Below are 243,793 nucleotides of genomic sequence, written 5' to 3' on the forward strand. Positions count from 1 at the left end.
TCCCAGCAATATCTTTTTGTCTTTTTTTTTTTTTTTGGAGGGCCACACCCTCGGCATATGGAAGTTCCAGGATAGGGGTCAAATCAGAGGTGCAGCTGCCGGCCTACGCCACAGCCACAGCAATGCAGAATTCGAGCTGCATCTGTGACCCACACAACAGCTCATGGCAACACTGGATCCTTAACCCACTGAGCAGGGCTAGGGATCACACCTGCATCCTCGTGGATACTATGAGCCACAATGGGAAGTCCCCAGCAATAATGGTTAATAGAAATTTCTGGTGTTTAAATGCCAGATTAATAAGCTGTTCCTGCCTTTGGAGTCCATGTGTACACAGAGTCTGCCAGCCCCAGACTGAATGAAGTATTTCTTGATTCTACTGCTTTTAGAGTTTTCCCAGTAGAGTAATTCAAAGTCTAATTGCATTTGGGGGGATTTCAATGGGTTTTCAACATGGCCAGTTTCTACACCTGCCTCTAAATAATATGTCATTTATTCAGTGTATTACAATTGGCATTGGCTAGCAATCCCAGGCTCCATTTTTTGTGACTATGTGTGGCCTTAAAAAAGTCATTCAACTTCTATCTTGTGCGGTTCTCTTATTTTTCACTTTAAATGCTTTATTATTACTGCTACAATTATCCCCTTCTTTTAATAGGGAGAGTCATAGTGTCTACCTCGGGATGTTACTGCAGGGCTTACACATATCGAAAACACTTGTCTGACAGCAGTTGCTCACGTGGAATAGATTATTACTGTTGCGATGTTGTTTATTCTGCCTACCACTGAATAAAACTCTCGACCAAAACCCTCATCTCCTACCCACCCAGAAATCCTTATTTATTCACTCAATTTATTCAGCATTTATTTTGAATGCCTACTATGTTCCAGTCTGAGTCAGTCATTAGAAAAATAAAGATAAGAGAGTCTTGGTATCTCCTTTAAAGGAGCTACATTTAGCCAGGATAGACATTTAGCCAGGATCGTTCTAAAAAGAAACGTGGTGTGTGCACACCTCTAACAGAGACTGGATTGACCAGGCTCAGGGAGGACTTTCTTTAGAAATGATACCCGTGTGGGCTCTTCACAATAAGACGAAGGAAGGTAAGGTCCTAGAGAGAGCTGATGAGCATTCACTGGGAAGACGGCATTTCAGACAGAAAGAACATAAATGAAAACATGCAAGAAAAACATGGCTTTGTTGGGGGAGAATGGGGACCTCCAATGGCTTGGACCTGCTGGAATAGGAAGAACAGGCAAGGAGGGGTAAGAGGTACCGTGGAGGTGGTAGACAGGGACCGGAGCACCGAGGAACTTGAAGGTCATGAACCACTGAAGGCGTTAAAGCAGACCCCTGAATCACAGAAGGGCCCCCTCCCATTGCATCACTGTCTGGGTTCTCTGATTGTTTAGCAGGGCCCTCGGGATGGTATAAGGCTGAATTATGGCAGTAGCCTGAGGTAGGGAAATAGAAAACCATTTGCTCCTGAACTGAGGCCCATAGTAAGTCTTCAGGAGTGGATTGAGGTGGGTTAAAACTCTCAAAAATGGAGGATTCCAGAACTGTCATCTGACCTGGGCTGCCTCTCTCTTTGCCCAGTTAAGCACAAAATCTGGCCAGACGAATAAGCATGTGTAGGTAGTGAGTCTCTAGATACGTGAAGAAGTCTAGAAGAAAATTTTTGCTTCGTGGAAGCTGTGTGTGAAGTCCTGGCCTTAGTCTACTCATCTGGGTTGTACTTAAAAGCCACCAGAGCCTCCCCTGGATTGAGGCCACATCAGTGGGAAGCCAGGGCTCTGTGCTTACAGACCAGCAAGGGTGTGATGCTTACAGGTGCCTAACAGACCCACGACCCATGATGTACAGCCTTCTATTCCAAGAGGTCCAGCATCCCCATAGCTCAGCCAATCTGGACATAAATGTCCCCAAAACAGCAAATGAAAGCTGTACTGTGGCCAAGACAACAGCAGCTGCTTCTGAGAATATAATGGGGTAAAGAAGGGACACAGAATGCTTTGCTAAATTCTCTTTTTTACAGGAAACTGGAATACAAGTGAATTAAAACTCCAATGCTGGGCTTTTATGGTTAATAACCCTTAGCAAAAGATATATACACCCCGTGCCTTTGCAAAATAATGTGGAGAATTTGTGGAATTCTTGATCTAAATGATCATAACACAAGATCTTTTTAACATTCACTTAAAACATGTGGCTAATTTTAGGGGAAACATCATTAATTGTTTGAATTACCTGAAATTCTCTGCTTCAGTGGACTATAGAGACACAGTTCTCAATTACATGTATCCAAGAAATGCTGCTTTGAGAAAAAAGATTGACACTGGAGGGGAAGGAGGGGTCTCCTCAAGGAAGTGCAAGATTTTTTTTTTTTTTTAAAACCGCTTCAGAAAATTCAACACGAAAGCAAAGGGTGATGCGAAATGATTTCAACTCTACTGTCATTCTTAAGTATGTACAGATCCCCCCTCCATGAGGTGGAAACACGCTTCGTCACATTCTAAGCACATGACCTGAATGATCACATTTAAGTCCCATTTAACCTGGAAAAATGTGAGCAATGCCTCTGCCAGGACATCAGGAATGCATTTGGTCACTTGCGCCTAAAGAGAGAAAATCATCCCGAACTGAACAAGGATGGAGCTTGTGAAGGTGACCCTGATGGAGCCAGTCACAGTGTGTTAACGATCTTAGAAGCATTCTCTAGAAGAAGCCGAGACCCGAATGGATTTGCATTTTCAGAGAACAGACAATCCAACTGAATGACATCAGCCCAAAGACTAAGGGTGAAAGCCTGGATATTAACTATTCTCCTCCTTCTTAGTGTCCTGGGTCACACATCTACCCTAATGTGAGAGTAACATTTCAAAGCATCAAGAATATACCTCGTGAGTTCCCGTTGTGGTGCGGTGGAAAGGAATCTCACTAGGAACCATGAGGTTGTGGGTTCGATCTCTGGCCTCGCTCAATGGGTTAAGGATCTGGCATTGCCGTGAGCTGTGGGTATAGGTTGCAGATGCAGCTTGGATCCCGCGTTGCCGTGGCTGTGGTGAAGGCCAGCAGCCCTACCTCCATTTGGACCGCTAGCCTGGGAACCTCCACATGCCGTGGGTGCGGCCCTAAAAAGCAAAAAAAAAGAATACACCTCACCTATGGAGAGGCATCCAACCACTGGCATGGAATCAAGATGGCCCGAACTGTCTGGTTTTCTTGTATCTCTTCCATCCTGAAACTGCCCCAGCAGTGTACTCTACCCGCGCAGAGACACACACCAGGCAATGCTAACTGTTACACGTTTCGAAGCTTGTTAAAAGATTGTGCCATGGTGTAATGCTATTTTTTCTTTGTCATTCAAAGTCAGTCAGATTGAGCCTTCAGGTACCCAGAAGCTCCACAATTCTCTTCATACCGAATCTGAATGCTAAATACTACTAACCAGCCTTCTAATTTCCTCCTGTGGTTAAGTTTCTCCAACCATACTGGAAGTTCCTGGAATCCAGAGACTGGAGTTCCACCCTTTGTCTGTTTCCTCTATAGCCAAGTACTGGGAATGGAAGGGGCCTGATGAAAATGACATGTGAATTGACTGGTGCACACAGAAACATGTTTGTTTATGACAGGCCCTTCCATGGTGTTTAGGATGCGGCCTGACTGGAGAAGCTAATTTAAAAAGACAAAGGATTTAACAAGGGCTTTTGTAACTAAGGAGCTGGCATTTTGAGGGTAAACACATCCTCAGTGAGAAGAGACTTGGCCAGGGTCACTGTAGCTCTGAGCCCTCATACAGCTCACGTCATACTCCTAGATCATGACAGAAAGACCTAGAGCTGAGAGTTCAGCTTCTAAGAAGGGAGTACAGGGGCCCTCTGTGTTCTAAGGAGTTGATTAATACTTTCTATCTGTCAGTTTTGGCACATTTTACTATGAGAACACAAGTTCTGAAATCCCAAAAGAGGCCCAGAAGATCACCAAGCTAATCGACAAAGCAGATCTGGCTTCGGTGTATATAAGGGGATACATCCCGGGGAATTTTGCAAAACTTGAATATATGGAGTAAGCAGCTCTGGTGATTCCAAAGAGGCCAAGGGAAACAAATGAGGCTTTATTTGGGGTTATATAAAATGAGACCATGTCAGAAACATAAATCACTGGGGGGAAGCATTTCAAATCCAAGGTAAACCATAGCTAAATTTCTCTGTCTGGACAACTTGCCCTCCAGGAGATCTGAATTTACCCGAGGTCAAATGGAGACCAAGGTCAGAGACAGGACCTGGAACAGAACCCTTAATTCCCAACTTGCAGGCTGGAGCTCGAAGCCCAGGCTGAAGATTACACCCAAGGCTAAAACAAGCATTGTATCAGCAATCCGTAGGCCTGCAGTAAAATGAAACGAGTTCACTGAAATCATAAAGATCCTGCCTTTGAACAACTGGTTTATAGGATTTGAGGAGTTGGGATGGTGAGAATGAGACCACATCACATGGGTGACATGAAGGACACCTTCTGACTTGTCTCTTGGAGGGATTCCTAGGAAGAGGCAAGCCACCTGAAGGTATGGAGGGGACCACAGCTTAAGACACTCTTTGGGAGACTTAAGCCAGGCAGATCTTTGTGCTGATGTGACCTGTGATTATACAGATATTGCCCAAGCTGGATACATCTTAGAGATATTGCCCAAAGCTGGAAATGACAAATGCTACCAAAAAATAAGCAGAATTTTTTAAAGGACCTTGGAAATTGCCCACATCAAATGGTCCTTGCTGGTCTTGACAGAGCTTATCTGTATCTGATAGCTCTGTGGGCTGTTTAGGAGAATCTCTCTTCTTAACAGCCACTTCGCTGAAGAGAAGAAAGGCAGAGAGACCCCTGGCCTTTGCAAAGAAAGGGAGCTTAGTGATAATGGGAACAGGAAAGAAAAAAACAGTCTAATTAAATAGAAAAGAGATGAAGGGAGACCCTTTCCAGATGGAAGACAACTTTCCCCTTAAATACGGATTACCTATGAAAGCTAGATCAATAGGATGAACGCTAGATCAGTAGTACCCCGTATCTAGCTAAATTGCATCTGGCATTTCGCTTTTTAAAAACTGTTACATACATATGATCATGCTACATGTATCATTCCAAAATGTCTTATTTCGCTCAAAATCACCTTTCTGTGCACGAACCTATTCTTTTTAACTGGTATCTGACATTTCGTCTGATGAAGAGAACACAGTTTATGTATTTATTCTCTTACAGATGGACATTAGGTTTCTTCCAAATTTTGCTATTACCAAACAATGCTGCAATAAACATCCTTGTTCATGTGTCCTTAGGCACCTGCAGAGACCTCCCCCAGGGTATATACCTAGAAGAAGAGTCGCTGGGTCATGGAATGTGCACATTTGCAACATCGCAGGATATTGCCAAAGTACTCTCAAATGACCTCTGTTTAGTCCGCACACTCTCTTAAAGCACAAGACACCACAAGAAAAGTAACCGGATTCTGTAAAAAGGGTCAGAAAAGCAGTGTTCTAAGCTTAAGATAGTCACTAGAAATTTCTGAGTCTCAGAACGGTAAAAGAGAAATGATCATACCTTCCTGACCTTATTCCCTGGGCTTCGGTGAATAAATAAGATTGTGAGAGTGAATGAGCTTTGTAAACCTGGGCGAACTGAATCATGTTAATTATTTTTGTTAATAATCACACACATATAAATCAGTCACCTTCATAAATCAAATATCTGAGCCACTCACTCCTCCGTAAACTGCCACCAGGTGAAGACTCAGCTCCTACTCAAAGAACATGGACTCCATTTACTTTTTTTCAAATTCTAAAGTGCTATAGTGCTAAATATTTTATGGGCAATTGCTGGTTGTTTATGATTCTAAAATTCACGTGTCAATTGGTTATTTGAATTTCTTTACTTTTTAAAATTAAAGTATAACTGATTTATAGTATTGTGTCAACTTCTACTGTATAGCATGGTGACCCAGTCATACACACACACACTCTCTCTCTATATATATACACACACACGCACACACACCCATTATTTCCCATACTATCTTCCATCATGGTCTATGCCAAGAGATTGGCTACAGTTCCCTGTGCTGTACAGTAGGACATCTATATTTATCCACTCTAAATGTAAGAGTTTGCATCTACCAACACCATACTCTCCATCCATCCCACTCCCTCCCCCTTAGCCACCCCAAGTGTGATCTCTATTTCCGTGAGTTTGTTTCTGTTTTGTAGATAGGATAAATTGTGCCATATTTTAAATTCATGGAAAGAACCTAAATGTCCATCGACAAATAAATATATCAAGATGTGGTACACATATACAATGGAATACTATTCAGCCACAAAAAGAACAAAATAATGGCATTCACAGCAACATGGATGCAACCAGAGATTCTCACAGTAAGTGTAGTAAGTCAGAAAGAGAAAGACAAATACCGTATGATATCACTTATATGTGGTTATTTGAAATTTAAAACAAAATTTTCCAAAGGGCACTTATGATCAAGTGATCTGGGTCCAAGCTTCCCAATAAATGAAGTGTAAGGGAACTCACATATATGGAGGAATGGCTAAATATCACAGAAATTGTGCTAAATAATTTTGTATATATTATGTAATACATTCTCCCTAACAACCTGGGGATGTAAAGTTTTAATAATCTTACCTCACAAATAGGCAGCTTGAGGTACTGGGATGCCTGAAGTCATACAATTAGAAAAGAGTCGAGTGAGGATTTGAACCCAGGACTTGGGCTACAAGCTCTTTTTACTACTTTACATCAATATACTGTCGGCCTCACCACTTATAACACTGAGTCTACAGGAAAGTGAGTTCCAGTAAGTGGCAAGTGGTGGTAGTGGTTCAGAGGATGTGTGTGCCCCTGGCCAGAACCAACTCAATCTCCCCCTAACTCACGTGCAATAAAAATATGACAACTCAAGTATCAGTTGTCTTTCCAGCAATGCCTCCAGAAAGCATCAGTAAAGAGAAGGAACTATAAAGAGAAAACATTTCCCTGGGATTAGAGACAGAACTGTTTCCCAATCCTGTCAAAGCAGTGACCATTCCTGTAATGACTAACATCTGCACAGTTCTCGAGAGCTGACATGCAGAGGTATCTGTAAAATGTAGAAAGATGAAAGGGAATCTTGATGTATGAGGGTTTGGACCTTAGAGGCTGTTTTCCCATCTTTTTTTTTCCCTTTCCAAATAAGATGCTCATAAATCAGAGTATGTCTGCACAATATAAATTACTATAATATGAGCGAATTATTGAAATCTTACATGAAACCAAATAGATCCCTTTAAGGACAAAGTCCCTTTCTACCAAACTCCACTAGGTTGGGGTGATTTCAGAAATTTTAAATGGAATTTTATTTGAAGTGATAACCACTTAGAACAGGTAATAGGTAGAAAGTTCCCATTCATATTAGCAATAAAAACTATACACTACCTGTAAATAAACACAAAAACAACAGAGAGAAAATATACACCAAATCGCCCGTATGAACATAATCTGGTTTTGATATCATTGTTAAGCTAGCCTTACAAAATTGTTGGATGGTTTCCTACCTTTTTATATTTTTTGGAACAGTTTACGTAAGATGGGAATTGTCTGTTCCTTGAAGGTTTGCTGGAACTCACCCATAAAGTTATCTGGGTCTGGTGCCTTTTCTTAGAAAATATCTTTGGCTTCTGCTTCCATTTCTTTTTTGTTTATTGGCCCATGTTGTTAGGTTTATCTTGATAATTTATATTTTCCTTAAAATATTCTGCTTATTTAGGTTTCAAATTCCTTAGGGCTAAGTTGTTCATAAAATTTTCATAATTTAAAAAAATTAAGTGTTTTTATGTCTCTTTTTATTTCCACTTCTGGGTATTTGTGCTTTCCTTCTTTTCCCTTTGATTTTTTTTCCCTAGACTACTGTTTATTTTATAGGACTTTGAAAAGAACCAGTTTCTGGTTTTGTTAATTACTACTTTTGGTATCTGTGCATTTTTCTAATTTATTGAACTGTTTTTACCTCAATTTGTTGGTTTTTTCTTCAGCTCTACCCAGCATGTTATTCACTACACCTAATGAATTTTCATTTTCTTTGTGTATACACAAACACCGTGCACACATATACATACATGTATATATACATATACACATGTACATACATACTTCCTCCAAGGACTCTCACAGGTTAGGGGGTTTTGAGGGCTTTTTTTTTTTAATATCCACCTGTCCCTATTTTATGTCTTATTCATACCTCAAGAGTTCCTCCTTTACATTTGAAAAGATCTTAAGTTATTTATTTAAACTCCTTTTATTGGTTTCCTAACTTTTATTTCCTAAGACAAAAGGATTTCTCTTTGTTAGGTTTCCCGTTCCCTGTAGAAGTGTAGCTGTCTCTCATCTGTTTAGTGATATCTGGTTGTGAGTTCATCTTCTGTAAGAGACTTCTCATCCCTACGTCCTGAGTTTTAAGTGTCTTCCACACGACTTGTAGCTTTCTGGGTTTTTACTGCAAAAATGGTCTGAATGTAGGGCTGGGACCTCTACCCTCCATTTTCTTCTACAGATTGTCCTGCAGACCATGAAATTTTTTTCTCATTTTAAAATGATTTCATTATTTCCATATTTAAATACATCCTTTATTTCACTTTTCTAGGTTTGGGCTGAGAAGAAAAGATTTCAGTGTGTACTCAATTTTATTCGTATTTCTTTCTTTTACATGATCTTTATTTTTTCCATTATAGCTGGTTCACAGTGTTCTGTCAGTTTTCTACTGTACAGCAAATTGACCCAGACACACACATACACATATTCTTTTTCTCACATTATCCTCCATCATGTTCCAGTACAAGTGATTAGATATAGTTCCCTGTGCTATACGGCAGGATCTCATTGCTTATCCATTCCAAATGCAATAGTTATATGTATTTCTAATTGTCTTGAATATTTGGCTAGAAATGGTTCATGATAGTGATATCTTTGTTACGTGTCAAAAATAATTATCTATAATATATAATGTTTTTCCTTCAATTTTGCCTTGAAATTAATACTATAATCTGTTTTCTTTCTCATTTAATAAGATCTATCACTGCTCAGAATTTTACTTTTAAGCTTAAAGACATATTACATATGTTCCTTATCAAGAAACAAATAGATTTACAACATTTAGTTTGAGACTCTATCTTTTAATAAAGCAAATTTGTTCATGGGTAATTTCGGTTAAAACTAGCATATATGATAGTTATATAAACCTATATAACATACATATATTATCTGTAATTTTTTTGTACTGTATTATTGTGAAGTTTTATTAATTCCACATACTGCTACTTACAAAATTATCAAGAGAACTTTGTAACCTGTAGTTATGTTTATTTCAGGAATGAGCAAATACCTTTTCAATTTTCTAACATCTTTTTAATCCTCTAATTTTCTTCCACTCTTTCCTCATTTCAGCAAAGTCCATAAACATTTCATGGTCTTTGTTGACATAATCCTGGGTTTTAAATCCAAATTATGTTATAACATGATAATTCTGCTTATTTCATATTTTCAATTTGACAAAAAATTTGAAATGGACTTTGAGTTCTATATATACAGTATTTTGGTCTGACCTACTTCATATTTTCACTGGCTTCCATGCTTATGCCCAAAACTTTTATATTAGAGAATACAAATTTTCAAGAGGGTGCCTGGTTAGTCTATATATATATATATCTTGCTTACCATTGTATCTAAAGGGCCTGACATCTAATAAATATGGCTATATTTGGAGAACATATTAATTCAAAGGCATTTTAGTACTTTTTCATACAAAAGAGTAAGATAATTTTGTTGGATAAAATTTTCAGTCAAGAGTTGTTTTCTTCTCCCTCAAAACGTTTTAAACATAAAATTCACTGCTATGAAAGAGAATAAGCCTAGATTTGTTCCATTATTGCTTTTGCTGCCTGGATTTTCAATGAATTTTTCTTTATCCTCCTAGCCCAGAAATCTTGCCTGGATGAATGTTAAGTTTCATTATTTTTTCATTGATTTCTCTCCTGGAATGAACTGAGCCTTTAATTTTTAAATATGTTTTACTTCACCTCAATTAAGATTATTTTGTCTTACATCTTTAATTGATAATTTGACTCTATTTGTGCTTTTTTTCAGGAGAATAATTGAATTTTTTTCGGTTCTCTCTTTTGTTTCCTTGCCTATCATCTTCTCTTTCAATTTTTAGATTTCTTTGAGCTTTTTTCCCAAGTTCCAAGAGAAAAGCTCAAATTTAACTCTGAAACCACTTAGTGGATTTTGTACAGCATTGATTATGCTTTTCACTGCCTCTAATTTGGACTTTAAGGTTTTTGTTAATGTAGTTTCAATCTCTATCTCACCAATTCCTTTTTCATCTCCTCTTCTTGTTTAAATTTTATTTTCATATCCTTTCATCTTTCATCTTATCCTGTTAAATTCATGTTGGTACCTTTTAATTGCTGCCTGCTCTTCCTAAAGGATTTTGTTGTACGTCTCCACATAGAGCATGGTATTAGCCAGTTCAAGGAGGACGGCCCACTAGGGCAGTGCCATTTAAAGTGTGGCGCACAGAAAGGTACAGCTGAACACTCTTGGTTACTTGGTCAGGATAAGATGAGTAGCTTACCTCTGAACTGTCTTCAGTGCACAAAGAGAAAAGACAGACATTCCCAACTTCTGTACTTGTTTCACTGCTCATTGGTGTCAAGCTGTCCCGAGACTAGTGCTAGTCTGAACCACACTCTCATTGGTCTAGATGACGTCAGAGTACGAGACAGAGGGAAACTGCACCCTCAGCAGTGCTGACCTATCCTTGACCACCCTGCCTCTAGACCATCATGATATCAAAGAAGAAAGTTCTTTGAAACACTGCACTTTGGGATATCTTTCTTTTTGGCTGCACTCACAACGTGTGGAAGTTCCCGGTCCAGGAAATGAATCTGCGCCATGGCAATAACCCAAGCCTCTGCAGATCCTCAACCTGCTGTGCCACAGGAGAACCCTGGGCTATTTTTTTTCTACATCAGCTTTGCCAATACTTTTAACGAGCACACTGCAAAAGATCATTTTCTGAAATAGCCTCTTCCTTTGAGTCGTCTAATACTTGTCCATTTCCTTTATCCTACAGTATTCTTTTTCATAAACCCCAGATGGGTTGTTTCCATCTTTTCCCTTTTTATTCATTCTTAAAAGTGGGAAGGTGTTTTCAGACAGAGTGTGTGGGTTGCCTTGGGCTTATACTCTTTCATATAATTCAAAAAATCTCCTTTTCATCTATACATCTGTGAGGGGGTGCAGGGGGAGGGAGGTAAGCAGGGGTGAGGTTATTAGCAGGCTTCACGGACAGTCCAATCCCTGGGTTCTATCGCAATTTCACTTACACCTCTTCCCCTACACTCATCACCTTGTTCTCTGATATTCTGAGCTCATGGGATTTATTTAAAACTTAATTTCCATCATCCGCTGTTATTAGAGCTTTTTTATTTCAGCATCTGCCTGCTCTGCTCCACCCCCCACATACACACAAAGGCTTTTTGTTTTGTCAGGACCTGTGTGTTGTATAGGAAAAGAGTATAAATCTATTAGGATTTCACCAGAGATGAGGAACATTGGAGAGAAATGAAGCTTAACATTTGCTGGCACTAAATCAAATGTCAATGGAGACCCTAGTTTTTTTTCTATCATCTTCACAATAGGATTTGGTAACTGACTGGATATTAAAGAAAAGGGAGAGGCAATACTTCAGGTAATTCCCAAGTTTCTAGTGTGAATGACTGGGAAGATGAAGAAGGTGGTATTTATTGAAGCAGGGAAGATTTGGCCGGAAGGAGGTTGATATGGGTTACAAATGAGATACTGTTCGAACATCCAGGTAGAAATTTCTAGTAGGAAGATGTTTGTATACTCTAGAGCTATGGACTGAGACTACAGATTTCAAAATCACTAGTATGTGAGTAATAAAGAACCAGGTCCATGAAGGGGACCAACTTGAATAGGGTAAGAGAAAAGAAGGCCCAGGAACAAGCCTAAGAAAACTACTGAATGGTCAAGCAGAGCAGGAGCGACAGGGAACAAGGACAAAGACATAGCCAGAGAGGTATGAAAACTACCAGAAGAACAGAATAATGGGAGCCAAAGGAAGACACCGCTTCGAGAAAAGAGGGAATAGCCCACAGAGACAAATGCCAAGTAAGTTATTTAAATCAGCCCTCTTGATTCTGAAATTAGGCTATCAGCCTCGCTTCTCAGTGTTATTCTGAGTTGTTTATAAATCCTTTAATTTATATGTATTTTTGTGGGAAATCAAGAAATTCTGCAGTAGAAGCTGTTCTCCAGCTGACTTTCAAAACAGAGGTCTACACTAGAACTGGGTTTTTTGTTTTGTTTTGTTTTGTTTTTAGTATTCTCGCAATTCTTCTTTCTTGGTCAAGGACTATTTGGTTGCAAATAATAGCATCCTATTCAAATTAGGGTAAGCCAAAAGTGGAATGTTTTTAAAATAACACAAGTGTAATTCATAGAACCCAAAGTCAGGAAGTCTAGTGAGGCCTCATGGGGGACCCAAATGAGGAACTGGAAAGTTGTCAGGGACCAAGATAGCTGCTTTCTCTCTGTGTCTATCTCTCTCCAGACGCTGTGGTCTCCTGTCCCTCCTTTTCTTTGTTCATCTTCTTAGTTCATTTCCCTCTGCAGTCCAGAGCTCTATGGCTCTGTGAAAAGGAAAGAAAATGCCCCCCACCTCCAAGGCAGTTCTTCCTACCCTCTGTCTTTCAGCACCATCCAAGCCTACAGAGCATTCCTGGACTGCTACGCCAGTCTTCTAGGAGGAAGAAACTGATTGGCCAAGTTTGGATCATGTATCCATTCCCAGTCCAATCAGATGTGAGCAGGGCGAAGCACTTGTTCTTTCTGCATTCTGAGAATGAAGAGTAGGAGAGCTCACTCTGAGGAAGAGGAAGGGGTAGATGAATTACCCTAAACTGCTGCATCTTCCTCATGTCCCCCAGTTCCCTCTTCTGCTCAACCTACTGTCTTCACATTTCATCTTGTATTTTCATTTCAGAACAATTCTCTGCTCTTCTCTTTAAAAAGCCAATGTTTATTTGCACCTTATTAAAAATTATTCTGGTTACCATTAAAAATAATTTTTGAAGATAATGATCTTTACCTTCCAATCCTCAGAAATGTGTTCCTTTTTTCTGCCATAAATTTTCATAGGCCTAGAGGATTCCTCTTTTATATAGTATAGTTTCATACTAGTTGGAGGTTTCTCTTTTCTTCTGAAGAGAGGGCAGATCTATAACTGATGTTTGCTAATGACAGGATATGTGCTTACACTTGTGTCCACTCATGAAGGTTTGGATGAGGCCTCCTATCAAAATATTATGGGGAAGAGTGGGGGGTGCAAGGGACACAAACTGTTGTGAACAAGTTGCCCAAACACCACTGTTGACTGGGCCTTTTTGTGGCATTGTTCTAATGGAGTGAGAGATGAATTTCTCCTCTGTACTGCCTTCCCCACTTATTCTCTAAACTAATCAAAGGCAGAAAAACATATAGTCCCCAACAAGCAAAGTTCTAGAAGATAAGACTCCTTAAGAGAGAGATATATACATATATGTATATGTGTGTGTGTATACACATGTTCATGTATATACACACACATATACACATACATATGTACATATACACACACACACACACACATATATATATATATATATATACACACACACACACACACACACAGCCATGGAATATGGAAGATTCTGGGCCAGGGATTGAGTCCGAGCTGCAGCCGAGACCTACGCCACAGCTGCAGCAATGCTGGGTCCTTAACCTGCTGTGCCACAGCAGGAACTCCAGATATTTTTATCTTTAATTCGCCAGGGCTTCACAGAGCATATAATAGATGTTCAATAAAGGTTTTATTTTGACTCTTTCTAAAATGCAAATGTGACCACGTCATTTACCTGCCTGCCTGTAATCCCTTAATGTGTCCCTGAATGCAGAGGGAATTCAAGTTTTGTAGTTGGGAATTCCAAGACCTTAACAAATTGGCCCTTACTTGGCCCCTACTTCTCCCACTCTTGGGGGAGACGATTTAATCTATCCTCAGGGGCATCCAAAGGGGTCAGATCAATCTACCTGCAATTCTATTACATACAGTGCATTCCCACACTTCCATGTCTGTATTACCTGCATCCTTCCCTCTGTCTTAAATCTTTCTCCCTTCCTCCTCCTGCCTGCATGATAAACTCTCCCCAGGCCTGCCAGCCTCAGATGCATCATAACCTCCAACAACCGGGAAACTGTCAGAGTTAGATGCCCATCCTCTCTTCCCTGAGAGCAGCTGCATCTATGCCACACGCACTGAATGCACCTTATTGGAATCACATTTTTATTTTTTATTTGTCTGCTTCCTAGCTAGACTGTGAGCTCTGTGGAGACAGAGACCACATTTTTTTTTTCATCTTTGTATATTCAGGTTCTACTTGGAATCAGATAAGAACACCAGAGATGTTGGATGAACAAATCCATTAGTGTCTAGATGTTAAGCTCGAAGATCTAAAGACAAAAGTACTTAGGTTGGTGAAACAGCCCAAAGTCATTAGTTAAATATTAATTAATCCACTAGCTAACTGTTCAGTATAACATGATCAACGGAATTTCAAGAAGCTTGAGTTATAGAGCCTCTTAATTCTAATTCACAATAACACATCTGGATCCATGAATACCAGACAGCTGTAAATTATGTGCTCGGAGACAGGGAGGTAATTAAATGTGTGTGTGTTGGCAAGGCTCTTCAGCCTTCCCTTTGTCACACGCAACAAGAGAAAAATGGATTTTTCCAGTAGCTCGTGAGGGAAATACTAATAAATACCCTCTTCTTTTGTATATTTTGAAGCTTACAAAGTGCTCTCACATCCCATGTAATTCTTAAAACAATCTTGTGAGTTAATGTGAGTATCATAAACCTACTTTACAGCTGCGGACACTTTTAGGGCTCAAGAGGTAAAACGATCACTCTGCTAAAAGGCCATGAAAGCAGGACTCAAAATCAAATCTTCAACCTCTACATTTCCAATCGGGTGCTCATTCCATTTAATCAGTTAGCAGAGAAACCTAAGCAACAAATACATTCAAGAGCCTGGTTCCCAGACAACATGAGTATCAGTAACAATTTATCCGTTTACACTACCAGTGCCATTCAGAAGGTTTCACAGCCTCTCATTTGCTTCATACAAGAGCCCTGGAAGTGGATGCGACAAATGCTCTCATGTTTGTTTAGCTGACAAGATGTCTAAGGTCCAAAGAGGCTAAGTGACTTTCCCCAGGTGTTTTCAAAATTAGTCAGTGACAGACCTGGTTCCTGACTATTTGCTTTATCCATTCCCTTGTTAACCAATACCTTAATATAACTGAAAGGCACAACAGTTAATAGAGAGTTAACCCACTTTTGAGAAATCAGGAAGATAAACAGAGATAATTAGCTCATGTCTAGACGGCTCTAGACTGGTCTTAATGGCAGTGATGCTCTATGATGCAATCCCTTTTTCTGTACTGATTCTTCAGGGACGCATCCAAAACTCCCAGTGATGTTCAATTTAGAGTGGCTTCAAGTTGAGCATGAGATGCATTTCTACCTGAATGGGAAGTCCTATACCATTCGTCTAGGGTATGTTTAAACAGTCATCCTTTAGGGGATATATTTTGAGCTCTGTGAATTCTTACACCCCCTGCAAATGAACTTTAAGCCTGGGATTTGTGTATTTCTTCCCTCCACTTGAGCACACACATGGCCCCAATTTGCCACTCCCTTCTTTACCTGCACAGACAGACCACAAATGTAAACATACACATGACTGTGTCATCATCCCTTGTACACACAAACATTATTTACACACGCACACAGCTTTTTATTCTACTCCTCTGCCCCAACAGGAAGGCACACATGGACAGGTAAGACATACACAAATCCCTTTGGATGTCTCTCCTTCTGCTCATTCCCTACCCACACCCCTTTAATTAAATATACATGTACACTTTCACTCACACACAAAACACCAAGTTTCACAATGAGCAAGAGTCACATCAACTTTCATGTTCTGAGTTTGCAGGGTAAACTCTCCCAACTTCACCCTAGGGACTGAGACTGATGCTCAGGCAAGAGAAGAGGGAGGACTGTTAGACCCTGGAGCAGGGAGAAAAGGGGAGCATGGTCAGAATATAAGAGGGGAGACCCTCCTGTGAATAAAGTCAAAGGCTGGGAAATAGTCTAATCAAGGGCACCTATTGGCAAATATCTCCCTGACTCAGCACAGTCCTTTAGCAAATTTTCCCAACAAGCTTAGCTTGGACGTCCTTCTGGTTCTTTCACCTGCAAAAAAGTCTGCATGGAGTAAAGACCATTGAACATTGGAGACAGACTTCAATCTGAAGCCCAGATCTCTGAGCTTCAGTTTCCTCCTGTGTAAAAATGAGATGACAATGCCACTTAGCATTGTAGTAAGAATTAAATAGTGGCAACATATATAAAGTACCCACCACATCTCTGACACATAGTAGGCTCTCAATTAATGATAAGCTGTGTGTTACATTACACTTTATAAATACCTAAGATGTACACAAAGCCATGCTGTCTAAGGGGATATATGGGGAGCTTTTACAAAGAACTGGCATTTCAGCTGAATCCCTCATTGCAACTTTTTTTTTTTTTTTGTCTTCTTGCCATTTCTAGGGCCGCTCCCGCAGCACATGGAGGTTCCCAGGCTAGGGGTCTAATAGGAGCTGTAGCGACCAGCCTACACCACAGCCACAGCAACAGCAACACAGGATCTGAGCCGCATCTGCAACCTATACCACAGCTCAAGACAATGCCAGATCCTTAACCCACTGAGCAAGGCCAGGGATCGAACCCACAACCTCATGGTTCCTAGTGGGAGTTGTTAACCACTGCGCCACGACGGGAACTCTGCAACACTTTTTAAAATGGAGGAAAAAAACAAAAATCAGATTCTTGATAAAAAATTAGTCAAAGACATTGGAATTCTTTGCATGAGGCTCAGATTTCCAAACTGCTAGAAAAAAAAGACTCCTCTTTTGCCAGGAGAAGTTCAACTTAACCATGTACGTTTTGAAGGAAAAGAAAAAAGCCCAGACTTCCCAGCGAAGATGACAAATGGGATCCGAGAATCTGGAAATGCGAGTGCTTTTCTCAAAAGGCAGTATTCCGGAGTTAAGTGAGAGGAGAAAGCACATTCACAAGGCAAATCTGAGAGTGATAACAAACAGCCAGTGTGACTATCACCTGAGAATGCACATCATCCGTCGTTTTTATGTTGCCTATGGAAAAATAAGAAAAGGATGTTTCAAAGATCAACTGATAACTTGAAGGATCTGCACATCAGATCACCACGCGGTGAGGTCCCTATGATAGCGGAGAAATAAATTCGCCTTAGAGTCAGATATTTAGAAAAATTTACGTAAGCCTTGGTTTCTGCATCTTTAACATGATAAAATGGAGTCGATCTTAGTATTATTCATCTTTTTATAAGGATTAAATGACATATTGCAAGTGATGTGCTTTAAACAACAGTATCTAGTGATGGTAGTTTAGTTCTTAGTATTTTTCCCTAACACAGAAGTTTACTGTAAAGGAGAAATAAATACACTTCAAAATGTTATTTTTAGTTTTATAAGTCACACTTAATATCAGATAAATATATTTTGAGTTGGAGGAGAGGCTCTTAACTCATATATTCACTTTCATCCAAAGTGGACCTCTATAAAAATGTTTTAATTTTTTTTTACATCTGAAAAATTAGAATGTTGGCATGCTCCTTCTTCTATTCTCTCCCCTCCTCTCTACAAATCACCCAGCTCTATTGCGTTTCATTGAAAAGAACCACTCCCACCCCACCTGCAGAAAATGTCAAAATGAAGCATGGTTTTACCCAGAAGCTGCTTACCAGCGATATTTGTAAAATATTTTTGCTCATCTGTTAGGATTTTTGGCCAAACATGACCATCCTACCGAGCTGTACTAAAGCATGAAACAACCTTTCCATAAAGCATTTAATAAAGCTGTAAAAGTTAAATAGCTCATAACAAGCAACCATATAAAAACACAGAGCCCAGCTCTTGGTCGTTAACTTTCCTAAAGGCTTGGAGGAAAACTCAAGTTACTCTTTTAAACTGCCCGACTCACAGTGTGGAATTGAATCAAGGGTATTGTTCCTGGGATTCTCTCCACTTTGAAGCCAAAGGGATTTCACAATTGTTTCACTGAATTGAATCTAAGATGATTAGATTCTGCTCACAGAGGTAAAATTAATTTGCAGAGACTTACTGAGTCTCTTGGAATTCCTGCCTTAGGTTTGAGAAGAGAATGGAATTTCTTTGCTTATTTCTCTACTGTGATATTTAGCGAGAAATGGGTATTATTTTTGGCTGCCCAGCATCCAGTTCTCCTTCCTAACAGTGTCCCACTTCCTTCCAGGGAGATTCCATTATACGGATGATTGCAGGTTCAGGGTGTCCCAAAAAAACAGGTGCTACCTGTCCCCAGACAAGGATGAAGCATGTGACCAGGCTAATCAGATCTTGCCTTGCAGGATTACTGTGAATCTGATCCGAATGACAGCAAGAGGGGGAAGACAGGAAATTAGCAGCTGGTGCTCACTAGCTGTTTCACTAAACAGTCCCATCTGGATGGGTCCATTCAATGGTCCCTGCTACCCAACCCCACAGACTTGTTCAGACTCCTCTACTCCTCAAAATCCAATGCCCTAACCTTCTTTTGATTTTGTAAGTACCTTGTATCCCTCCAAGAAATTTCTTTCCAAGTTGCCTATGATTATTTATTATTGCTTAGGCCAAAGGATCCTAACTGCCACTGAGTATCAAGTAATAGTTGTCCTTAAGTCCCATTTATTTTCAAGAAAAGAAACGCACATGGTGCAAGAAGACACCACCAAAAGTAAGGATTATGCAGTGATACTTTGCCCACCTCACCATCCAAAAAGCAATGACAATGACGATGATTAAGGTTTGTCTATTACAAATTCTATCTAAACGAGAGTCAATTGAGTGGCCATCAAAATTATGGAAAGCATTTAACAAAAGAAAAAGCATAAAACTCATATCAAAAATTTAACTGAGGAGGTGTAGACAAGAAGTTTCTATTCCACACAAAACAACCTGAAATCCTCTAATAGCTGAGAATGTCATATAAATATTTGCCTAATGGCTTGAAAGGCAATGAGAAGAAATGAAATCCCTGTGAATTGAAACCTTATAGATTACAGTTGGTGGCTCCAAATTGTTTGAGGTTAAGAGGATTTATGATTTATAAAAGACGAGTATTGTTTGCCCTGCATAAAAGAGCTACATCTCATAGGCTCAGTTTTACCAGGAGCAGCTCTCTGGAGCCAAAATGATATACAGAATGTAATGCCAGCTTCTATACTTTGTTCAAATTCCCTTGCCTTTCAGGCCAAGATGTCGTAAGTGAAAAAAATCAGTTAGAAACTTGGGAAGCAAACTGGTATTTAATACAATTCCATCAGCTCCTTTTCTCTCTCCCTGACGTCTTACTCACTGAAGACATCTTAATTAAGGAGAAAGCAGGAAATTGGTCTAAATGTATATGTGATGTATTAAATATCCAACAGACCATTTGCTCACTGACCTCACCAGGGAGCCAGGGTGCAGCACAAGCCTGGAATCAGGCTCTGAAGCAGCCTGAAGCCATCGATGCCCAATAATGGCTACTGTCTTTTTAAAACTCTCAGAGGTTCACACTGCAGATTTCCTTCCAGTTTCCAGTGGTATGAGAGACACCGCCAGTATAAATCTTGTTGTCACAAAAGAAGAAGTTATAGTATATATTCAACCACACACACACAAAAACTTTCAAATAACATTAACTTAAACCCACAAAACCAAGGAGAGTCAGAAGCAAAGCTGAATATCTGTCCTTAAGTGACCCAGTTGTATTTAGATCTTGAAGAATACCCAGCTATCAGAGAGTATCACCAGGGCTGTGTCTGCACAATATTAAGAGGATAAGTCAAACTGCTGAAGGGAAGGGGGGAAGGGGGTAGAGGGGGGGAGCAAGGGGAGTGGGAGGAAGGGGAGGGAAGGGGAAAGAGAGCTCAAGATTTCGAAGAAAATATAATCCAGTCTCTCGTGAATTTTCGTCTCAATGTGTGAACCTAGACACTCTGTCCAATCCCCACAGAGCATCCAATGCTGAAAGAAAGCGAATATGAAGCTTGATACAACTTGGAGAGTTCATTTCTACTAAGCAAAGGTTTTTACAAAAACAAGTGTTACTACTATTTGAACATTGTATATCCTTCCTTGACTCATTCATGAATCTAATCTTCCAGTTTTCCAGAATCACACGACCTAAATTGTCAGGAGGCCTGGCCATCTTTGCAGATCCATTCTGAAGAACTGCAAGCATTATCAAATCTGAGGCAAGAGGAGTTCCCGTTGTGGCGCAGTGGTTAACAAATCCCACTAGGAACCATGAGGTTGCGGGTTCGATCCCTGGTCTTGCTCAGTGGGATAAGAATCCAGCGTTGCCATGAGCTGTGGTGTAGGTCACAGATGCAGCTCAGATGCCACATTGCTGTGGCTGTTGTGTAGGCCGGTGGCTACGGCTCCGATTGGACCCCTAGCCTGGGAACCTCCATATGCCACAGGAGCAGGCCTAGAAAAGGCAAAAAAAAAAATCTGAGGCAAGAAAGCTGTATCTCAGACAGTAAATCTTAGTGGTCAGGGACCTGTACTTTAGAGCCAGGAAGGCCTGGGTCTCAAACCCAACCCAGTGGTCACACAGGGAGCTCACCTCTCTGAGTGATGAATATTTCACTTATAACATGAACGGAGTAACTCATAGGGTTGCCAAGAGGATTAAATGAGATATCTGTGAATCCATTAGCACTATGCCTGGACCACAGTAAACCTTCCATAAATGGTACCTACATCTGTGAGCATCAACATTTCCAAAGAGGAAAAACAAGACAACATCTCCTTAAGGCCAAGACTGGAGGATGCTGAATGGTTCTAGATGCAAAAAAAATTTGCTTCCATTACATGGAAAGTAACTTTCACACAAGGAAAAGGCGGCAAAAGTGAATCATTCATTCCACAAATATGCCAACTATGTGCCAGGCACTGGGGAATTCAAAGATGAACAAGAGAGAAATGGTCCCTGCCCTCCAGAAAATAACAGCCTAGAGGGCATGCAGACACAAAGCAGGCAATTACAGCGAGAGGTCTGGCCGGGGTTCCGTCTCTCTCACAGTGCCCTGGTGTTTTTCTCCACGCCAGCCCCACCAGAAACCACACCGGCCCGGGCTCACATGCCACCTCCTGCCAATCCAGAAAAAGGACTTCAGATCTTTGCCTCAGGCCTTCCTGGGCCATAAGAGCTTCATAAGATGAGCAAACAACTTCCTCCCAATGACTGAGCCTTAGAACTTGACCTGTCCTAGGCTGCTGCTGTAAACTGAATTGTGTCCCCTCAAAATTCACATGTTGAAGTCACAACCCTCAGGACCTTAGAATGTGACTGTATTTGAAGATGGGGACTTTACAGATATGGTCAAGTTAAAATGAGGCCCTAAGGTGGCCCCTAATCCAATCTGACTTATGCCCTTATAAGAAGAGGAAATTTGGAGACCAAAAAAAAAGAAAGAAAGAAACACCAGGGATGCATGCACAAAAGGCCACGTGAGGACACAGCAAGAGAGTGGCTGTCTTCAGGCGCAGGAGAGTGGCCTCAGGAGAAACCAAACCTGCCAATACCTTGATAGCAAACCTCCAGCCTCGAGAACTATGAGAAAATAAATGCCGAGTGTTTAAGCCACCCCACCTGTGCCACTTTGTTATGGCAACCCTAACAAAGGAATAAAGTTGCTTTCCTAGATGAAGGAAGGGAGGCAGGAGAGAACAGGAACCTTTGTGCCCCAAGAAGGACAGAAGGGTATTGAGTAAATGACAGAGTGTTGATGCTGATTTCAAAAGCACACGATGTCCAGTGAGACGGGCTGTCTCTCTAAAAAGGTTTGCTTAATAAAGATAACACCCAACATCGCTTTTACCCACCCAAGCACCTGCTCACACATTATCTCAACTGTCAATTCAATGGGGCCAGTGAGCCCAGCCGGGAGACTGCAAGAGAACAGTGCCAAGCGTATAATACTCATGGCTTATATTTTCTTGAGTACATACTATGGGACAGCCCCTGCGCTAAGCACTGGGTTTTAACAAATTTAATCTTGACCACAACCTATGCCTTAGTTTCTTAGGGCTGCTATAAATAAATCACCACAAACTGGGTGACTCAAAGCAACAGACATTTATTCTTTCACTGTTCTAAAGTCCAGAGACTTGCCTATAGGCTGGAAATCCAAAATTAAGGTGTCAGTACAGTCACACTCCTGAAATCTGTAAAGGCGAATCCTTCCTTGCCTCTTCGTGGTTGCTGGCAATCCCGGTCCACTGGGCTTGCAGCTCCATCCCACAATTTCTGCCTCTATTGTCACTTGGTGCCTGCCCTCCCCCACCATGTGTTTATTTTCTTCTAAGGACACCAGTCGCAGGATTAAGGCCCACTTTATTCCATCACGACCTCATCTTAATTCAACCAGTTACATCAGCAAAGACCCTACTTACAAATAAGACGATATTCTGAGGTTCTGGGTGAACATGAATATGGGGGGACACTACTCAAGCCAGTAGGAAAAGGTCCTTGTTATTATAGCAACTTAAGAGATGAGGAGACCTGGGTGCCGAGAGAAAGTAACTTTCCAGTTTGCCCAGATAATCAATGGCAGAGCCGGGATCCAGCTCTAAAGCCCATGTTCTTAACTGCAACACTCTGCTGCTTATCAAAAAAAAAGCTTTTCCAAATGAATGAATAAACTAGTCATAGTCAACCCCCAGGACACTCCACTATGCGCCCTAAGTTCACTCCCCCTCATCCCTTTGTGAGGCCACTGCCTCAGCCTCACAATATTCCTGTTCTACTTTCTCAAGGCCACGTGACCACCAGAGGTGTCTTCAAAACCAGATCTGATCATCTTACTACTGTTCTTAAAAACTCAAATTCCTAACTTAGCACAGCAGCCAACAGCCTTTGCCCTTTGGACGGAAAGCTCCACGTAGACAGGGATTGCACCCATTGTTGCTGCCCACTGCATCCTGCACAACAAACATGGATCCCTAGTAGCTAGCAGGCCCTCAAAAGTCGTTGTTAAGTGAATGGAGAAATGAATGAATGAATGATCTGGGCCAACCTACATTTCCAGTCTCAGCTCCGGACGCACCCAAGGCTTTTGCCAATGCTGTGCTCTCTCCAGGTGCGCTGTCACCATCCTTCGGGGCACAGCTCAAACCTCCCCTCCCCTTTAGGTGCATTTAGACCACACACACACACACACACAGAGCGCAGCACACACATAAGTTGCTTTCACTCACAAGGGTACCACGGAACTTCGTGATGTCACCGATGATGTGATATATTAGGTTTCTCCCTCAGTCCCCTCTTGAGAGGTCCTTGGGGCCTGGGGCTGTGTCTTCTGTTTTACAGGCTTACTAGAGAGTGGATACTCGGTAAATGTTCACTGGATAAACGACTGAGTGAACAATCGAATGTCAGTGTGCCCCTAAGCACAGTAATTACTTCTATTTTGACTAGGGCTTGACTGCACATACAGAATCCAGTTCCCAAATGATGAGGCAACGTCGTGGCTTTCCAAACTACCCAAGCACAGATGTCACACCGCTAAGAGAAGCCTGAGTTTAAAGACAGACATTCTAGGGTCCAACTATCACAATGCCATGCAGGCCCCCACCACTCCCTGAATTCCTATGTATCTATGAGGTGGGTGAGTGAAGGGAAGAGACAAAGAAACTGACAGTGTGATTCCAGCCCTGAGGACTGCTTTTACCTAACTGGTATATAGCTTTAGAGCTTTGTTGTTTGTTTTTTTTTTTTAATCACATCTGGAGACCATTTCAAAGTTAATAAGCCCATTACTCACTTCCCACTTAACCTAATTCCGGGAACAGTGTGGCACAGAGATTGAGAGCATGGGTTTTGGATTCAGTGGAACCAAACATGCTCTAGTCACCCCTTCTGTAATGTTTCTGTGAGCAGGTAGATGCACAGATGTTCCTCCTTCTCCTCCCATATTTTCGTGATCTCCTGCACAGCAAGGCTCTCTAAAGAGATGCTAAGATAGATTCATACACATGCCCCACTTCTTCTCTTTACATTCTCTCGAGAACCCTAGTCAGGCTCTGTCCCCTCACAATGAGGTCTCCCCACCAAGTTCAACCACATCCTCCCTGTTATCACCTCTGTCCTCACCTTCTCTGACCTTTCCGCACTGGTCCCCACCAAAGGACCACCTCCCTCTGTCTGAAGGACCCCTCTCCCCTCTGAGCTACCGTTAACCCCGCTTTCTCCCAGGCTGTCCCTCTGACCTCAAAATCCTGGCCGTCCCAGGACGCAGGCCAAGCTTTCTTTGCCGGCCTGTCTCTCTAACACCGGGTCTTGTCCAGGGGTCTTAGTGCCATGTGTATGCTGATGACTCTGCCGGTCCTGGCCTTGTCTCTGGACTTCTCACTCATCTACCTCACAGTTCTCCTGCCAGAGAGTTAGTGTAGAGCTAAGACCCAGAACCCCTAGAGCCAGAGGGCCCGAGTTTGACTCCTTACTTGGCCCTCTTTTGGATTCAGAACATCGAGAATTTATAGAACTGGTTTCTTCATCTATGAAACACGGATAATGCCTCATTGGACTCTTTCGAAGGTTAAATCTTCCATCTTGAAGGAATGTGTACCAGTTCCAAGAACACCGCTGGCACTCAATGAGAGACAGCAATCAGTGTCCCCAGTAGTGGCACCAGGAGCGTCTTCTTTTAGAAATCAAAGAGGCATCTTAGAGTTATGGTTCCTAAAACAGAACCCTGGAGTCTCCTATTAAAACTCATTTCTAGGAGTTCCCTGGTGGCTTCGTGGTTAAGGATTCAGCATGGTCACTGCTGTGGTGGGGGTTCAATCCCTGGCCCAGGAACTTCCACATGTCGTGGGCACAGCACCCCAAAAACTTCATTTCTATTCTCATCTTCTCACATCACTATCATATTAAGTTATCTTATTTTCTTTCTCTAACTTATTCCTATCTGAAATTTCTTTATGTCTTCAACTGTTCATTCTGGCCCACCTCTGGCAAGGACTTAAGTGTCACGGGGGCAGGGCCATGTCTGTCTTGTTCACTGCTGTAATTCTATCACTTCGAAGGCTGACTCATATTAACACACAGTAGGTACTCAATACCCAGCTGCCAGATAAATGGATGGACAAATGAGTGACTGAACAATCTGACTTGGATTTGGCACCTATACCCAGCAGGCACTAGTTACAGAACATGAGGAGAATATTTAACTTTTATGAGCCTTAGTTTGTTCACTTGTTAAATGGGATAGCAATGCTTCCTTATAGGGTTACTATGAAAGTTATCTGCAGCGACATGGATGGAACTAGAGACTCTCATCCTGAGTGAAGTCAGTCAGAAAGAGAAAGACAAATACCATATGATATCACTGATATCTGGAATCTAATATACGGCACAAAGGAACCTTCCCACAGAAAAGAAAATCATGGACATGGAGAACAGACTTGTGGTTGCCAAAGGGGAGGGGGAGGGAGTGGGATGGATGGGGAGCCTGGGGTTAACAGATGCAGACTATTGCCTTTGGAATGGATCAGCAATGAGATCCTGCTGTGTAGCACTGGGAACTAGGTCTAGTCACTTATGATGGAGCACGAGAATGTGAGAAAAAAGATTGTTTACTTGTATGCGTAACTGGATCACCTTTCTGTACAAGAGAAAACTGACAGAACAGTGTAAACCAGCTATAATGAAAAAAATATATATTAAAAAAATTAACAATAAGTAAATAAATAAATGCACTTAACACACTTAGCACAGTGCCTGGCCCAGAGTAAGGCTTCATGATGTGGTAATTAAAAAAAATGAAAATAAGGATTGCTGCGAACCACAGAATAGTCTTTAAGAGGAACTGGCATCTAAGGAGTGTAATTTAAGATACTGCCAGAAAATTTAAAGTGTGATGCACAGAATCACAGACTTATAGAACTGTAAGGAAACTCCAAGAAGAAACCTTTTAAGCTACTTCATCTAATAGATGTACAAACACATGCCTGGAAAACTAGAAGATTTGTCCAAGATTACAGACATAAACACAGAACTAGAACCCAAGACTCCCAACTCCAAGTTCATTAAACATGGCACATTCTCTACCTTTGCCCAATTACTCTGATTTGATCATTAGTCTACATGCATATATCTCATACACGAACTTCAGGTTGAACTGCTTTTCGTGAAAGGACATACTGTAACTCTGAAAAGTATTTCTACAATAGGCAAGATGTGAAAAGACAGATAATGTGAACATATACATACCCATTACGTTTCTCTCCATCATTTCTTCATTCCTTCCTTGACCATCTACTGTATGTTCAGTTTTGTGCTTGACGTGGAAGAAAACAAGTGGGAGACACAGTGCCAACGTTCAAAGAGTTTTGTGCACAAACCAGTGGGGAGAACATTGTCTCATGTTGGTTTCTCAACAAATACAGTTGGTTACCCAACAAACAGGTGTTGAGCGCCTACTCTGGGCCAGACACTCTGCCAGATTCTGGAAATGCAGTTGGTGAGTCAGAGTGAGTCTAGGTGAAAAGAGGACCAAAATAACTCAGTGGATTGAAGAAGGCTGAAGTGAATTCCTTTCTCTTGTAACAATGTGAGGTAAGGTTCAGGATGCTGGACTGTTCTGCCCCACTTGGTCAGCTGGAGACTCAAATTTCTTCCCTCGTCTTTGCCATCCTTTGAAGCTTTGCCATCCATCTCTGCATGGTGGACATTGGGTCACAGTGGCAAGAACAGGAAGGAGAGAGAAAAGTGGTATCCATCATTTATGCCTGCATTCTATTTGTAGAAACTTAACCAGGTGATAACTGGTTGATAGAGGCAGCTGGGCAACCACGTGCCTGGCTATAATCCTATCTCCGTGGAAAAGACAAGAGTTGGCTTGGGAAGAGAGCAAGCTGTCTTGGCCTCAGTGTCAAAGCCTTCACAGTATCCCACCACGCATGCTCACAATCTAGGAGACAGAAAATAATCACATCCTTATGAACAACAGGAGACAACTGCAGAAAAAGTATACCGAAGGGGGCACTGATGTGATCAAGTCCAGAACATTCTGGAAGCAGGAACAGCCTGCAGAAATATCTGGCAGCAGATGGGAAGGGACAGTTTAGAAATTCAGACTCTGGAGCCAGACTTCTAGGTTTGAGTCCAGCTCTAGAACTTACTAGCTGTGTAATCTTCAATGAGTTATTTAATCGCTTGTACCTTCATTTCCTCGCTTATAAAATAATAATGTTATTATTATCACATGATTGTAAATATTATCATCATCATTACTAGTATATCATAGGTCTCTCTCCCTTTTTTTTTTTTTTTTTGTCTTTTTGGGACCGATCCCTCAGCATATGGAGATTCCCAGGCTAGGGGTCAAATTGGAGCTGCAGCCGCCGGTCCACGCCACAGCCACAGGAACACCAGGTCTGAGCCGTGTCTGCAACCCATCCCTCAGCTCACCACTATGCCAGATCCTTAACCCACTGAACAAGGCCAGGTATCGAACCCGCATCTTCATGGATGCTAGTTGGGTTCTCTAACTGCTGTGCCACGATGGGAACTCCTCATAGGTCTGTTTGTTATGAGGATTAATTTTAAGTGCTGTGCTACAGGCGCCTACTAAATACAGTCAACATTACCTACAGGTTTGGGGAAACAGGCATCAGGAGTCTCGAAGTTTAGCAAGTAGTAATCTCGGTGAGTTACCTAGCGGTGGTCATTTAAGATTTTCTAGGCAAAAGCATAGGCATTTATGCTACGCCGAGTAATTCAAGAGTTTCTTTGTTTCTATCTTTCAGGGCCTGTGAAAAAGCCCAAGCTTTACAAAGTGTGCCCAAAACATCAGATGAGGAGAAATGTCTAATTATTAAATTTTTGAGCTGCTGCCAAGACATAAATAATGTTATTTGACCTCTATACATGCATAAGGGAAGTAGCAAGGGGTAGCAGGTAAGGGCCTTAAGCTATGCACTCAGGTGGATATTCCTAGTCCCTTGATGCCTATTTCTTCATGTTTTAAAAATCAACTAGTCTCAGGAATTCCTCGGTGGATTTTTGGTTAAGGATTTGGTATTATCATTTGCTGGGCAGAAAAAACAAACAAACAAAAAAAGCCAAAACTAGTCTCAATTTTACACTAGTCTCATTACACTGTGCGTTTGGGGTATCCACACATGGTCATTTTGGGGTCTCCCCTCAAATGACCCTAGGTGGGAACCACAGTCTTAAGGAGAACCCTGAAAGGAGAAAGCCCCTTTATTCGACAGTCACTGTGGAGATCGGTCAGTTCTGACTGCGTTTCCTCTGTTCAGATGGTGCCCTCAGGTCACTGGCTTGGGACTGCCTCTGGAGAGCTCAGTGTGTGCCCTTGGCCCTTCTTGGCTTATGTCCCCTCTGAGATCAGGCCACCTCCTTGGAGCACTGCCAGGAAGCGATGGAGAGGGAAGGGTACTCCCGCCTTCCTCCCGTCTGAGAATTATTATTATTTTTATTAGTCTGGAAGAATCTCCCCCTTCAACATTTCCTCGGGGCCATCTCCTCTCTCCACAAACCTCTAGACTAGAATCCTAGAAAATTTCCCAAGGGCATGAAATTTTGAAAACAAAAGCCAGAAAACGTAGCTGTTGGCATTCTTTTGTTCCCTGCCACACACCTGCCTGAGATCTGGAAGCAAGATCCCACTGCCTGCTTCACTGGGGGCCAGCAAAGAAACTCCGGAAGAAAGCAAAAGATTACCTTGCTCCAAAGACACCGGGGTTTCCCTCCAACCGAGAGCCACTTCCACCAGAACCTTCTATCAGAGGTGATCCTTTTCCTCTCTGCCCCAAGGCACCAGGACAAAGTGTTAAGACTCCAGCAGCAGTGGGCCAACACCGGAAAACACAAGAAGCTGGCGTGCGGCGCTTGAGCACGTGTGCGCGCATGCGTGTGCGTGCGTAGGACTGCTTGTGCGCGGGTGAGCCTGCATGTGGACGTGCGTGCATGCGTGCGTGCGTGTAGGTGTGAGCGTGTGCGAACTGCGAGCGTGCGTACGCGAACTGCGAGCGTGCGTACACAGGCGTGTGTTTAATTTGCCTTAGTTTGTTCCTAGTAACAGGTGACATTAAGTGGTAACTTGCCGAAGTTGTCAATGATTCAAATTCTGGAGTTTGGAGTTACCGTGGTGACTCAGTGGTTAGCGAATCCGACTAGGAACCATGAGGTTGCCGGTTAGATCCCTGGCCTTACTCAGTGGGTTAAAGATCCGGCGTTGCTGAGAACTGTCATGTAGGTCGCAGACGCGGCTCGGATCCCGCGTTGCTGTGGCTCTGGCATAGGCTGGCGGCTACAGCTCCTATTAGACCCCTAGCCTGGGAACCTCCATATGCTGCGGGAGCGGCCCAAGAAATGGCAAAAAGACAAAAAAAAAAAAAAATACTGAACCTGTGTTCCCAAAAGGCCACAGGAGCTGAGCAGTGGTGCCCCCTTCATATGAAGCACATATCCTCTGGTATCCCACAGAACACACCACCATCCTGATGTGGAGCTGGATACATCCTAATAACGGCCTCATTTTTTATCTCTAGCATTCAGAAGAAAATAACTGTTATGGGTGCATGTTCCATGTAAAGAAATTAAAAATAGACAGGAAAGCATCTTAGCCTTAGGAAAAGTAGGAGTGAGGGCATTTCCTTATGCAAATGAAAAACTATTCTTACACATTTAGTATGCAAGTGAAGTGTGTCTGGAACTAAGAGTACAAGTACCAGTAGGGTTACCAGATAAAACATGGGGACACAAGTTAAATTTGAATCTCAGATAAAAAATGGATTTTAAAAAATGTAAGTATGTTCCAAATTTTGCATGGGCATACACTAAAAAAAGAAAAAAAAATCATAATTTTTCTAAAATTTAAATATAACCAGGCATCTGGGGTTTTGTTTGTTTGTTAAACTCAGCAACCCTACATAAGAAGCCATTAGAAAACAAATCTGTCTCACTCCTTTTCTTTACCTGCTGTCCACTTTCTGCTGTATTTATACAGGGAAAGGGATAGAAAAGCCCAGAAGAATCAGAGACTGTCTGAGACTATTTGGTAGTGTGCTGGAGAAAAAGAACTTCCTTAAATGTAGATGGTGAAGGCTCTGTTTCAAACCTGGACATGGGCATTGAACAAGTACAGATGAGGAGAAGGACCCTTCTTTTCAACAGAACTTGGCTCTAGAGAGAATAGGTTTCATATGAAAACATCAGAAACCATAAGAATGTCAGACCCCATATCAGGATCAGCGGAAAGTGGACAACTAAAGGAAAAATACACCTGGGCTGGACCAGAACAGAGTCAATTCTCTAGAAACACCTGGTCAAGGGCTTTTAGCCAATTCTTAGTGAGAAGCAATTATAAATTAATATCTGCAGTATGGTGTCCATGGTCACATATGATTAGGTTTCTCATTATATAAACTAGACACAGTCCTTACAAGAACATAGTAATTTATTATCCATTAAATCTGAATGAAAGAAACACTTTATAGGGACTGTTTTAGATAGATTTGGGGGCTGGGTGGAGCTGGGTTCGACTTGAATACTCCAGTTAAGACTTCCGTTCCCAGGGTGATTTATATTTGGGAAATGGCTTTCCTAACCGAAGGCTGAATAAGGAGTTGATTTCTGTCTTGCAGTGTGGAATGGGAATGGAAGATAAGAGGGACAGCCTCCCTGCCATCCTGTGACCTACCATTGATTGGGCAGAGGACATATGAATAAATTGCTGCAGCAGCGTGGTGAATCTGTGATAGATGCAGGTGTGGCGGCTCCAGGGAAAGGAAATCTGTCCAGATTTGAGATACGCCTGGAGGACTTTCTTTAACACGTAATGCCTGAGCTGAATCTTTAAGAATAAATGGAAGGTCATCCCATGAGAAAAGTGGAAAAATGCATTCTAGGCAGGGAGGTCATTTCCAACAAACCCAGAGGCCAGGAGACCCCTGATGTTGCCTAGAAGGCAATTGACTAATTGCCAAGCAAGGAGAGGTGAGAGATGAGACTGGAGAACAGGTAAGAGCAGGTCATTAGGACCTTATGTGGTCATGCTCAGAAGCTCAGATTTTCTTCTGAATCACTAGGAAGCCACTGAAGCATTTTAAGTAGAAGCGACAGGGTCCGATGTGATTTTTATGTCGACTGTAAGGAAAGAGCAAACAGAGTAACTGCAGGAAGACTACTTACAAAATTATTGCAAAGGTCAAGGTGATGGTTTACCAGCGCTTGAGCTACAGCAGTGGGAGAGAAAGGGAAGGAGTGAGTGGATTTAATACATTATTCAGAGATAAAACCAATACAATGTGGCAATTGATTGAGTTGGGGATTATGAGTAGTCTTGGATGAGCTCAGGAAGCCAAGGGTGACTTCCAGCTTGGGTGACTCGGTGATGCCAACTAAAATAGGGAATTCCAGAGAGGGAAGAAGATTAATTTGGCCTTGGACATGCCAAGTTTTAGATGCCTGTGGAATATCCAGATGGAGATAATACAGGAAGTGGTGCTGTTTGTAAGTCCCAGGCACTCTTATTTCTAAAAGCCCCATCCCACATCATAGCAAATATATTAAAATTTACCCACATCATACATTAGATCTGACTCTTACAATAAAAATGTGAGAGAATTTTTATAATTTTGATTTTTTGAAATTATTTGCAACTCAATTTTTGACGAGTTACAATTTTTTAGTTGTTTACAAATGAACTCTTTAAAGAAATACTTTTATAATGAAATTGACATAACATTATGTTTTAAATAGCACATTAACTTAGCTTTTGTAGAGTTGTTTTCATATTTTGGAATTAATTGTTCATTTATTTAGGTCTCATAGGAGTAGTAGGCCCTTGAAAAGCTCGTAGACTATAGCGCCAAGCCCATCACACCTGATATAAAACTACTTTGTGGGCAGACAACTGAACATACAGATTTGCTGCTCAGGAAAGAGAGAGGATTATGAGGCAAAAAATAGTTAAGTTATAGATAAAACCATAAGAGTGAATTTAATTCGCCCAAGAAAACATATAGATTGAGAAAAGAACTACTGTAAAGAATACCAATATCTTAAAGAAGGTCAGAGAAACAGGGATTTTACAAAGGAGATGGTGAAAATGGTGAGAGAAGAAGAAAAAGAGTGAGACCAGAGAACCAAGAGAGCATTGAATATCAGAGAGATCGCAGCTGATCACTGAAGTAGCACCAAGTGAAGACGAGTGGTCCATGCAATAATAAAAGGGCTGAAGGTGTCTAGGAACATTGGGCTAATGGTGGTAGCTGCTATGAGGAGGCCTTCGTAGATTGTAGAGAAAACATCTCCAGGGACAGACAGTGGTAAAAACTGAGGGTTGGGGGTTGAGGAATGAACAGCAGATGAGAAAGTAGAAGTGATGAATGTTGAAACTGGATAAGATTGGATAAAGAAAGCCTAAGAGTTAGAGTGAGACATCACTTATATTGAGGTCATTGATCTTTGTTTAGAATAGAAAAGTTTTGAGTGTTCGTCTGAGCCAAGGAGCAATCTCCAAGACAGGAGAAGATATCAAAGTTAATAGAGAAAGATGAAATTGTAATAATGGCCCAGAAGAAAGGGGTGGAGTGGAGCAAGAGCCCAAGGCCAGTATCTCCCTGGCTTGGGCAAAAGGATGTCTTGTCTTTTTGGGGACAATTGTTTGGACTTCAGCATACGCTCATTTGTACCATTATTTCTCAGTTTCTGAATGTGTTCTGTCCCCCCACGGGACCATGAAGCCCAGAAAAGGACTATCTCTTAACCTAGCCCTTTATGTCACATGTAGTAGTAGAAAAGAGGCCTTAGTAGGGTTAAAGGACCTTCAAGATCATGTAGACAGGTTTTTTTTTAATCTTTTTTTTTTTTGAAGAAGAAGAAATTTCAAAAAATATACATTGTCTTCTAAGAACATAATAGTGTAAGAGATTCTCCCAATTCCAGGAACAAGAGTCTCTCTTTCCAGTAATTCACATAATTAGAAGAGGAAAAGGAAAGGAGAAAAAAATGGAGGGTCTATAACCTAAAAGAACTGGACTCTCCCTTCCTAGTCAGTGACATATCAATCATCTGTGAGTTTATCCAAAACTTGTTCGATGCTGTTTATTACAGTCATTCATTCAACAAATGTGTGCAGGCTTGGCATTGGAGCTCTAGGCTTCTACGTGGAGTGATGGATTCGGAGTGAATACAACTCGATGCATAAGGCTGTCACCTTCCTTCCAACTTCGAAGGGTGCCTCACTGCTCAACAGTTCTAGATTTTGATGCGCAGTTCTCTGCTGACCCTTTCCCAAGCATTTCCTCTCCACCACGAAGCAGATACAAATACAGTTCGCTTTGAAGAGTCTCGGGTTGGCTCTGGGATGGGAGTGGGTTTGGATTGGTTGTATGGCGTGAGCTACAGAAGATGAGAAATGAGCACACTGATGTGATCCCATATTAGTCAGGAAAATTCTGAGAAACTGTTCCCAAAGAGAAGTGGTAAGAGGATTTTTTCTCCTCTATTAGACTTACATAACTCGTAAAATAACAGGCTGCCATTTTAGAATCGTTGGTGTTGGCATGCTGTTGTGAAAATTACATGAAACTATTCTTTTTAGAAAATATTACTTCAGGTTTTAGGTTAAAGCTTGATGCCAAACACAGATGAGTGGTTGGTTTACACAATTATCGCCTTTTTCTTAGAAGTAAGGGCAAAACCTCAAAACATGCCACAGCAGAAGAGCTATTTCTGTCACTGGCTAACAATTGAAGGACATCCATAAACCTTTGGAAATTAATATCCCCCAGGAAAATCTATTTGACGAAAGTCACAAGGAAGTTATTAACTAGAGTTAAGTCACTGACAAGAGATATTATTAATGATCTCATCAAAATTTCAAGTGCATTTAACTATCACATTGCAAGCCTGATTATTGACGACTCAGCGAATATTAAACTATTTTACAGTAGTTACTTGGCTAGAGATCAAATGAAAAAAGATGAAAAGCTTAAGTTCTAGGTAATTCCATAATTCTTTAGGCTTCACACAATTAAAAAGTTAAAGCCATTAGCCTTTCTGTCTCCTTCTCCCCTAAATCTACCAATTGCTCAGATAGTTGGTTTCTTTTCATTGTTAATTGTTCCTTGTTTCTCTTCCAGATGCTGACACAGGCAGGACCAAAGTCAGAAAAATCCTCCAAGCCTTGGTTTTCCAAAAGCAGTTCAGGAAGCACAGTTTGTTTTCAGATTGGAAGAGACACTTTCAAGTACACTGGGTCTTTAATCGCCATCCCTCAAGGAAGTTTTCCACGGGGGAAAGAGGCTTTCTCCTTCCCACTCAGTTCTCTCTCTCTCTGAGGTCATGACCCAACTCTCAGGTTGGCATTAGGTTAAACTCCATGCTGAGCCTTTGTTAACATCCTCCAATAAGTGCTAGAGCTTGATCAAGCACTGACATGGGGTACCTAGATATAGTGTTTACAGACACAGACAGACTGGGTCAGTTTGTTGTACAGCAGAAATTGACACACCGTTGTAAACCAATTATACGCTAATGAAAATTTTTTTAAAATGAATGTAGTGTTTAAGCAAATAACAAACCCCTTTTCTAATTTCTTAAGTTGATCTGATTACCTAAGACAGTTTTGTCCTCACTTCAGAGCCCCTAGTTCCACAAATATTTATCGAGTTTCTATTATTCATGTAGCACTGTGCTAGCAGCTGTAGAGCAAAGATTAATGTGAGATGGTTCCTAGCATTCAAGGAGATCCAGAAATAAAAACAAGCCATTCAGTGCTGTGATAAGAGGTATGCCAAAAAATCCAGGATGCAGAGAAGAGTGGCAGCCTAGCCCAATGAAGGGCAGCACAAGGAAAGCCCCCTGAAGGGGGAGATGCCCGCTCTGAACCTTGAAGAATGCATAGAATTTTTTTGCTTTTTTTTAGGGTTGGACCTGTGGCATATGGAGGTTCCCAGGCTAATCGGAGCTGCAGCTACCAGTCTACACCCCGGCCACAGTAAGGTGGGATCCGAGCTACATCTGCAATCTATACTACAGCTCATGGCAACTCCTGATCCTTAATGCACTGAGCAAGGCCAGGGATTAAACCCACATCCTCATGGATACTAGCTGGATTCGTTACTGATGAGCCACAACGGGAACTCCAAGAATGGGAAGAATTAAGGAGGAAGGAAACTTGCATTTGTTAGTGTCTGCAATGAACAGGTGCTTTACACATGGTTTTCCATGAAATCCTTCCAACAACCCTAGGGAAACATTATGATGTTCTCCTGTTTGTAGATGAGGAAACTGAGGCTTAAAGAGAGTATATAACTTAGTCAACTTGCAAGTAGCAGATGTAGGATTCCAAGCTTATGCTCAAAACGACTGAGAAACATATGTTGTGATGTGACTTTTCTGTGACCCTCAATTTCCCGGCTAAATCTCATCACACTAAATGCCCAGTGAGATCAGTGGTCTTCTTGTGAAGACTAGTGAAGAAGCAGCTTCTGTAAGCAGAAGACCAAGCAAAAGGGGTCCCAACAGATAAACTGTAATTCCCAAAGAGAGAGCCAAGAAGCAGACTGTGGTGGGTTTACAGAGGTGTGTGTTTTGATCCATCACAATGTTTTCTTGCAATAATGGTCATTGTTTTTAATCTGAATGAATTTGACAACATTGTAAAATTCAGCAGATCTCAGTTTTCAAAATTCAGACTTTCAGCATTTCTTGAAAACAGGTAAACGATGTGCCAACTCTGGATCCACATTTCCACAAGGAAACAATTGATCGGATTTGGCTAAGTTTTCCCTGTTAGATGAGACACACACTCTCCAATTTGCCACAGTCCCCACCACTCCCTTTTTCCCTGTTTAACTGAGTGAGCCTAACAATTTCCTTTGGTTACATTATTTATCTGGCTGTGTAAGGCTGTCGAGTTGGTGACCCCTGCTGTAAGGCTAAGAAGCTATCACAGATCTCTTGGTGGTGGCAGTTGGGGCTGCAGGTAATTTCTTCTTAAAGACAAGGGTTGTACAGTTATGCCTTTACCTGCAGCTAGGGAAGGAGGTAAAGAACTGTCAGTTGTTTGTTGTTAAGTATATAATTTAAATATATTGCATCTTCTCATTCTCACAAAAACCCTAGTAGGTAAATATCACAATTATCTAGCTTTTACAAGCAAAGAAATGAAGACTCAAAAAAAAAAAAATTAAGCAACTTGGCCAAATCCAGTCTTCTGTAGATGAAAATTAGGATGTGAATCTGAGATGAGACCCCAAGGATTCCACTCCTTGCTCTGCCTTAGCCCTTCTCTGCACTGTAAGATCCACCATGTCTTTTGTGTTCTCCCACACTGCCCCCAACTAATTGCCCAGTTGGTAGACAGCGGTGATCTTTATTGAGGCAGCTGGTGGCAAGCTGTGCAGAATGCTCTGGCCATGTGAGTCCTTTTGGCTCTGAGCCAACTGGCATGGTGTTGGAGAGTTGACAAGCCTTGGCACCTTCTTCAAGGGCTCTGTCCTTTTAGTCTATGACCCATGCCTCCGTGTCACGTTTTTCCATGACATATCCTAGATTTGGAATCATGGTGGGGCAGAGGGAGGCTGAAGGGCTTAAATGAGCTTGGGGAGGTACAGCCAGAGGGACCAGCCTTTGAAAGTCATGTAGCTTTGAGATCAATAACTGAGGAATAATGGTTGGGCAATATGGACAAAGGAAAAAAGGAAGCAGAGAGAGAAGGGAATGAATACCTGATAAGAACAGAGACAGTGTAAAGAAGAGAGAGAAGCAGAAAATTTTTAAAAAGGCGGGGGATGGGGGGGAGAAAACCAAGTATGTAGGAATCACTGAGGGAAACAATCACCCCCCCAAAGAACACAAAACCTTCTACTGGAGAGATGAGAAAGGGAGAGCTTCTCCCTCGGTCTCAGACCATCTCTCCCCACAGCTTCACATCTCCACACAGGGCATCATAAACCCCTTCCTCACCTCATATACTGTTCCCAGCTTCCATCCTTTCCTCTTTACAGCTCAGGACGGAGAAACCTTCTCCTCTCTGGCCCTTTATCACAATAAACAAGCTTGAATTTTTAAAAAGAAACTTTACTAAGAACTAAGGGGAGACAGAAAGAAATATACTAAAACATGGCAAATGGTGAAATACACCACTATAATGGTCTAAGCTTAGAACAGATAAATACGATCTGCAAGTTGCTTGATCCAACCTGAGTTCTCTCTTTCTTTCATTCAACCAATATTTACTGAGTACTTATGATGTACCAAGTCTTTTTCTAGGTGCTGGATATAAACCAGGGGGCAAGACAGGAAAGTCTGTGCCCAGACTCCTCTCTCCTGTCATCTTTTATGCTTGACTTGGTCTGTTTTGTTTTTCCTTTTTAGGGCTACATATGTGGCATAGGGAAGTTCCCAGGCTAGGGGTCGAATTGGAGCCGTAGCTGTTGGCCTACACCACAGCCACAGGAACACCCCATCCAAGCTACATCTGTGACCTACACTGCAGCTTGTGGAGACACCTGATCCTTAATCCAATGAGCGAGGCCAGGGATCAAACTCACATCCTCACGAATACTAATTGAAATCTTAATGCTTCAGGCCACAGTGGGAACTCCTCTCCTCTCATCTTTTAGTCACTGTATCTCCTTCTGCCTGTGCCAGCTTAGAATATTTTGTTTCCAAGTGACTGAAGCCCCTTTAAGCCAGCTTTAAGCAAAATTGGAAATTTATTGGCTCATATAACTAATACGTTGGTTTCAGGTATGGGTAGAACCAGCATTCCAATGATTTTCTTAAGAAGTTTTCCCTCTCTCTCTTTTTCAGTTCTGGACACCTCTTATTGGCTTCATTTTCAGATGGGCATTCTTCATATGGTGACAAGTTGTTTGCTGGCAGCTCTAAGCCTACTATGTCCTTACAGTGCCTATTACCAAGAAAAACAGGAAGCATCTTTATTAATAATGGTGCTGAGAGTCCAGTGGAGACCTCTGATTAGCCTGGCTTGGGTTCGTGTCACCATCCCTGAATGAATGAAATCAATTTCAGTCCCACATTGTCCTACCTTAAATAAACAGTGACAGTCACAAACATGAAGCCACAACAACCAGTGCACAACAGGTATCTTCCTCTACACCCTTCTCTTCTCAATTAATTAGGATCTAAGAATCAGAACTTTTGAGTACCACAAATCAAAAGGAGAGGGAGTATTCCTAAGTAAGAGTGGGTTGAAGGACATATCCTGTGAAGGATAGGGTCACTGCCCAGCTCCAATCGCAGTTGATGTTAATGTGTCATCTTCATCCCTGCATCTCCTAAAGAGCACAACAGGGTAATCTGCCTACAGCAGGAAATCCAGATACACTGTCTGAGCTGCAATATCTCCTGAATGCAGGAGAGAGGGGAGGAAAAGATGACAGGAGGAGAGAAGAGGAAGGCAGTAGGAAGAAGTAGGGAAAGGAGAAAGAAAGACAAAGAAGGAGAAAGGGAGTAAGGGAGACCAACACAGGGGTTCAGAGCCCCATACCCTGAAGTCAAACATTCCAGTGTTCAAATCCCACACGGCCATTGTCTTGACAACATGGACAGACAGGAAATATTCTGAGTCTTTCTTGGTTTCATCATAGCATAATGAGCACAGCACTTCCCTCACCGGGACACTTACAAAAATTAAGTGCAGTGATGGTCAGTTCCTGGTACAAGACATTCATTTAATAATAAATTCTAACATCATCCTTCTTTTATCCAGTGTTACTGTTGGGGGTGGGGTTACAGGAAGGAGCAAAGTCAGGCTTGTTAGGGCCTCAGATGCCTCTCAGAGGCCATGAACAGCTCTCTGAAGAGGCTCGAAATGTGTTCAGGAAAAAAAAAAAATCTGCAACCAAAAAACTCAGACCATTTCTAGAACCTAGTCCAAACCAAACCTTCCTGAAGGTCATAACGTGTTCTGAGGTTTCATTCCACTATTTTTCACTTATACGGTCCTCAGCCCTGCCAGGGCTGAGCTGGGATTTGAGCTCAGTACAGCCAAATACCACAAGGGGAAAAAAGTCCAAGCCCTTTGCCCTGAATGTATTTCCAGCCCAAGAGAGAACTGAAAGCCCTGGGCAGACCTGGGCAACCAGTGACCCCAGCAGCCACCCCATCAGAGTAGCTTCAGAGCATCACTCTGCACAGGTGCTGACTGCAGCCCCCAGCTTCCTCTGGTACCCCCAGGGCCACAGATGCAGAAAGGGCTCACAGCGGTCCTTCAGCTCTGGCTATCCAACCACAGGCTTGGTGAGAAAGGAGAGCTGCCAAAGTGGGATAACTCGACTGATTTTTCCAGAAAGTCTCTTCTCTCCAGCAAGGCCAATGTAGAACACAGTCACAGAGCTGATCTGTGCCCACTTTCTTTATGGAAAAGAAATCTTCGGTACTCAGTACAAACTGTATGCTCCCAAATTCACTTCCTGCAAAAGTAAATGAATGGAAGATGAATTGTGATGGTTCCATGTAAGAAACTGGGTAGGACAACTGCTTAGAGAGTAGATGGGAAGGAGAGGAGAGAGAATGAATGAGGGAGGGAAGGACGAGAGAAAGGGAGAGAGAAAGAGATGGGAACAATCTGTTGGGGTTCAACAGAGGACCCTGGGCTGTCTTACACCTGTGCTCTCCAGCGACACCTGTGGATTTTATTGGAAACAGGAAGAATACCTGGAGGAAGAATGGGTTCTAGGAAACAGCCTTTCTGCACTTAAGGTGACAGGAAGGAAAGATGAGCTGAGAGGTAGGAATTTCCTACTAAGATGGGTAATAGCCATCAATTAGGGCAATATTTAAATCACTGATAAAATTGTGTGAGTAAAGTGAGAGAGTGACAGAGGGGAGAGAGAAAGAGCATTTTTTGAGGTAGAGAGGGAATGGAAAACTCCTTATATATTATATAAGCACTATAACTTAGTGGTTTAAGAGTTAGAAATAAACAACTCTCAATTTGAATCCCAACATGACCACTGACTAGCTGTGTGACCTTGAGGAAGCTATTTAACCTCATCTTTCTCATCTGGAAAATGGGCACTGACCAGAACCAAGTGATAAGGATTGAATGTGATCACACATCCAGAGTACAGGTGGTGGGGGACATCAGAATCATTCAATAAATAACTCTGATAATAAAACTATTACTAACAATATTAATCTAGAACTCTACACAGTTACATTCACTGATCTGAGTAGTCGCCAAGGCCAGTTCCAGTTTGAGCAGTCTGTGTACCTTCCCAGCCCAAGTTTCCCCCTGTGCTCAGCTCAACGTACCTGAGGAGAGGGAGAAGATGCAAAGGACACCTTACCCCCCTCGCTGGTCTTCCTCTTTGCACCACTTCAACACCCACACACCCACATGCTCACCCTGACCAAGTCCAGTGATTTCAAGAAACATCTATTGCCTGTCTGTGCTGAGCACTGGGATCCAAGCATGAGGGACGTCCCTGGATGAGGTGGGGTCGGGACAAGAGCATGACAGCTGTGGTCCATAGAAGTGGTTCTCAAACTTTAGTGAGCCACAAAGCCATCTGAGGGCCTGGGAAAACACAGAACACAGGTCTGTACTCCAGAGATTAGAAAGCAAGGTCTGGAGCAGATGTGTGCACACCCACATTCACCGTAGCATTGTTCACAAGAGCCAAAGGGTTGAAACACCCTTGAGTGTCCATGGGCAGATGGACAGATAAACACAATGTGGTATATGTATTGGGGGGGGATCTTAAATTTATAATGGTGGCTGGCAGGGGCTGGGGATAGAGGGGATGAGTAGTTTAATGGGTAAAGAATGTCAGTTTTCTAAGATGAAAAGAGTTCTGGAGGACTTCCCATCATGGCTCAGCAGAAACAAATCTGACTAGTATCCATGAGGAGGCAGGTTCAATCCCCAGCTTCATTCAGTGGGTTAAGGATCCAGCGTTACTGTGAGCTGTGGTGTAGGTTGCAGACATGGCTCAGATTCCAAGTGGCTGTGGCTCTGGCGTAGGCCAGCAGCTACAGCTACGATTCGCCCCCTGGCCTGAGAACCTCCATATGCCGAGGATGCGGCCCTAAAAAGACCAAAAAAAAAAAAAAAGTTCTGGAGATTGTGACTATACTTATCACTACGGGGCTGTACACTTAAAAATGGTTAAGATGGTATATTTTATGTTATGTGTATATTTTACCATACTTTTAAAAACAAGGAAAACCAAAACACAGACCACTGGGCCCCACTCTCAGAGCTCTGAGTAGGTCCTGAGCATTTGCCTTGCAAATAAGCTCCCAGGAGATACCAATGCTCCAGGTTGGAGACCACACTGAGAACCAATGGGCTAAGGACCAGGAGTGTCACCCCTGGCAACACCACAACCTCGGCTGGGGGCTGGCATCTCAGAACCAGGAGCCTCCATAGTGCAAGTACAGTCAAAACCCTCTGAGAGTCTATTCCAGATGCTGGGTTGGTTCTCAGGCTCTTGAGAAACGGGGAAGGGAAGGTCAGAAACGGCCAGCGAACATTTCGAAGACAATGGCTTGTCGCAGCCTTTAGCCTGGAAGCCCCTCAAGACAGGGACTGTCTTAAGCTTTCTGAGATCTCCCCTTGCTTCAGGCATCAGCTTTTTACACAGATGTTCATTAATATTCATCGATTCAATCTCAGGAGGCACCTACCTGCAAACTTGGATCATGAAAAATGAAAGTCAATCACTCAAGAAATATTTATGGAGCACCAACTTTGTATGGGTAATTTCAAAGGGATCTGACACCAGCTATTATTTATTGATTATCACCACTATTATTATGAATAAAGATCTAGCACGCTGCTTTGGCACATAACGAATTCTCCGTGCATGTAATTTTCCTTCTATCACGCTGTTTCCCAAACCTCCACTGTCTTACTCCAGGTCCCTAGCCCCCTTTTCCCCCTTGCTAATAATACTTCTTAGAGATTACTATGAAATTTCTCAATTTCCTACCCCACCCTCACAAGTCTATACTCATTTCTCTAAACATTCTTAGCTTCTTTGCTCTTGTTTTAAAGGCAAAAATGTCCTGAAGGGCTAAGCTTCCACCTGTCCTTTGTTTAATCCCTGCCTTTGGTCCACTCAGGCACTTGTAGCCATCAATAGTGCTTGAGCCTCTCTCTCTCTCTCATACCCTCACTTTAGAAAATAAACCCAGACTTTAAAAAAAAAAAAAAAAAAAGCAAGCAAACAGGCCAACAAAATGCCCCCCCTCTACCCTGCATCTCCCTGAGCGCCTGCTCTCTGCCTAGCCAGCCCCTCCCAGGCAAGTTCTTGGAAATCTAGGCCACCCCTTGCTGATTTCATTTCCTCCTTTCCTCACCCACAGCAGGCTGGCTTCCAGCCACCTCTCCACTCACTCTGTTCTTGTCAAGGTCACGCTGACCTCTATATTTACAGATCCAATGGTAGCTCCACATGCCTCACCTTACTTGACCTTCCTCAGGCATTTGGCACCAGGGAGCACCCCCTCCCTGCAGCTCTCTCTTCCACGGACTCCATCCCCAAGTCCAACTCTCTCTCACACACCTCTGCTCTGTTGCCTTGTGAACGTTTCACAGTCAGGCTCAGAACCGAGCTCTTTGTTTCTCCCTCCAAACCAAACTCTCTTCTCCTAGTTCTTTTTATTGTTTAAGTGCTTTTAAATGTAAACTTTATTACCCATTCTATTGCTATTAAGTATTGAGCTGCAGAGAAAGCATTCACAATATGGTAAAAATGTGTGTGAGTTGAAGGAGAAAATGTGCCCACTGTGAGAGATGGGAAGAAGTCCTTGCAGATGGAGACAAGGGTTCTTTTCCTATAAAAGTTTGTAGGGTGAGATGCAGATCTATTCCTCTTCTGTTTCTTATTCTTAACAGTGGCACCACTATCCATCGGCTCATCCAAACCAGAAACTTGGAAGTCGTCCTCCAGTTTTCTTCTCTTAGTTTCCACAGTCAGTTGTTCACCAAATCCCATTAACTGTATTCCCTTAACAGCTTTGGAATTCATCTGTGCCACCTCTTTCCACTATCGCTGCCTTTTTTTCAGGAGAACATAACATCCAAATTATTTCAATGGTTTTCCAAGTGCTAGAAACATCTCTGCCACTCCTGACACCAAACTATCCGCCATCAAGTAAATGGCAACAGAGCATGGTGGTTATGGGGACAGACTGCCTCTGATCAAATTGAGGCTCGACCCTTTACAACGGTATGATATTGGGCAACCTATTCGTCATCTCAGTGTCTCAGTTTCCTCAACTGTAAAATGGGGGTGATCATAACGGTAACTTTCCTTTTAGGGTTCTTGTGATATCAAATGACTTTAAAATGTTTAGAATAGGAATTCCCATCGTAGGCACAGCAGAAACGAATCCGACTAGGAACCATGAGCTTGTGGGTTCGATCCATGGCCTCGCTCAGTGGGTTGAGGATCCTGCGTTGCCATGAGTTGGGGTGTAGGTCACGGATGCGGCTCCGATCTGGCGTTGCTGTGGCTGTGGTGTTAGGCTGGTGGCTGTAGCTCCGATTGGACCCCTAGCCTGGGAACTTCCATATGCCACGGATGCGGCCCTAGAAAGACAAAAAGACAAAAAATAAATAAATAAATAAATAAATAAAATAACTAGAGTTATTTGTCACTTCCTCACTTTAAAATACATCAGTTCTACCACGTGGCTGACGAGGTCCTCCATGTTATGTTCCTAACACGCTGTTTCATCTCTGTCTCAGACTCCACACGGATTCACACTCAGGTCTTACAGTGCAAACCATGCACTCTTAAATTCCTGAAACTCTGTACATCATTTCCCTGTGCCTGGTATGTTCTAACCCTGCTTGTAGCCCACACAGATTCCTATTCATCCCTCAAATGCCCTAGATTGTCTGTAAAATCTGGCTATTTTCTACCACCCCGAGAAAAAAAAAAAAGCTAATTTCTAATTAATACTTCTGTGCCTGACATAGGCATATGTGTAAATATATGCATGTATGTAAATATGTATGTGTGTGTGCACACATGCATAAATCATGTTGTGCTGCATGTGTATATCTCTCCTTTTAGAATGTGTTAGACACGACCTAACTTATTTATCTCAAGGTAGATGGACCCGACATACGATGTGTCCTTACATTCACACTTTACACTCCTGTGTGCCTCGCCACTTCCAAGATCACCTTGGCAGCAGACAGTCTCTAAAGGCAGCCATCATCCACATCTTGCCTTGCTGCAGGCTACGCCAGCTCTCAAGAATTGGGAGTTTTTCTTCTCCTCTTGAATTCAGGATGCTTGTGTCTCTGTTTTGACCAAAAGAATATGGTGGAAGTCATATTTTGGAACTTTCAAATTTAGGCCTTAGGGCAACTGACAGCTTCTTTCCCCTTTAAAAAGCCAGCCACCATCTCAGAAGTCCAACTGCTCTGTGAGACCACCATGCTGCCAGGCAGCAAGGCCTATGGACCAGGGAAGGCGGGCTCCTCCCCGTCTGCATCATCCCTGCTATCCAGGAGAAAAGCCCAGTCACATTTCAGAAACAGTCTTCTCCCTCCATTAGGCAGGTTGACCAACTGTTCTGATTTACCTGGGAATTTCACAACTTATCACTGAAAGTCCTACATCCCAGGAACTCCCTCAGTCATAGGAAAATCAGGACAGCTAGTCACCCTGCCTTCTGAATTCCTACCACTGTTAATAAGTTCTCCTGGAACTCCGAGGTGAGCCAGTCAACTATTGCTCCCAGAAGACTCTAGGTTGGAAAAGGACATTTATTATCTCAAAGACCAGTTTCCCCACGGGCCAAAAAATCACTCTCTAGTCAGTTTCCCATCTCTAATCATGCCTAGCCACATGATCCAGTAGAGCTTGCCAGAGGTTATACAATGAACCCAACTAATACAATGAGGGCTATTCCAAAGTTATGTAACAGAAATTTCCTTTAATTATTCAATTCCCAGTGAAATAAAAGCCTAAAAGTTAAGCCCCAAATGAAGTCCCTTTTTAAAGCTCAAAGTGTAAAAAGTTAAATACGTAAAATAAAAAATCTTATCCTCTCCAATTTCTGTCTCTGCTCAGTCTCAGCCACATGGCATTTAGGTTCCTTCAGTATCTCCCTCATCTGCTGTATAGCACAGGGAACTCTACTCAAAATTTTGTGATAATCTATACAGGAAAAGAATATGCAACAGAATGGATTGTGATTTTCCTTCTTGTGGTGTCTACAAAAACAGATAATTACAGGTCAACATCGCTGATGAACACAGACACAAAAATCCTCAATAAAATATTAGCAAACCAAATCCAACAATATATTAAAAGTGTCAGGAGTTCTCACTGTGGCTCAGCAGGTTAAGAACCTGACACAGTGTCTGTGAGGATGCAGGTTCAATCCTTGGCCTTCTCAGTGGGTCGATGATTTGGCATTGCTGCAAACTACAGTGTAGGTTGCAGATGTAGCTCAGATCCGGTGTTGCCATGGCTGTGGTATAGGCCTGCAGCTGTATAATCATCTCAAAAGATACAGCAAAAGCTTTTGACAAAATTTAACACTTTTTTATTTGACTTTTTAGAGCTGCATCCATTGCATATGGAAGTTCCCAGGTTAGGTGCTGAATCAGAGCTGCAGCTTCCAGCCTACACCATAGCTCACGGCAACGCCAGATCCTCAACCCACTGAGCCAGGCTAGGGATCGAACTCACATCCTCATGGATAAGAGTCAGGTTTGTTACCACTGAGTCTCAAAGGAAAATCCCTCAACACCTATTTTTGATTAAAAAACAAAAAAGCAAAAAACAAAAAGCCTCTCCAGAGGAATTCCTGCTGTGACACAGTGGGTTAAGAATCCAACTGCCGAGGCTTGGGTCACCACAGAGGCACAGGTTTGATCTCAGCCCAGTGCAGTGGGTAAAAGGAACCAGCATTGCCACAGCTACAGCTTAGATTTAATCCTTGACCCAGAAACTTCCATATGCTGTGGGTCCAAAAAAAACAAACAAAAACTCTCCATGAAGTGGGCATAGAGGGAACCTACCTCAATATAATAAAGGCTATATGGGAGAAACTAAATTAAAAAAAAATAGACATGTGTATATGTACAATTGAATTACTTCACTGTACAGCAGAAATTATCACATTGTAAATCAACTACTCTTCAATAAAACTTTAAAAAAAATAACGCTCCTCTAACTCCAAAGATGAACAACTTTACCTCTGCCCCCACCCCCTCCAGGTAAAACCATCACAAGTAAGTCTAAATGCTGTATCTCTTACTCTTATGTTAAATGCGTATCATAGCACACAGTGTAGGTAATTTAGACCGACACTGTTGTTGTTGGCCGTAAACCACACAGAGACATGATATTATCTAGGAGGAAGGGGACTGAGAGAAAAAATAGACCAAGGTAGGAACTTGAAAGGTAGTTCTTCTCATCCAACCCAGTGAGAGATGGAAAGGATTATTCCAGGGGTCTTGCCTCGGTTTGTGACTTCATTTCCAATGTCCAGGTAAGATGATTTTACTCATTTCCTGTCTTTGAAGGCCCATCAATTTCTCCTTATATGTGAACTAGTTTCTGTGAATTTCTGTCCTCTGCAGCCAGACAACCTTGAGTGAAACACAATTCTTAAGAAATTGCCTATTAGGGAAGGTATTTTTCCCTATACCTAAGAGCCCATCCATTTGGTTGCCTGAATTAGCATCTTACACAGACAGAAGCTTTCAATAAAGCCCACATTAAATACAATGTGAAAATGAGTTCTGAGAACATAACTGGATAGATGAGAAGCACGAGCAGAGTTTCTTAAATTTTAATGACTAAATTGCATTTTTACTCATTTATCAACTTTTTAAAATATTAACGCTATGGGATCTCTCACATCATTTCTATTTTAGGGGGAAGCTTCCTCAGACATGTATCATAGTATGACTTAAGATTTATGGAATTTCAGAATGCTTGGAAATCTATCTGCCCAGAAATATAGCCCTTATTATGGTTCACACACTGCAAACATTTGAGGTAGATGAATATACAAAAGATGCGTCCTTATTATTATTAAAGCGTAGCTGATGTACTGCGTTGTGTCCATTTCTGCTATACAGCAGACTGACCTAGTCATACACACACACACACACACACACACACACACACGCACAGTTCTTTTTCTCATACTATCTTCCATCATGGTCTATCCCAAGAGATTGACCTCGTTCCTTGTGCTGTACAGTAGGACCTCACTATTTATCCAATCTAAAGGTAATAGTTTGCATCTAGTAGATGTCTTTTTTCAATAAAATAAAAGCATATACGATTTAAGGAAGAGATAATCTCCTTTTCTGAGTGGGAGTAGGGAAGCTGGATTTATAACCATGATGCTTGTATCCCCAGTTCACCATCCCTATTGAACATCTCTCTCTCTTTGGGAACAAGAGCCACTACTGTGATCATCGAATGTGGAAAGGGGCGTTTCTTCCCCATCTCTTTCTGGTCCAAGTGTAGACACATGAACCTTCCTTCATAGTCTGTATTGCAGCTTGAGACGGTGCTGGAATGTTTAAACAAGATTTTTCTGAAGGCTCGGGAATAACAAAAGGAAAGAAAATGCAGATGTAAGCTGAAGCTCTCCTTACCTCTTCGTTCTAGAATAAATTCCTTTAAACCATCTGCAACTCCCCCTCTGTCACCAATTTCCACTGCTTGGGAAAGTCCAGAAATTGTCAAGACCCTACAGTTCAGGTTCCTTCTGCCCAGGTGTCCTGTTCACAGACACCTTCTGCTTTTGCATTCCATCAAACTACACGGAGAAATCTGCATCCACTTACATTCCCAGAAGAGATTGCACACTCACACATACACACCACATAGCACCAAACCATCTAGACCACTAAAGAGTCTATACAGGGTTCCAGGGGAAGTGAGGGCTTAGCTCACATATGTCAAACAAGTGGAAAATCCCTTCTTGAATATTTGTTATCCCCAAGTCCTCTACACACTCTGAAGCCAACAGGCATCTCTACATCTTGCCCTTCTCCTTAGCAATGCCCAGTCTCCTCTGCTCATCTCTCATTTCCCCCTCCTTCCCTCAACCTTAATTCCCTCAGGACCCACACAAGGTCCTTTCTTTGTCTCCTGCATAGCGGTTTAGTGACTCTCTTCTGCTGTTTAAACATACCCTTGGGATCTCACCCTCCACCCCTGGAAATGGATTGAAGAATTTCTTCCACATGGTATGGTGTATTGCTAAGAATAACTCTGCTGATCCCACTCCTGAGCATATAACCAGAGAAAACTCTAATACTAAAAGATATATGCACCCCTATGTTCATAGCAGCACTATTCATAATAGCCAAGACATGCAAGCAACCTAAATGTCCACTGAGAGGAATGGATAAAGATGTGGCGCATATATATATATATACAGACAGACACACACACACACACACACATATATATATACAATGGAATACTACTCAGCCATAAAAAAGAAATAGTGCTATTTGCAGCAACATGGATGGACCTAAAGATTATTATACTAAGGAAAGTCAATCAGACAGTGAGACAAACATTACATGATATCATCTATTGTGGAATCTAAGATATGACACAAATGAACTTATTTAAAAAACAGAAACATACTCACAGACATAGAAAACAAACTTATGGTTACCAAGGGGGAATGGAAGTGAGGGAGAAATAAATTAGGAGTTTAGGGTTAGCAGATACAAACTGTTACACATAAAATAAACAAAGAAGTCCTACTGTATAGCACAGGGACCTATATTCAATATCCTATAATAAACCCTAATGGAAAAAAAGAATTCTGCTCAGTAACACTTTTCCTGTATCTGTACAGAACTACACCCAGATGATAATATGAAATTGAAGAATCTACTTTTCAAATATTACCCGCCTTCAGTGGTCATTGCCCATTGATCCCATCCAAGCTTCAGGCCTGCCTCTATCTGACGCACATCATGTGGGAACAACCACCACCCAGTGCCACAAGTTCCTTGAAGTCTAGACCCAGAGGACAACAATCAGGACAAAGAAGCTTAGGAGGCATCTTTTAGTATCTGGCCTTCTATCTGAGGATCCATCTATATTCACGTGATTGACCAAGGAAATCTCTCCTTTCTGAGACAATCATGCCTTCTCCAATGGGCATGAATTTCCCTGGCATACTATCCATAGTCTCATGGCAGTGGCAGCGTCAGGGCATGTGATCTGGGCAATCAAAAAGGCCCCTGTTCAGAAAGGCCTGCATGGTTTAAAGTTCCACCATCACCATCTTCAATTTCTTAAGAGTCATGAACAAGGCATTGAACATTTTCATTTTGTGCTGGGCCCTACAACTCATGCAGCTGCTCCTGGACAATATTTATATAAGAGGTACAGGCACTGAGAAGAGAGGGTGGGTTTTTTCCTTACAAGGGCCTTAGAAAGAGCAGCAGGAATGATCTTTGCAGTCATTACACACAGACAAATTACATTTCATCAGATGAGAAAACGGAACCCCAGAGATGGGGTAAATGGTCCCAATTCTCAGAGCCCAAAGGTGGGAGGAGCACTGCTTTGCACAACTCCGGGGGGCCTCGGCTTCATTAGCTTATAGCCGCAGAAGTCACCATCTACCTTAATTTCTCTGTGGAGAGCAGTCCCCAGAGATGTGTTGCAGAAGGACTCAGAACTGGGTCTCCGACCAGCTTGCTTTCCCCCTAGCATCACCCTAACTCTGGAGCATACCCCACCTTCCAAAGTTTTTGTTCTCTTTCCTGTGTCCATGGGGAACCTGCACTTGGGCTGAGCGAAGGCCATACTGGACATCTCCTGGAATAGGTACCGGGAGAACCAGGGAAGGACCACATGGTGACAGAAATCAGAAAATCATAAAGAAAAAGGAGACTCAAGGAACACATTTTTTTTTTTGTTCTGAATTTCCTAATGCTGGCAGGAAGATGAAAGCACTCAAAAGGCAAAGCCGGAGTGGGTAGCTGACAGCTGTAGGCAGCTGGAGTGGAGGGAAAGAATAAGAAGACCATTACTGTGCAGCAGTGGGAAAAGGACCTGGAAATAATGAACGTAAAACCCCACTGAGGAGCGAGGTGACACAATTAGAGACACATAATGGGCCAGCAACACAGTTACGTAGTGCCTTTATTCTCTGCTAAAGGAGTTTTCATTTGCTACTAAGAGTTCTGATGTGCTAACATGTGCTGCCCCAGGAAAAGAACGCGCTGTTCAAATCTCAGGGTCATTTGAACCGGGTTTTGAGGCTTCTCCAAATAGGGCATATCTGAGTCCACCTCTGGCAGGAGGCTTGATTGAGGCAAGACTTGCCCTGGGGAACAATCCTGTATTCATGTGCAGTCCCTGTCTAGTCCCTGTGGATGCCTCTGGTGTTTGGGAATTCTCTTTCTATTGGGAGAGTCAATGACAAATTTTAAAACTTACAAACTACAACCCAGATGAAAGCTCAGCCCCAGGGGTAGTATCAGATGGGAAATATGAATTTAGTGAAAAAGCATCTGAACATTTGGAGTAAATTTGAAAACAGACCCATCTGTTGAATAATCGGATCCAGTAGATGCCACACTTTGTACCACCAGCTGCTGTCAAATAGGAGATTATGAAACCTTGTAATAAGCACTCCCCTAAGCCTGTTTTCTTGTTTCAGGGTTAACTTGGGGCAAAGCAGCAAGGCTGGAGGGATGACGTTCTAGAGTCTTGTTATGTCAGCATTTCTCCTAGGGGCATGTCTTTCAATTCAGTCACCCATTCTGGATGTAAAAGTGGCCCCAAGCCAGATATGGGAGGTTGGAAGAGGAGCCTAAGAAGCAAACCCACTGCACCTCTGCTCCCCCCGAGTGTATATTCTGACTCTGTCTCCTATCTGCTTGGTGTTTCCCCACCATCTTCCATTCCCTGCTCTTTCATGACCCAGCATGATGGACCACTCTAGGAAATGACATGGGAAGAGAAACTGAAATGGATGTGAGGGCCAGTATTTCAGGGCTTCTTTCTTTACTTCTGGCTTGGCCCACAGATATGAAGGGGAATTGCTGGGGCACAGGAGGTGTCAGAAATCATCTCAGCGAAAAGACGAGAGAAAAAAAACCCAAAACTGTTCTTCCCGCTTCTACTCTGCAACTTCTCTCATTTCTTCAGACCATCTCTAGCTCCCCAAACCCTTGTTCTGAGTGGGTCTTGCTTCCATGGATGGTTGAACCACTCTGGGGGTGGACAGAGAAAAGGTTGACTGGAGTCTCACAAGACAACTCAGACTTAAAACAATGTATTTTGTGCAAGAGCTTCCTTATAGGCAATCAAAAGGCATCTTTCTCAGCTCTTTGTTTTCTCTCATTATCCACATCTAACCCATCAACGATTCCTTTGATTCCTTTGGCTTTAGTTCTCAAAGTGTATCCCCAACTTCTGCCCACCCCCTCTGCACCTCTGGCCTTGTTGACCATCTCCTCACTGGTCTTGCCCTCCCCAAGCTTGCCCCACCTCCATCCTATCTCCAGCTACAGCAAGAGGGGTCTTCAAGAAGTTAATTCAAGTGATGCCACCTCCTGCTGCAAATCCTCCAGCGGCTCCTTTGCACCTAGAATGAAGTCAAGCTCTACCATGTCCTATACGGTTTGGCCTATATGATAGGGTCACCCCAAGTCTCAGTTCTTATCACTCTTCCCCTCACCCACAGTATTTCAGAGACACCAGCCCTCTTGTTTCTTGGCTAGGGTATTCTGGTTCCTAGCTGTAAGGATATTTCCAGTGGTCATCTCTCTGTGCCCAGAATGTTCTTTTCCTGGTTCTTCCTACAACTTCTTCCTTCTTGCTCTGACCACCCACGTAAAGAAGCTGCCACTGCCCACTCTCCAAGTCACTCTCCTGTTGTCACCCTGTTTGTTTCCTGCATGGTAATTAACACAATCTGAAATTCCATGGCTTATTTATTTGATTATTTGCTGGTTTGTTGCGTGTCTTCCTGCCCTGGAATGTAACCTCATTAAAGCCTAGAAATGTTTCTGAATTGTTCATTCCTGTGTCCAGGTCGGTGCTTTAAAACGGCTCATGAAATGACTAAATTCCTGACTGGTGAGCCCACCAAGAGATGTGGGACTAAGGACCCTGAATGCACCCTCTCTCTTTTTAAGGCTTCACATTCACATTTCAGAGCATCATTTGAAAATTCAAGCAAGTAGAGAGCTTTTGTTTGACAATTTCACGATTTATCAATAAGGATACCATGCCTGGACAATACACACACTGCATAGAGCTTGTTTCCCCACTGGCGCATAGCTATGATCATAGCACCAAAAAACCATACGTATGTTCATTTTCAAAGTGCATTCTCCCAAAACCTTCCTTAGCCTTTCACGGCAGCCCTCTAAGGGTGAAACTTCTATTTTCATTTCATCAGTGGGGAAACTGAGGTATGGTGACATTGTCTACCTTCACACAAGGGTTCAGAGACAGGGAGAGAACTCCAGCCAAAACCTCCCGGCTTCCCACTCCCCCAGGCTGCCTGTAGTTATCTCATCTGATGTTCACAGTATCCCTGGGAGGTTGCAAGGGCAGGGTGGTAATCCCTGTGACATGCCAGTGAAATCTTCACATTACACATAGGCATGCCAACCCTGGCTGAGAAACCCTGGTCTGTACAGATCAAACCAGGAAACAGGATTTCAAGGGGCTTTCTGAAAGCCACACATGTGGTAGGATGGGCCCTTCTAAGTTGCTGTTCTGTTGCAGCATAGACCAAAGAGGGTCCCCTTCTTTCTCCAGTACCACCCACGCCGGTGTCCAAATCACCACCCCCCTGACTGCTCTCTCTCCTTTACCACTGACCTCCCGCCCATTCAGTCTCCACACAGGGTCAGCTCTCCCTCCGACCATCATTCTCTCTCACTCCACTATTCATCCCTTAGCTGTAAGGCAGACTGCCAGGATCCATGCCCTGATCCCCCCGTTACTAAAGAGTGCGTGACCTTGGCAAGTCATTTAACTTCTCTGTGCCCCAGTTTCCTAATCTGTGAAATGGAAGTGGTAAGTAGAACTGATCTCACAGGAGTGTTACGAGGATAAATGCTGTCAACATGTCAAGGGCACTCAGTGTAGGGCACAGCACAAGTGCCATAATCTGTGGGCTGTCACCATCATCATTAGGATTCTAGGTCCCTGTTAATATCCTCTGGATCCTTGTTTCAGTCTCCAAGCAGGACCCCTAACTTCCATCTCGCCTGCTCCCTCCACTCGCCAGAAAGCTTCTTAACATATAAAATGGGCCATGTTCCTCCTCGGTTTCGTACCTCGATGGTATTCCACTGGACTCCGGATGAAATTCAGTTGCCTTGCCCCAGCCCATGAGGTCATGGTCTGGCTACTTCCTTTTTCCACCTCACCTATGCCACCTCTGCTTTGGTCAAGTGGGCACAGCTTTGCTGGCTTTCTGCCAAGTTCTAAAGCACACTAAGCCTTTTTTTTTTTAACGCCCCAGGCCCTTGGTGCAAGCTGTTGTTGTGTCTTAAATTCTCTCCGCCTTGTTCTTCATAACCTCTGGAGCCAGCACAGAGCAGCCTTCCTGTCCACCTTATTTGAGGGCGGTCACCCACACCCATGATTTTTTGTCTTGGTCTTCAACTTATTTCTTAACAGAATTTAACATACTTCCTAGTGATTCCATGTACTTGTCTCTTTGCTTATTTCATTGCTCTTTCTTCTCTTCACAAAATGAAAACATCATGAAGCCAATGACCATCTCTATCTTATCACAACAGTAGAACTTAAGAGTAATGCCCAGCACATAGTAGATGCTTCATAAATATTTGTGAATGAATGTTGAAACTTTGTGATCATGAACTAGGCAATACTTTCTGCCCACTTTCAGATAGATGCCTTCAAATGCCAGCATGAGAACAGCTATAAACATTCGAACCCACTTGGCCTATAGATGTGATGTACAGAAATGACAGTATGTATAGAAATGACAATAAGTATAGAAATGACACTATTTCTAATCACTATATTTTATTTCTCTTGCAGTTTTGGCCACAGCTTCTATTTTAGAAAAATAAATAGCAGGGGGAAAGGAAACCAGCCTTGAAAAAAAAATTATTTCTTGGTGCTACACACACACACACACACACACACACACACACACACACACACAGACACTATGAATAAAAATCAAAGCTTCCCAGAGGAGGAAACACAAAGAGAATAGTGATGGTTATAGACATATAAATGGGCCTGATTAATTGAAATGTCACCCATGAGTTTCACTAAAGAAAATTAAAGGGAATTTCATTAAATTTCTCTAAGTTTTGATGCGCAGGGAAATGAGGTCTATTCAAATTGACTGTGTTACTCAAAGTTGAATCTGTGTGTGTGTGTGTGTGTGTGTGTGTGTGTGTGTGTGTGTGTGTGTGTGTGTGTTGGAAGGAGGGGAAGTAGAGAGACTATTAGGCCAGAAAAATCTCAGCAGACAGTGGTGCAGTCCTGCTGACTGGCACGTGCACTTTGATGAGTTCCTGTAAGTTTGTAACTACAGAAAAAGCCAACTAGGTTGTATTCCTTCCTTCCCTCTCTTTCCCCCTTTATTTTTTCCCCAAATCTTGAGTGAGTTTCTGCTATATGCCAGTATTCTAGGCACTGTTAAATCAAAAGTGATAAAGACCTAGTCCCTGCACTCAGGAAATGCACAGATCTGTAGAGAAGGAAGGTACTTAAAAAAGCGACAAGCCCAAAACATCACAACTAAAAAAGCAGGTGTGAACTACAATAGCAGCAGGATGGATCTTACTTAGGAGCAGCTAGAGCACAGGGTTTATGGTTAGGAAGGCTTCTCAGTGGTGGTTTCAACTGCACTGGACTTTGCAGCTTCTGTGGGAATTGGTACATGACCAAGTGAGGCAGGCATATTAGACAGAGGAAAGAGCCAGGTGGAGATCCTGTACTGCCCTTCTGGAGCCTTCAGCTCCTTCCGTCTCTATCTCTTTGTCTTTGTCTCTCTCTGTCTCTCCAGCTCTGTCTCTGTCTCTTCCTCTCTCTCAGTTCTGCAAAATTGACCCACATCTCTGCAGTACAAGGAAAGCACAGAGTCTCCAAGTTCAAGACTTTGCTGCTTCCTGGCTGGGTGACTGGAATCAAGCTGCCTGACCTCTCAGAATCCCAGTTTCCTCCTTGGTAAAATGAGAGTGAGGATATTACCGACCCACTTTGTAAGACTGTGGAGCATAACAGAGTGAAGACAGTATTGTGTGTACTTGCACTTGATGGGACTTACAAAAAAATTCTGCACTCACAACTGCAAAGCAGCAACCAGGAGCAAGGGTCCATGCTGCTGCAGGTGGATGACAAAGCCTGGGCTGTTTCATCCTCAAATGCTAGAAGGTTCAACATCCAGAGGGCCCTTCCAAAGGTGCTTTCCAAGCCCCTCAGCCCACGCATGCGCTTCACTCTGACACAGACTTGCCGTGGCCTGGTGGTCATGCTGCCCTGCCCTGGACATGCATCTGCCCGGGATCACAGAGATGTCAGGGGAAGCTGCTCTGACTCTGTCTCAGGCGCAACCTGACACTGGAGTTTTCTTTCACCAGCCAGTGAGGAAACATGTGGGATGAATTAAAGAAACCAACCAGGAAAATCGACAGCAGGCAGACCTCAATCGGCTCCCCGACGGTGGAGCAGAGTGGGCCCACCTCCGCCCAGTGCTGTGGGGACCTCAGAGTACACCCAGCCTCCCCCTACCCCCAAGAGTTGCTCTTTGGTCCACCCTCAGGCCCAGGGGTGTGGGATTTGAACCCAGGTGGTCTGGCTCCTGACTAAGCCATTGATGGCAGCGCAAGAGAGGGGGAAGAGTGAGCAAGACAGACTCGTACCTCATGGGAAGAGCAGGCTCAGACCTCAGCTTCATGTTAGCAAGTCAGCAGTATGAGGGAGCCGGGCCAGGAGGACAAAGGAAGGCCAGCAGTTCATCCTTACAGTCCTGGCAGAGCTGGGGCTGGGAGACCATGCACAGTCAGTGAACAGAACACCTGTAGCTGTAAATGCTCCATTACACTCGAAAGTGTCTCTTTTTCCACCTGCCCTTGCCCACAGGTAAGTCTTTGTCACCACAGGTTAAGCAGTAGCTTCCTTCCAGCCACACATTTCCCCAGGCAGGGGGACCAGAAACAAGCTCCAGATTAGCTACAGCTCCTTCCTCTTCCCGTCAACCAACGTGTCCAGGATCTTCCAAGCCAAACCCTCTCTTCCCTTGGCTTCCTTGAGCCAAGGTGGGGTCTCCACAGAGATATTTTCTGCCTCAGCAGGTGACATTGGCTTGCAAGGTACAATCAGCGCTGACACAGTGGATTTTTAGACACGCCAGAACAGAACAGCCTCTCCTGTCAAGAGACCTGATGTAAGAGCCTGGGTAAGGAGAAAGAAGGATAATAAAGAGGATGCCTCCAACATAGTATTCGAAGTGAAGCCAGGAAAGATGCTGGTGTCTTTTTCTCCTAACTGAAGAGCGCTGTTTTAAACCAGCCTGGCAGACAGCCACAGCTCAGGTGTTTTGGTGACACCCTGCTGCTTTCTGTCAAGTGAAATGACTTTCTTCCTTGGAAGATAGTTTAATCTCAAACAGGCTTAAGAAGGGAAGGTGGAAGTTTAAAGAAGGCTAACTACAACTGGCATGGAAGTGGAGTCTTGGATAACTTTGGGAAAGCCCAGTGTGATAGTAACCTCTGCTCCCATCTGAGTTCCATACCCCTCTTTCTGCCAGAGCATCCTTCTAGCACTTTCCTGACTCCACTCCACCTGAAGGTGCTGCTTCCTAGCAAGTCTGTCCTCTTATCCTTGTCTCAGTGACTGATGGCCACCATCATCCCAGGAGCTTCCGCCCCTGGGCACTCTTAATGAGGTTGTGAGATTGGAATAGGGGAAGGGACACAGGGTAATAGATGCTGTGGGAAGTGGACCACATTGTATAAAAGGTTCCAAAAAGCGGCAGCCACAGACTCAGGCGAGTTCTCCCAGATACAGTTTTCATGGGCCTCCAGTTGCTGTGAATAGCGGATATTTAGACACATAGGGCTTTCCTTCTTCCTTTTTTTTTCTTCTTCTAATTATGGTAAAAGTTATATAACATGAAATTCACCATTTTAACCATTTTTAATAATATATAGCTCAATGGCATTAAATACATTCACACTGTTGTGCATTCACCACTACCATCCATCTCTAGAACTTTTCATCATCCCAAACTGCTATTTCATACCCATTAAAGATATCCATACTCTCTTGCCCCAGCCCCAGGCAAGCACCATGCTACTTGATGCAAGTCATCAATTTGATGACTCTTGGAACCTCATACAAGTGGAATCATACAGTATTTGTCCTTTGTGTGTCTGGCTTATTTCATTGATCATAATGTCTTCAAGTCTGATCTGTGGTGTACCATGTATCAGAATTTTCTTCTTTTTTTAGGGCTGGATAATATCCCAATATGTGTATATACCACGTATTGTTTATTCACTTATCTTATGATAGGTACTTGGGTTGCTTCCACATTTTGGCTATTGTGAATAATGCTGCCAGGAGCAACAAATATCTCTTTGAGACCTTGTTTTCCATTCTTTTGGTTATATACTCAGCAGGAGGGTTGCTGGCTCATAGGGTAATTCTATGTTAAGTGTCTTGAGGAACCACCATATTGTTTTCGATAGGAGCTGCACCATTTTACATTCCCCCCAGCAGGGAGGGCACAAGCGTTTCTACCTCTGCACATTCTCACCAACACTTGTCATTTTCTGTTTTGTTATGTTTTATTTTGTTTTTCAAAATAGGGCTTTCTTTCTTTTGGTTTTCCTTCCAAATGGGCAATATGTTTTTTCCAAGGTGAAGAATTTCCAGTTTAACTTCTTTCATTCCCCATGGCATGGCACTTAGCTCACCAATGATATTCTTCTAAATGATGTGGATGCATCTTTTATGAATGCTACAGTCCCTGCAGGACTGAATTTGGGACTGAAGTGAAGAGCTTGTCCAGATTTCAGAATTTTTCAGGAAATGTGTTATCTCTTTGTGGAAAATCCTGTAGGCAGTTGATCTTTCCATTTTTTGCTAAGGGAAGTTACTCCCTTTTAGGAGAAGGGAAATAAAATAAGGCATAGGGATGAATAATGTGGGGAAAAAGAAGGCCTACATGCTGTAGAGTTAGACCTCTGAGAATGTCCCCTGCACACTTGCTACATAGCTATGTGCCCTGGGCTTCAGTTTCCCTGTGTGAAAGCGAAGAGTCATGCTTGTATTCTAGGATCAACGTCATATTACATTAAAACTTCTTCTAACCTTCCTGCACTGATGGCAAGAATGTAAATTAGTGGAGCCACTATGGGAAACAACATGGAGGTTCCTTAAAAAACTAAAAATAGAACTATCATATTATCTAGCAATCCCACTCATGGGCATATATCCAGAGATGAAAACACTAATTCAAAAAGATACATGCACCCCAATGTTCACAGTAATACTATTTACAATAGCCAAGACATGGAAATAGCATGAGTGCCCATCAACAGATGACTAGTTTAAGAAGATGTGATTATATATATATATATATAATATATAACTATAATTATATAATGGAATATTACTTAGCCATAAAAAAGAATATTACATGGACGAACCTAGAAGTTATCATACTAAAGTGGAATAAGCCAGACAAAGACAAACATCATATAATCACATATATGTGGAATCTAAAAAATAATACAAATGCTCCCAAGGCAACAGAAATAAAAGCAAAAACAAACCCATGGGACCTCATCAAACTGACAAGTTTTTGCACAGCAAAGGAAACCATAAGAAAAACAAAAAGACAACTTACAGAATGGGAGAAAATAGTTTCAAATGATGCAACTGACAAGGGCTTAATCTCTAAAATATACAAACAACTTATACAACTCAATAGCAAAAAAGCCAACAACCCAATTGAAAAATGGGCAAAAGACCTAAATAGACATTTCTCCAAAGAAGATATACAGATGGCCAACAAGCACATGAAAAAAATGCTCAAAATCACAGATTATTAGAGAAATTAAAATCAAAACTACCATGAGATACCACCTTACACCAGTCGGAATGGCCATCATTAACAAGCCCACAAATAAATGCTGGAGAGGGTGTGGAGAAAAGGGAACCCTCCTGCACCATTGGTGGGAATGTGAATTGGTACAACCACTATGGAAAACAGTATGGAGGTACTTTAGAAAACTATACATAGAACTACCATATGACCCAGCAATCCTACTCTTGGGCATATATCTGGACAAAACTCTTCTTGAAAAAGACACATGCACCCTGTATGTTCATTGAAGCACTATTCACAATAGCCAAGACATGGAAATAACCTAAATGTCCATCAACAGATGAATGGATTAATAAGATGTGGTATATGTTCACAATGGAATACTACTCAGTCATAAAAAGAACGACATAATGCCATTTGCAGCAACATGGATGGAACTAGAGACACTCATACTAAGTGAAGTAAGTCAGAAAGATAAAGACAAATACCATATGACATCCCTTATATCTGGAATCTAATATATGGCACAAATGAACCTTTCCACAGAAAAGAAAATCATGGACATGGAGAACAGACTTGTGATTGCCAAGGGGGAAGGAGACTGAGTGGGATGGATTAGGAATTTGGGGTTAATAGATGCAAACTATTGCCTTTGGAATGGATAAGCAATAAGATCCTGCTGTATAGCACTGGGAACTATATCTAGTCACTTATGACGGAGCATGATAATGTGAGAAAAAGGAATATACACGTGTATGTGTGACTGGGTCACCTTGCTGTACAGTAGAAAATTGACAGAACACTGTAAACCAGCTATAATGGAAAAAAATGAAAACCATTAAATAAAAATAATAATACAAATGAATGTATATACAAAATAGAAACAGACTCACAGACTTAGAAAACAAATTTACCAAAGGAGAATGGGAGGAGGGGAAGAATAAATTAGGAGCATGGGATTAATAGATACAAACTACTATGTATAAAACAAAGAAGCAACAAGATCCTACTATAGCACAAGGAATTATATTCAATATTGGGTAATAACCTATAATGGAAAATAATATGAAAAAATTTATGTATGTATAACTGAATCACTTTGCTATACTCCTGAAACTAACAAATTTTGTAAATCAATTATACTTTGATGAAAATTTCTTATCTGTGTACCATATATATATATATATACACACACACACACACCTACAACCACATGCTCACATACATATGGTTTTTTCCATAAAGACTTAAATGTGATCAATTCAGATATGCTGGGGTTTTTTTAAGAGCAAGCATCTTTTTAACTTTGCATCTCCCTTCCTCTTCTCTCCGGCCCTTGCATACATTACCCCCCTTAACTATGTAACCCCTGTGAATGATCTAGTATACGCCTTCCCATCATTTCCTCTATGCATATATAATCATATCAATAAATACATGTTCATATTGCATATGGAAAGTGGTGAAAGCCCTTATAAAAATAAGATGTTGTGCATGCTTTTTTTGCATTTTGGCTTTTCGCTCAGAGTTTCCTCATGGACTTCCCTCCAAATCAAGTGGCAAGCTCTAAGTCGATCTTTGTAATGGCTTAATCCGTGGTTTGACTGTGCTATAATTTATTCAACCACCCCCTCTTGGTAAGCATTCGGTTTTCCTGTGCTCCGCATGGGAGCCTAAATGCCACTCGCAGATTGTGACTCGGCTGCTGATCGCCCTCCAGAGGTGCCCTTTCTCACTCAAAAGGAGATCCAAAGGCCTCACAATGGGCTTTGAGGCCCTAAAAGATCTCTCCATCCTCACTTCCCCACCATCCTCTCTGTCCCAGTATCCTCTGCCGCACTCTCTCTGCTCCAGCCACACTGGCTTCCTTGATGCTTCTCAAGCCTGACACACATGCTCCCAACACTGGGCTTTTGCATGTGTTATTCTCATTTTTACAGCTATTTGCACAGCTCACTTACCTTCTCAAAGGCACTCTCAAAACTCTATCTCTAGTTTCCCAGTCTAAGCAACTCCCCTTTCCCTGGCATTCTGTATCTCCCTTCCTTGCTTAATTTTTCTCTCTTGCAGTTATCACTCATTTATTTGTTTACTACCTGACTCTCCTCATTAGAATATAGACTCTAAGGGCGGGAATCAAACTGTTTTGCTCAATGCTATACCCTCAGTATATACAACAGTGCCTGGCATTTAGTAGGATTCAATAAATATTTATTAACTGGATTAATAAATACACAAATAAATGAACAAACTAAACTACATAGGTTAATGTGGGATGTGGGCCACCACTGGGCATGGAATCACATCTAATCAGAACCAGAACAGAGACAGTTTTCACAGCCCAATCAAATTAAAGTTTCAGCAAATTCCTAGCCAGGAAGCTTAGGAATTCTATGATGAATTGTGTATTAGAGTACCAGCAGTCTTGGCTACCTAATTCATAAGAGAAATTGGATCAGGCCCACTTAGTCATGGTTTAGAACCACAGTCTCAGTTTATCAGTCATGGAGGAGAAATTTGGATCTTCTCTAGTCTGCCTCCTATGTGGCTCTCTCCATTGTTTCGAACTCAGCAGTGGAAGAAGGGATTTATTTATTCTAACCCAATACCTACAACCTAACATAGCAAATAAGTAGAGATGGTAAACTGAGTATATCTGCCTCAATTTTGTTCTGGAGGCAAGGTATCAATGGACCAGAGAAAATACCTTCCATTCCCTCTCCTAATAAGCACACTGAAATACATGCACCCCAATGTTCATAGCAGCACTATTTACAGAAGCCAAGACATGGAAGCAACCTAAATGTCTGTCAGCAGAGGAATAGATAAAGAAGATGTGGTGTGTACACAATAGAATATCACTCAGCCATAACAAAGAACAAAATGTCATTTGTAGCAACAGGGATGGACCTAGAGATTTTCATAACTAAGTAAAGTAATTCAGACAAAGACAAATAACATATGATATCACTTACTTGTGGAATCTAAAAAATGATACAAATGAATTTACTGAAAAAACAGAAATAGAGCTCACAGACATAGAAAATAAACTTATGGTTACCAAAGGGGATAGCAGGGGTAGGGGTGGTGCAGAGATAAATTAGGGGCTGGGGATTAACATATACGCACTGCTATATACAAAATAGGTAAACATCAAGGGCCTGCTATGTAGTGCAGGGAGCTGTACTCAGTATCTTGTAACAACCTGCAGTCGGAGGAATCTCAAAAAGAATGTATATGTATATGTGAATGGCTGAGTGGCTTTGCTATGCACTCGGGACTAGCACGACATTGTAAATTTAACTATGCTTCAATTAAAAATACCAGAAATAATTACAGATAACACGAGTACGAAAAATTAGGAACTTTTTTTTTGTATAAGACAAGTAGCTCTGGAGTTCCTGTCGTGGCTCAGTGGAAACAAATCTGACTAGAATCTATGAGGACGCAGGTTCGATCCCTGGCCTTGCTCAGTGGGTTAAGAATCCAGTGTTACCATGAGCTGTGGTGTTAGGTCACAGACGTAGCTCGGATCTGGTGTTGCTGTGGCTGTGGTGTAGGCCAGCAGCTACAGCTCTGATTTGACCCATAATTTGGGAACATCTCTATGCCACCACTGTGGCCCTAAAAAGACCAAAAAAAGACAAGTAGCTCTGAGAATAGCATTAGTATTAGTGTAATACTGAGAGATTTCTTTGGAAGAGGATAAATAGAAAATACAGTCTTCTTATTTCTATCCATCCAATTCTAAAGTGAAAGAAAGATGCCAGCCACATATTCCCAAAGAACAAAGGGCTGACACATAAAAGCTTACCTAAGTGTCTTGTACCATTTTTTTAATTATCAAAGTGAGAACCAACTTAATACTGAATTACTACGTTATTTTTACAAGGATTGTATCTATTTTATGTTAGATACATATGTTATTTTCCATATATGATACATAGTACATATGTGCTAGATACATATTTTATATTTGATAAAAAAACCTATTACCTTCGACAAAACACATTGAATAAATAAGATTCCTTCTCTTATTCACCATTCATTCCATGATTCATTTCATGTCACACACACTTCATTTTTGACTCATAAAGTACATTGCAACAGGCTTTGTGAGACTTATAATTATTGAGGCTATTTTTGTGCCGCTATTCACTGCCTTTTCCTAGCTTCTCTGCATTAATAACCAGTTTTTCCTCTTCATTATTCAGTATCCGACCAAAGAGAACTAGTGTCAGCCAATCACCATCTTGGGTGATGACTCATTTGCATTCAAAAGCTTAAAAATATTGGGTCCTTATCAACAAAAATGAAGCCTGCTGTTACACGCTAGGCTCTGAACTGGGTCAGGGGATATGGTGGAAAATAAGCTGTGTTCCTGCTCCAGAGCTCTTGAAATGTTATACAGGAGGGGCTTGTGTGTTAATACAAAATAATTATTGATGCTGACATCACAGCTAACAAGCTGCCTTCTCCAAGCTTTTCTGAGCTGCAGGCAACCTCAGGAGAGAAGTGTCTCTATGATTAACCCTATTTACAGACCAGGGAATGGAGCCAAAGGTATAAAACTAGCACCCACCTCTTCGACTCAAAACTTCTCCAGAAAATCTGAATGAAAGAGTGTGGAGTACCTGACTTTCCAAGAGTGGTGCCTGACTTTCCAGCATCAGAATCATCTGGGCCACTTGTCTCCTGGCCAACTCCTGGGTGCCACCCCAGACTGAGTCAGAATCCCAACATGGGTCCAGGGAAATGGCAGCTTGACAAACTCCCCAGGTGATTCTCCAGCCCTCGGCAGCTTGAGATCCACCAGAGTAGAAGACAGACACAAAGGAAAGATAGAACATTCAAGGCAGGGAGACGTGTGCAAACCAAAGTTTGGAGTTATGGACATTCATGGCACACTCAGAATCTGCAACAAGACCAAAATTATACATTATGTCAATTACTAGATGATGTCATAGACTAACCACTGAGTTGAAAATATTAAAGAGAGGGGATGAAATGATTTATAAGCCCCTGATGCCCTGAGTTTCTGTGCCACCTTCAGCTTTTTCAATTGGATGCAGCCTGCAATAGCTGGGAGGTCAAAAGTCTCTCTTGAAACCAGAGACACTTCATTTAATCCCAGACACAATCTGCTTCTTGTGCTTGATGCAGATATGTGCTTTCTTCCTCTGAGAGACTTTTTTCTTGCTGAGTTACATCCAGGTCCTAAACAAGCTGTGTACAATAACAATCAGAGTAAAGACTGGAAGCCAGGCCACTGGGGTTCAAATCCTGTCTTCACCACTCTACTCATTCTATCTCTGTGTTTGCAAGTCACAGAGATAGCTCCAGAACCACTTCCAAAATGGGTCTTGCTGGGGTCATCAATGGCCTCCATAGCACTAAATCCAAAGGACAATATTTGGGCCCTCATCTGCCATCTTCTCTCAAGAGCATATGCCTCTGCTGATCAAGCCCTCCCTCTCAGAACATCCTCCCGTGGGTTAAGGAACACAGGTCTGCCCTGGAGTCCCTCCTACCCTGACTCAGGGACCTTTATCCCACCTGTAAGTGTCAGAGTCCCTCAAGAGGAGTTCTCATCTCATCCATGGCTCCAGTTATTAACTCCAACCCAGTATTCTCCCCTGAGCACCATGCTTGTAGGTCTTTCTGCACACTTGCCATCTCAACTTGGAAAACTACACAAGCCTCAAATTCAACACAGTGGAACCTTATGTTCCCTCTACAATCTGATCCTTCTCCACTGTTCCACTCCTCATGAGAGGTAATATCATCAACTGAAGTGGGTGAACCAGAAAGCTATGAGCCATCCTAGCATCTTCCTTTCCTCACCCCGTATCCACTACAGCACCAGGTTCTACCTAGTTTAGCCCCTGAATAACCCTCACATATATCCATTTCCTTCTGCTTCCACCTCCAACACCCTAGCTGAAATGGCCATAATTTATCATCTGCTCAACTTCAATAACCGGTCCCACTCTTTCCCCTTTTCCCCCTCCCTTTCTTTCTGCAGAACCCAGCTAGAATCAACCTCTACTTAAAACCCTCTGGTAGCTTCCTGGTGCTTTAAGGATAAAAACTGAGATACTTAACATGTCCTAGAAGATCCTGCCTCATCTCATTCCTGCCCTCCTCCCAGCGTCATCTCTATCCACACTGCTCCTTGTTCTTGGCACTGTGTGGGTAGAAATGAGGGATGCTGATAAACATTCTGCAATGCACAGGACATCCCTTGCAATAATTATCCCCAAATGTCAATGGAGCCAATATTGAAAAAGGTGGTCTAAGCTAATCATTTCCTCCCCCTTCCTAATGGTTGGTTTAAAATTCCTACAGCACATGCCATTCGCCTGGCCACCATTATAGGTCTAAGAGTGCACATATATCTTGAATTGGTTCAATCTGACTGCAGAGGTGGACTTCTCTTTCATGGCTAGAGGAGAGTGTTTCACTCTCTCCCCCTTTCTCCCTCACCTACTCCTTCTCATTGGTTGGAAACAAGAAAGCATGATGCCCCACCTGCCACAGACAGTGCCTTATGACCACATGAAGAAAGCAGTCCAAGAACACTACTCATACACCAACAGTAGTAGAGCAGAGAGAGAAGGAGAATGAACCTGAACTTTATGACTGAGCTACTGGATCAACCAAACCTGGAGTCCATCATCTTCCTGCCAAACTTATTACATGAGATAAATACATGGCCTCATTGCATAATTAGTTTGAATCATGTTTTCTTTTACTTGATGCTTGAGGCTTTCTTTTTTATTTAATTTTATTAAACTATGGTTGATTTACAATGTTGTGTTAATTTCTGCTGTACAGTGAAGGGATTCAGCCATTCTCATCCATTCCCACAGAGGTTATCACAGACCACTGAGTAGATTTCCCTATGCTATACAGCACAGCCCTGTTGGCCATCCATTCCATTAAAAAGAGTGCTACTTGAGACTTTCAAATTTATCTGTATGGTCCCTTTAAGACCATTATGAGTCAATGACTCTATGATTCTAGATATGGCTAAGATCCTTCCAGCCCTGAACATCATCAGAGGAAGGCAAATAATTTGAAGGAGTGCTGGTAGAAGATGGCAAAAAAGAGTACCTTTTCACCACATTACAGAAGACTTCTTGGATTTGCTGTCTTGACTCAGCAGTTAATGAACCCGACTAGAATCCACGAGGATGCGGGTTCTATCCCTGGCCTCATTCAATGGGTTAAGGATCCAGCGTTGCCCTGAGCTGGGATGTAGGTCACAGACACAACTCGGATTGTGCATTGCTATGGCTGTGGTGTAGGCCAGCGGCCACAGCTCTAATCAGACCCCTAGCCTGGGAACCTCTATGTGCCATGGGGGCGGCCCTAAAAGAGACAAAAAAAAAAAAAAAGAAGAAGAAGAAGAAGAAGACTTCTTTTTTTGTTTACCAATTGGGCCTGACCTCAATTTCTATTCCTCTCCGGTCTGCCTCAGAGATATTCAGGACACGACAAAAGGCAGACAATTTATTTTACCAAGATGATGGCAGGTGTGTTTGTGACCCCAACAACCTTGCCTTCTGCCAGTTCCTATGGCTCCAGTTCCAAACAGCTGCTTCCTCCCCAACTTGATGTGCTGGAAGTTCAGGAACCATCTATCCCCCATCATCATCATTATCAGCACTGTCACTGGCATGGTCCATCGTAGCCCCAGATACTATGGTAAGTTGCCACGACCATTAGGTACTGTCTTTAGGACAAAATAGCCTAGCTGAATTATGAATAAGATCAGTGATAGCTATGATGATTGACAGCTTGTGAAACCCAGGGCTCAGCACTTTACATACCTTCTAGTACTGAACCCTCTTAGCCTCTCTGTGATGCAGGCATTATCATTAACCCTATTTTCCAGATGAGGTACTGGGCCACCAAACAGTTAAATAAATTGCCCAAGTCTACACAGCTGGTAAATAAAGCTCTTTTTTCCTGGATCATAGAAAATAAAGATAGAGTGGACAATGCCCCTATGATTTCATTTATTTTAATTAAATTAGTCTTTTCTAAAAAATGTTTGATTATAAAAATAGCAGATACACAAGATAACCTAACCAGACTGCTCGATGAATAATAAAACGAAAGGCAGAAGTCTCCCTCGCCTGGTTGTCCCTTTCTAGATGTCCTGTCCAGCTCTGCAAGGCTAACAACTGCTAAACATTTTTGAAAAAAATTTTTGCAGAAATTCCTTCACATATGCAAAGAAGCAGTACTTCCCTTAAATTACCTTTTCCTACCTCCCTCCTTTCATAGCAGTACTGTCTTGACACAAACCATCCTTTGCCTTTTTCCTGTGTCTTTCCCCCCTCCCCATCCCAAGCACCACTCCCAGGCTTCTTTGCCCTTTCCCTGAGGGCAGGGACTGCCCATTGCCAATTTCAACACAGTCAGCTCAGGCATAGTTATAAATGAGAGGATGAGACCTTGGAGCCCAGAAACTTGTGAGGAAAGGAAGAAAAAAAGAAAGATAAAAAAATAAAAATAAAAAATCCTAAAGAGTACAAGTTTCCTGAAGAGGCTTCCTGCAGTCCTATTGAGCAGCTTTCTCTTTCTCCTGAGTTGTTGCCTAAATCCAGAGACTGCCTAGTGCTGAAATGTCAGGGTGAGCCTTCCCGCTGGACAGTTAGGTAAACACATGAGGTCACTGGCAAAGAAAGATGCTGCCGAGGATCTAAGCTCTCCTGAAGATCCCCAGTGAAACTGGGGGACTGCCCCTTCTGCTTTATCCCTGAGCTGCCTACATTTTTCTTATTCTTTAAGGTCAAGGGCAGAAAAGTTCTAGGAAATAACCTTTCAAGCAGGGCCCTCTGAAGGCCCCCTCTTCCAAATGCCTGGCACACACCCTCACCCCCTGCTTATCCCAGCTCTCTTGCCACCTCTCCACTGCATTTCTCAATACCATCAGCCTAAATATTTGGAAGTAGTGGATATTTATTCCTTAGAAAGCCAAAAGGAAATTGGTCGGTGGCAGTGGGCCCAGTCAACACTGCTCACACCTGAGAAAAATGCATAGCCATGGCTCAGGTAAGTGGAATAAGAGCTTCAGGCCCACAGCTGGAGTTCCATTCCCTGATACTGGTGACTAGATAGTGACTTTGACAGGTGCCCTGTCCATAAGGAAGAGGCTTGGCCAGCTGGACCACACCAAATACATGTTAAGCCACCTCTTGATTATATACATGCTGTGAGCCCAGGATCCACCCTTTGATTTTGGATTAGGTAACTAAGGCAGCTCCTTCCAAGACAAGATATAAGATGTTAAGACATAATCTTGCTGTAGACCCAGCAGCTCTCTCTCTCTCTCTTTCAATGTCCATCACCTCCACCTTGGTGCCATTTACCTCCTTAGACTCCAGCCTACAGACGCCACCCACATCACCAGACAAGGCATCCAGTATTCTGCCTTTGTATCACACCTGGGCTGATATCCCCAGTTCCATCTCGTACGTTTCTAACCTCCAGATACCTCCCATTGATTGATAGTGTCTGACTGGTGTGTCTTGTCCAGATTCACGAGGAAACACTGATGTTTCTGTCATGGGTACATAATTGGGTAGCTGTACTTGCAACCCTGGCAAATCCCTCTTCTGTCAAATTAACCTGATAATGAGCACCTCTCAGGAACTGTATTAGGCTCATGTATTCATTCATTCATTCAATCCATACATATTCATTGAGCACCTATTATATACCTGACACTATTGTTGACATTTAAGGTATTTCAGTGAATGATACAAAGATCTTTGCTCTTATGCAGCTGACATTCTGTTGGGACATAAAGAGAGTTGGGGAAATGAAGGTGGTGACAGAATAAACAATAAACATGATAAATAAATTATATAGTATGATTGATAAGTACTATAAAAATGAAAAAATAATAAATCAGAATAAAAGAAATCAAAAGTGATGGGGGCCAAATTGCTATTAAAATAAAGGCTTTAGGGTAGGTCTCAGGGAGAGAGTGACCAAACAGGTGGCACAGAGTTCTTACGACAGGTGGCCAGGACAGCTAAGTGGAATGAAATGGGGGTCAGAGGTAGGAGATGAGGTAATGAGATTTAGGGAGAGATGATATAGGATTTTCTCCTCTAAGGAAAATGGGGAGCCAGTGGATACAGACATCTGATGCTTTGTTGCCTGCCCAATGTATTTCCCATCTTCCACCACACCTCAGTTTTCCCACTCTTCCCCCACTCTTAGTCCACATGACTTAAGTGGTGCTGATCAAACTTCATGACCCATGTTTTGACATCCAGGTCTGAAAAATCATATCCTGGTCATAGTGATTGGTTCAGAGATGAGCACTGGACCCACATTAGGCCTAAAATTCAGTTCCCTGATTTTCACTGAACCAAAGAGAAAGAGGCATGCTCTTTCTGCTGGGTTGCCAAGTTGATAGAGTAAATTTGAAGTTTTCACGTGGCATCATGAATTAGCCCTTGCCTTAGAATGATGCCAGTATGGAGCCTAGGGATGGAGAAACACAAATTCCTGTTGATATCATTCAAGCACTGGATCCAACCCTGCCTGAAGCTAGTCTCCCCATACTTTTTAGTTATGTTAGTAACTTCATTCTTTTAGCTTGAGCCAGTATAAGTTGGGTTTCTCCATCATGGACTTGGAGAACAGACTTGTTGTTGCCAAGGGGGAGGGAGAGGGAGTGGGATAGACTGGGAGCTTAGGGTTAATAGATGCAAACTATTGCCTTTGGAATGGATAAGCAATGAGGTATTATTTGGCACTGGGAACTACATCTAGTCACTTATGATGGACCATGATGGAGGATAATGTGAGAAAAAGAATGTATATATGTATGTGTGGCCAGGTCACCTTGGTGTACAGTAGAAAATTGATAGAACACTGTAAACCATCTATAATGGAAAAAACAAGAATCATTAAAAAAAAAGTTGGGTTTCTCCTACCTGAATGGAAAAAGTACTAATTATAAATTAGTACTGATAGAAGCAAGTTAAAATTGTGACTTTGGAGTTCCCTTGTGGCTCAGTGGGTTAAGGATCCAATGTTGTCCCTGCAGCAGCTTGGGTCGGTACTATGGTGTGGGTTCAATTCCTGGCCCAGGAACTTCCAAATGTTGTGGACATTGTCAAAAATAAAAAATAAAAACAAAACTGCCATTTTATAGTGGCCTTAATGTCTTGCCTCTTCAACCAAAGGTGTGATTAATGGTAGGCAAGATGGCAAGGAATACGTGCAAGTCATGGATAAAATTTAAGAGAGCTTTAAACCATACTCCTATCCTCTAACTTTCAAAGCCATTAAATCCCCACCTCTGTTTATGAGAATTTTTCCAGGCAAACATGGAAGTGTTGAAGTCAAGGGCTCAAATTAGAATAAAACAGGCCATGCGTCTGGGCTCCTCTGACTCTTACAGCCCAGCTCTGCAATAACTGACCTTCTGCCATCTCCTCTTCCTCCTCCTCCTGTGTTTGAGATACCAGGGACTTCACTTCCTTCTTCGAATCTCAGTTTCCTTGTGCCTGCCTGTAGTGGATAGAATTGTTAGCCCCATTCTTCACTCCTCCTGCATTCACAACCTTGCTATGATTTCTTCCTGGGTGTAATGTATTTTCATACCTTTGGACATTGAGTTTGGCCCTATGGCTTGCTTTGGTCAATGGCATGTAGGCAGAAATAACAGTGTGCTAGTTCCAAAGTTAGGCCTTAAGAGGACTCTCATGTTTCCATTTACCCTCTCCTGGCTTTGTTATCACCAGAAGTTATCCCATGGGTCTCTCTGAGGGTGGAGCATTGAGAGAGCCTCCCCACCTGCAGTAGCCTGAAGCTGAGCTGCCCTAACCTAGCTTAGAGACAGAGCTCTAACCCTCACTTAGAGACAGAGCTGCTTACCCAAGAACAGCCCAGATGAAAAATTACAGCTCAGATGGAAAACTTATAGCCAACCTACATGAGCAATAATAAATATTTTAAGCTGCATAATTTTAGAGTGATTTGTTATGCAGCAATTCTCACTGATACACTGACTTCCTTATACTGCCTGCCAATATCCCCTTCCTGGGCCATATACTTGGACATTCACTCACTACCTGCACCTCCTAGACTACCTGCATCCTGAGCATCCTGAAATAAGATACTGAGATTCTGTTTAGCTAAGAAGACCCCTCTTTTCTTCCCTGTAAGAGTGCAGGATAAAATGCCACGCTAGATACACAGTTTAATTTGCATTTCAAATTAATGTTTTAAGTATAAGTATATGCCAAGCAATATTTGCAAATATTTATTTGAACTCAAATTTAACTGGGCATTGTGCATTTTTATTTGCTAAATCTGGCAACCCTAACCCTCCATTACTCACTCTGGGGGGGCTTTGACAAAAGAAAGACCCCCCCATCTACCCCCAATACACACACACACACACACACACACACACACACACAGACACAGCGTTAGGGCTCAGGATCACTTATCCTATCATTTCCATGGAAGAGTTATCTGCAATGAAAGTTTAGAGATTTTTCTTTTTTTTTCTTTCTTTTTTTTTTTTTTTTTTTTTTTGTCTTTTGAGGGCCACACCCAGGGCATGTGGAGGTTCCCAGGAGGCTAGGGACCTAATCGGAGCTGTAGCTGCCAGCCGACACCACAGCCACAACAACGTGAGATCCGAGCTGCATCTGCAACCTATACCACAGCTCATGGCATTTGCCGGATCCTTAACCCACTGAGAAAGGCCAGGGATCAAACTCAAGTCCCCATGGATGCTAGTCGGGTTCATTAACTGTTGAGCCACGATGGGAACTCCCAATTATTTATTTATTTATTATTTATTTATTTTTGATAAGACTGAAATGATTGTCCTGTGAATTTTCTCTCTAAATTTGAAGATGCCGAGATGAGGGAAGGAAGGAGTTATTTACTCTTCACATTCAGTTAACTGAATCAGTGGAAGGACTCCGTCTGTCTCTCCATAACTGTCTTAGTGAAAATCTGGCCATTCTCAACACATCAGAGGTGAGACATAGAGTTAAATACCAGCTGCCACGTATTGGGATTGCAAAGGGCTGCTTATCATTCCTCCGGTTCACAGAAGGACCCTATCTTTTATTGTCAATTTGATTAAAGGCTTCAACTTCAAAATAAAATATGTGTCCAAGGGGCTTTCATTTTCCCTTTGATAAATGGACATAATTCACTTTTCTTTAATGTTATTCCAAAGACTGTTGTGTTACAATGGGGTTTTTGTGATGCCCCAAAAACATTTTTGAAACTGTTCTTATCTTTCCAGGCTCTTGCTAACAGCCACCACATTACTCTCTTGGGTATAAGTATGCCTGCTCTAGCAGAGGCTAGAGAAATAAGTTTATAGCCTCTGGAAGTTGGATCTCCTGGGCGGGAGGGAGAAAAGGTTGCATCTAAATTCATTTCCACAAAAGGCTTTATCAAATGAATGAAACCCAGCAGGCCAGGTAACTAGTTACAGATTCATCTTATGTCAGCATTTTGAGAGCACCAACTCAGTACCTAATGGTCCACAGACCAGTGGTTCTTCACCTTGACTGCACATTAGAATCACAGAGGGAGCATTTTTTAAAAAAACTATTCCCTGAGGCCCACCACTGGAGAGTCTAGCTCAACTGGTTTGGGATGGAGGCTCAGCATTAGTATTTTTTGTTTGTTTGTTTGTTTGTTTTAGGGCCACACCCGAGACATATGCGGGTTCCCAGTCTAGAGGTCAAACTGGAGCACAGCTGCTGGCCTACACCACAGCCACAGCAACACCAGATCCATCTGAGCCGCATCTGTGACCTACACAACAGCTCACGGCAACGTGGATACTTAACCCACTGAGCAAGGCCAGTAATCAAACCTTCAACGTCATGGTTCCTAGTCAGATTCATTTCCGCTGCACCACAATAGGAACTCCAGCATTAGTGTTTTTAAAGTCTCTTTAATGATTCTAAAGTGGAGGCAGCCGTAGGCAACACTGATCTATCAAATTGTGTTTATTCTCCTTGAGTATATGCATAACACTGGGGACTGCTCACTGTAAAGCAACCTCTACCACCCCCTCCTCAAGCTTGGGCCTGTTTCATGCTCAATTTCATACCACGACAGTGCAGGACACCAGCAGGATGCAGAGGATTTTTGATTTTTATTGAGTCCTCTAAAAAGTGTACAATGCTGAGAACACTTCAGAAAATTAAACTCAACATCCCAAAACAATGATAGATATAATTTTAAAATCTGTGTTAAGTATTTAATGTATATAAAAGGAAAAGGAAAGCTAGGACTAGTTCTGACTAGGAACTGTGATAAACTCTAGGCCCATACATGTTGCTGCAAATGGCATTATTTCATCCACTATTATGGCTGAGAAATATTCCATTGCATATATGTACCACATCTTTATCCATTCTGAGAAATTTTTTTTCTGTAGCAAAATCCAATACCATTTCCATCCTTTTATAATATGATATTAATATGGTAAATTTCCTTTAATCTAACAGTGCCCTCTTACCCAAAGCCTAGCACATTTTTGTGTCTTTCTTTTGTTGGAAAAGAAACCAGTTTATTTGTCCTATAGAACTGCCTATATTCAAGTTGGCTGGTGGTATTCTTGTGTGCTGGGAAGCATTTAACATGCTCCTCCATCCTATTATTTCTTGAAAACTGGTGGGTAGATCGGGAAGTTTAACCAGTCTATTCTCCATTTTTTTTTTTTTTGGCAGGATGGCTTTATGGGGAGTGTATCAGACACCACCTTTGCACCATCCAGGAGGCCTGAAATGTCTGAGTGCTCTATTTTAGTGATGTTAAGATCGCTCAGCTGATGTCACCCCAATCCTTCCATCCAACTTCTGCGTGACAGGATTTCAACACTGAGGGAAGCCACTCTGAGTTTATGATCCCTGCCTAGATTTTCTCATCTGTTCAAGGGAAGAAACAGGACCAAGGATGTTTAATGATTTGCTCAATATCATTTGTTTGTCAACAAATATTTATCAAGCCCCCCCCCCTCCTGGAAGAATCCACTGCTCTTTCTATGTAAAATTTCATCACTGCTCCCCAGGCTTCCATGTGGCTCAGTTCTTAAAGAACTTGGTAACTATGAAAGCTGCCTAGAGCAGACCACAAGCCTCGGGAGGGTAGGGATCTCTATTTATTCTTCACAGAACTCCTGGACAGAGCATAGTTCCTGGCACAGAATAGGCAGCTAATAAAGGAAGAATGAGTGAATGAAATGTTTGCTTAATTAATCTAATCAAAATATGCATGAACTTTTGGGGCACCTTTCCAAACATATGTTTCTCCATCTTCTTTACAAATATACCTCTTCACAAAAGAATTCCCAGATAGTTCTTATCAGGTTCTGTCCATGATTCCATCCCAATATGAATCTTAGATATTCATAAAGATTGGTGTGATCTTTTGCCAAGTGCTTTTTCTGACAGATCTCACAAGGAGTCGAGGACTGGCTTTAATTTCCCCCAAAAGCTTTGAAGTATCTCACCTGGATACTCTTTTGCCCTTCTCCAATTTCCAGAGAGCAGCCAGGGTGAAATTTTTCAAGTGCCATTCTGGTCATGCCATCCCACCACTGAAAAGCCTCCAATGTTCTTTCATGGTGCTTAGAACACAGCCCAGACTCCTAGCTGGGCCCCTCGAGTTCCTGCCCATCTTGCCTCATGGCCATCATCTCTCTCCAGCCTCATCTCTTAGCCTTCCTTAGCCAACACTGGCCTCCATTCATTCTGCTGAGCCCAGATCATGCAGCCCAGACCCACTCAAGTCCCTTGCACCTGCTTCTTCCTCTGCCTGGCCTGCTCCTTTGCAGCTCTTCCTGAGGACAGTTATCTTCCCCCTTTGGCTCTCTGATCCTACTTAGGATGGACCTCCTCTCCTTCCTCTCTATTCCATAACCCTGGGTATTTGCATCATAACACTGTCACTGGCTGTACTGATCTTAGCTGTCTACTTTTCCCTCTTTATTATCCCCATTCTCCACTAGAATAGAATCTCCATGAAGACAACGCATTTATCATATTCACTACTCTAGTCTCAACAACCAGCACAGTGCTTGGAATAGAAAATGAGCTTGATAACTACTTATTGGGCAAATGAATCAAGGCAAACCATTAAAAGCCTGTGAATACAGAGTGCCTGAATCCTTGATCAGCCTGCCTGCTCCCCTCAACCTGGTCCTTACACCCCCGCACATAGCTAAGCCTTTTGACACACTATAGCTCAACTTGGCCACAGTCTCTGGGAAAGGTTGAAGTAGCCCTGATTTGCTTAGTTCTCACATCAAATTCCCTTAATGTTAGGCCTTCTCCCACCTTGGACCCAAGATCTAACTCCCAAGATTGTTGTTTATTCTTGGACCTAAACATTCATATCATTTCTCAGGTCATACACAGACTCTGCCTTGTTTTCCCTGCTTCTCTGTCTGCCTCATCCCTCGTCACTCCCCTCCCACCCTACAAGTTAGAGCCGTGGTCCTTAGGCCAGGCCCTGTGCTGGAGCCATGCTGCTGCTGCTGACCTGGTGGGCCTCTTCTGGATGTGCCCCCATGTCTCCCATCAAAGTCTTTCCTATCCCCCTCCCCACAACTTTTGTCCAAAGCAGCCAACTGCCAGAAGATGGGCCAATGTTAAAGGCTGTCACACAGAGCAAGCAAATGTGGCCTGCCCCTCCTCCACAGAACCGGGAAGGGTTCCCCAAGATCTTGAAAAGGAAGAGGAAGTGGTCTGCTGCTCTCATAAGCACTTCAAATGAAAAGAAATGTCAGCTATATCCTTTTTTTAGATTTCACATATGAGTGATATCATATGATGTTTGTCTCTCACTAACTTCATTTAGTATGATAATCTCTAGGTCCATCCCTGTTGTTTCAAATGGCATTATTTAATTCTTTTTTATGCTGAGTAATATTCCATTGTATGTGTTACCATGTCTTATTATCCATTCCTCTGTCAATGGACATTTAGGTTGCTTCCACTTCTTGGCTGCTGTAAATGGCACTGCTATGAACATTGGATTGCATGTATCTTTTTGTATTATAGTTTTCTTTGAATACAGTTTTCTTTCTTTTCCCAGGATTGGGATTGCTAGATCATGTGGTGAATTTATTTGCAGAACGGAAACAAACTTAGAGACTTTGAAAACAAACTTATGGTTACCAAAGGGGACAGGTAGGGGTGGGGGAATAAACGAGCAGTTTGGGATCAGCACATGCGCACTGTGGTACATGGAATGACCGGCAACAGGGACCTGCTGTGTAGCACAGGGAGCTATACCCAGTATTTTGTGATAATCTATGTGGGAAAAGAATCGGAAAAAGAAAGGAGGTGTATATATGTATAAATAAATCACTTTTTTTGTATGGAAGAAATGATCACAACATTGTAAATCAACTCTGCTTCAGTAAAACGTTTTTAAAAGTTCAGAAAAAAGAGTAGTTCCTCAGTTACACGCACATACAAAAAGAACTGTCAGCATTTTAGATTCGAACTATTAAGTTGAACCACACGAAATCGCCAGTTTGCTACCTACCAAAAATAGAAGGTTTATATCACTCAGCCACAACATCTCTTGGCCTGCTTCTCCCACTCAGACATGGCACACAAAACTATTGTCAGCTGTCTTGGACTAATCTGGAGTGAAGAAAATATGGATCATAATTAAAGGGTGAAGTCCAGGTCCAAATTCTATGGAAGGGAAAGCCTTCCCAACTCTTGTGCTACTGCTTAGGATACTTGAAACCAAAGGATAAGGAGGAAATATTGGTTAATCACTCACTCCCTCAGCACAAGTGCATTCAGGCCCTACTGTATACTAGGCATTATGCCTTTAACCTAACATTCTCTTTACACTTTAAGTTTAGTCCCAGCCTTGCTCTTCCTTTTGAGGAGGGCCTTTGGGTTATAACAGAAATAGCACTGGTTTAGAGTCAGAAAAACCATGGTTCAGCTCCTAGGTGTATTCTTAATTAGCCTGATAACCATGGGGGGAATTTCAGACCCTCTCTGAGTTTTCAGTTTCCTCATTGATAAATGGGTCTTAAAAACCCCACACTGTACATTCGGGATGAACTAAGTTGATCCACATGGCAAATACACTTACTATGGGCAAGTTCCCTTCACTCCTCCTTTTTTCATAAACACTTGATTTGTTCTCAGGTTTCCTCAGAGCAGCTATGATCCCTGGTTTAAATAGGTTTGTTCAAGTTGGAGCAGACACATATTGGTTAATCACTCATATTAAGTGAGATAAAAGTCTGGGGCAAGGTTCACTCCTCCTTTTTTCATAAACACTTGATTTGTTCTCAAGTTTCCTCAGAGCAGCTATGATCCCTGGTTTAAATAGGTTTGTTCAAGTTGGAGCAGACACATATTGGTTAATCACTCATATTAAGTGAGATAAAAGTCTGGGGCAAGGTTCATAGACAACAGGTTAAGAATTCCTGGTGGAGGTTTAGGCGATTCAATACTCAGAGGATGAGCCTGATCCCAAATGATCAATGTCTCTGTTTGCATTCTTGTTCTATTTTCAGATGTTTTATAAACACAGCAATATCAAAGAGCAATATCAGAGTTCTGCTGTCACACTGGACTTTGTCACTGCCCAGAGCCCTTGGCCAGTGTTTTCACCGACCATGACTAATTGTTGGCAAAGCTGCAAGGAGAAGTCATTCTCATATCCTGCTGGGGGAAGTGTAAATTGAGCACCCCTTTTGGAAGACAATTTGACAGTCCAATTAAGAACCCAGAAATGTATATAAATTATATATTAGAAGTTCACCATTAAGACTATCTTGTGAGATAGTAATTCATCAGATGTTTGTTTATAAAATTGGGGGGGGGATCCTCAATATCCAATCAGAGGCTTAATTAGATCAAGTACAGCTACCCATAAAATGGAATACAATTGGACCATCAGAAATATATGATAAAATGAGAAAGTGTCATCCATTGCTAAGTTCATAAAGCTGATTATAAAGCAGGGTAGTAATTTTTTTAACCAAATACACCAAAAGTTCAACAGTGGTTGTGTCTACGTGGAAAGATTATTGGTGATTTTTATCATCCTCTGTGTTTTCCATATTTTCCAAATTTTCTGCAATCTATGTGAAATACTTAAAATACTTTGAAAATTAGAGGATGGAGGAAAGGATGCATCTTTTTGTTTCTAAGTAGTTAATTCTAAGCAGTTAACAACTCTTTAAGTAGTACTTTGCCAGATGGGAACAGAGCAGGGAGCAGGAAATTCTGAGGATGATGGAGACACGAATGGTCACTGTTACATCACGGTTATGAAAGATTTAAGGACCAACTTTGTTTCTATTTCCATGTTCTGTATTAGTACATGTTTAAAGGATGCTGATGTGAGTTCTCCAGGCTACATGTAAAAAAATTTCCTTCGCCAGTTGCATTCAACTCAGGGAATAATACAATGGAATGTCAGGGCAGGCAGGAATCTTAGAAATCAATTCGTTTTACTCCATTTCTTAGATGAGGCCTCGGAGCCCAGAGGAGCCAAGGGATTCATCTTAGGCTGAAGAACTAGTCATGGCCTTATACATGGCACTATTTAGCAAGTATATTGGGGTTCATATGATGAATAGGGGAAGATTATCACAGATTAGAAAGATTCTTTACAAAGCTATCCATTTGGAATAAGGTGGGATATAAAAAACAAGAACAAGACAAGAAGAAAAATGTGTTCGCCAGCATTCCACTTGAGGAGAGCACAGTGTTTGTTTCAAGGAATGTTATGATAAGCTTACTTGGACTAGAAACTGAGGCCTTGGGGCCATGAAATGGCTAGTGCCAAGGCTTCAGGAAGCCAGGCAGAACCCCTCTGCATAAGAGAGAACTGTATTTGTTCCTGAAAAAGGGAAGGTTGGAGGGAGTTCCCACTGTGGCTCAGTGGGAACAAATCCGATAAGTATCCATGAGGATGTGGCCTCACATCCGGCATTGCCATGAGCTGTGGTGTAGGTCGCAGATGAGGCTCAGATCCTATGTTTCTGTGACTATGGCATAGGTCGGCAGCCACAGCTCCAATTCAACTCCTAGCCTGGGAACTTCCATATGCCACAGGCGTGGCCCTAAAAAGAAAAAAAAAAGGGGGGGGGGAAGGATGGGGAAAGAGGAAAGAGATGAGGAATACTGGTCATTAAATAATGGTGAATAGATGGTTTTATGTGAAGTGCATGAAACATCTGATTTCTGTATCCAAGTTGGGGCAACCAATAGGCTGACTTCTCCCAACCGGTCCTAGTTTGCTTGAGGCATTCTCACTTTTATCAGTGATCGTCCAATGTCCCAGGAACCGCTCAATGCTGAGTAAACCAGGGCAGTTGAACACCTTAGGGCAACATGTGCAATTATGGGAGCTGGAGACCTCATCTGACTTCTAGGTGCTAAAATACATTTTTACAAATCCAAGAGATTGTCAAGTTTTGTAACAGGTTACATGAGCAAAATGAGAAAGAAAACATCTCTTCCCACATCCAGAGAATCTATAATTCTTCAAAATCCACTTCCTAGGCTATAACATGCTTTAAATTACTTATGACTATGAGAACCTAGAAAGAGTCTCTCTTGCTTGAAGACCAGGGATTAAATTCCTGCCCTGCCATTTGTGCAATTCACCAAATCTCTGTGAGAGATGCAGAAATCATATTTCCTGTAAATAAAACCTAACTTTCATATGTAAAATGGAGATAAATTCATACAACTTCAAAGTACTGAGGTTTAAATGAGCATTTCTTTTTAATTTTTAGATCCTACAAATGGGCTAATATTGAAAGTAGAAGAAAAGTGAAGAAAAAAACTCAACATCAAGGCTCTGGGCTAGAAACTGTCCCTAACCCATGGAAGCTTCCAGGTTTTCCTTTCCCAAGTTTTCTCTTTTCCAGAACAGATTATTTTTAGCAGGTACCTGTATATTTAACTACCTCCTCAGGTAATTTCAATGTATAGCCAAGGTCAAGAACCTTGAGTATAAAATATATGTGCTGCAATGGGTCTTAGACTGGATGGTTTGGGGCAAATGAAATGCAGACTATACTTTGGGAGAAGTTGCTATCATGGCAAAGAGCTCAGGTTTGGTTCTGAAATCAGGAAGACCTGGATTGGAATTCCAGCTCTGCCTCTATGTAACTGGACAAATTACTTAACCTGATTCTCACTTTCCTTAGGCATAAATTGAGAATGAAAATAAAAACTTAGATGAGACGAGAAATGTTTAGAAGCCCAGAACATGGTACAGAGTTCATGAATAGTAAAAAATGGTCATTACCCTACTCCTTCTTTTTTGTCTTTTGTCTTTTCAGGGCCATACCCGCGGCATATGGAGGTTCCTAGGCTAGGAGTCTAATCGGAGCTACAGCTGCCAGCCTACACCAGAGCCACAGCAATGCCAGATCCAAGCCACGTCTGTGATCTACACTACAGCTCAGGCAACGCCGGATCCTTAACCCACTGAGCAAGGCCAGGAATCGAACCCACAACCTCATGGTTCCTAGTCAGATTTGTTTCCATTGAGCCACAACGGGAACTCCCCCCACCCCCCACTTCTTTTTAGTCACTTAATCTCCTGTGAGCCTCATCATCCTCAACCATAGAATGGAGTTCACTCAAGATCACCTCTAAGGTGCCTCTCAGTTTCAACTCTCTATGACTGAGTAGGATGTAAAGCAGGCATTGGCAAACTTTCTCTCTTATGGAACAAATAATGAAGGTTTTAGTCTTCGAAGGGCATACAGTTTCTATTGCATTAGACCCTGCTATTATAATGTGAAAGCAGCCATGGTTAATACCTAAATGGATGAGCATGGCATGGCTGTGTTTCAATAAAACTTTATCAACAAAAACAGGCAGTGGGCCAGATTTGACCCTGGGCTACAGTTTGTAGCACCCCTGGTGCAAAAGATAAAGTTTTTTCCACTCTGATCATCAGAATGGCATCAGTGTCTCTTCTCTCAGGCACTACACTTTCAGAAAATACTAAGGCACAGGGTAGTTACCTAATATGCCTTAGGTGGGTTCTATGTCTCGAATTGGTGGTAATATCTCCCATTATACTCACTGTTTGTACAATGAGACTTTGACACTCTTCTCATCAAGAGATGGGAACCATTTTTCCCAACTTTAGCTCTGGGCAAAATTATGACTGCAGCATGGTGACATTATGTGATTTTTGAGGAAATTTTTTTTAAATGATACAGCTTCCACCTGGTTCTCCTAGGATACTTAACTTTGCAACCTAGACACTGTTTTGAGGAAGCCTGTGTCACCCTATGGAGAGGCCCACATGGAGAGAAACTGGCAGTCAGCACTGAATTACAAGTCATGTGAATAAAGCATCTTGGAAGTGGATCGTCCAACTCCAGACAAGCCAGCCCAACCAGGAGGCATATAGATGAAACATTCCTGCTGAGCACTACCACAATGAAATAAATAATTGGTTTTACTTTAAGCCTTAATCTGGGATGGCGTGTTATGGAACAAGAGACAAAGAAAATTTGATACTCAGAATGGAAATATAACTATATATATATATATATATATATATATATATATATACATATATACATATATGGCATTGACTTTGGGATTGGACAGTGGGAAGAACTGAAGAGAATGTTAGTGAAAGTCGAAAGGTTCTCAGGAGATAGTAGAAAGAAAAGTGAATAAAATGTGATCTTGAGGAGGAAGGAGTTTCCATATTACGTAGTGGCAGAAAATTTGACAAGTCAAGCACCTGGGTTAGCATGGCCAATAGGAAATGTACCTAGTGAATTTGATGATTCAGCTAAGAGGGCTTCCAAAAAGAATATTGGAAATCACCTTGCTTCTTCTCACCACCTGTGACAAAATGTGAGAGGAGAGAGATAAGCTAGAGAACAAACTGTTACATACAAAGGAGCCAGGATTTGCAGGGTTTGAAAAATAAAACTGTTTCTCATTTCCAGCCTTTCCAAGATTTTCAGATCTATAAATAGTTTCAAAACAAAGATGGGTGAATACAAGGTGTGACTTTAAATGCCTTTGTTAAGACTTTAGAAATATTTAAGCTGATGCCTCAGAGACCCTTTCCAGTAAAAGAACTACTAAGATATAAGGGGTGCATGTCACTAATCCTCTCCATTATATGATAGTGCTTCAAAGAATCTTAAGGACAATGTCCTTCAGAAGACTTACTGGGGGCCAAAGATTAGCAACATGTCTGAAATAGGTTTGTGAATGTCACTTTTGTCTAATTAGGATGTCACTAATTTTGTCTAATGTGGATGTCACTTTTGTCGAATCAATATGATTCACAGAAAACCCACAAGGTGTTTATGATCATTTTTCTGGTGGAAGCAACTATACAACAGGGACAGCAACTATACAAAATGAAAAGAGATCTTTGGACCAGAATATGGACTAAGAATGTTACTCAGCTACAAACATGGGCTACAGTTTATGGATGATAAAGGATAATTTGGAAGCTAGAACCAAGTGTCTGAGCTGTGGAGAACTATTCCAGGGAGTAGAATAAGCCCTCATCAAGGAACTCAGAATTTGTGTCTGGCTGGATTCCAGAATTATTATGGCCCCCAACAGTTTTATGTTTCTTATTTTCCTCTCTCTTTGAATGGAAATGCCCATGAGGTTATTTGTTGCCCATCCCAAATTATATGTTGGGTGTGAGAAGAGTAAATAAGTTGCTTTAGTCACTGGTCTTCAAAATGGTACTGAAATGGCTTTACCCAAGGCCAGCATAGGATGAGACTTGGATCCTGGGAAAGGCATATGAGTGTATTTCGCATAAAGGATAAATGTGAATTATTGTGCCAAAGGGTAGATTATGGAAGACTGTATTTTCTAAAACTAGCCATAAGAATAGCTCCAGTCTCACATAGCATTGTTTGCTCTCTATCACAATGTGATCTGTGACTACTGAGGTTAGGTCGTAAAAGGTGATACAGTTTCTGCCTAGTTATCCCGAAATGCTCATATTTGGAATCCAGGCACCACGTTGTGAGGAAGTCCAAACTCCCTGGTGGAGAGGGCTATGCTGAAATGGCCAGCTGTGTCAGTGAGCCATCTCAGAAGCTGATCTTCCCAACTGAGATGAGCCACTCCAACTAATACCATATAAAGCAGAGACGAACTGCCCCCACTGAACCCTGCCCACCTTACAGACTTGTGCTATAAATAAGTGACTGTTACTTTAAAGTCATTAAATTTGGGGGTGGTATGTCACATAGCAACAGATAATTGTAATGCTTAGCAAATGGTGGACTCACATTTGAACACTGGCATGCTAGCTCCAGAGTCCACATTTGCACTTGGTACAAAGTGCTGCATTGCCCAGATTCCCCATTGGGACTAAATGGCATATTCATTCCCAATGATGGGAAAGTTTTCCATCAATAGCTCTCAGGCTTCTACAGTAATTTCTCTTGGCTAAAAAGAGCCACTTTCCCCAAGTCATGACTCCCTCCAGGACATCCTGCATCCAATGTCTGGTTGATGCGAAGATATAAAATCTCGACTTCCTTACACCAACTTGGGCCAAGTCTGAAGGGCCACCCCAGCTTCAGAACTTTCTATAGGGTCATCTAAGGCCTTGTTGCTGCTACACCACACACCCCAACTTCTCTCTTTTCCCCATTCGCTTCTTTCACTTCCTCTCCAGGTGCTGATCCTGAGACCTTCCCCAAAACCTCCTGCACGCAAATTCCCATTTCAGAATCTTACTGGGGAACCCAACCTGCAACACCATTCTTAAACAGTAAGGGTAGAATGAGATGTCTACAGAGGTGGGAAGCTGGAGGCATTCGGGTAGAGACACTTGATGGGAATAGGGTAGAGGGAAGTTAGTCTGTGTGAACAACTTTTATTGAATGCCTGTTGCATGGAATATAAAGATAAGGGGCTGTCTTTACCTAGCAAACTTTACCACCTAATAAAGGATATAGCTAAGGCAATATGAAATTACGATGCAGTGTAATAAGTACTATAATAGGGAAGGATTCTAACAGGGCAGTGGGAAGCCAAAGGGCCAGAAAAGGTGTCTCTGAGCATGGAAATATAGGAGAACAAGAGCAGCACATAAAGATCCATAGGCACTGCTAAAAATATAAATGGACGGGAAGTGGTAAGTGATGTAGTTGGAAATGTTGGCAAGGGCTGGACCATGAAAGACTTTGAGTACCCTCGTTAGTGGAATGTATTTTACTATATAGGGTTTCAAGAAATGGATCATCAGAGTTATGGCCACATTCTAGAAAGATCACCATAGCCACATCTTGGCAGATGATTTTAAAAGTAGCAAGACTGGACTGGAGACAGGGAGAGCATGAAGGATTTGCTGTTGCAATGATCCAGATGAGAAATCATGATATTTTCTATTATTATTCAATAGCACTAACTAAGAGAAATGGGAATTCTGTACCTCTCCCCCAACTCTCTGCCAAAGATTAAACCCTCTAATCCGGGCAGTCTATACTAAATGTGGCTGCCTGTACTGATTAAATTGAGCAATTAGCTGATTAATCCTCTCATCCATGGAGAGGCTGAGAAAGCAGAAGAAACATCAGCAGTTCACCAGTTTCATAAGGAAATTAGTTCCTCTATCCCCCAGCACTCCAAACAAGCACCAGTTCCTCAAAATGAAGATCTATGCTAATTAGAAACTTCTGTGACACGCTACTGCCCAGCCAAATGTTGAGACATTCCAGGTGCCCCCAAGGATAGTCTTCCCTGCCCAAGAGCGTCATGACCACTCAATAGACTCTCCCCAAGGATGAGAACATTTCTGCTGGCAATATATTATCAGAAACATCTAGTCCAGCTTGTGCCAGAATTTATTTGTTTGTGTTTGTCTTCAAAACATTCACCAGCCATCATTTCTTTGGTTCACAGGAAAGCTGAGACCTCTGAAAAATGCAACAAAGAAAGGAACCTGGAGGAGGTCACTCTTTCATGATTTTCTTGGAATGGATGTATCCCAATATGAGGGCACCTAAGAGCTCCAAGAAATTGCTGGAATCCTTTGAAATGCAATTCCCTTGGGATTAGAAGGTGAGGATGGAGGTAGTGGAAGAAGTTTCTATTTTGTTTTATTAACTACAATCTACACACACACAACTACAATTTACTTAAAAATTTTAATTTCTTAAAATTTGTTCTACATGAACATATCTAAAACTTAAACATTACTGCAGATTATAATTTTAAAAAATGTTTCCCTTTCACTTTATCTGCCCTTTCTCTCATCCCAAATTTCCATGCCAGCGGAATCACTGTTTCCAATTTCTTCTGGATTTTTCCAGTGATATTCTATGTATACGTAAGTATATACACTGCATGAAATCACATCGCAAATTCCTTGCCCTCAAATCTTTGTCTCAGGGTTGCCTTCTCAGAAAATCAATTAAAAGTTACCTTCCACAAAGGTTGTGATAATTTGCACTTTCACCAAGAATGTCTATTTTCCTTTCCCACTTCAATTCCATTCCCACCCCAAGCCACCATCAGTTTTATTATTTATTCATTCATTTACTCATTAGTTCATTCATTCAAAAATACTTGTTAAGCATTTCCTGTGTCAGGCCAGCCCTGAGATATAAGACAGAGCCCTGGAGATCAGACATACTATCTCTATCACCTCTCCCCACCTCCTGTAAACTGACATCTAAACTTCTTTTAAGAAAGAGAAGCCTTAAATATACGACAGGACACCATCAAACTCCTAGAAGAAAATATAGGCAAAACACTCTCTAACATCAACATCATGAATATTTTCTCAGGTCAGTCTCCCAAAGCAATCGAAATTAAAGCAAAAATAAACCCATGGGACCTCATCAAACTGAAAAGATTTTGCACAGCAAAGGAAACCCAAAAGAAAACAAAAAGACAACTTTCAGAATGGGAGAGAATAGTTTCAAATGATGCAACCGACAAGGGCTTAATCTCTAGAATATATAAACAACTTATACAATCCAACAGCAAAAAAGCCAATCACCCAACGGAAAAATGGGCAAAAGACCTGAATAGACATTTCTCCAAAGAAGATATACAGATGGCCAGCAAACACATGAAAAAATGCTCAACATCGCTGATTATAAGAGAAATGCAAATCAAAACTACCATGAGATACCACCTCACACCAGGCAGAATGGCCATCATTAATAAATCCACAAATAACAAGTGCTGGAGGGGCTGTGGAGAAAAGGGAGCCCTCCTGACTGTTGGTGGGAATGTAAACTGGTACAGCCACTATGGAGAACAGTTTGGAGATACCTTAGATCGGGAGCTTGGAATTATCAGACACAACTTAGAATAGATTTACAAGGAGATCCTGCTGAATAGCATTGAGAACTTTGTCTAGATACTCATGCTGCAACAGAACAAAGGGTGGGGAAAAAATGTAATTGTAATGTATACATGTAAGGATAACTGATCCCCTTGCTGTACAGTGGGAAAATAAAAATAAATAAATAAATAAAAATTAAAAAATAATTAAAAAAAGAATAATTAATGAGTATAAGTAAGTCAATAAAATACATATTGTAAACTCTTTAAAATTATAGGTTTTACTTTCAGTGTAATTAAGCTTTAAGTGTATTTCACCATGATTAATAAATTCTCATATTTTCTCATATAAAAGAAAAAGAAATCTATACATAGAACTTCCATATGACCCCACAATCCCACTCTTGGGCATCTATCCGGACAAAACTCTACTTAAAAGAGACACGTGCACCCGCATGTTCATTGCAGCACTATTCACAATAGCCAGGACACGGAAACAACCCAAATGTCCATCAACAGATGATTGGATTCGGAAGATGTGGTATATATACACAATGAAATACTACTCAGCCATAAAAAAGAATGACATAATGCCATTTGCAGCAACATGGATGGAACTAGAGAATCTCATACTGAGTGAAATGAGCCAGAAAGACAAAGACAAATACCATATGATATCACTTATAACTGGAATCTAATATCCAGCACAAATGAACATCTCCTCAGAAAAGAAAATCATGGACTTGGAGAAAAGACTTGTGGCCTCCTGATGGGAGCGGGAGGGAGAGGGAGGGAGAGGGAGCTTGGGGTTATCAGACACAACTTAGAATAGATTTACAAGGAGATCCTGCTGAGGAGCATTGAGAACTTCGTCTAGATACTCATGTTGCAACAGAACAAAGGGTGGGGGAAAAATGTAATTGTAATGTATACATGTAAGGATAACTTGATCCCCTTGCTGTACAGTGGGAAAATAAAAAAAAAAAAAGAAAGGGAAGCCCAATATTTTTGTGCAATTGGAGCCAAAGCATTTAAAATGCATAATCTCAACTAAAGAAACACACAGAATGAAGAAATCTGTACAACAATCTGTAATGGACAAGAAGAAGACTGGTGATCAAACCCTTCCCAGGCTTGCTAAGGGATGAGGTTGAAGAGAACAGGAGATGTTAGACCCTGCAAGTAGGTCAAGGGGACCTAGGACAGAAGATATTTTTCAGAGATTTTCACATGCTGATCTAGATGAGGGTCTGGTCCAGGACAAAATGAAGCTGCGTAAAGAGTAATTTTGTCATAAGGCTACAAATGTTTTGTTTTCATGATTTATGGACATGTTTTTTTCAGACTGCCTGTTTTCATAGTAAAGAGCTTTATTTCTGGAGCACAAATTAATGGAGGTATTACTGTTTTTAAAAGAACAAGAAGGAAAGTCACCCTTATCCTGGATGCCATGGTCTGCCTTCTCCGCTTCTAACCAGGGCTGGTAAGCCTTGCTGGGAAGTCCTTCCATTCTATAATCATGGATTCTGACCACAGCTGGGCCTTCCATGCTCTGAATAAAACTCATACTTGTTCACAGTCAATACTTCCCCATTCTTCTCAGCAGCTATTTCAAACTTCTTCCTTTCTCTTTAAACTCTCTGCTCTAATTTCTCCTCCTTGCTCCAGCATATTAGACTCTTTTCTCTTTTAAGGGAAAACCAGACAAGTCCACGGGCTCCTCTACCCGCAAACCTCTCCATATTGGCTTCCACCCTCTTTTCTCAGTTGCTGGCCTCTCCATCCGAGGACCTCAGCTATTTCATCTGGTCCCTTCCACTTCGTTACTTTTGGCTTCACCTCCAGTATCTTCATCTTCTCAAGGCTTTGCTCCAACCCTTTGTCTTAAGAAAATAAACATGCCCAGATTTCTCCCATCTTTACATACAAAGGCTTTCCCTGTTACTCCCTCTATCTGGCTCCTTCTCTCATTTCTTTGATAAATTAACACCTTGAAAGAATCATTTACCTCACTGCCTTCACTTCCTGAAATCATTTCCAACTCCTTGCATCTTCTTGCATCCATCCTAACGCAGACACAGATACTGTTCTCCTTTCCCTTCTTCAAATCTTGCCTTATTCAAAACCTCTATGGCTGTGTTGCTCAAAGGTAGTCCCTAGACCAATCAAAAAAAAAAAAAAAAAAGAAAGAAAGAAAGAAAAAAGAAGAAATAAAGCATCACCTGGGAACTTGTTAAAGACTTAAATTTGGGGGCCCCACCTAAGACTTGCAGAGTTAGAAACTCTGGGGTGGGGTTCAGCAATCTGGGTTTTAGCAAGCTCTCTAGGTGACTCTGATAGGCACTCTGAGTTTGAGTTCAGTACTGCTAACCTCTCCTCTTTCTTTTCAAAATTCTTTCCTTATTTGGTTTTTGTGAACTTGACATTGCTGGTTCTGCTTTTACATTTTAAGCTATTTCTTTTTAGTCTCCCCTTCTCCTGTGCATCCATACATATGGTTATTCCCGGTGCTCTATTCTCACACTATCTGTTCTGCCCATATGATGTCATCTATTTCCAACACTTCAGTTACAACCTGTATTCATCAGGACTCTGGGTTATAAATGGCAGAAAATGCAATTCCTCTTAAGGAAATCTGAAGAAAATTCAACAGAAGATAGAATTTATTGGCTCAATGTAACATGCGTGTCTTGATCCAGGCTCTTAAATAACATCATCAGGATTTGGCCTCATTCTTTTTGTCTCTCAGCTCTGCTTCCATCTGAGTTGGTTTTGTTTCCAGACCAGGTTCCTCCATGAGGCCCTTTGGAGCTCCAAAAAATCATGTTCATAGTTCTAGGGCCTCGGTGGTTTATGTGTCCATTCTGAATCAATCACTGTCACCAATAAAGTAGAATATGATGATTTTCCTTAAGCTTTTAGTCATATGACCACTCTTAAAGGTAAAAGTCAAGTCAATCTTATCAAAACTGATACTGATTTATTTAATATACATTGAGCACCTACTATGTGCCAAGTGCTGTTCTTAGTTCTGGGAATGCAACAGTGAGCAACATAGCTAAAGTCCTTAGACTCACAGAGTTTATATTCCAGGGGGAGATATAAGCAATAAACAAAGATAAGCATAGGAAGATAAAATCATGGAGAGTGATGAGGCTGCCTAGGCAGGACAGGGGTAACTTCTCAGGGAATATCAGGATGTTGTTAACAGAAGGATTAATGAATCCTAGGTGGGAAAAAACAAGAGATACGATCCCCAGGTCTACACTTTTACTGTTATATCCAATTGCCTATTGACCCTATCACTTAACTGGAAAATTGAAATGTCCCAAACTGAAATTAGCATAGTCCCCATTTTAAACTTCCTGTTCAGTTTTATTTGAATTGATTTGAATTGGTTTCTTCTCTCTCTCTTTCTTTCTTTCCTTCTTTCTTTTTCTTTCTTTCTTTTTTTCTTCCTTTCTTTCTTCTTTTCTTTCTTGTCTTTCTAGGACCATGCCCGCAGCATATGGAAGTTCCCAGGCTAGGGGTCAAATTAGAGCTGTAGCCATCAGCCTACACCACAGCCACAGCAACGTGGGATCAGAGCTACATCTGCAACCTACACCACAGCTCACGGCAATGCTAGACCCTTAACCCACTGACCAAGGCCAGGGATTGAATCTGTGTCCTCATGGATACAGGTCAGGTTCATTACCGCTGAGCCACAACAGGAACTCCTGAATTGATTTCTTTAAAGAAATAATTTTTTTAACTAATAGGGTTCAAGTCAATGTCTTCTCTCCACCGCTTCATATTGGAGATAATTAATAGCAAAGGGTAGTAGTATAGAAGCCACAAAAATAGGAATAGAGAGAAGCTACAAAGACCGTTTTGAGAAGTTTGAGGTAGGAAGCTTGTAGAAAGACAGAGTAGAAAGAAATGACTTTCTTAAGAAGCCCCCTCCAACCCCCCCATGAAGCACTATGAGTAAAATTCTTAAATTTCTTTTTCATATAGATATAGAATATTAATTTAGCCATTCTTAAAATTAAACATTTAAATTTTAAATGGCTTCATTTGCCCACTGTCTCTAGCTTTCACCTGATGGTTCAGGATATGAGCAAAGCTGATTATCCAACTGCCCAAGCTCAGTTTCACTCACCAAGTCATGCTAATTTTGCCTCCTAAATGTTTCTGGAAAGTATTTCTGACCTACATGCTGGTGACCACTTCCTTAGTCCACAGGCCATCATTTTTTTCAAAATCTCTCATTCAAATTCTACCAAGTCTTGCTGCTTATAGTCTTATCCCTTCCCCAACATTATCCACTTTTTCTGGAAATGTCATGGATTTCCAGGCAGTTATGAAATTTGACTTGATGTCTGGGGTCAAAAGTCTAACATGTGGCTACTCACCTGATTATGTGTTTTCTTCAGGCACATTCAGCTGCCCATATGCAAAGATGAAGCTGACGGAGATTCAGAGATGGGATTTTGCTTGGTAAGTATGAGGGAAAGAAGGATGGACAAGGTATATGAACACAAGAGGATGTATTAAAGTGATGCATCATGGAACCTAAGTTGAGTAAGGAGGGAATCAAGGATATGAGGAGATAACAGATAGGAAAACATGGTAGAATCAAAGGACTGGAGATCCCAATGGGGCAAAGAATGGTTAGAGTAACAGTTCTAAAATAAGTGAGCTGGAAAGATGGTTTGCTGGGATTGGGATACTTGGAATGAAGATTTTGCATATCATTCTTTTTTCCTTCCCTGAGAACATGTTTATCTGGCATATTCTGCAACCAATGGAAAATGAATTGAATTTGGTTTAAAGTGGAAGCACACTTCAGCACTGGGATTTTAATGTGATCATATTTCATAATTTAAGTGGGACAAAACCCACAAATGGCTGCCAAATCAGACTTGAACCCTGGACCCTCCAATCAAAAGTCTAATTCTGTGGGCTGAGCTATCAAGGCCAGAAGAAATTCAGTTAACAATGACTAATGCATGAACATGGGGAGTGAGAGCCTAAACAGAATGGAAGAACAGATGATGGATTCAAGGAAATCAAGGAGTTCAGGGGCCATGTTGTCAAACAGACTGTCCATGTGGATGCTGAAATTCCCAAGAATAGTGCAAGAACAATGGTGTAAAGAAAGTCAATGATACAGACAATTAGCCTCCAACAAATAATAGGGAATTATCAGGAAGATCATGGAAAGTGAGAGAGAAGGTAGCATGTTCTGAAATTTTGTGCTTCCAAGGAGCTGGAAGTGGAGTCGTTTAGAGAAGAGAGAGCAAAAATAATAAAACAGCCATAGAAACACCCATGTGTCACCTCCAGACCCTGTTGTACAGGAACTATGAGAAGGAAAAAGAAAACAGTCCCAAGAGAAGGCTTGGAAAAATCACTATCCTGGAGAAGCAGACGAGTTTCTGTTAGAGCAAAAAGGGGAAGCAAAAAAAAAAAAGATGAGGAAATGGGGGATTTTGTTGATGACATGTCATGAGTTTCAGAGGATACAGCAGAAGAGTTTGCATAAGGGATATAGTTGAGTTAGACACATTACGGGATGTGCAGAGCAGTGTAGCGAGTCCCCATGATGACATGTGACCTGGAATGTAAAGAGGGAGCAAGAGCATAAAAGAAGTTAGTTCACGTGGTCTTTTAGAAGTAAGTTAGTAATGAATTCTGGCTGTACCCTCCTTTCTGAGACTAGACTCCAAAGTAGTTTTCAGTGATAACGTGGGAAGTGTTGGAAAGCAATATGGTCTTGCTAAAAAAGTATGAGAACCCCCATTAGCCTTATTGTGACGAACCAAATCAGTTTGAAATAGGTCACCTTGACCTGGACCCAACTTTTCTACAAAGGAGAGGTCATCAGACAACTCTGTATCCAGATAACACAAAATAGATTCCAAATTGGAGAATTTTACAGGCCAGTAGTTTATATTAAATATATACAAACACCCTCCTGCTAATAACATCTACTCAATAGCATGTTTTGTGTGCTCAATCCATGAGGTAGGTATTGATATCTCAATTTTATAGGAAAGTCATTTCCCAGAGAATGAATAATTTGCTCCAGATCACACATGCAGTCAGTGATTACTGTTGGGACTTCCATCTGAGTTTGTCTCAACCTGGGATTGTAGATAGAAAAGCTCAGCAAGAATGAGTAACTTGACCAAGGCCACAGAACTATTTAATGATACTCCTGGGATTTGAACCCAGGTCTTGTCTCAGCTTCTGTAACACTTATTTTGGGGGACAGTCATTTACTCTTCTAAACATGATGTTTTTTTTATCCCCCTCTTGAAGCTTGGCCTATCCATCAAAAAAAAAATTGTTTCTAAACTTCCTTTTAGTGGTGCCTCTCTTTTCTGAGACACACGAATTTGGAAGAAATACTTCTCCCAGGCAGGTTCCCAGGTGTCCAAGAAGCCATTCTATTTACCATGTGCCTTTTCTACAACGTGAACATATGTAGCAAAAAATGCACAGTTCTTACGCCCTGTCCTCTTGCCCAGTTGAGATGACTGTACCTCGCTATTCTGTACACTGTCCCTTATCAGATCTCTCTTTCTGCATTTCAGTGAGATATCCAATGACTCAGAAAGTTGGATCTGAATTGGCTTCTAGGTCTTTCCAATTCTAAAGTTCCATGGGTCTGTCAATTCTGTACTACTGATTCTTGTCTTGAAACATGGTACATTAAGCACTGGTAGCAGATAATGTGCTTTTGCTGCCCTTCTCCCCAGTCCCCTAAGCAAAAAAAAAAAAATGCATTATAATTATTTTAAATGTTGCATCTGCATTTTTGTAGTTTCTGCCGTGATGTCAAGTAACAAGGTTAGAGCCTGAGGAGGGAAGATGGTCATGGTTTTCTGGTCTTGCCATCCAGAGTTCCAAGCACCCCACCATAAGATGAAAAGCTGACACTGATTGAACTTGCCTTTGAGGCTGAGGACAGATATGTACTTATCTGTACTTTCATCTCAATGTCTACAGATCAACTGTCCTAGAAACCGTCTTGGCAATTTACCAGTTGAGCTTCATCTATTACAGTTTCTGATTTTCCATGATTTTTCTCAAATAGCTATCCACATATATCTCACATAATTTTGGTACAGTTCTACAAGATAGATTAAATTATTTCTGGCAAATATACTAAAAAATTATCATAGTTATAATTCAGTTTTATAAATAGTGGTATCTAATTCACCAATGATTTGCATTCTCAATATTTATCAACTCCAAGAAATCTGATCTGCATGAAGAAACTGAGGCTTGAGGAACATAAATCCACTTGCTAGACTATTGGCTAAGAAGTCTCACTATGTTACATAAGTCCTTACTTTTATCCCTTTTTTTTTTAACTGTACCTGCTTTTAAGAGGTGCTTTCTCTTTTTCCTCAAGAAAATACTTTTTTTATCCAGCTGGAATCAGACCTTCAGGAATCCTTAGCACTAATAAACTGTGATTTCCCCTGCTCTCCATAACAATAATTTTTTAAAAGTTAAGCAGGGAAAAGTTCAACAAAATAATGCTTGTGGTAAAAGGAAGGAGAAAAATGAGGTGGCAGCTAGATGGGGAAGTGGAAAAAGATGAAAGAAGGGCCAGCACATTTATGTATTGATGAGGAGGATGAAGGAGAGAGCTGAGAATACAGGAGAGAGGGGAAGAATTTCTGCAGTGAAGTCTTTGAACAGGAAAGAGCGGATGTAACTGGTAGTTGGCCTCAACCAGGAGCATGGGCTGTTATGGCTACTAGTATGAAAGAAAACAATATGTGTGGTGATAAAAAAAATGGGTGAGTAGGTGAGCATTATGGGAAGAATAATGCTTGCAGAATGTCTCTTACGATGGCTTATCTCTTTGGCGAAACGGGAAGTAAGGTCTTCAACGAAGAGTGAGAATGGTGGTAGAGAACTGAGGAAAGAAGAGAAGATCTGAAACAGCCATGGATTAGAGGACATGAGTGAACAGATAGGGAGATGGAGTATGATTTCCAGACAAGGTCTGCTCTCTGCCCACCATAGAGGGACACGCGTAACACATTATAAACACATAATTTAAAAACTGATTATGTGCTGGACACTTCATGGTTATGTCATCTTTGATTTCTTTGTGTTTAGCATCTCTTAAACAAGATAGCAAGCTCCTCAAGGCTGTACATCATGTCTTGTGCTTCTTTGCGTCCTTATAGTGACTACCTAGGGGGCTGGGGACATAGTAGAGGCCCCATGAATGCTCACTGCATTCACTTAGAACCACATCTGTTATCTGTGTAGAACCAGAAACTGACATGGTATGGTGGAGCTTAGAAGCCTGATGCCAACACAGAAAGACACTGTAGTTCAGGATGGTTGGTTTTGAGCTCCTCAACCTTTTCAACTTGGAGATTTTTTTGCTTGGGGGCCCATAGGCTAGGAGAGCACCAACTGAGTTACAAATATCCACACCGGAGAGTCATCTGCTCCATGCAGACTTCAGACCACAGAGGTCGCTTTGGAAGCCTTACTTGTGTTTATTATAACGTTGCCAGGAAGGCATGATGAAACTTTATCTGTCCCCAGGCAAATAGAGTAAAATCTTTATCTGGAGCATTTAGATGAGTTAACTGAGATTTATTCTTAATCCATTTGCTTGCTCATTTTTCAGGAACATTTGGATATTTGTTTCCTACCTCTGTGCTTTCAATTTATAGAAACTACAATTTCAAATGAGGAGAACATTTGATTCAGCTTATAATACTGAGCTTATTCTGCCAGCTAAGAGGTTTGAAGCAACTTGAGATCTTAGTTTTTATTATTGCTTCTTTAAATCATGATTACTATAACAGGTAATTTTTACATGCTCAATTTTTTTTAAAGAATGACCTCTAGATTCTTATATTTCTCATCTTATTTCAACATTAAATTAACTACCATCTCTCAATCTGCATTTAAAAAAATTACTTTGGGCTCATGTTGTTTAGTTAAAGCCCACATAGTGCCCATAATACACTTACTCTTTGTATTTCTAGGATGCCTCTTTTCAAAATGGGTCAAGACATCAATCAGTTAATGCAGGTACTAGGTAGAAGAACACAGGGAGAAGAAACAGTGGTTGTATTTCTAGTTCTTAGCATGTTGCCTCTTATGCTCAACAACTATTGTATGAATAAGGAATAAATATATGAATAAAAGTCTACATACATACATAAGTATAACAAGAGGCAAAGGCATGAACAAAGCAGTATGGGAGTTGACAGGTATGAATCACCACTTCTAGGTGGTGTAGGGGTGAGGGTACAAGAGATGGCTGGAGAATTAAGGCGGGGACAGGTGGAAATGTGGAAATTTTCAACCCAAAGAGCTGGGGTTGATGTGAGGGCAAAGATACTTCATCAGGAACTAAAGGGTCAAATGGGGCAAAGCATGTCTGGCAGGTAGTAAGTAGCCCCAACTGGGCCACGGGGAAGATGAAGTTACATGATGAGGTACATGTGTTTGCAAAGATTCGTTCAAGCTGGATTGTAAAGGGCTTGGGAATTGTACTGACTCCATAATAACATCAACCAAAAAGCTGGTGAGATTCAATACATTGCCCTCCAGGATAAAGAACCCTGTGAAGCAGATATCCACTGTCTAAAAGTCTAAATCCTTTTTAAGAGGACTCAGTAGAGGTTGCTTAGAACTAATTCTTTTTGGAGGAGATTTTGAAATTTAAGCAAACTCCACAAAGACAAGCATCTTTTTCTGATCGTGCAGGACACTGAACGGTCTGCTTTTACAAAGGTCAGTTACTTTGTCATACATTTGAGCTGATCTACATCTGCATTCACTTTCCGTGCACCTAGACCTTTCCAGCGAAGGCTGTTTGACAGCAGAAATGAGCATGGCGCTGTGAGGCTAAATGAGGAAAGATCTCATGTGAAAAGGTTCTATAGAATTGCTTTGGCTTGCTCTTTCTTTTCTTTTTCTCTTTCTTACTCCCCACTCTTTTTCACATGTTTGTTTTTGTTTTGCACACATACACTTACTTAACTGGAACTATGGGATTTAGCATTATAATTCCAAATATATCGGATTTCAAGTATGTCTCTGTCTCAATTACTAAAATCAGACTTCCTGGGCAAGGAGAAAGCCTCCACTTTGCTCCCAGCGAATGATTGGAACATAATGAACATCTGGAATGTATAGTCGGCTTCTTTACATGATTACTGATAGACCCAATCACGTTGTGTTCTTCCAGGACTATAAAAACGTGTTAACATGGTTACATCACACACTTCAGCTGGTTTGTATAAGGATGATTTTGCCACATGCTATTTATTTAAGAAAGTAAATAATAGTCCCATTCAAAATGATGCTGTAGCTCAAGGCAGCCATGTCAATACAGCCCTGGCATTTCCTGCCCATTTTCTGGACTTAACCAAATTGCTTGACACTGAGCTGTGTAAACTTATTCTCCAGGCAGCATAGTTTAGGAGTTCCAAGAAATGATTTTTTTTCTCTAGTTTGGGGTGACCCCAGCTTCAGTGTGGGTAGCTAGACTGCCCCAACTGACAAGTTGTATCTTTCTGTCACATGCTTCAGAAATGGTTTCCCTTCACGAAGAAAATCCCTCTCGTGTAGGATAATATAGCCCAGGGTTTGGCATGCTTGGGACATGGTTGCCGCTGAAATTTTTCAAAAGGACTCGGTAAAGACCCTGTGGAATTGTTATTTTTTAAACTGTAAAAATGCAGATATATCACTACTGGTGCTAAATGCTGACGACTGCTATTGTCTGGCTATTCCTGACGGCACTTAGTGTCTGTTCTTGGTTCTTCTCTCCCACTGAAAACATGCCTTTCATTCCCCAGGAGTTTGGGGGTTTATGTTTTGTCTGTTTTGTGTTTGGGTCTTGAGACTTGGTTGGTTTGGATCACAAGAGTCCTTTGCCCCACTGAGGCTGTCCATGGGGGCAACACCTGGCAAACTGTCTGTGTTTGAAAACATTTGCTTTATCTGCAAAATCCACAAAAGTCAGTGGGTCAGAAAAGTCCGGATATTGGAAGAGTTGACCAAGATAGTCCCTTGGGAGAAACAGATGTCCTCATTTAGCAGCTCCAGCCTCTCTCCAAACTTTGCAAATGCTACAATTGCCTCTGGATGTCTCTCTAAAGCAGTGGAGTGAGTTGAACAAACTCAGAACCTTGCAGAGAAGCTAGCTGGTCCAGGGTGTGGGATTGCTACCTTGATGGGAACCCAAGCTGGGAAGGAGCCTGCCAGTGGGATTGGCAGTGCTCTAGCCCCAGAAAGATCCAAATTTGAAGTCACCATTTTCCTTGTGAAGAATCAGCAATGTAAAGCCAGAAAGCAGTTGATTAAAAGGAACTAGTTCAGCTAGTATTCATTAGCCAGGGAAAGAAGGGAAAGGAGCTTAAAAAAAAAAAAAAAAGAAGAATAACAGAGAAAATGGCCAAAATACTAATCAGTGAGAATGCAATCTGGTTGAACCATTCTATCTTGAATTGTGGGAAAGTCAGGTCCCTGATCCATCATAAGCTCCTTCTGGGAACTGCCAGACAGGAAAGACAATAGCTTTCTGAGAACTCCCAAGTTGCACCAATTCTAAGGCAGGTTGAGAGGGATTTGCTATATTATCTATTTCACAATAACCTTTAGATTCTTCCCTAACTTTAGGAAACATAGACACCAAAGAGTTGAGTTTGCCCTAGCCTCTAGGACTCAAAAAAGTAGAGCATAAATTGTCATTGAGTGGGAAATGTTAAGGTCTTTATGTCTCATCAGAACAGAGTTTATCTAAATCAGAGTGAGATTCAGTTGATAGATGTTGTACAATGTGAGTTGCTTTCTGCAGTTGCCCACATCGAAAGCTCCAAGAAGATGATACCCCAGAAAATCTATCCTCTATTCTTACTGTAGTTGGAAGAGTAGAAGTAGAAGTAGCTTCCAGTATGAGGCAGCTTTGCCTGAACTTCTGGCTTGGGCTCTAGTAGCTCTTGTTTCTGGAAAGTAATTGTCTCTTTCTGAAGCTTTGGTTGCCTGTTTAATTTTATCAGAAGTAACACGCTATGCAGAAAAATCTGTAGGGACATGATTTCCTCTCTATGTATTCTGAGGCAGTAGCTAAGGCTAGAAGTGGTGGGAATAAGGACCAGTAAACACAATCTCTCCTTGTTAGTTTTCCCTAAAATGCTCTAAACATGACTGTAACCAGATTCCATCCTAACAGCTCCTCTCTGAACTTTTCAGATTGGCTATTTTGGAAATGGCTATTACAAGGATTCCAAACTCATGTTTAGAATTAATTATCCCTTTACTGAGTACCAGTGAAAGTACAGCATTGTACTGTAGGGAAGGTAGAGGTCATACAACAAAAAAAAATTGTAAAAGATCATCCATCTACCAAAGATGTGCAAACCAGGCTGTAGTATGTATTAGACCAACCTGAAGTTGAATCCTAGCTCTGTAATTTAGGAGCCATAGGACATTAGGCAAATCATGTAACTTCTCCTAAAGCAATTTTCAATTCATTCATCCAACAAATATTTTTGAGAATCTGATGTGTTCCCCAAACAGCACCAGACACTTTGAAACAAAAATGGAAGTAGAGTATCTATTCCAGTGAGGTGTGTGAGAATTAAGTGAGATAATTAAAATATGAAATAAAGAATCAAATATAATATATCCTTAATAGGAGTTCCTGCCATGGCACAGCAGAAACAAATCTGACTAGTATCCATAAAGATGTAGGTTCAATCTCTGGCCTCACTCAGTGGGTTAAGGATCCAGCATCACTGTGAGCTGTGGTGTAAGTCACAGATGCGGCTCAGATCTTGCACTGCTGTGGCTGTTGTGTAGGCTGGCAGCTGCAGCTCCAATTCGACCCCTAGCCTGAGAATTTCCATATGTTATAGGTGTAGCCCTAAAAATAAATAAATAAATAAATAAATAAATAAATAAATAAATAAATAAAAATTTTCAAAATGCCAGTGGTTATTTCCATTATTAATTAACAAATACTTATTGAGAACCTAGCAAAAATCACGCACTATGCTGGGGGGGGATATAAAGGTAAACAATAACAGGTTATGAAGAAGCCATCACGGGAGTTCCCTTGTGGTGCAGCGGGTTAAGGATCCAGTGTTGTCACTGTGGCTCAGGTCATTGCTGTGGCCTGGGTTTGGTCCCTGGCCTGGGAACTTCCAGATGCCATGGGTGCGGACGAAAAAAACCAAAACCAAACAAACAAACAAACAAAAACTCACCAAAAATGAAGAAGCCATGATGGGAAGGCTGCTGAGGAAGGGAGTGTTCTGAATGGTAGATGGACTTAGATGTGACCAAGGGATGCCCAGGAGGTGTAAAACACATGCACATGGCCTTTGAAGAAGATGATTCCAGCAGTCAGAATTGGTGAGCTTGCCATCAGGCGGGATTAGTTAGAAGTCTATTCGACAACCCAGGAACTCATCAATACAATCTATAATAACTCTGGGCAAGTTGAGAGGGAAAGGCTGAATTTCAAAGCTATGATAAAGGAAGGAGGAAGAAAGAAGGTGAAGAATGATGAATGAGCAAGTTCATACAGATGTTACATAAGCAAGCCAAGACCAAGAGAGTAAGCAGAGAGGCTTGAGTGTTAAAGATTAAAAGGAGACACTAAGTTGTTAAATACACAGCCACTCAAACACACACATATAGTTAGGCTACATTTTCAGTCAACACTAAGGATGGATAGCACTATGCAGTGATGTTTTTAATAACTGCTGACAGTAAAAGTAATATGAGGTATTACCTCACACCAGTTGGAATGGCCAACATCAAAAAGTCTACAAACAATAAATGCTAGGGAGTGTGTAGAGAAAACGGAACCCTCCTACACTGTTGGTGGGAATGTAAGTTGGTACAATGACTATGGAGAACAACAGTATGGAGGTTCCTTAAAAAACTAACTATAGAACTACCATATGATCTAGCCATGCTACTCCTGGACTTATATACAGAGAAAACCATAATTTGAAAAGATCCATGCACCCCAATGTTCATTGTAGCTCTATTTACAATAGCCAAGACATAGAAGCAACCAGAATGTCCATCAGTGGAGGAATGGATAAAGAAGTTGTGGCACATACATACAATGGAATATTACTTGGCCGTAAGAAAGCATGAAATAATGTTATTTGCAGCAACGTGATAGAGATTATCATACTAAGTGAATGAAGTCAGACAGAGGAAGACAAATATCATATAAGAACACTAATATATGGAATCTAATAAAAATGATACAGTAGAACTTACAAAACAGAAAAGAATCAAAGATTTCAAAACCAAACTTAGGTTTACCAAAGGGGAAATGAACGTGGCAGTGGGGGGGAGGGGAAGGATAAATTTGGAGGTTGATGGATATACACACACTATTATATATAAAATATGTGGGTAACGAGGACCTACACAGAGAAATGTACTCAATATTTTGTGGTAACCTATATGGGAAGGAATCTGAAAAGGAATAGATATAACTGATTTACTTTGCTATACACCTGAAATTAACACAACTTTGTAAGTCAACTAGAGTCCAATAATTTTTTCTAAAAAGTATTACTTGCTGAATGTACATAATAATGGATAATTCAGAAAAGTATTTAAAAACTTAACATCATCCTGATACCCAAAGGGTCACGGGACCCCCAGTAGGCCAGGCGTAGAGTCAGCCTCTGGGGACAGAGCATGTGGGAAACCTCTCTCTTTCTCTCCATTTTGACAAAGGGCAGGACATCACCCTAACCCCAAACACCAACTTATGCCTAAAACCTCTTTTGATTGATGAAAACTGCATTTGTTAAAATCAGGGAATGAACACACTTCCTATCTAGAGACCTTGAGCACAATGTTTACATGTGCGACTCTATGCACGTGTTCAAGTGGTATGAGTGTGTGGGTCACATGCACACTTGTTCCCCTTAATGGTAAGAAAAAAACAAAACACTGTTTATTTTCTTGTCACTACGGAACAGAACCTTCGTAAAATATGAATGATACAGCCAAGGCAAGCGTGCTGTGACTTCCTTTTGGAAACTATCAAGGAACAGTAAGTGCAGGAGCCCAAATGCACAGTATGGGAGGAAAAACTTAGAAGTAGGAAATGTAATCCACTAACGTGAGTTTTCTTTTATGCAACTCAGAAAGGACTATCCTCACTGTTCAGTTTTCGTGAGGGAGGACCAGCAACTGCACCTTTTGAAAACCACTCCTGGGATGGTTAATAATGTGTATCAACCTGGCTAGGCCACAGTACCCAGATATGTGGTCAAATACTCTAGATGTTTCTGTGGCAGTATCTCTTAGATGAGATTAGCATTCAAACCAGTAGACTTTGAGTAGAGCAGATGACCCTCTGTAAAGGGGTGGGCCTCACCCAGTCAGTCAAGTGACTTTATAGAAAGAGAGTGGTCTCCCTGGAAGAAGAGGGAATTCTTCCAGCAGACCATCTTTGGGCTCAAACTACAGTTCTTTCCTGAGTCTCCAGCCTATGGGCCAACCTTGAAGATTTTGGACTTGCTAAATTGCCACAATCACATAAGCCAACTCCTTAAAATGTGCTGATTGAGAGAGACAGAGAGAGGGAGAGAGAGAGGGGTAACAAAGAGATAGATGATGGATAGATAGACGGACAGGTCCTGTTTTTTCCATTTCTTTGGGGAACTCTCATTAATACAACTGGGCTTAAAGATTTATTCTGCCCTCTGAGGGAAAATGAGGTCTTTAGCAAGGAATTGTCAAAAGGAGTAAAGTGTGTGCTTCCTTGGCGCACCTTCATTCCACACTCAAGGGTCTATGCTAGGCTGAGAATGACTTACAGACTCCAAAGATCTATGCTACCCCAGTGAACCATTAGCAAAGGCCCCCCTAGGTTCTGTGTCTCCTCCTCAATCGATTACTCAAACTTCTGTTTATGCAGGGAACCCTCACGTGAGGCCACGAAGCCTCACATGAAGACAAGATTCTCAGCAGCCACCTTCAGGCTCTAGGCTCTGTGCCCTGCTCTCAAAGAGTGCAATAAAACTTCCTTAATTGACCCACAGAAGAGTGGGATGCTCTGATGAACCAGTTTTTCCAGGAAGGTCAGGCTCATCAGAAACAAGACCTTTTTGTCTCAACCCTTATTGCGGAAAGACTTTATCAAGTGTAATCCCTTTGTTCTTCCATTGAAATCTACTTACCAAGGTATAAACACTACAATTAAATCTTTCAAAATGGAACCTCTGGAAAGCCACTGGGTGATCAATCTCCACCTCACTTCTTACCCAGCACTGCTCAGACTGACTTAGGTTATGATGTAACCCAGGTCTGCTGTTGCATCTTCACCTTGAGGCACTGTGTCATTCCCAGAATTAATCACATATTTAGTTCCATACAAATCTTCGTTTACAAGAGAATCATGAGGGAATTAAGATTGTTTTCCAGTCTTTCAGCTCTGTAAAAGCTACTGATGGGGAGGAGAGGGGACTAAAGAGCCTCCACAGTACAGGAGTCTGAAAGCATGACTGTCACCCCAATACTGGGTACCTCCTCATTCCCATACAACTTTGCCTATGCTGTTTCCTCTGCCTGGAATAGCATATACTGTTGTTTTGGGTTTTTTTTTTCCATCTTGAATGTGAACTCAGGCCTCAAGACTTAACTCAATTGCTATTCAATCTACCTAGCCTTTTCAACATCTCCCAAGCTCTATGAAAGACTGGAATGAAAAAGATTGTGAGCTTAAAGGGTATCTAAATGATCAGCAAACATTATTAATACATTTATATGGTGGCATTTTCTATATACAGGGTCTTTGCTACCTGCTTTTGTCCTTGTGGCTAGGTTGGGCTTTTCCCCTAAACACTGCGATGATGCCCAAATGTAAAATCTTCAAATGCCAATTACATTGATTTTTTTGTCATAACTGTCTTACATCTGTAATAGAATTTAACCTAAAAATATTTTTTCTTAAGTTGATTTTTAAGACATAGAAATATATATTTTAAAACTAAGCTTTAAAATATCTACTTCAAAAACAGTATCACTTGCTCTAAGCAGAAAGTATTCTTCAAAAAAAAACAAATAACTATAAAAACAAAAAAAGTGTTATTAAGTTCTAGATAAAACCATTTCATGGAATGACTTTGGGCTTAAGGTTCATTTTTTTTGTTGTTTTTGTTTTTTTGTTTGTTTTGTTGTTGTTGTCATCCAAAAGGGAGATTAGCAAGTGTTAGAGAGGAACTGAAAACTGATTCGTACCAAACTGAGACTGTCTTCTCAGTAAATTTAGGCTAGAAGAAGAATTAAAAATGGAACCATTCCACACTTACGTGATTCTTTTTTTTTTTTTCCTTTCAAATCTTTTTTTCCCCTTTCTTTTTCCTTCTGAAAATTATAATTTTGTCTCAGTTAATGTTCTTTATATGTATATTTTGGTCATGCCTGAAGCATGTCGAAGTTCCCAGACAAGTTCGAATCCCAACAGCAGTGACAACACTGGATCCTTAACCCACTGCAGCCACCAGGGAATTCCTAGGTTTCTTGAATGCCGGGTCTTCGACCATCAGTGTTTGAGCCCACATTTGAACACTGATGTTGTATAAAGAGAGCAGAACAAACAGGGGGCCTGGATTTCAGCTCCATTTTCAAGCCCCTACATTTGTTACATTAAAAAAAAAAAGTCACTTTTCTATCCACTGCTCCTCCACCCCTCTTTTCTTATTTATAAAAATGAAGAAATTGTTCATTTCATTCTCAAAGAGTTTATTATCCTTCTAGGTGAAATAGTTTACCTTTATCATCATTTATTTTCCAGACTCTGATTCAACCAACAAAATGTGTGGAGCCCCCACCAGGTGTAAGCACTGGGAGTGGGGCCCTGGAGACGTCATCCATGCTCTCATAACTTTTAGCATCTTTCTGTCTCCCTTTAGCACTTTCCCCTTTTTAAAAAGTAGAGCCAATTAAACACCTAGCTTATTTGTTTCAAAAGATGTGCTCAGTTTAAAGTATATTTGAATCTAGAGCTTTTCTATAACACCCTATACCTCCCAAACTTCGCACAGCAATGGTCAAGATTGCGGTGGCAGTTTCCCCGAAGCCCACTAGAGGGCGCGCACATTTTTCGATTCCAAAAGAAAGCGCTCTTTGGGTACTTGCCCCTGAAATTTGGAATTGGTGTCTCCTTTCCTCACTTTTCTCTTCAACTAGGGGCAATTGCGGTGAGCCCTTAGGTTCTCTCACTCCACCAATCCACCCTCGCCCCATGCAGTGACTCCTCATCTGCCATTACGAAGAATTCTTTTGCTCCCAAAACCACAAAAGTTTTGCTTCTGACTGTTCTCAGCATTTGCCCTTTTGACATTTTAGAAGAAATAAGATCCAAGTTTGATGTTGAAAAGAAAGCATTGATTTCTTTAGTGGGAGGATTTCTTCTCCCTATTACTGTTTTCCCTAGCTGTGGGGGAAAAGGCTCCTCTGAGGATTTAAAGCAGTTCCTTTGAGCTAAAGATCTTTCTGAGGACTAACAGAGCTCCTTCTGAGAAGATCTTTTGGAGCTGACATTGGGTCCCTTGTTCAGCAGCATGTTGTATTTTTGAGGCCAGCCTTTTCCTCTGAGTTTTACGTTCTGAATTGACAAGCTCTTGATCTCAAACATTGGAGAATACACTCGCAGACCAACCCGCCTCCCAGTCTTGAGCCAAGAGACACGTCTAGTAGTTTACCCCAAGTTCTGTGCCTGGTGGGTGGTCCCTGGACCTTAAACTTCACCCTCTGTTTGGTTCCAGAGTCCTCTTACCTCCAAATACCCTTCGTGAGCTTTTCTTGAGGGTCAACAAAGACATTAATGAAATAAATTGTGGGTCTGCCCCATTGCACATGGGTATGAGATTAGCTTCTGCATGAGGAACTCTGCAGTTGTGGGGAAGACTGGGGACATGGCTTGAGCAAAAAGAGTGGGACACAGGGCCTTGGCCACCCCTTTCAGTGACTCTCAATCAGCTTGCTCTTTCAGGAGATGAACAACTTTTTTTCTTTCTTTTTTTTTTTTTAAAGAAAGGTGTCAGAAGTCTTCTGAGACTGCAGCTTTATGCAAATACGCTACTCAAGAAAAAGGCTTTAGGGGAGAGTTATTTATATCCCGCAGGCATTACACATGCAAAAGGTGAAACTGTGAATCTCTGCGTCTCCAGGAGTGGATGTTCTCATGATGAGCACATCCTTGCTATTTTGGTGGCACACAATTCCCATATCTAACTGTCAGATTGTTCCAGGCAGGAGACTACAGAATCATTCAGTAATTTTAGAATGACCCTGTACATTTCTCTCCAGTGGGGCTTCTTGACCTGAACTTTTCCTGGGGATTAGATTTACTACCACCGTGGACCCTCCAGTAATAGGTGCCTTCATCTCTGTCTCCTAAACAGGTGCAGGACTCGGTCATTAAAAAGTCATCGTGTGGCACATTTATTGCCCTTTGGCTTTCATGTAGACTCCTGGAATTAGCAAAGAAAATGGCCATTTCCCTAGGAATTATTGCCCCGCTCTGTTGCTGGCTCGCTCTACCCAGAAATATAGACCATGCTCCACGTTGACGTATACAATAATCACTTCAGGAAATTGCTTTCCCTATTGGAAACGGAGAGCTCACCCTGGAATGTTTCCACAGCACAGCTGATGATAATTACGACTCACTGAAATTTTAGTTTTCTTTGATTGTGACATAAAAACTGGGACATAAATTAAAACCCAATTATCCTTTAAGGGTAATTGGGGTTATAAAACCAAGAGACAGCGAGTCAGTGTGTGGATATCACGGGAGCAGAATGTCTGATGGAACAGTATGCGTTCCATCTCCCAAGCAGCCTTTCAGTAGAACGCACTGGGGGTAAGGTAATCTTTGCCCACAGTGTGCCAGGAGCGAACCTCGGACTGGGTGACAGCCTTGGAGACGTGCAGTGGGCTTCTAGGACATCTTGGAATGATTAAAATAAGCAAAAACGGCCATGAGAAACTTGTGGCCTTTACCTGCGAAGGTGCCGGGGCTGGAGTGAGGCACTCAGTGCCAAGACAGCCTGGACTGACTCTGCACACATGAACATGGCAGCTATTTCCACCTTCGAGATGGGTGCAGTTCTTCAGCTCCATGCTGTCTACATCATCAAAGTCCACGCGGGGAGGTAGAGCTTTTTTTTTTCCCACAAAGTGTGTGATCTGCAAAGCTGCAGGAAAAAAAAAAAAAAGATTTTGGTAAATCAAGTCTTAAGTCCAGTGCACTAAGGGGAGCTCACCGGAGGAAGTCTTGGATGAGTCTCTAAATACAGGAAATGCCCACACACCTGCAGATGCCTCCTGGTCTACCTCTCGAAGAGGCATATTTGCAGATGCTTCAGGTTAAATCACATCCCCTGAAACTTCCCACCTTTGTACCCCAAAGCCTCTCATGGCACACACTCCACCCCCTCCATTCTGGATTTTCAATAGGGTTTCACTTCCTTATCTTTCTGGAGAAAGTGTACACTTTTCTTATTTTAAAAAGGGCATATAGCCACCACATGACAGTGACGTTTTCTTCTCTGTCTCTAGCACTTGCTGCAAGCCCCTATGGGGCCTTGACTGTGATATGCGTGGTTGGGCACGTAGTAGGTACACACTGACGGATGCTGAAGGCTGGGCACCATTGAAATGGCAAAACTCCGGATGCCTCACTTGTCTTTCTCGAAAGTAAACAGTGCCACAAGTGATTAACTACAGAAGACTTGAGCAAACTCAACACCCTTTCAAAACCAACTGGGTTTTCCTCCAAGGACACTCACCTCAGCAAACAGCTTTCTGGCCACAAGACAACATAAAGGCCCAGACGAGAATTTCTAGCAGACCTCTGTTTTCAGTTGATGCATCAGTGTGTCTGGGTCCCCTAAGAATCAAGAGAGAGAGAAATACAAAGTCCAGGCTATTTCCACCATCCCCGAGAAATCATGCCTGGATAGACCTCCAGGGAGAGTGGTATGTCTGACCTGAGCTTTTGCAACCTTATTTCATAATCCACTTTCTTATCTCCTACTTCGCAAAACCAAAGAGAAACTGGTACAAACTGTATCGGCAAAAGATCAGGACTTGATTTTCAATGGTGAAGGCAAGTATACATTATTAATAGCAAAACAGCTGGCTTGGACCATGTTGCCGGCCACTCATCCAGTTGAGAGATTTGAATGACATCATAACCCTTGAGAGGGTATTGCTAGCCAGCTGGTGTTATTTAGAATACACAAAAATTGGAGAAAGAAAACGCACTCACGTGAACACATACACACACACACACACACACACACACACACACACACACACACAGGTTCAAGTTACGCAGAAAAATATGAACAATGGGAAAATCATTTGCCCCTCAAGTGCCCTTCCCCTGGGGTGGGGGGAGGGGGGGGAGATAAGCAGCCTAGTAGAGGAAGGAAGAAAAAGATTTTATTTTATTTTTTCAGTTGGCTTTACAGCTCAGCAGAATCTTTGCCCTGTCGTGGGCAAAAAGCATGAGACAGTGTCCTAAAGGGAGCCAATTGCAAAGCTGCCTGCCCTTTTCCAGTTTCTAGGAAATGAGATCATTCCCCTCGCTTGGCAACTAGGATGAGGGGGTCATCCCAGCACTGTCTTCCAATCTAGTTTATCCTGGTCATTTGAGGGTTAAAATTGTAGGGTATGCTGGAGATGGTCTTTTCTTCATTTTTTTTTTTCTCAATTTTGCGTTGGCTCTGGAATATAAAATTGCTCGCCCATCCTCCACGTATATTCTTTTCATACGGGTAAGGTGTATTAGCAGATGTGTGTGTGTCTTCCTGCCCAGTAGAAAGTTAATCAGAGGACAGCATCAGTATTTTAATGTCTGCTCACCCTGTCACTAACACACATTCTTTTAAGGGAAAAAAATGCTTCTGTGCTCTAGTTTTAAAATGCAAAGGTATGATGTTATTTGTCACCATGCCCAAAAAAGTCCTTACTCGATAACTTTGCCAGAAGAGGGAGAGAGAGAGAAGGCAAGCGTTCCCCCAGCTGTTTCCTGTCTACAGTGTCTGTGTTTTGTAGATAAATGTGAGGATTTTCTCTAAATCCCTCTTCTGTTTGCTAAATCTCACTGTCACTGCTAAATTCAGAGCAGATAGAGCCTGCGCAATGGAATAAAGTCCTCAAAATTGAAATGTGACATTGCTCTCAACATCTCCCATCTCCCTGGATTTCTTTTTGCCTCATTATTCCTGCTAACCAATTCATTTCCAGACTTTGCACTTCAGAAGCAATGGGAAAAATCAGCAGTCTTCCAACCCAATTATTTAAGTGCTGCTTTTGTGATTTCTTGAAGGTAAATATTTCTTACTCTTTGAAGTCATTGGGGAATTTTCTTTAAATTGTGTACTGTTTGCTTCTGCCTAGAAATGTTCTTCACTTTAGAATTTTCATTGTTTCGGCACTGGGAGTTATTTATAAATTGCTGAATATGCAATTCTGTGGGATCTGAAAAAATAGCTCCGGGAGATAAATGCCTTTGCACAGATATCTGTGTGAGTAGAAACTATTGCAAGGTACTTATGCTAAATCCTCCACTTCTGCAGGGCTTGAGTGCTGTCATTATAGAAGATTCCTTTAAATCCTGTCTATGGTTAAGGGCTATAGAGCATGGATATGAACTTTTGGATTTTTTTTTTTTTTTTGCAGGTGCAGATGTTTTATTTTTAAGACCATGTTCTTGGGGGGGGGGTGCTGTGTGTGTATGTATATGTGTGTGTGTGACTTGTCAGGACTTTTATTACAAGGCATGTCACAGAGTTACATTTTAAATGATATTAAAGCTTTTAAATATGATCTTTGGAGCTAAGGTCCCGGAACTCTCTGCACTTATGCCCAGAGAGCCAAAGTTAGAGCGAAGTTTAATTTGCTCTTCTGAAAAAGAACTCCTTAAGAACTCTTGCTGACCTTGCATATTCGTATAATTTAAACAAATGCATACTGTATATGGAAAGCGGAAACTTTCTAGCAACTGCTATTCCAAGTTTTTTTCTTTTGAAGAGGACTCTCACAGGCAAAGTTTGGACTTGGGGTTTCGTGTTGTTAAACTCTGATTTTATGCTCGGTGTTGTAAAGTCTCTTTAGGTAAATTTGGCCAGTGCTGTCAATGCACCGACTTCTCGTTTCCAATCACTGGCCCTAGTTCAAGTTTCCATTCTCAGCAAAATTATATCCTTCAAGACTTGTGTTTTTCCAATTTGCAAGCACTTTTAAGCCGCTGTCACTGGCTCCCCGATGCAATTGCCTCAGGGCTCAATTCATAAAACGTCCCTACCACTAGGTATGGTACTCATTTGCTGCTTTTAAATACTCCACCACTAGGACTTTTCTCAGGCAAGTAAGTGGCTCAGGAGTTAAGGATACGTCCTTGTCAGGCACCTGATTCCGCTGCCCTTGAGATGCCAAGGTGCACGCTGGGTACCTTGCTTTTAAAGAAATGAAGTCAATGTACACATACACCCTGAGGTCAGACAGCTGGGAGTTTTGTGTCCCTGGTTAGATGACCCTAAAAGAGGCTGTGGAGTGTGATCTCTGCATTAATTACAAGTTTGGAAAACTCCGAATGGACTTTCCATGCCGTGTTTGCTGAACTTTTCAGAAGCAAAGCTAGCCATAAGTTGTTGCTTTTTCCTGTACTTGGAGCAGGAAGTGGTTTGAGGGAGCTATGTGGTCTTTCAAATGTAATTCAATGAGTAAAGGTGTCTGCCAGGCAGAACTCACAAGCTGATTGTACTCTGAGTCTCAAGATTTATTTCCAAGTGTTTGAGTCAGAGGGAAGAGAGCAAGGGAGAGGACTGGAGCTGGGGTCACTGTTCAGGGTGGCTACAATAGGTGCACAATGGAAATTGGTGGCTTGATTGGGAGGAAAAGATTGACTCAAATCCCAGCTGTGCAATTTGTTCATTGTCTGAATGGACAAAAGGCAGTTTACCCAGGCTCATAGCATACCTGCCCGGGTGTCCAAATGTAACTAGATGCTTTCACAAACCCCACCCACAAAGCAGCACATGTTTTTAAATCCTCAGTATTCTATTCACATCAGTCTCTTAATACCCACCCTGACCTGCTGTAAAAGATCTGGAACAAACAAAAATGGTTACACCTACAGTGAGTATTTTCTTATGACTATTGCCCTCGAATTTTGCTGGGCATTTTTATTGTAGCCCAGACATTCGGAATCAATTGATATTCCAGTTATTTAAGATAAAAAGAAAGGTCTTTTAAATTTTGGATTTATGAATGATTTTTGAGGAAAAAGTGCTCTGCATTTCTTTTCCTTTCTTCTCTTTTCTTTCTGGTCCTTCTTTCCTTTCTCTCTCTCAGATTTTTCCTTTCTCTAGCTTCATTTCTTTTGTGTTTGGCAAAATAAAAGGCCAAGGAAAGGATGAACATATGGGGCCACTTGTTTTGAACTTTTAACTCCCAAGCAAATTCCTTATTGTTTTCTTTTGGGGGAACATAATGTGATAAATTCTCTGGTTCTCTGTGGGTGTACTGGACTGTTCCCTGAACTAAAGAAAAATGCACTAGAGGTTCTATCTTGTCCTAGAACTGTAAGTGCTGATATTTATCTGAGAACATAACTCAGCAAAAAAAAAAAAAAAAAAAAAGAAAGAAAGAAAGAAAGAAAGAAAGAAAAGAAAAAAAAAGAATAACAATGAAAAAGAAAAGGAAAGGGAAACTATAAGAAATCGATCTTAAATTCTTAAATGCTAAAGATTTATCTGCATTGCTGGATTTAAATGTGTTATATAAAAGAAATAACCATTAAAGTACAATTTTGACATCTGATGAAGTTCTTAGCTCACTAAAGTTGTGAGTTGACTAACTTACCCCCTGGATTTCATGAGAACTGAAGAACTTGAAGGCAACTATAGTTGCAGGTGCTTGGCCTTTAGCATCACTATAAACTCAAAGAAGGGAGGGATGGAGGAAATAGGGATTGGCAGAATAGCATACACTTGAGAACTGGCCCATTGTTGGAGTATGGGGTCTGTTCAATTATGAGTTTTCTTTTTGAAAAGGGCAATGAAGTCCCATTGGGTTGGATTTTGAGAGTTCCACTGGAAATTCTGAAAGGGAAAACTCCCACCAATTATTTTATAACTAAGAAAACTGAGGACTGGATGATGACTTGTTTCTAGCAGTCCCAGTGGCTTTGGCTACGTGGGGGTGGAGGGTTTCCACACAGACGTCCTAGCAAGAAAATGGAAGAAATGTTCCATTGAGCTTTCACCTCTTCTATTTTATGTCCATTATTTATGATGATTTGAAAATAGAGGATGCTTTTCATCTTCAACTGTTTTACAAGCATTAACTAAATATTTGCATTGTGTTAACAAGAGTCAGGGGTTTAGGGTTTTTTTGTTCCCCCCCCCCCCCAATTGCTGAGCTGAAAGTCTGGCCACAAAAATGGAAATCTTAATTAAAATGATGGAGCAAATTCTGCCACTGATGTAGACAGCCATTAAGTTCAGAGTTCACGGAGGGCAAGGAAGGTGATCAGAAAATAAATGACTGAGTCTGTTTCTCCAAAAGTGATGGGGTTGAATGGACCTGCCACCACTGGGAGGTTCAGAAAAGCCTCTTTTCATATAGCTTCAAACTTAACTCCATGACCTTTTGATAGGTTCCCTTGCTTAACCTTCTGTCACTGACTCTGCCAATGTGGCTGAAAGTGAATGCATCTGAGAGGATGAAGCTACTCACCTTGGGAGGCTTCCTGGAAGAAAGCACATCCTGGTGCCAAAATAGCGAGGTGGAAAAACTGAATGATTGCCTTCACATTGTTTCTACTGCTCAGAGTGAAGGTGGATTCTTGGGCCACAGGAATCCTGCTTCTGGCAGTGATGCCATTTGGCTGTCTAGCTTTGGCCAAGTCAAGCCAACCTGGGGTCCCTCCTATAAAATGGATACAGTGACACGTAAGTCCCTCCAAGAGATGAAGTCACAATTCCGGTGACAAAAAAAAAAAAAAAAAAAAGGACTTTTGTAGGTTTGGAGCCCAGTGCCCTGTTCATGAAAGGCACTGTCTACACATGTTGATCTGCTATTGAACTTGACATAAGGGGCTTCAGAATGCAGAAGGAATAGTGTCCTCTTAGCATAAGCCAATTTCATTTCTAAATCCCCACATTTTTCCTCTTTCTGGTTTTCACTTCTATTTGTAGCTATTAACTTCTGATATCCCCAGGTAAGAAATCTTGCTCTCTGTCTTTCTCTGCCTCTACTTCTGTTTCTGTCTCTCTCAAGTGAAAAAAAATATATATATGATATATAGTATCTTTACAAGTTCTTTTTCAGCTGCAGTAAATTCTCTTTAATCAGTAGCTGGGGAAAGACATTCTGGTTAATTTAATATTCTGGTCAATAATGAATGCACATGTCATCTGTGGATGGCCAATCTTTAGGGAATTTAAATTAATAAAACATATTTGGCCCCACATCTGGACTGAGCACAATTTAACCTCTGATCATTCCAAAGGCTTACCAGCATCTCTGAGTGGGGTGGGATCCCACTGCAATAACAGAATCACAAACTTGTAGTAAATGTTTCTAGATGTTTTATCTCATTGAATTGTAATAGGAACCCATAGGAAAGGGGTTCAGGGTTCCACAAGGTTCCACAGAAGCAAGAGGATTAAATTCGTGTTGCTTGATGCCATGATTGGCTCAGTACACACCGCCCTGCAGTCACAGACACACCCAGTTGCATTTCTGAGTAGGCAGTTTTGATTGATGGCAAGGATAGAAACCTGGGGGTAAAGGCACCCCTGCCTCAGCCTCCACTATCCTGGCAAGGACCCAGGAGGAAGCATGACCCTCCTTCTGCTTCTTCCACAGGTAAAGATGCACATCACATCCTCTTCGCATCTCTTCTACTTGGCCCTGTGCTTGCTCTCCTTCACCAGCTCTGCCACGGCTGGACCTGAGACCCTCTGTGGGGCTGAGCTGGTGGACGCTCTTCAGTTCGTGTGCGGAGACAGGGGCTTTTATTTCAGTAAGTAGCCCTCCCTCTCACTGCTCTGTGGATTTACAACCGCAGAGAGTGTGCAAAGAACTGAATGACTGCCCATGGCTGGCAGTCGTCCTCAGCCTCAGAGATTGCTCACCTTAAAGTGAGCCTAGTGTTTCAGTGGGGCTATGGCACGTTTTGCAGATTTGGGATGGAATTTTCCTCCTTAGTAGTTTGTCTTTTAACTACTTTCCACTGAGCTTTCCCGCAACTGTTCTGTCCTACCTTCAGACCCCATTTCTTCCAATGAAAAGATGGGACAAAATGGCCCTGGGGGATTGAAGTTTTGAGTTTTGAGATCTGTAGGTGCGTGTATCAAGATATGTGAACATGTAGGGCTGTTTCAAGTGCTAGGTAATTTGGAGGAAACCAGAAAGGTGGATTGGGAAAAGGATAGAGAGGCACATCCGAGATGTCTCCACACAATATGAAATCGCCATGAACAGACAGAAAGTGAACTTCCCTGAAAGGCATGTTTGCAAATACACAGACTTGTTCAATGCAAACTGACATGCCATAGTAATCTGTCCTCCTTGCAAACCGACCTTGAGTTTTTGTTATTGCCTTCCTTTGACATTACTCTTCTCTAGGGCTCTCCAGTGATGTCTCCATCTGGAAAAGGGTTTCTGACAAGTGCAAGGTCACTTATCCCATAAGTAGGTCTCAGGTGATTAAGAAGTCGACAGTCAATAAAAAATAGACAGCCAGGTCCACAGTTGCAAATGAATAATAAACACAAACAAGAGTCCATACTGCCTGAGGGAATGGATCACTTAAAGAACTTGCCTCAGAGGCACCTGTCTCATTTTATATTACAGGATACTGAAAGATGGAAAGCCAGATGCTCATGCTGTATAATTCTTCAGAATTTTAGAGAGTTCCAGGAAACTGACCCTCAGGTTCAGAGCTGTGAATCATTCTTAGAACTTCATATCATTGAAGTGTAGACAGCTTACCTCAGTTACCCACTAGGCTTTGTGTAGCTCCTGCAATGCCTCACACTTCCAGTCTCTCTCTCTTCTTCCCAGGAGGGTATGTGTGTGCTTGTCTGTGTAACTGGGGTGAGGGGTCTGTGTGTAGCAGTCTGGAATAGACAGAGAGCTTGGGAAGGAAGAGCCTAATAGGCAGGTTGATAATCTGTAGTCATTGTAGATTTGGCAACAAATAGCTTTTCAACAACTAGTGACAGAGAGAGAGAAGTGCTTTCTACTCTTTGAATGGGCAAATTTCCACTCTCTGTTTCCAGCCAGTGATTTAATTGAGTGAATTCATTTATTTTTCTGGCAATGGAGCAATTCTATCCAGTTCTCTGTTGCTGTGCAGATGACTGAGTTCACTGGGTGAGTGCTTTTCAAATAGCAGACTTATTTTACCTTCAGAATACCTTGCAGAAAGCAAATGTGTCACATCAACATCATCCAGCGATGGCTTGTCACTATTCATTACTTTTCTGCTACTGATCCACATCTTTAAAAATGGATAAGTGGTTCTCACTTATGATGCCCAAGAGGATTTTTTTTTTTTGGCTTGATAATCCATTTGTGACATTTCCTTTTACCCAGTTCACTAAGTGATTGCCAAGCCCCCAAGTGTCTTCTGTTATATGCCAGGTTGAATTTTGATGTTCAGTATGACATGCTCCAGGATTTCCAAGTACAGGGCACGGAAACTGGATCTTTCTATGACTGTGATGTTTGCAAATGAGAATGGGAGGAAATAATTTGGTTCCAAGTAACCACATGATACTTATATATGTTCACACAGATAGTTAAAAGTATTAGACAACTGTGATGGAAACAAATTTCAACACACTGAAAAGTATACTCTAATGATCAAATTTTAGCACATGTGTTTTAATTCTATTTTAGTACCTTGAAAGGGAAAGGTTATATATGGCAAGTCTTGATGTTTAGAGTTTGACTTTGGATAGAAAGTGGTTTGACAAATTGTGTCTCCTCATTGTTATGGAGAATCTCAGTTTTGTTACATTCTACCTTATAGAACTCCGTGACTTAATGTAAATTCTTCCTCAGACATAAACCCTCCTGCACAAAAGTATTCTTGTTTATTTTCTAGTCAACTAGACTATACGTTTTGCTCAAGAGAAGTTAGCCACTTTAGACCCTTTAACTCAAAACATTGATGGAACATCTGCTATGTGTAAGACATCGTTGTAAGACACCATACTAGGCAGGACTGAGATACACAGAAATGAAGGAGAGGTTAACTTTGCCTCCAAGGAAGTCAAGGTCCAGCTAGAGGTTAAAAAAAAATGCACATAAGCATTATCAAGTGTCATAAGAGAAAAATAATTATTGAAGAGTAGATTATGGTCCTTTATGCTTTTCCTATGTTGTCCCATTTTTGAAATCATCTGACCAGGATCTCCTTGATACTGAAGGCCATATTTATTTACCATTGAATCCCAGTATTGAGCTCACTGCCTGGCTGATAAAGCTGCAGCTCAAATTTGATTTTTGAACTGACAGGACTGAATTGAACCGAATCCAAATGAATGGAACGGCATGACTTGTTTGAGAACTTGGTCTTCAGAATCATAAAGAATTAGGTTTGTCAGGTACTTTGGACAATTCTTCTCACCTCATATTTACCCAGCTACTTGATAAAACTTTATCTTTTTTTCAACTGAGTACAATGTGTACTAACAATGACTTCGAGGCTGCATTTTGGTCTTCCCCAAGCTACACTGATGGTCTGTTTTGCGTCTGAGCCAATTATTCTTACAGGCATTAACTGTTGTCAACAAATTTTATTGGGTTTCCTTTTTGTCCCCTGAGATTTACTGTGTGTGGAGAAGTCAGCTCTAAGCATTTACAGCTTTTGAAATACTTTTTAGAGGAAAGAAGTCTTCCCCATCTCTATCCCTTGTCAATTGACTCATTATCATTTTTATCCTTATTTTTAAAGTTTTACTGTGGCTGTGTATTTTATTTTAAGCTGCTTCACATCCATTTTGAATGTATGGATTTTTTTTCAACAGTGGAAGAGGGCTTCTGATCTTAGTAGGAAATTCAAAAATCTAAACGAAAATTGCCTTCATATCTATCTTTTTGTCTGGGCCAGAATATTTAAAAAGGAACGTTTTTAAAGCTAGACAGAACTATCGTGAATATTTTTTGTAATGCTTATATTGTATAGATTTACCTAATGTTGTAAATTAGTTCATATTTCTCTACAAGCCTAAGTTCCACTAGAGCACAGGGGAAGCCACCGTCTTGATTATCTGTTTTGTGAACATCTTCCAGCATAAGTGGAACCATTCCTCTGTAATTAATGCAGCTCCCCCAGACATTTGATGAAAAGAAGACAATTACTTGCAAAGAAAAGCTAAGTACTGGTTCTTCCCTATGTACCATAGTAAGAGAGCGTACCAACCAGTCTCATGTTTACATAGTCCTGCGAGAAAAATGGTGGCATAATGGAAGTGGCACATTGGAAAAGAGCTCTCTATTATCTTACCAGATTGATGGAACCCACATAAGGGCAGCTTGTTGTAACCTCACTTTGCATGGAAGAGAGCAAGAGCAAAAGAGCTTCAAGTGAAATAGGAGAAGTTAAGCTTGCCATAGATATAATTTCTGACAGCCATGGTGATTAACCATTTTAACATGCACTTTAGAGGCTTGTGGAATTTCTCTCCTTGGAGATACTTAAAAAATTGACAGGCAACCAACCACCTTGGATGGTTTCAATTAAGAGCAACCAAAAGAAAGCAAGTTTCTGGGGTCCTTTTTAGTTTTAAGAGCCTATAAACAGTCCCTTAAATAAACTGTATATGCTTTACCTCGGCGGTCTGGGGGAATGGAGAAGTAAATCAATTAGAAAGGAAAGTTGGATACCCTTTTGGCTATTCCAGATTTATAGCTTTTGTAAAACATACTTCCAATGCATAGTTATTAAGAACAGGTCTGAATAAATGAATGGCATTTTTCATGTGTTAAAATGTACTGTTTTATGGAGTTTAAGTGGAATTTCGCAATGAATTTCATTGTTATTGATTGCAACAACCTTCCTAGATCGAGGTTGTTATTATTATTAACTCAAGATTCTTTCATTTGAAATATAGTGCTCAGAAAACTGCTCCCAGACCTGTCATTCATTAGCTGTATGATTTTGTCAGGGATTTAAACTTCCTGGGCCAAAATGTCCTTGTCTATAAAACAAGGGGATTTTGTTAAAGAAAATGACCTCGTCTAACTTGAACAGACTCATAGTCTAGGTTGTAATTAACAAGGATTTGGTGCTATTCAAGAAAGGAGAACCTTGGATTTAAATAGTGACCAATGAACATTTAGACTCCTTTATCTTCTTTGCATAGTTTGTTCATTCCAAAAGATAGGAGATACCACCTACTTAGAGAAAGAGGAGATCCCACCTACTTAGAGAAAGAAGAGCCAGCTTCTTTCTTTTATTTTGTTTTAAGCTGGGTTCCAGCTCCTCAAGGATGGAATAGAAGCTCAGTCATGACCCCATACATGCAGGTCATCTGGCGAAAGGAGTGCACACCTCATGAAAACAGATTGCCATTTTTCTTTGCAAGGAAGAATCAGCTGACAGCTATCTTTACCTTTCTCACTCTCTTGGATGTGAGGACAGTTAAGTAGGTCAGTTTTTAGCTGCTTTCGTTAAATTTGAGGGGACGAATTAGAATCTATAGGCTTTTAAACCTTGACAAAAAGCCTTTTCTCAGCCTATTGATGCTGTCCTTCCAATTAAAGAGGATAATGCACCATTGTGGGCATCCCAAGATACACTCACTCACCATTAGCATTGCTTTGAATGGGGCTGAATTTCAGCTGCACCATTTGCATCCTTGGCTTGGTATCCCTTAGACCTAGACCGCCAGCCACGCATTTGTATGACAGCTGGCCAAAGTCAGAGGTACAGTCACCGGCTGTGGAAAAGCTTTCCTCTTTGAAACTAATTGGCACAGGTGGGATTTGACCTTGGCCCTGGACTCATTAGAACCACTAAGCTAATAGGCCACAGATATTCTTAAAGAAACACAATGAGTTTTTATATTGACCCTAAGTGCTTGCTACTACTCTTTAAATATGCCCAAGAGGACTAGTCTGGGCAACCAAGGGAGCACTAAGAAAGTGATGATTTCTGTGCAAATTTAGAAAATAATTTGTATTTTCCTGACATTATAATGCTCTTTGAGACCATCTTTTCCCTGATGGATGATTACAAAAAAAGCAGGAGAGGTGTAGATCCAAAAGGTCTCTATTGCCAAGAATCTAGGGTTTGAACTGCAGCTCTGAAACTTGCTTGGTGGGTGGCATCAAGCAAGTAACTTGACCTCTTTGTTCCTCGGTTTCCTTATCTGTAAAATGGGGCCTAGCTCATAGAACCGGTTAATATATTAGAACATATTAAATTAGAATACTGCCTGGCACATAGTAAGCATCATAAACACCTTTAGCAATTACTCTTATTTACTTCCTTCCAGGGTCAGTTACAGAGTCTATTGCAAAGGTAGAGATATCTGAGCAAAGCAATTCATTATACACTCATATCCCTCCCTAGGGGCAGCTGATGAGATCTGCTGCTGGTAGTGACAATTATGTAGTAGTATCAGCAGCACAAAGAACATCTCATGGTAGAGTAGTACATTCACTTTTTCAAAATCCAGCTGATTCAGCTCTCACTTTGTCTTTACCCCAGTGCTAGAAAGCAAGGATTATTGCTTCATTGGACAAATGAGAAAGGTGAGACAATGAGATTTTGTGACTTACCTCACTGGGTGAATCCAGAACCAAAGTAAGGTCTTTTGTCTCCAAGAAGCGTATTCATCTGCCCATGCCCATTGTTTCCAGGCCCAAAGTGTTGTAGCCTGGGGAGATGCTTCCCCAAAGCCCAGGCCTCCTCTGAGAGATCAGGAGCAGGAACCTCCAAGTGACACAGCTGATGAACACTTCTTTGAAAGGAGGCAAGAGGGAGATGGCCCTATAATTACCCCACATTTTACCCTCTAGAAAAGCTTAAGAAATACTCATCTAATTTCCTTAGGGGGCACACACACAAAAAGCTTCTTTGATTAGAGGCTACTGCTGTTTGAGAGCCTTCACAGACCGGATGCTCCTCAGACAGAACACTGCAGCTCACCTGTGAGCATGAGGCTATGCTGTATGATCTGCGGGAGCCCCACCTCTGGCCAATTTCAAGTTTTCTTCTTCCTCTGCCTGAAAACCCCAAGTACTTTGTTTCTAGCAGCAATGAGTTCTGTTGGTTTTTCTCAAAGACCTACTAAAGAAGGGTTGTTTATTGGACCAAGGATCTTTCTGTGCTATAAGAGTGGTGGTAAAGGGGAGGTAGTCACGAGGCACCAACCATAAGCTGAGAGTGAGCCAGGCAGGGAGAGTCTTCCCCAACTTGACCATGAAAGGAGCTGTGGGAGCAGCTAGGGGTATGCATACATGGCTCCTACCTTTGTAGGTTGTCTCTCAACCTGTTGCTTGAAGACCATCCGTATTGGAATGTTTCAGATCTTCGGTAGCCGGTAGGCTTATATCTCCATTATGGATCCAAAAGAGAGGGCTGGTGTTCTCCAAGCCCTCTGGGCCTCTGTATACCTAGCCCAGACATCATGTACCATGCCAGCATTCCTCAGAGCCTCTCTAAAGAACTGACCTCATCCCTCTAGCAGACTTTCTTATGATTTCTATGATCAAAGAATCAGACACACTGCAAACAGGCACAAGACCTCTCCCAAGGAGATTTCTCATTGTTCTCAGTAATGGGCTACAAAGCCTTTGCTCTTTTATGCCGCCAGAGTCTTTGACAACCATGGTGGCAAAAAATCATTTTTTGCACTTAGCTGCTGCCTTGGCCAAGTTCCATCCTACACCTCTCCGTGAATCATCAGTAAGTTCTTACATCACAAAGAATTACTTTTGGTTGCCTGGAAAGTCCAAATCCCCAGGCCTTATTAGCTGTTAGACTAAGGAGATGACAACACAGCATTTCATTTGTCTTTATCTATATGTGAGATCATGTTTAAAACATAGCAAAGAGCTGTTATTTGACGTGTGATTCCTTAACTGCAGTAAGTTGTATGCCTATTTAATGCATTGTTTAGTCTCACATTGGCCAAAGCCACTTAAAGAAGCACTTGGCAAGCTCTGGCTTTTCATTCTTGGCATAGCTGCCCCTCTTACTTTTTCACTGAACCTTAAATACCAAGAAAAACCCTTCATTTGCTTTACATCTGGCATATTGCTTTATGCAGTTGGCCAGAACTTTTGCACATGGCCCTCTGCATTTGTCTTAAGGTAATTAATGGCTTTGCAATATTTGATCAGCAGCAGCATGGACACAAAGAGAAGTTGTGCAACCAACACAGACCACACAGTCTTTTAAATGAAAACCTTTTGCATTAAAACACTCAGGCGTTCTGCAAGGATAAGTGTTTCCATGCCACAAAGGAAAAAAGGGGGGGGGGGCCACACTGAAGCCCCTGGGAAGACACCCAAAACCTGATTCTTGATTAAGTCTATATCTCTCCAATAAAACTACCTAATTCTTCAAAGGAAGAAAAATGTGAGATTGCTGTAAGCTTGGAAGCCCTTGAAAAACAATCTAGAAGCCCTTGAAAAACAATCTAGTTAGGAGTTCCCACTGTGCCTCAGTGGTAACAAACCGGCTAGTATCCATGAGGACTTGGGTTCAATCCCTGGCCTCGCTCAGTGGGTTAAGGATCCAGTGTTGCCATGGGCTGTGGTGTAGGTTGCAGATGCGGCTTGGATCCTGTGTGGCTGTGGTGTAGGCTGGCAGCTACAGCGCCGATTCGACCCCTAGCCTGGGAACTTTCATATGCTATGGGTGTGGCCCTAAAAAGACAAAAAAGAAAAGAAAAGAAAAACAGTCTAGTCAGATACCAAGAGTGAAACTCAGAAGCGACATGACTAAGATCACACTGCTTATTAATGGCAGAAGTAGAAGAAAATACCCTTGATTCCAAGATACTGTTTCTTGATTCCACGGTGGTGTTCCACCTTTAGCTGCAATGGCCCATGCCTATGTCTAAGGTACCTGGTACATTTGAATGACCAGGAGAGGCCTCCAACCAAGCTAACCCAAATGAACATAGATCTTGGTGGCCCCCTCATTCCAAAAAGGCCACCTGAGACTGAAGTTAACACTGTTGTCCCCTTACTGTAGAAATGTGCACAGACTAAAGGGATTCCTTGCCTGCCTCCTGTACTAGGCAGAAGGCTTTTCAAAGTGCTTCAGGCATTCCAAGTCCACTTTGGGTCATGATTTGGACTCATTGTATATTATATTATTCTGACTCTTCAGTCACTCTCTCCAATGTCAACTTGGGTAGAACTGCTTTGGAATGACTTAGCAAAGCTGTGCTCCTGGAAAATTTGAAACAGCCTGACGAGTTGTTGGATCAGCTTTTTTTTCTGGAGGTTTCTCGGACAGCCCTAAACCAAAAGAAATTTACACCTGATTTTTTTGCAGATTTGCAAGCAAATGCTCTATGTATCTCTTCATATTTTCTTCTTTTGTCTGTGGTCTTGATGAGGTTCTAGAAAGGCTGTTGGAGGGGTCTTGTAAACTTTGAGAATGTGCTAGTCATAGAGTCAGTTCTGTGAACATTGCTGGGAAGGTGGTACTACCTCTGTGCCATTTACCCTGATGAAATGGGTCTTTCATCAGAGGCAAGTGATGAGGCAAGTCTGTACTGGGCCAACCCACATTCAGCCAACTTCTGATTATCTATGAAACTGGGGAAAGGAGCACCAAGGGTTGGAATTCTGGATTCAGCTGATCTGGGACACAGCCTTCTCATTTCGCCTTCCTCCCTGCCCCCAGCCCCATTCCTTTTGTGAGACCAAGTGGCATGTTTTAAAATTCTACTTTATTCCCCTACTCTCCATAGACCTCCCCCAGCAGTGCCATTGGCAATGGTATTTCTCAACTTTGGCACTGTTGACATCTTAGGCCAGATAATTATTTTGTTGGTGGAGAGGGGCTCTCCTGTGCATTGTAGAAGGTTTAGCACCAGATTTGGCTTCAACCTTCTAGTTGCCAGTAATCCCCTCCTCCCAGTTGTGACAATCAAAAATGTCTCCAGACATTGCCCAATGTCCCCTGTGGGGGTGGGGGTGCAAAATTACCCCTCACAGAGAACTACTGGATTAGAGGTGACTCCAGAAGAGAAGCAACTAGAGAGATGGGAAAGCTATGAGTGACAGTGACACATCATCTGTCACTGGTTAATGGGGTCTATGGTCCATTGCCCAAGGTAAGCAATGAGAAGAGTTACTGGGGTTTTGAAAGTTTCTTCTTGAAAATAAAAAGCTCTTCCTACAGGCTATCCAAAAAGTATCTGCAGGCCCTCGCTTTTGACTGATAGCTATGGAACTCATTTATTTTAGTAACAGCAGTAAGGGAAGGCAGAAATGATGTGGACAAAAGCTCTGTGCTCAGAAGTTTGGTTTTGACTACCTTAGCAAATGGAAAAAAAAAAAAAAAGCTGGTTCTCTCTGACCTCAGTATTTGCGGCTGTTCCCTTCTTGGTCATATAATAAATAAGTTCTCAATTCCTCACAAGAGAAAAAGGCCTAGTTCAGAGATAGGAGCTACAGTTTTTCTTCTCCCTTCTTTTACCTTTTCTGTCTGAATATCATCACAGTCATTTTATTGTCTATAAGCAGCCCTACCAGAAAGCAGAAAGAGTAGATCAATGAAGTATTAGTTTGGAAATCAGAGGTTCCACACTTGAGGCCCCCCAGCTCCCTTACCTAATAGCTCAACAACCTTGAAGAAGCCACTTAATTTCTTCGAGTATTACATTCCTCATTTGCAAAATAGGAATAAAAATATTATACCTCAGAGATTTTTAAGGCTCAACTATAGAGGGTCTCTGGAAACTGAAAGGGCCACTCAAATAGGTCACACTATTAGTGGACTGAATTGAATACACTGCCTTGTCCTTCTAATCACCATCCACAAATTAGTTCAATGGCTTAGCTTCAGCCTTTAGTGACATTGAAACATTAGTTCAATGGTTCTGTAATAATTATAATCCAGAAAGGTTAATTTGGCAGTGTATCTTCTCAACCTTATTAATTTAAAAGATTAACTAATTCTTCTATTCACCGATAACTTTGCATTTACACCACCCAGGGGTCAATTAATGGATCTTCAGAATGCTTACTCAGTATTACTGTTTATGTCCTCATTGGAAGAAGCAGAAAAAGATGGGACCTATCACTTAACCCACTGAACTTGCTTGAAAAATTTGTTTCCACATAAGTCTGGTTATGATAATGGTTAGGTAGTCACTAAGGTATAACATGTAAGCAAAAGATTTCCATTCTCCCAAGTCAGCTATTGGTGATTTTTGCTTAGCCTCAAAAAGCAGTGGTCAACAGAAGGAATGTACTCACTAATCAGAAAGGTATCTTTATACTCTCAGGTTGCCCATCTAAACTGCTTCTTTATCGCAGCCTTAGGGGAACTGAATTTTTTTCTAAGAGCATGACTTTGATGAAATCAAAATTGTGAGTTCCATCACCATATGGACCAGTGACCATGTGGTTCTTCTATCCCAGAGGCTTCACATCCAACAGCTCCCAGAGACACAACATTTGACATAGAAAAGACAGCTTTGAACCCACAATTAAATGCTGGTTGCTGCTGTCATGAATTTTCATCCTCTCTCTTTTGAGCTCTTTCATAAAAACAAAGACCAGGTTTTAAAAGTTTTTTTTTCTGTCCTCCATAACATCCAGTATTAGGCACTTAATAAAACTCTTTGACTTGATGCTTAAAAAGCATTCCAAAAGCTATTTCCTTCTACTGCTCCCCAGGATATACCCCATGACTTTCCATTTTCTACTGCTGCCATTGTGGATCTGAGACTGAAGGTATGGAAGAAAAAAAGTCTATTTGAGGTGTCACCTCTGGGAACCCCTTCACTGTGGGCCCAGGGGAAACTTCTCCTAGATCAACAGTAAGCTACTTCTAGTCAATAGGGAGTTTTTAAGAGCTACCATAGGAGCCCATACAAAGAGATTCCACCAAGGAAAATGGTTTTGAGAATAGAACCTCCACTTAATTCCTCCCTCTCATTTCATCAGAGGCATTCACCCTAAAAGGAGAAGTAGTAGGCAAGGGAAGGTATGTAATAAATGGTATCGCTGATGCAGAAGCCCCAGCATAGGTATAACAACAACAGCACCAGCCCTCAGAGAACACAACAAGTATTTTCTATTTGTTGAAGTATAACTGAAGAATTATACTTTAGAGAGCTAGAAAGAACCACATAGAGCAATTTGGTCCAGTGTTCTCACTTCCCAGATGAAGGAAGCAAAGTCCAGAAAAAACATGATGTGCCTGAGGTCACAAAGCATGCTAGTGGGAAAGCCACCAGTTCAGTCACCTCACGCTTGGTCTCGGGCTTTTTGCATAGCTGGACACTTTAAACTTAACCTTGATAAACTCATGTGAAAGTAGTACTAGCAACCACAGTCCATAAACTCAAAGTAACTGGCTATGTCATATTCTTCTGGTGTCAAGCATCAAAATAGTCTTTGAAAATTTAGGCCCTTAACTATCTGTAAGAACTTTTTTCTCCCAATTTCTGTCACCCATTGGATAATATCATTAAGTCTCTCTATCCCAAATCTGATCAACCTGACTGTAGGATTATGGATCTTCATAGACTTTAGTAGTTTAGTGGTCTGGGGGCTTAAAACAATACAAAACAAGAACAAAAAACAAATAAAGGAAAAAGCTAATTTCTTTTTAGAAGTTATTTTAATTTCAAGTTATGTCAGCTGGTTGACTGGCTGATGCATTTTGTATTGCTTGCTAACTCAGAAGCTACCCAAAAACAAAAGGTATTATCAATGCATTATTTCTGTCTCTAAACATTCCTGATTTTCTAGTCTTCCATGAAGGTCTTCCATGAAGAAGCTTAAATTTTCCTACGTATTTTGAGTTTTATGTTTCTTTCCATTAAAGTTTCCAGCCGTTCATAGACATATTTAGTTTGGCAGAAGGTAGTGGTGACTCATGGAATGAAGAAATTTGAAAGCAAAGCTACTGAAAATGGATCTAATTTCTTTTTTGGGTAATTTGGGAGCGAGCGATTGATAATTTGTCTAATTTTTCCTGGTTTCATCAGCTGCCATACTGCCAAATATTTGTTCCATATGGATGCTTTGTTATTCCTGAAACATGTAACAAGTTTCAGCTGCAACTATATCTAATATGGTCAAAGGGTAAGACTATTGTTGGCTCATTTTCTCATTGTTTTTGGCTGGACACCCTCAATCAATGGCTATTGAGTGAAAAAACAGGATCATATTGAAACCATTTTCAGCATGTTCCTTCCTATGGATCCAGCCATTTCACTGTGACTTTGTCAAGCATAGCAAATGTTCCCTATTAAAGGGATGATTATGTTTTTGGCATAGACGCCACTGCCAGCTAATTGCATTCACCTTATAGTTCCACTCCCTCAATTTGGCTCTCCAAAGACTACTTCTTCTCTGATTCTTGCCTCTCACTATGGAGCAGATATTTGGGGATAGATTCTGAAAAGATCAATGACATACTCCTAGAGTAGGCATCATTTTAGGGTTACTTTAAGAGAGACAGTCTGTGGGCCCTGAGTCATATGAATCATAAGACTTGTAAAAGGTATTAGTGCCACATATCTGGCTGGCATTTCTGTAGTTTACTAGTGCTTTGAATTCAGTTATAGAGATCTTCCTTACCAGAGATACGAGATGAGGATTCAGTAACATTGCACAAAAACACCATCATATGTAAGTTAGAGACATAGGAGGACTCACTTCTGGCTGGTTCTGAGGTAGGCACTGATCCCATCATGTCTTAAAGTCATTCAGTGGGTGATTGGTTTCAATTAATAAAAGTGATTTCAATGCTCCCCCATAAAAAAATAGCAATAATAAAGAACAGAAAGGCCTACCCCTTAAAAGAAGCCAGATTTTAGTTAAGGCCAGGGAAAGCGTTTTGTGGCAAGAAATAATCTCTTATTAATAAATGGAAAATTGATTTAATAAACATTAAAATGGGCACACATCAATGTCACACGGTAAAAATACAGTTTCGTATGTAAAGACAGATCTAGAGCCTTGCTATTCAAAGCAACCTGGAAGCTTGTTAGAAATGAAGGCTCAAGGGTTAGTCAACCAGCTGACTAATTAAAATAAAACCTGCACTTTAACCAGATATACAAGGCATCTGTATGCACCTGAGGGTTTGAGGAGCCCTGGTCTGGGGATTTGCAGGAAAGAGCTGGTACCTATTGGCTGGTGCCTCTCGACTGTCACAGGAGAGAAGACAAAATTGTCAGAGCTGAACTTTCACTAAAGATTTGAAAAATGGTGTTGAGGCCAAACCTGCTTGTGGTCATTAACAATATATATGCTGATTCAACAATATCAAGTCCTGATTCTCTCAAGTTGGTGGAGCCTTTCCTCAGAGGAAGTATAGAACTGCTCTAAGCATAACCCCATGGCCTGACCTTCTGTGAACTGGAAATTGGAACTCCTAATTGCTGTGGCTGCAGTTTCCAAACCCATCACCGGGGCCAGGAACTGAGATCCAGGCCTTAAGATCTTTGCCAATTTCTTTTTCAATAGTTACATTTTTCAAGAACAGCCAAGTAAGAGTCCTTAAAAAAATATTTCTAATTGCATTGAATGGAGAAATGTGTGTTGTACTCATATCAAATTGCTTCCTTTGTCATCTTCAGCCAGGTTCTAATATTATTTCTTATAACTCTGAGTTGATTAGTTTCATTACATCTCCTATTGGGTCTTAAACTAAGAAAAAGTGAGTTTCTGTCACTTCCTGGAAGGCGAAGGGTAAAACTTTGTCTCCTTTTCAAAGGGACAGCTGGTTACCCAGTTGATAGCCTTCCCCAGATCCATTCTGGAACTCAGCAAGTTCCCCGGGCTGAGCCCATTAATGAAGGTCTGGTCATCTAAAGGATGTGGCTTCCCCAGAAAGACATTATCCCACAGCAGGGTCAGTAAAACTAAGAGAAGGCCATTTTGTACCTTTTCTTCCTTGAATGACACTAGAAAAAAAGGGGTGATTTGAATTGGGAGTTAGGGAATCTTGGATTTAGTCAGAGCTCTTCCACTAAATAACTTGGTAAATCTGGCGATTACTCCCATTGGTCCCCAAACCTCTGTCCATTGGAACAATGATGTTAAGAGGAACCAAGACATTCCACTTCTGATACAGAATTATTGTAATCTCTTTCCACAATTTTCCGGGGGTGGGGGAGGGGAATAAGACAGAAATAGTTTTCATATTTTTTCACATATATTTTTCTTAACTTTAAGTACCTGCCACCTCTTAATTGTATTCAACTCTAAGATAAGGTGACATTGGACATAGCTCACAGTTACATATTGAATTTGTTTGGACTTAACCACAGCATTTTAATACAATGATATCTCTGACTCTTTGGCACTCTACCCTTTGAAAGAATGTTGACGAGATAATTTTTAAGACCTTTCCAGAACTTACTGTCGCTTCATATAAATCTATAAAATCCTTTAAGAAATCCAACTGGGTGTGGAGCTTAATGTATGTTTCTTTATTAGCATTCTTCTTTCATTAATTTTGCTCAGTGCTTTAGTAAAATGTATGAAAGTAAAAATTATGGCACTGATCAGTTTAATTATAGCGTCATTGGCTAGTCACGTGCTTTGTCCTAAGCAATACCCAAGGGAAGATGTCACCATGCCTTCAAAGAGGTTTTATAATAATGAATAAGGACATATTAGATATCAGTAAGACAACCCTATGCGTAACTCAGATTGGAATAATTCTCCCCTACTTTATTCCAGTCCACACCATTCCTTGAACGCCTTCTGGTTAGCAAAACACTAATGATGAAAGGAATGAGCGCCTACCCTCATGGAGTTAATACTCTAGAGCAGGTGTCATACAATGGTGCCAGGTCCTATTCCCACCCCACCTGAATCTAGCCAACAAATGTGTTTTGTTTGGTTCACTCAATACATTTTTTTTTAATTTTGAAATTTTAAAAATAAAGAGATTTTAAATAAAAGATTAATAGCTTCTCTTGAAAAATTCGGTAATCTAACGTTGCTGACTGGCATTCCTTAGTGCCAGTTGTTGGCTGGAGAATATTAGGGGAGGTATGAGCCCCTCCAGCTCAACACGGCACCTTATAGGCTTGCTTTATTCACCCATATACCTATATGGCCTCAGAATACATTGGTCCGTGCCACTCATGTTCCAGATATGCAAGATCTCTTTGGATATTCATCATACACCCTCCTCTTTAACTCAATTCATCCCTCATTTATCGCCTTTGTACTACCACCCAGGCGCTATGCTAGTCACTGCCGACACATATGAGTAAGATACAAACCTTATCTTTAAGGAACTCCATAGGTCTCCTCAAACATAGCAAGGGCCCAGTTCAGGTAGGATTTAACATATGATCAAGTCCTCCTGGTGAAGGAAGAATCCAAATATGAAAAACTGAACATTCAATAATTTAGAGATCATCAAAGAGATATTTCTTCAAGAGCAAGTGGAGGTTTTGGCCAGTGACCTTGTGAAGCAGGAAAGGCCAGGTTCCCAGCCAGAGCAATGGACAAATTACGCAATCACTCAGAGTGTTTAGGACAGTGGATACCATCAACCCCAACTCTTCAGACAAAGCGAGTTGTAGCATTGTAGTTTGTTTTGCACCAAGATCCAGAACAGCTGTTACCAATTCACTGGAAGATTACACATGTATCCCTCCTTCCATTCCCATCACTATTGAGATCCTCCTCATCACTCACCAAAACTATTGCAACAGCTTCCTCAATGATGGCTCTGTGTCCAACATTGCTTGACACCAGCCATCCCACCCATGAGATTAATCTTCCTAAAGCACAGTCCTAATCACTTCATCCCTCTTCTAAACAATTTCCAGTGACCATCCGTGGCTAAGTAAATTGAATCCAAACTCCCCAATTGGACAGTAAAGCATTTTATACAAAAGCTCTATCTTACTTTCCAATTGTATTTTTGTTTGTAATGTTTTGTTTCTAATGTCTAACTAATGTTTCCCTACAGCAGTGCTCACAAACTGGCAGTCTATAAGTGGTATCCAATCTTCAGAAGGGTTTTTTTTTTTTTTTTTGGCAAATACAGTGTTTTCATGAAACTCTGAATTATCTGTCAATATTTACTAGATGAATCTTCCCTCTAGATTGGCACATGCTTTCGACTTTACAAAAATCCCCACCATTCTCTGTTACCTTACTCTGGCTCACTTCACTCTTTTATATAAATTGATTAGCTCTGATAGGCATTTGAGTTTACAAATGCTCCCTACATATTCCAGCATCCAACCTAGATGACTTACTACCACATGTTTTATTTTCCTCGACTTTACTTCTGTTCTTCTCTCAAATGTCACCTCCTCTGTAAAATCTTTTACCAGATATCAACTTGCATTCCTCTGAATAGCAATAATATTCCTCTTACAATATTTATCATCTATCCTATATTGTGTTATTTTATTGAGTGTTTGTGCTTTTACCATCTGGTTAACTAGAAGCTCCTCAAAAGTGAGGGCTGCTTTATTAATCTCTGTAAGGTCCCACAGATTCCCTTGTCCACAGATGGTACAGTCTGTATTTGTGTGCAATTAAGGTCTCCATTTTTCTTTGGCCTTCCTGGCCTAGATTAACTGTGTGAACCCATAAGAAGGCAGTAGCACATTTGAAATGCAGACAGGGCTGAGTTGGAAGGCTCCCATGGACTTTTTCCCATTTTTCAAGTAGGGGGTGAGAAATACTGCATCTAAAGGAAACTACTGAGGGAATTTAGGTAAACAGAACATGATCCTTTTTGTTGGAACCTGGTGGTGATCTTCAGATTAAATCACTACTGCATGTTTCACAAGGTGCATCAGCAATCCCTTTAAGTATGCTCATCTTGTGTCAGAATTATAGGAGTCGATCCATTTCTGCGGGCCCAGCTGAAATAGTGAATTGAGCCAGTGTCAGGTAGGGCACAAATACCCTGGAGAAAAAAATGCAACAGAAAGAGCTCTGCACATTGCATTCAGAAATGTCTATTTCTAAAGTTACTGAATGCCCAGAAAGGAGCTCTCATTCCTGCTTGCCCTGGCACAAGAGCTGTCAACAAGTTTCTAGGGTATGGGGTCAAAATTCAGTGACTTCAGAAATGGATCCAACTTAATGGATTTTAATCAAAATGATTAGTTGGAAAATAGGGACTAAAAAGAAGAAAGCCACTCTTCTTAAATGTAATTTAATTTAGCAATGTTTCATGGACAACTGTGTACCTGGGCTAATGCTGGAAATCAAGAGAAAACAGAAATAAGAAAGCCAGTGGAGACAACTAATATTAATGGGCACCAATCACATTCTCAAACTGTGACATCAAACCTGCCTTAAGGTTACCTTCAATCTGGGTGCAAAGAATGCAATCATTACCCGTATGTAGGAATTGTTATCAAAGTAATCAGACAGCAGTAAAATAAACAATGATATATAAAAATGGCATTCTTTTTTCCTATTCTTCCTGGACATGGCAGATCTCAAAATATGTTCACAAATGAAAACCAGGGATTTTCATTTTCCTCTCCCTATATCCATCTTGTGAGGTTTTCCACTGATGTTTAAAAGTAAGGTGAAATTTGTCACCTTCATGTACCTTCTGTCTGCCTGGGTCCTTGACTAGGTAGAGGTATGGATGGGCTCAGTTGCCAAAGAGAGGCCAGAAATACTGTATGAACAAGGTGCTTTGACTTTGACTTGATGGAAAGCTCATGAAAGAATACTTGCTTTTGTGAAGTTACCAGGCCGATCTTTCCAACTCAAGTTCAGTGATTATCCAATGACAATTCCAGTTCAGTGCAAATCCAACCTAGAATCCCAAGGCTCCCTTTCCACTGATCCTCTGTATCCTCCAGTCAAGACAAGATCTGATGCAAAGAACACGGGCATCCTTGGTTCCTTTTCTTTCAGTACAAGAAAGCCTCAAAACAGAGATTTTTCTAAATTAAATAGAAATCCAAATATGAGTATCTGGTATGTTTGAATAATACTTATTTTGTTACCAAGAGACATTAGGTATCAGAAGGAGCTCTGAATATGAGGTGAGGAGACCCAGCACCCTGACGAGACTTGGCTTTGCTGGCTATGAGCTGGATTCTTTCAGGCAATTCTTTTGCTTGCAAAATGGGTATGATCAGCCCTGCCCTGCCTCCCAAAAGAGTTTTTGGTGAGTATCAGGTGAGATAATACCTGTGGAGTCATCACAAAATCTCAGGGAATCAAGGCCAGCCACAAGTTTCTAGAGATAATTTGAATGAGGCATTGTTCGAATTGAAGGAGTGCGAGGCCAGGGTATATTCGGAAGTTGCAAATGGGTTAGCCAAGATGGCATTCAGTTCCTGCATCTTCCTCGAGAGCTTCCTCCAAAATCTTTCTTTTGTGGGTCATGTAATGCTTTCTGTGGCCTGAAATTACAAGGGCAAAAGTAGGAGAAGCTGTATTGTTGGTCAGTGCTTCCCACAATCCTGTGAGTAAGGGTAAGAGGTTAATTAAATACATCTCTCGGGCAACAGAAATGATCAAGGCTGTCCCTTGAACACAGTCGCTTCAAAAAGTAGGCTTTTGTTTCAGGGAAAATCTCCCACAGAGAAACATGGAACGCCAAAGAGAACTATAAATAGGACTATCATTTATGTCAATTATAAATAGATTTGTTCCCTTTTGATTAGAAGATTAATGCTAGCTGAAAGTCAGTTGTTGAACAGAAATGAGAGAAAAACTCCTGACAAAATATTATGACATGCTAACAGTTAGATTTGATACCTTTTCCTCCCTGTGGTCTTTTCTCTGATTTTTCCTAAAGGAAGACTTTCTTCTCATTTGAATTTAGAATTCAGTTGTTAGTCTTTGAAGTACATTTGTTCATACTTTATCAGTTCCTCAGGATCTCTCCTTACTTTCTAGATTAGAACACACACACAGACACACACACACAGACACACACACACACCTTTTTTTAACAAGGAAAATTTGACTATCAGTGTTAGGAATTCAAAAGAGGCAGAACTTTCCTCTCAGATGCTCCCAAGATGGTCACCATGACCTACAAATGTTCTCCTTTTCACAAAGGAGACTCTTTTCCAAATTGCATGTGGATCCTCAGCAATTAACATATTAGCTGTGAGCATAATGACTCCAGAGATAAAGTGAAAGACTGGTACATGAAGGGCCACATGCCACGGGCCACATGCCACAGGCTATAGTTACTGAGCACGGGCTCAGATATGCAGCCATTTTCCTTTCATTCTGAAGGGAACATTATCCAGAGGGATCCCAGCTCTGTAGGTCTAGTGAGCCAATTCCTTGTCCTCTGCTCATGTTCATGACTCATCTCTTCCCAGGGCCAGGAAGAGAAATGGCAGCTTCCCATCCAAGCTGTCTGCTAGGTTCACCCTGGGACGAGGGTTTGTGGATGGAGTGGCAGGGTGCCCCTGTCCTGTACCAGGCTTGATGGAATGCAGTAGAATGTGTGTCTCTCGTCTGCTAGGATGAGGAAATGGAAATGCTTACCTGAGTCCACCCACCTTGCCTCTTGCAGGGTCTTGATTGCAGCTATCTCAGACTCAGCACTAAGAAAGAGGCTAAAAAGTAGAGAAAATTGGGAGGAAAGGGAGATGCAATGAGCAGGTACCAGTCTGAGAAATTCCTCCCCCACTTCAAATGCCCAATTCTGGTTTCATTGTGGGATGTTTTAAAATGAACTTAGCTTGTCAACTGGAAATTCACTGCCTGACTCAAGATCCAGAGGGGAGATTTCTGGAAAAACACTAATCAGGGATTTTGAAAGCCTGAATCCCAACACATAAAGAAATATATTGAATATTTTTAAAGATATAAAATTCTTAGAACCGCTGGACAGGTTTCTGCGTGTGACCACTCTCTTCCAAGTGGCATTGCTCAACAGCCCAGCTCCCATCAGAAGGCTGACATCATACTGTTGTGCAATGCCCAGCCATTGCAATGTCACTTTGCTAACAGTGCTTGCTGTGCATTCACTACTGAGAAGCCAAGCGGCTTTAGGTTTTAAGTCAGAAGTTCTGAGTGGGCTCATTCCCGTGAAACCTGAGCCCGTGGTTCTTCTAAAAAGTCAAAATACATTTGGATCTTGCAAATCAAGAATGTCAGAGCCAATAATTTCTTCTTTAATCAAAACCCAGGAATGGCACAGTGGGTGGCTGGGGCCGTTCTCTCTTCCTCTCATTCCCTTCCCCCCACGCTCTCAGCCAAGATTCTCCAGACTTGAGGGAGCTAAATAGGAAAGAAGTGCTCAGTCCTGAACCTCTCTGATGAGCACTGTATCGTGGTGGACTCTGATATAGTGGTATGTGGAAACATGAGCCTGAACATCAATTTGTTCCCAGACTGATAAGCAAACAGAAAATAGGAAAGGCTTCTTCCCATGTATCTTTGTATTCCCACTCAAATATTTGGGGTTCTGTCCAACAGCCCAACTCTCCATCTAAAGTTGACCTCTGACTCATTTGACCCCTTGATGGGGAATCTTTTAACTAGTGGATTATTTCTCTGGTTCAGTCTATGGAACAACTTTCAAAATTGAGGAGGTGAGACTTTTCTATTCTAAAACAGGCTGGCCCAGAATGCTCTTGGGAGCTTCATGAAGAGCTCTGAGTCCTGGCTTATTCACAAAGGTGGCAGTGGCCTTCACATTAGGTTAAGGGAAACATTGGCACATGCAGGTGACCGGCTTTATCTTATTCCTTCTATATGGCTGTCACCTATCCAGGAAATCTAGAAACAGCAGAAGAACAAATCCACCCTTGCACCAGTGCATGCATTCCCCTCTCAGGAGAAGGAAGAGAAAACCCTAACATTCCCCAGACCCCAATACTCACTACAGAGGGTCAGTGGTAGCCTTGGTTAATGGTAAGTTACAGAATGGTGGGCTTCCAAAAATTGGCCAGGATGCCTGTAAAGGGTAATGAGGGCGCTCCCTTTGGCTGGAAATCATATCTGGTGTTTACCATAGACCTTGAATAGACTGGATTTTGATAGATGGAGAAATTCTGGGCAGAGAAACCAACTCAGTGGAAAAGTACATAGACAGCAGAGTATAGAGCATGTCTGCAGGTACAGGCACCATCCAGCCAGTTGTTGGGATAAATCTAGTGGAGAGTAGCACAAGATGAGCCTGAAAAGTTAGGTTAGAGCACATTTGTATTAGGATAACAAGAGCTAGCACTCTGAGCTTTTATTAATGCACGATCCTGGTCTAGGCACCAGTATGTATTAACTCTTTTGATCTTCACAACAAACTTGTGAAGTGAGTTCTGTCATTATCCTCGATTTACAAGTGAGACCACTGAGGCACAGAGAAGTACATAACGTGCCTAAGGGCACATGGCTTTTGAATGGGACAAAACTGAAGTTTCCACTCAGGAGGCCAATTCCAGCGCCTCTACAGTGCCTTCACAGCCTGGTTCCCAGCTGCCTTTACAGCCTCCTGCCCACAGCATGCCTTTATTCTTTGCTTTTTCTTCCATCCCCTCTTCCCTAGCCATGGAAATACTGGGTGATGTTACCTCCAAGGCCAAGTTCATATATTCCTTCCTTAGTGAGACCTCTTCCAACTTTGTCAGCAAGAATTTGTCTTTCACCACTCCTAACTACTCTCTTTCACCTACAGTAATTTTTCCAATCTTACCTATGTTAGAGCTCAGTGCATGCTTATTTGTGAACTTCAGGCCAGAATTGACCTTATATTCCACCTTTTAGCCTCGGAACCTAGGACAGCGCTTTGCATGTATCAAGTGCTCAATGCACATTGCCTGAATTGAACTGAATATCAGAGTGCCCTGGTTAAGGCCCGGAATGTCCTCTAATCCCACCATATCTCTTCTAAGATCATCTTTCCAAATTAAAAAACAAAAGAAAAACAAACACTTAGCATTCTTAGGCACCACAGGGAACTCTCCCACTTCTGAAAACCAACAACCCATTAAAAAAATCATTTGGGAGTTCCCGTCGTGGCGCAGTGGTTAACGAATCCGACTAGGAACCATGAGGTTGCGGGTTCGGTCCCTGCCCTTGCTCAGTGGGTTAACGATCCGGCGTTGCCGTGAGCTGTGGTGTAGGTTGCAGACGCGGCTCGGATCCCGCGTTGCTGTGGCTCTGGCGTAGGCCGGTGGCTACAGCTCCGATTCAACCCCTAGCCTGGGAACCTCCATATGCCGCGGGAGCGGCCCAAGAAATAGCAACAACAACAACAACAACAACAAAAAGACAAAAGACAAAAAAAAAATCATTTGGAAAAGCACAATGTAGACAATCTCAGGCCACAGACCCAGAACACCATTCCAGGTTCGGCCCTGCTTGGCTGCAAAAGAAGGCTATTGGTGACAGGGCTTCTAAGGGCAAAAACGTGGCCACACATGAATGAAGTGTCTCACCAGGGCTGTGGGGTTCCAGGATTTCTGAGAAGGCTCCCTCTATCCTAATAAAGTTCTCAGCTTCTCAATCCCCCAATCCCAGGAGAATCAAAAACACCCAATTTAATTAAAACAGTTTTTTGTTTTTTTTTCACATTGAAGTCACAAGTTTTCACAGGGTGCAACGTGTTGCTAACCAAGCAATTTCCAGACTAGACTGCTCAGAAAGGCAGGTGCTGTTTTCTTTTTAGGGCCCATGTCCTTAAATTGCTTTGCTGCTTAGATATCTCTGAGGGCCAAATTGCTCTGGCAGATTCTAGCCCAAGCTCTTCCTCCTTCACCCAAGGCTTTTCTGGCCTGAAAGATTTCTTTCTCCCATAGGCAAGATCAGCCAATCAGAAGCGAATGTCTTATCCTTTTTTTAAGAGTATATTTTAATATTTGTCCTTCGGTACCCTGAAAATCAGATAGTCAATAACAACAATAAGCACAGCCCTCCGCCTTCTGGAAGGATGTCAAACAAGCATGTGGCATGGCCTACAACTTTCTAATAGGGAAGACCATTACACAGATGGAGCATTATAGATCTGCAAAGTTGAGGGCTAAAATAAAATGTGATCGGCAGGTGCACAGGTATTTCCTGAGCATCTATTACATGCCAGGCTCTGTAGCAGGTGCTGGGGACATAGTGCTAAAGCAAACCAACAGGGCTTCTGCCTTTGGTGCTTAGAGTTTTGCCAGTAAGATACAGATGACCAGTGCTAAGGGGGAACAAGGGTTGGTGAGACCCTTTGTACCCTGGACTTGTCTGGGAGGAGACTATACAGTACATTCTCCAAGTTTTCTTTCCTTCCCAACTGTGGGAATATCTTTCTACTCATTCTCCCATCCCTTCTTCTTTTCCCTTTTTCTTTTTCCTATTGCCCTCTACCGCATGCATTGCCGCACACCCACTGTCACTGTTTTATATTCCTTCTGGCAAGGAAGCCTCACTGTTAGGTTCATTTAATCTTTCCTCTTATCCCAGCCAACCAAGGGAGGCAACTTAAATTGTGTGATTTGTTGGTTTCCATCTGGAGTCAGACTCATTGGTCCTCTCTGTTTTCCTACACATGTTGAGATATTCCAGGTACATTTTAGTCTCTTATCCTGAAAAGGCCCACAATTGCTGAGGTGTTAAGAAAAGGAAATCATAAAAATGTCCATGGGCCTATATCTTGGCACCTTGCTCTCGAGCTTCTGGAAACACCAGCTTCCTAGAAATTTATTACCCACTCTGTGTAAACAAACAAAATGATAAAAAAAAAATTAGGCAGTTCTCCAATTACTTGTTTGAGAAATACACAAGTGCTCTGTAGAAGGGAAAGCAATGGTCTCTCTGATTCTTGAAAATCAAATTGGTGAGGCAGTCACAGGTTTTGATGCAACTTCACTGATGTACTTAAGCCCCTATCTCAGAGCCAATTGTTCTACCTGGGAATATACAAGCTAGACTATGTGTGGGGATCACCTGATCAAATTCCAGATATCAAACTGTGACTTGATATGACATTAGGATGTATATTTTGACAATTGCTTCTTTTATCACCAGTAATGTTTCTGATTTTCTAAAAATCCTTTTCCTTGCTCTCCTCTGACACTAGTGGGCTAACTTTCTATAACAAGATCAACTGAAGCCTTTTTTAAAGCTAAACCTCTGTGGTTCTGTATCCCTAGATCCCAAATCCTGCCATTAAAAGGAGTTTAGGATAACTGGCCCAAGTCTTATTAGAATTGGAAAGAATGAAGCAAAATTAAATGCACAGATAGGAGAATATACTATTGACAAATAGCAGGTAGATTTCGAAAAAAAATGAAATTTAAAATAGCAAGAGAATTTAAGGGCACCGAATGAGTTTAAAAGAAAGAAAAGCAAATGTGTCCCTTATCTGTATTTGCCAACCTAGAGTAATGACCACAATCTCCAAATTAGATGGTGCACAGCCTTGGCCTTCAAATGAGAATTGAAAAGAGACTGAGAAGTCAAAAAACAAACAAACAAACAAACAGCAATTTATCAGGTCTAATTTAGTCCTAGAGCTATCGGGAGTCCATTTGTCTCCAAGCAGAGCACTGCCTGGTGGCTGTGTTCCTGTTCATGGCAGAAAGTTGCTGGGGCTATCAGAGCAACAGAGACTTCACAAAGAAAGTCAGAAAGCAGGGCCAAAGGCAAATAAGGTTTCTGTCATAGCCAAAATGGATCACTTAGCTCTTTGTGCTACTCTCTTACTCTTTGTAAGGGAGCAATTTCTAAGAGCACTGTGTAAAAATAAGGAGATTTTTAGCTTTGAGCAGCAGTTGAGTGAACTGGGCAGGAAAAGCATGAAATTTAGGGAGGGAAAGAAACAGTGATAGGAGAATAATGGAAAAGCCCCAGAAAGGAGTGCTTCCTCTGTATAGAATCTACTATGTGAAAATTCATACCTGTAAAACAGAGAGACTCTAGGTGGACTTACTCAGTTCAGGAGATTCCATCACTTGACCAAAATGATTTTTAAGTCTTCATCTCATGCGCGCTCATTCAGCGTGGTTGAACACTTCCTTTTGGATATTTCTCTCTGTCTCCTCTACTGGAAAAGATGAAAAGAAGACCCATGAGGTAGGGTCCCTTGGAGGTCTCTGTGCCTGCCCATGTTTGCGCTTTGCTTCTGCCAAGTACATATAATATGACAAGACTCAGAAACCCTAGGTAGTCTTGAGGGTAAGAGCTTCTGTTAAGGACAGAAGTAGAAGAACCGTGAAATTAGAGAGTTGGAAAAGAACTCTGAACTCATAAAATCTTTCTGCTGAAAAAGTAACACATTCTTCAATGTCCTGATGGAAGGCCTCTTCTGAAACCGCCCCACTGGTGGGGACATCAGTGGTGGAACATCTCTACTTTCTCCCCTATTCCGCAAGCAGAAAGCCATGACAATGGGGCGTTACACCAATCCGTGGGATGGTCATCTCTCTCCTGAGTGGAGGTCACCCCTCAGTGACTCAGCAGGGCTCCCTCTCTGAACCTTCATTGTGCTCCGTACCTTCTAAGGCATTTAACCTCCTTCTGCTTTGTATTATGGTTATTTATGGGCTTTCTTATCCCACCGGCTGGGACATAAATTCCTTGAGGGCCAGGGCTTTGCCTTACCCAGTCATTTTCACATACCCTACAACACTTAGGACAGCACCTTAAATATGGTAGGTAATCAGCAGTTTTTCTTTGCTTTTTAAATGGGATTTCATCTTTGTTTTAAAGAAGATTATTTGGGCTAGAAATTATTTTATCACCTTAAGATTTACTTTTCCTTAGAATGTATAGAATGTCCATAGAATGTATGCCTGACACATAATAGCCAATATATACATTTGTTGCATGAATTTATGAATAAATACGTCAAAGGACAACTGATTAGAGAGGGTGCTCACCTTTTCCTAAGGGAAGTTGAGGCTGTATTGGGAGAATGCTTTACTCGTCTGAACATAGTTCTTCTGTTTCGGTTCAGTATTACTGATACAAAGGTGTCATCATCACTGTTAATCCAATACTGATGTAACCTGAACTTTTGCACTTTTGTAATCACAGATATGGGTGAATTTCCTAGAAGAGAATAGGCCCTGAACTAAACTGTTAAGTAGACGAAATACAAATTGGGCCTCTTCCATATCGTCAAGAGCAAGGAAGGCCCTAGCTGTGCTCTGTCCTTTCCTCCTGTCCATCTCAGCCCCCCACCCCTGCCCCAAGAGCAGCACCCACCAAAGCCTTCCACAAAATTATAGGCACTTTAAGCTTGCCTATTTTGTGGCTCCTCGTGCTCCATTCATGCACTTTGAGTGATGTTACCTTCCTTCTCAGACACTCTATAAGAATATATCCTCATGCAATAGAACAAAGCTATACGGGAGACATTCAAAGCACCAGTAACCATCCAGTGTCCTTCAATGAACTTCGTTCATTCAAGAAGTGGTTATCATTAAGATACTCTGCAAGTAACAGAATTCTAGGATTACATTGGCTTATTTCTCTCTCGTGTAGAAGTTCCACGATACATAGATCGGAGCTGCTGAACGATCTGCTGAACACCAGTTCTGTTCCAAAAAGTCCTCAAGGATCCAGGCTCCTTCTAGTTTTCTACTTCACCATCCTTACATTTGGGTCCTCATCTCTATGGCCAAAGATAGCTGCTGGAGCATCTTAGACCAACATTTCAGTAAGCAAGAACATTTTTTAAATGGTGAAGGAAGTCTGTTGGCTGTCTTTTAAGGAAGGATCCTAGAAGCTGTCATGTAACACTTTCACTGATATTCCATTGTACAGGATTTCAGAAAATGGCTGCACATAGCTGCAAGAAAGGCTGAGAAATACAGTTAGATGAAAATTAGTGTTTCCAATTACGGAAAGAGGGAAAATGGATATTGAGCAATGAATAGGAATCCCTGCCACAGGACCAGTCTAGAATGTAAGTTAGGTGCTCACCTATGCACTAAAAAGTCAAAGGTTGATCTCAAGTCAGCCAGATTGAGCCAGTCCTGGCAGGGTTACTAGATGAGCCATGTGATCTCTGAACCATTTCCCATGCTATCAAAACCAGGAACAGTGCCTCCCATTTCGGTTCCTGTAAGATGATGTGAGTTGGCCAGTGGTGTCTAGCATAGTGCCTAGCACACAATAGATGCTCAGACAACAGTTGTTATTATTTTTATCATTATGCCTGGATATAGGACTGGCTGTTCTCCAGACTTCAAACAAACTTGGGCATAAAAACATGAACAAAGTCTTGGTGGCTGTGTTTCCTGAACTATTTCACGGCCTATCCCTTAACCAGCTGCATCAGAGCAAATGAATGGCTGCCCAAGTGAATGTCTTAGTCCTCAGTTACACCTTCCTTTCTGTTTTTGTTGGATAGTATTGAATAAGGCAAAAGCGGGAGTTCCCATCATGGCTCAGCGGAAACAAATCTGACTGGTATCCATGAGGCTGAAGGTTTGATCCCTGGCCTCACTCAGTGGGTTAAGGATCTGGCATTGCTGTGAGCTATGGTGTAGGTTGCAGACAAGGCTCAGAGCCTGTGTTGTTGTGGCTGTGGTGTAGACCAGCATCTATGCCGCCAATTCAACCCCCAGCCTGGGAACCTCCATATGCCATGGGTGCAGTCCTAAAAAGACAAAAAAAAAAAAAAGAAAAAAAAAGGAATAAGGCAAAAGCAACTAATAAACTTCTCAGTACCTATAAGAGATGACAATTAGGACCAGCAGAACTTAAAAAGGAGCCTAAAATGATGGAGGGGGAAAGTAAAATTTTCAGAATTCAGAGATCATTTATTTTCACTTTACTTATCACGCCAAGCAAACAAATGTGGGAAGTCACTCTGAAAAAGGGTAAAAAAAAAAAAAAAAGACACCTGTTTTGGTACTGTCCACTATGTCAAGTTAAGTGGGTTAAGAAGTGTGCTAGGCTTTATTTTCTATTGTTTCATACTCAAGTCCTCTTTGAAGATACTCTAAGATGTACTAGGCTTTTTCCATTGGCTTCCGTCTAGGCAGAAATTTTCTACTTAAGTTGGGAATTACTATAGTAGAATAATTTAGTGCTCAGGTTTAAATCCTGGCTTGTTCACTTAATAGGTGAATGATCTTGAGACAAATTAATAGGCTTTTCTAATGCTCAGTATTTTCAACTCTAAGGTGGGGATAATAGTGTCCATCTCGTAGAATTGTTGTAGAATTAAATGAGAAAGTATATGTATAAACCAGGTGTCCCCAAGTTTTCCAGCCTACTCGGGCCACATTTTTACCAATGTATACACTAAATGTCTGTGACTCCTTTCCACATTCCATGGGAAATCCATGCATTTCCCAAAGGCTCTGAAGATTTTAGGCCCCATGATTCTCCCAAGTTAGTCCATTCCACAGTCTTCTCCCAACTATTTCCCAATCCCAGTTGTCACTCAGGAGTCCTGAAACTACCATCCTCTGTTACCTGCCTCCTTTGTTCTATCTATCTCATCTGAATAATGAATAAGGGTAGGAAAAAGCTGGAAGCAGAAGAGTCATGAGTGCCTGGAATTTTGCAGGAGCAGTGGGAATGGGCAGGAAGAGGGAGACCCAGCTGCTGTCATAAAGGAAGACTTGATGCAGTACATTGCCTGCCGGCATAAAGGGGAAAAGAAGAAAGTAGTCGAAGGTGACTGTAAGATTTTGAGTCTGCATAAGCAAGAGGATGATGGTACAGACATGGGAAAGTCCAGAGGAGTATTTGACTTTGGTTGACTTTAGTCAATGGCAAAGACATTGACTTTGGTTTTAGAGATTAAAACATAATGGGGCATTCAGAAGACAACGCCCAGGGCTCCCCACGGTGGAGGTCCAAAGCACAGAGAGAGGGTAGCTCGGAGGAATAGGTTTGGAAGTTTCTCTGTACAGATGATAGCTGAGGCATGGTCTTCCCCTACCTCAATATTAAAATTTTAAGTTATTTTTAAATAAAAAGAAATGAAAGAAAAATTGCCGTTTTGGAATCTCAAAAAACTGAGTACCATTCAATCACATCACAAATATGCTCCCCAAAATTCATTCCTTTAGCCTAGCAACTGAGTTTATATTATTTTTGTAACAAAAATTTTATATCACAAAATCATAGCATATTGCAGTTGGAATAAGCCTTAAAATGTTTCTGGTGCAAATGTTTCACTTACATAGGGGAAACTGACCTGCTAGAGAATACAGGTGACCTGTACATGTTCACTTAAGCTGAATGATGTTTCCAGGTATCCATAACCAACCAGAGGAATTTCTGCTCTCCCTTGCTCATTTTTTCATCTACATTTTAGCTACTGAAGATATGATTTTATTTATTTATTTTTATTTATTTACTTACTTTTGTCTTTTTGTCTTTTTAGGGCCACACCCGCGGCATATGGAGGTTCCCAGGCCAGGGAATTGGAGCTGCTACCGCCACCCACACCATAGCCACAGCCATGCCAGATCCAAGCCATGTCTGCAACCTACACCACAGCTCATGGCAACACTGGATCCTTAACCCACTGAGTGAAGCCAGGGATCGAACCTGCAACCTCATGGTTCCTGGTCGAATTTGTTTCCACTGCGCCACAATGGGAACTCCTGAAGATACGATTTCAGACATTCTATCTGTATTATAAATGTTCCTTCCAACTAAAGTGCAAACACAGGCAGTGACGACACATTGCAGAATAAGGAGCCAGAAGGTGTGGATTTTAGTCCCAAGCAGAAAGAACTGTATTCAGAAAGAAGCTGAAGACAGTCACTAACTCTTTCAAGGTCTCAGTTTCCTCATCTGAGCCGCAAGGGATTGTCTAGATTAGCTCTGAAATGCCTTGTAGCTCTGATGTTCCTTGATGCTTGGAGGTATCAACTATCTCCAACTGGATCCACACCTTCCAATCCCACACAAGATGGAGAGCAGGCCCATCCCAGAATTTGGGGAGGCCCATCAGGACGAGAGCTGGCCTCTCTCTGTAGGGGCTGGAGAAGGGAAGCAGCTGAAGCAACACTATCAGTTTCCTTCCTATTCAGAAGAGAACAATCGAGCTCCTCCCAAGGGAAGCCTTTTGGATTTTGACCGTGTGGGGTCTGTCTTATGACAGGAACGGAGGATTAGTGTAGAATGGGGTGCTTAGCGGCTGGGATTCTGAACACAGAATCAAAGATGGAAGGAAAGCCAAGAGGTCCTTAGGTCCAGTCCCCTGTCTCTGTCTAAGCCTTCCAAGGCAGATGGTTGTCATCCTACATGTAAAGATCTCCAGGGAAGCTTCCCACAGCGCCCTGGGTCGGCATGTTTCCCCCTTACAATCAAGAAATTCTTCCTGGTGCTTAAGTGGAAACACTTTCCCTGTACCACAAGTCTGTTTACCCTTGTCTAGTCCTCAGTGGAGATGAGAATGAATACTTTTTGTAATAATAGCCCTTATTATACCTGGTGGTAAAGATTAAGTCACCTCTTGGCTTTTTCATTTTGGGGCTAAATCTTCACTCTATTTTCCACCCGGTTAATCATTTTTTTTTTTTTTTTTTTTTACTCCTCTCTGGATCATTTCCAGCTTCTCCAAATGAGTCTTAAAATAGGAGGATGAAATCTGAGTTCCCACTCTAATTAAAACCTCAGCAATGCCAAGTTTGGTGGAAAGATTACTCTCTAGGCTTTCATTTTATAATTCTCCACATACTCCCGCCTCATGTTACAATTTTGTTGCTGTACTTTCTCCCTCACTTGGGGCCCATGGCTATCTCGCTTTAGAACTTGTCTTTGCCAAGTGGGCCCATTTTTGTCATTTTAAACACCTTCCTTTTTTGGATGACCACCTTCTAAACTGTTAAAGGTCACTTCAAATTCTAATCCTACTTCCTCATGACTGAAGCGCTTTTCTTGCTTTCATGAAATCTGAAAAATATTCTAGTCTATTATTTCAGTCACTGAGAATGGAATGTCAATTCATATCAAGTCTGCAAGAGTCTGAATATCATTCACTTCTCCCAAAAACCACAGGTATGGTTTGAGCATGGAAAACAATGCAGACCACCCCTCTCCATTCACTTATTCAACAAGCATCTTTTTTGAGCACTAACGATAGGCACTGGGGATAGAGCAGTGAACAAATCACAATTTCTCTATCTATTCTGTACCATGTCCATTCAGTGCATACCCCACAAAAATGTATTCATTAAGCTCTTACCCTTTGCAGACCAGGGGTAGGTGTTGAGGCTACAGCAGTGAACAGGATCTCATGGACCCCACATTTCAATGGAGGTAGGAGAGAAGGGAGACAAGGTACAGGTCAGCCAATAAATAAATGGAACTGAGTTAAAGCTTGATAAATGTTTGAAAAGAAACAATGGAATGACAGACGGCAGGGTGGTGGCTATCTTAGATGTGGTAGACTCCCCAAGGAGGGGCTCTGAGGACCTTACAGCTTAGCAGGGATCTGCTATTCTGAACCAATCCCCTTGAGCAAACCAACCTTCCTTCTGGTCTATTCTCCCAGATCCAGCCCTAACTTTTCCTGGGATGTTAATGGCTGATAATGCACTGTTCCTTAGTAAATTATTTACATTTCCAAAGGACTCTTTCATGTACTTTAATCAAAAGAAGTGATAAAAACAGAAGGACTTTCAGGAAAGTGTTGCTTCAATTCCTTAGGAAGTTGATAGACATTTCCAGAAAAAAAGGAGTCCAGTGATCCATTAAATATGGGGAGAGTGGACTTTAGCACCATCAGATAGATTTCTTCACTGTAGAACTTATCACAAATGTGAATAGGTTGGTGAACTTTCAGACTCCAAAATGGGCTAATACGCACAGCTGTTTCCCAAGCTTTCTCCATGGAACCTCTTGAGGAACACTTTTTGGTGAATGCTGGGCTGAGGGGATATCTTGGATCTTTGGGTGTCTTTTGACATTGAATGTAGCATTTGGGATAAGATCCAAAATCACAAGCAGCCAATGTGCAGGCCAGCTGGATGTTTGTGAAAGGTATCATAGAAACAAGACTAGCTTCTCTGCAAGCCTGGGCTTGTACTTCTCTAGTTTCCTCAGACTGTGGAACCTTTGAGTGTCTGAATTTCCTCTTTCCAGGAAAATCCACAGACACACAAAATTACACATCATGCAGAGGATTCTCAGGCCTCTTATCAAAACTCACCTGTAGACCAGAAGCTTTCTAAGGACCTGCTCAGTGCTATAGTTCTACTAAATGTCTGTTCTCAGGTTATGTTGACCTCTTGGTCCACATGTTTTTATTAGCTTATGGGTTTCCTGGGATCAGACTATGTGTTCTACCTCTTCCCAGACTCCTTCGGCCTTGCTGGAGTGCTCAGTACACGACGGATGCTAATAAGTGACAGCCAGAGAGGGTGGGGAGAGACCCCTCAACACAGAAGTACCAGCCAACCCTGGGGATACCCAATTGGCTTCCCAATTAGGGAATGAGGTCATTTTCCCTCTGATGTTTTCCAGAAATAGATTTGTGAAGAAGGCGTGCACTGAAATGACCTAGCAAGGCAACGGGAAGGAAGTGACTAGAAAGGGAATCATTAAAAGCCCAACTTCTTCTTTAAAGGGAAATGGAAACAGGGACCCGGAGGAAGGTTATAATTGCCAAGCCAGCGGTGGCCCCTGCTTTCCTCCCCCTGCTCCCAGCATGGATTTCCTGCCTGCAGGGCACCATCTGATTTAAAGCTATGGGCGCCTCACAGACACACTCAGGAGAAGGGCTCGGCAAAGAAATAGAGCAATGTTTGCCCCCTTCCTGCCACTTCTGCGTGGAAGCAGTTGGATTAATTAACCCTGTTTCCTCAGCAGGGTTGATCCTGACACTTGCTTGAGAAATTCTGATGCTTCTGTGTAGCCTGACTAACAAATGACAAATTGCGATTTTCCTTTTTGCAAAATTGAATGTCCTCTGGTTCATACAACCTCCTTGACTCTACAAGCAATCATCTGTGGTGTGTTTCTCGTTCACTCTCCTTTGCCAGGAGTTCTGAATGATCCCTGAAAGGATGTTTGGATGATGTGGTCTCTGAGGGTGTGCCCCACCTGTTTGGTTTTTCTTTGTTCGCCTGGGAGATCATTAAAGGGTGAGGGTATAAGAAAGGTAGATATGGGTCCTTGGGAAGTCTGTGTTCTGGAACTAAGTTTTGCAATTGAGCAGAAAGGCTTGAATACCCCCCTCACAATTTTGAAAGCCTAAAAATAAATTGAACCTGGTACTTAGAAAAGGCAACTTTCAATATCAGAGGATGTCCCTGGGTTTCTAGCTTTCCATTCGGCCAGGGAAGTTGTTAAGGCTCTAATTTCCCTCCCTGTGACCTGGCTTGTTGTCTCCAGGTGCTAGGTGCAAGTCAAAATGACACAGACTGTGCAAAAAAAAGGAAGGGAAGGGAAGAAGGTCCACATGTGTTTTTTGTTTCAGTGTAGTTTCTTACCGGAGGGTTATGATTTTTTTTCCTTTTTGCAATAAAACTGGTCCTGCCACCAGAGTAACATATGGTTACCCTTATTAGGCAACTATCAAAATAGATAGGAAGTCTTTCTGGAGTTTTTAAAGTGTAAGGAGTCTTCGTGGATGCCAGTCCTCATGGGCCCTTTCCTCCTGGCCAGCACTCCACTGCTTAATCATATATCCGCATGTTGCGTGTCTATATCACACAGAGGCCAGAGACATAGGTATCATCTGAGAACTTGGAAATGCAAATTATCAGGCACCATCTCAGACTTACTGGTACAGAAACTGAGGGCGGGGCCCAGCGATGTTGTTTTAACCAGTCCTCTGGGTGATGCTGATACAGGTTTGAGTTTGAGAAACATCGATGTGTTTCACCCCATGGCATTTGGATCATCTTGGGCACTGGCTGCTTCAGGAGCCCCACAGATATATCAACAGAAGGAGGCAGGGACATGGGTGGAAAAGTTTTACCATTTGAAATCAAAGGAACATCCAGATTCAGAAGGCACATTAACTCTGTCTCCTCATCCATAGAATGGGAGTAACTGCATCTGCTTCACAGGGTTGTTGAAATGACCGAGAGACAGAATGTGTGCAAAAGTGGCTTGTGACCCACCAGGCACTGCTGGAATCCGCTCTGGAGTTAGGTCTCTGGATCAATAAGGCCAGCCTGCATTGTGAGCTGCAGGCTTGCAGTTGGGGAAGGGGCAGGGGACAGGGACTGAGAGTCCCTCATCCTCATCTGTGTTCTGAACCCTGAGTCCAGGCACATAGTGGCCACTCTCTACTCTTTTCTCAATCACTGTAACTAACATTTGGGGAATGGTCACTCATGCAGTCATCACAAGTGCCCTGTGGTGAGGTGGACACTATTCAGGCCCCCTTTTGAGGTCAGACCTGGGAGGTTAAATAACTTATCCGCAGCCACCAAATTAGAAATGGAGCCAGTATCTAGACTCAGGCTCTGGAGCCTTTGTTCTCACATCTTCGCTGCACAGCCTCACAATTAATTCATCAATGGTGATGCTGAGGATGGTGTTTTGAGGTGACATTTCACGAATGCTTGTTCTACGCCACTCCTACTCCAAGCTCTCTGTGTGCCCAAACTCACCACAACCCCATAGAGGAAACTCTTCGTTGGGTAACCACTGCTATCCCCCGCCTCCTTTAACAAGAAAGGAAACAAAGACACTGAGAGATGGGCCCTGACTTGAAGTTTCTTCTTTTTGATGCAAAAACTTTCTTCATACTGTGCCTCTCTGTGTACCCTTGGTGAACTTGACATCAATCCACTAATCAGTGAACATTTATGAAATGCCTGATAAGTGCCCAGTGCTGTGCTTCTAGACACAGAAATAGGAGACACCATTTCTGCTCTTAAAATGCTTCAAATCAAGTTTAGGAAACAGGCCAATCCTTACAAAGCAGAAAATAAAGGCTGATGTATAGTTACATGCTAGTTTGTGCTGCACTAAGTAATTGTTTTGTGCCTTCAGAGAGGTGAGTGGGAATGAAGTCCTCCGGCGAGAATTCTCATAGGGGCCTGAAGGAAACTTCTCTTGCCAGATTCAGACTTCGATTACTCTTGGCAATTGTCATCGAACTATTGAGTTCAGCATCTCTGCACTACAGTTTCCTTTAAGATTGTCATAGGAATCAGGGTCATGGAGCGGGTGGTGACCTGTTATCTCGCTTGTGTCTGTTTTGTTCACCTCTCATCCTCAGAACTGACAGCAGTGTCTAGAATATAGTAGGTGCTCAATAAACATGTGTGTTTAAATGATGGTAAGCAGGAGAGGAGTCAGGTGGTGAAAGGAGGGAAGATGTGGTTGGCCAGATTTGGGTTAGATGGGCAGGCAGATCATCAAGGATATGACTCCCTGAAAGAAGGCTGAGAGACCCCAGGTTGGGCAGGAGGCAATGATTCCAGAGAGAACTTGATTTCAGAAGGAGAACAGGAGCAGAGCCTTTGCTGTTTAGAACACAAACACCCCCACTCCCTTTGGGGGGGTGTGACTCTGTCTTGGCAGCTATATTCTTGGAGATCACGTCTCCCTACCTTGGGGAAGAAACCTTGTAGGTACTTGGTGGTTTTGAAAGTTGAGAACCAGGGTCTCTTGTCATCAATTTCATTTTTCCTGGTTTTTCTTCTACTTAGCAAACTTTTAGGTGCCAAGTCCAATTCTTGGTTATATCCCATGTTCCCTTCAGAGGAAACTGCACTAGTAATTGAAAACAGAAATTGGTTCTTTTATTCTCATTCACGGAGTGCAGGTAAGATTCCTGTTTGTGCTCTACCTTCACTCTCTCTATTCTAATTCTATGAGAAAATATAGATATAATTCTCTGCTTTGGTCCTAATGAAAAATTGTGGGATTTATCCAAATAGGATGGTCTGATAATATTATTTGACTCTAGTAATTCCATTCCTGGGAATTTATTCTTACAGATGACCTAGAAGTAGAAAGTTATATGCACAAAAACACATTGCTATGTGAGTTAAAATAACAATGAAGCTGGAAACAGCCTGTGTAATAGTAGGAAAATGGTTAAAAATAAGCAGTGGCAAAACTACTGAAATATTCTTCAGATCTAAAATTACAATTATGAAGATTATATAGCAATATGGAAAATGCTTGCAATATAATGTTAATTGAAAAAATACTACCTTAAATTTAGGCTATGACTGTACCTATGTGAAAACGATGCATGCATTTGGGTGAGAACTAGAAAAAGAAAAATGATGATATTATGGCTTGTTGGGATAGCAAGATTATGGGTAAAATTTATTTTTTCATTTTTTGCTGAAGTTCTCATAACTTTGTACAATTCAAGGGGACTGAAAACAAGATGGTCTGGCTGCATGACAGAGCTGACTGTCCCTTTTGAAAGTGGAAAGAATCACAGTAATCACAGTGTACTGGGTGCGATGTGACCATCCAATACCCACCCATGCCTTAAAACTATAGGACTGCCCAGACTTTCCTCTCAAGGGCAAAAGCCATGCAGGACATTCCTTCTGGCACTCTCTGGACTACCTCAGCTTGAACTTTGTCTTCTGCACGTGCTCAAACCCTGGGGCTGCTGGGCTGATTTAGATGGCCTTTCCCATATTCTTCATGGATATTAAGCATCATCTGCATTGAGAATCCCAGGAACAGTATCAACTTCAGAATTCTTCCTCACCTGAGAATTCTCCCCCATTCAAAACGTCCTCAGCTGCGGTGAACTGGCTTCGCAACTTACTACCTGTATGATTTGGGTCAAGTTTCTTAACCTTGCTAAACCTCAATTTCTCATATGTAAAATGGACCTAATCATAATGCCTACTGCATGCAGTTGCTGTAAGATGTAAATGAGATAAGACATGAAAAGTAACATTTACTATAGTAACTTAATGTAGAACTCAACCAAGGGAAGCTATTGGTAGCGTATATTGCAAAGGAAACCATTTTCCTAAATGTCAAAGAAATAAGTTTAAACCTTAAATGAACAGAAGAATGAAATGCCCCCCTTTTAACCTCTGGAGATACTTGTGGAAAAGTTTCAAAACTTATTTGATTATACCTTTAGGTCTTATTGTAGCTCCTTCTCTCTCACCAGCTAGTCAGTATCCTCTAGGTTTGATTCTTCTCAAGTGTTCTGGTAGCATGGAGATGTTGTCTGCACCACTGTGTTTAAATCAATGTTAGGGAGTTTAACTGAGCATCAGACCCAGTAGTATGGTCTGCATAGTAACTCTGATACTTGAAGGACTGCATCATTTCAGGCCAGGCAGAAGGCAAGGAGAAAGAGCCCTGGTTGGTGATGCCACAGATGACTAACCCAGATAGGGGATATGAGAAGGCTGGAAAGCCAAGAGCCACAGCCAAGGACAAGAGAGGAATTTGGTTTAAAATGAGAGTGTTAAGACATCAACAGCCTGGAAGGAGAAGTCCAGGGTGATTTGTGGCCTGTTTGAGTACCAGGAAAAAAGATGTGGCAAAAGAAGGCACAGATGTTCTGAAGAATGCAAGGAATTTGTGACGGTTCATAGTCCTACTGCGGGAAATGCCTGCCGAGGGCAGATCTCAGCGGACCGTGGGAGCACTGGTTCAATGAGAGGATAGGGGAAGACTTCAGAAGTGGACTTTACTAGAGTATCGTTCTGAACCAGAAGCAAAGGACGACGACGAGAAATTGCTTAAGAAGGAAAATAAATACATTAGCAAGTCTTTTGAAGTAGATGAAAATGTTTCTAAACCAACAGCCCCCTTTTCCTCTCATTCTTTTTTGTAAAAGTCGTTGTCAATGACTTGAACCCACAGTTCAGTAATGAAGATGTGTGTGGTTCTCTCCACATTCTGGAACCCCTACTACACAGAGTCAAAAAGCTTCACTTCTCTTCCCATCTCTACTATACAGAAGCTGCTACAAGACATCGATGGTCATATCTTCTCATCAACCTAAAAGTTGATAGATGCAATTTTTATATAAATATGCATCTAACTGACAGAGTGGGGATTATGGAGACTATATGCATCAGTAGGTGAGTGGATTTGATATTATCCTCTCTCACAGGTGTGAGAGGCTAGATGTAGAATTACGAGGCAGCGGGTACTTGCTGGATGGGTGAAAAGAGAGAATGGAGGCTGCCCTGTTCAGCGACTGTGCATCAGAAGAGACCAGTTAGCCCCTGAACGTGGGCCCTCACTTCCTGCTAGAATTAGGACAAAGTTAATTATGCCTAAGTATTAGCATCAGCAGTGCCTTCATGCAGGCTTCCCAAACCCAAGTCTGAGCCAAAGAGAGCAGACAGAAGGCAAGTGTTGAGGGACATAGAATGTCCCACAAGCAGTTATCCTGGCCCAACAACCTTGCACAAAGGAGCCTCCACAGCTGTAGGACACATCAGGCCTCACATTGCTTGCTTCTAATGAGGCCAACTAATTCTGCAACCAGGGACAGGTTTTGTGATAAACTGGAAAATGACTTCTGAGGCAACTGTCTCCAGTTCTCAGAAAGAAAATTCACAGAAGTGAGTGACTGGCTAAAAGGCCAAGAGGTTGTTGCCTCAGAGTGGGGTCCCAGAGCAGAGCGATGTGGTCATTCTCAGCGTGTTTGAGTATGTGAGAAAAAATCAAAATAAAGAAGAGTTTGGTTTCTCCAGCCAACATCACAAGCTGAAAATATTTTCTTTTCTGAATTTAGTAAAATAAATATGAGAATCAGAGATATTTCTTGACGGATAATAATATTTGCTAAAAAGCATTTAATGAGGTTTGGAGAGGTAGGCATGGTATCTGTCCCAGATGAAATGAAGATGAGAACAGGCTTTAGCTTGGAGACGAGCTGCAACCTAGCCACATCTCTCCCTCTCCTTATTCATACTCCACTTGCTCAGTTCAGAAAAACAGTATTTGAGGGTGGGGAGAAGTGGAGTGGCTAAATTTAATGGGCTCGATAATTGTTGAGAAACTGCTTCAGTTGACCCTGAATTTGCTATCAAGTCCAAAGATATACGAAATTCTAAAATACAATAATTTGAGGAAAGCCCTTAAAGTCTCTTAGTCATGTTTAAGCAACTAAATATTAAGGAGAAACAGAGAGGATTATAGTAGCAAAATTCTATAGAAAAACAAAAACAAAAAAAAAAAGAAAGGATGTTCGGATGAGTCCAGATTTTCACTAAATGTTTCTGAATATAATCACTCTCTAAATGAACCATTTAGCCCTAGTCTGCATACCTGTTTGATATTTTGATGAAGCATACTACCACTTGCTTGAGAACTGCTTGTACTTATTTTAAAACTTTAATAGCCTTAACATTAGTTTATCCCCCCAAAAGGTGTAGCACTTGAAAAACCATGTGTATGACAGTCCTCTTCTAATTCTGTCCTCTGGGCAGATGTTAGGTACCAAAGGCAGAAACGATGGCCTGTCTGGAAGTCCATTAATATGATCAGAGATGGGATAACATGTAGCTGTAGCTGGAATTTTGGAGGGAAAGGATGCACCTGTCCCCCAGGAAGGAACTGAATACCACACAGAGGATTCATGTACCATTGACAGACACCCAGGATGCCAATGATATACGATGTTGCCCACATTGAATACTAAGAAGTTCAGCATTCTGATCAACAATATTAACAACCCTTCTAGGGCTTGTCACTTATCTTTTGGAGATGCCATGCTGTGAAGTGTGAAAGTAAAAGACCATGCCCAGAGATTTCTAGAAAGACCCTTCTCATACTCATTCTCATTTCCAGGCACCCACACAAGTGAGGGCCATCCCTTTTCCTCATTCCTCAGAGCCTTTAGGATCCCAGTTTTCAAAATGAAGTTGGATTCCTTCTACTGTTTCAACAGCTTCAGGAAATGATTCTCCTATCTTTCTTATCTTCACAATTCACACCTGTATCCTGCCTTGATTTGGCTTCTGCAGTCCCCATAGATGGTCTTGTCCCCTCCTCTTACTCAGACCCACCTCCATAAGGGATATTTTTCCCTGTGTTCCTCCATCAAAGTCAATGCTGATCCCTGGTTTTCTAAAGTTCAGTCTTAAATATCAACCTTCTTTTCAATTAAAACTAAACCTGACAAGGAGGAAAGTCCTGGTTCTCTCATCACACGTCTCTTCATTATATTTTTCTCTATTATCAGGAAGAGGCACTGTTATGCCACACATACACTGTGGATTAAGAAGTGGGTCACATCGCCATCTAAACAATCCTTAGAGTCATGTTGTTAGAAGGAGTGCTTGCTGTTGTCCAGTACTTTGTCTGTATGAGAATACTGCACCTCAGAGAGTTCGGGTGACTTGTGAGTTTGCACAAAGGATCCGGGCTGGAATCCAACGTTGTGTTCAGTATACCACACTGCCTTCTTTTTTATCTCCTTTCTGCATATGGCACTGTGCTAGGTGTTATAGAAACACTCCCCTGGACCTCTGAATTCAGGAACAGCACTGTTCACACACCATCATGAAAGGGACATCACACACAACCAAGGGGCGCTGAAGTGCACACCCCACAGTTATCCGTATCATGCAGTGCCCTAACCACCTCCTCCCTCCCCGACTTCTTTTCCTCCTGTGTTCAATCTGTCACTGACTCTGGATATTGCTTCCCTGCAGTAATGGCCAAGGGCTGTCTCTGCTGCTGTGGAGGCTGCCTTCCAAGAGTTCACTCCCTGATTTAGGCCCAATGCCTCTCCTTACGGGGCCTCCACCTCCCGACACGCTCCCTTCAGACATGCCAGACTGCCCTGGCAGCCGTCACCCCTTCACCTGCCATCCTGACCATGTCACACCCACCCCTGGGAAAGTCTCCAGATGCACCCTGAGCAAAACACAGAGGCCTGAGTGAGGAGACTGACAGGGAGCAGGGCCCCTGAGAACACAGGGCAGGTGCCAAGTTGCAAAGAAAAGAGAAATGATAGACTTTAGAGTGAAACTAAAAATAAAGAGAATGTGTTTTAATACCCCTTTGGCTGATTCATCTTTCTGTGGCACCAGAAAGAGGGGCGTTACCCTCTATTCATGAATGCCTTATGTTTTGCCCACAAGGCCTCTCTTCCCACATCTGAAAGAGTAAGCGGACAATAACAGTGTAAGTATAGGAGATAACGCTAGGGGCATGGCTACAATCTCCACGTTGGTGCCGGACTCAGCTTACAATTTCCGTCACCATCTTTCTCAAAAAATGAGATAACTCAGGTCCACATACGTGATTCCTCAACATCCTTTCTTACTCTTTCTCTTGTTTTGTCTGTTTTCATCTCACTCAGGCGTGGGTCCAAGATGGAGTAGTGATTAAGTGGGCCTGGTGACACTGTATACTTGGTGGCTGCTTTTTTCCAGAATGTGGTTGGCAGGAAAGGGAGCCTTAGTTTTCAGTCATTCCAGAGAGGCTACTAAACTCTAATTCTTAGCCTACCATGAACTCTGTATAATATGAGCTCTTGCTCTAAAGTTCCTCAGTGAGTAAAAAGAATGTCAATAGCTGTCAATAGCAGGAGATGAGAAGAAACAGAGAAGGAAGAGAAAAAAAAGAGGCAAGAAATACATATGCTGGCTGAAAGTGATTTGGAAATCACTTCTGACCATGTATTTTGCCCACACCCCTCCCATGCCTTGCAGCATTGTTTTGAAATAAGTGAATGGAAGAACCAATTATTTGAGCCAGTGGATTACTGGGGAGAAATAAAAGGTAAAAAGAGTTCAAGATAAGCCCATATAACTTGTGTGACTTGCCTGGAGCATCCATTCTCACAGAATGCCTATCCCAGATTAAAACTATTCAGGACAGTCTATACAACATAAGGTTTGGATATTCTTTCAAAGGAGCACATGTTCATTTATTTTAAAAGAGAACAGTCCTCCTTTCCTCCTTTATCTAGAAAGGCCATCTTTTCAACCAACCCTTGAAAAGGATAGATTTTTAAGAGGAAGAGAGGAGGAGGATGCCTGCCCCACTGGTCTTGTTAGCCAACTCACCTCCATAATCATAATAATTATAAGAGCTAACATTTATTTAGAGTTTATTGCATACCAGACATTGTGCAAAACACTTTACATACATCCTCACCTAATCTGCACAACAGTCTTGGGAGATACTCATATCAGGTCCACTTTATGTAAGGATCTGAGTCTTAGGAGACTGGCTGCCTTGCCCCAGGTGAAGAGTGAATATGTAGCAGATCTGAGATCCATCTGACTCCAAAACCTGTACTTTTAGCCACTGCACATCTTGCCTCCTTCGCTGGTATGACAGATGTCACAGGCAGATCATACTCCAATCCTGCAGTATGTTCTAAATATTTGAAACTATACAGCTTGAAAATGGTAGCTAACTTATACAGCAGGCCCGACAGAAATAATTCAAACATAAAAATGACCTCCTGGCATTTGATTATCTTTTACCTTAGACATTGATAAACCAAACCATTCCCTTAGGACAACATTTCTGTCCAGCAAAGCATTTCTCTTGCCAAAGTATAATTTTGTTGGCTACATCTTTCTCCTCCAAGCCCTGGAATCAAACCTAAGCTAGTATATTGTGCTGACCTGGCAAGACGCTTGCCCTCCAGGGCATTGTATCAGGCTAAAGTAATACATCACGTTGCTTCCCACTCTGTCTGCCGATTTCTCCAAAGAGCCCTAAAACAGTAATGTTTCTTCTGTGAATCTCTAGTTTTCTTGCCTGTAGGCCTTGTGCTTTAGTTCCCTGGCCTTTGGGACAGAGGCAGACGGAAAAGCACTAGTTTTATACCTGCCCTTGAGCCAGGGCTTCTAAAAGAAAGACGGATTTGGAGAAAAGGGCAGCTCCACCGAGCTCTGCTTCATTCCTTTTAGACCCAGAGATACACAAACACTGACTTGACTGGGTAATGGAAAGACTTTGGTCTTTTGAGCTATGGGGATTTAGTAGCTCAGAAAGAGTTGCCGAGAGGTGGGGGTGGTAGCAGGTCAAATAGGGCCATGATTCCTAGAAAAGATGACCTCGTCCAACTGAGAAGTAGTGGGACCAGCAAACACTGGCAATTAAAATTTAACACAGGCCAAAGTAAAATCAATGCCCAAATTTGATAGGTTTTCAAGAAAAGTTTATGACATGCAGTTCATAGAAAAGAGGACATTTTCTCAGTGTTCATTTTTACAGATGCCAAAGGCCAGTCCTACTTGGAAAAATCTTCAGCAGAAAAGCAGAAATGTACAGAGTCCACTAGCCACATATAAGACCAGCAATAGGCATATATTTTGGGGGAAATTATTCAAAAAGAATCCTAATTTCAAACTGTTTCGACAATAGCTTTGGCACCGATGGTCAGGTAATTAATTTCCCAGTACGTGTTTTAGTCTGTATGTGTACATACCCTTCTTATTCTAAATACATAATGATGTGGGTGATCTTACAGTAGTGAAGGCATCTTTCTACATCTTTACTAAGCACATAACTCCATATATATCAGTACTTTTTAAAATTTTTTTTATTTATTTTATAATTACTCATTGAATTTTGTTACATTTATAGTTGTATGCTCATCATCACAACCAATTTTATAGCATTTCCATCCCAAGCCCCCAGTGAACCCCCACCCCCAGCCCCCAACCTGTCTCATTTGGAAAACATGTTTTTCAAAGTCTCTGAGTCAGTATAGGTTCTGCAAAGAAGTTCATTGTATCCTTTTTTTAGATTCCACATGTCAGTTACTTGTTTTAATTCAAGTGTGACTTCGACAGAATTTTTTTTAAAGGCAAAATATTGCTTCATCAAATGGCTTTAAGTTAAATGCAAATCCAATAAATTAAGAAAATATCAACCATTCAAGGCATTGCATTTGGAGTCTAGGCAATCAATATTCCTATCATAACTTTCCTTATATAAGGAATTCATGAAAGGCGTCCAGTTTTCCACATAAAGGAAAGACCGAGAATTGATTCTCACATTTCCAAAGATGAAATCAGCAGTTAAAATGCTAAAATAGAGACAAATTTAAGACGACTCACATTTTATCCAACTTTCCTACTAGCATCCCACACAAAATTATGTCAACTGAATGAATTTTTATTAGATAAGGTGGTCCATGGAGCATTGTTGCCTAAGAAACAAATCATTCTGGGTTATTCTAAATTGTCAACATGTCTGGAGGTTTTGGGTAGATAGTGTAGGAAACCAAACTGTCTGGCTTCTATAGATATTGACTGATATTTGATAGTGTGATGAATCCTTAATCAAAGATAAATGCAAATTCATTTTTTTTTTGTTGTTAATAATCCAGCTCTATTTTCTATCAGACACATAATCATGACTTTTTTATAAATATCCCTGGAAATACAACTTGAACTGTCTTCTTTTTCCCTGCTTTCAAAACACAAGCAACTCCAGAACCTCCCTCTGTTAGCAATTTCTAGAGAATAGTTTTATTCCTTGGAACCCAAAGAGTAACAAATGTATGTCTTCAGAACTGGATATTTCTCTATTGGCAAATGCTTGCATTTTTCATTATTTAAATTCTAATTCTTCAAATCCATGTCTCCTCATTCTAACTATAGAATTAAAATAATCAAGGAATGCTTTCTCAATAAGCAAGAGGGGATATTTCAAAGGAAATTAAAGTTGAGTACAAAGTCCCAACTGCATTTCCAGAAATCTATAAGAAAACACAAGCTTATGCAGCACCAATGAAGGTAGTACCATTTTAACTGGTGATGAACAACAAGAGCTCTTTGCTCCAGAAGTGATGACCCCAGTTAAATCTCAATATTACACCTTCTCCTTCAGAGACGGAGGAAAGCAAGTTGCTTGCATCCATTGCAGATTGTGAGACTCAGCTAATTGGCATGGTTTTGATGATACCACGATTCTGCCCCAAACTCTTCTAACTAGCAAGTTTGCCCTGAAGATTATTGAATTACTCCACGGACCATGCATTATTTAAAGGGAAGTGCTATTATTATAGAAGCCAGCTGTTTAATCATTGGAATTCTATCTGTTGGCCAACTTTCAAGATAGAGCAGTGCACTGGGACAGCACTTTATGTCTACTCTCGAGGACTCAAGGCTTAGGTTAGGTGGCAGCCAACTTATCTGCTAAGCTGTCTTTGGTTTACATGATCTGGAACAAACCTACTGAAAAACAAATACGTAAATATATCCATTTCCAATGTCAAGACTTTGTCAGCAAAGAAAATCCTGTGAATTCTCTCTCTCTCTTTTTTTTTTTTTTGTAGGGCTGCACCCGAAGCATATGGAGGTTCCAAGGTTAGGGGTCGAATTAGAGCTGCAGCTGCTGGCCTACACCACAGCCACAGCAATGCAGGATCTGAGCCGCGTCTGCAACCTTTACCACAATTACCAGTGCATGGCAATGCCAGATCCTTGACCCACTGAGTGAGGCCAGGGATAGAACCCGAAACCTCTGGATTCTAGTCAGGTTTGTTTCCACTGAGCCACAATGGGAACTCTGAAAATTCTGTGAAATTCTATACATGCTTGTTGACTATAACCATTGAGTGAATACATGGATACTTCACAATGCTAGTATGGCAGAACTCTGGGAGCATACCCAATTTTAGAAAGGACTATCCCGGTCACCTGTCTTCTGTTATAATATTTTGTAAAGAAAAATGTTTTGAGCATCTTGGGGAACTCAAATGATAGAGAGAAAACAAATTTTAACCTTCTAAATTTGGACTTCTTTCTTGAATACAGTGTAAATGACTTCCAGTCATACTGAATATTTGGTTGGGAGCTTTCTCCTCCACTTCTTTACTTAGTGCAGAATATTCGGAATAAGAAGACTATAGTAGTTAGACACTGTGCTCAATATAGGACTATGCTCTTAGGATCTCTGACAGGTGTTCATGCTGTCTTTCTTTAACTGCTTCCAGCAATGGGAAGTGCATTACCTTTATAAGTAGTCCCATTTTTAACACGTTTGAGTTCAAATTGTTAGACGTATTTTTTCTTGTATATTAATCCAGCATTTATTTCACCTTCCAATTCTGATTCTGCTCACTGGAGCATAATTACTTAGTGCCTAATGAGGAGTTTTTTTTAAAGGCAAGGATGGAACAACTCATTCCATCTCATTTAAAAATTACTCATAATGACAACAGTGGCAATTTAGACATCATTAAAATCTTTATTTTCCTCAAAATTGACACTGGAGCAAATAATGTTACTGCTTTCCTAGTAAACCACATTGTATTAGGCTCCTAGTTTTAGCCCACAGCAACAAATATCTTTATTTTGATTCAAGAAAAATAAGAAACACGAGGCATCGAAGATAAAGGGCAAAACTTCGACCCTCAACTCTGGCCTCTCAGTTGGTGAGAAATGATTTTTTAATTAAATATCTTAACGTAGAACCAGAAATCAAGTCTATAAGACACTTCAAAGGATCAATTAAACTTTAAAAGGCAAGATAAACACTTGTTATATTCATGTACTTTCAATGAAGTACAATTAGTCCATTGCAGACATTATATATAGACAAAGAAAAACATCTCTCTAGGATTGTGGTAGCTACAGATTACTGGTAGTTGCATTTATGGCAAAATCCAAGTCTGTAGTATTTCAACAATATTTTTTAAAAAACAGATATAGACATAAGGTAAACTTTCTTTATAGAGCATTACAGAAAAGTCCTAAATTTCTCTGATCCTAAATTCATTGATCTGTGAACTTAAAAAAGCACAGCTGTTTTTTTTAGACTGAGTTATATCAAACTCTGAGTGCATCTAAGAGGTGACAAAACAGATGCCTGGTGTGTGATATTATTTTTTGCTAGGTTGATGATTACTTTCTATCTCACAAGAGGAAACAGACCCATGGTGATTTTCATGGCTGTTGACTGTCACCAAGAAGGAAATATGCAATATATTAATACTATTCTGAGATGAATATTACTTTCTTCCTCCAATAGCAGGCAAGGAGTTCCAGAACCTAGGGGTCTCAGAAGGAAGATTACTTTAGAGATGCTTGAAACGGAAATACTTTAGAGAGGCTGGAACCACAAAGCCTATATCCTTCTCCATCTTCAACCCATAGGAACGAACGTGGAAATTAGTTGCTTCTAAATTAGCCAAGTTTGAAAGTTTCTGGAACCACTTGCCTACCACCTTGCCTCCAAACTTCAAATTACTTATTCTATAGTCAACATATGGATCTCAGTTACGTCCCATTAAGAAACTTATCCTTTCAGCAATGTACAGTCATTGCCTACAGCGGATGATGGGGACAGTTACCTCAAAGTAGACTCAGTCCCGTTCCCCTCTCTCCCAACCCCAAGAGAAAACCAAAGTGTATCAGCTGGCTGACCTCTTTGACTTCTTGAACTAGCCACTTAGCAAAAAGTATGGAGAAGTCCTTTGTGGATTTGAGAGAACCATGTAAGCCCATTTGTGTCTCTAATTTATAGTTCCAGGAAAAGATTATAAAAACAAAAAAACAAAAAACATTGTTTACATTGCCCAAGGGACCAGATGAGTCCTGGCTTGCCAGGCCTGGCTGACGGAGAAGAAACAGGCTTCTGCACTAATTGATCCTCCAACGGCAAGTGAAAGTACTGCTAAGGCTCCAACTGGGGCCAGCTGCCTGGTCCCTTCCAAACCCCTCAACCATGAGGCACCCACGGGGTTTGCTCTGAGCAAAAGCAATGCACCCCAGCCAAAGAGACCACACTTGAACCTTTCCTAAGTTTCTACCCCCAGCTGCCCTAAGAATGACAATAAACCTGCCTTACAGGGAGGAAGCATCCCCAGATCCCTGTGCCAAGCATCAGGAAAACATTTGGATTCCTAGAGGATGCCATGAATGTCTGGCCCCTTGATCCAAGAGGCAGCCAAACTAGTTTGGTTGCAGGCCATGACTGTGGGTCTCAACCAGGGAGCTCAAAGTATACACAGGGATTTTGACTTTCAAAACTCCATCCTGAAGTATACTGTCCTTATTACGCAAATGTTAAGATTTTTTATTTAAAATATAATGCTATCTTCTGTATCAGGAATTAAGACTGAATATATGTCACATTGGTTAACTGGATCCTTCTGGGCCAATGGTTCACAAATTTTCTTCCGTGAAGCCCAGACAGCAGTGGAGAAAATTCAGGCCTTCCACCTACCTCCCAAGGGAGGAAAGGGAGACAGAGGAAGTCGAGATCCCATCCCCTGCCCTTTCCAGGCCCAGAGCAGTCTCATTTTTTATTTATTTATTTATTTATTTATTTTTTGCTTTATGTATTGGTATATAAGCAAGACTTGGTCTAACAAAAGCTCTGTTATGACAAAAAGTTTACCAAGAATTCAGGTACATTTTAAATCCCATGTAAACTTGTTGTGTCCCGTTTTAATTCTAGAGCCAGAAAAAGTATGTCCAAATCAAAACAAGACAAAATAGAATCAACTAAAACCTACTTGCCAAGTAAAGAGGTCTGATTTGCAAATATCAGAAGAAATTTGACCTATGGTGTTTTCTCTGGGCAATGAAAATCAAATAGAAAGATGGACATTTAGTTCATTCTGTCTCAGTCTAGTGGTTATTCCCTGAGAAAACAGAACTGAACGGCTCTGGTCACTTTAGGGCAATAGAAGGAAACCCATCCCATTGGTATTGTCATCAGTTCCAAGTTCCAAAGCTTCTGGGTGCAGTTGATAATGTCAGTGTCTACTCACAGACCCAATATGATCCTGGAAAGGGACGCTCAGAGGAAGCAAACCAAATTTATTTAGGACCTACCATGTGTCAGGTGATGCACTAAGTACTTTTCATATAGTATGTCATGTAATCCTCAAGCGATCCTTACAAGAAAGATATTATTAACCACACTCTACAACTGGGTAAACTGAGACCCAGGAATCTCAACTGACTTGTCCAGAGTTGTACACCAGGCCTCCTGTGCTCTATGAAGCACTTGAGCTTTGCTAGGAGATCTGAATTGAATTCTGGCTCTACCACTAACTACATGAATGACCTTGAAAGCGCTCTGATGCTCAGTCTGATGTTATAATGGAAGAAGTTAAGCCAAAGAGCAAACATTTGAGCCATCCTGTGCATAAAAACCATGCGTATGTGCTAAAAAGATTAAGACAATGTAAAACATGATCTTTTAATTAATATACCTAGCAGCCTCCCAATTAAGATGATATATAAGAAAAGGCGAGGATTGGGCATAGACAAGATCCTTGACTACAGGTGATTAAGAACCTAAGGAGAATTAGCACAAATAAATGCATGATGAGTGAGGTATTGCCAACGAGTGTGGCACTGACTGCAGGAGAAACAGTGGAACCCAGAAGGACCTACAGGGTCAGGAATTGTTGGAGAAGCTTCAAGAAGAGGTTGACTTACAACTGTGTGGGTTGACAAGAGGTGGGAAGAGGAGAGTCTGCAGGGGCCAGGTGGAACTGTGACGATAGTGTATTATTCCACTCTAAAGCCAGGCCCCTCTGCATTTGATTTGAACAGACAAGCCCACAGGGTACGGCTCCAGCAGTCGGAGGGCGCCACAGACGGGCATCGTGGATGAGTGCTGCTTCCGGAGCTGTGATCTGAGGAGGCTGGAGATGTACTGTGCACCCCTCAAGCCTGCCAAGTCGGCCCGCTCCGTCCGTGCCCAGCGCCACACGGACATGCCCAAGGCTCAGAAGGTAAGCCAGCCTGGGCGGGGTCAGCCATCCTCAAGAGACTTATCAGTGTGAGTGTGCCAAACAGTAATTGTACCCCTGGTTCTCTCCCTGAGAGGTCCAACTCTTCCATCACTCCACATTGCAAATCCTCCCTTCCACTGCTCTGGACCTCTGATCACCAAAAGATGGTGGAGAAGAGTGACTAAACCTGGGCTTTGGTATCAGACAAAACTGAAGGTTTACCTTCACCCATCACCAGCTGACAGCCCTTGGCCAAATAATGTATCCTTCCAAGCCTTAGTTTCATCAGTAAAGATGGAAAAATGGTACTATCTACATTAGCAGATCATTAACGCACATGCAATGCTTTTCACGTGCCTGCACAAACTAAGTGTCAGACAACTGATAACATCTGTCATAAGTGTATGAACAAAGTATGTGACCTTTCAAACCCTGGTATTCTGCAAAGGTGTAAAGAAAAAAATCTCTCTAAAATGGGAACTAATAGAAATTCACATTCAGTGGCAAACACAAGTAAAGAAACAGACATTTCTGTTTGGCTCTAAGAACACCACAAATTTTCTAATGACCAAAATCTGCAGGTGTCTCTTACTAAGAGCTAGACTTTAAACAAGTCTTAGAGGTACTATTTATGCCATCGAAAATACATAAATTATCTAATGCACATTGATCACATGATAAATTTTTGTTGAATGAACGAGTGAACAAAAATATATAAGTGATTACACTTTAGTCATTAAATTTAAAGAATGAGAGCTCAAGAGAAGGTGAAGAAAGCAAGGAAGGATGAGTAAGGAAAGTAAAAGGCTCTCAGGTCTCCTTGGGGACTTTGTTGAGAAAAAAAGGAAAAAAACAACAACATGTGGTTTTTTGGTTTTTTTTTTTCTTTGTCTTTTTGCCTTTTCTTGAGCCGCTCCCATGGCATATGGAGGTTCCCAGGCTAGGGGTCTAATCGGAGCTGTAGCCCCCCGGCCTATGCCAGCAATGCGGGATCCGAGCTGCGTCTGCAAACCCACACCACAGCTCACGGCAATGCCAGATCCTTAACCCACTGTGCAAGGCCAGGGATCGAACCCACAACCTCATGGTTCTTAGTCGGATTCGTTAACCACTACGCCACAACAGGAACTCCAACAACATGTGGTTTTAATCTTTGGAGTTGAAACTAGCATCATGCAGAAGGCAAAGATGAGAGCACTATTCACAATGACACCTTTGCTGCTTCCTGGTCCTAAACTGCATCTGAGGCTGGAGAAGGACCAGGGGGCTCAGCAGAGATGTGACCCCTGGGAGCCACCTTGAGGGATGGAAAGGGACTGGGCACAACTGTGTACACAGAAAACACAGTAGCACATGGATGAGTCAGGGAGCAAGCACCACAAAAGTAACTTTTAGGTGAATGTGGCTGGAAAGCGTGCTTGAGCTTAATTCTTTTTCTTTCCAGGCGGCAGTGCCGCTCAATTTCTAGTTGGGGAGGGGGTGTCAGACATGAGTCCCAAAGTTCTGGAAGGTCAGGTCTAGTTACAGAGGTCTAGACACCTCTCCAGCACCAATGCTGCCTCCTGCATCTCATGGAGCCTAGACATTCTGGGCTGACTCAAAGGCTCTGTCTTCTGGGACACCAAGGGACCACCTGTTCTCAATGCAATTATTTTTGTGATGTTTACAGTATCAGCCCCCATCTACCAACAAGAAAACGAAGTCTCAGAGGCGAAGGAAAGGTGGGCCAAAGAAACACCCAGGAGGGGAACAGCAGGAGGGGACGGAAACAAATCAGCAGATGAAAGGAAAGAAGAAAGAGCAGAGGAGGGAAACTGGAGCTAGAAACTGAACGCAGGCAAGAAAGGAAAATGGAGGAGAGAAGGACTAAGACAGAGGCAAGGAGGATGAGAGAGAAGCAGACAGCGAGAAAGAAAAGTGGGATATGCTATAGAGGAAATGAAGAAAAGTAGGCCCGCTGGGGCTAGAGAATGCTTGTGACAAAAAGAGGAAAAGTAACCTGTTGTAGGAGGTGGCTAATGAACGTGCAGAAATGGAAAAGAAAACTGTAATGCCCAAGAAAGTCCAAAGAAAGACAGTGGCAAGAATGAAAAAAAGAACAAAATTATGAAAGAGCAAATAAAACAATATCCCCCCCAACACACAAACACAAAAACAAGTGAAAAAATTAAAATAAAAATCAAGGCTTTTATATGCATTTTAAAATTTTGTGTGAATTGTAGAATTCCCTGTCAACACACATCCAAAGTTAATTAGCCCCAAATTCTCAGCAAGACTGAACCGTGTCATAAAAGCTCCCAGATTTCCTTTCCTGCAGTGTCACTGGAGACTGCATTTCCTAGTCAAGTTCAGGCCAAAGGGCACCCATTATTTGCTTAAAGGCCTGTGAGGCCTGAGAGCTTACCTACAAGGGGAGGTCACTGAACCTTTTTGGGGTTTTCTGCACTTTGGAATCAGATATAAAATATATATTAGTGTGCTAGGGTTGCCATAATAACGTACCACAGACTAGGTGGCTTACACAACAGAAATTTATTTATTTTCACACATTTCTGGGGGATGGAAGTCCAAGATCAAGGTTTGGCAGGGTCCGTTCCTTCTGGGAGCTCTGAGGGAAGTACCTGTTTCAGTCCGTCTCCTTGACTTGTGCCCAAATTCCCTCTTTTTATAAGGACACTTGTCATGTTAGATTAGGACCCATCATAACGACCTTATTTTCACCAAAATATCTGTGTATAGACCCTTTTGTCTAATAAATAGTCATACTTTTAGGTACCAAGGTTTAGGACTTCAACATAAACTGGGGGCGGGGGGGGGGCAAATTAAGCTCAAAACCAAAGACTTCTGATGTCTGACTACTGCCTTGTGATTTTATCACTTATAAATCACCCTCTCTCTCTGTGTCTGTCTGTCTGTCTGCCTATCTCACACACAAACCCCCCCTAGATTTTTAGATCTGAAATCCTATGAGTTTCTATTCTATGGAAATACCAGGGCCTTGTTGTATTAGAGCTGTAAGAGTACTCAAATCATTTGCTTCAATCCCTTCATTTTAAAGATAATAACACTGAGATCCAGGAATGGGTAAAGATGGTTTGGGTTCTAAGCCACCCTCCTTCTGGCCTGCAAAGAAGAGCATATAATCAACATGGACTAAGAAAGAATTCCAAAAGGAAAAGATGGGGCAGAAATGGCCACATGAAGTCTCCCACTAATTTAATATTTTTTCACCAGAAGGCAGAGAGTAAATGAGAGCAAAGTCACTGAATTTCCCCAAGGGCAAAGAAAAGATAAGTTGAATCACAGATTTGAGTCTTAGAGATTTTCTCCTTCAGCGTCCTTGATTTAAATGGTAGGGTTAGAGTCTTCACAATGAAAAAGGGAAAAAACATCAGGATCATTCAAATTGTGAGTTATAAGGGATGAGAGAGGGTGCAAGAGAGGAGAGCTCAGCCAAGCAAATAATGACACTTGGCATAAGAAGATGACTAACCCAAGAAGTGAAACGTTTCATCCAAGTAGCCTACTTTGAAGAAGTCATGGTATAGAGGAACATACTTTCTATCTGGTCTTTCATGCCCCAGTCATGCTTTCTACTTCAGGATCATCCTTCCTCCTTGGTTCACTGAAATCCCAGAATATATAATATATGAATATCCCCAAAGCTCAAGCCAGGTGGAAAAGGTCCAATTACAAGTATGTGAACACGCCAAGTGGGAGCCAACACACTGCTGCTGTGGTTACAAAGTGGCTGCAAAGAGTGTTCGATTTTCAGAACAGGCAAAAGCAAGGCTGGTGCCTGAACCCATCTGGCCAGCCACCTTATTCAGGAGATGCTCAGCTCTCCTGCTGATACATCCATACTTTGGGACCTTCCTCAGGCATAAGCCAATATGTATCGTATCTACCATCTGAGAGTAATCTGCAAACAGAGATGGCTTTTCAAGGGACCACAGTTTGGCAGAAGAAGTAACAGTGTGTATCCTATGGAAATATTTCTTAGAGGATTATCTCTTACCTTTTTCATTCATGACTGATTCAATGTCAGTTATAACACAGAGCTTTGGATAAATTACAGTTATACCCAATGATGAACTTCCTTCAGGAAAAAAGGCAAAGACTTTAAAAAAACTTACTTCCTTTTGCAATGGGTTTATCAACTCCGAAGAAATCATCTTGAATGCCTACATCTGATTTCTGAATAATATGAGTTAAGTAAACAGGAAGACTCTATTATTGTCTTTATATCGCCTCCTGTCTAGTATCAATACTAAGCACCTAGTGATATTTGGCATATAATGATGGATTAGAGGATGGATGGGCAACTTAATGATATAGGGAGGGAATAGTGGTAGAGAAATAGACCATAAACATAAGTACCACTGCTGAGATGAAATAATTCCTCTTGTTCTTGCCTAAGACAGTGAGGTAACTGCAAAGTGAAAAAGTGAGGGCACAGGAGCTATGCTTGTATGAGCCTTGCATGTTTGGAATTTCCTGTTCTAGCCAAAATTGAAATTATTCAAGATCTACTACTAAAGGTGGCACCCGGCTGAGTACTTTATAGTGAATATTATGTACCTATGTGTACCCTCAATTCTTTCTTGAAGAAGGCAGAATATTAATCATCACTTAAAATTCCACTTTTTCAAGTCTTTCTTTTAGGGAGAATTGATGATCGTGGGTAAAACTAACAGGAATATGTAAAGTGTTGAAAACCTTTTTTTTAATTGAGCACCTATAATGTGCAAATCACTATACGAGGCATGAAGGAGAACTATAAAGACTGGAGAGGCAATAAAACACAGTGGTTAAGAGTACATAATCTAGAGTCAGACTACCTGGGTTCAAATCCTGGCTATCTCACTTAACAACTGAATGGCTTTGGGGAAATCATGTAATTCACCTGTGCCTCAGTTTCCTCATCTGTCAAATGAAGTAATAATTTAATATACCTAATGGAGTTGTGAAGATTCATTGAGGTTATGTGTGGGTGCATACATATATATATATATATATATATATATATATATATATATATATATATTAGTGTTTAAAATGGTGCCTGCATGAAAAAAATGCTCAACATCATTGATAATTAGAGAAATGCAAATCAAAACTACAATGAGGTACCACCTCACATCAGTCAGAATGGCTATCATTAAAAAGTTTACAAGCAATAAATTCTGGAGAAGGTGTGGAGAAAAGGGAACCCTCCTACAAAATTGGTGGGAGGGTAAATTGGCACAACCATTATGGAAAATAGTATGGAGATTCCTCAGAAAATTTAAGATAGAGTTACCATGTGATCTAGCAATCCCATTCCTGTGCATATATCCAGGAAAAAAAAAAAAGAAACTATAATTCAAAAAAGACATGCACCCCTATGTTCATAGAACAACTATGAACAATAGCCAAGACATGGAAGCAACCTAAATGTCCATCCACAGATGAATGGATAAAGAAAATGTGGTAAATATACACAATAGAATACTACTCAGCCATAAAAAAGAATGAATTTCACAGCAATGTGGATGCAATAGAGATTTTCATACTAAGTGAAGTAAGTCAGAAAGAGAAAGACAAATACCATATAATATCATTTACATGTGGAATCTAAAATATGACACAAATTAACCTATCTTTGAAACAGAAACAGACTCACAGACATAAAGAACAGATTTGTGGTTGCCGAGGAGGAGAGGGTTGGAGGAGGGATGGAGTGGGAGGTTGAGGTTAGCAGATTTAAACTATTATACATAGAGGGGATAAACAACAAAATCCTACTGTATAGCACAGAGATTATATTCAATATTCTATGATAAACCATAATGGAAAAGAATACATAAAAAGTCCATCTAGGGAGTTCCTGTCGTGGATCAGCAGTAACGAACCTGACTACTACCATGAGGATGCGGGTTCAATCCCTGGCCTCATCAGTGGGTTAAGGATCCAGCATTGTGTGAGCTCTGGTGTAGGTTGCAGGCATGGCTCAGATCCTGTGTTGCAGTGGCTGTGGCTGTGGTGTAGGCCAGCAGCTGTAGCTCCCATGAGACCCCTGGCCTGGTAACTTCCATATGCCATGGGTACAGCTCTAAAAAAAAAAAAAGAGAGAAAGAAAAAGTGTATCTATAACTGAATCAATCTGCTGTACAGCAGAAATTAATACCACATCGTAAATCAAGTATAGTTCAATAAAAAAGTAAAAATAAAATAAAATGGTGGCTGGCACCTAGTAAGCACTACTATTACAGTTTTAGTTGGTGTTATTTTTACTTAGTTCTTAAAATTAGAGCCATCTGAAAAAGAAATAGGTCTCCTCAAGTGGAAGTGAGTCTCCTATCACCAAAACTTTAAGCTCAAGCTTACCAATACTTTCCAGTCACGTGGTAGTGTTTCAAGCATATGATAGGAAAAGAGAACTTGATAACCTAAGACTCCTTCCAAACTAGAGAACCCCAGTTCTGTGAATTATTCCAATTTCAATGGAAGCTCAGCTATCCATGTAAGGAACTGTTAGCTTTTATCTCAAGGTCATAGAATGAATTTTCAGAAAACCACCATTTTTCTGAACCAGTTAAAATCAAATGTAATATGTGTTTTCATTTCATGGTGCCTGAGGAAAATTTAATTGTAGCATGAACTCCAGCTCATACTAGTTTACAGTAAAATTGCCAAAATAAATAAAAATGTGGGATATTTCCGGGCTCACACAGCTTCCGGGACATTTCAGTTTCTAGGGCTGCCGATCCAGTGCCTTTCATAAGTATTTGATCTTCTTTCAAACATCTCTTGAAAACAAACAAAACCTCATACAGCTTCTAATGTGCATGCTGTTAGGATGTAAGGGTGGAAAAGGAGGCAAAGAAATGTGCTCCAAAGAGCCTCTCCTCTCCTCTCTTTTCTCTCTCCTGATCACCTCCTTCCTGAAAATCACCAATAGGAAATCATGTTTTCTTAAGTCATAAATTTTGCAATTTCTCAAGTCCACCTGCATCCACAGGGAAAGATGATGTCTATTGTCTCCACTTGCTTATGTGAAGAGAATACGGATTTTGGCAATATTTACTAGACAACAGGGAGCTGACTTTTCATCCAAGGGCAATGTTAATAGTCTGGAGTTAAAGTGAAAGCCTTTGATAGCAATGAAAAGATAAATCGTTTTAGATGAAGCAGAATGCCCTTTATGAGGCTTAAAATATTCACTCTAGGATTCCTCAGGTTTTATGCTCATCTCAAAGATTAAAAGCCCAGCTACTGAATCCTTTGAAAATCATTGACAATATTTATTGACCTAGGCAAGTTCACTTTTAAGGAAAGAACAGGTAAGGTTAGCAAAGGTTCTTCAGCGGCCTCTAAGCTTCCAGACCTGCAAGGCCAAAATCAGCTTCTTCATCCTTGGGGGGGCCTAAGTGAAATCTGGGTACCTTTCCCTGATAGCCACGTATTTGGAGTTCTTCCTTAAAGGGACGCCTTCGATGACTTTAGTGCTCCTTCATTTTTATCCATCAACCAAAAGAGAGTTTAGAAATATAGACTTACATTTAAACTGAAGTAGAGAGAAATGGAAATTGAGAACAGCAGGGAAATTATGAGAGATGTGGGTCTCTAAGTCCATGTCTGGTACTTCTAGAGAGCAGCGAAGAAACTTCCCACATGAGGAACTCAATTACAGCTCAATGGACTATTGCTAGATAAGTAACAAGAGCTAGAAAACATTTTCAAAAATTCCTATCTTTATTTTATTCATGAATGTGGTTATAGTTTTAAGACCCATTGGTTAGGAAACTAACTCTTGAAAAAGTCGAAGTTTGATAGAAGTAAGAATGCTAAAGGTCCTTCCAACTAGTTTTAATTCTAAATACCACTGGTGGCAATTTACAATCTGTACTCAACTACAGCAGGTAGTTTCGAGGAGAAGGGGATTATTTTCTCTACTCTCTCTCTCTCTGTGTGCATGCACATGTGTGTGTGTCTATATTTTTGTGACCAGGCATTGTTGCATCCACTAGGGATTTTGGATGATTTTTTTTTCTAAGATTATAGATAGTTTCCTGGCTTTTCTTTAAGTGTAGATAAATTCCTCTGTAAAAATTAACCATTATTCAGGAGAAAATACATGAATCCTTTCTCTTCTCAAAGGCTTATGTTCTAGTTCTAAACTAAATATTATTCAGGAAATAAAGGGAATATTCCTGAAGGGGTAGAAAGAAGTTAGATTTCTTTCTATTGCATCTTCTAAGGATCCAGGGACTTGAGCCACTTCCAATCAGAAACCAGTAACTTTTCACACAGAACCAGTTTGTAACTTTAGAAACTACTAGCTCTAGTCTTCCAGTGCAATCAAGGACCAGCACACCCAGCTGCTCTTCTTTTCAGTATCCCCTGCCTCTGCTACGCTTAGGTACTAGGCTTACTGGCAAAAACTGTCAAGTGCCTTTTCCACCACTTTCCCCTTTTGTAACTATAAACCTCTGACTTCCTCTATTACTGCCGGCATACACTTTTTCCCATTGGATCAGATAAAGGAACATACATTTATTTGAGCAGGCACGTGTCGTTGTCACTCTGGGAAAAAGATGATAGTGGTTTCCACTGTCCTTTTTGGCTCCTTGAACTGGCAGGATTAGCATTTCTATAGGCAGGTATGATATAAAGAACAAGGTCTATGAAAGGCTAAGCAACATATAGTTATATTACATAAACATATTGTAATGTAACCCTTCTCTCTGGTAAAATAGCTCCAATGCTCCCAATGAGAGACCAAGAAATTTTAAATCAAACCCAAACTAGCCAAACGGCCCAGGCCTCCATACTGGGATTCACATGCTGAATTTTTTTTTTTTTTTGGTCTTTTCTAGGGCTGCACCCGTGGCATACAGAGGTTCCCAGGCTAGGGGTCTAATGGGAGCTGTAGCCACTGGCCTATGCCAGAGCCACAGCAACTAGGGATCCGAGCCACGTCTGCTACCCACACCACAGTTCACGGCAATGCCAGATTCTTAACCCACTGAGTGAGGCCAGGGATTGAACCTGCAACCTCATGGTTCCTAGTTAGATTCATTAACCACTGAGACATGACAGGAACTCCAAATTTTTTTAAAATTCTGTATAAAATATATAAACCTTCACTTAGGGCTTTTTATCTGGCCAACTCCAGGAGATCGTGGAATCAAAGACCAACCAGTTCTGCCATCCATGAAAAGATGATGTGCTATTTACACAGTTGTAGATAAAAAATATGGCAACACAAAAATTCCAGATGATTAGGTGTAAGATCATGGCAGGTTGAGGGCTGGGTAAGGATTCCTAATCAATTGCTGACTGTAGACTTGGGAACACGCAATATTTATGCCATGGGGTGTAAGTGTGGCATGACCAAATAGTTCACAGACCATTGAAGGACTAGGAAAATGAAAAGTATAAAGGAATCAATAAATACTTAACATTATTATGTCAGTATTGATTTACCAAGGCCATTACTGGATGCTCTGGTTTGTTTCTATAAATAATGATATTTGTTTCCTTCTTCAAAGAGAATGAGGATGGAAGTAAAAGTACTTTTGGCACAATGCAATGATTCCGATTTTTAAAAAAAAACTGTATACACGCATGAATTGTTGTTGTGCCATTTTCTGTCTTGGAAAAGCACTGGCTGGCACCAAGCATGTTTACTTTTATATGTCGAAGGCTCCCATCAACCTCAAACAGATGCAAATCACTTTAACTTGTCATAGTGTTATTTTGTTCATCCTAAAAGTTCAGAAGAGCTTTCCAAACTTTCAAAATTTCTCTCAATTCAGTGAGGAGGAAAATTTAGAACACAGCATTTGAATGTTCTGCCCAGATTTGTCACACACACAAAGAATGAGTGGAAGAGGGTAACACCCTTTCCTACTAAACCTCTGAACTCATCACTATCGCGCTGAAATGACACCAAAAGGTAACAACCCTGAGCCTCGCATCTCCCCAGAATATTGTAATATAAACTACTGCTTATGCTGTATGTCAGATGAAACAATGACATTTTAGAGGCTTAAGAGAAAAAAACAGACAAATCCAGCTTTTAGGTAAAAATGTGCTGAATCTTTAGCACATATCAGTGAAACTGCTAGAATCTGGTGTTCACTTTTTTAAATACCACATTTGAACCTTTCAGCAATTCCAAAATCAACTCCCTCTGGGAAAGATAGTGTGCTTAAAGTTTTTTTTTTTTTAATTTGAAAATGTAACACAAACAGCTAACTAAACAGGCTGCCCATAAAATCAACAGTCTAAGCAGCCCTGAACCCTGAAGTATTTTACAACATCCTTCAAGAAGGCAACATAAATACTTCTTGCCAGCGAGGGAAAATGCCGCTTAACGGTTTTTTTTTTTCCCCTTTCTTTTTTTTTTTTTCCTTCTTCAGGCTTTACAACCATTTTGGTAGTGATTTCTTACATCACAGACTGAAATAATTGGAATAGAGTCAGGTGGTGTCCTTTGACAAGTAAGAAAGTTGTCAAGACAGGATAATCTGTGAATAATGATGGTATAACGACATTCCTTAAACAGGGGGATTCCTAGTGACGTAGCAGTCACTAGAAAGAAGAGCTATATATCTGCTATCCCAGCACTTAAGGGAGGCCTGGCACCCAGTAAGTCACTACTCTTTCGCCAGCCAGAGAAAAGGCAGCACCCAAGCCTGGATGTGCTTTGACAACAGTAACTATTTTTAAAAGGCAATAATAATAGCTAGTACTTATTGGGCATATGCCCTGTGGTAAGGGCTACAGCGAATCACCTCATTTAATCTTCATGATTAACCTGTAGGGTAAATGCCATAATTACCCCCATTGTACAGATGCGGAGACTTGGGCTAGGGAGGCTAAACACCTTGCCAAGATTTTGTGCTACCAAGCAGCCAGACCATAACCCCAACTCAAGCTGGACTCCAGTGTTAACCCCGCACTGCGCTCTCTCTTCTGCATTTCTTCCTTGATATTTACGTACTCCAACCTGCCAATTTTAAGTTTGAGACAGGAGTGGCTCTGTGCACAGCAGGAAGTAGGAAGGCATGCAAAGCTCGCTATTGACCTGAACTCTACTCCGCCACTCCTGCAGGAAATTTCAACCTCTTTAATAAGCATTTCCTGCTTTGCCATTTTGCTCATAGCAACATACAAAGATGAAGGAAATATGCTACCTGCCCTCAAGGAACTTAATTTTTAGTGGGAAAGTTAACATTCACATAATGTTTAGAGCACAGCAATGCTCTAACGAAGGTGGACGCAGAGTAGATTCAGAAGCCAGAACAGACTGTTTAATGTTGCTGTCAAGTTCACCAAAAAAGGGCCCTTGAAACAGTAGGCTCTCTTTCACACCACTCTGCCAGGTAAATGTGTAAGGGTGATCACATGCAACTATAACAACATTATGAGGTGGGAGCTTTTACCCCACCCTTTCATTTTACAGGGCAGGAAACTGAGCAGAAAACAATGTAATGATTATCAATGGGCACAGAATTCTGTGTGGGAAGCTGGAATCCAAGCTAGGTATTCAAACCCAGGTCCTCTGAGAAATAGAAGTGAGGCTGGATTTTAGGAGAAAGGATTTCATTAGGCGAAATACCTATGTGGAAAGAAATAGAGGTTCAGGGAAGCTGGGGGAGGCCATCAGAATGCAATGCAACTCTGACCCCAATGAACCAGAGGGAGAGAGACATTTGGGTAGAAGCATCCTAGAATACAGTTTAAGGAAAGCTCAGCAGAGCCACTGAGAGACGAGTCCTTGAGCCAAAGCTGGCCAATAATGGAGTCTTGCATTTCCGAGGAATTGGATCTGCCTTGGTATCCCCACCATTTGAGCTATGGGAGGGACCTGTCAGGGGCCAATCCACTATGGCCAGAGGAATGAATGGATCATACTGGAAAAAAATGGGCATTCTCACTATAACCATGTAAAAGATAGGATGAGGGAGTTGCTGGAAAAACTAAAGAGGCTGGGCAGACCAACACTGTGCCACTGTGCCCAGACTATACACCTCTCACCTTGTTAAAGAGGCAATGACTCCACTAGGAACATAAATCCCTTGAAAAGTATACCTTATCCTTTGGTTTTAAAAGTCACATCCAAAAGCACTGAGTTGATTGCATGATACTCTGCTTGGCTCCCAGAGATGAAAGACTGGCCTCTCACTCTCTTGGAACTTGAACTTGTGATTCCCCCAAAATAAAGAGATAATCAGAGTTGATACTGAGACATCTAAATCATCCTCCACAATTTCACGTCTCCAGGCCAAGCCAGCAAAATAGCTAGAGCACAACCTTTTTAACAGGTAAAGAGTTGACATCTGCTGGGCCTTCTCTTCAATCATCCACTGCTCTTTTTTTCTTTTTTCTTTTTTCCGTTTTGCACTTTTTAGGAGAAGGTCAATGCTGAGGTAGAACTTTATCCTGTACAATAGGCTAACGTTCCACGATGGACAGTATTTTCCAAGCATTTTTAATAGAGTGCCAGGCTTTCCTTAGAGTTTATGTCATATAATACTTAAATTGTTTGTAGTGGGTGGAGCTGGAAACATGGTCTATTGAAAATATCACTGCTTCCTTCCTAAAATTTAAAAGGCCTATTATCCTTCTTTTAGATTCTGTCTCTTAGGCAAAAATCTCATAAAGATAGGCTGGGAGACTATAAGGGCTTATAATACCCACAGGGTTAGCTTTTGCCAAATGAACACTGTGCTACTAGACCTCTATCAATAACCATACCAATAGGACTCAGCCCACATTGCGATAAGGGAGGGCACGCACTTCCCTGGTTTAGAGTCTTTCTTACCCTCTAAACCATCATTTAGAGTCATGTGGGATCATGGGAAGCTCATGACATTATCAGTTATTATTATTGGAAATAGATGGACTTTGAGGCACTAGATAATATTTTACCTCCTGGGAGGCAGTATGGCAGACTGGCTCACTGGTGAGCTCCAGAATCAGAAGGAATGGGTGCAAATTCCAATCATGGTCACATCTTCACCATAAGAAACTAGGCAAGTTGTTTAGCCTTTATAGGCTTCATATTCCATAAAGGTAAGATGGGCAAGACACTGGTACCCATCTCCAAGAGAACTATGAGAATTAAATAAGAAAATATATACAATTAGCACATTATATAATACAGTGCCTAGCACATAAATGTTTAAGTGATAGAACTGTTATTCTTTTATTAAGATAATAAATTGTTTTACTACTAGTTCCAGGTCTATCAGTTTGTTCCTATGTGACCTCAAGCAAGTCACTAAATCTTAGGGAGCCTCAGACTGTGAATGAGACTGATGCAAACATCCTCTCAGGAGGTTGTTAGGAAGATTCACTGAGATTACTGTGTAAACTGTAAAGTGTGTGCAAATTTTATTCAACTATGATTGCTGTTATTTGCACTCAGTGATCTTAATCAGAAAGTGTGCCAAGAGATATCAGTGGAATGTGACCCCTTCAGGGCACTTCCCAGCTTCCTAAATATCTGTGTGCAGTACACACTGTGTAATAATGCGGATGACAAATTAACCCCTATCAAACCTATTTCCTCATGAATCCTTCAGAGGTAAATTTCCTCAACCAACCCCAGTGAGCTAGAGAACCAACGCTTTTTTTTGTAAATAAGCTTACCTTCCCTGGTATCAATAGGAAACAGTATTTACTCACTACTGTTTTCCTTTCAAAAATCTGTCTAGTTGCATACTAGAAACAGTTTCAGCTGGTTTGTTTGTCTTGGACAAGCTGTTGAAGTGAAAAGTTTTTGCTTGGCTGAATGTGGGACAGTTTCATAACCCTTCAAGAAGTGCATCGAAGGTGGGTGCCAGCTCCGACGCCTGCTTCCAACATGCCTCCGCTTGCCACCCATTGTCAAGGGTGGCCGGCATCATTAAATTAAGACAATAAGCAAAGCAACAGATGCAACTGAGACTAAATCCCTGAGTGCTTTTGTTTTGTCACTGTCATTGTCTGCAACAAAGAAGTCACATGTGAGAGCCTGGGAAGAGAGCCAAATGCAAACCAGACGACATCCCAGCTGGTTTTGAATGGCCTCCACGGTACGCCTGTGTGCATGGGAACCATGCTATTTGGAGCAGTGTCAGCTTTATCAAGAGAGTTTCTGTCCATGACTTCGCTGTGATGCTGAGACAGACCCAGAAGAAATAGGCCAGAGGATCCCTCCACTCAGACTTTACACTCTACACCTCTGCTTTGAGAGAAAAGAAAGAATCTCTCTGCTGGGAAAAAGGATGAGCTCTATACAGTTGGCCAAGCTAATCTCAATCCTTTTTGCTACAGCTCTCATGAATTTGAAGAAGGAAGCACAGAAGATACCTGAATTTTTTTCTTCTGGAAATCTGGGATTAATTTGGCTTGAGAGGAAGAGTAGAAATTAAATACCTCACATGCTTTTTTTAAACTTGTTACTATTTCATCCTGAAGTATTTTTCTAGTTTGGGCTTTATCCAGATACTTACAAATTTTCTTTTTATAAACCAATATGCCTCTTTAACAGAAAAAAAAAAGAGATAAAACCCAAATTGGAGTATTTTTAGACCTTTTAGTTCATTTGGTTACCCAGTTTGGTAGAGTGGTAGTATCTTTAATCATAGCAACTGTGGGGGTTTGATGAGCCATATTGAGAGGTCTATTGAGAATTGAACAGAAATGTTTCAGGAGTTTGGGACAATAGTGATTATATTCTGTGGCCCTCTATGTTTTTCTTCCATTTTTCTGGAGAACTCCTTTACAGAAGCAGAATAAGATGTAAGATTAGGAATACAAATTTACTGGTAGCTTAACAGCAGATGCTTTGTAGAACAACAATTGCATATTAAGTGAATTTGGTAAAAGTTGTGCAAGATTTCGGGATAAGGTGCCAGGGTATTTTTCCTTTTTGGGGCCGTACCTGTGGTACGTGGAAGTTCCCAGGCCAGGGATTGAACCCTCACCACAGCAGCGGCCCAAGCTGCTGCAGTGACAACACTGGATCCTTAACCTACTGTGCCACAGGAGAACTTCCAAAAGTGCTAGAATTTTAAACAGAAGGCATTTCAAGCTGTCTTATACAAATGCCCAGTTTCCTCTCACAAGTTTTTTTTCCCAGTGGCCACTGAGCTAGATATTTTAATAAACATGTTTACACAATGATGTCATCTTCCTTCTATTCAGTTGGTACAGGATACTGACTATCAACTTACAAAGTGCTAACTGCTTTTATAAAAGACTTCATGGTAATTCTAATGTTCTAGGTAAAGCTGAAAAATACGTGTAAGAAAAATTACCAAATCCCTATAAGGTCTTAGCCAATAGGTGTCCTTTCCAGGGACTGGAATTGATTCTGCCCCAGCTTCTTACCCTCTCTAGTTCTCAGGTCTGAGCAAGCTCCAAGGTCCCTTACAGTGATCTCTGAACTTCTAACACTGACTGTGGCTGAGTGGTCATTTCCATAATCAGAAGAAAGAATGTGGAAATGCCAGTCACCATGATAAAAATTCTTGGTTTTCGTCTTGATGGAAAATGTTCCTGAGAAAAGGGACCCTGGATCCTTGAACCTCATTCTGTACCAATATTTATCCACTACATCCTCCTATGAGGGCCTCCTGACTATAAGTGAAATCAAGAAAAGCAGCACATGATGTTTATGCATGCAAATGTCATTTCCTTCTGGATTGTATTTTACATTTTATTTGTCTAAATAAATGCTGCTACTTAAGTATACTCAAGGATAAAATAGTAATTACTGAAAAAGCATAATGACTTGATTCTGCACATTATCAGAGGGTCCACTATATTCACTCATTCATTCATTTGTTCCATTCATTCTATAGCTATTTAATGAGTACCTGAATGTTCTAGGTATTGCTCTAGACATGAGGTTAAACAGTGAGTAGACAGACAAGTCCCTATGATCACAGGGCTTCTACTCTAAGCAAAACTCAATATTCCTTGGATTATAGCATTGTTTGTTGGTAGGTAAATGGTGGCACCAAAGGAAGGAACTCAGAATTTTTAATCCAAGGATGGTTACTTTCCAACAAAGACGGAATAATAATCATAAAAGTGAAGGAGTAAATAACAATAGGTAATATTTAAATAGTGCTTACCATGTGCCAGACCTATTATAAGTGCTGTTATGTTCTAATTCTTTAGTGCTTAATCCCAGAAGGTGGAAACTATTATTATCCTAGTTAATGGATGAAGCTGAGACATAAGAGACTGTCACTTGCACAACTTTACATAGCTAGGAAGTGGAACAGCTAGGCTTTGAACACAGCGCAAAATGTCTCTAATTTTACAGATTCTAAATCAACTACAAAACTTCCCAATCTTCTACTTCTAAAACTATGCCTCTCTCTAAAGAAGAAAAGAAAAAAAAAATTAAAAGAAATATCTTCTTTTTACCAAAACTGAAACAGAACAAAATACAATAAAATAACAGAGGATGATACCAGAATGTGATTTTTTTTTCCTCACTAGGAAAGCATGTTCTAGGCCAGAAGACTGATTGTAAAGGATCTTCTTCCTGCCAATGAAGTATGATAGCAGCAGATGAATAAAAACACATTTTTTGTGTGGTTACAAAGCAATCTGTGGTCCCCATGCCATCAAGGATAAATAGAAGTAGCCTGAATGAAGTTTAGATAAACTAGAAACTAAGGGCCCATCCACTTACACTGACTTTCTCAGAAAAACCAGGACCAAGCTGTCTATTAAATTGCCTGGTGAGGCATAAGATATGAAAGATTGAGATTCAGCGTTAGAAATAGATAGGTAGGATACATAACGCTTCATCAAATTAATGTCACTTTTTCTCCATTATTTTTAGGAAGTACATTTGAAGAACACAAGCAGAGGGAGTTCAGGAAACAAGAACTACAGAATGTAGGAAGACCTTCCTGAAGAGTGAAGAATGACATGCCACTGGCAGGATCCTTTGCTCTGCACGAGTTACCTGTTAAACACCAGAAGACCTACCAAAAAAAAAAGTTTGAAAACATTTCAAAAGATGGGCATTCCCCCCAATGAAATACACAAGTAAACATTCCAACATTGTCTTTAGGAGTGATTGTTAAAAGCTTTGCACCTTGCAAAAATGGTCCTGGAGTTGGTAGATTGCTGTTGATCCTTTATCAATAATGTTCTATATAGAAAATATACATATATATATATATACATATACATATATGTATGTGTGTGTGTGTGTGTGTGTGTATATATATATATATATGTATGTGTATATATATATATATATATATATATATATATCTTAGTCCCTGCCTCTCAAGAGCCACAAATGCACGGATGTTGTACAGATCCAGTTGCACTAAATTTGTCTCCGAATCTTGGCTGCTAGAGACATTCGTTCAGCAGCCTTGTATAAGTGGTTTATTAATTTTTTTATTTGCACTTCTTTCTACACAACACAGGCTGTTTGTTTTACAGTGTCTGATAATCTTGTTCATCCATCCCACCCATCTCCCTTCATCACCTTCATATTTGCCAAATCTGGCCTCCTCAATAGCAGCAGCAAGCAGTCAAGTAGCACACCAATTTTTAACCCACAAGATTCCATCTGTGGCATTTGTACCAAATATAAGTTGGATGCATTTATTTTAGACACAAAGCTTTATTTTTCCACATCTTGCTAAAGAAAAATGCAAGTAGTTACAACTTTGAGGCCAATCATTTTAGGCATATGTTTTAAGCATAGAAAGTCTCAAACTCTCAATGGTTCCTTCAAATGATGAGTTAGTGTGCGACCTGATTAGTAACTTCTCTCTTTTTATTTTTTCCATATAGAGCACTATGTAAATTTAGCATATCAATAATACAGGATATATCAAACAGTATGTAAAACTCTGTTTTTTAGTACAATGGTGCTATTTTGTAGTTTGTTACATGAAAGAGTCTGGCCAAAATGGTAAAAGGTGAAAGCAAAACAAAAGAGGAAGCCTGGAGCCAAAGGTGACGCAGAGGGGAAGGGTACTAAAAATCCAATTGTCTAGGAAAGAAAAGTTCCCCCAATAATGCCTTCCAAGAGAAATATGACACAAAGTACACTGATGCAAATTTGGCAAGTCCAGAGAGGAGTAGAAAAAGCAGAAAGCTAGGAATTTAACAGTCCTGGTTTCTTATTCTCACTGAAAAAACAAGCATCTGCTGACTCTGCCATGGACTCACCACTGTATGACCTTAGGCAAGTCACTTCACCTCTCTGTGCCTCAGTTTCCTCATCTGCAAAATGGGGGAAATATGTCATCTGCCTACCTCACAGGGGTGGTATGAGGATTAAAAAGATAAAGCTCCAAAGTTTTATCCTAAGTTGCTAAGAGGGCAACAAGATCAGAACCCTTAAGTTGCTAGGATGAAAGGAATTCTATAAAAAAACCATTCACGGTGTAGCTAGAAAATTGATTATCTGAATGCTCCTGAAATGCCAGTTCTTGTCAGTGAACCTATTCAAGTAGCTATCCAACTAACTAGTTGTTAAAAGCTAACATCTCAAGCTCTTTTAAAACATTGTTCAAAATAACTTAGAAACATTTGATTTTTGAATTCTGCATTAGGATTTACAAATACAAAGTGAAAAGAAGGAAGGGAAAAGAAAAAAGAAGAAAAATAAAGATTTCTATCAGTAAAAGGATGATTACTCCACTTCTTAGCACTTACTGACTCTTCCAGGTAGTTACTAATAATCTAATAATATTTCTTTTAATATTATAAATGACACTCTATTAATTTTGAAAAACACAGTTATTCCTTCTCTTTCTTTAGACAATCTAAAGAAATGGCCCAAATTTCAAATATTGAACTAGTACAAAGTCACAGATTTACTTTAATGAATTTTGTTCTCATCCTTGTACATAGATTTTTAAATTTCTTTGTTAAAATATGCTTGACTAGAGTTGCTAGTTGAGAGACAAAATTTCCTAAACAACTAGTAATTTCCCTTATGTCTGCTTAGGACAGTGGCCTCTAGTCTAGGGATGTGTCTTATCCATTCAATTGAAATTGGTCAGTAAAATCCAATGATGAAGACAGGTCCATGATGACCTGGAAAGTATTTCCTGTCTATACATCAAGATTTTTTTTTATTAAAACATTGCATCATCCATCATTCAGATTTTTAAATCTGCTTTAGAACTTTCTGGTGAAAAACAACCAGGCTTGATTATTTCATACAAATTATATCTCTTTTATTCTTGGACATGTACATGGAAAACAAAAAATAGCATCTTAGTTTTCATCCCACTGATTTACCTCAAAGTTCAGAGGCCAGTAAAAGGGGAAAAAAAAAAAAGACTTCCTGGATCTTCGAACATATGCAAAAAGAAGGCCAATTTAACGAGCGCCCCTGCTCAGCCAACTGGTATTTTAACCTCAGTCTACAGCGTTATTTGAATTCACTCCTCTGACATGCTGAGCTATGTTCTGATCACTGTAGACAGATGTAAAATAACCATAGGTCATTTTTGCTCTTCATCTGTTTTCTAGAGGTATGGGTTCTGTGGAATGAGATGCTGGGCTCACTTTCCCAAAGTGGCACTTCTGGGTTTTATTTCTTATTCCTAATATGTACCATTTAAAATTATTAACTCCATTTAAAATTATTAACATATTTTTTTAAAGTATGAAAACAACCTTCTGCAGACCTATACATTTCCAGACATAGTTAGATATGGTAATTCTAAGAGTGTCTGTGACTTACTTGATTCACTTAATAATTCTATTCAGAGCCAAAAATGCCCCAGTAAGGAAAGCTTAAATATGCAAAACTGTATTACCTTTCTTAACTTTCCCGACACATAGTCCTCACTAGCTGTATCATAAATTAGCTAATTAAAAATTAACTAATTATACTAACCCACTGTCTTATTTTCAAATGAATTAAAACCAGAACACAAATTTCTGTCAAGTCCAAAATTCAGTTGATCACTGTAACAGCAGAACAACCCAATATTGACAGAAGGAAGCACATAAAATTATACAACTCAAAACTTTATAAGCTTTGCTTTAGAATTTTAAGATGAGGCAATATCAAGATGTTTATATAAGAGCTATAAACACTGGTAAGAATGAGCATTCAATTTATGGGTTGATTTCCAATTTAATTGACAATACTGAATACCTAGGTCAAATTTCTGTTCTCACTTCCCCCAGTAGCATAATTTTATTATTTGAACATTTTAAGATGAGGAAGATCCACTAAAAAAGTTAAAGCATCTTTTCATCAGAATCCACTCTTCTAGAGATAAAGAAAAACACTCAATACCCGCCCTATGCGTGCATGCTCACACACACACACACAACTATATGCACACATGCTCACACACACACACAAACATATGTACACACACTCAACCTGAGTCCAGCGGAATACAGAGAATAAATCACTTCCTTGAAAAATCTTATTTTAAAAAAAAAAGCCTGACTTCCCTTGAGACTCCTTCCCCTCCCTGGAATGTCAATGTTTGTGTATATGAAACCATCTCATGCACTGTGGCTCCAGGGTTTCTGTTACTAGTTTATGCACTTGGGAGAAAATTTAAAATGGAAGATGTAGCACATTTTGCTTTCCCATTTATTGTTTGGCCAGCTATGCCAATGTGGTGCTATTGTTTCTTTAAGAAAGTACTTGACTAAAAAAAAAAAAAAAAGAAAGAAAAAAAAAGAAAAAAAAGAAAGCATAGACATATTTTTTTAAAGTATGAAAAAAAACAATTCTATAGATAGACGGCTTAATAAAATAGCATTAGGTCTAGTCACCACCACCTTTCAACATTTTATCACTGACAGGTAGTGTTCTGTTCACCAAATTGTGAGTTTGGGGGTGCAAGGGCAGAAGACGGAAATTTTTTTAAGTTAGAAGGCTCCATTATTTTGTTGGCTCTCGAACTCAACAAAATTAGCAATATATTATTCAATCTGAACACCTTGATTCAAGAGTATGGAGTATAAATAGGAAAGAAAATAAAAAGACTTTATAGGCAAATGGCAGAACTAAAAAAGATAAGTTACTTGTTGATTTGTGTGTGTGTGTGTGTGCGCGTGCTCTGCTCTAAAAATTCAGCAAGTGGAGAAAATAAAAATAAAAGAGAAAAATGCATAGATTCACCTGCTAAAATAGCTTCTGCCACATGCCCCTTAAGTAATTCTTTGGCATTTACTGGCTTATAGAAGATATACTCCCTTCATCTAAACATCTCAAAGAGCAGTAGCTCTCATAAAAAGCAATCACTGATCTCATTGGAGAGTGTTGGAAAGTGTTTCCTTCTGAGATGGGGGTTATCTACTGATAAGGAAAGAGAAGAATTTATGAGAAATTGTTGAAAGAGATGGCTAACAATCTGTGAAGATTTTTTGTTTTTGTTTCTGTTTTGTTCTTTTACTTTATACAGTCTTTATGAATATCTTAATGTTCAAAAAATGACTTGGTTTTTTCCTTCTTTTTTTTATATTGGAATGAGGGATGATAAGTTAAACCCACATAGACTCTTTAAAACTATAGGCTAGATAGGAATGTATGTTTGATTTGTTGAAGCTATAATCAGACTATTTAAAGTGTTTTTGCTATTTTTAATCTTGAAAGATTGTACTAATTTATTAGAGACAGATCCTATTTGGCTCTCTTCATAAAGAAAGAGCATCCCTGCTCAAATCTCCTGGGCTTTCCCATCAATGTTTTCAAAAGATAAATCTGATTTATGCATCATTATGGTATTGCTTATTTTTAAGTTTTCAAATATACAAAGCATGATTCTTTATACCCTTGTCTTGCAGTGATCATAAAGTCTAGACTCTGAAGGGGCAAAAACAAGAGGAAATTTTTGTTGATTCTTTGTTTTTGGTTTGTTGTTTGTTTTCAATGCTAATGTTTAATCCTATAGTACATAGGAGCTTATTGCTAAGTTAATATTCTAGAAGACTTTCCTGTTAGATATTAGAACCTGATCCATGGATATCTTTTTTGTGTGATTGCTATTTTAAAAAAAGAGATGAGAAGACTATCTGAGCTTTAAGTGCATATAGTACAGGATAAAGGTATAAACTTAAATAACCAAATCCTGTCTGGAACAATACTTTTTGTAGGAAGCTTCTCAGAGATGAAACAGAGGCCCAGGGAATTTTTGAAACTGTCTTTTTTCCTGTCAGTCCTTATTCATTTAGTATCTGCCTCGAAATTTTAAAGAGGGCTGACAAAGCTGAAACCCTAGAATTAAAGGGACCTCTTTTAAATCATACATTTCACATGTTGCTTCTTAATTTATGATGCCACGCTGATCTTAAACATGGTCCCCTTTCTCCACATTCTTCAGTTGTCATTGATGAGATATTTCAAGAAAAAAAAATTTAATTAAAAAAATAAAATACAAAAATCCAAATGTTACTGCCCCGTTGAAATGTAAGATACAGTTTCTCCTATTTCAGCCCTGCTGAATCACCTGTCCCTTCAAAATCACCTTTCACAACCCTCAGAATCTGCCTTTTTTTAATTGCCCAGGGCTCTCTGTATCCTAGAGGTAAACATGACTCATTTTCTTTTACCTAAAATGCACTGATGTAAAAGTAGGAAAAAAGAAAACAGAACACGAAAATCCCTTCCAAACCACCCACTGGTCCCACTCACCTACGCATAGCAGAGTCACTACTGTTAATCCCTTAATCTGATTTTGTTTGGATATTTATCCTGTACCTGCTGCTAAACACACTGCAGGAGGGACTCTGAAACCTCAAGCCACCTACTCACCTCTCTTATCTGTGTCTGTGTATTATTAAAATGTCTATTCAAATATCAAAAACTTTCTAACATCATGCAGCTTGTATTCAGTTTACCTAAAGGCCCCAAATACCATGTCAGATCTCTTCTGCTAAAAGAGCTAATGAACTATGAAAACGTGAATGACATCATGTGTTTTGCTTCATTTGTTTTTATCAAATTTATAGGCCAAGTGTGATTTAAAAAACTTACAGACACTGAATTAATCTTCCCTGCTACTTGGAAACCAGAAAATAATGACTGGTCATTCATTATATCTTTCTTAGTTCAAAAGCACATTTTTTACCAAATTAAATCTGATTGTATTTGAAATGATTCAATTCATTTATGCAGAGGAATATCAATCCTAATGACTTCTAAAAATGTAACTAACTGAATCATTACTTTACATTTATTGTTTAATAAGCATATTTTGAAAATGTATGGCTAGAGCGTCATAATAAAATGATATATCTTTCTTTAGTAATTACATTAAAAATAATCATGTTTGATTAATTAGTTCTTTTGGACAATGTTGGTGTAATGTGTCATTACTTAAGAATTCTCTTGTTATAGAGCATTTTTATTAATTAAGGTCATTGCAACAAATAAACATGAAAACTTACCCAGAAAATAATACTAATCATACAGCAGAATGGAGATATCTTATAGAATTTACAGATTATATTTAAAAATAAATGTTTCAAAGAACTTGTACAAACTATGTAATAGATGTATGAATTGTACAATGTATGCATTAACAATAAAGCAGGTTTGAGTAACCAGTCCTACTCACTGTAACCCAACAGTGAGTTATAATCCATGACACAAACCGTTTGGGAAAAGATTTTGTATCACGTAGGGTACCTAATATACAACTAGCATTTAATACACTCACATATTGAGAGTTGTTATAAGAATGTGGCCTCTCGATATTGAGTTTTTATTTCTATGAGTCTTTCATATTCTTTACTGAATAGATACGTGAACATCAAACTCACAGTAGGATTTGTAGAAGCACAAGGTGGAAAATTAGTAATTTTCCTCTTATTGTTTGAAAGTGTCTCATTCTGTTTCCATTCTCTTAAACCCTCCATGAGTTATTTGGAAAGTTACCTAAATGAAAAAGGGCTCACCAGCTTTGTACTTGATTTTAAGGAACTAGTAACATTACTGGAGTTTCCTGTATTATTTCCCACCTGGGCTCGCCACTACTCCCAACTTCACTCACCCAAAGCCTCCGTGGCTCTCCCTAGGACCACAGGAGGACTAACCTCCTCGTTCTGCTTGTGCTCAGCATAACACCTCCTACGGCCACGAGCTTCTAACTGCATTGCTTCTCTCTACCATCTCACTGGAAATACTTTTCTCCCTTCACACGTGTGTGCACGCATTTGCATACGCACATGTGCGTGCAGAGAAATGGCTAATCTGGACACAGCCTTTTCATTAAAGATGTCGCGGATGGTGAAGTGAGGGCAGAAAACAAACAGCTCCCCACGTCAAACATCACTGTTATCTAATAAGATCCCTTCCTCCCTTCTGCAAATTCTCCCCGGAATTACTAATTATCCAACCCTTCATCCTCTCCCTTAGAAAAAGCTTGCAAGAAAATTCTACTACCACATTCTTATGCAGATCAGTCTTTCTCCATCACAGCTTCACCCACAGTGGGGATGGAGGCAGGACCACTCAACTTTTTTTCATTGATATGCCGAAAGTTGTTTTTTTCCTAAATAAAAGAGCATTTCTGTCCCTAAGAGAAATTCTGCCTTCCTTCAAGATCATCTAGGTCAAATTATATCCTCTTTTAAAAAACTCAGTATGTTTTCTTTCCTGTAAGATCTGTGTAGGAGAGAATCACGAACACCTCAGCAACGGTTAACATTTGTAATATTAGTAATATTGACTTACGATATGTCAGTCATTATACCAAGGGGTTCATCTGTGTGATCTCATTAGTCATTATAAAAACCCTGTGAGTCAGGCAGTATCATTTTACAGATGAGGAAATGGAGGCTCAAAGATATTATTTAACTTACTGAAGTCAAGGCAAGCTTGAATCTGGGTCTGAAGACATCAAAACCTTTGTTTTCACCGCTTCACCATTCATGCTTCAATCCAGACATAAAGACAGTCGCATATACTGACTGATACATTCTTGCTCAGATTTGGTTGTACATGCTAGAGGCAGAAATAGAACTAATTGGACCTTCGAGTGATAAACTATTTTGGAAAATGATGTTATTAAGATAAATCAGCATCTCTGCTTAATAACTAGTATATCTAACTGGGCTTTTAACCTTACCTACCACCATTCCTCTACTGTTCACACTGTAATGCTGGCTCATGATGGTCCTTCCCATTATGTATGGAATACCTAGTGGTAAACCAATCTCAGTGAAGAAGAGAATGTCTTGAGCCCTTATACAGTCCAAAAACAAACCATTTCTACATAAATAAAACTAGAAGCTGATCATAAAGAATCTTGCCAAGAGCTCTGGCAAATACACCTACTGTTCTCTTGACAGCTTGTCATAATCTGTGTGGTCTCAAGGGACAGAATTGAATAAGGGCTTCCACGGTCAAAAATGAGGACTCAGAGTTCATGTTCCTATAACCCTGTCCTTCAAAAAGGCCCTAGTTATCCCACTCTAGTGATTCCCAGTGGGTACAGCTAGCCCTAGATGGCATCTTGGAAATGTGCAGGAACATTTGGGGTTGTCAATCACAATGATTGAGGGGGCCATTATGGGTATTTATTGGGCAGAGGTCAGGGTTCTAAACCCTTCATGTAGATGACAAACCGACTTATAATTATCTAAGCCTAGAATATAGCTCCAACTTGCTTATGAACGCCAAGTACTTTTGCATGATTTTAATATAATCTTAATTTTCCAAAATGCTACCATTGCCAATCAAGGGGAAAGTATTGTTTTCTAATAGAATTGGGCTTTGGAATTTTTATCTTGTAGTGCATGTTATTTTACTATAAACTGTTTTCATTCTACTTTATATTATAGTTCAGGCATCATTTTTATTTTTATTGAAACTGTATATGTATTATCTGTGAATTTCACTTGGGGATATTAAAGGGTGTATCATAAAATATCTGCTATAAAATGGGAACCTTTGAGTCTGATAAGGCTGAACCACCAGGCTATGTACAGCAGTTATGATCCTCCCTGAGTCATAGTGGTAGCTGGATGGCAGAGCCTTTGCCCTCTTCCCAGAGAGGCATTTAAATTATAAAGCTGAGGTGAAAGCTGGTGTCTTCCTCACCTGTTTATGGATAGAGACTAAACCTCCTTGGGATCCAATAAAGGATAATGGTTATGGTTAATAGAACATCTGGTTTCTAAATGTTCTTTCCTTCACCTTGTGATGTGATGAGACAATTTTGAAAAGAATAAAGCAATCACTAAAAACAGAAACAGATGTAAATTGGATTTGAGACAATAGCAACAGTGCATCAGAAGTAAAATCTGACCTTGGATTTAAAGTCAGGTTGGAAATGTGGCCTAGAAAGGAGGTTTCTCTTTTTAATGGTTACTACCAGGAAAGTTGAGGGTTGGGTAACTGTCCTATAACTTTCTAACTCCACCTTATTTACTGAACTCAGTTGCTCCTGCTTAGCCCCCAACCTCCTCCAGAAGAAGCAGTAGGGAGAGTCTCGCCAAATGGAAATCCGAGGGGTTCATAGTCTCTACTCATGGTAACTTCTCTATGTAAGTGCTGTGGCTGAATCTATAATTTCACCCTACAAACATGGAACTCTCCTTCCCAACCCCAAGTATCTAAAAGATGTGAAAGAGAGACAGACAGACAGAGACAGATGGAGAAAGTGCTCCCCTAGAGAGGGAAGGAGACAGCAGTAATAGGGGCAGAAATGATACCTGGCATTGTACTCTCTCACTCTACTTGGCCCAGATCTTATAATTTAGCTACCCTTCTAGAACCTAAAATAATAAAAAATAGGGTTACCCCAAGACCAAACTTCCCTCTCTATTTTTTCTACCTCTCTCTCCCCTTTAAAGGTCTTTTGGAAATGGAAACATTTTCATCTCCTCCTATAGCCAAATAAATTCGTAGACTGTTTATACTGAAAAGTCTCTTCTGGTATCTCTAGACTTCGCTGCTATAGTAAAAGATACAATGAAATAATTTAATACATATTTATGCTAGAAGGTACTAAATATTTGTTTGCTCTCATATCCATTTCCCAACATTCCCTTCATCTGCTCCATTTCATAAGGAACTACATTGACTAGCTTCTCTGTTCTCTGATTTTTATGTAGGCTTGGCTAATAGGAAGCACTAACAAAAATGGAAGGCAGGAGGAAGGAAGAGGCCAAGGTATTTTGCCCCCTTTCTTTTTGCTTCAAGTAGCATCTTCGGCAGTAATTACAGACCCTGCCCTGCCTCCACAGACCCTTGGAGCAGCACCCTGTTCCCCCAGTGGACCTAGATCCATCCAGAAGGCTTTTCTTAGTTGGAAAGACCTCTTCCTTTTGTGTCTCTCTAGTCCTAGGAATAGTAGTGACTTCCTGATGTAAATCTCTGGGTTGATGCCCTTCTCTTATTTGGCTGCTCATCTCTTCCCGCCCTTGTATTAAATCCCCTATGTGGAAAATATCTAGAAACATTTCTGCTGCCCTCTCTGAACCTTAACTAATACCCAGAGGAATAGCATTGTGGTAAGAAGTGCTGAAATCAGGCACATGTAGGTATGTCTGACACTTCTAGCTGGGTGCTTTAGACAGATTAAAACAAATTCTGTGAGGTTCAGTTTCCTCTTATGTAAAATGGTACTAATACCAATGACAACAATAATAATAATAATAATACTTAATGCATATTGGTATTTGAGGATTAAAGAGTATCATGCAGTAATTTCTAAATTTCTAGATTTCTCAAAATTGTAAAAATTCCCAAAGATAAAAGTATTTTCAAGAAATTGAAATAGGTGGCAGGGTTTCCCTTGTGGCTCAGCAGTACCGAACCCAACTGGGATCCATGAGAATGTGGGTTTGATCTCTGGCCTCACTCACTGGATTAAGGATCTGGCATTGCTAACAGCTGTGGTGTAGGTAGCAGACATGGCCTGGATCCTGAATTGCTGTGGCTGTGGTATAGGCTGGCAGCTGTGGGTCTGATTTTACTCCTAGCCTGGGAACTTCCACATGCCGTGGGTGCAGCCCTAAATAAAAAGTAAAAAAGCCAAAGAAAGAAAGAAAGGAAGGAAGGAAGGAAGGAAGGAAGGAAGGAAGGAAGGAAGGAAGGAAGGAAGAGGTGGCAAAATCTTTATTGGACTAAAATAAGGACATCTTAAAAATCAAGCATTACCATCATGCAATTAAAAGTGAATATATTTTAATAACATGGTATGGATATAATCTCAGAATAAAGACAAGCTTTTATGAAAACTCGTAAGTTTTCCTTTTCATCTTTTTAGTTTCTCTATGGCTAGATAAAAACACTGGCACAGTCCAGCACCAGTCTGCGCCTCAGCTCTTGTTTGGTGTGGTTCCTGACATTTGTATGATTACTTTAGGTGTCACTACTTCTATTGATACTATTAGGAATGAGAGTGTTAATTAAGGATCTAAGATATCCAAGGTACAATTTTCTCCAGTGGCTTTGTCACACCCTTTTCTCCATACATTCTGATTCATGGTCCCAACTTTTCTGACCAAGTGACCACCTCTGCCCTTAACTTGATTTTGATTGAGCAAAATCAGGGGAAAGTATTATTTGAGCCTAAAAATCCCTGTACTACAAAAGCAAATATAAAAATTTGAATCTAGCATTTTCTTGCTGTATCCCTGTAATCCTTTCTCTTTCTTCACCCCAGTGCAACCCAGCCAACAGAGCTATACATTTTGCACATAATGATTTTTTAGCTACTTATATGATATTTTCAGGGTCTCCCTATATGGTACCAAAATAATTATTCTAATCAATTCAAAGAAACAACAACAAATAAGTCAGTTGTTTTTCATTGTGTACCACCTGAGCACCAATTTTTCAACAAATTTCGTGGACTTCCTCAGCACATAACTATGGTTAGTCTGCCTTTTACTTTAGTCATATTCATTCCACACAGTATTCTTCTTAATATCACTGTCATTCTTAGCAATCTATTAAATGATATTTGATGGTTTGGTCTCCTGTTGCTCAGTTTTTAAAATTTTCCATAATGTCAAATAATAGAAATATCCCTGATTATGCAAACACATCCCTGAAAGAAAAGTGAATCTATCTTCAAGTCCTTCCTAAACTGTGAGGATTTATTTGTAATCTTTCAATGTATGCATAACATTATTCCAAATCCTCTTTGGGGGTTGCTCCTGCATGACCCAGGGGTGTATCAGTCACTGGAAAAGCAATCTGAGAGCATCTAGGATTGATTTTTTGAAAATGTGGTATCCACAGAAACAGACTTCAGGTGCTAACCTAGCAAATGCCGGCAACTCTACACTTGTGTGGAAGATGTCTTCTGTGCATTTGTTTGTCCCAGGGCTGTTCTATAGAGATGGTCACTTTTGTAAACACAGCACATTCTGTGCTATATCCTTGTTTGACCGTTGTAAGAATTCTGAGTGTAGACTTGTATTTCCCAGAAAGAGCATGCAGCAAGCTAAAAGCAGCCAGATAAGATAAGGAAAATCAGTGAGTAAAAGGTTTGCTTAGAGACTTTGAGGCATATTTGTGTTCTCCAGGGTTTATTTGTACAATATTAATGAGCCAATTCTAAAAGTCAAACAGATAATACTCCAAAACTTACAAGTAGACTCTTGCACCAAAGAATTATATACTCCTGGTTCGTCACACTACTGTTTACCTAAGTAAATGAATGTAGCAAACCGATGTGGATGGCCATCAGCAGGACACTTCCATATGCATTTGGTCAGATATTGTCTCTGAAAGTGTGATTTCTGAGCTGAAGGAAGAAGGAGGACAACACTTCTTGAAGAAGCAACCCAGATAAACCAACTTGGAGCCATTCTTCCAGTAGTTTTAATCAATCACACATAACCACTCACACTTTCTCACCAGGCGCCTTGGGATCAATGCTACATAGTGTAGAGACAAGTAGATAGGGTTATGGGTAAAGTATGTGAACCACAGAACATAATTTTTCTTTCCATGAAACTAACTGGCCCTTCTGGGGATCAAACCCATGACCTTGGGCTCATTAGCACTCTATTTCAATCATGCTCCAAACAAATACAGGTTTGAGGCCAGAGGAGCTTCAAATCACACATAAGAATGTAATCAACAGAGCCACAGGAAAACACATGAAGTAAACACTTTCTATATAGGCAAAAAGAACAGAAGATTTGGAAAGAGCCTACATTCTCTGAATCCCTTAGTCATCTGAAGGCTTACTGGAAATTTCCACTTGGACATCTTCCATCATTTTGATTTCAACCATTTCCTTCTCTCAGCCCCCACCCCTGAAAGGAATTTACCATTTGGAACTTTCAGTTTATGGAACCATCACTCAGTCAACCAAGTTCAGAAACTTGGAGTTGTTCTTAGCAACACATTTGACCATTCAATACAAATTTAGTCCAAAACAAAATTCACTGAAGCCTTTATTCAAACATCTCTCGTATCTCTCCTCTTGTCTATCCCCCAAAGCAGCACCACAGTTCAAACCTCATCACCTTCTGGATATTACAATAACTGCCTACCAGCTTTCCTCTCTCCAATTCATTCCATATACTATTATTAAAATTCTGCTCTGCATGTTTTCTCAAAAACTTCAGTGGCTATTGCTCTATCCTGATATCACACATTTTTCCAAAATCTATTACAACTAAAGTATTCATATGCATCCCCACCTTTGCATAAGTCCTTCTTTTCCAAATATCCACAGGCTTTGCCACCATTTAAGACAGAGCTCATATTTCAACTGTCTTTCTAAGCGACTTCAAACCTTATGGATCTTTTTCTTTTGAAATTTTGGACCCCACATTGGCAATACTTTTCTTTGGAAATTAAATTCTCTAATAATCCATCATTAGTTTTTTTCCCTTTATATAACACTTGCCTATCAATCATATTGTAAATTCTCTGAAGGCAGAGATTTGGCTTTTATTCCACAGGTATTTACTGAGCCCTAATGTGTGAGCAACACTACTCTGGAAATAAAATCATGAACAAAACAGACTTACATTACAGTAAGAGGGAGATGGGCAGGAGACAAATACATGAACAAAGTACTTGCAAATAGCAGAGAAAACAAGAGGGCACTATAATAAAATATGAAATGAAGCACTATTATTAATTCCCCTCTTTTCTGGGGCCAGGCAGTCCAAAGGGGAAGCTAAACCTTTCTAAAATGAATTGTTACCCCCATTCTGCCTTGGATTCTCTTCTTCTCTAGCATTCTCTCCTTTAAAAATTCCATCCTGTCATCTGATGGAAGATGAGGCCAGACTGATCTCTCTCTTTGGAAATTCGGTCATTATAATCCACTGTCCAACAATCATCTCCCTCCACCTAGAACTGCACTGTCCAATACATCAGCCACTGGACACTTGAAATATGGCTGGTCCAAATTTGGATATGCTGTAAGTGTAAAACATGTAGTGTATTTCAAAGACTTAACATAAAAAATAATATAACATAATTGGTATTTTTATATGGCCTAGATGTCAACATAATATTTTGGCATTAAGTAAAGTGTATTATTAAAATTAGTTTCATCTGTTTCTTTTTACTTTTTTAAATGTGACTTCCAGAAAAAGTTTAAAGTACACATGGTTTACATTGTGTCTCTCATTGGACAGTGAGACCCAGATAGTACTGATCTAGAAAATCTACCAACCAGTCAACAGATATTGAGCACTTACTGTATACTAGGTATGATTCTACTTGATGTCTTACTTCTAATATTGCCAGTACTTCAATTTAAACTGAAAGTGTCTTTTCTCCTCCCAAGGCTACCCTCTATTTTGGCTTTTCTACTTTTGTCAATGATTCTGTTCCAACTTTCCAGAGTTACGAATTCAGACATCTTTATCTTTGTTTCACGATGCATCATTTGTCAAGCCTTGTCGAATTTCCTCCCTCCCTTCTATTCTTATACCACTATCCTTGAGTGGTATAAAGAACAATTGAGTAAAATCTCTGCTTCCATCTCTCCCCATTCCAATCTAATCTCTATGCTGCCACTATACCAGTCTTCCTAATTCAATACTTGATACCAGAATCAAAGAATACTACAAATGAGGGGCCATTGGGCATCCTTGAGGGATCCTTTCAAAATAATGAAATGAATAGATAAGATTTACAGAGGGAGTACTGTCTGTGTGCCACCGACTCTTAAGTTCCTCCCAGATATAATCACATTCAATCATCCCAACAATCCTATGAGGGAGATACTATTAATATACCCACTTTGCAGATAGAGACCCCCCCAGTCCAAGGATGTTAAGTAATGTGCCCCAACACCAGTTGTGAGCTCAGGTCTATCTGACCCCAGAGGCCTTGCTCTTAACTTCTACGCCATACTATCAGAGTGAATGGAGAATGTGTTCATGATCCTAACCCTAAGAATTTTCTATTCTCTCCAGATCAGTAAATGATACCACTCTTTACCAAGGGGCTCAAGTAAAAAAGTCTTAGTCATTCTTGACGTCTGTCTTTCTCCCACACTCCAATCAAATCCATCAGCAAACCCCATTAACTCTCTATTACAAATATATCCCAAGTTTGACTTCCCACTCTGCGTATGTATATCCTCATCATAAGCCCTGGCATTGCTCACTTAAAAATTCTAATTTGGGTCCTTATTGCTGCGGTGGATTAAACTGTGTTCCTCAATTTAGATATGTTTGATTCCTAACCCCCTCAGTACCTATTAAATGTTTGGACTTTATTTGGAAACAGAGTCTTTGCAGATGTGATTAGCTAAGGATCCACAATGAAATCATCCTAGATGTAAGGTGGGCCCTAAATCCAATGACTGACGTCTTTTTGTGTGTGTGTGTGTGTGTGTGTGTGTACGTATATAAATATTTTCTTTCACTATAGCTGGTCTACAGTGTTTTGTCAATTTTCTACTGTATAGCATGGTACCGAGTTACACATACATGTATACATTCTTTTTTCTCACATTATCATGCTCCATCATAAGTGACTAGATGCAGTTCCCAGAGCTACACAGCAGAATCTCATTGTTGATCCATTCCAAAGGCAATAGTCTGCATCTATTAACCCCAAGTTCCCAATCCATCCCACTCCCTCTCCCTCCCCCTTGGCAACCACAACTCTGTCTTCCAAGTCCATGAGTTTCTTTTCTGCAGAAAGGTTCATTTGTGCCATATATTAGATTCCACATATAAGTGATATCATGATATTTGTCTTTCTCTTTCTGACTTACTTCACTTAGTATGAGAGTCTCTAGTTCCATCCATGTTGCTGCAAATGGCATTATTTTGTTCTTTTTTATGGCTGAGTAGTATTCCATTGTACATATATATCACATCTTCCTAATCCAATCATCTGTTGATGGACATTTGGGTTGTTTCCATGTCTTGGCTATTGTGAATAGTGCTGCAATGAACATGCGGGTACATGTGTCCTTTTCAAGGAAAGTTTTGTCCGGATATATGCCCAAGAGTGGGATTGCTGGCTCATATGGTAGCTCTATATATAGTTTTCTAGGGTACCTCCATACTGTTTTCCATACTGATGTCTTTATAAGGAAAGGAGAAGGTGATCTAGACACAGAGTCACAGACGAGAGAAGGCCATGTGAAGATGAAGGCAGAGATTGCAGTTATGTTGTCACAAACTAGGAAACACCAGGAACCACCAGAGCTAGACAGACAAAGATTCTTCCCTAGAACCATCAGAGGGAGTCTGGTCCTATCAGCACCTTGATTTTGGACTTCGGGCCTCTAGAACTGTGAAACAACAAAATATTTATTTTAAGCCACCTAATTTGTGGTAATTTGCTATTGTTGCCCTAATACACAAATATACTTCCCTTTCAACTTCTTTAGTCTATTCTTAACAACCAGAACCATTCATTTGACTGAAAATCATATCAAGGCACTCTCTGCTCATAATCTTCCCTCTGCAGTTTCTCATAACACTCAGAATAATATCCAAAGTCCTACCCACGACCTTCCAGCCAGATATGAACCTGTCTCTAGCTACTCTCAGACCTACTAATGTTAAGTCCACTTACTCTGCTCTGAACTCTCTGGACTCTCACTGTTTCTCAAAGGCAACAGTATATTCCCACGTGATAACCTCTGCACTTGTAGTTTTCTGTCCAGAAGCTCTTTCCCCAGCTATTCTCATGGATCTTCCTTGCTTCATACAGATTTCTGCTGAAAAGAAAGGCCCTCCCTGGCCACCCTACCTCAAATAGCATAACTTATCCTGGCCTTTTGATGCCCTTACCCTATCTCATACCACTTCCCTCCAGCTCAGTATCACACATACACTTTTGCATTGGTTTGTTTACTGTCAATCAACCTCACTGATGCACAGACCATGGTCTCTGATACATATAGGCTCTCAACAAAGATTCATGGAGTGTATGAATAAATGAACGAACACTTGAGTTGAGGTCTAAGGAAAATTTAGTAGGATTTCCTGATGGGCCAAGTATTTTAAGTCAGGGTAATAAAAATATAAAACAACATAAACAATAGCAGCAGTAACCATTTCCTGAGGGATTTCTATGCGCCAAGCACTGCATGAAGGATTTTAAATATCTTGTCCCAATTAATCCTCAAAACAATTCCATTAGTAATCATGATTATCTATTGAGTAAACTGAGCTTGGAAAGTTTAAGAAGCTTACTATACAAAATAGAAGAAACTATCCAGGATCTATATATAATTCCTACAAATCAGTATAAAAATACAAATAATCCAGTAGAAAAATGAGCAAAGATATGAACAGAGAACTCATGAGTGGAAATGAATATACAAATGGCTGGTAGACATTTGAAAAAAAGGTGCTCACTTTTATTTGTAATCAGAAAAAAAAAATAAGACATGATATCATAAAACTTCTAGGAGGTAACATAAGCAAAACATTCCTTGATATATTGTACAAATGTTTTATTACAGCAGTCTCCCAAGGCAATAGAGATATAAACAAAAATAAACAAATGGGCTGGGAATTTGGGGTTAATAGATGCAAACTACTGCCTTTGGAATGGATAAGCAATGAGATCCTGCTGTATAGCACTGGGAACTATATCTAGTCACTTATGATGGAGCATGATAATGTGAGAAAAAAAATGTATATATGTATGTGTGACTGGGTCACCTTGCTGTACAATAGAAAATTGACAGAACATTGTAAACCAGCTATAATGGGGAAAAAATAAAAATCATTAAAAGAAAAAAAAAGGCACCTAATTAAACTTACAGACTTTTGCATTGCAAAGGAAACCGTAAGAAAACAAAAAGACAACCTACGGAATTGGAGAAAATATTTGCAAATGATGCAACCAACAAGAGCTTAATCTCTGAAATATACAAACGACTCATACAACTCAAAAGCAAACAAAAACAACCCAATAAAAAAAATGGGCAGAAGACTTAAATAGGTGTTTCTCCAAAGAAGACATATAGATGGCCAGTAGGCACATGAAAAGTTGTTCACATCACTAATTATTAGAGAAATGCAAATCAAAACTATTATCACCTCATACTAGTCAGAATGGGCATCATTAAAAAGTTTAGAAATAACAAATGCCAGAAAAAAAGGGAACCTCTTACACTGCTAGTGGTAATATAAGTTGGTGCAACCACTATGGTGACCAATATGGAGATCCTCAAAAAACTGAAAATAGAATTACCATAGGATCTAGTAATCCCACTCCTAGGCATATATCTGGACAAAACTATAATTCAAAAAGACATGCACCCCTATGTTCATAGTAGCCAAGACACTCTTCACAATAGCCTGGACCTGGAAACAACCTAAATGTCCATCAGCAGATGAATGAATTAAGAAGATATGGCATGTATATACAATGGCATACTAATCAGCCATTAAAATGAATGAAATAATGCCATTTGCAGCTACATGGGTACAATGAGTGATTATCATACTAGATGTAGTAAGTCAGAAAGAGAAAGACAAATACCATATATCACTTACATGTGGAATCTAAAATATGGCACAAATGAACCTACTTACAAAAGAGAAGCAAACTCAGAGAACAGACTTTTGGTTGCCAAGGGCTGGGGGGAGGGAGAGGGATGAACTGGGAGTCTGGGGCTAGTCGATGCAAACTATTACATTTAGAAAGGATAAACAATAAGGTCCTTCTGTATAGCACAGGGAACTATATCTAATATCTTGAGATAAACCATGATGAAAAAGAATATATAAAAGTGTGCGTGTGTGTGTGTATATATATATATATATAACTGAGCCACTGCTATATGGTAGAAATTAGCATGACATTGTAAATAAACACTACTTTAATTTTTTAATTAAAATATAATCAGAAAAATAAAAAGTTAAGTGAAGATGAAATAGAATTTTTTACCCATAATATTGGCAGTTTTTTAGTTTGGTAGTACAGAGGACTGACTAGAGTAAGGAAAAACCGGTATTCTCATATCTTGTTTATGGATGTATACTCTGGGTCACTGGAGGGCAAGCAAGCAGGAAAAATTAAAATTTTATTTATTTATTTATTTATTTGCTTTTTAGGGCTGCACCCCCAGCATATGGAAATTCCCAGGCTAGGTGTTGAATCAGAGTTACAGCTGCCAGCCTACACCACAGCCACAGCAACATGGGATCTGAGCCACCTCTGCGACCTACACAAGAGCTCAGAGCAATGCTGGATCCTTAACCTACTGAGCAAGGCCAGGATCAAACCCACATCCTCATGGATACTAGTTAGGTTCATTACCACTGAGCCACAATGGTAAATCCAAAATTTTAAATACCCATATCCTGTGAATTATCCATTTTATTTCTACCCTAGATAAGCTCTCATACATATATACATGGAGGAAAGAACAAGGATATTCATTGCGGTATTGTCTGTAAGAGCAAAACCCTATAAATAACATTGGTGTCCTCAGTGGTTACATAAAGCAGTTACATAACAGTTAATGTATTCGTGGTAATGAACACTATGAAACAGTTAAGAATAATGGCATAGAGCTCTATGAACTAAATGATCAGATTTCCAAAGCATAAAATGTTAAGTAAAAGAACAAGATTTAGAATGATATGTATAGTAACATACCATGTATGTTATTGGAAAACATTGCATTTTCTATGGAAAAGATAGATGATACAGATAGCTAGATAGATGGAAGTGAAGGGAGATGGGAGGTAGGGAAGGAGGAAGAAAGGAAGATAAGTTAAAGCAAGGAGATGGATGATATTACCTAAGGAGAGAGTGTGGAAGGAAAAAAATGGAGGACCCAAGACTAAGCCCGGAAGAACTCCGTTAGTCAGAGTCTGAGTAAAGGAAAAGTTTCTGAGGTGTCATAGTCACAAAGGCAAGTAGAGAACCAGAACACTGTGGTGCTACCGAGTCAGGATGACAAAATGTTAGGAGACAGTCAACGTTCTACTACATTGTAAAGTGATAGAATGTTTAGTAAAATTTCTTTTGCAGTATAACATATATTAGTGGCTTTTCTTGAGTAGTTTTGGTGGGTTAGAGAGAGCAAACACCACACTGAGGCTGAAGTAAAGAATAAATGAGGGAGTTCCTGTCGTGGCGCAGTGGTTAACGAATCCGACTAGGAACCATGAGGTTGCGGGTTCGGTCCCTGCCCTTGCTCAGTGAGTTAATGATCCGGCGTTGCCGTGAGCTGTGGTGTAGGTTGCAGACGCGGCTCGGATCCCGCGTTGCTGTGGCCCTGGCGTAGGCCAGTGGCTACAGCTCCGATTTGACCCCTAGCCTGGGAACCTCCATATGCCGCGGGAGTGGCCCAAAGAAATAGCAAAAAGACAAAAATAAAATTAAAAAAAAAAAAAAGAATAAATGAGAGGTGAGGAAATGAAGAAAAGGTATAGAAAACTTTTGCCCAAAATAAGGCCAGAGACACGGGAATGTGGGTGCAAGAGTTTTTGTTGGTTGTTTTTTGTTTATTGTTTTTTGTTTTTGTCTGCACCTGTGGCATGCAGAAATACCCAAGCCAGGAATCAAACCCACACTATAGCAATGACAATGCTAGATCCTTAACTGTTAGGCCACCAGGGAACTTCCTCATGAGTTATTTTTATGGAAGATACCGGAGATGGTATGTATATAAAGATTAAAGATGATAAGAAGAGGAAAATGAAAACTTGAAGAACAAAGCCCTTGAGAAGATGAGAATTTCCAGACCCCAAAAGAAAAAAAGGGGGTGTCTTTGATTGGAGAAAGAGTACTTCTTTAGTAGTAATGATGGATGGAAGAAGAAAAAAAAGAAGTGCAGCTGCGGGTGGGTTTATAAACTTGGTAGCAAAAAAAATGAGGGTATACCTATCTGATAAGGTTTACATTCTCCATGAAGTAGGATTCAAAGACATCATTAAAACTGAAGGCAGTGTGGGGTGGGGAGATGGGGGCAGAAGAGGTGGGAGTAAAAAGTATAAAATACATTCATTGTGGTGGGTAATTAGGGGACATCTATTTGTTGTGGTGGATAGAAGGACATATAGCAGAGAAATGTATGAGCAAGGAATGTCTATTTGAGGTTGAGGATTGCAAAATATATAGTGATGACAGAATGACCATTTGTCTCTGTGGCTATAGGCTGCATATACTAGAGAGAAAGTCGTTTGTTAATAAACACAGCATTAAAATTTACTTTCTTTCAACCTCCAGTAAACTACTTACAGTCAATCAAAAAGTGTGCATTCTATCTGGTATTTATTTTATTTTTATTTTTATTTTTAGGGCCACACCTGTGGCACATGGAAGTTCCCAGTTTAGGGGTCGAATCAGAGCTGTAGCTTTGGCCTATGCCACAGCCACAGCAATGCTGGATCTGAGCCATGTCTGCAACCTATAACAAAGCTCACAGCAACACTGGATCTCTGACCCAGGGTCGAACCCGCATCCTCACGGATACTAGTCAGATTCATTACCACTGAGCCACAACAGGAACTCTCTGACATTTATTTTTTGAGATCAAAGATGTTTCTCCAAAGAAAACATACAGGTGGCCAGCAGGCACATGAAAAAATGCTCAACATCACTAATTATTAGAGAAATGCAAGTCAAACTGCAATGAAGTACCACCTCATACCAGTTAGAGAGGCCATCATTAACAAATCAACCAACAACAAATGCTGGAGAGGATGTGGAAAAAGGGAACCCTCCTGCACTGTTGGTGGCAATGTAAATTGGTACAACCACTATGGAAAACAGTATGGAAATACCTCAGAAAACTAAATATAGAAGTACCACATGCCCCAGCAATCCCAGTCCTGGGCATATATCCAGACAAAACTTTCACTGAAAAAGATACATGCACTTGTACGTTCATCGCAGCACTATTCACAATAGCCAAGACATGGAAACAACCTAAATGCCCATCAACAGATGAATGGATTAGGAAGATGTGGTACATATATACAGTAGAATACTACTCAGCCATAAAAAAGGACAAAATAATGCCATTTGTAGCAACATGGATGCAACTAGAGACCCTCATACTGAGTAAAGTAAATCAGAAAGAGAAAGACAGACACCATATGATATCGCTTATATGTGAAGTCTAAGTTATGGCACAAACAATCTATCTACAAGACAGAAAAGATCATGGACATGTAGGACAGACTTGTGTTTGCCAGGGGGGAGGAGGAGGGAGTGGGGTGGATTGGGAGTCTGGGGTTAGTGGATAAAAACTGTTGCATTTGGAGTGGATGGGCAATGAGATCCTGCTGTATAGCACAGGGAACTGTATATCTAATTACTTGTGTTGGAACATGATGGAGGACAATATGAGAAAAAGAATACACACACACACACACACACACACACACACACACACCTATATATGGCTAGGTAACTTTGCTGTACAGCAGAAATTGACAGAACACTGTAAATTAATCCTAATAAAAAAATTTTTTTAAGAGAAAAAAAAGAATTATCTGGAGAAATCTGCTTGGTGTTTCTTCATTAAACCTGTTCGAGAACCTTGCCCATAACTTAAATGAGCAGTATTCCTTTTGTTTTTATAAATTAATTGAGATGCATAAAGGTGTTATCTTTGACTCTTCTCTCTCCTTCATTCTTTCTGCCACCTGAGCCATCAAGCCCTCGCATTTGTCCTTTAGGTCTGTTCTTCTTCAAAGTTTTCTCTTGTTCCATAACCACTGCTATCATTCTAGCCCTGCACAGTGTGGGGCCAAAGCTAGCTTCATGTAAGAATCCTCAGAGCTCTACCTAAACTGATTCAAAACTTCTAGAAATTAGAACCCTAAAATTCCGTTTTTAATAAGGTCCTCAAGTGGTACTTTTTAAGCCAATCTCTGCCCACATTTGGAACACATTCTATCATATGCAAGGTGTATTTTGGTGCTTCCTGAGTTTGGAAAGAACCCCCCCCCCCCGCCGCCGCCCCCGGACACACGCACACACACCATGTAACAGAGAAATCTAAGGGAGTGAAATGGTCTTTCCATTTCTGAACCAATAAATTATCCTCAGAGATGACTGCTTGAGTCTAAAATATACAAAGCCGTATTGTGCGTAAGAATTAATGTTTTGGGGAGGAATAAATGAATGAATAACAATTGAGCCCTGGGAGGGGATGAGGAGAAGCTGAATTTAGTAGTAGTCTATAAGACTGGACAAGAACTTTACACATTCTGTGCTGAAGAACTGCCAGGGAGAAGAAATGCCAGGCCAAGGAAAAGTTGTGTAAGAGGAAAACTTAAAGAGGAGTATGGAAGCTTGGAAGGAGCCACATATGAAATAAAATGTCATTTATTCTTTTCTAATCACAACTCAGTTTAATGAGGAGATTTGGCAAGGAGGGGACCCTGGTTGGAATAAAGATGCTCTATTAACCAAAGAAGCCAGTGAAGGCTACATAGCCAAATAAACTGTACTGGCCTTCCCTAATTTACCAGCTGTTTCCTTTCTGTTGAATGGAAATAGAAAAATTAAACTTTCTAAACTCAATATGAAAGTAATTCCTTCAGACTCTAGAGAGCATGATCAGGTTCTTACAAGAGAAACTATTTAGCAGTGACTTAATAATACATCTCCAGAATACAAATTCAAGGGACCAGACATGGAATGTTCATCAGCCTTTCTAATGACATTCACAGAGTTATTTTTATGCTTAATCAAATGAGTCTCAGACAGCTTTTGAATATGGAAAGGATGATACACAAATGTTTGTGCCAATTTCTGGTTATGCACTTTGCTTAAAAATTGACTTGGACTAGCTGAAATTTTGGCTGAAGGCTTTTATTGGTGAGAACACAGTAAAATATGCAGGCATTTCATCCGAGTTGGGGAGGGTGCACTTCACCGTGGGTCTCAGTGTTGTAAAAGGTCAGTTAGGTGACAAAGTGACAAATTCTCTTTACACTATTTAATGAGATTTTATAGATTACATGTTGAAGTAGGCAATTTCCATTACCATTTCCTGGATAGGGAATACACTGAAATCTTCTATTAAAAGGATAATAAATAACCTACAACATAAAAATTAAAGCATGTTCTCTTCATTTGCTTTTGCCTTAGAAATGCAAATTCATAATCTAATATAATTTGGAACTAAAAGAGCATCTAACTCAAAACATTTGTGTTACAAATGAAGAGAAGTTGTCAGATTTAGTTCAAAATCAGAGCACCTAAGAGCTGATTGGATTTATGATAGTATTGCCAACTTAGAACTTGGTATGACTGAGAACTCTGCTTCGATCTTCCATATGTATACTGGAAATAAGACCAGGGATTCCCAAATAATATCCCATGAATGGACAGTCCTCAAAGTCCTTGCCTTTGTATCTTTCCCACAATGTGCTGATTTCTAGGAAAGAGCTGTTAGAACGAAGTAAAAAGGGGAAGGGAGACCCCAGAAAAATCTTACCAAAACTACTAATTCATGTGAAGAGAGAAAAAAATCCTTTTTTTCCCTGGCTAAAGTAATTTGGTTTGGCTTTCCACATGACCCAAATTCACCAGATAATTACCAGTTCTCTGTTTCTCTTCGTGACGTTCTGGTCTGGCCTTTGAATCCTGAGTGTACCCACAGTCCAAAGGATTAACTGAAAATTTCCCCTGACATTATTAAACCCATATACCATGCATTTTATGGCCTGCTGCAGGACCCCAGACTGCCAGCACTAGGAAATGCACTCAGGACAGTGGCCCAGACCCCCAGATCAGAAGAAGGGAAGGGGGTTACTGGAAGAGAATAGCTGGGGTTGCAAACCACAAGAGGACAGGGATATGTCTGTTTTGTACGTCATTTTATCTTCAGCACCTTGTGCAGTGCCTGGAGAACATATAGAAGGGATCCAATAAAGATTTCGTGAAAGCATTTACAAATGAATGAATAAAAAAAAAATCAAGTGAAAAACCCCAGAAAGCAAATTCTCTCTTGGCTATTGTAAAAAAACAGAGTTGGTCAGCTCTATACCACACACACACACACACACACACACACACACACGTCTTGGTGTGGCTGAACACAAACAGTAAGAATAACTGTAAGTGACAATTATTGAACCCTACTATGTATCAGGCATTGTTCTCAGCAAGTCCTATATGTGCATTAATTCATTTCTATTCATACTGCAAACCTATGTGCTAGATACTGTGATTATGTCCCCTGGCAGATGAGGAAGTCAAGAGTTTCATATACTCCCTCAAAGCTTCCAAGCTAATCAGGAGATAGAACCAGGATACAAGGCAGTGAGTGGCCTGGATCCAGAGACTACTCTAGGCTCTATCAATTTGCTAAAACTGAAATTAAATCAAAGTAATGAAGATGGTTGGATACGAGTGCTAGGGGCTTCCCCTCCAATTTCCCACCCATCATCTGGAGACTGTGCCTGTGTTTCACAGCATTTATTAGTGTCCTTGGCCATTAAAAAGAGAAATATCCAAATAGGTAGCTCAAATGGAGGTTAGCAAAATCTTGGGGCACTATGGCTGTCACTTCTGATGAAAATCCATGGGTGACATGCAGGCAGCTGTTTACAGAGGGTCTTCAACAGAAAAGGCTGAGAGAAACAGCCCACGTGGCTCTCCCCTAAATGGCAGTGCAGAGTCTGCAGGACGCCCCATCCCTCTATGCTTGCCAGCACCCCACCTCTGATCCTCTTCCATCTGGCCTGCTCATCCAACCCTCAGCCTACCACTTCTCCTCTCCCTCTTCTAGTTAGGTGACCACGCACCACTGGTCCAGAGAGCGGGCTCAGTTGCCTGGTTCTTTCCCCAGTCCCTTTGCCACCTAATTTTATGTCATAGATTCCACAGCCTGCTTTCTTAAGAATCTTCCTTTGGGATTCTCAAGGGCTCTCTCCTCTCTCAATACCTGGCTCTTCCAAATCTAAAGCTCTGGCACTGGAAGCCATGCTTCTGCTGTGAGCTGAAAGAACCTCTTTTATTAGTTTCTTCCTTTTCGCTTTCCTGATCTAACAATCCTAACTCTCCTCAAAGCAATACAGATGCCTTTGGCTGAACAGGGAAGAAATGCTGAAACATAGAGATTAGGATTTCAAAAACAAAACCAAAAACCTCTCTTTCAAGCTAGTCAACTACAGGCCAGTCAGTTTTTAAAAAATCACCAAAGCTTAATAATTCACCTCATTGAAGTGCCATGTTTCATTTTGTTTTGTTTTGTTTTGTCTCCTCCCCAAACCTGCAGAAGGAATTCTTGGACATGGCCCCCTTTGCTCCAGAGTGTTAAAGAGCCCTGGGCCTTAGCTTTTGTCCTGAGTCTGCTGTTAACTTACTGAAAAACCTGGGCTGGCCACTTCCCTGCCCTGGCTGACTGCCCCAGTTGTACCGTCTATAGAACAATCATTTCACCCACTGTTTATGAGGCAATTACCATGGGCCACATTTCTCCAGGAAGGTATCCACGTATTGCTTCTCTTGATTTCACAAGAATCCTGGGAGCGAGGAAGGTATTTTTATCCTCATTTTACAGATAAGATGGCTGAGGCTTATCATCTAGGTGCAGTGATAAATCCAGGATTCAAACCCAGGTTTTCTGGACTCTGAAACCCTTTCCCTCTACAACTATAGTATTTAGATTAAGAGTGTGTGTGTGTGTGTGTGTGTGTGTGCACGTGTTTGTGTGTTTTACTACAAAGCTGCTCAGTCTATCATAGGGGAAACATTAATGGGCAAATACAAAGTCTGAAACACATCTATGCACAAGACTGGAAAGGGAATATCAAGAGTTAGTGACTCCAGTCAAGGGGCAGAGCCACAGGATATCTTGGTCCAAGAAGATACCGGCAGCAAATGTGAGTGAACAAGCAAATTCCCTTTGGTTGACCAATCTGGGTTGATTACGTTGTTGGGACAATTTCTCACCCTGCTAAGGCAAGACCAGAGTTGCAAAATCTTTTAAAAGGGCAAGGCAGAGACCACAAGCATTCTGGCAAAATTCTGCTTTGCCGTGGCCTCTCATGCTGACTTATTTCTGTTGAAATGATAAGGATCCCAGGCAGGCTCTCTGGGCAGAAAACTCCAGTGCTTAGGGAGGGAGCCTAATTGGGAAATGGACAACGAACCATATGCAGACTCTTGTAGCCCTGACACAGCAAAACACTGTCTTTGCTCTGGATGGCTAAGTTGTTTTCCCACTGTGCGCGTGGGAGAGAGATGACGCATACTGTGACAGTAACTGCGAACAGGTGGGGGGAAAAACAAGGGTCACTTCCAAGAGGTCTGTTAAAACTTTCCCTTTTCAAAGTCTGAGGAAATAATAATGTGACTGCCCAAGTGAAAATCTATCTGTTGCTATGCGTTCAGCATACACCTTGCTCATCCACTCAAAAGTCTCAATTAAAATCACAGCTGTTATTTGTGTATTGGGTTCAGACAGTCTCCCACGGCCATGGCAAAGGAACAAAGGAAAATACCCTTGTTGGTCATTACACCTGCAGCTGGGATGAATGGTGGTTGATGTCAGCTGCATTCATATTGTATCTGGAATAATAATAATGCCTTTCATTTGCAGAAAGCTTTACAGTTTATGAAGACTTTCATGTGGATTTCGTGCATTCATTAAAATTAAACATGGTGCCTCCCTTACAGAAGACAATATAGGAGGATGCTTTTTTGAAAATCAGCTCCTGCAGCATGTAGATGACCAAATGTTTCTGAGCACTTCAATATATTCTTTACATAGTCATAGCACCCGAAGATTTCCCTTAACAAATTTCTTCTCTATTGTAACAATACACACACACACACACACACACACACACACACAGAGCCTATCTCCTGTTCTTAGTTGAGTCGTCTTTTTGTCTTATTTGCCTATTGATTGCTAGGAGTCCCTTATACATTCCTGATACGAGTTCTTTGTCAGATGTGAGATTGTGACTCTCTTCCAATTGCTTATAGAGACTGTGATTAGTAATATGTTGAACATTAAACTTGGAAAAACTGCTTTAGTCCAACCTCTTCATCCACAAATGAGAAAAACTGGCCCAGAGAAAAAGAAGTTCACGTAGTTACTTAGCGGTAAAATTAAGATTCGAACACAAGTCTTCTGACTTTTTCTACTGGGCTGTAGGAGAAATACAGAAATATTTCTGCACTGGTGAATTCTTAAGTTGTGGTAGCCATACAAGGTGATACACTTACACAATTCACACCTAGCAATTAAAAAGAAAACCATCTACTGGAATATAAAATAATATTGATAAATCTCAGATATAATGTTAAGTGAAAAAGTCAGACATAATAGGCTATACACTGTGTGATTCCATTCACATAAAGTTCAAAAGTAGGCAAGAACAACCTATGGTGTAAGAAATTAGACCTCTATTCCTTGAGAGAGGATAGTGACTGGAAGAGGCTATGGGGGAGCTCTTCTGGTGTTGAAATATTCTGTATTTTGATGCAGGAGGTAGCTGTATGGATGGATACATACATAAAAATTCATTAAGCTGTACATTTAAGGTCTGCATATTTTGCTATAAGTTATACATTAGTAGAAAACAAGGAAGAAAACCAAAGCAGAGACTTAACTATTTCCCATTAACTTGATGGATATTGAGCAAAAGAGAATAATTCTGGCCCTCAGATGATTTTCAATCTGAATTATTCCTTTTGGCTGACTTTCACTATTACACAAACCACAAAGTTGCCAAATGTCTACTTCTTTGAATAGTCTGGCTCTGCCTTGAACAAGCCGTGGGTTGGGCTAACTGACCTTCCAAATCACTCCTAGATTCAAATTTCTGGGATTTTTTGAAAAAGAGACGCCAAAATATATATAATCTCTGACTGGGAAGAAACATCAGAGGTTGTCTGTTATTTTGCAGGTGAAAAGAATGAGCTTAGAGAAGAGAAATGACTTGCCTAAGGCTGCCCTGATATAGTTTAGCACAGCTCTGCTGATTTCATCTCAACTCAGGTCCACAAATGCTCCCTGAGTGCCTGCCATGCGCCAGGCACTGAGTCAGACACCACGTTGAGCTCCCAGGTTCCATCAAGCCACCGCTAAAGGTGCCATTGTATTGCTTTGTGAAGGAAGCAAAGGGCTCTTTTCCCACAACCTAGTGTGAGACCACACTAGGTCAGAAGACTTAAAAAGGAAGCAAGACAAAGGTCCAAGCACCAAAGTAATGGAAACACATAATATCCTTTCCTACACTCAACCACAGAGCCATCAAAGTCTCTCCTTGTTCTGCGACTCTAAATCATGATAGTGGTACATCATAATTCTGGAATCCACCATATGAAAATTTTGATCATATGGCCTACCACCACCTGAACCTGAAATTTCCCATTTTGTAAATTTCTACTTCCTCTCTGAAGCAACTTGCATCTTCAAGCAAAGTTCTATTCTCCTCCAGCTGACTTAGCAGACATGAGGAAATAATTGCTATAGCCTTCTTACAAAGTAGCTGTAGGAACCAAGCAGGATGAATGTGAAACTTACCACTCAAAGCATTCAAAACATAAGAATTCACCCTTGGGTTAACAGTTTAGTAAAGCAGACCCAGCTCAGAGAGAAAGCCAGAGACATAGATTGTCATGAGTCTACCATCGACCTGCTACATTATCCCCACTCTGGGCAGTCCCTTCTCCTCTCTAAGCCTCTATTTTGTAATGAAGTGTTTGAACCTACAGGACTATTTCTTCATTTACAAATTGAAGGGGTTGTAACAAAGAACTGCCCACACTTTTCTCAGCTCTGAGATTCAATAAAGTCTACGAATTATGGGATCATGAAAAAAAACTGGAGTCTTGTGGGGTTTTCTGGTTGTCCCCAGGAGTTGGTAGTAAAGATGCGGAGAGTTAAAGAAGAGAAAAAAGGGGGAAGAAGTAAAAAGAGTTTGGGAAGGGGAGAAAGTTTACTAGAGGGAGAGACTTTTATTGAGGGTCTGCAGGACCTTTGCTAGATAGGCCTTTCAAGTGACTCCAGCACAGGACTTCTGACCCCCTTTCCTTTTCCTTCACACTTATACTCACAAAGTAGCTGATGCTACCTTGATCAAATGGCCCATTAAGTCACCCAGACCTCAGCCTGTGGTGATGATTGGTTGTTTTCCTATACTTCCTCCTTCAATTTCCACCTCTCCCTCTTCTATGCAATTGTGATTCATCCCAAAACTTTTCTGGACTCCATAGGCACCATAACCCACACTACACATTTCTTTCTATTCATGAAATGCAGGGACTTAATTGAGGTATATAGATAGCTCCAACATTTCAGTCTAACAGAGACTATACGAATGTGTAACCCCTATCACCAATCTCCCTGCAGTCTTGCTTCCTTGAACTTGGCATGGCTCAGAACTCATCTGGGGCACATATGAGGATTTGTCAACAGTGGGCATAAGATAGGTGCCCAATGCATCACTGACAAAAGTGACAGGAATACGCAGTGCCCAGATATCATGAAAGAGCAGTTAACCTGAGGGCATAGCTAAGACACTTTACAGGGACAATCATCCAGCAGAGCATCCCTTCCCCAGCATAAGGAGGGTACAAACCAAATTGGGCCTTATTTCCTAAAACCACCATTTAATAAGAGCTAAATAGAAGTGGGAGTTTGCAGGAGCCATCTCTCCCATTCTCACTCCATCTCCTACAAAATCAAAACCAAACTCCCTGATCTGGCATGGAAAGCCTTTAATGAACCTCTTACACCTTCATCATTATTTGCAATAGTTCTCCCTGTGCCTGCTTCACCTTTTAGAACTGATGTTCTCAGGCTGAGTGCAGTGGTTCTCCGCATTAGAATTACAGAGAACTTTATTTTTTAAATTATTTTTATTTTTTCCATCATAGTTGGCTTACAGTGTTCTGTCAATTTTCTACTGTACAGCAAAGTGACCCAGTCACACATACACATATACATTCTTTTTCTCATATTATCCTCCATCATGCTCCATCACAAGTGACTAGATACAGTTCCCAATGTTATACAGCAGGATCTCCCTGTTTATCCATTCCAAATGCAATAGTTTGCATCTAATAACCCCAGATCTCCCTCCCCCTCTCCCTTAGCAAGTCTGTCCCCCACAGGTCTGTTCTCCAAATCCATGAGTTTCTTTTCTGTTGAAAGGTTTATTTGTGCCACATATTCTATTCCATATGTAAGTGATATCACATGGTATTTGTCTTTCTCTTTCTGGTTTACTTCACTTAGTATGAGAGTCTCTAGTTCCATCCATGTTGCTACAAATGGCATTATTTTGTTCTTTTTATGGCTGAGTAGTATTCCATTGTGTATACATACCACATCTTATTCCATTTGCTCATTGCAGCACTATCCACAATAGACAGAGGACTTTAAAGATTCAGGTGCCCAGGCCCTACCCTAGACCCAGGAAATGAGAATCTCTGAAGGTGAGACTCAAGCCTCAGTTTTGTTTGTTTGTTTGTTTGCTTTTTAGGGCTGCACCCACAGCATGTGGAAGTTCCCAGGCTAGGGGTCGAATTGGAGCTGCAGCTGCTGCCCTACACCACAGCCATAGCAAAGCAGGATCTGAGCCATGTCTGCAACATCACAGCTTACAGCAGCACTGGATCCTTAATCCACTGAGCAGGGACAGGGATCAAACCCACATCCTCATAGATACTAGTCAGATTTGTAACCCACTGAGCCAAAATGGGAACACCCAGGCCTCAGTATTTTTTAAAGCCCCCTGGTAATTAGAGTGTAGAGAACCACTGCTTTATTGATTTAAGCATTATCTAGGGGGGGGGGTTCTTAAGAATTAAGACTGCTTAGCCCCCACCCCTGAGATTCTAAATCAGTAGGTATGAGATGGGGGCCCTGAAATATGCATTTTTAATAGGCTCCTAGGGGAATTACAGTGCAGATGGCCTGAGAACCACACTTGGAAAAAACACTGCTCTTGGTCTATCAGACTACTCAGTCCAAGCTGCTTGAGTAGAGCAAGCACTCTCTCTCCTTGGCTTTGCTTCTGCTTTGGTCCCTGCCTGGAAGGCCCTTGCCTTCCCCTGACCTCTGAGAGAACTTCTGGTCACCTCCCAAATGTAAACTCTTCTCCGTGACTTTTCCTGACCCTTCCCAGGAGGAATTAATTACTCCTCCATCTGAGTTTCCATAGCACTTTGTACACACTTCTGCTAAACCATTTATCACACAATAGTATGGCTTTTTCTTTAAGTGTCTGTTATACCCTTTAAACTATGAGTATTTTCCTTTTTTCATCTCGCCGGCACCTAGCACAGTGCCTGGGACATAACTCAAGTCAGTAAATGTTTATTGAATTAAATGAACTTGTTTGTGGAGTTGGTCATCATATTAGATATCCATCTATCCATGTGTGGCAAGACTACAGACGCTGGGATAGGGCACAGGAAAGATCCTGGTGCCAGAGGGGAGAGCCAGCCATAACAAGGCCAGGTAGCAAAAATGCCAGCCCCAGGACCAGGACTAGGGTGTGACTCCTCCAGCACAAAAGATATACAAACAGGTTCACATTTGCTTCCTAATATCAGCGGGGACAAGGAAAATGCTTAGGATAGTACTTGAAAGTTAGACGTAGATATGAAGCTGGAGACCAGTCTCATGGAAAAGGGTGGTGATCATAAGAATGGCTGGGGTACTTAGCATTTAAATGAAAAATAACACAAACACCTAAACCAAAGCCCAGACCTATAATCAAAATCTCCATGAGACATGCTGAGAACCTAAAAGTTTAACAAGAGCCCCAAGTGATCCTTAGGATCACTCAGGTTTATGAAACACCTGGCTGAGCAACTTCAGGAAGTTCTTAGAATGCGTAGAAAAAGTTCTTAATGCAAAAGAAAGCCAGCATCCCTGGACTCCTAATGACCTACTGTGGTGGCACTAAGTCCATATGTGATGGGGAGCAAGGGAAGTAGAGTTTGGAAAAGAGTGGCCAAGGGTCATCCCTGGGTCCCAAGAGGCCAGAGACCTTTAGAGAACCTTAATGTGACAGCTGAGTGGCAGCTCCTCCTGTCTGTCCTACCTCCCAAAAGCCCTGGAGCTGGGCAAGGCTGAGTACAAGGTGAGGAATGTTATGAAGAGAGGAACCAGAAGCTGAGAAAGGCTGTAGAAATGAAGCCAGCAGAGTAGGCGGAAAAATAAATCAGTACACAAGCAAAGGTCAGCCCTGTCTCTCCCAAACTACAATAATGTAACATGATGATTTCAGTTATGCTTCAAACTCTGAAGAAGGAGAAGGATGAGGGGTGTCTTTACCAGAGCGAGCCAGACTGCAGCCTCAGGGCACAGTCTCCCAGATGGCCCTCGCTTCTGACACCAACTGCTAGTTTGGGGGATTCCCCAAACCACCCCAGTTTCAAGCATTCACTAGAAAGATGCACATAATCTTTAAAGCTATTATATACATCATCATGATCTATTACAGGAAAGGGGTTAGAGGCAGCAAAAGGAAAACTCACAAAGGGCAGAGTTCAGGAGGGTTCCAAATGCAAAGCTTCTGTTATCCTCAGGACACATTACCCTCCCAGCATCCATGTGTGACAAATAGAGTATTGCCAACTTGGGAAATTCAACTTCAATGTCTAGAGTTTTTAATTGGGGCTCCATTAAATTGATTGATTGATTGATTGATTGATTGCCCACATTTTTGAACTCAGTCTCTAGTGGACATTAGAACTAATATGGCTTTAGTAAAAGTTTGGAATAGAAGTAAAGATATTAAAAAAAAAGACACATATTAACTCACCTAAATTTCAGTAAAGCCAATTAGGCACCAACCAAAAATCTACCCATCAATTGCTTTTTGGTAAAAAGTATACTTACTATGTATCCAACACGATCCCAGATGTTAAGCTGACTATTTGGAGGAATACAATAGAATCATGAGATATAATCAAGGGTCCCAAAAGTTACAACCTAGTTGAGAAGATAAGTCAGACTAATGAAACAGAGGTCTTTAAATAGAATACAGTGGAGCAAGTCAAAGTTGCGATACCGATGATCCCTGACAGGAGAGAGATGTTGATGATGGGAACATGTAAGCTAACAATTATGTGGAAGCAGAAACAAGTTTGAAACTCTGCTGGAATCGAATGTTTCACAGTATATTATTAAGGGCCTAAATGTGAGTTAGAAATTCTATATGTACAATTAGCTCAAAGGGAAAACCAGTGAGGCCTGGAAGAGCAGCAGGAGTTTCTGGACAAATCTTGAAGCGGCAGATGCTTTGGACAGAACAGGTAGAAAAAGAAGCCCACTTTCACTGGCCTGATAGACAGTAAAGAGCTAGCTGAACGCTACATCCCTTTCACCTGGGCTAGCCATCTGAGTAGCAGTGGGTACATTCTGATAATCAAAGTATCAAGCAAAAGCTTCAAAATATCTTCAAAAACTGATACAAAGTAGCAAAGAGCACATTAGTCAGGGTGTCCGACCATAACAAAGATATCAGGCCCTTTCCCACCATCTTCATGAAGTAGCTGCTGGATAATCCAGATATACCACTTGGAGAAGAAAAAGTTTTTAAAACATAGAATTCAGTAATTTGCTGGGAAATGAAGGTACTCAAAAGGAGGTTTTGGGGTAGTTACTTAAGAGTAGAGATCGATGTAAAAGCATTCTCAGGAATACGTGACTGGTATGATTCTGAACATCTGAAGGACTTGGGAGATAGAAAAGGTCCCTGAGCAATTTCTAAAACTCTAAAACATTTTCTGTTCTATGCCTTATTATGCTATCTGAACTTTGAGAGGTCCAAACATCTCATATGATTTCCAAAGCTTTCCATTTCCTGCTAATAAATCTTATCTCTGTCATTAAGTGACTAATTAAATCATGTGTTTAACAAATATTTGAGGATCTCCACTGTTCTAGGTTCTGTGGATACAATAATAAACAAACAAAAAGATACAATAATAAACAAACAAAAAGTCTCTGTCCTCATAGAGATTATACTGCATTGGAGAGGGACAGATGATAAACACATATATGTCTAATATCTACTATGCAATATAGTTCCTAGTTCTATGTTGGAAACTAAAGCATGTTTAAGGAGAGGGAGAGAGAGAATGGGGTACTAGGGTAGTACTGTTTATATAAGGTGGACAGGAAAAGTTTCACTGATAAGGAGCATTGGAGCAGAGATCCAAATGAAGTGAGGGATTAAGTCATGTAAATATCTAGGGGAAAAGCATTCCAGGTGGGGAAATAACTAGTACAAATCCTGGGGGCTAAACTTCACCTACAGACGTTAATACAGTGGGCACTAGAATGAGTAAAATGAAAGAAAGTGGGAGAGGTAGGCAGCTGCCCACTTACATAGGCTTTTGTAAAACAGAATCAACTTTGGGTTTTACTTTGTTTGCAAAAGAAAAGTTTTGGAGGGTTTCCTTTATGTTCTTGCAAGTGTAGATATTTCCTACTCCTTTCTTGTCTACTCTCAAACCATGACTTCCCTGGTAAGAAAGCTGGAGTGAACATTTATTATTTCCACCCTCCACTACTCATCCTGTTTCCTTTATTTTCTCTTCAGATGGCCAATGTTCCTACTATGGAGGGACCTAAAACTTTATTTCAGGGGTTCTTGATTATAGAGAATTGCTATACTCTTCCTTTAATTTATGACTAGACAGGGAAGTTCTAGGAGGTTCCTCTGGATTTAAGTCATATTCCTCTCTAAACCAGAAACCTTCTATAACCAGGATCATCCATAACCTATATTTTGCTGCTTAGTGCTAAAAGGAACCTGGAATATCAGGGTAGCAGTCTCTATTATTTCCTCTGGTGGAAGCATTTCTTCTCCAAGTACTAAAATTCCAATACAAGTATTGTCCAAAGTCATAGATAAAATATGAAACGGAAATGTGAGAAGTGGCATTCCCATTTCTCACCTTGGTCCCTGGATCTATGTTTTCTGCAAGGGCCTGCACCATATATCAAACACAGGTAGATATGTCTTACCTCTATGATGGCACCCCAGCCTTTCAAGACGTTGAGTTTCAGTTGGCACCATAACTGATTCTTACTTGCATAGTTCCACTGTTTTATAAAGCCAGCTGCATTCCGGACAGAGTTTATGATAAGACCATGATTTTTCGTGGGCATCAGCACACTGTCTTCCTCTCCTAAAATGTGAGTTTCTTGGTAAGAAGCAACACTGAGTGAGATACTGCAATATTGAACAAGGCATTCGGAATATCTACAGAAGAACTGAGGGATGAGAAGCAAACCCAAATCCAAATGCTATCTATTGTACTGTTTTCTGTTGCATTCTTTAAAAAAATTAATTGGAATAGAGTTGATTTACATTGTTGTATTAGCTTCATGTGCACAGCAAAGTGAACCAGTTATATATATACACATATATCCATTCTTTTTTCCCATGTAGGTTATTATAGAACACTGAGTAGACCTCCCTGTGCTATACAGTAGGTAAACTATATTTTAGTAAAGACATATTTCTTCTCCCTCCACAAAGGAAGGAATAAAATGCTGTGAACTTGCCATCATGTGAATGATTTGTCTCCTTGGAGTGCTATCAGTTGGGAAGATAAGGGTTGGTCACTAGAGCTGGTATGTTAGTGATGCTGGGAAAGCTTGGTGAAGGCAAGTCCACATAATTGAGCCAGTATGTCAGTTCCTACCTCCATGGCCAGTTAACTAAGGAGCCCACAGAGCACAGCTAAGAATAAGGACCTACTGGCATTCAAGGGGCAGATCATATTGATCACCTAAGTATTACAGGCCCTTTTTGTGAATATTTACATGGAACTCAGATATTATGGACCCATTTCGAAAGCATATTAGACTGTACTTTAGCACATCTGAATATATGGTTTTGTGGATCAGAAAACACTATGCATGGTTCCAATTTTCATATCTATTATTGATTTATAAGCATCAGAAACTAATTTTTAATAATTTATGGAAAAATGATATTGGATAGCTCATAAAAACTCTAGGAAAGTCAGCGAACCAAGCTACATATTCAGGGGTCATGCTCAATATCATGCTAAAGAGGGAATTCCCTTGGGGTGCAGAGGGTTAAAGATCCAGTGTTGTCACTGCAGCAGCTCAGGTTGCTGCTGTGGCACTGGTTTGATCCCGGGCCCAGGAACATGCCTCAGGCACAGCCAAAAAAAAAAAAAAAATTCATGCCACAGAACCTGGTTGATAAAGACACCACCGAGATAGGAGATGACCCACAATATCTCCATCACTGGACATTGCTGACAGCCCTGCAGTATCACTGCCCCTAGAAATTAGATGTAGCTGCTGATCACTTTAATGAATCTGTGTGGTCCTTGATGCTCTCTGGCTTGTTTTTGTGTTTGTGTTTGTTTGTTTCCTTTAAAGTCTTGTCTCCAACAGCAAAGGCTAGAGGGCTAACTAGAGTTTATAATGTAAACCAAAGAAAAGGGGAAACTAGATGATGAGCTAAGAGCAGATTTTAGACTGCAAAAGAAATGAGTTTAACCAATGTGTGGGAGGATGAAGACAATCTGAAGCAGCTTGACTGGTGTTTACATGAAGTAGTTCACTGAAAAATGACAAGTACCCTGTTTCCCTTATAGGGTCAAAAGCCCACAGAGGTAACTGTAATCCAGGATATGTTCAGAGTAACTTGCGAGCTGAAGGAACCATTGACCAGTGTCTCAGTGGACGGCCCGGGAGATGATGAACCTCACTTAGAGACTTAGGTCCAACATAACGGTAAAGCAGCACTGATGGAAGGAGGTGTAGCAATGAGAGGCTCGTCAGGAAAACAGAGGAACTTAATACAGGGAATTGGTTACACAGGTAATGAAAGAGCTAAAAGGACAAATGAGAGATGGTGAGGCAACTCAGATATTAGCAAGAGCAGAAAGCTACCACCACCTCTAAGGCTGAAGTGACACAGGGAGGATATGGAATCAGAGCCAGAACCTGAAGCTATTGAGTAAGGAGGCTGCCCCACAGCACCTGGCAACTCAGAGGATGGGCTTGACCAACAGGACCCAAAATTGCATAAACAAACAAGCACACAAAAGCAGCCAGTGGTGGAAGCCTCACTGATGCAAAAAAAGAGGAGGAACAGTCTGGTTCATCCTGCCTTCCAGTCTTCCACCAGTACCACCCATTAGCCAAACCTACTTGAAAACCAGTTGGCAAGGGAGCCTGGGAAAGGCGGTTTCCTGCAGTGCAGATGACATGAGCTCCTCCAGGAGCCCACCAGATGGTACTGGAGTCCACCCAATGCAAACTGCTAGCGCCACCCTCTGATATCACCAATACTGCAGGCCTGGCATGGTCACAATCAGACAGAGGTGCTCATTCTTTCCCAGGCCTTATGGCTGGAAGGTGAGTCATCATTACAGATGCGCTTGTGGGACTCCTAATGATTTTTTTTATATATATATATAACTTGTGGCTAAAACGGCAATGCAATGCTGGTGCAACCATGAGGTGACCACACTGAGTTCTGGGATGATGTGGAGGGTCAGGGAGGTACCTAAATAAGTCTTTTGTTAGGATTTGTGGATTCTCAAGAAGCCATGCTAGGCAAATGCCCCTGTTTGACAGCATCCCTAGGCTTGCTGAGACTTATTACCTTTAAGTTGACCTCAGTAAAGGAGAACTCACAGAAAATGTATCTGTACTCATGCTCACTTTCACCAGTTCTCATACCCAGCCCTCTGATGGACTAATGGAGGGGTTAGTGGCTTAACCCTTCAGGCACCGGAGTTCCAAGAAAAGGTCTGCAGCTAGAGGGTTAAAGCAACAGTGTATTGTCTGTTGTTCATGCCCATTTGTCTATTTAAGAGAAAGCTTGTGTTTCTGAAGCAGTCTTTGTGACTCCTACACAAATTTGGCTTGCTTTTTTTCTGGGGCAAATTCCCCCAAGATTATTGGCACGAAGAAGACATACTAGATGCCTAGCATTTTGAGAGAAAAAGGAAAACATCTATTGAAAGACTTCCTATACCATATCCAGCCTTGGCACTTTTCAAATGTGCCATGTCATTGGTTCATGCAAGTCCCTCTATGTGGTAGTGGTGGTATTCCAATTTATAGATGAGGAAACTGAAGCTCAGGTAAGTGAGGCGAATTCCTAGGGATTTATAACTAATGAGTGGAGAACCAAAGGTTAAGGTAATAGCCCCAAGGCCATCCTCCCAGAAAACATTTGAGAAAGCCCCCTCAGAAGGAGTTCTGGAATTCATAAAGATTGTAAGGGAAAAACAGGTAGGGATTCATGACACTGAATTGACAGAAGATCCTGGAACCTTGTCTAACATTGGTTGTTTTCAAAACTTTCCCTGTATCTGCTTTGGATTATCAGTGACCTCCTAACATAGACTAAACAATTTAAAAGCTAAGTGAATTACACAACGTCATCACAGGCAAGCAATCTACTTAGTGTGATGGATTTACCAGGGTTCCCTATTACTCACCTGATCTGAGAGATGCAAGGCAGAGGGAATTGCCCCATTTGCACTTGCTTTCCAGCTCAGGATAGGGATACTTCTTCTGCCCCTTCTTTCTAGCCCCACGTACATCTGACCCAGCTTCTGGAGTTGTCTCCCTCACAGGGAAAAGGCACTCTACCTGAGGAGGGAATTTCAGGATCTCAGCTTCTAGAGTTGAGATTGAATGTCATGCTGCTGGCAAGCTCAGCTCAAGTTCAATGCTTCCCCCTTCATGTGAGCACGTATTCGATAAAAGAATGCTTTTAAAGTATGAGACAAGCCTTTCCTGGCATGGCCTGTCACTACAGGCTCCATTAGTATGCTGGCCTTCCTGCCAGGCCTCATTGGCAGTCACCTGCTTTGGGGACTCAGTTCTATCTCTTTTTTAGACCATTTGTCTCATTCCTACCTTCCAGGCACAGGTTAAGCTATTATCTTATGAGAAGGGTTAGGACTGGGATAAAGCAGGGCGGAGGCAGGGGCAGGGAATGAGGGACAGGCCTTGCTCTTTGGGTCCCTAGAGAAGCCAGGCTCTTTCCTGTTATCTATCTTCTCCCTCCAGCCCGTAACCTAGGTCCTTTGAGAGGATGTCCTTTTTCCTGTCTCTGGACTAAACAAACTGGGATTCTCTCTGGCTTTTGGTTCTGAGGACTTTGTCTGCTGCCCTGCCTTTATTCTGTATCCTCTCTGATCCTGTCTCTCTTCCTGCCTCCGTTTTTTTCCTCCCCTCCCCCACCCCCTGGCTCACTTTTCCTGCCCTCTACTCTTTCCAGTCCCTGATCTCTCAGGCTAGTATCCTAGGAACTTATCCATACTCCCCATCTTCATCTTTCCTACAAATAACCTTGCCATTACCTGCTCACATCTGACCCGGGTCTTGGCCTTTTTCCTCCATCGTGGACAATGCCATTTTCCTTGCACAGTTCTGTTCACAGCTTCACAATCCACATCTGCATTTAAAAGCAATAGTCATTGATCCCAACCACACTAACAAAATACTTAAGATTGCACTTTTATACTGGACAAAATAGTTTTAGCCAATAATGATACTTTTTCAGGGGACAATATACCCTTTTCTAGAGAAAACAATGGTAAATAAACATAATAAATCAGAAATACTCCACATATATGTACATACAAAATGTTTGGGTATAATGTGAACAAGTTTTTCTCCTCTCCCTTCTTCAGTGCCTCTAGCATATCTTAATATACTTACCACTAAAAACCTGCCTAATCTCTTGGGGAAATTTCACTGATCTAGTCCTGCTCTTATTTACTGTATACATGAACAAGTCCATTAAAGGAAAAATTTATGTTGTTCAGTGTCAACAGCCAAAAAGGAAAATATATTCCAGAATGAGAAAGATGCAAGACACTACGAAGTCAAACAGGATTGTAGAAGAACTTCCAAGGAAGAGAAAGTTGAAGCAGTATAAATCAAAATTTTTTTTGGTGTATAGATTTCTTCCTAAGCCAGAGGAACTCTGCTAACATCAGTCCCAAAATACACCACAAAATTCAAACCACAATTAAAACTACCCTGAGGAAATGTAGGGACCAGAAGCAGGGTAGAGTTTTAGAGCTGGAAGGAACTTTAATGATCAGTTATCAGAACAATTAGACTGAAAAAGATAGGTTCCACAAAGTTGGAAGTCCCAAATACACTGGATAATAATAGGATGATCCCTAAGGTGTGTTGTTTAATTATTATTGTAGAAGGAACACTTAATGTGAGGCCTACCCTCTTAACAAATGTTTAAGTGTGCAATATGTTATTAGGTGCAATGCTGTACAGCAGATCCTAAAGCACATTCACCTTGCTTGGCTGAAACTTCATGCCTGCTGATTAGTAACTCTCCATTCCCCCCGACAGGACCTTACCATTACTATCCTCTTTGCTAAATATTTTTTCTACATTATTTTATTTCACCTCACAATAGTCCTTTAAGGTATGTATTACAATTACCCTCATTTTCCAAAGGAAGAAGTTGACACTCAGAAAGATTAAGTAACTCATTCAAATCTTTACAGGTAGAAAGCAGCTTGGCCAGTATTTAAACAGAAGCAGCGTAACTGCACAGACCTCTCAACCTCAACACTATCTGATCATCACAAGAGTCAATTCAAACCTCTGGTTAAAACTATGGAGATAATGAAAGAAGATACATTTAGGAAGGACATTTGGGGTTTCTAATTTCTGGATGAATGGTGCCTACATTAGTTAGAATAATCTAGGCTGTGCTACAGTACCAAACAATCCCCAAATCTCAATGTCTTATAACAAGTCAATTTTAGTTCTGACTCACGCTATATTAAGTTAGTAATGAATGTGACTTCACATTTTCCTTGCTTAGGACTCAGTCTGGCAGTACTGGCCTTACAGGCTTTTACCTGAAAGTGGTACTCATCAATTCTGCTCACATTTCATTGGCCAAAGCAGGTTATCTGGCCACACATAATTTTAAAGATGTGGGGAAATACAGTCTAACTAAGTGGATTGCTTGCTCATATGTTTTATGGCACAAAATCATTGCCTGGAAGTATTGAAGAATAGTCCCACTGGCTACCATAGTACCAAATTCATGAAACTTCCCTTTGAACTTACTTCATTCTGGTTGTGTTAACAAATTTAATGTATTAATGTACTTTGTACTTATTTGCATACATCATAAACAAGTTTAATTCCAAATTATTTACTGCCACTGTTGTTCTTTTAGAGCACTAAATATACTTTCCCTCAAACACAAAACTACATAGGTAACATTTCAGATCAAATGAATAAAAACAAGATTTCATTAAAACTAAATAAAACCTATATTCTAATCATGGTCGCCCTCCATATCTGTAGGTTCCACATCCATGGATTAAACCAAAATATTCTCCCTGAAAAAAAAAAAAAAATTCCGGAAAGTTCCAAAAAGCAAAATTTGAATTTGCCGCAGATAGGCAACTATTTACGTAGCATTTAAATTGAATTTACAATTATTTACATAGTATCACATTGTATTAGGTATAAGTAATCTAGAGATGATTTAAAGTACATAGGAGGATGTGCAAAGGTTATATGTAAATACTATGTCATTTTATACAAGGGACTTGAGCATCTACAGATTTTGGTATCACTAGGGAAGGTGGAGGTCCTCCAAGCAGTCCCCCGCAGATACCAAAGGATGGCAATAATAAACAGAAAAATTGAGATTTTATGACATAATATATGCAAAAATTCTCAGCATATTGCCTGGCACAAAGTAAGCACTCAATAACTGTTAGCTTCCTTGAACATATCAGACGTCAATTAATTTCTCTTCAAGAGACACATCTATTTCAATATCTACCAAAGGCTTTTGGCTCTAACGCTCATTACTAGACATTGGACATACTAATATATTAAAAGATATAAATGAATGATCTTGAGAGATGTTGTCCCAAAGCTCTTCCCCAGAGAGAAAATGTTGACATGAGCTAAACCTCTTAAACCATTGCTTTTTCTAATTAACCCGAACAGTTTTCAAACATTTCTGATATATGCTGATCATCATCACCACCCTCTCTGACATGCAATTACGTATTAGTGCAGGACACTAGAGGTAAAAGCAAGGGGAAGACAATAGAGGTTGTTTTCACAGGAAAAAAAGAGCAAACGCACAACTGGCACAATGGAATTTTCCTATTAACTGCTGGAAAGAGAAATATGGGTGTCCAAAGGCAAAACACAGAAAACGCCATGCAAAACTGAACATGGAAATCAGAATTGTAGATCTGGAGGGAAACCCATGGTATGAGAGCAATTCTCTTTGAGAATTTAGAAAACAAACAAGGGCAGTGCCAATCGCATAATTCCACTCATCCCTTTTCTGATTAAAACCAGGGTCAAAGGAATGCCAGTCTACTGGAGGAAAAAAAGAGTGGATTTTTTTTTTACTAGTCTCACACATAATGAAGACATTTTGTTGATGGAAGATATCCCCAACTTTACTCTACCTTACTTGACCTCAGATATGAATACCTCCAACTGAAACCTTGCTTCTTCATTTTGCAATATGAAGAAATGCTTGCTGGGGGAACTTTCTAGCCGGATACCCTTGAATGCACTTCCTGATGAAGTGGGAGATGTGCCAGCTGCCACTACAGATGCTGAAAGAACTGGGAACAAGTGAAGCTGATTGTAATAATATGTTGCACCAGGCTGAAGGAGCTATGGTGGTGGAGAGCCCGAGTTCAGTGGTAGGCACCTTCCAGCTAAACAAAGGCCAAGGAAAATTTGGCCCATTATTCTAGCAAAACTATTAAGATCTCTTGCTAATATGTTATGTGGTGCAGGAGGGCTGTAGAATATCTCTTTTAAAAAAAAAGAAAAAAGAAATAGTAGCGTAGGGGTAACAAAGTTTCTTGTTCCTAGAGATTATGACTGGCAATATAAGTCAGCTGTATAGCTGTGATTTCAGAAAGATGGAGAAGGCTTTTAGCCAAGAAATCTATCACTTTACTACTTGAAAATGCTTTAACTTCCATTATTACAGATGTATTCCCTTGATCTGTCTTGTTCTGTTTTTAAAACAAAAATTCAGGCTGTAGTAAATCAGCATCAAATCATTTACACCTTCTTATGAATTAATTTACATATTAGAATCTTATCCCAGAGATTTGTTAGCACCTCCTAGTAATAAAATGGGGGAGAAAGAAAAACAAAAGGGTGCTCAGTGTCTGAGAGATATTTTATAGCATATAGGAACAGATCACTTTAGACTTAAAAATCAGAGATGGAGAAGTAGGTTTCTGGAAATATGATAGGAAGAAGAAAGCAGATGAGGAAGGCAAAGGCGAAGTTCCATTTTATTCCTTCATTTGAATGTTTTGCTTTGTTTTGATAAATTAATTGATCCATTTACATAAATGGGATTTTTGATGGCTAAAATATACTAATCCTTCAGACCAAAGATGAGGTCCTAAAAGCTGGCATTGTCTTATTCTTTTTATTATTTATAATTGCCTTTTTACTCCCTAGAAAACTATCTGGAATATGGCAGATAATCTTTGTTTTTCACGAGTGAATGAATAAAACTAAAATTTCAAATCTAAATAAATACTATTTCCTTCAAAGTTATCACATGAGAGGTTGTGTACCTATTCTAATCATCACCTTATTGTTCCAAACACATCCAGACACAGTTCTGAGAATTGCCAAAGCAAATGACAAAGTCACTTTATCTTTTTTTTTTTTTTTTTTTTTGCTATTTCTTTGGGCCGCTCCCGCGGCACATAGAGGTTCCCAGGCTAGGGGTTGAATCGGAGCTGTAGCCACTGGCCTACGCCAGAGCCACAGCAACACGGGATCCGAGCCGCGTCTGCGACCTACACCACAGCTCACAGCAACGCCGGATCGTTAGCCCACTGAGCAAGGGCAGGGACCGAACCCGCAACCTCATGGTTGCTAGTCGGATTCGTTAACCACTGCGCCACGACGGCAAAGTCACTTTAAAATCATCAACGGTGTCAAGTCATCTCCCTCTGGTGAAATATTTAGTTTTTTTTTTTAATTGTTATAAGTCCAACAGCAAATTAATTCTCAAGCTAACTTTGTCATAACATTATTTCTTAATTTAAAATGAGATACAATTTTATGAAAAGGGATGACTTTCTTGTTCAGCAAAAGCAAATCTAAAAGGGAGCCTGGATCACTCTAAGAAAATTCTCAGCAATGGCAGCACTGTTGGTCCAATAGGCTACCCTTCCCACATGGCTCCTTTGAAAGATAAGACTTTTTTGAACATCTAAATTTTGGTCTATTTGCTATTAAGCAAACAAATTAGCCAAAAAAAAAACCCCAAAACTATATTAAAGCCACACACTGTATTACATTTTACTATTCATTATGCACCCCATAAAAAAATAACATTAAAAAATCTCTTTTAGCGTAGGGCAATGATGTAGACTCACTCTACATCACCTCATCTCCCCATGTGCCCAAGATCCAACTTAGGCAATAAATATTACACGTGTACAGTAAGGACTTTTACATAGACATGTCCAATTTATCTTGTTGTTTGTTTATTGTCAGTTTCCCTAAATCTAGAATGTCAGGGCCATTAGGATAGGAACTTTGCTGTTTACTGTGAGAGTTTAGAAGAGCACTTGGCACACAGTAGGTATACCATGAGTGAATAAACGAATGAATGTTCAATAAACCATACAAATTGCATGGCAGTTCTAAGAGAGATTTCTGATCAGATGGCACTCTCCTGAAGGTAAAGAACTGCTAATGGAGCAAGTGGCCATCAGTTATGTAAACAAACGATTTAGAACTAAGGCACCCACACAGACTTGCCTAGGTCACTAGCTATATAGTCTCTATTAAGCTATATAGTCTCTATTAAGTATTAGCTGGCAAACAAAGTATATATCATTTCACACTATCTTCAGAATCTTTGAGTACTGGATAAAAAGCTTCCTTGGGCAGGTGGAAGATGACCTGAAAGAAATCTGTATATATATAATCGTGGCAAGCCCTGACAAGGGGCAGAAAATGACCAAAGCTGGCATTGACTGGCTGTCCTTCTTTGCTCTCTCTCCTTTTAAAGTATGGAGCCTGTTGGAAAAGAAACATTATATGAATTCAAAGCATTATCTTATCCAAATTCCCATTATTATTTTAACTATGTGGCATAATCTGTGTACAGCCAGTGATTAAGTTGTGCCACAATTAAAACATTATCATGAAACTAATTGCAAAGAACTAGACAGACTGTGCTATCTTTCTGCTTGGTGTCCGAATGTTACACAGAAGAATGTAATTCTACTCTGCAGACACCATCAAAATCTTCCAACATATTTTTAAATCCCTGGCTGTCTGAAGAGCGGGTGGGGTCAAGGAAGAACGGGTAATGACAAAGACTGGGAAAGAATCCTGAATGAAGTTTGGGCTCTTAGATAAGCCTCTCATCAGGAGAGGAGAAAACAGTTTAAATGAGTCGTAGGAAAATATCTTTTTCTCTTTGTAAAAACTGTCTAATCAGAAAGCCAGATAGTTTGGCTGGGCTACAGGAGCTATCTAGAAGTCAGAAAGACCCGACTGATATAACTCCATTTAGAATGAACCTGCAATTATTTTCCTAGTCAGAGCAGGTAAGGGAAAGAAGCAAGAATCCACAGGCTAATGTTAAATTCATCATTTCATATAGTTGTTCACACAAGGCCAATGGCATGAGTAAAATACGTGTTCATTCCTCTGTTAACAAAAGGTTTATGTGTTGCTTTCTTTCATATTATTTTTATTCCTGACTAATGGTAGGAGATGCAGCCCATAATTACATGGGTTAAATAGCAAAAGGGAGATATCCAACATGAAAAATCTGCCTAGTCACTAACAAACGGCTACAAAATAATTTAAACTATTTTTTTTAACCCCAGTTCAAGTCTACCCTGACAAAATGATAGAAATAGAATCACTCTGTGGGGTTATATAAGAGAATAGGAGAATAAGGTTTGGTAGAAAAAAAGTATCAGGGCATACCTTAGATCAGCTGTCCTGGACCAGCAGCATCTGCGTTGTTTGGGAACTTGTTAGAAATACAACTTCCAAAATCCTAACCCAAACCTACTGACACAGGAACTCTGGAGGTGGGGCCCAGAAATCTGTGCCTTAATAAGGCCTCCTGGTGAGTCTCATACCTGCTCAAGCTTGGAAGCCACTGCCTTTTTGTTGTTATTGTTGCTACGTTCTTTTTTTCCCCTTTATTGAAATAAAATTGACATATGATATTGTGTAAGTTGAAGGTGAACCATGTGATAGTTCTCCATCACTTTTGCTATGGGATTGTAAGGATCCAAACATACCATCCCCTGGGTGCTTCAGGATACTCTTCCTGCTCTAAACATGATCTTCCTGGAGTTCCCTGGTGGTCAAGCAGTTAAGGACCTGGAGTTGTCACTGCTGTGGCTCAGGTCACTACTTGAACCCTGGCCTGGGAACTTCCACATGCCACAAATGCAGCCAAAATAAATAAATAAACTTGACCTTCTCATATGCTAGATGTGTGAAGGACAATATAAATAAAGTGCCAGTTAAATTCCACTCTACAAAACCCACCTACAAAACCAAATCAGAGGAGAACTAAAATTTCATGTCCTTTCTCTAGATAGATCTATGCTATTAGGAAAAAATAATTTAGGGTAAGATTATACATTGGATCTCAGAAGTAAATGGTAAACTCTTTGATTTCTAGTCATCTTGAATGTTCTTTAGTATTCAGCACTAATACTTTGGCCCTGTTGGGAACCTATACATATTTGGTCAAATGAATGAAGTAAATTTTTTTTTCTTTTTTGCTTTTTAGGGCCACACCTGCAAGCATATGGAAGTTCCCAAGCTAGGGGTCAAATAGGAGCTACAGCTGCGGGCCTACACCACAGCCACAGCAACACAGGATCCGAGCCATGTCTGCAACCTACACCACAGCTCACATTAATGCTGGATCCTTAACCCACTGAGCAAGGGCAGGGACCGAACCCTCAACCTCACGGTTCCTAGTCTGATTTGCTTCTGCTGCACAACAGGAACTCTGAATTAAGTAATATTTTTAACAGACTCCAGTTGCCCTATCAAGAGAGGCAGTTATCTTCACTTCTGTTTTCTTTCCAGTTTTGCACAGCACTGTCTTACCTAGTCATGTATATTATCCTGAAAATAGAAAAAAAAGGGGGGGGGCATTACCAGGCCTCCTTACTTTAAAAACAGACCTTATCAGAAAGGCATGAACTCCATTCATTCATACTTCTGTTCATTCAACAAATGTTAACCGTGCTTCTGTCACATGTCAGGCACTGGGCTAGAGAATAGAGAAACACACTTAGGTATGACCACACTACACCTGAGAGCACACAGATTAGTAGAAGGCAACACATATAAATAATTAAGCCTAAAAGGAGATGCTACTTGTTATGATGAAAGTGAGCACAGTATATGACACAAGACAAGAGGACATATTCAAGTCTACTTCCAAGAGTCTGACCAAGTGTCTGGTAGCATTGTGCCTAAATATACTCTGCATACCCTTCTAACCCAGCAACCCAAACTAGTCAACTCTGCAGGGATTAAAAACTTATTCTGAGATCTGAGAGTGGGAACAACCAGTATTAGTTGGTTTAGAATTGGCCATGGATTTGAAAAAAATAAAACCTTTCCTGAGACAGAATTGTCTGGATATTCTTACTGCAAACTACTTTTCTGGACTGTATACCGAATCTGTGTGTCCATTCACTTGTGCCTCCTTGACGACTGAGGTCAAGGCTTAATGCTTGGCAAAAATAATTTGAGCAGCATGCCACCCACTCTACTCTCTGCTGCCACAGTGATTCTAGACCTTGTGCAAATCTACCCCAAGCAACTAGGGACTATAACTAGGGAAACTGATTTCCTTAAAAAGCAAAGGGAATGGAGTTGCCAAAAGAGTTTCTAGGAGGATATGCCTGGAATTTGGGATTTTTGATTTGTGTTTCTACAAACCCTGGGCAAACTGCCCTACTAAAATTACCATTAAGTTGAATTTATGACCAAGTAATGGTACATTTCTCTCATTAAAGACAGATCTTCTCTATCTGTCTGGGCTCAGGCATGACCTGCGTGGGAAAACAATAAATCACCAGCCCTGCACTGCTCTTTTGTGTGCCTGGGGAGTGGAGGGGAGATGCCAAAGTGGTTAAGGTCAGCTTTGTGATTTGTGTCCCAGGAGGGCAGAAAAATCAGTTTGAGGATTTGCTAAAGGATCAACAATATAATTGATAACCAGTGCACTGGCATGATTCTGTGGTTGGAATGCCTTTGAAACCATTCCCAAATGGCACCAGGGATTAGGGAAGATTCTTGAACAGAGAATGAGTTATGTGACCTGGGGCATACTTTAACTCTGCCTCAATCTGGGTGTCGTTGTGAAGAACACTTAACCTTGGTGACCTCCTCGTCTGTCAAGGAGGTAGAATAACGGCTGCAGCCCAGATGGAGCACACAAAGCGCCAAGAGACACCCTCCAAAAGTGGTCAGTTATTTCTAGGGGCTTCCTCAAGTTTTATTATTAAAGTCAGAGAAACAATAACAGACGAAAATACAACCCAATTTCAATCATCAATCTCAAGTCATAGGATACCAACAAGTGGTATTCTTTGTTTGAATTTTCCAGTGCTTCTTCACTTTCAGATTTCTGCCTAGAAGAAACAATAATGATAATTGTAATATTTACTGAAAACTTGGACCAGTCACTGGACTAAAACCTTTGACTGCATTTCATGTCATCTTCACCGCAGCCCCATGAGGTGGGGATTGCTGGCTTCAGTTTACAGATGAGAACCCTGGGGTTTATGGAAGCCAGCCCAGTCAAAATGCTAGGACTCCAACCAAACTGAGCTGTTTCTAAAGTCCATGCTCTTAAGCATGGACTAATGAGTCCTAAAAGAGGAAATAAACAATGAAGGAAGTCCTGTTCTTAAATTTCTAGATCAAATTTTTCAAATGTTAGATAAAAAGTTTAATATTATGAAGCTTAATAATTGGTTGCTTGGGAGTTCCCACTGTGGCTCAGTAGTTAACGAATCCGACTAGGAACCATGAGGTTGTGGGTTTGATCCCTGGCCTTGCTCAGTGGGTTAAGGATCCAGCATTGCTGTGAGCTGTGGTGTAGGTCGCAGACGCGGCTCAGATCCCGAGTTGCTGTGGCTCTGGTGTAGGCTGGTGGCTACAGCTCCGATTTGACCCCTAGCCTGGGAACCTCCATGTGCCGCAGGAGCGGCCCAAGAAATGGCAAAAAGACAAAAAAAAAAAAATTGGTTGCTTGAGACTAACCCTTTTCAGTTATTGTCACCATCCATTCAATGTCCACTTGAAATTCATTCAATAGCTATTCCTTTCTCACCTAAAATTAATCGTATCTTTCTATTCTGTACTTTAGAGCAAAAGCACTTTCAAGATAAACTCTCTACCTTAACTCCACTCAGATCTCTGGCTCCATTCTTTTACAAGTCTTATACTTTTTATAGTCTCAAATTATATCATAGTACAGATTCTTTTATATTATCAAGGATTTAATTATATGTTCCTTAAAACTTTATTCCCTTGGAGAACTTATATTTTATTTCAACTGTTTCTGAAATAAATTATTATAAACTTTTGATGACTCAGGGTCCTCTGGAGAATTCATTCTTTTATGCTTTCTGTAGCTATACAAAATAAATCCAGACTTCTGTGCATTGTAGTTTTTGGATCTGTATTTTATCTCTCTCTTCTCCCACCATTGTAAACTGTTATTCCACATGCTGTCAGCATGACCTCGCTGCTTATAATCTATCTTACTTTATAAATAATTGTCTGGATAAAGGCCTGAAGAAAGATCCATATTTTTACTGTGGAGAAAAGTGACATGTATTTTTATATTATCATTTAGCTTACCTCTAAGTTTACAACTGTCTCTGCAATGGTTATGTCTGACCAAAGATGTAAGCTGAATGTGAACCCAAGTTGGATTGTTTTTTGTAAGTCATACATACATATATGGAAATATAAGTAGATTTAGATGTAGATGAGGACATAGGTATAGATATATAGATAGTATGCACGGGTGTTTTAGCTTAGACTGCCTGCAGACCAGACATGATAACAGTAAGAATCATGAGAGTAAGTGTTTTCTTTAAACTGGAGACTTTTTTTAAAGTTTGCTTTGGGCCCAGAATTCAAGTTTAAACATTACTTACCACCATGCTTATTGATGCTACAATGCTTTATACAGAAAAGTAACTCAAGAAGTGCTAACTAAAGAAAATCATATAAAAAAGCATTCAATGCCAAACCACTAACTTGTGTGAAAATACTTATTCTTCCCAGATTCACCTACATGCTCTAAGCTTAAAAGAGTTTATTTTAATAACTCATGGGTTAAAACTCTCTTTCTCTTTAAGAACATGCTAAATATCAAGAGAATGAAAATATAAGCCACAGAGTGAGAAAAATATTCACAAATTATATACTAAATAAAAAACTGTTATTAAGAATGCATATAGATATATATGAATGAATATATGTGTGTGTGTGTTTAAAAGAACAATCATACAAAATGCTGGTGAGGATAGGGAGGAAAGGGAACTCTCATAGACTACTGGAGGGAATGTAAAATGGTGCAACCAATTTGAAAAACAGTTCCTTGAAACATTAAACATGTAATTACCATATGATTCAGCCATTCTACTCCTAGGCACTTACTCAAGAAAAATGAAATCATATGTCCATACAAGGATTCATACATGAATGTTCATAGCATATTTATTCATAATAGCTCCAAACTAGAAACAAGCCAAGTGTCCATCAACAGGTGAATGAATAAACAGATTGTGGTATATCTACATGATACTGCAGAAGCAACTAAAAGAAATAAACAACTGATACATACAAACACATGACTGTATCTCAAAATAATTATGCTCAGTGAAAGAAGCCAGAAAAATAAGAATCCATATCCTATGATTGCATTTATGTAAAATTATGGAAAACGCAAACTCATCTATAGTAACAGAAAGCAGCTAGCTCAATAATTGCCTGGCAACTGGGGGGAGTAAGGATGAAAGGGAAGGAAATCTTACCAAAGACAACAAGGAAATTTGTAGGGATTAGGGATATGATTACTATGCACTAATGAAATTTGTGCAATTTGTGATTTGTCAATTATACATCAGTAAAGCTACAGCAACAGGCAAAAAAAGAACACAGCAAACAAAAGAAAGGGAATAAAAGCAATTTCAGAATCAAAAGTTTAAATTTGGAGTTCCCACTGTGGCTCATCAGGTTAAGAACCTGACATAGTATCCTGGAGGAGTGTCTGTAGTAGGTGTCGGGCATGCAGTTTTAATACAAATGCTGACTATTCTAATGGAAAATAGAGAGTTTAACCATTAAACTATCGTGTGGCCTAGAAGACCTTTTAAAATATTGACTAATTTCTGAGTCTTTGAATTCACTTGTAAGACTTCTACAGGGATTATAAGAAAAGAAAAATGAGGAGTTCCCATTGTGGCTGAGGGTTAAGAACCTAATGTAGTATGAATGAGAATGTGGGTTCAATCCCTGGCCTCACTCAGTGGGTAAAAGATCTGGCATTGCTGAGCTGCAGTGTAGGTCACAGATGTGACTCAGATCTGGTGTTGCCATGGCTGTGGCATAGGCTGGCAGCTGTAGCGCCAATTGGACCCCTAGCCTGGGAACTTCTGTGTGCCGCAGGTGCAACCGTTAAAAAAAAAAAAAAAAAAAAAAAGTTTACATCTGAAAGAAATTTAACAAATCAACCCATCTACTTATTCATTTTGTGAGTGAGGCATTTGAGATCTACACAATGGTTACCCAATAGGTAGACTAATCAGGGATACCAAAAGAACAAAAATAAGCAAATTTGACAATGAGTAATTTTTTAAAAAGCATCAAGTAATCATTTTGGAGAAAATAAGAATTTTGTTGTATTTGTTGAGTTATATTTGGGGTTATGGTGTCATAACATGCTAAATGCTCAGGGCTTCTAGGCATCTTAATCCTTCCATAGACTCAGAAATGTCAAATGACTTGACTGTTCTCATAGAAGGTGGCAGAGCAACAACTCGTGTCTTTAAACTCTCATCTCAGGGCTTTATTTCTTAGAATAGGTTCACAGGGCTGGAAAAGAAATCCACACCAGAAGAATTAGCAGTCACATGACTTGATAACCCATAATCAGAAAGCAAAAGGAATTTTGCAAGTCAACATATTTGCATCACACTTGCTAAAAGCACCCCTGCACAAACTACAGGTCAAGCAAAATTCCACTGGTGTTAAAGGTGCTACATCCATTCCCAATTTCCAGAGTCATATTTTATGAAACTAGGACAACAATACTTCTGCCATATTCTATTGGCCAATCAATCATAATCCATGAGGATTCAAAGGGAAGAGACACAGACCTCCAGCCTTTAAAAGGAAGGAGTATCAGAAATTCAGAGGCTGTATTATAAAACCATTACACCAAGGTGTCACATAATCACTACAGTTAGAATTACCTGAACACTTTTGTTAGTTTCTCTGATAAGAGAGTGAAGGGATTAGTGTCTTCACTTTGACCACAACCTCTGTATTATGAACAGGACCATTTTCTGCTGGCGTGGGTGAACTTGGTATCCAGATTGTTTTCCCACGTTACAAATAGAAATGATAATATTGCATTTTTAAATAACTGGACACAAGCAACCTAAAAGCAGGTGACATAGACTTGATAAAATAGGGAGTCACGGAACAAAATTCTAGACCTAGGGCATATTCTGAAGATGTTAGGCCTCTGGGTTTGTTAGGTCCTTCAAGTTTGTTCCTTCCAGGACACTTTCAGCCAGATGTATACCTTGCACACGCCCTTCACTTACCCCGCACATTATGTCTAATAGCCCTTATAGTCATCAGTGAACTCTCTGGTGCAGATTTAAATAGCAACATATAAAGTGCTCTGGGTCTGCATACTGAGCAGAGAAGTGTAGGGGTCGCAGTATTGTAAAAAAGTTGGCTTGTACTGGCTGTGAGCCTACTGTGTATATCTCTTCCCAACTCTGCATTCTGCGACCTCACACTGGTAGCTTGAAACTGGTCATGGTGGGAATATTTACACAACAGAAATTAACAGACACTACATCAGGACTTTGCTCCTCTCCAGCACATGACTATAACTGACCACTCCTATGGTATGAATTAGTTAACTTACATCACACTATTTATATAGGAGTATTTGAAAGTAACTTAGTAATAACATGATAATCAAATATTAGTTTCTTAAATAAATTTTTTCATACAGTTCTTATATACAAATAAATGTGCATGTGTGTGTGTGTGAGAGAGAGTGTGTGTGTGTTTGTGTGTGCGTGTTTTGAATGATGAGTTTTTTGTACAATCTTACCAGCTCATTATAATGTGACATTTTCGGTGATATCATATTGAGCAGAATATAAAAATGGAGTAGAATAGTAATTGATCAGCAGGGCTAAATTAGATGATTATATAAGAGCTTTTCTAAGATTATCCACTTACATTTAAGACTGATATAAAATAAAATGACAGGTATTAATCCAATTTAATTTTATTTTCATTGAAAATTCTGATCTCCTAATCTGAGGCATGACCCATAATTTTTTTTTCTCTTTTGTCTGTTTTTTGGGGGGAGTTGCGAACCTGTGGCATATGGAGTTTCCCAGGCTAGGGGTCTTATTGGAGCTAGAGATGCTGGCCTACACCACAGCCACAGCCACGCCAGATCCGAGCCGTGTCTGTGACCTACATCACAGCTCGTGGCAATGCCAGATCCTTAACCCACTGAGCAAGGCCAGGGATCGAACCCACAACCTCATGGTTCCTAGTCAGATTCATTTCCACTGTACCACGACAGGAACTCCCCATAGCCCCAAATTTTATGTCCAGTATGATAGGAAAGACCAGAGTTGAAGTCTCAACTTAGCACATATCAGCTGTGTGACTTCAGACAAATCATTTCTGAGTTTTTCTTTCCTCATCTGTAAAATTGGGGTGATAAAAATGAGACTGTACATGTGAAAGCATTTGCAATTGGTAAAAAGCTACAAAATACTGGCAGTCATTACTCAAGTGTCTCACAAAGAACTAGCCGCTATGGAGTTCCCATCGTGTCTCAGAGGTTAAAGAATCCGACTAGGAACCATGAGGTTGCAGGTTCTATCCCTGGCCTCGATCAGTGGGTTAAGGATCTGGTGTGGCCATGAGCTGTGGTGTAGGTCACAGATGCAGCTCAGATCCCGTGCTGCTGTGGCCCTGACGCAGGCCGGTAGCTACAGCTCCAGTTCAACCCCTAGCCTGGAAACCTCCATATGCTGTGGGTGTGGCCCTAGAAAAGACAAAAAAAAAAAAAAAGGGAACTAGCTGCTTAAAAGTTAGGGTTTAGCTAGGAATAACTGTTCTTTCCTTAATGAGAAATAATAAATAAAGCAATTAAATATCTTTAAAAGAATTTATATGTCAAAAAACCAAGCCTACTAAAATTAGCTTCTCCAGGTTCTCAGAGATTACAAACAAAGCCTGATCACAAAACTGTCACCAGGCACATTCACTTGGATACGCTGAACATCATTATTTTCTTGGGTACACATGGGGTCCTCTAGCTGAGCCTCACTGCCTTCAGAACTGGCTCAGGCCGCACAGTCCATTACCTGCCACCAGTCTAGGATTGTAGTGTATCTGCAGTGAACTTCATCTTCACATTTTTCTTCCCTTTCACTTCTTTATTATAAAACCTCTTCCCCACCTCATCCCCCTAGTCCCACAGACACATATATTGAGGGGAAAAAAAGACCCTGAAATATCTGTGTTTAATTCATTCTTCATTTTTCACTAAACACTCCTTCACCCTATCATTTCTAATAGGTGCTGGGACTTTATATGTATTATCACATTTAACCCTCTTCCAAATATTCCCCTTTTAAAGGTTAAAAAAAAAAAAAAAAGACAACTAATTGAACTTCAGAAAGTTTAGAGACTTGCCCAAGATTCACAAAGCTCAGAGGTAGCACAGCCAGGTTTTTAATCCAGATCTGTCGGGTTTCAAAGACCATTCTCATTTTTTTCTTCTGAAAATCCCTCTAGAAGTCTTACAAGGGAATTCAAAGACTCTCAGAAATCAGTCAATATTTTAAAAGTTCTTCTAGGCCATACAATAGTTTGATAGTTAAACTCTCTATTTTCCATTAGAATAGTCAGCATTTGGATTAAAACTGCATACCTGATACCTAACTAATATGGACACTTGCTAAGAGCATGCCTTTCAACTTTGAACTCCTAGTGAGTATCTCAGCGCCTGGCAAAGGAGGTGTTTAATAAATATTTGTTTTTTAATGAAAGAATGGTTCCAAGCGGCTGTACACCTGTGCCCAAATGAACACCTCCAGTGACCGGGAAGTCAGTGTTGCCACGGGAATTCACTGCCTTCAAGATCCCCTCATGTCAAATTACTTGCGTGAAGTACTAAAAAGAAAAGAAAGGAAGAAAGGAAAACATAAAACATGAAGGAGAGGTTCCCAGGAATCAATTTAACTACATGAAATAGACTACTTCTTAAGGAGATGCAGTGGCCAGGAAACTGAGCAAAGACAGACATCTTGCCTTCTTCACAGTTACCCCAAGCAAAGCATATTGCCCCCTATAACAAAGGGACATCTTATCAATGAGTTTAAAAAGCGCTTCAGAAGAATCCACCATCATTAGTAAAAGTAGTGCTTTGATTCAACAGTCTGCTTACCAAAAACAAATCAAAGTTAACCAAGAAAAACACAAGGTAGATTTGAAAGCAATGAAACGATAATGTTTATATGCCATAAAACAATAAGGATAACGCTTGGATTTCTGGCTTGACTAACTAGGTAGACAGTGGTACCATTTACTGAGATGGGTGTAGGGTAAAACAGGAATAGGTTGGAGAAACCCAAAAGTTCCATTACGAATATGTCAAGTTTGAGACGTCAGTTAGTCTTCCAGGTGTATATCTGTTAATATTTGTTAAATCAGTAAGTGTAGTTCTGCTTCCAAAAGACTGTCACTGTCATCCAAACAGAAAAAGTTGATAATTTATACTTGTTTTTTTAAGTCCAAATACTCATAATATTTGAATTTCAGGTACTCTGACAGACTGACAGGGAGATTTCTTCAGGTGGAGTATAACCCGAACAGTTCTAGGTTTCCTGAGTCTAAAAGCTCTTTCTTACTAAATTTCAGTTTGAAGTTAATGTGGTTTGCAAAAAAGAACACACTCTACTCTTTTATATTTGTTTAAAAAAAAAACCAAAACTCTGAGTGTGTGTGTGTGTGTAAAACTTATCATGGCTTCATTTAACAAAATCCTTACTGAGGACCTACTATGTGCTGCTCCCTCAGTCCAAGCTACCGTAATTTCTCACATACACCACAGCAGTGGTTTCTCTACTTATATGCCTATGCCCTTCTAGTTCATTCTCCTCACCTCACAAACACTAGGTGGTCTTTTTAAATTCCAAGATTATCATGATTTGGACACACTTGCTTCACGTTTTTGCCTCACTCACCTAACCCTCAAACTTTGGAGTGTCTTTGTATTTTGTTTTTTTGTCTTTGTCTTTTTGCCTTTTCTAGGGCCAGTCTCTACAGCATATGGAGGTTCCCGGGCTAGCGGTTGAATCGGAGCTGTAGCCAACGGCCTACAGCAGAGCCACAGCAACACGGGATCCGAGCCGCGTCTGCAACCTACACCACAGCTCAAGGCAACACTGAATCATTAACCCACCGAGCAAGGCCAGGGACCGAACCCACAAAACGTCATGGTTCCTAGTCGGATTCGTTAACCACTGTGCCATGACGGGAACTCCTAGAGTGTTTTAATACAAATTTCAGACATCATTATTTCACACCTGTACATTTAATTATGCATTTCTTAAAAACTGCATGGAGTTTTAAACATAATTACAATGCTATTATTCTTTCTTCCCAATTAACAATAATTCCACGGCATCTTCTAGTACCTAGCCCCTATTCAAATTTTGCCACTTGTTTAAGCAATGTCTGGTTACCACCAGCTTGTTTGAATCAAGGGACAGACAAGGAATGCAAATTACCCTGAGTTGTATCTCTTAGGTGTCTTAACTGTTGAATACTCTTTTTAATTTATTTTTCCATACTACTGACTTATTGCAGGAACTGGGACAGCTGACCTACAGAATGCCTTAGGAACAATGCAGTTTTGTGAATTTGCCTGTTTGCTTCCAATAACCTAGGCTCTTAAATGATCTATACTGCCTTAGTAAAGGTCAGATACTCTACAAAATAATCATTTTCGAGTTCACCAGTGAGCCAAGGTGACGAGGTAATCACAGAAGCTGAATCCAAAGGGTAAAGGGCTGCTCAAAGGAAACATAGGACACTCGATGTTCCGCCTTGGAGGAAGGATAGGAGAAGGAGAAGGAGGCAGCCACAGGAGTGGGTAAGAAGACTACAACTGAAATTTTAACACACTCTTAAAGCACACAGTGGACTCGTGTGTAGGTGTTGAATCCCTGGAAGCCACAGGCACCAGGAAGTCTATACCACTCACCAGTTACTCTCTGCAGCCTTCACTGGATATTCACAAGAAAGACTAGGAGCAGGTAAGAAACTGGAAAACCTCTCTTGGTGGCACAGGTGTGCAGGGTCTGCTAAAGTCTGAAAGTAGAACAGAAGCAACTATAGAATCTAATCTCACGCTGGGTTCTGCATGAGTACAGGATGGTGAGCAGCTGCCACTGCCCACAGCCCAGAATCTTCTTGATAGGAAGCAAAAATATGTCTGCTGCTGGGGTAGTCAAAAGAACCCACTCATATCCTAGATATGACTGTGCCCTTACATGATGTAAAATGCATTGCATCCTAAGGAAGAGTCAGGAAACACTGTTGTGTCCCTATTCCCAGGCAAAAGTCAGCTGCTTCTGAATGAAAGGTAGGAGACTTGCTTATGCCCAAGCCTCTACACTGATACAAAGCAGAGTTCTGCTACTGTTCAAGGAGGAGTAGGAAACTCATTAAAAGGAAAAGTTTACCTGCACAGGGAGAGGTGGGAGGGAGAAGTGCAAGAAAGCTACCTAAACTGAAGAGGAGGCAAAGATGGCTGGCTTGTCACAGAAGAGGAATAGGAGTGATCAAAAAGCCTGGCATGTGAGGCTCTGGAGCACAACATCTACCTAAGACTGAGGCTAGAGCACGAGAAATGAAAACCTGCAGTCCCAGCAATAGCCTTGCACAGAGTAATAAGCAACAGAAGCCCAAGGCTAGGAGAATAATCAGGTGAGAAATCCCCTCTGTGGCAAAAGCACTTAGGGATTGCTAAAAACTGAAGATGGAGAAGAAACATCGAGAAAATCCCTCTAATACTCCAGGCCTCACACTGAGAACAAGGTAGCAGTAGTTTACCACTGGAGGAATTTGATGCCTAGAGTTCACCAAAGTTAACCACAACAAAGCAACAACAAGAGCAAATCCAAACCCAGCTCATCTATTGATTGGATGGCTTCAACTCTCCAAAGAATCATGAGCTAATAGGAAAAAAAAAAAAAAAAGCATGCCTAGTTCTGGGCATAAACATTATTTAGCCTAGTGTCCAATGTTCTTTTATACACATTATCTGGCATGTAAACAAAATTATGATAAACATAAAAAGTAAGGACAAAACAACTCATTGTCAAGAGATAAAACAGACTCGGGATTTGGCCTAGATGTTAAAACTCACAAGGACTTTAAAATAACCATAATAAGTTAAAAGATTCAGTGGAAAAAGTGTAATACATGAATGAAGTGATGGAGAACATAAACAAAAAGATGTATGTATTTCCTAGGGGTTCCTTAACAAATTGCCACAAATTGGGTGGCTTAAAACAAGAGAAAATGATTCTTTCACGTTCTGGAGGCCTAAAAGCTGAAATCAAAGTAGCAACAGGGGCACACTACCTCTGGAGGCTCTAGGGAAGAAATTTGCTCTGCTGCTTCTGTCTCCTGGTGGCCATCAGCATTCCTTGGCTTCCTTGGCTTGTAACCACGTTAACGCCAACCTCTGCCTCCATCTTCACACTGTATTTTCCTCTGTGTGTCTGTCTTATGTTTCTTAATAAGATACTCATAGCTGGATTTAGGGCCCACTCGAGTATTCCAGGATCTCATCTCAAGACTCTTAATTACATCTGCAAATAAGATTTTCCGAAATAAGATAACATTCACAGGCTCTAGGGATTTGGACATTGACGTATCATGGGGGTCTGGGGGAGGGGTGGGGTTGCACCATTTGACCCACTAAAGATAAAAATCATAAAAGAGAGTAAAGTTGTGTAGTCAGCAAAATAATGAATTCCCCCTCTGTGCTGCCCCAAGATGTCCACTTCCTAATAACCTGAACCCGTGACTATGTTCCCTTACCTAGAGACTTCACAGGACATAATAAATTAAGGATAGTGAGATGGGGCTATGTGATACTGGATTATCCAGATGGGCCCAATGTAATCACAAGTCTTCTTCTAAGTCAAAGAGAAAAGTAAGAGGTTAGAGAGATTTGAAGATGCTATGCTGCTAGTTTTGAAGATTCAGGAAGGGACCACAAGTCAAGGAATGAAGGCAGCTTCTAGCTGGAAAAAGCAAAGGAATGGATTCTCCTCCACAGCCTTCAGAAAGAAAACAGCCTACTGACACCTTGATTTTAGCAAAGTGAGACCACTTTGGACTTCTGACCTCCAGAACTTTAATATAATAAAGTTTGTAGTTGTAAGCCACAGTTTATGATAATTTGGTACAGCACAAGTAGAAATTAATACAGATGGAAATACTAAACATACCTTTTTTCCTTTGACAGGTTTATATGCAGACTGGACAGAGCAGAGGAAATAATCAATGAACCTGGAGATAGAAACTATCCAAAATGTTATATTTGGAATGGATGGTCAATAGGGCCCCACTGTACAGCACAGGGAACCATATGTGATTGGGTCATTTTGTTGCACAAAAGAAACTGAAGAAACGCTGTAAATCAATCATACTTTAATAAAAAAATAAAAGAATAAGAAACTATCCAAAATGAAAGACAAGGGAGAAAATGAGAGAACAAGAATAGATTACCTAAAAAATTATCTAAACATTTGGTTTGGAAGAAACCAAACAGTTAACATAGATGGAACTGTATTCCTAGAATAAGAAGAGAGAACAGAAGAAACATTTGAGGAGGTAATGGTCAAGAATTCTCTGAAATTAATAAAAGGCAAAAACAAAATGAAAAAAAAAATAAAGAATCCCAGGAAACCCTAAACAGGAGAAATAGAATTTTTTTAAAAACCCAAAGCTATAACAAAATTTGTAGTCAAAGTGTTGAAATTCAAAGATAAAGAGAAAAATCTTGAAGCAGAGAAAAAGAAAAGAATCATTACTTTCAGAGGAAGAATTACAGCAGCACAATTTCTGTTTATATAATCCAGGGGATAATAAGACACCTTTAAAGTAATGAAAGAAACAAAATTGTCAAGTTACAATTATATACTCAGCAAAAATATATCTCCAAAATAAAGGTGAAATAAAGAATTTCTCAAACAAAAGCTGAGAGAATTCATTGCTTTCAGACTTGCATTACAAGAAATATTAAAAGAAGTTTTTCAGGCAGAAGAAATATGATACAAAAGACAGAAAATTGAATCCTTATAAAAGAATAAAGAGCACCAAAAATGGTAAAAATTAGTAATATAAAAGACATTTTTCTTATTTTGAAATTCGTTAAAATATAATTGGCTCCCTAAAGCTATGATAGTATTAATACATTTATGGGGCTGATAATATATGCAAAAGGAAAAAGCTCTAAGAAAAGTACAAAGATCAAAAGGAAGAAAATGAAAGTGTATTTGGTAAGGTCTGTACTCCATACGTGAAGTGATATTTTGGAAGTAGACTGTGGTAAGTCAAAGATGTTCATTTTAAATCCTAGCACAGGAGTTCCCGTCGTGGCACAGTGGTTAACGAATCCGACTAGGAACCATGAGGTTGCAGGTTCGGTCCCTGCCCTTGCTCAGTGGGTTAACGATCCGGCGTTGCCATGAGCTGTGGTGTAGGTTGCAGACGCGGCTCGGATCCCGTGTTGCTGTGGCTCTGGTGTAGGCCGGTGGCTACAGCTCCGATTCAACCCCTAGCCTGGGAACCTCCATATGCCGCGGGAGCGGCCCAAGAAATAGTAACAACAACAACAACAAAAAGACAAAAAAAAAAAATCCTAGCACAACCACTAAATAAGCTGATTGTGAAAATAAATGAAATAATAAAAAATATTCAATTCAAAGTAGGCACTAAAGAGGAATCCAGGAACAAAGAGTCAATGAAAGAAGTAGAAGACATGTAGCAGTTGGTATATTTAAACTCAACCATGTCAAGAATTACATTACATATAATTAAAATTAACGGTCCAATTAAAAGACTGATACTGTAGGGTTGGATTAGAAAGTGAGACCCAACTATATGTTTTCCACAATAAATTTGCTTTAAATATAAAGACATAGATACATAAAAATTAAAAGGATAGAAAAATCATACCATTAATCAAAGAAGACTGGAGTGTTTATATTTATATCAGATAAGGTAGATCTTGGAATAAGCTATACCAACATACTAAAGATGCCACATAATGATAAAAGGATCAACGCATCAAAAGGAAAGAGTAATTCTACATGTATATGTACCTTACAATATGCCTTCAAAATACATAAAGCAAAAACTTTATAATTAAAATGAAAAATTGAGAAATACGCAATTATAGTTGCAAACGTCAACACTTCGCTCCCAGTAACTGACAGAGCAAGTAGACACAAAAATCACTTAATCATATAGAAGCCCTAAGTAGCACTATAAACTAAAATGACTTGACAATTATAGAACATTCCATCTAACAAAAGCAGAATACATATTCTCTGTGTA

The 243,793-nt window shown here is 40.8% G+C and overlaps 1 protein-coding gene across 5 annotated transcripts; it reads left to right on the plus strand.

Annotated features, from left to right (window-relative positions):
• Positions 1-108,752: 108,752 nt before the first annotated feature.
• IGF1 (insulin like growth factor 1) lies at positions 108,753-242,430 on the plus strand. Of its 5 annotated transcripts, XM_047788164.1 has the most exons (5): positions 108,780-109,097; positions 113,645-113,801; positions 163,282-163,463; positions 165,133-165,184; positions 180,307-180,528. In XM_047788164.1, the coding sequence occupies exons 1-5, from the start codon at positions 109,035-109,037 to the stop codon at positions 180,378-180,380; spliced, it is 528 nt and encodes a 175-aa protein (XP_047644120.1). In that variant the 5' UTR covers positions 108,780-109,034; the 3' UTR covers positions 180,381-180,528. The 5 variants fall into 5 exon arrangements, with proteins under 5 accessions (XP_047644121.1, XP_047644119.1, XP_047644120.1 ...); XM_047788165.1 differs by lacking the exon at positions 165,133-165,184 and having other exon boundaries at positions 108,753-109,097; XM_047788163.1 differs by lacking the exon at positions 180,307-180,528 and having other exon boundaries at positions 108,753-109,097; positions 165,133-165,606.
• Positions 242,431-243,793: the final 1,363 nt, after the last annotated feature.

The sequence above is a fragment of the Phacochoerus africanus genome, chromosome 7 (assembly GCF_016906955.1).
Source record: "Phacochoerus africanus isolate WHEZ1 chromosome 7, ROS_Pafr_v1, whole genome shotgun sequence".
Lineage (NCBI taxonomy): Eukaryota > Metazoa > Chordata > Mammalia > Artiodactyla > Suidae > Phacochoerus > Phacochoerus africanus.

Excerpts from the sequence above, each read along its gene's own strand:
- IGF1 (XM_047788163.1), top strand. The coding sequence starts at position 109,035 with ATGGGAAAAATCAGCAGTCTTCCAACCCAATTATTTAAGTGCTGCTTT. Across the intron at positions 113,802-163,281 it reads AGACAGGGGCTTTTATTTCA|ACAAGCCCACAGGGTACGGC; the intron begins GTAAGTAGCCCT and ends TGATTTGAACAG. Across the intron at positions 163,464-165,132 it reads ACATGCCCAAGGCTCAGAAG|TATCAGCCCCCATCTACCAA; the intron begins GTAAGCCAGCCT and ends TGATGTTTACAG.